At 38.3% G+C, this 288,358-nt stretch overlaps 1 protein-coding gene across 6 annotated transcripts; it reads left to right on the top strand.

Moving 5' to 3' along the window:
* Window positions 1-47,510: 47,510 nt before the first annotated feature.
* Window positions 47,511-229,410, top strand: HIVEP2 (HIVEP zinc finger 2). Of its 6 annotated transcripts, none has more exons than XM_033096770.1 (11): window positions 47,511-47,638; window positions 86,590-86,664; window positions 149,137-149,253; window positions 199,905-199,999; window positions 206,105-206,149; window positions 206,829-212,379; window positions 213,376-213,530; window positions 217,119-217,294; window positions 220,862-220,963; window positions 221,759-222,654; window positions 226,961-229,410. In XM_033096770.1, the coding sequence occupies exons 6-11, from the start codon at window positions 207,211-207,213 to the stop codon at window positions 227,774-227,776; spliced, it is 7,314 nt and encodes a 2,437-aa protein (XP_032952661.1). In that variant the 5' UTR covers window positions 47,511-47,638; window positions 86,590-86,664; window positions 149,137-149,253; window positions 199,905-199,999; window positions 206,105-206,149; window positions 206,829-207,210; the 3' UTR covers window positions 227,777-229,410. The 6 variants fall into 6 exon arrangements, with proteins under 6 accessions (XP_032952661.1, XP_032952707.1, XP_032952678.1 ...); XM_033096779.1 differs by lacking the exon at window positions 47,511-47,638 and adding an exon at window positions 48,083-48,325; XM_033096797.1 differs by lacking the exon at window positions 47,511-47,638 and adding an exon at window positions 65,583-65,836.
* The last annotated feature ends 58,948 nt before the right edge of the window (window positions 229,411-288,358 follow it).

Raw genomic sequence — 288,358 nt, 5'->3', positions numbered from 1 at the left:
GATGGCAAGAACCCATTCCCTTCCATGGCAGAGCAATACTCCATTGTATATATGTACCACCTCCTCTTTATCCATTCTTCCATCGACAGACACCCAGGCTGCCTCCACATGTTGGCCATTGTAAACAATGCTGCAATAAACTTATGGAAGCACGCATCCCATCAAAATAGCATTTGGGTTTCTTCAGATAAATAACCTGAAGTGGGATTACTGGATCCTTCTTTGTCTTGTTATAGCCTTTGTTTTAAAGTCTATTTTGTCTGATATAAGTATTGCTACCCCAGATTTTTAATTTTTTTTTCCATTTCCATTTTCATGAAATAACTTTTTCCATCCATTTACTTTCAGTCTGTGTGTGTCTTTCAATCTAAAGCAAGTCTTTTGTAGGCAGCATATGTAAGTGTCTTGTTTTCTTATCCATTCAGCCCTCTTATGTCTTTTGAGTGAAGCATTCAATCAATTTACATTGAAAATAATTGTTGCTAGATATGCAGCTATTGCCATTTTATTCACTATTTTGATTTTTTTTCCACCTTAAAGAGGTCTCTCTAATATTCCTTGTTATAGTGGTTTGGTGACGATGAACTTCTTTAGGTTTTTCTTTTCTGGGCAGCTCTTTTTATGTCTTTCTATTCTAAATGATAGCTTTGTTGGGTAGAGTAATCTTGGTTGTAAGTCCTTGCTTTTCATCACATTGAATATTTTGTATCAATCCTTTCTGGTCTGCAGTTTCTGTTGAGAAATAAGCTGAGAATCTTATGGAGCTCACTTATAAGTTACTTGTTGCCTTTCTCTTGCTGCTTTTAGGATTCACTCTTTGTAAACTGTGCCATTTGAATTATAATGTGTCTTGGTGTGGGCCTATTTGTGTTCATCTTGTTTGGGACTCTCTGTGCTTCCTGGACTTGTATGTTTATTTCCTTCACCAGATTAGGAAAGTTTTCCGTCATTGCTTCTTCAGGTAGGTTCTCAGTCCCTTGCTTTCTCTCGTCTCTTCTGGCACCCTTATGATGCAAATGTTGTTATACTTGATGTTGTCCCAGAGGTCTCTTAAACTTTCCTCATTTTTTTTTTTTTATTTATTTTTCTTTTTGCTATTCCTGGGCATTTTCTGCTACCTTGTCTTCCAAATGGCTGATTCGATCCTCTGTTTCATCTAGTCTTTTGGTGATTCCTTCTAGTGCATTCTTCATTTCAGTTATTATATTTTTTATTTCTGACTGATTCTTTTTTATGGTTTCTGTGTCCTTCTTTTATGCTTGCTCTCTCTTTGTTGAAATTCTCACTAAGTTCCTTGAGCATCCTTATAACCATTGTTTTGAACTCTGTATCTGGTAGGTTGCTTGCCTCCATTTCATTTAGTTCCTTTTCTGGAGTTGTCTCCTGTTCTTTCATTTGGGAGGTATTTCTTTGTTTCCTCATTTTGGCTGCCTCTCTGTTTGTTTTTATGTATTAGGTAGATCTGTTATGTCCTTCAGTCTTGTGAGGTGGCCTTATGTAGTAGGTGCACTGTGGGGCCCAGTGGCACAGTCTCCCTGGTAACTTGCACTGGGTGCTCCAAGAGTGTCCCTTGTGTGAGTTGTGTGTGCCTTCCTGTTATAGTTGAGCCTTGGTTGCTACTGGCATGTCAGTGGCTGGGATTGACTCTCAGCTGATTGACTGTGGGGTTTGGCCATGTCCATAGCTTATAGGCAGCTGTGTGGGGGGCTTACCCCACTGAGTGGCATTTGCCCCAGCAGACTCTCATGCCTGTTGAGACCACTCATTGGGTGTGCCGCTTTTGGGGCTAATTGGGTGGTGCTCTGCTGTGGTCTGAAGGCAATCTTCAAGTATGTTGGTTCTGGGGCCTGTTGGGAGGGGCCCAGGTCACCCACTGCTTTTGACTGGCCAGGGACTACCTGGTAAGAGCTACAAAGCAATCCATGGTTGTTTGCTGTCTTTGCTAACCCTGAAGATGCATGGGAGAATCCACGCTGTGAACTGAGGATGGCTGCCACTAGTACTCAGCTTGGGGTAGCCCCACAAAATGCTAGGACACTCCAAGGCCTGCTGTCACCTGCCAGCTACCTTAATGTTCAGTCACTGATGAAGCCTCATGTGGTATGCAGGTTGCTTGAGGCAAGATCTCAGGGGGTCACTAGAGTGGAAAGAGTCGTAATCACCAGGTTAATGTAAATTTTTGTTTGGTGCCAGTGCTGAGCCTGAAGCTATTTAGGAAATGTCAGAATACACCAAGGCCTGTCGCCGCCTGCCTTGGGTCTGTTGGACTCTGATAGTTTTCCATGAAAGAGTACAATGAAATCGGGGTTGGCTGCTCACAGAGAAAGTGCCTCTAGTGTTGGGGAATTAGGTGGGGTGGCGTCCAAGTGAGTCAGCAGGGTGGAGCTTCAGAGCTCACCAGGTCAATCAGATTCAGATTTGGCCATAAGATTAGGGGGAAGGCTTAACACAGGAAAGATGGTCCCTGCCTGCCTGCTGCATGGGAAGAAGACAGCTCACAGAGAAAATGCTGACTGTCATTTAGTCCTCATCCAGAAGCCACTCAACTCAGTCTGCTCCCTGGATGTCTCCAACACCCCCCGAAGTACTGTTCCTCCGCTGGAGCCCAAGGTGAGTGCCTGGGAGAGAGTGAATCTGTGTGCGGGCCCTTTAAGAGGAAGTCTTGTTTTCCCATGGCCTTTCGTCCCACCCGGATGGTTGGAATCCCAAGTGATTTTCACAGCCAGATGCTGTGGGGGCTTCTCTTCCTGGCACTAGTACTCTGGATTGGGGGTGGGGGCTGTCTGGGGCTGAGGTTCTTCACTCCTCTGGAGGGAACCTCTGTGGCCAAGATATCCCTCCTGGTTCTCAACTGCCACACAAAGGTTTGGGGTTAGCTAGTTCTGCCTCTCCCCTCCTACCAGTCTCAACATGGCTTCTTCTTTATATCCTTAGTTATAAAACTTCTGTTCAGCAAGACTTCAGATGGTGCTCCAGGTTGATTGTTCTATAATTTGGTTGTAATTTGAATGTGTTCATGGAAGGAAGCAGGCACAGTGTTTAGGTACTCTGCCATCTTGGATCTTCCCTTAATACATATTTCTTAAATGGATGCGTGAAAGTAGCTAGGTAGCTTTGGAAAAAGAAAGAATCACACTTTTTTATTCTACTAAGAGTTTAGGCTATACCATGGAAGTTAGGACAATGTGACTTAAATGTCCACTCTGAGCTGGTGGCTGGCCACATGCAGCATGCTTAAATTGCTGGTTGGCTTCTCCTCAATCCCTTCTCCCTACCCCCTGCCAATCTCCCTCCCCATTAGTCTCCTAATGAAAATTAAATCTATAAAACTGAAGTACCAACCTGTGCTTGTCATAAATTTGAATTCTCAAACAAAAGAAAAGCCCCAGAAGCAAGTCTGCATAGCACAATTATTTTGTTGCTGCTTTAAAGATGATGTTTAAAATGACTCAGATTTTAATATCTTAGTTTTCTCTTCAGTTTTTAATTACCATTAGGATTCTATCAACAACAAAAGTTTAGTTAATTATGCTACTGAATTATGTGTTTAAAAACAATTATAGATGGCAATCTACTTTGCAAATCTCTTCTATAAAACTAAAATAATTGGTTAAGTTCATTTGCTGGTGAGACAAAAACATTAAAACAAAGGAGTTTGGGTTTTGGTTCTTATTTAGGACTGGTCAGTTGCACACAAGAAAACTGGCAGGAGAAAATGCAGTACTTTCCATTTTGTGAAGGTTGCCAAATAGAGTCAATTTATTTCCAGAACAACCTTCAAAATGTTCTTCTAATTTTCAGGCGCTATAATTTTGCTGAAAAGTTTTTTGTCTTTAAATACTTTTTGTATTTCTTGTTTCTTTTTAGAAATTACAGTCTTTTAAAAAAATTATAGTATAGATGACATATAATATTATATTAGATTCAGGTGTACAACATAGTGATTCGATATTTATTTTCTTTATGACGTGATCACTGTGAAAAATCTGGTAACCATCTGTCATGGTACAAAGTTATTCTGATATTATTGACTATATTCCCTGTGCTGTATACTGTGCATCCCCATGACTTATTTATTTTATAACTGGCAGTTTGTACTTCCCCTTTTCCACCCATCTCCCTCCCCTCTGGCAACCATAAATTTGTTCTCTGTATCTATGAGTCTATATGTGTTTTGTTTGTTTATTTTGTTTCTTTATATTCCACATATAAATGAAATCATATGGTATTTATCATTCTCGGTCTGACTTATTTCCCTTGAGTTTCATCCATATTGTCACAAATGGCAAGATTTTATTCTTTTTTATGGCTGAGTGATATTCAATTTTGTGTGTGTGTGTGTGTGTGTGTGTGTGTGTGTATCACATCACAAGTCACTCAATTCATGTTTTGATGGACACCTAGGTTGCTTGTAGAGCTTGGCTGTTGTAAATATTGCTTCAGTGAATACTGGGGCTCATTGCAGCATTATTTACTATAGCCGGGATTACAGTTTTTTTGATAGTGACATAAATCTTGGTTTCTACCATATATTAGCATATATCAAGTCACTCAATTCTATAGAGGATCTGGCTCAGCAGAAACAATAAAAAATACACACACATCATCTGGAATGCCCATTTGAAACATCTCTACAAGTTTTCTTCTAGAAGCTTATTTCTTTCAACCCCAAATTCTTCTTTAAAGGATTGAAAAAGGGGAAATAAACAAAACAAACTGTATGCGGAGAAGTATGAAGAAAACTTAGAACATCTGGATCATGTAGGACCATATTTAAACAATATCTTGTTGAAAATTGTACATGCTTGCTCATATGTGTGTGGGCATGAGAATACTTCAATTTCACGTGCTGATCAATTCACAGCCATAAAGTGGAAAGAGTCTCAATGAGAATACCATTTATTGTTTATCCAAATATAGCCTACTATCTTTGAGGTAATAAAATTTTCTGTGGTATTGTTTTAACAAATCCATTACTGAATGACTGATGTTTAAAATTTTAACAGTAATCTTCTTTAAATGCTTAATGTGTTACTTATGTACCAATCTACACATTGAGTTTAATAATTTCAATGATCATAAGTGATTTAAATAATGCTCTCTTGAGCAATTAGCTTCATATTCTATGTGTTGTGATATTTATGTTATAGCACATGCTTCCAACCACTTATTCTATGTCATGTCAAAGTTACATTTCAGGTTGATGTTTCCAGTAATAGTATAAGCAAATCTTAAATGAATTCCAAAAGCATTATTTATTTTTCAAGAGCCAAACTGAAGTTTGTGGAGAAAAAATAAGTCAGCCTTTAATGGATGGAACAGAGAGTGGAAACATCTGACTGAACAGTAGGAAACTTTGTACTGTTTTGAATGCCTCACCACTACTCACACCATCTGTCATGCATTTCTCATGAAATAAACAATTTTCAGAAGTGTTTTGTCCAGGGAAGAGGCATTTTACATTTTGATTTATTTATTTTATGTGAACTTAAAGTAATGGTGTTTAAGAAAATTGCCTGTGAAAGAGATATTTTTATACTAATAGCTAGTAATTTTTTATTTGAAAGTATTTATTAAGGATATGAGATGTGGATACATATAATAATAGATAGATCAAATGGGAAATGTGCGGGGTGGCCTGAAAAGAAAGAACGTGCTGCCAAAAGCAAACGCTGAATTTCCTGCCGTTTTTATTTCCCCAAAATCAGAGTTGCTGAGAAAAGTCTGGCTGGTAGAAAAAACTGGGGGAAGGGAGAGGAAAGATGACTCTTCTCCAGGGGGTCTCCTTCATAAAATTTTTGAACTGTTGCCACAATCTGGCCATATTTTCATGCCAGAGGAAACATGACATTCTCCTCATTATTTACGATTTTCATATTCTGTCTCAGTTGATTATACAAGTCTCTTCCCACCATTTCATATGTGAAAATTAAGTTTTCTTAAATAGTTGTCATTTCCTTAATAGTTCAGGATCATTTTCCATAGCAGTCCAATGATACCCTTGACTTTGACCGTTGGTGACTTGTTATAATGTTTTTAACATCACATTTCTAGGATTTCTTTTATTTAATCATTTTCACCTGAGTTTTTTTCCCTTTAGTTTCTTCTATCCTACCAACACCATTTTTCAAGTATCAAGCAGACATGTGTTTTGATGTTAGGTTTTGAATCTATTCTCGGCTTCAGTGTAGCTATATGTTCTGGACAAGTTACTTAACCTCCTGTTTCTTCCATCGTAAAAGGGCGATGGTGATGAGTGCTCCCCAGGGCTGTGGGGAAGGTTGAATGAGATAATGTATTTAGAGCATCTGGTTCATATTAGAAAATAAATGTTTTTCTCTCCCCACACTTATTCCCTCTGTTTCTTTAATCGTTATTCCCATTACAGTATCTGTCTTTCCTGTGATGTCTTTTATTCATCGGCTAACCCTCCCCCCATGTCCATGGCACCACCTTTGGCCTTCTCATGGATGGATGATAAGACAGAGATGCTGTGTGCTGATAGCATGTACTCCCCCCACCTATTATGCTATGTTCAAAACAATTTTAAGTCTCTACAATTTATACTTCATAGAGCATAAAATGTAGCAGGGGTTCTCAAACTACCAGAGTGATTCTGGCCTTTATTCATGTTTCTTAAGTTTAATTTATCTTTCATTTACTTCGGTATCTTCTGAGGTCCAGCCATATTTTGTTGCTTTCTTCCTTCGTGCCCCCAGCCCTATAGCTCTCATTGTAATGTCTTTATTCATTTGCTTCCTATTAACACTTTTTCCTCCCTTTGACTACCTTTTAATTGGGTGTCCATTTGAGGTGAAAGTGACTTTTCTGGTTAAATCCAGCGGCCTAGCATTTCTAAATTTAGTTGCCCCACACTGGCATGAACATTAATTACAGTCTTGCTGTTTACTCCAATCTGTTCATCTGTGGTAGCACCTTTTTCTTACATCTCTCCGCTGAATCCTTATTCTCATATGTGGCGTAGCTTCACGTTATGGTGACTCTTTATTTAAAACATCTCTTGTAACTACTTTTATTTTCCCCACTTTTCCAGGTACTAAAAAACCCACAAAATTCTACCTATTTTTCTATTTTTTTTTTTTTTTTTTGACATTGTATTAGTGAGGGTTCTACGAAAAGCAGGAACTGATAGGATATATCTCGATATATGTAGGAGGGGACTTATTATAGGAATTGGCTCATGCAGGTACGGAGGCCGAGAAATCCCACAATCTGCTATCTCCAAGCTGAAGAAGCAGGAAAGCTGGTAGTATAATTCAGTTCCTATCTGAAGACTGAAGAACCAGGAGCTCTGATATCCGAGGACAGGAAAAGATGGATGTCTTAGGTCAGGAAGAGAGAGAGAATTTGCTTTTCCTTTGCCTTTTTGTTCCATTTTGGCCCTTGACATACTGGATGATGCCCACATCTATCGGTGAGGGTGGATCTCTTTATTTAGACTACTCAGTCAAATGTTAATCTCTTCTGGAAACACCCTCACAGACAAACCCAGAAATAATCCCTTAGCCCAGTTAAGTTGACACATAAATTGACCATCACAAGTGTACCTCTTGTCAGCTTGGCACCCACATGCATCTCCTTAAACCATAATTAATCTTCAAATAAAGAGAGTAACAAGGCCATTATTCTGCCTAACACGATACAACTATCCTGTGAACAACAGAAAATGCACTTGAAGTGCTATAGTCGGAATGCTTGTGCCTCCTTCCCAATTCTTATGCTGAAATCTTAGCCCCTAAAAGTGATGGAATTAGTAGTGGGGTCTTTGGGGGGTGGTGATTAGGTCATGGGGTAGAGCCTTCATGATTGGAATTAAAGCTGTGATGAAAGAGATCCCACAGAGCTCCCTGTCCTTTACACTATGTGAGACCACAAGAAGTGTGGGACTTGGAAGACGGCCCTCACCCTACCATGCCGGTGATCTCAGACTTCCAGCCTCTAAATAAAACTCTGAGCAGTAAGTTTCTGTTGCGTATGAATGACTTAGTCTGTGATATTTTGTTATAGCGGCCCAAACAGATTAAAACTTCCTCTTGGAAGTTCTTGTTTTCTCCTCCCTCTTTTACCTAATAACAGTGAGTATAATTAAATGCTAAAATGCCATTTTAATTATTGCCACCTTGTTCACTTGTCTGTTTCTTAAAATCAGTACTGAAACCAGGTTTCGGGGCTTCCCACCCATTAGAGTGCAGAAATCTGCTTATTCTTTATTTTTCTCCATAAGTATATCTCTAAATTTTCTACATGGCCTTCTAGGCATATAGAAAAGAATCTTAACAATGGGTGTATTACTTTGAATTCCCCCAGGTCAATGTTTAGCCAGTGATAAAAGGTGGGGGAGAACGTACAGAGTTATTTGAAACCGTCATGGAGAAAGTGGAGAACACATATTATTTGTGGCTCTGTGTGCTAATTTATATAAAAATACCAATGTATCTACTTATATATGAGCTCACTAGCTTTTCTCAGAACCAGGGAACTTTTGGGTGACTATTTTAAACCATTAAGATAGTTATCTATTACTTCATATAAGCAGGATAAGTAAGTCCCTGGCTAAATAATGATAATTTAGCTTTCTAGCTCTGCTTTTTAACACACTAAAGCAAAGTATTCAAAGAAAACATTTCTCACTAACCCCTTTCACAAGTACCATCCAATGGCCTCCATGCTATGTACTGTGTTTAATATGAGGGCGGGTGACTTGGTACTTACATTCCTAGCAGGTGCAAATACTTATGCTGACCTTTCAGTTGGTTTCGCAGGAGCCCCACAGTTTCTGCAGTATGGCAAGGCTAATTGGCCCATTTTCAACTCTCATGCCCAAGAATTGAGATTCTTCTCTCTCACTTTCCTTATGGATTCTGTCACTTCACATCTCTCTAATATCCTTTCCTTTCAATACTCATAGAGTGGCCAAAATGATGTTTCTTTTCCCCCATAGTATTTGGACTACTGAAACCAGGTGGGTCTCGCTGCCATGAGTCCTGCATGACTTTAATCTGCTTTCCCTGTCACCACAAGGTGAGGTTTCCTAGAGCAAAGCTTGGAGTTCCCCCACCTATGCTGTAATGCTCTCTGTTCTGGGCCAGTATTATGCCCAGAGTTTCAAACAAAACTTATGCTTTATCCTTACTGTGTCTTTTGCCTCTCCTTTCTTCCAGAGGATCCTTCCCCCTGAAAATATTCTGCTCCTTTTCTCCCGCCCTGTTTCCCAAATCTAGGTTCATTGAAATCCTACCCATTCTTTGAAAAAAAAATTCAGGCTTCTCCACAAAGCTTTCCCCGTTTTCCTTTATAATTATTTGTTACCTGTGTTATAAATACTATAAGACTCTCGAAGGCTCTAGATCTATAAGGGAAGCTAACACTTCATCTTCCACTTAAAATTATTTTCTCATTGCTTCAAGACACTCCATCAATTATAATCTTCTCATTTTAGTATCTTCAGTTCTTGTTTCATTCTTTCCTAATACGTTAATCAGGGGATATTGGCATATCTTTTGAAAAAAATGCTTCGAGTGATATATTGGGTTTACTTTGGTTAGTAAGGAGCTGGAAGTTACAAAGAAGGGAATGGTGGGTGAGCAACATGTGTTAATTGAATAGATAAATATATTAACATAGTACATTTCTTATGTGTTCCCTTTAATCCATTCTCCACACTGCAGCTAGAATGGTCATTCCTCTGGTCCTCGGGTTGCTCCCTTCTTAAGTCCCTAAGGTTTGGCCATTGCTCTTAGGATGTGCAAATCCTTAAATGGTCTTTCTATCATCTGATTCCAATTTACTTTTGAGCCTCCTCTTTTTCCACTCCACTCCACTTACTCTTATTCTTTGAAGAGTCTTTAGTCTCTCTGGGCTTTTCTAATTGCTGCTTCCTCTGTAATCTTCCTGTCCTGCCACTCTCATTCCCCAGAAAATTCCAACTCATTCTTTGGATCTCAGCTTAGCTATTATTTCTTCTGGGAAACTCCCTCTGACTACCCAGAACTAGGGGAGGTGCCCTTTCAAGGTTGTGTTGTGGCTACCATGTTTCTGAAGCATGGGTCTACGCTGTTATGATGCATTTATCGGCATGAACCCCTCACAGGGCTCACTACAGGGGTGTAGGGCTGTGCCTCTCTTGTGTACCAGTCATATCCCAGTATAACCGAGATCAGCGATATTTAATTTTATACAAATAAATGGATACATCTATTTTTCTATTTATAGCTATATAATATCATATGTATGTATGTAATATATATTATAAAAGTATGTTGTTATAGTATAATATATTATAATAATATAATATAATGTAATATATACACACACAGAGGATGCCAAAAAAATGTATACACATTTTAAGAAAGGAAAAAACTGTATTAAAATTGTAATACTCAATATATGCCAATAACAAAATATGAATATAAGTCATGTGTATACATTGTTTTGGCACCACCGGTATATATTTGTAACTATATCTGTCTATATATCTATATACGTCATAAGATGACAGGTCTGATGTGTGACAGGTTGGATGCTCCTGAACTTCAACCTCAAAATGTGTCACAGACTAAATATTAATATATTGGAGTATATTAATATATTGGAAGGTCACCTAACTGATACCCTGTCTTATGATTTCTATCCTTGATAAACCTTTGCTTCTCATATATATAAAATGTCTTTCTGCCCTCTTTCTGATTTGCTTCTTCAGAATTATTTTTAATGTTATTCTCCTCCAGATATATGCCTCACTTTGACAGAATCAGTGGATTTTTGTTTGGGAAAAGGGTATCCATTGCACATTATGTTAAGTAAATCTTGCTTTCAAATTTCTTTTATGATTTAAAGTAAACTAGACCATGAAACTAATGTTTTTACATTATTCACTCTGCCTTTTATTTTTGTTATTATTATTGTTGCTATTATTATTATTTTACCTCTGCAAACTCTCTGTAGCCTGAATTCATTAGGAGGTTTTAAACATCATGTATTTTCACACAGTTAGGAAAAGTGTAGAAACTAAACCATGATTACCATGTCTCATCGTATGTTGATGTTCTCAGTGAAGGAAGACTTTCCATCATCAGCAGATATAAACTAAAATAAAAGTAACACAGAGAATTCTGAAATATAAATAGTGATTTATTTATTGACAATAATGAGTTATTTATTCTTTTTGATGCTATTCTTCCTTTTTCTGGTCCATTAGCATAGACACTTGAAGACATTGAAAACTTAGGTGGGATGTAAGATAATTTTTTATCGTCTAGGCTGTATCATCTATTACAGGACACCTGGCATTCCTGACCTTGCTCTCTCATAGTCAAAGCCAGTAGCTTCTTCATCATGATGACAATGAAAAAAAAAAGTCCTTCTCCTCCCCATTTATAAAATACCACCAACAGGATGGTAGAACCCTTATCGGGAACCACTGCTATAAAATACCCATGTGCCAGAGAAATACCCGTGTGGACAGGGAGAAAGAAGTGGCAGAAGTGGTAGGGTTGTGAATTGACATTTATTATACACCTACTATGTTGCAACATCTATGAAGGAATTTTACGTGTTCTTTAACTTCATCTTCCAAATCTATCCTTGAAGTAGGCAGCCTAGAGAGGTTAAATAACTTACTGGAGGTCACACAGCTAGGAAGTAAAGAGCTGGGTAGAGCTTGATTCCATAGCTGGTAGCATTCTTGGCTCTTTGTTGTAAAGAAAACTAAGAAATGGTCAATATCACACACACAATGGGAAAGCCCCTTCATGAAAATTTCAGGGGGCTTCCCAGCTGACCCATGCCAGATGCATAAAAGCCCAAGCCAGACAAAGAATGTCAATCAAGCCAATCACAAGCCGCAGCCGAGTGAGGCCCTGTCCACTGCTATGTAGAAGAGTCTAAATCTTGGCCCAAGATCCAGCCCTGGAATAACGCTGCTCTCTGTGGGATTTCTCATTGTTTCTTTCAAAAAAAAGAAAAAACAAAACATCAAAACAAAAAACTTCATTTTCCCCGTTATAACAGAAATAATAGATGCTTCTTGTAAAATGTTCCCTCCAAAGCAGTAACGTATAAAATAGGAGATGAAGAGTCTGTAATCCCATCCCACAAAGACAATTGTTGCTAATCAATGTTGGTATATATCCATTGGGATTTTTTTCTCCTGAGCATATAAAAATAGTAATTTCAAATGAGATCACACTATACATACTGTTTTTAACTTATCAGTTTTATTTAACAATGTATTGTGACTTTCTATTCTTGTCCATATATAGAGAATGATTCTTCTCTCTTATTTTTAATGGTTACATAATTTAGAATTGTTTGCCTGCTTCTGTACTAGGCTCATAAGAAAACTTTGTCTGGAGGAAACAGATCACAAAAGGTAATTTTAAAAAAAGACTTCTGTTATCATAAACAATGCTATAATGGGCATCAGTGGTCATATATCTTTGTGCAAGAGTATAAATAGTTCCCCAGGTTAAATTCCTAGATATTGAATTGTCAAATTGCCTTCTAAAAGGTTCTACCCCGTAGTATAGTTATACCCATAGCACATGAAAACCATAGTGCAATCATACTCAGAGTACATGAAAACCTCAATTCTCTACACCCCAGTAAACTCTAGTTGATAACAATTTTGTGTTCTTTTTCAACTGGTTTTGGAAAAATAATGCAAGTGTCTTATTTTTAAAGTACAATTAAGTATATGAAAAGGTAATAGTCTCTTGAAATCACACGCTTCAAAAATTTCCATCGAGATATTTTACTGTGTTGATTGGTGTCCCCAAAAAAGATATTGTCCACTGGGAACCTGTGAATGTGACTTATTTGGAGAAAGGTATCAATATCAGTACTTGTATTAGTCAAGGTTCTCCATAGAAACAGAACAAGTATACACATAGGTACATATGAGGAGATTTAGTATATTATAAAAATTGACTCGTGCTATTATGGAAGTCAAGAAGTCCCACAATTTGCTATCTGTAAGCTGGAGAACGAGGAAAGCTGATGGTATAATTCAGTCTGAGTCTGAAAGCCTGAGACCTGGGGAGGCCATTGGTGTAACTTCTAGTCTAAGACCAACGGTCTGAGAGCTGGGATCTGCTAGTGCAAGTCCCAGAGTCTGAAGGTTGGAGAACCAGAAGCTTTGATGCTGGACGGATGGATGTCTCAACTGAAGGAGAGGCAGCAGTTTGTTACTTAAGAAGTTCAAACTTTCAGTTATAGAATAAGTCATGGGGATGTAATATACAGTATAGAGAATAGAGTCAATACCCATGTAAGGTGACAGATGGTTACAAGACTTATTGTGGTGACCACTTTATACGGTTTATAAATGTTGAATCACTGTGTTGTACACCTGAACCTAATATACTATAGTAGGCCAATTATAATTAAAAATAAATTTTAAAAAGAAGAGAGGGAATATCTACCCTTCTTCCATTTTTTTGTTCTATTTGAGCCCTCAAAGAATTGAATTGGTTAGGATGGTGCCCACTCACAATTAGTGAGGGTGGGTTTGTTTTTACTCATTCTACTAATTCAAATGCTAATTTTTCCCGAAAACACCCTCACAAACACATCCAGAAATAATGTTTTACTGGCCATCTGGGTGTCCTTAGCCCAGGCAGGTTGACACAAAATTAACCATCACAGTACTTTGTTCCTTTTTCTGGCTATATCATTACTCAGTTCCTGTTTATGGCTGAATGATTCTCCATTGTATGGATACACCATATTTGTTTATCTATTCATCGATAGGTTGATATTCAGGTTGTTTCCACTTTTTGGTTATTATTAATAATATTGATTGCTGTAAACATACGTGAACATGATTTTTATATGAACATGTTTTCAACTTTTTTGGGTATATAAGAGTGGAATTGTTGAATTAAATGGTATTTAATTTTTAATTTTTGAGGAACCATCTAACTGTTTTCTACAGTGACTGCATCATTTTACCTTCCCACCAGCAATGTATGACAATTCCAATTTATCCACATCCTCACTTACTTACTCTTCTTTTCTTCCTTCCTTCCTTCCTTCCTTCCTTCCTTCCTAGGACGGACGGCAGTACGGCGGGTACGGGGGGAAGGACGGAATGGCTTAAGGTTTTGAGGAGCATAATTCCTCCCTCTTCTTCCTTCCTTCTTCTTATTCTTCTTCTCTTCTTCTTCTTCTTCTTCTTCTCTTCGCTTCTTCTTCTTCTTCTTCTTTTCTCTTCTTCTTCTCTTTTCTCTCTCTCTCTTCTCTTTCTCTCTCTCTCTCTCTCTCCCTCTCTCTCTCTCTCTCTCTTTCTTTCCTCAGTATAGTGAGTATGAAGTGGTATCTCATTGTGGTTTTGTTAGTGAGTGATTTTGAACACAAAATCACTTTTAATGTTTCAGAATATTCTATTGCATATAATGTTCCATTATTTATTTCATAGTGTATTTAAGCAGGTTCCCACTGATAGCCATGTAGAATTTTCCAAAATCTTTTGCCATTATAAGTAATTTGTGATATATCTATTTACTTCACTTACTAAATAAAGTTTGTTAAAGTCCTAGGATTAAGATCGACAGTGAAGCCATTCTAACTGGGGTGAGGTGATATCTCATTGTGGTTTTTATTTGCATTTCTCTGATGATTAGTGTGTTGCGCATTTTTTCATATGTCTATTTGCCATTTGTATGTCCTCTTTGGAGAAATGTCTCTTCAGGTCCTCTGCCCATTTTTCAATTGGGTTGTTTGTTTTTTTGTTGTTGAGTTGTATGAGTTCTTGTATATTTTGAATATTAGCCCCTTATCAGAGGTGCTGTTTGCAAAAATCTCCCATTCAGTTGGTTGCCTCTTTATTTTGTCAATGGTTTCTTTTGCTGTGCAGAAGTTTTAAATTTGATATAGTCCCGTTCATTTATTTTAGCTTTTACTTCCCTTGCCTTTGGAGTCAAATTCATAAAATGCTCTTTTAACCCCTAGGGTCCATAAGTTTAGTATCTATGTTTTGTTCTGCGCAGTTTATTGTTTCAGGTCTTACGCTTAGGTCTTTGATCCATTTTGAATTAATTTTGGTACATGGTGACAAAAAGCAGTCCAGTTTCATTCTTTTGCACATGGCTTTCCAATTCTCCCAGCACCACTGTGTTGGAGAGTCTGTTGAGAAAAAGGAACCGTCATACACTGTTGGTGGGAATACAAATTGGTGCAGCCTCTAATTCCTCAAAAATTACGAATAGAATTACCATATGACCCAGCAATCCCTCTCCTGGGTATCTACTCAAAAAATCTGAAACCATTTATCCATAAAGACACGTGTGCTCCAATGTTCATTGCAACTTTGTTTACGGTGGCCAAGACATGGAAACAACCAAAATGTCCTTCGATAGATGAATGGATAAAGAAGTTGTGGTATATGTACACAATGGAATATTGTTTGGCAGTAAGAAAAGATGAAATAGTACCATTTGTGACAACGTGGATGGATCTTGAGATTATAATGCTAAGTGAAATAAGTCAGACAGAAAAAATAGAGAACCATATGATTTCACTGATATGTGGTATATAAAACTAAAAACAACAAAAGAACAAGATAAACAAATGAAGGAACAAAAACTCATAGACGTAAATAATAATTTAGGGGTTACCAGAGGGTAACGGGGAAAGGGGTCTCTAGAAGAGAATAAACGTGGTCTAATATATGGTGATGGAAAGAGAACTGACTCTGGGTGGTGAACACACAATATGAGATATAGATAATGTATTACAGAATTGTACACCTGAAATCTATGTAACTTTACTAATAATTATCACCCCAACAAACTTTAATTAAAAAAAAAAGATCGACAGTGAAAAAGTTGCTCATTTTACATTTTAACACATATTGTCAAAGAGTCCTCCCGAATAGTTCATGCATTTTTTTTTCTGGTGGTGCCTATTTCTCCCCATGCTAGTTAACAATATTGCAACTAAGCCAGGATGAATCCCAGGTACAAAGGAAATGTCATTTCCTTATTTACTTAAAATAAATTTAAATTAGACTCAGTGGTCTATCCTGTTTACATGGGAGAAGGGATTAAATTACAGCCCTAATTGGGGTCAAACCTGAGCCCCACCCCAGGTCTTGCAAAGTCCCTGGAGAGTCTTAAACTGCTAGTGCAGCAGAGAGCTCCCTCTAGCCATCGTCAGGGCTACCAGAAATGCTTATTCTTCAACACCTTCCAGTCACTTGGCTTCTGATGATTCTGCTATTTCCACACCATATTTGGGGATGTTTTGAAACCTGTGAATCTGAAGCTGGTGCCCAGACTCCCCAGGGTGCTACCCCCAAGGGGTGTCAAGTCCTGCTGCTCTCATGACCCATTGAACTTCTGCCTTCTTCCTTTTCCCTGTAAATCCCTCTCTGCTTTTCTCTTCATGTCTCTGTCTCTGTCTGCATCTCTCTTTCCACCTTCTCCCCACCTCCCTATGAAGCCAGACATAATCTCATCAATAAGTTCAGTTGTAGGCAAATGATAGGAAAAGCCAGGCAGATTTTGCCTGCCCAATTTGGAAAAATCCATGAGATAAGAAAACAGACAGGCTGGAGTGAGAGTAGAGCTTGCTCACAGTGACAACAAACAATTGCTCTAATTATTCTGCTTCATTTTTGTCCATGTTTTTCATCTCTATTAATCTGATATACAACAGTTATTTTTCTCTTTGATCATTTTTCTATCAAGGTGCTTATTGTCTTCTACATTGATTAGAAATTCTTTTAATCTTTGTGAACCTAATAGGTATCAGATTACATTTTGTTTTGTTTAAATTTCTATGTGTTTTATTTAGTAATGTTGGTCAACTTTTCCCATGGTTGTTATTCATTTATATGTTTATTCTGTGAATTGCTTTTTCATTTTCTTTTTTCCTTTCCAATGAATGTTTGGCCTGTTCTGATTAATGTGTAGGCACTCTTCATAACAAAGATATTCAACCTTTCAAATGTATGACAAGTATTTTTTTTATTAAAGTTTATTGGGGTGACAAGTATTAGTAAAGTTACATAGGTTTCAGGTGTACAATTCTGTAATACATCATCTGTATATCACATTGTGTGTTCACCACTTAATCTGTCATTTGTGGGCCAAATTTTCTATGGTCTTTAAGTTTCTAGTTTTATGTAATCACCTGTTAATATTTTCCTTTGTAGTGTTTGGACTTTTTACTGAGGGTCACAATAGGCCTTTCCAACACCAAGAAATAGTTTCCTATATTTTGTTTTAGTGTTCCCATATTTTAGTCTTTACATTCTTTATTTGTGTATTCAAACCATCTGGATTGCGTGTGTGTTGTGTGAGGAAAGAATATATTTTTTCTCATTTTGGCTATCAAATTTTCACAAAACTATTTATTCATTAATTTATCAGTTATTCACTGATTTGAATTGCTACTTTTATCCCCCATTACATTTTCGAATTAGTTTTGCACCCGTATATAATTCTATATATTTCCTTTATTTCTAGCTATCTTACTGAACTCTAATGTTAAACTATCAGTTATTTCTCTTGGTTTTCTATATATAATAATAATAGCATCATGAAAGAAAGATACTTTTAGTCCTCAAATAAACTTCAATGAAATTGTACAGTCTTCTTCATATGTGCTTTATTTACTTATTATTAAATTTAGTTCTTGTTATTGTTGGGAATAGAGTAGATATGTGAGTGTGGGTCTTTTTGTCTTATTTATTGCATAAGTAATACATGTTGAACAATATTAAATAATAAAGACACAAGTACCCAGTGTTTCTGCTGAGCTTCTTCCCCTGTTGTAAAAAATCTTTGGCTCCTAGTGAATTTACATTTAAAATAGTTAAAGGACTTGTCAAGTTGTCCTCCTAAAATTTTTTCCAATTTATACTCTGATGGGGACATCTAAGATTGTCTATTGCCTACACCAATGTGGAAAAAGGTCATAATGTATTATAATTCATCTGGGCATGAGTAAGGTCTTTGAAAGAGTAAATCAGATCACCCTAGCAATATGTTGGCATATTTCTTGCCTGGTCTTGCTTTCACAGTGTATCAACTATTGGCTCAAATTCTTTGCTATGCTGCTGGCACCTATTCCGCTTAGCTCACAGCCTCCAATCTTGCCTCTCTTGGCTTTAATTTAGCTATCCCTCCCCCTTGTTTGATTTGTTAACTCACCCCTACTTGTACAAGATGGAGCTGCCCTGGTCAGTTAGACACTGGCCAAGTGGGGCAAAATACGTCAAAGATTGGGTTCCCCAGGGATTGGAGCTGGAACTGAGTCAAAGTCCACAGGTTGAAACACAGAAGATATCCTATACAAACAACAGGGAGACCATATGTAAACAATGGACCCAAGCTTTACAGCCCAAACAGAGCCAGCTCACTTCTGAGATTATCAGTCCTTCTCTGACTTTGATCCAGTAATATTTTTTTATGTATATCTGATTTCAAAACTTAAATTTTAAAAAGTGCCAACTAAAGATATTAGTATACTGTTCCTATATTAGGATTATATTTGGTTGTGAGTAATAGAACTAATTTTTCTGAAAGAGTAGCTTAAATATGGTGAAAATTCATTTCTTTCCCAAGTAAAATTGCAAAGGTGAGTAATCTAGGGCTGGTATAGTGACTTTGCTGTACAAAGTCCTCAGAGACCGAAGCTCCTTGCAGTGTTCCACTTGACCGTGTCAAGAGTAACCTGTTCCTCAAGAACCAAAGTGGATTTACAGTCATCACATCCATGTTCCAAAGAACAGGTTGGAAGAAGGGAGGCAGGATCAAAGAAGGGAGGTCAAAGATCCTGTGACAGCTGCCTCTGATGAAAGGTTCTTGGATTCTGGCATGGGCCACTTTCACGTAGATTCCATTGGTTGGAACACCACCACATAAGAACACCAAATTGTAATGAAAGCTGAAAATGTAGCCTTTATTCTGGGTGGCCATGTGCTTAGCTAGATGTTTTATTACTGTGGGAGGAGGGGAGAATTTACGTAGAGGGGTCCTTAGCAATTGTTGCAGCAAGGGTCTACTAAATTAGGTAATGAGTTAAGCCTCACAGTGTAACAGAGGAAGACGGACATATGAATAAACAAATGTAACCGATTCCTATATTATGGCTGTACTTGGGTGAAGTATGCTAGAGGAGACTGGGGTGCAAAGGAAGAGTTGATTAATTCTACTGGGAAAGGAGAGGATGTGGAGGTTTCAAAGAAGAGAAGATGTGTCCACGAAGTCTTTAAAGTTGAGTAGATTTTTGCCAGGTGCTCTATAAGGATGGTTATGTGAGGTGTAGGAGCAGCTCAGGCATAGAGGAGTAAAATATGAGGGTGCCTTCAAAAAATATGGTAGCATTTCGTCTAGCTGGTAGGTACAAGGGAAGTGAGCAGTGCAGTAAGAAATGAATCTGAAGATGGAGTCAAGGACCAGAAAAGGAACAGCCATGGGGACCTTCAACTTTGATCTCTCATTAATAGAGACCACATCTGAGTTATGGGATTACAAATATCACATCTGATAATCAATTTAAAAAATAATTTGAAAGAGGTATTACTGGATGAAAGCCATCAGAGGAGAAAGTGTGGAGGAAGTCTCTTAGGTTCTTAACATGGAGGTCTAGATGGATGGGGAATCAGTCGAGGTTTTCCAGAGAAACAGAACCAGTAGGATTGTGGATGCTGGTGAGTCTGAAGATGTAGGGCACTCTTGGGAGGAGCTGATGCTGCTGTCTTGAGCCCAGGATTCTTCCTCTTCAGGAAAGCCCAGTTTTGTTCTTAATGCTTTGCAAATGACTTAATGAGGCCCACTCAGATGATCAAAGATAATCTTTACTTAAAGTCAACTGATTCTAGATGTTAACCACATCTACAAATATCTCCTCAGCAAAACCTAGACTAGTATTTATTTGAATAACCAAGTACTTATAGCCTAGATAAGCGGACACATAAAACTAACCATAACACATGGTGACACTATTAGCAGTACAGGGGCTAGAGGGAAAGCAAATTTGGTGGCTAATGAAAAAAAATAACATGTTTGGGTTGGGACATGTTGAGGGTGAGAAACCTATAGTACATCTAGTGGGAACTGAGATATTATGTAGTGCTTAAGAATGTGTTCTGGATTAGAACTTTAGAGTGAAGTACTTCAAACCACAAGAAAGGAATAGATAGGTTACACAGAGTCAGCATATGAGAAGCAGTTGCAAATGCTCATTGATGTAAATGAACTAAGGGGGTAGGTCAGGGATTTAAGTATATAGGGGGTGGTGAGGACAATGGCATGGAGAGCAAGTGTCAAATCTCTATAGAGCAACCTCTATTTCATTCCAGCTAGTTTATGATATGCACAAACATTGGTCTAGGGTTGTCAGAACTTTTTGTTTTTCAAAAGTACCTAGAAAATCCAAATGAATAAGTGAAAAGTTCAAGTTGCAAATGCTGTTTCTTAAATTTGCCTGAAATACTGTCGAGCCACTTTGAGAACTTTAAAGAAGAGTCAGAATAGAAGATAATGCATGGGACTCTGGGAACCCCAACATTTAAGGGTCAATAAGAGACTGTCAGCTGAGTAATATAAGAACCAAAATGAAGCCTTAAAATATAACTATTAGGAATTAATTGGTGAATAAGTGTGAATTGTTTTAGTAATATGGTGGAGGCAAAAGGTGGATTATGCATGTTGAAGAAAGTTGAGACTATTCTTTCAAGAACCGCCTCATAAATATTTTTTTTCACCTAAGCAATTTAGTAACTTCCTCCTTATTTTTAGCTCTTGAGAACGCAATGTACATTTCTCACTCCTTTCATGGTTCTGTGCTCAGATTGAGGGAATATGTGGTTCTGTGTTCCTAGAACATTTTGATCTTCCTGGTTCCTGGAGCTTAAAGGGTGCAAACAAAAAATAGTAAATAAACCATAAATGCAATTTATTTCTACCAGTAAGTTTTATGTGAGTTTATACAAAGCAATGAACAAAAATAATACCCTGCCACAATTTGTGAACACTGTCCTAAAAAAGAATCACTGCAACTTCACATATTCAGCAAAAATAATAAAATTTACACAAAGTACTCAGTTTTCCCAACTCTTTGAAACCTGCAAAGAGCAAGTTAATCAAAAGCCAAGGAACTTGAAGTTTGTAGCATCTACTCTTGTCAATTGATAATTCAAGATTTAATCATGCCCCAATCAAGACCAGAAAGATGAAAAAGTGCCCAATGCAATTGAAATTGTGTTTGCCCATGAATGAGGAAGCAGTGTTTCTTCTTGTATGTGTGAGTGTGTGTGTGTGTATGTGTACACATGAATAAAAAACTGTATTTCCTCATGTATTTATGCCAATCAGAAGGACTGCAAGCTGTTTTCATGATCCATGAACAAAGCTGCATTCTTGGTGTCAAGCTCAAGATGGCAGCCAGAAATGACTGCTAATCCCTATGCAGTAATTCTTCTCAGGAAATATATGGGGACTCTCTAAAGACTGGCCCGAACTCAAGGGAAAGGAAGCTTCCCATATGAATTAAAAGTGAAAAGAATGAAGAGAAATCTGTTCCCATAGCTATCCCTATCCTATAACCTCATCCCCTTTAAGTTTTGTGGGATTTCACTAATTGTAGGTGAATATAGGTTAACATGCTTAAGATGCAAAATCTTAGAAAGGAAAAAGCAAGGATTCACACTTTAGTCTTGATTAGTTGTGTTTTCTTTTTATACCTTTTCAAGATCAGCAGGTTTAAGACAATGTGAATTTGATGGAAAAAGAAGCTGGGGAAAAAAAGTAATGATCATTTTTGAACTGGAGAGTGTTCAGGGAGTAGTGGTCAGCTGTGGCCAGCATGAAGACACCAGACTTCTGGGGAGCAGGATAGAGGGATATCTGGGTAAGGAGAGGGTTTGGAAGAAGAGGATAGTGAGAACCAAGAAACTGAGGTAAGATGGCAGGTAACAAAGACAAATTTTATTTACATCGCATTGCCGCTTGACTCTCCTTTTGGTTGTTAGCTGATGAAGTGCTTTTCCTGGCGGCAGTTTAGCTGGCAGCTGCCAAGGCTGGTGGGAGTGGGATACCGAGGATGGGGGAAGGGAGGGATTGATCCCACCCAGAGATGCTCGGCTGAAATGAAAATAAGGAAGAATCTAATTAAAATATCTCAAATTAATTTAAAAATGATGGTAGTTGAAAGATGAATCACCAGAGTACGGCCATAGAAATCACTTCTAACATCTTCATCTACTGGAGAGGAATTTTTCTCAAACCTGTTTTCTCCATTTGGTTAAATTTACATTGAAACTCTGTAATGTGTATATACACATATAGTATAATTATAATAGCTAATACAATTTAATTGTATAATTACTCTTACTTGTTAGTCACTTGACTTTAATTTTTCACAGGTATTTTTGTCTGTGTGACTGTAGTTGTGCTGGTTCTTGGATCTTGAAAGTATTTTCCATAATTCGTATGTCAGGGGTGAGTTGAAAAAAACTGGTGCTCAATTATCTTCAATATCTTACATTCACATAGAGATTCACAGCGCTTTTGTTTTTGGAGTGAGCAGTAAAGTTGGAAAGAATATTTAACCTTTCAGTCTTCACCCATCCTTGGAGGAAGGCATTAGTATTTCTACTTTATAGCTAAGGAAACTGAGGTTCAGAGAGGTTAGGTAATTAGGTTTAGGCTGCCTAACCCCAACTGCAGTGCTTCCCTCAGAGCCAAAACTCTGGGCGCCGGTATCAGGACATACTCCTGTTGTGCTTCAGGATCATTTTCAACACTGCATCAAGGGGAGAACAACTTCCTTCTCTACCCTGTTTGTGACTCTTTTTGGACTATTTATTCACATGAGGTGTTGCTCAGAAGGCATAAGGAGCAGGCAGGCAATTAGTAGAACAGATAATCTTATTAAGGTGAACACCATATAACATGCCACAGAGTTTGGTGAACATCATACTATTGACTTTTAAAAGAGTAAAGTAGAACATCAGATTCCTCTCCATTTGGCTGTCCACACATTTTTGTAGTACCCATGACTTAGGCCTACTAAAGTTTGCCTTCAATTTGTTGTGAAAGAAGAAATCCTAATCACTACCTCACGGCTCTCTGTTGTCTTCTGAAGCTGAAGTAAAATTAAATGAGTGAAGAGTGTGTCTAAAATATGATAGATAAAAATGGAAGAGCTATGTGTCAGACATGAAAACTTAAAAAGGACCTATGGTATTCCTACACTGTTATTTCTCTCAAGTTTCCCAGGGTATGCTAAATTTTTGCAAAAAGTTGGGAGGTTTAGAAACCACACAGAGAAACATTCCTTGGAAAGAGGAACTCTTCAATGGTCTAAGATTACAGATCCTTGAATTGGAATGGTATGCAGTTGAGTTTTCCATTCACAGTTCCAGGAAAAAATGGGATTTTTTTCCCATTAAGATACTGTTATTTAGTTATTTGGAAGTATACAGTACATACGTGCTTTTTATAAAAACCACTAGATTTCATAAGAGGCACACATTTGATTATTTCTAACCTTCTCTGTTGATTTTAGACCAGACCTGGGGCTCAACTGTAGAAAAAAAATTCATTTCAAGTGCAGAAAGAAGCAGAGGTATCCATCATATAGTTCATAGAGTGCTTGAATTTACTATTTATTTCTTGAGAATGACTCAGCGTTCATATCTATAATAATAAAATGCTACACAACTGCCAATAAATATTGGAAAGGCTGAACTTTCTAGATACAGTGCAGTAATTATTCTATCCTGACAAACTTTTCTTAGGTCTTGATAGAAAAGAAAAAAGAAAAGTGCTTTAAAACTTAAAAAGAATTGTAATTAAATAAAATATAATTAAAGCACTGCCCTTTAAGTAAATTTTCTTTTCTGTTTTGAACTCCTTAGTGTAGATCAAGCTATAGCAAATTGCTGAAGCTCTCTAAATCTCAGTTTATTTTCCTATAAAATCGGGAACATGTTAACAGCCCAACCCAAGGCATAGGACTTTTTGGGTTGCAAATAAGAGATACTCAACTAAAAATAGAAGAAGGAAAGAAAAAGAATATATTGACTCTAGTAGGTGAGAAGTCCAAGAGTATCCCTGCATTAGTGTTGCTGGGTCCTTGTTCAAACAATGTTGTTAGAACTCAGTTACTGCTATAGACTGAATGTTTGTGTCCTCCAAATTGATGTGCTAAAATCTACTTTCTAATGTAATGGTATTTGGAGATGGGACCTTTGTGAGATAATTAGATCATGAAGGTAGAACCCTCATGAATGAGATTAGTGCCCTGATAAAAGAGGCCCCAGAGAGCACCCGCGCTTCTTTGGCCACATGAGGATACAGAGAGAAAACCACTTCTATGAACTAGAAAGTGGGCCCTAACCAGACACTAAATCTTCCAGCACCTTGATCTGTACTTCCCAGCCTCCATAACTGAGAGAAATTATTTTCTGTTGCTTACAAGCCACTCAGTCTACGGTGTTTTGTTATAGCAGCCCGAATGGACTAAAACAGTCACTCTCTGTGCCTTTGCTCTACTTCCTTCTGTTAGACCTAACTTTCAGGCAGGCTCTCCTCCTTGGGCAAGATGGCCTCCAATAACTCCAGCTCATATCCAACTAGCTTTAGAAAGAGAAGGTCTGCTTCTCAACTGTTACAACAGTAGTCCAATCATTGATTGGCAATGACACCAATTAGAATGACTTAGATGTTGTGTTTATCTCTGTATCACACCTTGTAATCAGGCAGATGTGAAGTTTGCCCCAGTCTAGGCCATATGCCAATCCCCTATAAATTGAAGATCGAATCAGCTCCACCCAAACAGCAAAAATTTGAGAGTGGGGAGTGGTATTTCTCCATAGAAAATCTGAGTTTTGTTATTACAATTAAAGATAATATTTTAGGTTGATCATAATAACAACTAAAACAACACAAACCTACGGAATTATGCAAATATAATTTATTATGCCAAATGTTCTTTAATTAGAATATCTCTAAAAAGACTTTATTTTTTCAATAACAACATTAAAGATTTTGTAATTTGAAGCATCTGCGTTACAGATCTCTAGGAGGTCTGCTTCAGTTTACCAAATTCTTCTTTGTAGTTATGGTGGCAAATTCTCATAGAGCTGATTGCTCTATGAGAAAAGAATCACTATTATCTTCAGCATAACGGTTTGAATTCCCCTAAAAGAACTAAGAAAACATTTGGCATCCAAATAACAAAGTATCTTAAGTGAGTAGAAGAGACTAGTATGGTCTTATTTTGCAATTACAAAGTAAATGATTCATTTTTTAACAGCAAGTCTGCGTGAGAGCACAAATTTTGGCTATTGGTATTGAATATTTGTTATTAGAGCGGTTACCTGAAATTAGCTCTCTGATTTTCAATTGTTGTAGAGACTGAGTAAATGGTCATCAGTCTTAGTTTCTATTCCTGGACATATGTGGGGACTAAATTTACCAGCCCTTTGCATTTAGTTGAAGCCCTGTGATTCTGCCTCGTCAATGGAATGTGGGCAGAGGTGATTTAAGCCACTTCTTAAAATGTTTCAGGCAATTCTTTAGTTCTATAATCTAATGTGAAATCCTCAGAAGTCACGTCTCTAAGAGGCAGATTTATAAGATTACAGAAGCCTGAACCCATGAACTAGCAGGAAGTCTGCCAAGGGGGACCACAGACCCATTTTTAAATGTTACAAAAACGAGTAAGTTTTTATTGTACTAAGTCTCTGATTTTTGAATTGTTTATTATGATTTGCTTAATACAATAAGCAAGTCTAGAACAAAATAAAATTTCACTGATAATAACATTGCTTCATTTTTAGACAAATCTACACAGAAGTACATGAATTGATGAGAAAGGTTAATTGATTCAAGCTTCCTTAGACCTTAAAGGAAGTTCCTCTTATCTTTTCCATTCTCAGGATAAAAATAGTTGAATAAATAATTAAGAAGTTTTCACTCCTTAATTTATTCTCTCTTTCTTTCTTTTTTTTTTTTTGTATTGTGCAGTTATTATATACCAAAGTTACATAAAAAGCTTACTGTTTGCCTATAGGCTCTCAAGCACAACATGTACAAATTGCATCCATTATCTTTCCTTATATGGCTCCCAAATCTCTACCTCAATCCCCTATCCCATTGAATGACATTGTGATCTACTCAACTACTCAAACACTTGAGAATCATCCTTAATTCCTATTTTTCTTTAACTAGGTCCTGTAGATCTTACTCTTGCATAATTCTTTAATTTGTATGTGTCTTTATTATCATCACTGCTGTTCTAGTCCAAACCGTCTTCATCTCTTACCTAGATTACTGAAATTGATAAGCATTTATTGAAATTACTTGTTTTTAATAGGTTTGTTCCTTATCCTAAATTCATTTTGTAGCTAGATTAATCTTTCTAAAAGGCAAGTCTGATTGTGTCAACCTCATTCTTAAAATCATTTAATATCTCCATGTTACTCTCAGGATAGTCCAAACTCCATAGTATGGCTTACAAGGCTTTTAAATGATCTGGGCCTTTTCCCCTTTCCAGCTTATCTCTTTACATTTTCCCCAACACTTATAATCCAACTTTTCATTACTATGAATAATTCTTATGTATCTGACCCTTCCAAGATGATGTTTTTGTTAAATTCACAAACATTAGAACATTGAAAGTAAATTATATTTACCTATTTGGTACTTTTCATTCTACCCTCCCTGTCCAGCTTATAAAATTTGTGGGGTCCAGCTAAAAAGGCTCACTTACTACATATCTAAATATCTAAAAGTTACCAGTCAAACTCACAGACGGTTAAATACAATATATTCTATGCTCTCATCTCACCAGATATACTCATACCAACCTGTAATGTCAAGTGTTAATTTTGAATTCTTGGATTCTTCAGCTATACTGGAGCCTGGCAGTAGAGTGAGGATAGATGGCCACAATCAATGGAACAGAACGGGGAGTCCAGAAATAGATCAACACAAACATAGATAACTTATCTTTGATAAAAGGGCAACTGCAATTCAGTGGAGAATGGTTAATCTTTTTCATAAATGTTGCTGAACTTCCATATATCAAAAAAAAAAAGAAGAAGAACTTGAATTTACATCTTGCATCTTATTAAAAAATTAACTCTAAGTGGATCAGAGATCTAAATGTAAAACCTAAAATGATTACACTTCTAAAAGAAAACATAAGTAGAAATCTTTGTGACCTTATGTTAGGCAAAGATTACTTAGATGGCTCCAAAAAGCATTATTCATAAAAGGAAAAAAAGGACATACTGGGCTTCATCAAGAGTACAAAAGACAAGCCAGAGACTGGGAGGACATATTTGCAAAGTAGATATCTGATGAAGAGCTTCTATCCAGAATATTTAAAGAACTTTCAAAACTCCACAATACGAAATATTTCAATTTTTGAAAATGGGCAGAAGTTCTCAACAGACACTTCACCAGAAAGGCATATGAATAACTAATAAGCATATAAAAAGATGCTCAACATCACTAGTCACTAGAGAAATGCAAGCTAAAACCATAATAGGATACCACTACAAACCTATGAAAATGGTTAAAATTAGAGGACTGACCATAGCAAGTGTTGCCAAGGATGTGGGAGAATGGGAACTCTCTTAATCTGCTGATGAGAATGTACAACGTTTGGAAAACATGTTGGCAGCTTCTTAAGTTAAACATACACCAACTGCCAGCCATTTTACTCCTAGGATTTACCGAAGAGATATAAAAGCATATAGCCTTTTAGAGATCTATACATGAATGCTCATACAAGTTTTATTTGTAATGATCAAAAACTGCAAATGAATGTCCACCCACAGGTGAATGGAAAAAAAATGGAATACCATCAGCCACGACAAATAATGAAATATTTGATGCGTGCAACAACACAAAATAATTATTTGTCTCTATTGAAAGTGTTTTACAGTCTGCCAATATTCTATATTTCCTAATGTATGGTGTTATGTACTGAATGTTTATATATCCCTGCCCCAAGTTCATATGTTGATGCCCTAGATCCCCATGTGATGGTATTTGGAGGTGAAGATCTTTAGGAGGTAATTAAATCATGAGGGTGGAGCCTTCATGGATGGAATTAGTGCCCTTATAAGAAGCGACACAAGAGAGATGGATGTTCTCTCTGTCACTTGAGGATACCATACCAAGGCATCATTTTGCAAACCAGGAAGAGGGTTAGCCAGGAACTAAGTCAAGTAGCACGTTGATCTTGGACTTCCCAGCCTCCAAAACTGTGAGAAGAGATTTATGTTGTTTAAGCCACCCAGTCTACGGTGTTTTTGTTATGGCAGCCTGAACTGATTAAGATATATAGATAGAGTCATCTCACCATAACATGACTGCTATTTTGTAATATTTATAAAGTATATACCAGCGGTTGGCAAACTTCTTATGTAAAGGGCCAGACAGTAAATATTTTAAGCTTAGCAGGCCAGATGGTCTCTGTCACAACTATTCAGTTCTGACCTTGTAGCATAAAAGGAGCCATAGACAATACATAAACAAATGGGTGTGGCAGTATTCCAACAAAACTTTATTTACAAAAACAGACAGTGTGTGGATTTGGCCCACAGAATGTAGTTTGTCAACCTCAGGTTCAGACTATTAGAACTGGCATGTATGTTTCAACCTTATCCCGATCTGATACGTTGGATCCTATTGGGCATTTGCCTAACCCACTGATCCTGGATCCTGGAGAAGACATCAGTGGATCTCAGCCATCTCTGTGGAGCCAAGAAGCCTGGATACTTAGAATTATTTGGTGACCTTTCTAGTGTCAGTGAGAAGGTTCTTTATCTTACAAGATCCAAAACCCTATGAGAAGTGTGGTGGATTAAATACGACTACAAACTCTGTCACCACCATGGAGAGATGTAGTTTATTTTAGCTCCCCGTGAATCTGGTCTGGCCCTGTGGCTGCTTTAAACAATAGAATGCGGTGGAAGTGATGCTGTACCAGTTCTGCCCCTAAACCTTAAAAAGGTCTCAGAAGCTTCTGATTTTGTACTTTTAGGAGCCCTGAGCTACTACGTAAGTCATCTGTTTACCCTACAAGATACTATCAGGGGAGATCACATGTTTAACTGATGTGAAGACCTAGAGGCTCTGAAACTCGATTTAGAGAGAGAAGCCCAGCCATACCAGCACCCAAAGCTAAGTTCAGCATTTCAGCCACCCCTACTGAGGTGCCAGAGTGGCCCATCTTTGATATTCCAGCCAAGTCAAGCCACAGGTAACTGCAGACTCAGCTAACACGATGTGGAATAAAACTGCCCAGATTGTCCCAGTCTACCAAGCTAATAAAATTGTTTCAAGCTACTAAGTTTAGACAGCTGAAACAGGATATAAGAACACTGAATAAGACCTCTGTCTGAATGAAAATATTTGAGTAGATTAGTGATTCTCAAAGTAGGTTCTATGAGATGAATATAGATGTCCACAAAAATAAGAGCATAAGGATTTCGTGTTCAAATAAGATTGGGAAATACTTTGTGAATCAAAATCAACTAGGTTTATTGACTACAGAACTTCTCAGAGGATTTAATGTATACATTTAAAAATAAACATTATGAAACTCCAAGAGGAGGATATAAAATTTGCCTGTGCCTTTTTCTAAGGTGTATTTACTCATATTCTGAAGAAGAATTCCCAAAAGATAAGATGTATAAGCTGTATCCTGACCAAGAAATAAAATCCAGGAGATTCTGGACAAAATGGTCTCTAAGCTTATTTCCAGTTCTAAAATTAATTATCTAGGATCCATTATGGAATGGTCTCTCTTAGCATTATTAAATCTCTCATATAAGAAGTGGGGCAAGCACATGGGGTTCCTGGTGGATATCCAAACCTCTCCTATAGACTTTACTCAGTTCTACTCATTATGGATAAAGGCTTCTGCTTTGAGACACCTAAATACTTTTGAATCCATGTCTTAGACACCTAAATATTATTTAATCCATGTCTTGAATAAAAATAATGTCATTGAGAATGAAAAAAAAACAACTCAAATCATGATTTAGTGGGGTGAGACCTCAGCAAAAATATTATACAAATTAAGCCTGTCTAATTTGTTATTATATTTCAAAATAATGTACTCTCTCTGGAGACTCTGTTCCCTCAATTTGAAAATAGGCTTAATTGGCTTTTCTTACTTAAACTAATAAAATTAAAAAAAGCATAATGCCACCTAATCTCATCTACCTGTAAGGACACTATCTTAATTGCCCTATGTGACATCTCAGCACCAAACTTCTTAAACTAGTTGTCCACACAGTTAGCATTGCTCTACTCTCTTCCCATTTACTCCACTGCAATTTGTCCCCCTCTTCTTATACTCAGTTGCTTTAAAAATAGCACTTTTCCCCAGGTGATCTCATCCAGTCCCAGATTTTCAACTCTTACTTATATACAATGACTGAGAGTAAGGAGTGTTCCTATATCTATACGCCAGACGGTCTCCTGTCCATACCATAAGCTCAATACTCACACTCTATGCCTATATTGCCAACTGCCTATTTCTATCTGAATATCTCCAACAACAACAACAAACCTGTTTAAGTATTTATTCATTGATTGAGCACCTACTCTGGGTCAAGAACTTTGCTAAGCCTTCTGATAGTGATCAGGACTCCACCCTTGGGAGCTTATGGCCCAGTGGTGGAAACAGATAAATAACCAAATACATACAGAAGAAAACATGAGTTTATATGGGAGCACCAAGGGAGGAAACCTTCATTCACCTTGATAGTAGTGGTGGCGGGGGGAGGGATTTGGAGGAGGGTGGTCTAAAGAGTCCCAGAGATCAAAATGACTAAGTCAAGTTTTTAAGGATAGATAGGGCAGATATAGGTGAAGGGAAGAGCTGACAGCCAGACGAAGTACCTTGTAGGGAGACTCATAGGGAAGAGACTGAATCACATGGTCAGAATAGCAAGTCGTTCTGCATGGTTTGATCAGTGACGGATGGTGGACAAGAAGCCAGAGGTGAGCAGTACAGGTGGAGGAAGAGCTGCCTTTACAGAACCCAAACTCATTGACCACTTCAGCATTGTACAACTATTACGTGTTTGTTTTTGTGTTTTCCTTACAGATGGAATATTTTAAATACATATGTCCTGTTTCTAATAAAGTTAAATATGCAGCTGTCCTGTGATCCAGCAACTCTATTCTCAGGTATTTACCCAAGACAATGGAAAACATGTTATGTCCACATAAAGGCTTGTACAAGAATGTTCAAAGCAGATTTATTCACAATAGTCCCACACTGGAAAGAACCCAAGTGTCCATCAATGGGAGAATGAATAAACAAATTATGGTATGTTTATACAATGGAATAACACTCAGTAATGAAAACAAAGCAAACCACTAAGACAAGAAACAACATGGTCGATTCTCAAAATCATTACGGTGAGAAAATAAGACAGGCACAGATCACAAACTGTATGGTTCCATTTACATGAAGTCCAAGAACAGGCAAATGTATTATGGTGATAAAAATCAGGAAATGGTTGCTCTGAGTGTCAGGGTGGAAGGTGAAGGGAGTATTGATAGGAAAGGGACAAAGACACTTCCTGGGGTGGTGGAAATTTTCTCTCTGTTCTTTTAGGTGGTGGTTACATTGGTGTTTTAAAAATACATCAAGTTCAACATTATGATCTGCGCATTCTATCGAATAGTAATTATATTTCAATTTTTAGAAATGCAAACAGGAATACTTCATTCAAGAGTCTAAGGATAGCAACATGATTTGTCTATACTAAAGCGCTCAAGTCCTGCAACATAGCACACTGCAATGTAATGACCCCAAATGTATTTTCAAAGGCATGGAAGAGAAACATAAACACAGATAAGATGTGCAACGTTTCTTCAAAAGGACGATCAAGCATGACTATTTCATTTGAACTGCAATTTGGATAGATGTTTTAGAACTTTACAATTAAAAAAATCTGAGAAACCAATGACTTTTGATTTGGACATATGAAGAGTACTTCTTTTGTCACCTATGTATTCATTTATTAAAGCACTGAGAAGAACTCCAGGTGAAAATTAACGGAATGTGAAAGAAAACTGAGTGATAAAATCAATAAAAAATATTTTGACAGCAGGCAGTAAATTGTAACATATCATTTTCCAATAATACAAAGAGTAACAATTCATTAAGAGGAAGAGATAACTTTTGCCTTAAAGTACGGAATAGGCTCTTTAATTCTTTGATAATCTAATTATTGAAGGGGAGTGAATCACATAAACTTATTGGAAAAATATTTAAATTTCTTTCAAATTGAACATACAGTGCTGACACTGAAAGAGACAAAATAAAATTCACAATACGCTATTACAACAAGGATACCAATGACAAGCTGATTCACGACCATCACCAATTGAAAAAGTATTTAAAATTATTCACGAACAAGAAAATTTGCAATGCCCTAAAATCCTACAGCTCTTATAGCTCACATATGAAAGAAACTTAACTGAGGTTTTCCTATACCTGACAACAATCCTGAACTTTTATTTATAAATCTGAATAAGTTGTGAACCAGAAAGAAAACAAATTTCGATCAAACATGCCAGAGGAATGACTGCATTATCATTCTATTCGCTTTACAGTAAATGATATAAGAAATTCTTGTCATGTCCGCAGCAACATGCAACTATAGGTCAGATTAGAATTATAGCTGTGAAACAGGCAACTAATTAATAAAAAAAATAGGTTTTTCCCCTAGATTTTGTGGTGTTTCTGGAATTTGCCGGAATTTTAAAACTTGTCATTGGTTGTGATTTGTTTTCTCTCTGCAATACATATTCACTTTCATTCTTTATTTGGTATTTGTAATTTTGAATTATTTTTCTTAAAATGCAGCTCCAAAATTACGTTAGTGTAACACTTCACCAACCTGGACCCATCTGCTTTATTTTTGATTGTACCTGAAGGTCAGGAGATGTGACATTTTTCTCTTTGTGTTCCTGGCGTGGTGCCTCACAAAAAGTAGGAGCTTAACCGATTAAATGGAGTGAGGGCAAATAGTCTGATAGTTTAGTAAAAAGCAAAATGTCACTGATAAAGAGAGTGATGGAGGTACATCAGATCATAGCCTAAATTCTTTCCAGGGAAGAAATATTCTTTTACTTCTTGGGATGTTGGTCAGGCAGACCCTAATTTTTAATAAGGTCTATCCAATCTAGCTCTCCTGTAACTTCAGTGACTCTGGATACAAGCACTACTCAGTTAAAATTAAAAATTGAATGTAGGAACCTGCACATTGCCTTACTTTTAACTTTCTTGTAAGGACATAAACGCAGTACCTTTCTGGTTTCATAATATTTGGGGGAACATTACAAAGGGATAAGTGAGGTTTGAGCCTTTGCTATAAATTCAACTATGTTCTGAATAATTTAGTTATCTAGCTTTACATTGCAAAAAACAATGAAAGTGATAGACAAAGTGATAGACATTGTAAGTCCCAGTTTGCTAGGTGAAGGGAAGTTCTTGTTACTTTTCACAATCAGAAATAGAAGTGGTAGAATTACCAGACTATAAGTTTGCTTAGAAGCTGTCCAGTCAGGTAGTACTATCATTATCCCATCCCAACAGATGTGATCCTATTTTTAAAGACTTCTGGGAAAGGGAGATTCCCTACCCTCTCTTAGCAACCCATTCCGATGTTTAACAACACTTGCTGCCATGGATGCTGGTCCTCGGAGCCAGGCTAGAGTATTTTTACATGTTTTTATGTGCTGGTGTTTTGCCTTGTTCCCATTTCCCCGTTTTGTATTTGTTTTGTTCTCTCAGTTCTTTGCCTTTTTTTCTCCTCATTAATTTTGCTTGTAGACACTTTTTTTTTTAATTTTACAAATAAAAAAGAAATTTAAAATGATCAAAAATCTAAGATAAAAGCAAAACAGGTCAAATATTACTTTAGCTGTAACACATACTTGGGATAGAAGTGCATTTTGATTAAATTTTATACAAATGGTACACAGGCATTTGATATTCTGCCCCTATCTGCATCTAGCAAACATTTGTGAGCTTGGGTAAGTTGAGGACATACCTCATTTCATCGAAACACGTTACATTTTGATAGCTTTAAACACTTAAAAATAGTCATAATTTCATTTTAGTCCTTAGTCTATTCTGAATGCTCTCCAAATTTCCCTATTTTTCCTTAAGTTGATGAGTTCTGAACTGGATCTGAAACTCTAATACTGGTCTGCGTAGGGCTGAGCATCCTGGGCAGGATATCTTTAGTTAATTTACAGTGTTTGCCTATGAATTCATCGCTACACCTATGTAGCTGATCAACAATACTTCAACACCCAGGTGGCCAAGTTTCATATGAGAGGTGTGATTTGACGGATGCCAGGAAAATACTGTAATTTTAAAATAGTTCTCATTATCAGGCACCTCAGTACTGAAAATTCCACTGTTAGTGATTCATTAATCCTGTTTCTTTGTGGGCTCTTAAAATGGAAGAACTTCCTAAAATGACAAGACTTTAATCAATTTAGTCCAAGAAATCAGCAACTGGTTGGACGCACTGGATATCTGGTAGACAGCTGGGAATGGAGAGATAGAGAGAGAGTGACCTAACATCCCAATTGGCCCCGGATTGTCTTGGTTCATACCAATTGCTCAGGCATATTTATTATAGCTTCTCCTTTCACTACAAAATGTATAGTCACCTTAGTAGAGTCAACCACAGAGGAAAATGGTTACCAAGTACAGTGGTGAGGAGTCTGGGGCTTAGCTTTAGAACCCTTAGACTTGGACTTGAATCTCTCTTTCTTCGCTTGCTGGCTGGGTAATGATGGGTGGATTATTTCACTTCTCTCCCTCTCATCTTCCCCATTGACAAACATGGACTTAACATTAATTATCTTTGGGCCACATCAAGTAGTGATGCGGCTATTATTGTTACAAACTCTTCTTTTGCTCAGGCTTGGCATTTCTAAATTTTTCAAATCTACCAAGACACAGACATTTTTCTACTCTAGAGTCACTCTCTATCTTGTTATTTGTATCTCATTTCTAATTTTCCCCCTACATTTCACTCTTTAAACAATTTTTTAGGTACACCAAGAAAATTGATCCCACTTACAATCTGCATGGTGGCGTGTAGCATTTACTTTCACTTTTATCTGTTTTTGGTTATGGTTCTGTGTGTGTTAACGCTGAACTTCCTACCATATTGCAAGTTTCTTGAAAGCAATGAGACTCATCTTGATCTTTGTTCAGAACCTAGAACAACATGAAGAACAATAAAGAACTGTCAGATTGATGTGGCTTCTCTGTGTTAAAATTCCAGGCTATATAGTACTCTCAGCTTTATTCTTAAATTATTTACCTGAGGATGAAAGGTGCGAAAATTATTGCCATTTTGTAAAGGGTGCCAAAGAGCTTAAAAGAAATCCAAACATTCTTAAAAAGTGTAAGAGTTGCATCCTTCAGGATTGAGATCCAAAATAAAAACAACTGATTTTGTGACAATTTCCTTGCGTCACAAACTAAGAAATCGAGTCTGTCTGCTTTGAACTGGAGGAAACTTCTACTTGAAGAGCCCACGTTGTATCTTCATGGTTCACTGGGTTCTTAGCCTTCTTGCTGGGCCTGCCAATCCAGACACTTAGGAGAGTGTTTTTCTGGCGGACCAGCCCTGACTCCTTGAAATGAGGCAGACATTACCCGAGCATTTCAGATGCCGGACACCAGATGGTAATAATACATTTCAACTACTAGAAGTTTGGATCAGAAAGCTAAAGGTGAAGGTCTTCTCTCATTTGTCAAATGATGTAATTCATTATTAAATCAGGACAAACCAGTTAACATTTGACGTATAATTTTGGTTGCTATTTATAATACACTCACCAGTTCATTTGGCTTGGCTGGCCGACTTAACTGTGTGTAGCATTCCACAAAAGGCTTAGTGAGTGCTAGAAATGACCTACGCAAATCACAGTTCTGGGTAAATCAAAACTTTTCTTTAAGTGCGAATTAAATGTTAGCATATTTGAATTACTTAGTGAAATTATGTATTGCTTAAAATAATTTGAAGCAGGAAACACTCCAGGTAAATTTAATGAGCTTTGACAACATGTATAGGATTTTGGTGCTGTACTTTTTTAGAATGAAAGTGCTCACAAAAACTGCTCATATCCAGGTTCACAAAAAGATAGGGTAGTCATACATGAGTCGATTACTTTCTTAAAGTATTGATACCAAACGAAAAAAAAAAGATGCTAGCAGACTGGAGTACCTACTCTGGGAAATCTCTGTGTATTTCCTACTGAGAAGTGAATGAGTTTAATCTTGAAGAACCTTTAAAGGATAAAATCTTGGTAATTCTGGCATTGACTCTGGAAAGAAGAGATAATATAATCAATTTGAGTGTTTTAGAGTTACCACACTGTTTACCAATGGAATGTATCATCATATTTCTTCATCAGCAGCATGATCACAGCTAACATATATTAAGCACTGTTTGAAGAATTTCTACCTGTCTTAATTCATTTATCTTCTCAAAATTTCTATGACTCGTTGCTCTTATTACACCCATTATAACGATGAGCAAACTGAGGTCACGTAGGTATTAAGAATTGTAGACTATTGGAGTTGGAAGGAAACTTAGGTCTCACCTTGCTCAGCTCTCGGTTTATAAATGAGGATACTACTTAGGCTCAGAGATTAATGCCTTGCTCAGAGTCACATTAAGTTACTGTCTGAGCCACAGATATTTATATAAACAACCAGCATACTTGTATATTAACTGCTGACTGTAAGTCACTTAACCCTTCCAATAACACTATGAAATAAATACTATTGTCCCAAGTTTGCAGGAAAATAGGTTCTTAGAGATGTTAATCACCCTTAGATAAATGAGGGTGTTGGGATTTGAACCCTGGTTTCTCACTAGAGGTCTTCACAAAATCAGTAGACTGTCTCTTGAATGGGAGTACCTGTCCTCTGTGTGCTTTCCCCGTACCAGGTGGTCTCTCCTAGTTAGGCTATACCCAGCCACGTTTTAATCTCTGGCCTTGTCAGGTCACAGGAGGAAGGAAGCAATTCATGGAATTCTGCGATGACCAAGAAATAAGCCAAAGTTAGTGGCAGCCCTTTCTCTAAGTTCTGAAGCATCAAAACCATTACAAGTTTTTCAGTTAGTGCTACATAAAATTCATTCTCGATGATAATGGAGAAACTCAACCATATATCTTCATGCTTTCAGATATCCCGATATTTAAAATCATGCAAAATTTTATTTCTGCTTTCATTTAGGATTTGGGGTTCATTTTCCAAACATTACTATTATATTTATATAAATGTAATAAATCTAGTGATGTAATCTTTTATTGAGAACTTAAGCTCAGAGGTGGTTGTCTTGATTTTTTCCCCTCAAATTTTACCCTGACCATGAAACTTAATATTTCCCACCATGTACATTTTACTGTTTGTTTTTTTTTTAAAATAACATCATGGTTTTATTTAATAAAGGGCTATTTTGGAAGGTGCCAATTTACTACTTGTTTTTAGCATATTTAAGTTTATATCTATTTGGATCAATAAATACTGAATGCTTTTTAAAATGGTAAATACACACGTTATTTACTAAAGAAAGAAAAAAAAAACATGTATACTTGATATAACCACTAACTTTTTCTAGCTATATGCACATGAAATGCTTGGTACTCTAAGCTGCCCAAATACCACATTTTCTGTGTAAAAAGGAGAAATAGTAAAGTTAGATTTTCAAAAGCAAAGTAAATTTGGGAGTTGCTTCATTAACATGGAGTCGAGATTTGAACTTGTTAGGTATCTGCTAATAAGAGAAAGTTACCCTTTATAGATACTCAGAAGGCTATTATTTTCACTCTAGTCTGATAATGCAATGCATGTTCCAAGACATCGTGGCGGTGGTAACCAAGGGCTTCATTTATCTGAAGTTAGAAGTGCCCATAATGCGTTGGCAGAACTGTGGGCAGCACTGTATGTTTCCCAGTTCCCTCTAATTGGCCACAGAAAAAATATGAAGAATAGCACCCACATTATCCAAATTTTCTTTAGGATTTGCTAGCTTAAGAACGCTTTTCCTTCTGTTATTTTCAATATGCATAATGAAGCTTTCAGGAAGCCCTCTGCTTCGGAATTCCTTCTTTGCTTACCTGCCACCCAGTTAGTTGCAAGTCATATCCAGCAGCCACCACTGATTTCCTGAAGGTACTTCCTGGGAAAGGTTTATAAAATTAATGAATAGAATATACCAGATATATTTTTGTAATCTCCAATGTCTATCCCCGTTTTGCAAACCACCGTCCCCATGAAGGAACTGTCCTCTGGCTCCTGAGTGCTTCTCTTACATCACCTCTTACGACTTTCTCCCCCAGGCCCCACCTCCCACGTCCAGCCACACTGGCCTTTCAGTTCCTCGTGGCCCTGAGCTGCTTCTCGTCTGAGGGATTTGGCTTTTTCAGTTCTCTCTTCCTGGGGGCACTCTTTCCCTCCTCTTCTTAGCCAGCCCTTGGCCCAAATGTCAACTCTGCAGATACCCCCACCCCATCCACTAGTGCTCTAGCCTACCTATCTACTCTCTGTCGATTATCTTATTTTATTTTTCACGATTTGAAATGGTCTTATTTATTCATTTGATTCCTATCAGTTCCCCACCAGAGTCTCACAGAACCCAGAGGCCTCAACAGCTTTATTTACGTTACCTCTGTGTCTCTAGCTACCACACAGTGCCCAGAACGTGGGCACTTGATTCATTCTTTTGGGGATAGATAGACAGACAGATGGACAGATGACAGACAGACAGACACATAGACTGATGTCTTCACTCAGTAACTAATCTATGGAGAAAGAAGTTAGAAAATACTGACTGCCTCAGAGGTATATTAACTGGGAAGGAACACAGCAGAGAGTTCTGGAGAGTTAAAAATATTCTCCACCTTGATCAGAGTAATAGTGATACAAACACACATAGATTGGCAGATATCAATCTAGATGTGTACTTATAATTTGTTTATTTTGTGTACCTAAATTAAAAAATAATACTAACTGTGTGTCAATCCATCAAGGGCTGGTCTATATGCATGACATTTGGTAAGCTTGGTACCACTGGTACTTGAGTCAGGCATCCCTAATTGTCCGACACAAAATCTTTGATTGTTAGAAAATAATAGTTGCCTGAAAGGACAGATCTAAGATCAACAACAGAACAGGTTGCCTTCCCAAAGCCACTTATTATTCTTTTAACATGGATCTGTTTTAACTATGACAATACCCGTGTCATTATAACATACTTTATTGAGCTAATGGAGTCTCATGCTTTTCAGTGGCCATGCCATGGCTTTGTACATAGAGCCCAGGAAAAGATAAGGAAGCAGGAGCAAAACACTAACTTTAAAACTGAGAGTACTTATTTACTACAATACATAGTTGGCACAGTCTCTGCTAGTTGAGGATTCCACAGTCAAGAGAAATGATTAAAAACAATGACAGATAGAACTGAGGGCATGAGTGGGAATAGAGTATATCAGTTTGCTAGAACAGAAGGTTTTAACATATTCACCTACATATGCAAGAATTTCAGTGGGACATGAAATATTGAATAAGGGGTTCCTTTATGAAATCTTTTCAAATAATTGCATCTTAACTTTCTTGAATACAAAATATTTTTAAAAAATGATTTTAATTTTCTGTTTTGGAAATCTTTCTAAACAATCATGGATTTCTTCCTCCCCTTATACAAAATGTACTGCCTAGACACACCCCTTTCTCTATGGTTTGGGTTCATCATGTACATCGATGGTTGCATGGGACCATCTCAGAGGTTAGCGTGTTGTGATCCCAGCACCAGTGTGTAAACCTACCTTACTGCACACCTATGCAATTTTAGTAACTCTTTCCTGCTCAGAACATTCTCCTCTGGGTCTGAGATAATATCCTCTACTAGCACATCTTCTCTTTGATGTAATGCTTTTAACTTGTTACCATATTTTACATAAAATTTCTAGTTAAGGGCCTGAGGCACGGCACAGGCTTTGTGACTAGTATTTGACTTTGTTTTTTTTCTTCTCTTAACTCAGGTTCAAAGTCTATAAAACAGGGTCAAATCTGACCAACAGATAGATTGGGAGTGGGTCAAGTCACTGTTCTCAGAAATCCTAAAAGTTTAAGGACTCAGGTAGTGATAAAAAAGACTTCGTTGGCTAAATTAAAGAAAAATGCATTTTTCCCCCAAAATGTTTTAAGGCCAATAATGAGAAACAACTCTTCTCGTTTCTGAGCATACAGCATATATCAAATTTATATGTCATTGGTTTAACCCAAAATCTCTATTCCCTCATCCTTACACATTATCTATCCACCCTCCCATACACATCAGTGTCTTTAAAACTGGAAATTGATGTTTTGTCTAAAGAAACTACTACAAGAGCTTGGGCAGAAAGTGAAGGTCCTTGATAAGCTCTCTTCCTATTTTTCTCCTTTCTGCTCTCCTCTCTTCCTCTCTGCCTCCGCCTGCCCCCACCACTCCCCCTTCTGATCACGCTGGATTGTTAGGAGTTCAAATTTCATAATCTATGGCTCTACGGGAACTCCACTGTAGTTTGGATGAGGAAGCGGGGGCAAGCCTCCTGCTTGTTCAAGGTCATTGCTGGGACCCGTACTCTGGGCTGACAGAGCCACCTACCTCTCTCCTGCCTAAGCAGCCTAGATCATCATGTGCCCTCTCCACAGGTTCTGAGCAGAGGCATCCTCCGTGGGTGCCCAAAAGCAGTGGGTGCTTTTGCTTCAACTCCCTCTCACTTCATATTTTCACACCCTTTCGCCTTCAGTCTGTGACCCATTTCTAGGCCTCCAGTACGCCCCATAACAGTCCTGTTCAAGCTTTGGACCTACCTGTCTCATCGCCTCTAAGCCGCCGCATAGCATCTCCATCCTATGCTTTGTCAAGATCAATCAGTTTGAGTCCAAAGCTCACTGTCACTCTGAAAAGGCAATCTAATAAAGTAATCTCTCATAAGAAGTGAATGATTTATTAAGAGCTTAGGATATTAAGAGCTCAATACTTGGGTTTGGCTCCTAACGGAAGATTTCTGTAGATCAAAGCCTTAACCCCAAGCACTGACTGTTAAGTGGAGGAATTTCCGCTACAACCCATTTTGGAGTGGGGAGAGTGTGATGGAAGAGAGTTAGGATGAGGGAGGGCTGATGTTATGCTCTTAAATTGTTAATGATGGATCGTAAGTTGTTGATCCCCTGTACCGAGAGGGGTTGTTCAGTCTTCAGTAATCTTGGAATAGAGTGTTACTCTTACTACTGGCTGTTTCCTAATCTGATTTTTGTTCTTTACACTTCAAGAAATTTTTCCATGACAGACCATTGAACTCGTCTTCTATACGATAAAGACCTGAAATGGGCATCCCTTGAATGCTCTCTAGAATGTAAGAAGCTAGTTTCACTACCAGCCTGGTCTGCTGAAATGTGTGGTATCCTTCCATAAACTGTAGACGTGGCGAATTGCAAGCTAAAGCAGAAAAATCATATCATGAAAGTTCATTTGCGTCCTGTTTGTCCCACCAACTTATCTCTCCCTCACCCTTCTCTGCCCTGTGCATTCCTAAATCTGTGTTCCAGCATGCTTTCGTCCCCTCTCCACTCGTCCCATTCCCAGGCCTGGTTCATTCTCGGGGGCTTTTTCTTTTCTAACATATTTTTGCACAGATGAAATCTGGCTAAAAGGAGAGCCACAAGAATATATTTGAAGAATAAAATGGGCCAACTCGCCATAAGGGATCAGGTGGAACCAGAGGAATGGGATAAAGAGGGGGGTAGGAGGTTCTCAGGCAGCCAGACAGCCCCAATTCAATCTTAGGGGCCAAGTGTAATGATTCTCAAGCTTTAATGAGAATAGGAGTCATGGCGAGATCGGGTGTCACCATGAAGTTTCCAAGGCCCCAATCTTGAGGATTCTGATTTTATAAGTTTAGGGGGCAGCCCAAACTTTTAAATAAACATTTCAAGAGATGTTGCTACAGATGGTCTTTGGGACATGCCTAGAGAAGCTTTGGAGTAAGGGGTGGCATGTGGTTGGTCGGATGTCTATGAGCGCTGGCCACCGTGTGAAAGCTAGGATGAGTACACTTCATCCTTCAATCCTAACAGATGTCACTTTGAGTCTCAGTAACTATAGCTCTGGCTGATTGGTCCTTAATTACCAACTACTCCCTCCACTCCCAAGCAAAGGAGGTTATAATGGGATAAACAGCCTGTCTACTTTAGAATGTTTGGCTTGTATCCTATTAACAGTTCAAGAGACAGCCAGATTTTCCTTCAAAACTCTTTTCTTCAACTAATTTTTTGGAGACCTAAGTATTCTTGGCACCACAAAAATCATGACACTGCTTAATTGTTCTCTCTATACCAACTGAAGCAGAAGACTAGGAAGTGCAGTGCTAAATCATCCCTCTTTACTGAGACCCAAGGCTATATTCTATTTATTCATCAGAACCCCATACCAGGCAACCCCTTTAATATTTTATTTATAGTACTATAAATGTATCTGCAGGAATGGCATGACAATTAATTCATTTAGCGGTTTTGCAGAGGGATTTATTACAGAGACTAATAGTTTACAGCCACAAAGAATCAGGTGCATCATTTTGTCCAACTCCCTAATTTCAAAAGTTGAGACACCAAGGCCAAAAACTTAACGGATATAGTGGACACCCCATTCCTCAGCCTGTATAGCTCCTCTTCTTTCTTTTTGGAACTGCTCTTTCCATGAGGCCCACCCCCCACTCCAGGTCTAAGCTGACCAATCAAACAACCCAACACCCAAGCCCAACAATTGATTCAAGTGCAAGGACATGACTAAGGTTACCTGAGCTATCTGGGAAGAAGGTCTTTTCCCACTGGGGTTGCTAAAGTCGGAAAACAATAATGTAGGACTGCTGCCACCATTGTGCAGAATGGTTGTCTGAAGCGCAAAATGAAACCGAGAAATAACAAGAGCTGAGAGAGGGAGAAAGACTGAACCAGGGTAGCATCATTTGAGCCCCAGGATTTTGCTGAGCTAAAATTTAATTCTTGACTTCTAGTGGTGTGAGTCAATGAAGTCCCTTTTATTCTTCAGCTGGTTTGACTTGAGGAATTAAACTTGCAACTGAAGGAGTCCTATTGATGATACGGATGTGTCCGGTTCTAGAAGCTTCATGTACCATGTCTCCTGGTACCCAGTTCTCCTGCCAGGGTATATCAGCCTTCACGCTCTGTGGCAGTAGGTCTTGAGCTTTAGAATGCTTACGAATCAACTGCCTTATCTGTTAAAAATGCAGATTCTGGGGTTCACAATGATTTAGATTCAGAGGAACTGGGTGGCAAAGGCCATAAACCTACCCTTTACCAAGATTTTTTTCCTGAGTAAGAAAAGTCCTTATAGTGGCCTGCGAGATGCTTCTGTTTACTGGCTCTCACATTCTGATCCAGCCTGACTGTTCCCCTCGAAGTCTACAAATACGCCAGGCCTGCTTCTGGTCTTAGAACTTTATCTTAGCTGTTCCCTCTACCTGCACAGCTCTTTACTCCAGATATCTCCAGTGCTAACTCATTTCCTTCAAGCCTTGGGAGGAACATCACTTCTCAACAAGTCCCATGCTGAACTCTCTATTTAATACAGCAGCACAACACCCCCACCTCACCCATATTCTTTACCCTATTTGATGTCCATCCCCCATAACTTTCTTTTTGCTTTCCAAAGTCCTTACTACTGTGTATTTCTTATATTTATTTCTTATCCTGTTCCTCTTCCATCTCCCCTCCCCCTGCTAGACTGCAAGCTCCAGGAAATCAGAGATCTTTGACTTGTTCACTGATGCATCCTAAATATGTTTAGCACATAAGTATTTTTGAATAAAAGTGATTTCAGTTTAAAGTGTTTTGTGACTCTGAAAAAATGCCATACTGCCATGTGGACATTAATTATTTTACTTGCTTAACATTTTGTAGTCCAGATTACCAGATTTTCTTTTCCTTTGAAATGAGAAATGTTAAGAAAGTGATATCCGACCTCTTTGCTGAGGTCCACTATGGGTGCCCACCCGGGGTCAACTATGCCCACCCAGCCTCACTCTTCTTGGAGGTTTGTAGGGCTGAGTGCAGAGTTCACCAATGCTGATTTTGTCTTCTGAGGATTTGTGGAGAGAGGAGTTTTCCTGTTACTGTATTACACCTACAAGTAAGCAACTGGACAGACAGACATGTTGCAGCAGTAGCGTCTGGCAATAGGGACGCATTTACTTAGACAGTAATTCTTCCCAATAGAGGGAATGTCACCTAGTTTACACATATACACATTTTCACTTCTGCTTCAACTCACTTCAGGCTTCTATCTTTCGAACTTTTGGATTTTGGAATAAGGTAACAAGAACCAAGTTTGGTTAAAGATTGTGTTTAGGGGTCCTCTTTGTTGGTGGGATCAGGCCATCAAAATTGATGCAAATCTGCATTTTTTTAAAAATTTTGTTTTAACTGTCCAGTTACCTGAGTATCCTAACATTCACATTACAGCATTTAATCTAGTCTTTTAAAGAGGCATTTCAGACTTCAACTAATATTCATTCTAGCGAAGCAAAATGCTGCCTGCTACTTTCTTTGCTCAGTTTCTGGGAGCTTGGGCAGCTGCTGTTGTGTCTTGAAGGGAAATTGGATTCTTAAAGAAATTGCTTAATCTTCTCTATTAAGCAATTAAAATGGACTCTGGGAGTAGGTAGCAGGTGGGTCTGGAAGCGAAGAAACAAAACTTTGAAAATCACGTTTTGCGTTTTAAATAGATGTTTAAAAAATGCAAAAGGATATATTTAAGAGAAGACGATGATTGGGGGTTTTTATTAAGTGCTTCAAGGTAAGTCAAGAAAGGCTGAATATTAAAGAACTTATACAATGGAAGGAGAAGCCGCTTAAGTGGAAGTAGGCCCTGAATTTAAATGAGATCAACCTAAAAGGACACAGTGAAACTCACTCCAAATCATTCAGATCTTTCTCCTTTGGAGAAAATATCCGTACAAAAATGTATCGCCGCTTTATTCTGCAGAGCCGTCCTTCACAGCAATGTCGCCTTTAGATGGGGACTTCAGAAATACACTGATTATAGGTCGAAATGAAAAACAAAGTAAAACAAAAACGAAAGCAGCCGTGCTAGCCCCGCAGTCATTAAAGGGGCTGCCCTCCCTCGTAAGGTATTCGTTTTTAATGAAAACGGAAGGGAATATTTGATATGTCTTGACATTTGGTCCCTTTCCGCGAAATCTGAAACTTGAGACGCGAAACATTCCGCAGTTGGTGAAATACCTGCCTTAAAAACAGAACCACAGTTAATGTCTTTGGCCCGGAATTCCAGGGACTAATTTCCACCCCTCCCACGGAGTCACCTGCTCAGGGGGAACCCCGGCCAGAAATCCGGGTCGCGCCAGGTCAAATCTTGCGTCTCTTGTTTACTCCGCCCTAGGCAGGGCGGCGACGCGGCCAGGGATGGGAGGGCCGTTTGGGCCCGCGGCGCCGGGGGCATTCGGTTCCGCTCGCCTCGGCGAGGCTTCTCCGCCTCCCGGGAGGGGTGGCGCGCAGTCCCGCCTGGCGGGAAGACCACCTGGAGGAGGCGCTCCGGGCGCCGGCCCTGCCGGGCTGCCACTCGCCGCGCTTCGGCCGCCGCGGCCTCCTGGGAACCTACCCCGAGGGTTCACACGAGTCCACACAAGCAGGGTAACGGCTCGAGGGAGCCCCGGTGTCCCCCGGGTGTCGCCGGGCCGGGGAGGAAGCCCAGAGCTCCGGCCCCCACTCACCTGGGATTCCCCCGCCCCTTGGCCCGGTTCTCCCCGCACTGGGTGTGATTTCATTCCCGTCTCTTCGGAGGAGAGAGGAGTGAGCAAGCTGGAGGCGGCGGTTCGCCCCAGGTCCCAGCACGGCCCACCAGGAGACTCGCAGCTGCTTCTCGCTCCGCTGCCCACACTGATTTGAATACCCCGGCGAGGGCGAGCCGCAGTCCCCGAGCTGGGTGCGCCCAGGGCGCCCTGGTGAGTGACCCCAGGGAAGGCAACTGGGGCATTTCGAGTGCGTGAAAAGTTCATGCTTCCGCAGGGGCACAGAAAGTGCTAGTCAAACATTTTGCAAAGCTCCAGAAACGCAGCCAGGAGCTACAGTCTGATTTTGTTTATCTTGACCGATAACATAACCGTGAGTAGAGGCGGGGCGAGGGAGAGGAAAGGGATCAGAGATACATGGACAAAATCATACTGACAATACGAATTATTATATAATTCCGTTTGTCATCAAGACAGGGAATGATTTTATGGGAAATGGGGAAGATGGGGGATGGGGAGAGGAGGTTTCCACATCCCTAAAGGAAATTCTCAGGCTCCTAGAGACGCCCCAAATTTTTTTGCATGACAAGCAGAGACCGGTTCTCCGGGGAGTTCCCCGATCCCAGCAAGCGGGAGCGCGGCCCTGATCTAACTGCCCCGAGCGGCACCGGCGGGGCCCGGCCCTGTCCTCCCCGCCACCTCCCTCCCCCGTCTCCCCTCTCGCCGCACATCCCTCTTTCGCTCGCCGGCTCCAGACTGGTTTTTCTGGTTCAGCCTCCCTCCCTGGGACGCGCTGGGGGATCCGATGACGTCGCTGGCTGAGTCTCTCCCTCTTCCTCCCTCGCTCCCTCCGCCTCTACCCCCCGCCCGCCCTCGCCGCGCTCTCCTCCTAGTAACTTCTGTTCTGGGAGGCGCTGCCAGGAATAACCCGGTGCGTCCACAGACCGGGAGGGGAGGCGGCCGCTGCGGCTCCCGCACGCAGACTGCTGCGGCCTGGGCCTCGCGGCTCCCTCCCGAGCCCGGAGCCCTGCCCGGGGCCCATTTCCATACAGTGTCAGAAAATAAATAAAGGAAAGAGGAGCCTGGGCAGGCGGTCGGGATCTCTTCCCTCCCTTCGCGCCCGCCCTCCCTCTGTCCTTAAGGAAATGCTACCAGACACCCCCCACCAGACACGCTCAGCCTTGGCGAGGAGCGGCCGCCGCGGCAGCGAGAACAAGGGCACCAGGGGGGTTCCCTCCCCCTCCTCTTCCTCCTCTTCCTCCTTCTCTCGGTCCTCCTGCTCCTCCTCCTCTTTCTTCTCAGCGGTGACTTTCCAGGTGAGCGGCTGCCGCTGCTGCGAGGATCCCCCTCACCCGCTCGGGCTCGGGCCGCCGCATCGCGCCCTCCTCCCGCCCCTGTCACCCAGCGGTGGTCGGGAGCTGACAGCCGCCCGAGGGGCTCGCGGCCCGGAGGCGGGCAGCCAGCGGGAGGCGGGCTGGAGGTGAGAGGGTGGAGAGGAGGCGAGCGGGCGCCGCGGAGCGCTGTCTCTCCCCACCGGAGGAGGGTCTCCGTCAAAACATCTTCGGTGACTCTGGCACAAGTCTTGGCCAAGTTGTGTCTTGGACAGTGAAGCTCCCGGGAGCCTGGAGCAACTTGGAGGGTCTCCTAGCTCGTGGACAATATTCCTACACATCTCGACTTTGGGGTGCTGGGTGCAGCATCGGGGTGCGTGGAGGGCGGACGGAGCATTTGGGAAAGCAGAGCGGCGGGAATCTAGGTTCCTCGGCTCGGTAAGTGGCCTCGGCGCTGCGTTTTTCCTGCCTACTGTAGCATTAGGGGCTTGTTTCACTTTATACCGAAATCGCCTCCGCGGGACTCCACCACCCCTCCCGGCGCGCGCCCCCGGCCGCTTCCCGGTTTCCAGAGGGTGAGGGTCGGAGGGGGCGGGGATGAGGGAGACCTCGGGAGGGGGGTCCGGCGCGTTGGGAAATGCGGGGAATACCCTGGCCGCGGATCTATGCAGATGAGGGGAGGCTGCTTTGCGTAATGTCCTGGGGGGAGGGGGCCCCGCGCGAGCGCCGGAGGCTGGAATGTGCCTGGTTACTAATGAGGGACGTGCACCAGCGCGCACCGCCGGGCCACCGCTGCGGCTGCCGCGGCCGCCCGCCGCCCGTTGTCAGGTAGCGGGGGAGGGGGCCACCGCCGCGCTGCGCCGACCGGGGGCGGGCGGGCGGCTGAGGGCCGGGCCGCCGGCCTGCGGCCGAGCGAGCGAAACGGAGGCGCTGGCTGTTGGCATTTCAGTGACTCCTTTCTCCTGCGGAGCAAGGAAGGAAGGAAGGAAGGAGAGAAGGAAGGAAGCCAGGAAGGAGGGGACTGTCTCGATGGAAGGTTCAGGCGGAGGCGTCCTCGCCTTGCGGGTGCACCAGCCGAAGAGCGGCTCCCGGTGGCGCGGGCTGGCCGGGGGCGCGTGGAGACGGGTGGGGGCGCTTTGCATGCGTGTTCGTCTGTGCGTCTGCCGGGGACCGGGAAGGGACATGTGTGTTTGGGCTGTGCACTGTGGGGAGCTGGGTCTGCCTGCGCCTTTATGTCTGTTCCCTGAAGTGGGTGGAACGTTGGCCCGTTCCGGGAATGTTCCATGACGTGGTGCAGCCACAGGAAGGGGGTTAACGAGGGGCTCTGCCGCGGCGGCTCTGCCGGCTGCTATCAAAGCAGATGTGCTGCTGCTGCTGCTCCTCCTCTCTCACCTCCTTTCACCCCTCCCCCCGCCTTTCCATTCTGTGCGTCTGGTACTGGAAGGGGTGAGACAGGAAAACATTGTTGTGGGGGTGGGTGGGGGTGTGGGGAGGGGTGATGTGTGTGTGTGGTGTCTGCCGTATTTGGTGGGGAAGACTCCAGATCAGCTCTGCCACCCCAGCTGTTATCACAGATCGGTGCGCTTTATACGCATGTGCCTCCCGCGTTCTGTCCCTCTTACATAACACATCCAGTGCAGCAGAGGACACGAGAAAATGCGACCCCAACCCTCCAAGCCCAAATTGGATGAGGGATAGAAGGTCAGGAAGTGTCCCTTGGTGTTGTCCTTCGGGGACTTGGCTCCCAGTGGGTAAAAGCTGGAGGGGAAGGTGGGTTTTCTTCAAGTGGCTCCTCTCCTCTCTGATTTGAAAGCATCTCACTAAAAAGGACTGCAGGAACTAGTCTTCTCTAATGAGAAGGTTTTTACATGCTACGCTGAAAGAAAGTGGGTACTTTATCCTCGAGAGTGTGGAGAAGGGAGAGGGTCCTTAATAAAGACACCTGGAGGAGATGGGCAATAATAAACGCGGGGTAGGGGGCGGTAGGGACCGGAGGAATCCCCTGATAATAGGTTTCACTGAAGGCCTTAAGACACCTGTAATGACTTAGAATTCTCACAGGAAGCAATATGTGCAACTGACATTGCAAAAGCCTCATCCTTTGTACAGTTACTTAGGCCTAAAATGAACATAAAAAGGCTTGTTTCCGGTACTTTCATTATAATGGAAAATCTGAACTGATTTTTCTCCTTCCTTTTTTTTTTGCCATTTTAAAAATAACTCAATTTAATAACTGCAAATAAATATTGGTACTCTCTCCTACCCCCAAAGGCTAGACCTCCGTAATTCACATGAGAACTGTGTTTTTCTAGCAATCTCAGAGCCCTAGTCAAGGGCTATTGATTTTTCTCTTCAGTACAGTTGTTTCTTTTGTAGTGCATAATGAAGCCCAGAAATTACTTGAAATATTAATAAGATCCATTTTAATTAAATTTGCAATGATCTGTCCTCCTAGAAAAAAAGCCATTTAACTTTATTAGAAACATTTCCTCCAGCAATACGGTAATATTTGGTGATGTTTGTCCTTGAGCAAAGCAAGTTATTTTAAATACTTGCATATATAGTATATGTGCATATATATATATATATTATATGTATTACATATATACTAGCATTTACAAATGTCTTGTGCTTTTTTACCTTATGAACTTTATAAGAGTGCCAAAGCAAAATTTTAACCAAGCAGATTGTGTAATGAGTCGATTGGGTTTGATCTTTAGGATATAGGCCAAATAGTTTATCAAGACAGAAATACCTTCCACGTGAGTAAAATAGATATCACTTTCATGATTAGGACAAAAGTCCTGTGGAACACTAAGAAGTCATGATGAGAACGGTACATTTTTTAATTTTGAGGTGGAAGGGATTTACCAGCATCCACTTAATAATGGCAGTGTTCTTCAAGTGTCATAATCCATTTTGACCACTAGGTTTGAAGTATGCGGTATATTTCTCATGTACAGAAAAATGTTATATTACAATGGTGAATCTTTTGAAAATTGTCTGAGTTTCTTGTTTTGAATATTGGTCAGGTATAGAACACATTTGCTTTTTGGCATCTATATTTCTGTTATGGTGATTGTATTTTTGTATTTTATGTGTAGGCTTTATTAGAGACTGCTTCTATTTATATAAGGGTATTTACAAAGTGATTGGAAATTGATTCGGGGACGATATTGTGAATGGTAGAATGTTAATGATATTACAAATTTAAAATTTAACCAATTTTTAACTGCTAGATTCTTGTGGACCACTTTGGAAAAATACCATTAGATAAATCATTTCTATATTTCTATTAACCGTGGAATGGGAAAATGGATTTACTATGTGTATATTATCACTTAATGAAATCATGTTATTTGACTACATTGAAAGATTAGCCAGCAGAATATTTTAATTGATCAGGCTCCTTTCCTATGTGATGTGTTTACAGATGTTCTTGTTACCATGAAAACAAAACAGAGACAATGCGTATGCAGGTGTTCCTTGTGGAATAATGGTACATGTGTCTGCTTGAGCTCTTGGCACATTGTCACAATTCAGGAAATCAGGTAGAACCTTTCATGCTGATTGAATTTAAAATAAGCATCTTTATTTAATAAGTTGCCTACTTTGTTTATTAAAGCAAGGCTCATTCCAACAGCAGTATCAACAAGTAGCAAGTATTCTATTTGTGTTGGTTTTGATTTTTGGGTTATCAGTTATTAGCTGAAGTTAACTGGAAAGCTTCAATGTAGGAAAAGTCATTTTAAAGACCTATAGAAAATGTTATTTGGCATGAGTGAAAAGTGCCATTAGGTGAAAGTCCATTAGGATGTGGCATAGTATAATACTCGGTGTGGTAACTATTATGATAAGGGAAAAATGGCTAAGATTAACCAGATGGATGGTAGCAGATCAAACACGTTGCTAATCACCAAAGTTTGTTAAAAATAAACACTGTTTTCACATTTTGGTTCACAATCAACATCAGCAGAACTGTCTGTTGGTGTTTGCAGTAGTGATGGAGAAACGGTTCACAATTTAAATCTCCACCTGAAAATTCCAATGATGTGCTTCTAGTTAATGGATGTATCTATGAATTCACTTTGAATCCATATTTTGGCTCAAACTTGGTATGTAAGTGTTGCAACTTTTTAAGTGATATTACAAGAAAGAAGGAGAGGAAGTTTGCTATCATGGACTTCAGGTGTCAAGAAACTTCAAACCACCCAGCGTGTCTGGGTTTGTTGTAACCACATAGGCAAAGCCTTCATTAATCTTGAGTAAAACTTTAGTAAATGTTCTGGTGAGACTTCTCAATGTTTGAAGCTGTGGATGAACACAGAGGATTGCAGAAAAATGGGAAAAGTTTATCAAAATAAGGTTGTGTGTATTTGAAGGAAATTATATAAGTTATATACTTTTCTGCTTGTTCCTGATACTTGATCACAAAAGCATTGCTTTCTATGTGCTGTTTATGGCAATACTGGCAAAAGGAGGTTATAAATCAGTTTTTGTAGCAATGGAATGGCTCTAAGTAATTTGGAAAAATATTTCAACACTTTATTATTATCTTGACACAACTCCCAAGTCTTCATGTACCAGAAGATAACAGCTTACTGGGTCTGTGCAATCTTTGGCTTCTCTGAGATGGACAATGGATACTAGCAGTAAGGTAGACATTGGACTCTCCTGTCTTCAAGACTGCATTTGGAATAGAATCAGAACTGCTTGATAACTTGGATCACTATTGTACTGGGCCATGTATGTGCTCATGCCAAACATACTCCCTTTACCCATCATTTGAGGTATTAACTATGACATGTGATCTATTCTATCAGTGTCCATAACTTTAGATTTCCTGTCAGCTTAAATTTGGAGTCTAACTATTTAGGCATATTTGCAGAAAGTGCTTTGGAGAGGAGAATGAAAATGTTTGTGTGCCTGCAGATGATTCTGGGCAGAAAGCAGGTGGGGTTTGACCTACCACTTCTGAGTCACCAGATGGTCGGATGTAAGTTCAGGAAGTGCTCAGGGCCAGCCAGCATTTTTGACTTGTAACTCACATATAATCTTAGCCCTTTCTTCAGGGTACTATGACAGGTGCCTCGGTCATCATTGATCAATATGATTTATTCATCCATTCATTGAATAACTATTTACTGTGGGTCAGGCCTAGTGCTAGACACCAATGGTATAATGATGATCCAGACCAGTAAAGGAGCTTCTCATCTAGTGGGGCTGACAGATATTTATCATAAAGTGAGCCAATATATGTAATGCCACATTTGTTGTAGTGTTATGGAAGAAATATAAAGGAGTGTATAACAAGAGGTATATCACCCATGTCTTGGGGGTAAACTGAGGCCTCCAAAGAGGTGATATTTGAGATGAGACTAAAGGATACATAAGAGTCAAGGCAAGAGGGGGAAAGTATTGTACAAAGAGGAACAATGCAAATGCTCTAACACTGAGGGATGTATAGTGTTTTGAGGAGTTGATAAGCAAGCCAGTGCATCTGGAGGGCAGATAGCAGAGTGGTGGTGGTGCAAGGTGAGGCCAGATCATGTGGGCAGGTTGACCCCCTGAATGATTAACTAATCGGGCATAAATGGTGATTGTTCTTGGCCAATTGGGATGTCTGATGACTGTACCATTGACCATGTTAGGCACTGATCATTAGAGAGGGAATTCGGTGGGAAGGGCCTAGAAGTTTGAGGAGGCTGACGTATATCTCACACGTCTCTTCATAGTGCTTCCACAATGCTCCCTGGCCCCTAGACATTTGTTATGATTCTATGTGCTGACTTCAGCTGGAAGGGTTTACTTATAAGTTATCTATTATTATTCGCAGATAATTTTTTTAAAGAATAAATAATTTAAGTTAAAAAAAAATACTTATTTGGGGCTCCAGTAAATGAAATTGGCCAGTATCATTGATTCAATTAATGAATAATTACCAATCTAGAAGTCTTTACAAGCTCACTGTGGGAAGTAACCGATTAATCTTTGGAGCCCTGAATGAGCTGGATCTATATGTTTCCAAACAGCCAATGAAACATCCAATTCTCCGGGTAATTTCTCTACATGATTGCAAATATAAGGACCTTTGGAGAAGTTTAGATCTGATTTTTTACTTTCCATATGATTAGGGGTCAGTGTAACAAAAGAATATGAAGGAAAATAATAGAAAAAAAAGTGAGTGAAATAACATACCTTTATGTAATCTTGGACTCATATTCTATTTTGTTTACTATATCGTTTAGTTAATTTGCTCCCTGAAATAAAATTTATGTAATATAGAAAATTCACTTTAGGTGTCCAAAAGAGTCAGCTTATGTAGTGGTTCTAAGCGTGGGCTTTAGAGTCAGATGTGGGGGAGGGGGTCAGAATGAGTAATGGAGAAATAAAAAATGATTCCGTGACTTCAAAAATTTTACACTCTAGAAAAGACATGTGGCTTTTAAGTTAAATTTCATTAAAATTTACAAGTGAAAGTAGAGTATTAATGGAGGCTTGTTCTCTTCCGACCAGAATAATTAGAAGGTCTTTGTGGGAAGAAGTGATTTTTAATTGGGGGCCCATAAGGGTGAGTAGAATTTCATTCAATAAGCTCTATTGGGGGGACGGTGGGGGGCACACAGCATAATTCGATCTAGAATGGTGGGGCATATTGACAGTACCAGGGGAGAGGAATACCATGGACCTTGAAAGGGACATTGGTTCCAGGTCATGTGCGGCTGTGGAGCCCGCGAGAAAGCTGAACTTCATTAAGGTTTCTGAGCAGAGGAGTGATGCTAAACTGAGTGTTTAGAAAGATTATAAGCATATATGGGATTGGTATCTTGGCAGCAATGAGTCAGTTACATTGCTATAATGCCCAAAAGAGAAGTAATAAAGACTGACACTACTGCATGACAATATGAATTCTTTCTTCCTGTTAATGGACATCTTAAAAAATAATCAATAACAAAAGTGATAAAAATATTTTGATAAACATGGCCAAATATGTATGGCAGATCGTCAATTTGAACTACATTTTAAATACAGTACTGAAGTATTATTTTAACCTACTATAAAACTTTCTACTCCAAACAATATTCACAAATGTTAATACTTTTAACATCAACTTATAAAAATGGTTATACGTAGAATTATAAGGTATTTATATTTTTAGGTGTAAATGTTTTAAGGAATGCATAGATGATTTATTTCATCATGGTTCATTAGAACACAGCTTTTAAATTGGTACCCAGTTGGACCTAATTCATGATAATACTGGCCAAGTAGTGTAGTGCAGTGTATTGAAAGGCAATGCTCTTTTTTTTTTTTCTTTTTTTGACAAAGATTTATTTGGTGGTTTCATTTTCTCTGAAAAAGAAAGCAGGAGATCAGTGAAGCTCTTATTATTTGCATTGGGCAGATTCACTTGATTTCAGAAGCCCAACAAAAAGGTGGGACTTTAGAAACCAGGCAGTAGGTAAATGTAGACACACTCATTTGTATTTGCTTAGGGATCTGTAGGCATGCATGTGCGTGCGCACACACACATATACTAATCTTAGAAAATCATATGTGTTCAGAGAGAAAAAATTTTGATACTTAAAATATAGCATGAATTCTCATTCTGATAGTTACAGATAGTATTTCTTTTAAAATGGAGATTAGGTCTAATTCCATATAAAGAAGATTATAGGAAAGGTAATTTAAATTGCAAGTAGCTTTGTTCACTAAAATGCTAGATTCATTTGAAACAGTGTTTTATTTCTTTTGGAAGCTAGACAACTCGTTTAATAGTGTACATATGAAACACTAATTTGGCTTGTTAATTGGATGCAATTAAACTGAGGTTATTTTATACTGCTTAATTGTCTGAAAATTACATGCATTGCCATGCCTGTGTAATGTAAGGCGAAATCTGGGGGTAGAGTGGCAGTGGGGGTGGAGGGACATAAGGTCTAGTTGTGTCTTTGCATTGAACTTTCTGTAAAAACTTGGAAACAAGTCGTTTCAATGCTCTGGACTTCATTTGGAAATGGAAAGGATTGGAACAGATGGCCTCTAAAGCCTCTTCCAACTCATATTCTATCAGTTTATAAATTCTACTTTGTAGTTCTTGAGAATGCAGTGTCATTATATTCTGTAATTATGGTATTACAAGGATGAGCTAAACACTTAAAAAAAAATCAGCGCAGTGCCAATTTAGCAAATCCGTTAGAAGGAAGGGAATTTAGGCTTAAAGAGCACTCACTCTGTGCCAGTCTTTATACAGGCACTCTCCAATAACAACCCCAAGAAGATCTGGTATTATTATCTTCATGTTTACATGTAAGGAGACCAAGACTCTGAAAAGTTAAATGGTTTTGCAGGGCTAAATGGTAGTTAATGGTGAAGCAGGATTTGAACTCAGGGCTATTTGGCTCCCAAAACATTTGGTCTTTCCATCATTCCATGCAGCATTAGCAACTATTAAACATGAAAATTATTGCAGAAATTAAAAAAAAAAATTAAATTGCTAACTCTTTTAATCACTTTGCACAATGTTTTCCCCTGGTAGTTTATGTACATCCAGTAGTGGGATCTGTAGTTAGCAGCCTAGGGGCTAAGAAGAGCCTGGATGAATTCCAGCTCTACCACCTGCTGGGGGAATTTAGGAACCTCTGGAGATTACAAAATGAGGATGACAATATCTGTTTAAGGGTCATTGTGAATTTTTAATGATTATGTGTGTATCTCAATGAGCACATAGTAAATATGGAATACTTGATAGCTGTAGTTTTTACTAAGGAAGGGTTAGACCAAAAGAAAAACACAAGAGAACTCAAATTGGTGTACAAAGTTTCAAATGGTCTAGTCAATTCTTGATTGAAATGGTCTAAGGAACGATGTCAGAATGCACGTTTTTCAACAGGTAACATATGGAAATATCAGTTAAAGTTTGGGATATTTCTTATTAAGCTCAGCCAGTGCCACACCAGTGAAGTGAACTGAATCCTCTGGTTCTCTGGATCATCCTTCTGGATTTTTGGGTCTAAAAATAGCCTTTGGGGCCTGAACTTCAATGTAAATCACAAGAGGAGAGAACCAGTGTTTACTCTTGAGGCCTTGGGCTTGCTTAGGAGACACAACTGGAGTTTTCACGGGATTGCAGACTTTTAAACTTACTTTTTATTAACTCAACAAAGATTTATTAAGCACCTGCTCTGAAACAGGTGCTATTCTAGACAATGGAGATTCATCAGTGAACAAAATAGTAAAAACAAGCAAACAATAAACAGAAAACCCTGCCCTTATGGCATTTACATTCTATTGGACTCATTTAAGAGCTTTTTAGGGCAAATGCAGTCCTTGTACTACTTTCCAGTGTTTTAGAATCTACTTTTATGTACATTGGGTCTCTCAAGCCAAATAACATTTAAAGAAGCATTGCAAGACTTGATAAATCACGAATGAAAATATTCCATTTATTATATCTATATTTTTCATAATAGGGTAGTTTTTGAGGAGGTACTGGTTTTACATAATTGTAGCACTGTTTTTTTTTAGTTTCTCTTTATGGTTCAGCAGTATAGCTTTCATAACCTGTAGCATCAGGTCCTGGCTATTTGTTCATAGGGAAGAAAAGAAAATGGTGTCCAAGTGACACATTCTATTGTAAAATACATTTATCAGCTTAAATTCTTGATTGAAATGGTTTCAAGAGAAGATATTACCATTGGAACATATATTTTAAAGCTTACTTCAATAAACTTTTCGTTTTTTTACTGACAATTTTTGTTATAAAATTTATAGGGGATTGAGATGGTTTATACCTTCACAAAAATGTGGCAAACATAGTTCATGGCATACAATAGGTATGGAAGATATTTGGTGAATGTTTAAACATCTAAATGCCTGGGAAAATTTGACCCACTATAAGATGGGGGGGTCATCAGAACCAAATGAGGGATAAAATCCTGGCTAATCTTTACTCCGATGGCTGTAGTCCATCAGTCTGCTCACACTTACTTGTTTCTTCAGTTTTTAAGAAGCCCTCCAGGAAACAACTGCCTCACCTACCCACCCAGCAATCACAAGCACTTCTTGTACTCCCAAGAAAGGTCTCCCTGGGCTCTGCACTTCCTGTTTGATTTCACAGCATGGAAACAGATGGAGCCATCTTGAGGTAATTTTTTCCTACAGTTGGATAGGGAAGTTTGTAGTTGCACTGGGATTCTTCCATGTAGGACAGTGTTCTTTGGCCATATTTCGTTTAGGGTGTTCTGAGAAGGAAAGCTGTGTGAAGGCAGTCACTGTGGAGTCTGAGGAAGACTTGTTTCCTGGTGGGCCTGCTTGGATAAATTCAGCACAAAGAGGGAGTGTATCCCTTTCCTCCATTATAGATCCTTGCCCTATTGAAGGAGAGAAAAATGAAGGAGCAAAGACTGGGGGTGAATCTTTCCCTCTCGTTTGAAGCTAGTGATGAAATCTGTCTTTGCAACTCAGCAGAACCCTGTGGGACAATCCTGATGGCTGGCCCAACTGTATAGATAGGTCACGGGAAGTTCAGCTACTAATTATCGATGCAACAGCTATCAAACTTTATTTTTCTTTCTTCTGATATTTATATTTTGAATCTCTATTTTTCTAAGCAATGGAAAAGTCCAGAGTTATAAACATTCAATTTATTTTCTTGTCATGCAATTTGTTTGCCATGTGTCAAAGTTTATGTTAGGAGAAATACAGACTTTTGGGAGAAAATGAGTCTTTCAAATATCTTTTCTGTCCTTGTTGCAAAGATGTGCTCATTAGGACCCATGCCAGGCCCGCAAAAGACACCAGAATGGTTGACCGTAAACCTTGACCCCAGTAGTTTATTGCTTGCCTCATTATTGATTTTCAAAACGATTCAGGCGAAGTGGCTGTACCTTTATGATATTTCATTGTTTCTTCATCTGTAAAAATGAAGCATTGTTTATAGCACTGCCCTACCTCCGGGGAACAGAGCAGAGTAGCACAAGAGAATTGGAGAGGCTATTTATAGGATGTGAAGCAACACTGAGAATAATTCAATTGTTGAAAAAAAATCTGATACACAGCAATGCATTGGTGACAAGGGTTAGTAGAGTGTTCTTGAGATAATTGACTGCTATTGATGCAACTTATTGCAGGCATATGTAATTGTTTTCAGAAAGATAATGGTCAGCAGCTCCACAGCTTGTTATAATACCCCCTGGTGCATTTAAATTCTGTGTAAGTCACTAATGCACATGTGCAACAAAATTCTGAGATAGTTATACCCATATTCAAGCAAAAGAAAAGGAATCCAAAAAACATTTGGTATTGAATTTGTCATCTGTTTACTTGTTCAAATGACCTCAGTAATATTCGCAATGAACTTGGTGCCCAGATTTAATCAAATGTAGCTTTTAAAATGGGCCAAGTGGCTGAGAATATTGAAAATGACCTTTTAAAATAAATCACTTGACAGTATAGAATATAGCAAATAATTTGGATGCTAAGTGTGGAGATTAGGTTTTTCTAATGGGCAAGCTCCAAATTTGTTCAGTCATCAGTTGATTTTTAGCCATATTTTGTAGGAGTTTGGTAACGTTAAACCTAATGATGTCTGAAAATAGTCATGATGGATATTACTTACTGATCTGGAAAAAATTAACTTTTTAGCTAATCATCCCAGGAATTTATATTGTGAGGAAAATGTCCTGATAATTAGTCTTTCTTTTCATATATTCTTGTGGGTCATATAGGATGGGAGCAATGAGAAGCAAACAGAAGACATTTTGAAATTAATAACAAAATTGCCCTGGCTTTGAAGCCTGCTATGATTGTATTGACCCTTCTTATAGCTGTAAAGCAAACAGTGCCTAACAGTATATCTAGCATTTGTTATCTCCTTTAAGCAAATTGGTTTTGGTTTAAATTTTGTAAGAAATTTTTACAATATACGGTTGTGTCAATCATACTACTGTTTTTATGTCTGACATGTAAGTATTCCTAAAAAATGAGGCAGGGAGAAGGGCAGGGGTGTAGACATGGAATCCTGAGGGTCTTTTGAATATGCAAATAGCCTGCCTCCTTACTCAATGCAACTTTACCCTGTGTGGTTTTTTTTCCAGATGGGTCAAATCTTGGTTTTGAGCAGGCTGTATCTTCAGTATCAGTTTAGCGTTTTGTGAGAAGTTTTCCTTCTTCCTATCACTCTGATACAATTTGCAGTACTGCAGTGATGACTTATTTAGGGCATCTCTTAAAGGGTCTAATTTAAATTATGCTGATGAATTTGCTTCGGTGCAGGGTCTGGTGTATTGATTTGTCAAATGGTGATGGGACACTTTCAATGTGGTGTCTTCCATAGAATTTCAGGATTAGAGAAAACCATTGGAGGCATCATTTAATCCCCAACTGAGCAAGGAGAAATCACTCAGGACAAATCACCAAGGGCTACCTGCATTCAGTCTCTACTAAAAGACCTCTTCCTTGCTTAGGGAGGTCTATTCCACTTGTGGAGGCTTCAGTTTATCAGCAGTTGAACTCTCTGCAACTCTCCAGAACAAGTTTGCTCATTGACTTGCATGACAATCCCACAATTATTTGAAGATGGTGATCCCGCTCACCTTAAGTATTTTTTTCTCCAGGCTAAATATTCCTAGTTCCTTCAACTAGACCTCTTATTAGATAGTTTTCATTCTTATTTTATTAATTTCTTTACAGATCAGGCTGTTCATGTCTGAAATTTCCTCCAGGCTATGTGTGTTATGAATCCTAAAAAATAAATTGCTTATCTCCAGTTACTCTTCAGAATATAGCGTCTTGCCAACTGGTTTAGAAATGTTTTATGGAAAAGGCCTAGACATGCTTGCTGAGACTTTTACAGCTGGAACAGAGTTGACGTGTATAATAATGTAATAAAAATCTATTTTAGCAAATAGAATTATTGAGGTTCTGGCATGTATAAGATATGTGGGAATATAAAATACAATAGAGACAGAAACAGAATATAAGATACAAAGAAGAGTGTTTCTCTATTCTCATCATCGAAACTTTTATAATCTACTATATGTAAAAAAGGCAAGGAACTATGCAAAGGGAGCTATAATTAAAAGAATCAGTTTAAATACCACAAGGGAGGCATATATGAAGTATAAAGGTGCAAAATCACCCTTGGCTGAGGCGATCCCAAGAAGTTTCATGGGAGAAGGGGATGCTTTAGCTAGGCCTTGGTTTTGAGAGGTACAAACGTGGGAAAGTGTCAAGAGTGTCTTCAGAGCATCTGATTTGAGGGCAGTATAAAATGTATATCAAGTGAATGCTGGTAGAAAATTTAGAATGGTTGGGATATGTTGTCTTAAGGACTTGTATTCCAGCTTAAGGAGTTAGTAACTAACACGATAAGTAATGGTGGAAACACGTACTGTAACATATCGAGAGTTTGGTCCCTGATTTTGTAGTTCCATGAGTTTACAAATGCAGTTAAATGAAATGAAATGGATAAAAGATATGTGAAAATTTCTATGCAGGGAATTCTATTTCATTTATAAAGAGTATGAGGTATGTGTATTTTGCATATAAGACGCATTGGCTTTGAAGTAGGTATTATTACTTTCTTTGACCCAAAAGCCCAGCAATTCCAAAGACACTAATGATATAGTTAAAGTAAATATATTGCTGATGGGCACAGTGTTATATTCTGTGCTAGTTATTCATACCTTTTCTACTTACTACTGGCCATGTAAATGACATGCTGTGCTGACACCAAGGTTAGCTCAAATGGTTGCCATTTTAGTATAAAATAAATTAACCTTTCTTCAATTTATATTTTCTGTTAATTAAAAATGGAGATGTAAAATATTGGGAAATACTTCTATGCAGGTGTGTTACTTATAAGTACCTGATAATATACAATGAATTTTATTGCATTTTAATAACAATTTTGAAAAATATTCTTACTTTAGATCCAGACTATCTTTCATATCTATAAAAAAACCTCTCCTCTTTCAATTTGCCTATACAGATTGCTTATTAACCCACATAATGAATTGTAAAGGTGGTGAATACCTGGATGGACACATGTTTCATAGAACAAGTGGACCTATATACAGAAGCAATATATTAGACAATAACTGAGTGTGAATTATTACATAATATGTTACCAAAACAAAACTTCTCATTTTCTGAGTGGGTACTTTGATTTTGGAACTCTTCTTTTAATCACTATGGAAAATGACTTATTTTAGATTGATCTTTGGTCACACTTTTAGACTCTGGAGAAGTAGTACACAGCACTTTGTGAGGGACTAGGAGAGAATTAAAAAATACTTTATTGTAATAAAATGACTTATACAGTTAATTAATTTTTAATTACACTTTAATGCACGTGGGAACACTGATGTTTCAATAACACAGTTGGTTATAGGCCATCTGAGCATTTACTATAATTTACACTGATTCTGAAATCGTAAATAGAGACAGAGGCGGAAAACCGAGGTGTGTTCTTAAACATTTGAGTACCACATCCATATGTTTTCATTTGAAGAACATACCGACTTTTACCTAGAGCCTGAAAGGTATGAAGTGATGATACCTCATCTTAATCATCGTCTAGAGGAGGGAATGAATAGTGTTTGTACCACCCATAGGTCTGTGGACTGTCTTAGTGACAGGTGCTGTACTTTGTATAGTTATCCAGCCTTGAAGGAATCAAGACACTAGTAATTTGTGCTGAGGGCCATTTAATAAAGAGAAGGTTGTCACTTTGGGGTTAATTTGTAACAAAAATAAAATGGGGCTTGGAAATACTGAAGTGGAAAAGGGTCTCATTGGAACCAAAGATGGTGAAGTACGTAGGTAGGTAGGTTTTTCATGAAAGGTTTAGTCACTCATATGTGTGTGTGTGTGTGTGTGTGTAATGTACTTGTCTTTTCATTCGTGTTCACTCAGTGAGCTATAACCTTTATTTCACTATCTGCAGATATTTAATTTTGAGCTGGGCTCTGATTTGCGAAAGAAGTGGCTCTAGAGTTGCACTGGAGTCCTACAATGTGGAATGGAAGTAGGATGTGGGCCCAAGGAAGAAAAGGGTCTTAATGAGTCTATCATTGCATGTCTTAGGAGCCAGTTTTCAGGCAAAACAACAAATGATTACTGAATGCTCATTTGAGAAGAATAATACTCATATTGGATATTATGAGAAAGGAATAAAAACTTCGTATGCCCTTCTGAACATTTTTAGAGATGTCAGCTTGTGAACAAGTCAGCCTCTCACATTGAAGTTGTATCAAAGACTACTGAGAATCTAAGAAAATGTAGAGGCTTTTGTGGTAGAGAACTGAGATCTCAGAAATATGGAGACCCAAATAATTACTGCAGCAATTCACTGTTACTCTCAAATTGTAACTACACATCTAAATGAAACCAATCCTGAATTAAATAATGAGTTTTCAAAGAATTAACTTGGGAAACATCAAGTCTTAATCCTTTCCGTTGAATGAAATGAATATATTTTATTAGGTTGAAATTGTGCACTCTCACAATATAATTTAAAGCAAAAATTGGAACATTAATTTTTTTCCAGCAGTTTCTAAAGGGAAAGTGTAAAATGTTATCCTGCAAAACATCCTTTTATCCTCAGAGTTTATTTGTTCTCTTTCATCATATAAAAGTGATGCATTTGAAAGTAGCACCAAGAACCTGAAGACCTTGTAGTTTATTATTATGGTTTATATTTTCAATTTTCTATTTATTCACAAGTTGATTGATTTTTATTGCTATCATACTGATCTTTATATTTCAGTCTTTACTAAATTTTTGGTAATACTGATTTCATTAGTCTGAAATCAGGATTATAACATAGTATAATTTTTAGCCATCCCACTTTTTTTTTCCTTCTTTTTCCAAGTGCCACCACCAGCAATTAAGTGTAAACCAAAAAGCATGAACTTTGAATGAAAACTTCAGTGAGCTTAGACAGTATTTGGGCAGTTGCTTGCAGTTTGTGGAGTGTTAATGATATACCATTGACAGATGATTTAAAGGAGTAAGTAAAACTATGTTCTAGTCAAAACCACAAGCATCACTGTAGAGATTTAATAGGTGAAATTTGATTACTATGAGGGGGAAAGACACTAAAAAAAGTTGGTGTGAAGTCACCCAGGAAACAGACAACCACGGAAGTATTTCCTAGGGTTTGACACATAGTTATCACTTTTACAATCAAGAATCCTTTGATACAGCTTGGGAAGTTCATAGAAGTTGTTTAAAAATTGCTGTATTCAAGCTAAGTAGATAAAGCCTTTGGATGTGATTATCTTATAGCCCTTTCCCAGTTCTCTAGCAGAGACACTGGCTACGAAGCTAGCCTAGAGCATCCTATGAAGTATGGAGGGTGTAGTTTTAGTTTGGAGTTTGTAATATGGGAAGGGGGAGGATTTGGGATTTCTCTTCAACAAGATTGAAAGGAGCCCATCTGAGGTCCATCCTTTATGCTAATCCTGTGTTTTCTGAGCCTATTTCTTTATAAAATGGGGATAGGAATATATGTGAAGCAAATGGTAAACAATAGTAAACTATGCAGGTTTAAGATATTATGTGATAAAATACTCATTTGTGTTATTCAGATGTTTAGAAAATAAGAACAGAAAAAGTACTCAGGGATTTTGTATCAATTTAAGTGGAAGCCAGGGTTACTTTTACTGTTGCCCTTGACTGGATAGGACAACTATCATATATTAAATTGTAAAGTCTTTTATGTACATTTAAAATATAAATTTTTTTCAGTAAAATTAAAACATATAATATATACATATATATAACATATATAACATGTATAACTTATTTATCAAGGAGGGCTAAACCCAGGTAATCAACTTCAAGAAAACATCAAGATGATGATTTCTTTGTCAATTCTCAAGATTCACTTACTTGTGAATCTCGCAGTACATATTTTAAATATGATACTTATAACACCCTACGCATATATTTTAAAAATAAACTTTATTTTTATAGCAGTTTTAGATTCACAGCAAAATGGAGTGGAAGAGAGATTTCCCATATGCTTCTAGCCTCTCTCACTATTAGACTCTTGCACCTGGTGATAAAACCTAGATTGATACATCATTACCACCCAAAGTCCTTAGTTTACATTTGGTAAAACACTAAATGTTTCAATTCCATGGCCTGATGTGAAACATTGTTTCCTTCAAATGTTAGAGATGTTGGTACAATATAACATCTGTAACATTGATTGACCATGAGAAAAACAATCTATGGTTTGTTTTGTAATTGGCAATCTCATTGACACGTTAAACTCTTTCCGTTTTTAATTTAAAAATGGTTATACAATACCTATGGTATTAGTTTTAATCCTTATGAACCTTAAATCACTGCTTCTCTAGAATGACATATGGTTAAAATCTAGTTTATGGTCTGAAACTAAATGGAAGGCTGGGAATTTAGGATAAAGGAAACTTTAAAAACACCATTATTTTTATATGAATGGGTAATTTCCATTTTAAAACATTCTGGCCAGAAGTTTTGTGTGCTTTTAAAATGGGCAAGTACAAGATTGAAAGATCTTCAGAGACTGATTTTTTTAAATATGATAAATTAAGGACCTAATAAATAAAAAGACTTTATATGTTGTGCAATGGGTTTTTTAATAATGAAAACATAGAATATGCTTTAGAGACGTCTAAGGGGTGTCTTCTTACCTACTCTGACCTCACTGGAGCAAGGCAGTGCAGACACGTTCTTCTTCCTCTCTTTATCTGACAGTTAAAAGGAATCCACAATAGGAAAAATCGAGGAGAAATAATTGCAACAACACCGAAAATATTTTCACTGTGGATTATTTAAAAACAATCCTGGGGTGTGTGTGTGTGTGTGTGTGTGTGTGTGTGTGTGTGTGTGTGTGTGGTGAGGGGGTGAGACAGTCATTTTTGGGGAAATTACGTTAAAAATTAAGCTAAGAAACTTGCACAAGGAAAGTGCTTCCTCTAAGCACCTGGAAACACACGTCTTTCCCTTCCCCCTGGGAAATAAACGCGGGACGGGATGGTGAGGGCAGCCTGCAGTAGTTGGGGGGCTTGGTTTAGGGTGGGAGGAAAAGCGGCTCCTCCTGCAGCCAACGCGGGGCTGCTTTGGGTGGCTCAGCGGCTTCTGTGCGCCAGGCTGTGCGGGTCCCAGGCGTAGGGAGTCCTTCCAGGAGCCGGCGGAGCCCCGGCCGCCTTGCCCTCGCCCTTGCCCTCGCCCGCCGCGCTCGGCCCGCCCTGGAGGGGCTGAACTTTGGCCCCCGTCCGCTGACACCCGAGGGAGTGTGAATGCAATGACGTCTCTGCTCTTTGCAGCTGCACAACAGGAAATGCTCTCGGCCTCCCCCCTTCCTGCCCGGAGAAAGTGGGGCTCGCTTCTCCAGGCGGTCGCCACAGCGCGGGCCCCGGTCTAGTTTCGGGGCCGCCGCGCGGGCCGGCCCTCCAGGCTCCTCGCTGCGGGTCGGCGGGGGCCGGGCGCCGGGGGCAGGAACACCGAGGAGGATGCACTTCTTTGCAATGGCTCACTTGGCCCAGCTTGCCAGGGGACGTCACCGTGCTGATCAGACCGGGATGTCACTGGCCTTGGGGAGACCACATCACTTGCATAATAGAGAGGACACCGGGTCAGGTGGGCCAAAAGCATTGGCGGGCTCCCGAAATAGGGGCGAATAGTGCTGAATAATGCTGACTGAAGAGGGCCTGCGTAGACGTTTTCGTCGCCGTGGTAGAACGTACAATCTTTCTTTTTCACAAAGCCCCGGCAGGAAACCTCGTGTTTAATTCTCCTTCTAACGGTCACCTTTTACTTTGTTGTGGAAACAAAGATACGCATATTTAGTGCAAAGCACAAACATCATTCCGCTATCCACTTCGAGACAGAATCATTACAAGAAAATTATCTCGGTATTTATGATTTTAATCATTGTTATTTAGGGAGTGAATCTAGTTTAAAAAAATACTAACGGTTTTGTTAATTTGAGAACAGTAGTGTGGCCCTGGATGATGTACTATCCTCAAATCATAGGTGGATTTTTACTGTTTTGGGGCTTTTTTTTTTTTTTCCCTCTGTAGAGAGGCTTAAGAAATTGAAGCCAAGCAAGTAAATTCAGCCTTTGAAGTGAAAGGGGTTTTAACTGGCATTAATGATCTTCCAAGTTACATTTTAGAACTGATGTTTAGTGTTAATTTAGTAACATGGATCTCATGTGTTTCATATACTTTCGAGCATGATAAAGAAGATAAAGTATCAGCTGGGCAGCCATCACTGTGATAACGCCTGTGGTTGACTCATGAATAGGCTTTGTAATGGTAGATTGTTCTTTTGGCCACACAGCCAAAATGCCAAAGTTCACTGGGAGGTCTGCTAAGGTTTCTTATGTCACAGACTTTCACAGAGGAAAATATTATTTCGTCCTTCGTAGTAATCCTAGAAATTATTCTACATTGAGACATACACTATTCACATGTTCAAGTTAAAGTGAGTCGTGAAGCTAAGCACTGGTTTATGCGTATGTAATTATTACCTAAATAGTTTTCTTTAAAATAAGTCCCCACAGGATCATTAGATGTGTGTATAGCACAATATAATTTCCCTTGGAACACTTTCAGCTGACCTATGCAATAAGGAAATTGAAGATTATTTGAGTACATCTGGAATAAGAGGTATAGATGTAAAAATTATATCATTTTTGGATCACTTTTTCCTTTGACAGAATATAACACAAAGATCCTCTCTTTTTACCATTCGAGCGTCACTCAGGTTGTTATGGTAGCACTCTTATTTGGTTATGAAATGCTCAAAAATATTTATACAGATATTCTCAATGGCCCGCTCAAGGAAATAAAGTTAGAAGTGAAGAACAGAGGGGAAGTTGTAGCTCCTTGGTACTATGCCAAGGAGAGCAGACTCTCAACAGGTAAATGGATTCAAGGGGCAAATGGGATGGTACGAGCGAAAATGTTTTGTAAAACGGGAAAGCACTATGATAATGCAAGATCAGTTTTTTTTTTGTTTTTTTGTTTTTATAGGATTCTCATTTCCCTTCTCTCTCCCAAAGTAAAATGATGCAACAGGTATATCTGATAATAACAAGGAAAGCTGTTCAAGTGGATGTTAGTTTCATCCTTTGTGCCCACATTATAGTTGGGTCTCCTGAACTATGTTTATCTGCTCTATAATAAGATTTGACTGCTTTTAAACCCAGCTTGGCCGTTTGTAATACTGGTATTATGAATTTATTTATTTAGCAGTATTAATATAAAGATCAATTACCCCAGATCTGTATTAACTGTAATCCTCAGTTTTTATGCAGCATCTCGTTGGAGTTGCTAAGTAGGATCCTTAGACATGTTAATTAAATCTCCTAACAACCAGGAGGTTAGCATGCTGTTTTATGAAAACCACCATGTGAGGAGGTCTTATGGACTGTACACAGAACCTGGATTTTTATAACATTAACCCAGACCCAACACCTCATTTGCAATTGTGGTCCAGACATATGTAACTTGATTCATACTTGATTTATGAATATACCTACTTTGGGGATGTATCCTATGTTTCATGCTGCGTAAGAATTTTGTGCCTTTGTAGTGACGAAAACTACAGTTCTGATTAGTGTAGGTAGAAGTATATATCTCACTTCTCAGCTAAGAAGTTTGTGTTTCTTGGAGGAGAATCCTAGACTAGATGCAATCCTCTGTTATATCTTGGAATCATAACTTGAAATATCTTAAAAGGTATTTTTAAAAAATTGGTTGTCTACTGTCTGCCTTTCCCAGCAAACTGCACCAGCCAGGGCAGATTTTCTCTGGTCCTCAAATGCCTAGAACAGCGCCCCGCGCTCTCCCACCCCAGCAGATGCCCACTGCACAGGCGTGAATGAAAGCGTGAAGATCACGCTGCTCTCGCTCATGTTTCAGGTGTTATTTCATGTGCCTGGGCCAGAATTTCAGAATCTTCTTTTTGTTCCATAATTTGAATTCGTTGAGTGTGAGACATGATTTGATTTTTTTCAATGAAATGTAAACATATAGTAGGTTCACGGTAGATGTTTATGAAGTTGAAAAGTATTGAAAAAATATTTAGCAAGATTGCCATCCTGGGGCTTTATTTACTATTATAATCATTTGCAACACCCCTTTTTCATCTAAGGAGAATAATTTTTTAAAAAGCTTGTTGACCTGTTGATTGACCAAAGAAGACATTTAGCAAAGCTAAAGAGCAATGCACTTGAATTTGAATCTTTTTTTTTTTTAACAGCACTTAACCCTGGTAAAAGGATCCAAAGATTCTTTGAGCTCTTAAACATATTTATATTTGACCCAGTGGTCAAATTGCCTGCTGGGATCTGTGATGCTGCACCTGAGCCTTTCTAGAAATTGGGATTGTGGATTAAAAGGCCACTGCTGTATTTCTATGCCCAGGATGGTGCACTGGAATCTAGTTTCTCAGGGGGGCCCAGCTTCTTGGGTGGGCGTGTGACCTGTGCATTTCTACAAAGCCCCAAGCTCGGAAGGGCTCTGGCGTTGGTGTGATGCTCTGCTGTCTTGACATTCTTAATATTTGGACAAGGGGTCCTGCATTTTTGTATGGCACTAGGCTCTGCAAATGATATACCTGATCTTGGTGCTTGATAAATATTTGTGACAAAATGAGTGACTTCACTACAGAATTTAGAAACTTAGATTTTCCTTCTGAAAACATTGGTTTGATTGTGGGCTTTAGTTTCCCTATCTCTCTGAGGTGCAACAAAATGAAAAACAGACTGTTTGGGGTCCATCCAAGAAAGTGTCTCAATTAGAATATTTGTTGGAACTGAGCATGAATGGCCTTAAAAAAGAGACTTCTCCAAAGTGCTCAGTATAACCCCTTAGTTGGGTTGGTTAAATGAAAGTGGTTATAGAATATGGAAGATGGGAGCTAACATGATAGAAGATGTAGTAAATCTCATCACCTGTCTAATGTTTTTCTTTATAGCCTCAGCTATATTTTGGTTTGTGTTCATTTAACTATTAACTTTAACATTTTTAACTATTAAATATTTCTCCCTATGATCTGTGATGTATTTTTTTCTCTAATTATTTGTTTATTCATAATAGTGTGTTAGATACTGGGAAGGATTTTGATTAAAACACATTTCTTTGTTTTTTGGAGAATCCATTGAGCATGTATATACAATAATAGGAGAGGGTATTTAGTAATGGAAGAAACTTGCTGTGGTCATCTGGTTCTTCCTTTGCCTCCAGTGGCAAGGTGGTCATTTTAAAAACCTATATTTAAGGCTCTCTGGGATGTAAATTTCATAATTCTTGTTGAGAACCGGTTCTGTTGCTTAACTAGATTTATGGCTGGTAAAGAGGCAGTATAGGGCATGACCAGCTGGGAGAGTGCGTTTCAGAGCTGGACTGCCTGGGTGTGAATGCTGCCTCAGCCACTTTCTAGTTGTGTGACTTTGAGAAAGTTACAGCATTTCTCTTGCCCTCAGTTTTCCTCATCTGTACAATGTGGATAATTCCTAAAACAACCTCAAAGATTTTTGTGAGGAGTAAATAAATGAATATAGATAAAGTACTTGTTCTATAGTAAGCACTCAGCACATGCTAAGTAAGGAGACTGTTTAGAAAAGTCTATTCACTTTTTTCTTTGTGTTACTTACATATTATCAAATAATAATTGCAAGCTTACAAGGCTATCCTCAACAACATCATGGTCTACTGAGGGAACTAGTTTGTACACCAAGAATTAGGACACTGTGGAATAGGTGCAAAAGTGAAGGAAGTAGAGGGTAAGAAGGCCCCGGTGGAGCCCTAAGCCATCCCTGGGGAGGAGTGAAATGGAAATTTCCCTCAGCGCCCTTCCAAGGGTCAGCAGGTATCCAGAACAGCTTGGGGAGGGTTTGAGAATACAGGGGAATTCTAAACGGGTTAGTATGGCTGAAGCTTACAGGACAACTGGGAGATTGTGAAAAATAGGGTAGAGATGCAATCTGAGGCCAGACCATGGAGATGTGGACCAGCGAGGTAAGAGGACAACCAGGAAAGTCATCTCTTACAAGCAAGAGTCAAGCATTTCTCCAAAGAGGGAGTGAGCCTCAATACCAAGGGCTTTGGAGGGTTAAAGTAAGATAAGAACTGAAAAGTGTTTTAATAATTGTGAGATGCCTGGCATTTATTTTTATCTCTCATTTGCTATTTAGTGTGAATGACTATTTAAGGTCTGAGTATAAGTGGAGGGGAGACGTTTAAATTCAACACAGAAGGCTCTAAGAGAGGATTAAGTCCTCTAATTTCCAAAATGAGTTTTGTAATCCTTTCTTCTCTAGTGCTTTCAGATGAGGATAAACCATTGGTTTGAAATTAGTTTACGGCCCTCTTTCGTAGATTGTCATTTTCAATAGGGAGAAGGCAATAAAGTCTTATTTATCATCACATCTTTAGAATCTGATCAAGTTTTTAGTTCATAGTGATAATTTAAAAAAATTATTGAGTGCCAGACATTTTTCTCGGTACTTTACATGTGTGAATTAATTTAATCCTCATATTTTATTATCTCGTATATTTAAATTTTTATCCTCTGCTGAGGCAAGGCTGTTAGTCTCCTCCTTTTAAAGGTGAAGAAAAACCCTGAAGGATGGAGAGGTTAAGTATCTCGTCCAAGGACGCAAAGCTAGTGTGTTTGAGTTGAAAAGGCGGTCTGAATTCAAACCCCAGACTCTCCTTTATCCTGCTTGCACCTCCTGTTCCTTGTGGTAGCTCATTGTATATTTCCTGGATAAATGGGCGAATGAATTACTGAAAAAAAGGGTGGATTAATAATTACATCATCCTAAGTAGTAAATCTGATTTTTAAAATTTTTGTCTCCCTGTTGGTGGTAGATTCCTTTTATTTTTCTAAGGGAATTTTATTTTTTTATACTTTCAAACAATAATCCAGCTTCTAAATTCTTGAAGTTTAAGATGTATTTGGGAATTTGTTTCTTGGTAGTTGGGGAACAGCCAAATGAGCTCTCTGTCTGATGTGGGGCTTGGGGTCTTGCTTGTTGGGGGTGGTAATCCACAACACAAACGTGCCATCCAGTGGATGCGAGACTGGAACACCACTGGCACACTGCTGGGAGAGCTGTGAGCCGGTGGACCAAGGCCAGCTCTGAGTGCCCTGACCTTTGAAAGCCAGGACTTAGGAGATACCAAGATAACTAAGTGACAAATAAGTAGCAGAATATGACAGAAGGGACATTATTCTTATGTGTGTGACTTTCTTTTTAGCTGTAGCTCTGTGACCTTATGTAGCAGTTATGCAAAACGGGAGTATAATTCTTATCTTTGGAGAGGAAACGAATGTGAAAGGAAATGTTTGCTGAGCTTATATTATAGAAAAATTGAACTACTGTGTCTTTACAACTAACAGAGTAACTTTACATGATGAAACTAACTTTCCAACCATAGAAATACTTACAGAAAAGTTTATTGATGTCTAAGGACATAAAAATGTGCTTAGAAAGCTCTCTGTTTTTTACCTAGAATAAAGTATATAGAGAGTGTTTTTAACTCCGATGGTTACATCTAGTGAATAGGTAATTTTCTGAGACATTTCTGCCTCCATTGAGGACCAAGATTCTTTGTTTATAACGTTAGTGACCAATGTGGGCATATATTTATTTACAGTCTATCTGTATTAATTTGAAGAATAGTCACACCAAATGTGGGGGTATCGTTTTTAAAGCTAAATGTACTTGTAATTATCAATATTAAAAAATGCTACTTCAATATTCTTGCATAGATAATGTATTATTGCATTTTATTTTCTAAAGCTTAATAGGTTTGAACATGGAATTTATTTGTAGATGAAACATAAGAGGATATTTATAAAAGTGGGTCTTTGGATAGAATAAGAATAAACTTTTTCATACTATAAACTATGGTATGGCATGTGTTTCATTATAAGCCATGTGATTCTGAAAAAAAAAAAAAAGACGGTCCATATGTGAGAAGATTACTGTGGACCTGGATTTGCTTAGAAGATATTTGTAGACAGTTCCTGATTTGAGCTGCAGCTTGTAAAACATATTCCTGACCTCTCTAATGAGAACCTAGTAGGATTCATTTTTTAATTTTTAAAGCACAATTAGGAATCAAATATTAAAATACGAAGTTCTGAAACTGGTGAAAGAAACCATTATTATCAGGAAGAGGGCAGAGGGTATTTTCTACAAAGCACATTAAACAATATTGTTTTCCAATTTTCCTTTTATTTACTTTATTGGGATCCTGTCTGATGAAAAGAGAGAGAGAATGAAGGTGACTTACTTCAAAGGTCTTCATAATTTTTGAGAGTTCTTTTTGTTTGTGATTCTATAGACCTACAATAAAATCGCATTGAAAATACACTGGGATTAAGAAAGCCAGAGTGAGTGAATGAAACTGTCATTAAACCAGGCAGAGTTAATGGGCTAGATGGGTGATTTGGAGTAACAAAGACATTTAAACAAAGCAGAAAAATATGTTTTAACAATAAAACAACCTAAATTGTATTACTTAAAAGTAAACTAATATGTAGGGAATTATGTACTCAAAGAAACACATGAATGTGTTTACAGATGTTTATATTTTTTAAAAAAATCTTGGTGGGAATGGTTTCATCTGAGACTTCAGGCTCTCTTAGTTAAATTGTTTTTATGCCATGACCATCTCCTACATTATTGGTACCTGTAGGCATCAGAGCTTATTTTTACATTGCTTGGTCATGGGAAAATACATTTATATGAGTTAAGGCTCTTTCATTCATTGATTTCACCTTGTATTTATTATAATCCTATGAACGTGTTAGTTCGCTAAAATTGAAAGAACGTTATGTTTATTGGTGAACAAGAAGTCATTATAGAGTGCTCTATTTTTACAGCTGTGCTTCAGGGTATCACGTTCCAAAGAGGTCAGCTGGGCATGACCTCATGGGCATGAATCTTGGGGAGACAATTCTGAAATAGCCACAGGCCTGCAGAGTTGAAAGCCAATGCAGAACCTCCAGATGCTGTATTTGGGAGGCATCTAACCTGGGAATGCCTTAGTAGGTTTTTCTTAGTAGCATCTAAATTCAGAGCTGGACCCCAAGATAAGAGGACTGGGGAGGGTGTAAGTCCCCAGGGAGATGTGGTTAGTAGCAAGCAGCACTGGCATCCATGAGCACTCTCTGGGTACTGTTGCAGTTTTAACACTGAGTTTGTTTCATAGAAAAAAAGTAAATAGGAAGTAAAGATGCAGGGTTGAAGGAAGAAGGTATTGAGAAGGGCAGTAGAGAGACTAGTGGGCCTGACACAGGTCAATGTATGACAAGAGGACACAAGCAGACTGCCTCTGTGTAAGGCCTTCTGGAGTTGGCCGTGACTATCAAGACACAGTTCTCCTTCTTACATAATATTTTAATACTAGGCAGTACTATTCAGTCCAATGAGGTGAAAATAAAGTGTGTGTGGTAGCTGAGGTGAATGTGAGGGTGGGGATAGAAAAGACCAAATGAGGAAGGATAAGATGGGAAAAAACTTCTTGGAGGAAATGAAATTGGAATTACGCCTTGACGGATGGGGTGCAGAATTTCAATTTGCAGACATTGAGGTAGAGGGGGTATACGGGAGGAGGAAACCTGCACATCTGGACAAATGTTCCCAGCCTTTAAAAACTAAGAGTCTGTTATATGTGATTTATGTTTAAAGCATCATGTACGTACTGGTTTCCATTTATATAAAGGGATAGTAGATATTTTGTGTGTTATACCGTGTTTCCCCGAAAATAAGACTTAGCTGGACAATCAGCTCTAATGCATCTTTTGGAGCAAAAATAATTATAGTAAAAATTATTTTACTATACTATAAGACCGGATCTTATGTAATATCATATAAGTCCGGGTTTTATATTAATTTTTGGTACAAAAAATGCATTAGAGCTGATTGTCCGGCTAGGTCTTATTTTCGGGGAAACACAGTAGGGAGCCTTTTGGCATGAACAGGGCTGGTTCTACATTCAATTGCTTTAGTTAACAGTTACTGAGAACTTACTATGTTCCAGACACAGAGCCAAGGGCTGGAAATAAATCAGATTTTGAATAGGTATTTAACTGCTCCTCCCAATACCTCTGCATTAACCATCATTGTAACACACAATTTATGGGTAATAATAGGATTTGCTCTTATGACTGCGTTCATTTTCAGAATCATACATTCCATAATAGTAACCAATAATATTTGATTGAGCATCTCACTCACGGCCAAGCACTATTCTAATACTTAAACTACATGAACTCATTTAATCTTCACCAAAACTCTATGAAGTAGGGTTCTACCATGTTTCATAGACACTGAGGTAACATCAGTTAGCATTTGGTGTACTTTCAAGAAAGAACAATAACGCTTCCAATTCATTGAAAGAGGCTATTGATAGTAAGACACAGTCTGATTTCAGAAATGTTAAAATATGAAACAAGTGCATGTCTTAGTATTGGTGGACAACTTAAATTTGATGGTGCACGGTAACTGTATTGACAGATGAGGAAATGGAGGCCCTGAGAAGGTAAATAGCTTGCCCTGGGCTACACCCGGATGTGCAGTGATGCCCAGATTCTAATCAAGGGGGCTGGCGCGAGAGCCTGGGCACTTAGCCATGTCCTGTACCAGGACGGCGAAATCTGTAAGCACATCCCCAGGGCCTTTTTTCATATACTCAGAGTCTGATAATGTTTCAAGGCCAATTTTGGGTGTATGGTGGTGGGAAAGGGGTGTGCAGAGGTGCACCTTGCTGCTGGCAACCTGACTGATCGAGAACTTTGCAGCGCAGGTCTTTGGTTGGCCACTTTTTTATCAATCTAAAACGTTAACAATGAAGAAAGGCCATAATGGTAAAAGAGATGAGAGTGAAGGTGAGGACGGGGGCAAGAGTGGGTGCCTTTTCTTGTGGAAAATGATGTGTCTTAAGCCCTGTTTTAGGTTTCACTTCCTCTGCAGGCCACCCCCATCACCCCCGCCACCCCCTCCAGTCCTTATCATGAATCTCTCCGATTGTCATCAGTTGTGCTCTCACTGTTTTGCTTGGTTTCATTTCCTGTGAAGTTACCTTTCCTCTGGTCTAAGGTGGCCCGGTAGGTATCTCCAGCTTCCACAGCTTGTGGGAAAGTGTCCAGAAGCTTAGTCAAGTATGGGACACTGCATTCAAGTTGGCTAAATAAAACACTAAGCAGTGCAGTACAAGTGTGATCATTTTCCCCATCTTCATAGACACATCCAGTGTGTCCTGATATATGGGTTTTTCCCCTCAAACAGTTTTTTTTTTTTTAATCAGATTTTGTTCATCTTTTAGATAATTTGAAACCAGCCAAATGATAACATGAAGGAAATGTGTCTTTTTTAGTGGTCCAGAAGACGTTTTCAGAGTGAAAGTAGAGGTTCTCAGTTGGAACCCAACGCTTGCGTTTTTGTTGTAAATGCATAAGAATTGAATTGATACACATTTTTTGAAAAGGTCCTCCTCAGCTATGCCGTCCAATTCCCAGAGATCACCGTGAGCACTGGGTTTGGCACCCTGCCGGGTGGTAAGGGGCCCATCTCTGTGGGCCGGCTGGTAACAGTGTCATCGGATAGACAGATAGCCCAGTGCGCTTCTGACTTATGTGAGCTAAGTACATTTTCGGACGCACTTTTGAAATAATTTGATGTTTGTCCTTCTAAATGTGTAGCACAGGCAATATTTCCATCTAAGCCGTTGTCTTTTAAGAATGATTACAAAACCTAACCATGTTTTAGACTCTTCTTTCTTTCTTCCTTCTGTATCTACGTTTTTATTCTCCGGTTGTTCTACCCAGTAATCTTTTAAGTAAGCATATGCCCTGTGTTTATGGAACTCTTACTGTGGTAGGCTGTGCGAGTGTGCTCAAATGGATACGACCCCACTGGTTTTGAGGAGCTGATGGAGGGAGGTGGGTGTGCACATAAGTCTCAAGCCAGGATGAAGAAAATCAGGAAAAGAGATATGATGAACAGAAGGGGCTAAGTGATTTCTGAGGATGAAGACGTGAATTTCTACTAGAAGGGCTTGGAAAGTCAGTGGAAGTGACAAAAGTTTGATCGCTATTTTTGGTGTTGTTTAGAACTAGATGTAAATGACAACTGTTGGGTGTATTGGGATCTGTAGTTGTATTTTCAGAAGAGTGATTTTCTAGAGCAGGACTGTCCTGTTGAACTCTGCAATAATGGGAATGTCTTCTATTCACCCTGGCCGTAGTGGTAACCAGTAACCACTTGTGGCATTGGAGCACTTGGAATGTGGCTGGTGCACCTGAGGAACTAATTTTTAATTTTATTTAATGCTAATTTTAAGTTCAAATAGCCACATGTGGCTGCCATATTGGACAGTATAGCCAGAGGAAACGTGTGTCGCTAACCAGAGTATGGCGATGTTCAGTGATCATTTTGATCACAGATCAAAGAGGCTTTGATTGATTTTTACTTTTTAACATAATTTGCCATAAACACTAGCACTGGAGCATCCATGAGAATACTAAAATGCAGTAACTTTATTAAGATGCAAGGAATGGTTAGTTAAATTAATCAGTGACATCTCCTCTACCCACACTCTTGTGAATACTTGTACACTCATGTGGACATGCACTTGCATACACACACACACACACACACACACACACACACACACTTCTTTCCTGGCTTCTTGAGACAGAAAGAGGGAGAAATATGTTTCTGAATGACTTCCTGTTTTGGAGGACAGGTAGTGTCCTCCAAAATGATCCTCTACTGGGCAAAGAAGAGTCCCTGATGGACGGACGGAAGGGACCAACTCTGTCCTACAATAAGAACTCTGGCAAAGGGTCTCAGATGCTTTTGAGTTTCCTCATCTATAAAGTGGGCATAATAATACCTCCTCTATCTGCTTAGTTAGTTAATATATATTTGTAAAAGCTCTTTTCTGGGAGATTTTTCCAAACCAACATCTCAGCATTTCTTTTTTTTTTTTTCATTATCCTGCACTGGGGCATTTCTCTTTCTTGCCATGTTGACTCTGCTACCAAGAGATATGATTATACATATTTTTTGCCTTGATCTCAAATATTCTATGGCAATCTCCACACCCCTTCAGTGACCCACACTTGAAAACCTCTCCTTGTAAATTCTGCCTGAAACTTATTTGGGAAGTTCTTATGTTATGACATCCAATGATATTCTGCTCGGTCCTTGACTCTGCCCCTGTGTATGTAAGACTGCTGCTGTGCACCCATCAGCTCCCCCTAAATGGTGTGTGTGTCTATTTTAAAGACTTTTTCATATGTCTATGTTTTGTCTTCCTGATTGGAATGGATGCTCCCTGGGCAGAGGTGGTCTTTAAACTTTATTTATGTTTTATTTTTTTAAATTTAGTTTTGTCCAGTGCTTTGTAGATAGTGGCACTCAGTGAATGTTGCAGACTGATAGTGACAAAAGGACTTGGAGCTTTAGGGCTCAGACTGACATCTTCAATGAGCACTCTTTGATTATTTTGATCGGTGGTTTCAAGCTTGATCATGCTCAACAGGCTCCCAAGTTTTGGGGCTCTAGAAATATGATTCACTAGGTCTGAGGTGGGGCTTAGGAAACCTAGATTTTAAGAAGCAAATCTGGTCATTCTGATGCTGGTATTGGAGGATCACTCTTTGAGAAACAGTGGTCTCCATATTATGATACCATTTCTAAATTTTCTGCTTAAAGATACCTTTTCTGGCAACAGGGATATTTCTTCCAAGCAAAAGTGCAAGGGGTGTGTGTGTGTGTGTGTGTGTGTAGAAGAGGATGAGAGAAGAGGTGGGAAATTTTGTGGGTAAGACATTTGTTGAAATGGTCTTCTCAAATGTATGTTTCAGCCAGTGAGATAATAGAAATATCACATCAGAAAGAACTGGATAATTTCATCAAACTACAATGATATAAAATCACTTACTAATCCTTTACTCGGTGCTTGTTTGTCTCTATTTTAGGCTCTGCTTTAACAGGCCCCATGGTCCAATCTTGTAGAGAAGATTGAGAGCTGTACCTTAGATGGAAGGAGAATAGTGTCACTGGTAAAGGATGGCACACTAGTTGCGAAGGTGATAGCTGACAGCCTGAAAGTGAAGACGGGAATAGATAAACGAAAAAAGTCAGGCAAAAGATCTTAAAAAGGTGAAACAAAATGTAGGCCAATGAAGAAGCTAGAGAGTGCAGGGGTAAGCACATGCATGCATCTCAGTGGCGTTAGAAGGCATCATCGAGTTACCCCAGTTTATAGTAGCTATTTGTTGATCTTTCTTCTTAGAATCTAAGTTTCACCAAGGCTGAGACCATCTGGTACTGTATTTCCAGGGCTTAATGGACTGCTTGTCTTATAGGTGAGGCTCCATGAGTGTGTGTGTGTGTGTGTATTTATAAATATAGATAGATAGATAGATTTGCTATGGTAATCTATGTTCACGAAAATGACCCTAGTATTTTTCTAGGAAATCAATATAAACAGACAAACAAACAATAAATAGGTTTGCTGTCATAATCTGTGTTCATGATGATGACCCTGAAAATTTTCTGGCTAAGAAAAGAGCCCAGTCATTTTAACTTTTTACATACGAAAATATCTTAGAAGGTTTTGGTATGTGAAGGCTTAATTTACATGCTTAGTATGTAATTCATTCCCCGGCTGTCTACTCTTTAATATTATTATTCTTTCCTCTGCCCTTGTTCATATTTAAATTGTCTTAAAATGATGGGATTTATATTTCAGATTATAAATGCCCATATATCTCTAGATATATAATAAAATATTTTGACTCATCAATCAATGTACACTATATCAATGCCACATGAACACAGCATATTTTTAAAAGTTTTCAAAATTATTCAGATAGATTTCTGTATAGAGATAGAAATCTGTATATATCAATTTGAAGATATCTCTATCTAGTTAATGCTGAATCATATTTTATATGGTTAATTATCTTTTCATAGATCTTAATGGTTTCTTTGGAGCATGATACATCTCTTGCAATAGGTATTTTAACATGCATACTAATTAAGAAAATGCATATTATGTGCTAGGCAGACACATGCTCCATATAGTAGAGGAAACCATATTTAGAATGGTATACTCGCTCTCCAAGTGTTTCACATTTGTGTCCTTTAAACTTGCTCTTTAGTAGACTTTCATTAACTGAAAAAGGAAAATTATTTTTTGATATTGTGTAAAACAGGTTACATTGTATGTAGTTACTTTGTACTTTGTTTCAAAAGTGTGCTTTTAATTCGTTGTGTAGAATTTGGAATTCATTTTCTCAGAGGGTTGTGTCTTCTTACTGGAGAGGGAGGAAGAGGTGAAGAGGAAGTTCCTTTTTCCATAAGTACATGTTTGGTCTTAGGCAAAATTGTGAAATAAGGAAAAGTGCCTCTTCGACCGTGACGTCTTACCACTTAGCACTCCCTCCATCCCAGTGGGCCTGAAAGCACCAAGTTATCAAAATTTAGTTCTACATCTCCCATCACTAATTCCTTTCCACTCTAAAAACTACTCCCTCAAACTTCTCTAGTTCCTGAATCAACTGATTCCTTCCCAATCAAAACTCCCAGCCAGCAGTTATTTAAGTACCTGATCTCATTTTGGCAATGGGCTTGGAACTGTATATAATAGAAAGAAAGGTGACTCCTATGCCATTCTTAGGTAGTATCCACATAGTGTACTATGGGTAATCACACATACATAAGTAACTCATCACACAGAAAGACAGAATATGCATAAAAGAGGCATAAAGCAAATGAAATGAAAGTTCAGGGAAAAAGACTACAATCAAACGTAGGAACCAGGAAAGGTTTCATGGAAGATATAGGCCTTGAAGAATTGTTAACATCTTTAGAAGAAGAGATGAAGTCTGGAGTTGGCATTCCAGGTGGAGAGAACCTTACAGATGAAGGTAGGAGCACCTTACGTGGCTGCCCTAGAGTGGAACATTACTAAGCTTTTGAGGACACCACTCGTCATGAACTATGATATAAATGTAGTTGTACAGCATAGTGGCCATAAGTGAAAGCCAGAAGGCAGGAAAGGCACAGGGTCATGATCAGAGAATCCTAAGGAGTGTAGTCTGGACCATACTGTGAAGGATCTTGAATGAGAGAGGGAAGTTTTTTACCCCTTTCATTGAGTTGTTGAACTAAAACGCCTTTAAACCCTCTCAAATACTGAGATTCTAGGTTTTCTCTAATTCAGTTGGTAAGAGGAACTGAGGGAGATTTTTGAGCAGTGGAGTGGCTTGAAATTTCAGAGGATGAATGTATATAGGACGAAATGAATTGAGAAGTTACTAGACTTCAGATGTGTATAAAGTTGTTCTGCTTTGTTACTGCCATCCAAGTGGAGCTGGAGAAATGTATCAAACTGGTGCTCACAGGGTCACAAACTTAGCTCCAAACCAGGCCCAGCCCATCCTCACCTTGCTACCAACTTTACTTCTTCTATATCACACTAAGACTTCATTCCTTTGATCTCTCATTTGATATCCTTATTAATAACCTTTGCTAGACTTTCAGCTTCTGACTTCTTTCGCTATTCACGTCTTGTCTCGTCTCTCTGTGTATCACATACTCTCTGCCTGCAGCCTTGGGAATTGGACCTCCTTGAACTGGTCTTGGGCTTGGACTTTGTCCTGTGAACTGTCCAGTGGGCAGCCTGTTGATCACAGCTGTTTGTTTCTGAGTTTGGATTCCCTTCCTAGGTCTAGCCCATGAAGAAGGCCTGTTATCAGGCTATTGAAGCAGGATAGGGGCAGAGTAATCAGGCCCAAACTACAGGAATGAAAATTCACTCATTCATTAAATGTTTATTGAGCATTATCCAGGTTATGTACTGACTTTGTGCGGTTCCCTGGCTGGTCCTGCTTTCACCATTTTGAGACTTTCTCCTTTAAATTCTCTAAAATGTTTAAGATTTTTTCACAACAGCTGAGTCTCTCTGGGACTATCAGCAAGACCTCTGGTGGCGTTAGAAGGCGACAACCCGGGGACAGCAGCAGCTGGTTTTATTTTTGGTTTTCACCAGTCAGGTGTTTGTAAGTTGAGAACTGCCTGTATTCAAACAACGTGATTTGGTAGTGTGTCACGAACTCCCATAGAAATAATGGATGCGATACAGTTAAAAGGATGACAATGAATAGTCCCTTAACATCACGTACTAGAGAGTAAACTTTTAAAGACCTGGGCATGGATTAATGGCTTAGAGAATATGGATATGGGTATATGTCGTTCACAGTCTCATGTCATGTAAAATTTGAGTTTTGCTTTAGGTACTGAGATCTGGGCGTTGGTGAACTTGCCCATGGAATAGTCATTGTCTCGTGGTAGTTACTGGTTGATCCATTTGGGAGATTTTATTTTGGAGCCAATTAGATTACTGTAATTCATTTGTTCTTGTCAAGGTTTTAATTTATCCCACAAACAATATTATATCACATGCAAGGAAAAGGCACATAACTATCTGATCATATTTTATAATGTATCGACTTGATTTTTAATTTTTCCTTGTATATGCTTCTGATCTTTGCTTGTATTCACACATTTGAAATAGTTATAATCATGATATTGATATAGTCCTTATTATCAAAATCGCATTTTCATAAACACTTTCCATTTTGCTAATTTCTATACTCTAATTTTAATGGCCACATAATTTCGATCTAATTTAATGGTGACAATTTTCTTAAAATTCCCTTATTCCTGAATATTCAGTTTTTCTCCTGTGGGGTTGTTTGTCAAAGGGTATGAATATTTTTACTATACATGTCCCTATTTTCAGATCACTTTACGTTTTCATCACAATCATGTCAAACTAAAAATCTTCACTGCATTTTTGCTTTGGTTTGCATTTCTTTAATAATTAGTGAGGTTTCTTTATTAATTATATTTCTTTTACTGAATTGGTTTGTCATATTTTTTTCTAATTTATTTCCTAGTTATTTTTGAAAAATAAGTTTCGGTGAGCTCTTTCAATATTATAATATTAATTACTTTTATTTAACCTTGGTCCTAATATTTCTCAATGTGATTTAATGTTTGTTTTCTTATTTTATAATTTTGGCTTAGTTTCATTGAGTTTATCTATTTTTGATGAATGCTTTCAAAGTTATTTAGAAGTTACTATTCTAAAGGTAATGTGATTCTCTGCTTGTCATTATTCATGTTGTTTTTTGGTCTCCTATCAAATGGATTGGATTTGTGTAGGTGTCTATATTCTACAATCATGGAATGATCAAGCTAGAGGGTTATTATCAGTTTCTATTTTTAAAATTTAGAGGTCTCGTAAATAATATTTATAGATAAGTGTAGATAGATTGAGAGTTTAGAATGTAGATGAAAATTGTATTTGAGATCTTCTGAACACAGTGAATCTAGCAGGTGAATTAAGAAATGAATTTAACTTTAAGTTTTAACATCAAGAAGTATATTTTATATCTATAAAACACTTTAAAAACACACTATGTTTTGAAATTATTTTTTCCATGTGTTTTTGAGCATTTATGACAGTGTTTTCAGTGTTTTAATTTTAAAATTTAAATATAATTTCAGGAATGTGTCTTCAAATTATTGATCATTTGGAAAAATCATTTTAGCAGATTTTTATTAGTTATCTAAATTAGGCCTTATTGGTTCTTCTTCTGAGGCTCAGATTCTTGTTATGTAACTGGAATATACTTTTGGAATTTATAAAGCATTTCAACATTTTCTTTGTATTGGTTTAATTGATCTCATAAATATTTAGTGTTTTGGTAGATAGTCGAGCAGTATATTTCTCAACTGTATTTAGAGACAGGAGTTCAATATATCTTCTAGTATTTTGTACAGGGGAGGAAGAATTCAAAAGCTAATGGAAGATGATTTCCTTAAGTAATTTTAGAAGATAAATTGTCATGTCAAAATATTATAAAATAAATGGCCAAGCAAAATCATCAAAACAGTTATTAAGAAAATATAATTAAGTTGGTTTTAATAAGTGATAGAGCAGGAGTAGTCATGCCAGTTGTGTGCTTATGACATATCTTAACCCAGGTCAACAGATATGAAAACCACAGTTTGCCCAGGTTACTTCACTGATAAATAAAGGGTTGGGATGTGAAATTGAACTGGTTTAATGAGAAAGGTTAAGAATGAAGCTTCAGGCAATTTAGGATCGACAGATGAGAACAAGTGAATAACAAACTATTTTTACAGAATGTTACAGGTTTGATTTTATATTTTTAACGTCTTCCGTATTGGTAGAGATGTTCTTGTATGTAGGACTTTCTTTTTCTTTTGAGGGGTAAGAAAGGGTGTTTTATCTCCTTTGATCACATGACCAGTTTCATTGAGTTGTCTTATTTTCACTCAGAAAGAGGGTAGGACCTAATATCTATAGTGAGTTATGAGTTAGACCTAAGTACACTAATAGGAAATTTATCAGTTTTGATGGTGTTTTGAATGGAATATGACATTCATCTCTGATTCTGCACCTACTCTATTTGTTCATAGGTTTTATTTTGTCATTTCAAGTTTGATGTCCTGTGGTTCATACTGAACAGCAGAGTTATGGACACAAATCTAATATGTTGTTAAAGGAAAGTATATGTGACACTGACCTTTTTACCCTGACATTGCTTTCAAAATGTTAATTACTATGTTTTCTAGGAAATTATTTTTAAAGCGAAGTGCATAAAGGGATTGATAAATCATATTTGGGGATGATCAGTATAACAGATGGAAAACAAAAGTAGAACATGTGCCGTTACATTCACCTGTATAATTTCCTATTTCTTCATTTGGAGGTACCTGTCAAATAATACTAGTTGGAATTCACGCAGAGTGAATTGAGCTTGTAAGTCTAAAAATTAGTAGAAGTTGACGTTTTGTGCTGATATAAGCTTTTACATTCTTATTTAGCCTAAAGTGAGTGAGCTTGTTCATCTTTTTCAGTTCCTGTCTCTGTTCTCATCTCCCAACGCCATGTTACCGTTCTGGTTCCTTTTAATATAGCAAAAGGACTGATCACTGTTAGGACACTTTCAATAGAACAGATGGTAGAGATTCATTTAAAATAGCAAATTGTCATTGAGGCATGTTTTAGTTTTAGCTGTTTTTTTTTTTTCTTTTTTTTTACTGTGTTTTGGTGGAACAATCAGCAATAAATCGGGAAAGGAGTGAAATGGCTGAGAGAGGCTGGTACGGTAGACTCTAAGAAGATATTGTTGGTGATAACACTTCCTTTAAAAACAACTCTGAAAGCATACCACCTTCGTGGTAATTTCACCTTTTGTTTTGTTCCCTTGGTTAATATCAGATACCAGACTCAGAATGTGAGTAAATGGGAACCACTTGAGTCATTTGCCCTGAATATTGACTCCATATACCGTATTTCCCCGAAAATAAGACCTAGCCTGACAGTCAGCTCTAATGCGTCTCTTGGAGCAAACATTAATATAAGACCCAGTCTTATATAATAATATAATATAATATAATATAATATAATATAATATAATATAATATAATATAATATAATATAATATAATAGACTGGGTCTTATATTAATGTTTGCTCTAAGAGACGCATTAGATCTGATTTTCTGGGTAGGTCTTATTTTCGGGGATACACGGTAGGAGAAGTCTCTGACTGGGTGCTCTGTATGTGAAATACCGTGTTTGATTTCAGACTTTCTTGAATTTACTTTTGACAAGAAAGCTCCTGAGCCTGTGAATTATTATTGTTGTTACTAAGTGGCATGATGAGAGGTTTAACCTAGTAAATAATTGTTTAAATTACACATTCAGTCAACAGCAAGGGTGGATCTGTTGAAAATGTCTTCCCTGGCCTGAAAAATTGTATTTTCACATCATTGTTTGAATTGTCTGCAGTGGATGATTTTACAGCATTTTGGGGGGGGGCTTATAGTGCGTTTGATTCGATAGCCCAAAGTCTTAAATTCTGTGCCTGGGTGCTGTTGTGTTGTGCAGTAGCAATTCTGTAAATTATTTACAATAAAGGGGAAAACACTGGAGAAAAGATCTGTTTACTGCTTCCAGTTTTACAACAAGGGAACACTGTTAAAGTTCCAAAGAAGCTTCAGTGCTTCAGTAGTTGAAATATTCCGCCCTTCTCTCCCCCCTCTCTAACATCCTGTTTCATCACAAATATTTATCATTTTATTCATCATTCTCTACCCGCCTTGTGGGCTGTTGTGGTTGCTGTCACCCAGCCAAGAGGCTGGGGAATGCCTATCCACAAGCAGCCTGGGGCTTCTGGCGAGGGTGCTCACAGGGTCCCGTAACCAGCTCACCTTGTTGTGCCATTGAAATAAATACAGAATAAGCCTATTTAAATAATCACTAGAATCAGCCATAACAGGCACGTTGTCTAGTCCTAGTGAAAATGTACATACTATTTGTGGTAAGAAAAAAACTGAAGTGTACAGCATTTGGAGGTGTCATTCTGATGGGCTTTGGAAGCTTCAAAATCAAAGAAAAAGAAAAATTACTGTATAAACACAATTATTACCTAAAAAGGCTGATCTGTTTGAGTGCTTGCGTAACAGTTTTAAAACAGAATCATCTGGCTTTCCTGCGTTCATTTAGTATTAATTGGCTACTCACTTTTAAAATACTTACTATAACATAACACAAACTACAATGATATGTAATACCATAACACAGCATACCATGACAGACTCCACTCATTTCAGAAGGGACGGACATCTTTGAAGAGTATTAGCCAGGAACTTTGCAGACTGGAGTTATGGTTTTTAGGGAAGAAGACCACAGATATGAGATACCCTTCTTATTGCCTTATGTTATCGGTATCTCCTATCAGCAGAGCTGATCACTGGTGATGTTAGCCTTGATCACTTGGTTAAGGTAGAGTTTGCCAGGTGTTTTCATTAGTAAAGTTACAAATTTTCTCTTTCCACCTTCTGTTCTTTGGAAGTCAGCCACACTTAAGGGGAGAATAATGAAGCTTTACGCCTTGAAGGGAAGGAGTATCTACACAATTTATGTAATTATTTACGTAGGTATAGGCACATGGATATTTATTTTGTCATTTGGGTGATTGTCCGGTGTTGTCACTATTTATTTTGTTGTATTTTAATTTTTTTTCAATTTTATTTTGCTTCGCAATCTAATATTACATGGAGTTTGGGGCGGCATCTGTTACCCACCTTTTGGGCCTCTCCCTCCTGCCCATGTTTTACGCTGTCATTCTTCAAATCAGTAGGTTCAGTTTTGCTGCTCTGGTTAGCACTCAAGGTCATTTGTATAGTCAAGTTTTAATGTATGCACTGTGGAAGGAGAAGTCATAATACAAAACTTCTTGTCAGCAGATTCGTGAATTTACCTGAGAAATTGAGACGCAAGAGTATGAGAAGGTGTGACTAGGACCGAAAGCAGAATTCCAGGTAGGAAATCAAAATCCTTTTCTTTAACTCCTTTACATTTGATTTTGTAGAAGTCAAATCACCATTTTCTTAGAGGATGCAATATCTGAAAAGGAGAGGTGGTGTCATTATTGAGGTTGCATTAGGAAATCAGGTTGTGTTATTTTTTTAGATTTTGTTTTATTTAATAAAAATAAAGTAATATTTGAGCTTTTAAGTGAAACCCAAGAGGATCTTGCAGAAATATATCTATATTTGCAAAAGTATTATAGATAGGATTTTGATTGTTGAGGCCTATTTGAAAAAGTACTCATCAGAGTATGAGTAATATTAAGACTTATCATGCCAGAGAAAACAACTACTGGGTATAGGACGTTTGATTTGTTTCACAGCATAGTTACTAAATATGGATTGACTTATATTTTGCATTTCTCATAAACTCCCCTAAGATGTGATACGGTCACAAACTCTCTCTGTATGCAGGGAGGGGCCCCGGGAAAGGAAGCTCACACATCACACTTGTCCTCAAGTTTCTGCATACTGATTTTACAAAAACAAGAATCCGTTTGCCAGCAGCTTCCATTGTGGTAATCTTACAAAGAGTAAGTTAGAAAAAATAAAATGAAATAAGGAGTTCATGCAAACATGAAGACAAGCAACTGAAAATCTGAAATATAAATACAAGTGGAGTTAATATTATGCAGTGAGTCTTACCTCTGTTCTTGGAGGTATAAAAGCAGTGTGATCCCTCCATCTAAACTGCAGAGGTTTCAGCTCCATGGCAACATGAAGAACCTATTCTGTAGGGGGTGTGTGTACACAAATGCATTCAAAGCGCAGGGTTGGAAGCGAGTTGGGGGGCGGGGGCGGGGACCAACCCTCCAAGTCTTGCCCACACATTTTTATGTGTGTATTATAATAAGGCCTTTGTGCATGGAGGCCAGATAGAAGTTCGTGTCAGCTGCCCTCTGGTCTTTTACATGATCTAGCTGCCATCACCCAACTCCCTTTCCTCTCCAGATAGGCAGCAAGAAAAGGCAATTAAAGAATGCTGCTGCAAGGAAAATGCTCTTGCCCCTTTCTCTTTTTGGAATGTCAGCATAGTTATTGCTCTTCTGTGTGTCTCTAGGGGGAGTTGGCCACTGCTTTCCACAGTCTTTTTCTAGAGAGAGCCTTTAAATTGTAGCCTTCAAACTGTGGGGCTCGTGAAAGCCGTAATCAGCTTCTTCCTCTGTGGGAGAGTGCTTTCTGTCAATCATCTGATGTCCTGCCTTCTACTTAAGGACCCTGGGTGGTGTGGAGTGATTGGTGAATTAAGTATCCCTGCCCACAATTACTTGGCCTCTGGCTCAACTCTGACACTTCAGGTTTCTTCTCTTCCTCATGCTTCACAGCCATGCTCCTCCTCATCAATCTCACCTGTCCTTTGCTCGGTTTTGTCACTTTGAAGAGATAACTTCATGACTTGACTATTGTCAAGAAATATGTTCATATTTCTGTCCTGCACTTTAGAAATGATAGAATGATCTGAAAAATGTTTATTTTTGCTGTGCTCTAAATTATTGATCCAGGGGATAAATCAAACGTTCTGCTTTATCCCAGTTAGCTCTGAGAATAATCTATAATAAGTCTTAGACCACTTTAATACTGCTTCAAATTTGAGGTTGAATATGGATGGTTACCTGCACTAGGCTCAGAGATTAGAAATCCAAGGAATATCTTCTTTGATAAAGATTTTTACCCTTTTTCTTTCACTCCTGAATGTAACCCCTGCCCACCATCACGGATGGCTCTTGGGGTGTTACCGTGTTTCCCCGAAAATAAGACCTAGCTGGACAATCAGCTCTAATGCGTCTTTTGGAGCAAAAATTAATATAAGACCTGGTCCTATTTTACTATAATATAAGATCGGGTATAATACAATATAATATAATATAATACCCAGTCTTATATTAAAATTTTTGCTCCAAACGATGCTTTAGAGCTGATTGTTGGCTAGGTCTTATTTTCGGGTAACACGGTACGAGAAACTTGTTGATGAGAGACCGGAGGATCTTATGTTCCCAAGGACACTTACACATGGCTGAATGTTGTTTTCAGCTATACTTTGGGCCATAATTCATCATTTCATCATACAAAGAAATGATCTATTTCCCCCATATTTTTTTCTTATTTGGAACAAAATCTTTGGACTTACTGTTAGAAATAAATGATCTGTGACTAAGATAATATATGGACCCATATACCTTCAGTTTCATTTGGTAATTAACTTCTTCAACTATTTTTGACTTACTGGTGTGCTGGCCTGAGCATATAAAAAAAGAAAAGGGATGTATCTGCCTCGGAAGAGCTAGTGATCTGGAAGTCAAGTGCAGACTGCAGGATGCTGTAATACATTGTGAAATGGGTTGTAAGAGAAGGACCCACAAAGTGTAACTGTGATGTAAAAGGGATGCTGTTAGCTGATTTTGAGGGGCATGACAGAGGCATAAATGCTTGAGCTGCATCTTGCAAGATGAATAAGAGTTTGCCTTGTAGACAGCACAAGGAAACGTTTTCCAGGGCGATAGAACCCTGACATCCCAAGGCCCAAGACATGCAAACAGCAGAGTGCTTTTGTGGGCAGTAAATGTTTGTATGGCGAGATTACAGGGTATAGGGAGAGGAGGGGTAGAGGTCATAAGGGAAGGATCTGGAATGCTTGGCAGGGACCAGGTCAAGGAGAGTATGCCATGCCAGTGTGTTGGAACTTTATCCTGTAGGCAATGAGGAAAGACACATTCAGATTTACATTTTACAAAGGATTCTCAGGTACCATCATGAAAATGAATTAGAGGGACCCAAGTCTGCAGGAGCAGATGTGGTTTGCCGACAGTTACAGTACTCTTCAAAAGAAAAGATAGAGGCCTGAACTAATGCTATGATATTCAGAATAGTGAGCACAGGATGGATGGTCAAGCTTGGGACACAGTACTTGTGACTGAGTCAACGTGAAAGATGGGGGAAGAGAAGTCACTTCTCAGGTCTCCAGCTGGATGACAAGGTGAATAGTGATGATATTGCTTAGGATGAGGAATACAGGACAATGAGCAGGCCTTTGAGAAAAGAAATGACTTACATTTTAGATTTGTTGTATCTGTGGTCATATGTGGTCAGTCTGTGGAAAGATCGCTGGTTTTGGGATAAGAAAAAACTGAGTTTCAGTTTTACTTCTCCGACTTATAACCTGTATTTTTAGGTAAGTTACTTACCCTCTGGGATCCTTAGTTTCCTGGTCTCTAAAGTGGGAGGTAGTAATTATTAGCTTGCTGGCCACTGGTGAGGGGTAGAAGAGATACTCTGTGCAAAGCTGCTGACTCAAAGCCAGTTCTCAAATAAAGGGCAGATTACTGTCACTGCAATGTTCTGTAGGCAGATGTCCAGGCCTGGAGCCCAGCAGACAGGCTGACAATGCAGAGTCAAGAGCATATCAGAGAGCAGGATTTTATCAGTGGGGCTGAGGCGGCATGCACACTCATTTGTCCAGAATCTTCAGTTGACAGCCAGTGTGTGCCAGATTCTGCGTAAGAACTAAGGAAACTAAGTCTCTGGCCTCAAGGATCTTAGAGTCTGTAAGGGTGACACGGAAGGAAATCAAGAGTCTTCTCATTGAATCAATAGATTCAGATTTTTAAAGTTGTGTAATTAACATATATTCAGAAAAGGACAAATACGATTTGATGAATTTTCACAAACTAAAGAGCAAATAAAAAAAACAGATAATTATCAGCATTCTAAGAGCTCTTCTCCTGCCCTTTTTCCAATGGTAAAACCGATGGGTAATTACTAATCTAACTTTTAACACCATACAGATTTTGCTTATTTTTCTACTTTATATGTATGGAATTATATGTTATGTTCTCTTTTGTGTCTGGCTTATTTCAGTTAACAATATGTTAGATTCGTTCATGTTATTGCATGTAGCAGTCATTCATTTTCATCGTTGTATAGAATTCCATTGTGTAAATATAGTAGTTTATTCATTCTACCATTGGCAAATTTGGTTTTGTATTTGTCTACTACAAATAATGCTTCTGTGATTCTATAGTGTATATCTGTTGGGTGTGTACTTAGAGGAGGAGTTGCTGGATCATAGGGCTTGTATCTACAGAGGGTGCCAAAAACATGTATACACATTTTAAGAAAGGAAAAAACTGTATTAAAATTACGATGATGGTAACCAATTTGAGCACCTCTTGTAATTGCAGAAGTCAAAGGTGACTTGTATTCGTTTTTTGTTATTGGTATATATAGAGTATTACAATTTTAACACAGTCTTTTTCCTTTCTTAAAATATGTATACATGTTTTTGACACCCTCTGTATTCAGCATTAGTCGTTAACTGCCATACTCTTTTTCAAAATGGATGGACCAATTTATACTACCTCCAATAAGACATGAAGGTCCTAATTTCCCCCACCCTGCTGTAGTATTTTCATAGTCTTTTCTTTATTGTGGCTATCCCTGTGGTGCCTTAGCTGTGTGCCCTTGTAGTTTTAATTTTCATTTGTCTGATGATTAATGAAGTTGAGCCTGTGTTTGGCTGTTGGAGTCTCTCTTTCATAATGTGCTTATTGAAGCCTTTTTTTCTGCCTTTCTGCAGCCTCACAATTAAACAATGAGAATTATTTATTGAAGGCCTACTAAGAACTATACTAGCACTGGAATTAGAGAAGAGAGCAATGGAGCCATACTTGTTGCCCTCATGAAGTTTATGATCTTGATCACTCCTTCAAAAAGCTTGGCTGTGCATAGGAAGGGTGACATGGTAGACAGAGCAAGATGAGGGACCCGGACAGCAATTTTATATGGATGTGAACCTCTTCTGTGTGCTGACCAGATAGAGCCCCTGGAGAGGCAAAGATAGATGATATAAAGGATAGATGACCATTGACTGAGAAGAATCCTGGAGCAGCTGGAGTGTGTGCTCTGAGCTCTAGACAGGACTGATGGGAGGGGAGCAGAGGGAGGTGTGCTGCAAAGTTTATGGGTAGAAACTGAATTGAAGACATTTCTTCCTTGAAAAACTCATTTAATTAATTAATTAATTAATTAATTAATTAATTAATTAATTAATTTTGCGAAGGAGAAGGCAAAGTCATTTGCCTTCTGGAAAAAGTCTGGAAAAACTGGATACTACAGAAGAAATGGGGACTATTTGGAGTTGTCTCTGGAGGGAGAGTGAACTGCCCAGGGCACTGGGAGGTGATGAACCTAACCTTTAGAGGGCTCAGCAGAAGCAGCTCAGTCTTTGTAATTGATTTTCCTCGGACACTCTTGAGTAGGTGATATAGGAACTGAAAGGTCAGTGATCCAAAGTAGGTGGTTTGTAGGATGGGTACACTGAAGAATGGGTGACAAATGAGTTGGGATGGTGGCAAGGGGAAGGATGAAGTGTTTCACAGTGGGATCTAGACAGGATAGGGAAAGAAGCCAGGAGAAGGAGGAGGAGAAGGAGAGAAAGGAGCTGGAAGAAGAGAGAGAGGAGGGGAACGCAGAGGGTGAGCTGTTGGAAGGGAGGGTTTGAGGAACGGGGTGTCTCTCTGAGCCTGACAGCAAGTGTGCACGTGACAGGGTAGGTGATGGAACAAGACTGACGAGAGTAGCCAATCATATTTACCCACATAGATCTGATTTCCCTGTAAGGTTTTATGGAAACAAATTCTTAAGCACATACTCTTTCAAAAGTGGTTGCATTTTAAGTTGTAGCTCCTCTCCTGCATTATTAGTCACTAAATGTTTTTCTTTAAATGAAGTCTTTGAATAAGTTTCATTTGAGTATTTTTATCTAATATCAAAAATTGGTTCTTAGTTGGTTCAATAAGATTGGTTTTATGTAATGAGAGTAAATATAGAGACCCAAATGGTCAAGTTTTAAATGAAATGCCCCAAATCAACATCTGTTATATCAGCATCCTCAGCTGATACAGCTTGGGTATGTTCCTTTAAGCAATTACATTTGGAGGTCTCATTTGATCCAACACACATTTGTTGTGTTTTCTCATTGTACACATTGAAATAGATAATAGAGGGTGTGAAAATCTTTGGTTTAAATTTAGTACATAGCAAGTCTAAAGGGTGAAGGTCACATCTTCACAAAACTGGCATATACACATTGTTAAAGGAAGAAGGCCTCTGTAGAAGAAATGTGTATAGGAGTTGGCAGATTGAAAATCTTATGATTCATTCCAGTATGTATAGAATTCCCCTGGACAGTCTGCTGACGATATAGACTTGGGGGCCTATTCCTGGGGGTGATGGGCTTCTGTAGACTCAACGTTGAGAAGCCTACAGTAGAGCTTCTCGTTTTGGAACAGTGCTACAGTAGCAGGCACTTCCCTTGTGACAAGTCGATGTGACAAAGAAAAAAATAAACAACAAGAAAGGGAAAAGAGAAAAAGAAAAAGAGGAGGAGAAAATAAGATGGATGAAGGTTAAAAAAGGGACACGAATTTAAGTCCTGAAGAAATCTTGTATAAATTTCTGTTTTAAAAGGCAAATTTCAAAAGATGCTAGATAGAATCACAGTTTTAAGATTACAAATGAAAACCAATGTGAAGTGTGAAGATTGCATGGGGAAAAGAATATCAAAAGTCCATGAAAAAAGTCCATTAAGAGCTAAGCTGGCTATGAATTCAAACTCCAAGTATTAAAATTAAGATGGAGCTATAAGTTTTATTTTTCCAACAATCTTTTATTTATTTTTATTTTATTTGTCTTTTTTAACCTTTGGTAAATGTATTGGTGTGACATTGGTTAGTACCATTATATAGGTTTCAAGTGTACACTTCTATAATACATCATCTATATAATGCATTGTGTGTTTACCACCTACAGTCAGCTCTCTTTCCGTCACCACATATTTGACCCCCTTTATCCTCTTCTACCACTCCCTATCCCCTTACCCTCTGATAAGCACTGAACTATTGTCTGTGTCTATAAGTTTTTGTTTATTTGTTCCCAACAACCTTCTAAATTGTAATGTGATGGGTGTTGTACCTGTGATAGGTTTTGGTCATGGAACAGGACTATTATTATAAACAATTTAATTGGATTATTTTATTTTTCTCCTGAATATCAGATCATGCCAGTGAATTGTCAGGCAACCTTCAGTCTCCAAGATGATTTACTACTGCTGCCTCGGGTTGTCGCGAAGATTAAATTAGGTCTCAGTTCTAGATGCCAGAGCCCCTGAGTTCAAATTATTGCTCTGTCACTAACTAACTCTATACCTTTGGGCAAGTTAATGTGACTCAGTTTCCTCATCTGTAAAATAGGAGTAATAATAGTGCTGACCCATAGAATTATTTGCAGGAATAAATTAGAAAATATGAAACACTTGGAACAGTACAGATAACATGCACTGTAAACATTCAGAGCATGTTATCATGACACATAACTTCTATTATCAAGTTCTCCATTAAAAGTGCCTAAATTAAAAAAAAAGAGATTATTCAAAATGGGGACATACATATGATTTTCTAAAATTATAGTTCTTTTGAGCCTTAATGAAATAACTGGAAACCTACTAGTAAGTGTAATAACAAGGCTCGAGGCTCTACAATGTCATGTTAAGACATGGCCCCGTCCCCTAGACACTCAAGCTTTGGACAGTTATCCTATTGACTTGCTTTTCTTGGATATATATTATGCTATGTTGGGAGATAGCATAGAAGTTAATTGAAACTATATTTTTCAGTACAAGTAAAAGATAGTGCATAAAAGACATAAAGGGGTTGTACTAATACTGGGTCATACCTTGATATATTTCTAAGCATAGCATATCACACAAGAAAAGATGCTGATATTTTTCCAGAACTAGATAGAGTGAAAGGGATGGAACACAGATATGGTATCAGAAAACCTAGATATTCAGGTGCTGACTCTATTTCCTGCTTATGTGGCTATAGGCAATTGACTTAATCTATGTCTCAGCTTCTTCACCTGAGAAACAGGCACATAGCCACCCTGCTGAGTAGATTGATTAAATGAGATGTTTGTGAAGATGATTTATGAACTATAAGATGTTAGGCATTTGTATGTTTTATCCCCCCATGATTTATATTATATAGGGCTTGTGAATTTCTGAAGATCTATGATTCCAAAACGAAGACTTAGGATAATGTAGTTTTAATAGGTTTACAGAAACCTTTATTATTTTCTGCAGAATTACCTATAGATCAATAATGGGTGGGTAACTTGCTGCAGAGATGAGACAAAAAACACCAGAGCTAGCACGTCAGAGAGGTTACGTGACTGACCTAAGGCGACGGTTAACAAGCTGTGGAATAGGAACTGGACCTGAGAGTTCTTCCCACTGCTCTCCAGGCCGTTCCCTGACTATTTCTCAATTGAATGGAAGGAGTACGGGCTTTGAATTCAGACCTGAGTTAAAAATCCCTGTTCTGTCACTTACTAGTTTAGTAACTCGGGCAAGTTGCTAAACCTCTGTGAGCCTCATTTCTCTCATCTGAGAGGGGAGTAGAATGAGTTGCCTGGCAAACTTGTGAGCACTGGAGATCCTGTCTGTAAACTACCTGCCCAACAACTAGCTGGTACATTATTTTTATTGTGAGTATACATTGCCAAATTGCAGGGCAGCTTGAATTACATGCTTGCTGAATAGGGACACTAATGCAACTAATCACGGCAACTGTTTAACTGAAGGGTTCCATGTGCCAGGCACCATTCTAGGTGCATCACACATATGATTATCTTCTTTAACCTCTCAAACAGCCTGCTGCTGTAGGTATTACTGTTATTGCCACTGGGGTTCTGGGAGTGTAACCACCTTGCCTAAGGTCACTCAGCAAGTTTGTGGTAGAGCAGGTTTCCAAACCTGGGCACTTGTGACTCCAGCTCCCACTTTCCTAAATACTGGATTATTCCTGTTCCTCCCTGGCCAGTTTAGGGATGTGGGACAGAGAATGAAAGGACTAGTTGTTTCACAACAACTGTTTTTTGAATGGGGTGAGTATTTGTTTTCGGAATCTTCACCATTTGGGTAGACAATATTGGAATGGGCCTGCACTTCCCATCGGAGTGTCTTACGAAGCCTCACAGAGCTCCCCTTTCCCTTTTTAGTACAATTTTACTTGTAAGGTTTGGAGTGAGCATTTAAATGTGATAATAACTGCAGAACGCAGTTCTGGTAGCCATCTCCATTTTGAATCTCTCCTCTCCACTCCCTTCTTAAGTAGCAGTCCAGCCTGAGGACAGAGCCTTGGGGAGGCTTACTTTCTTTTTATACTTACACCAGTGGGGCTCTGTGTTATTTATCATTCCTACTTTTTACAACGGTGATGTGATATCACAGGATATTACTATTGATCGCTTTAAAATATTTGCTCACATATCTTTTCATTGATCTATTGTATACTTTCGATCCGCTGCGTTTAATTGAAGATACGTACATCACATCGGTCTTTTCATTAATTTGCCTTCTGTGTCTGGACATGTGCACTTAGCTCACAGTCCCTTTAAGAACTACTAGCCCTCAGCAAAAATAACCTAGAGCAGCTCAGGTTACTGCCAGACTCCAAAGACTCTTCTGGGGGTCAGATTTCTTATTTCTCTGGCACCTACTGCAGCAGAGATGTAGGAAGAGCTTTATGTCTGCCAGCAGAGGGGTCTCTGTGGATTTGTGCACCAGAGTTTCACCTTTAGCTAGGCACCCTTAGCGTTGACTTCTTCTGGACTTGTCTTCTTTTTTATGGTGGAAAGGCTCTTGGCTGGACCAGTTGAAATGCTTTAAATTAATTGTGACCCCATCCCAGGGCCTGGATGCTGGAGCCTGTCCTTCCTGTCAATCATGGGTTCTGTACCATTTCTCTGAAAAATAAAAGTGGAAAAGATATCAAAAGCCATCAAAACAAACATGCACCTCCCATCCCAAAAGTGAAGGTGTGGTAGTGCAGTGAGGGAGGCCATGGGAGGACACGCCCTTTTCCTCTGACCCCTTGTACCTGCTGCACATGCTTCTCTCGTAGGCTTTCTCGTAGAGGAATGGTTTTACTGGCTACTCATAAGCCAAGAGAACAAAGAGTAAACAGGGCCTAATGCTCTATGAAAACAAACAAACAAACAAGCAAACAAACAAACGGAATGAACTCCTTAATTAGGTCCAGTTTGTTCAATTGTGAGATATCTTAAGAGGCAGTACAATGTGTGGGAGGGGACAAAGAACCAGCAAAAGCAGCCCATCCGGGACCTTCTTTCAGCAATGTTACTGAATTAGCCCCTTGAGAATAAAAGAATTTTAACAGCGAGATGGTATCTGTGAGTTAGTCATATTCTCTCGTTTTCCCCAGGAGGGAGGTGAGACCCAGAGAGGTTGGGTGACTTACCTGAAGTGGTGCTAATACTAGGTAATACCTTGATATGTATATATCTAAGCATAGCAGATCACACAAGAAAAGATGCTGATAGTTTTTCCAGAACTAGACAGACTAAAATGGATGGAACGCAGACATGGTATTAGAAAACCTGGCTATTCAGGTGTGCCTGCTGCACATGCTTGTCTCACAGCTAAAGTTACTCAGCTAGCTGGTAGTAGATCTGCACTCACAGATCCGGGAGCTGGAAGTGTAGCAGGTGCACACATCATCGCTCTCCATCACACTGCAAAGATATGGTCAAGAGCCAGGGTCTTCCCAAGCCCCTATTTCCTTGTCTATAATGGGGGTGGTACTACCTGACATACCTTCTTTGTAAAGAATTGTAAGGATATGCTAAGTGAGTGCGGGTGAAAACATTTGTAAAAACTATTAACTTATATATTAATATTAACTGATACTAAATTATACACACACACACACACACACACACACACACACATAGGTGTTTGATGAGATATACAAGTATGTCCAGTGTGATATCTGTTTAAATTCTGTCGGAGCACATTCACAAAAATCTGGATTCCCTTTCGGAAATGTCAAATACCATGAAATTCCACAGACCCTGTCCATGCAGCGCATATGGTAAAAAGAAGGAGACAGGTCATAGATTCAAAAGCAAAGTTCAACATTATCTGATCTTGGTGTCAGATAAAGACTGTGTACTACAGAGAGTGATTGCAATGAAGTAATGTGTCCTTTTATTATAGTTTACAAGGGAAAGTGTAATCACCCTTGTAATTATTAATCTTTCCCTATGGGCCTTTATCCAAATTGTCAAGACATATGCATAGTATATCTCATATTCATAGGAAGTTATTTACTCTAATAATATAGAAGGTATAGCTTTAAATGTTATTTTTACGACTTTCTCAGTTACATCATTTGCACTAACATTTATGTCTGACTTGATTATATGCAACATTTGTGAGTTATAATTAATATTATCATTATTTGACAGATGAGAGGTCAAAAGATATCCCCTAAGACCTCATGGAATGTGAGTGGCAGAGCTGGAATTTGAAGCAAGGTCTTTTGGTCCCAAATCCGGTGCATTTGCCACTGTAATCTGTCTCTCTCTGTTGTGTGGGGGGTTCCATTCTGTGGACTGTTTTCTTCATTAGTCTCTTTTATTGATACAGTCATTCATTCAACATGTGCACTCTATGTGGGTCTGTATCATGTGATCTTCTTATACTTCCAGGGCTAAATCTCTTTGACTAGAATGGATTGTTTTATGTCTGATTTCTTTAACAGAAGGAGAATTATTGACACTGATACTTGAACCTTGGAAAAAGACTGATTTGGGGGAAAGGGAGGAGACAGGCACTTAAAGGGGAACCAGTGGTATCAGAATTGAATACATCTTCATTGTCCAATAAGGTAGCCCCCCAGCCTGTCTCATGGGGCTATTTACATTTCAATTAATTAAAATGTAAAAATCAGTTCCTCAATCATACTAGCCACATTCAGTGTCAGTAGCCACATACAGCTTCAGTGGCTACTGTATTGGAAAGCACAGATTTATAGACAGGTATCTAATTCAACAGCCCTGAAATAGATAATTTTGCTGTTTGACATATATAATTGCATATTGAGAATGAAATTATTCTCTCATACATTTCCACCTAAGACATAATAAGAGCTAGCATTTGTTGAGCACCTTCTCCATAAATGCCAGCTATGGGAGTGGGCACATACTGTATATTATTCCATGTTATCCTAACACTGTTTTGTAGATTAGGAACCTAATTGCCTAAGATCGGGCTATATGCATTGAACACAGTTTTCTTTGATTTCAGAGAGAATACTCTTTTGCTCTTCCAGGCTGTCTTTCTATCGATGTAGTCTAGTTGGACTATATTAGGAGTTAAAATTGTCAATGCATTGTCCTATCGGTCAGTCCACTTCTGTTCGACAAACTTGCCAGGCACTCACTGTGCGGGGAGCTGGAAATGTAGCAGCAATCAGCATAGCACAGTCTCTGACCTCAAAAAGCTCCAAATCTAATAGGGAGTTCAGACAGATAATGAACAATTATGGTAGTGCCGGGTGATCTCTGTGACGAGACTTTGTTTGATGCACCCAGGATCCATTGAAGGTTTTAATTCAGTCAATTCCATAGTCAGATTTAAGTTTTAGAAAACTTGCTTTGGGTCACGTAGAGCATTGTTTGGGAGAAAAGGGAGAACCTAGGGTTGTTATTGTATTTACCTACGTGAAGAATTGCTGAAGGCTAAAACTAGGGTCGTGGTGATGGAATTACGGAGGAGATAGACGAGAGAGAGGTAACTTGGTAAAATTGTCAGGCTTTGGTGATCAGACCTGAGAGTAAGGAGTAAAGATTGCTTCCATGTAGTACTTACCTTGGGTGCTTAGTGAATGTTTGGCCTCATCAACGAAGATTTAGGTATGAGGAAAAGATGATTTTTTTGTTTTTGTTTTTTGTTTTGTGTGTGTGTGTGTGTGTGTGTGTGTGTGTGTGTGTGTATTCTCTAATCTGGTCTTAATTTAGTTACTGACCTGGTAATTATGCTGTTTGACAGTTCAAAAAAAAAAGTTAGCAAGTGTTCTGTAACATGTTTTTTTCTTTTAATTTCTTAATTTTCGGCAGTGGTTTGTTTAATTGTGTTGCAGCAGAAAATTATCTCACAGGTTTACATAATTATAATGGTACATAGGTTCTAATCTAGGGTAAGGAAGTCCCATTTTCTTTTTAAAAAACATCAGTTGTTCTTCTGATAGTAAATCTAACAGGCGTGAAAATACTAAAGCCAGGATTGCTGATGGAAATAATACCTTACGGAACTCAATCAGTGATCTCTGGATTAGCAGTCATGTCTATGCAATTTGAAGTGGTGCCTGCTTTGGAGATCCACATTGTTTTAAAATTATCTGAGCATTCTCAATCTGAGTACCGCATAGACCCCTGTAACAGAAGGCTGTCAAATGCATGGTTGAAACCTGATAATTTCTGGGTGCTTTGTCTAGTTTTGAACTATTTAAAAACATGAACTTCTGTAAAATACATGAAATATTTTTGGTTCCTGAATCAGTTAATGTTAAGTCCATGCTTTCTTCTTTGGCAAATAAAAATATGTCTCATTATCCTGTCTTTTTAATTTTTTAAATTTTTTTCTCCGTATTCATTTTCAAAAAGGAAGAATGAAACCTTGTAAAATTAAATGGACTGTAAATTGAATTTGTTTTATTATCTCACATTTGATGTCAGGAAGTCCTTGTGGAAATATTGATGGTTAGGAACTTTGCAATATTTACGAGTGGAGTGATGCAGGTACACGTGTGTTTCTTCAAAGTTACTTAGCAATGATCAACTAGAGGGCACCAGCGAACGTTTCTATTTAGATTTTTTAAAGTAGGCCACCTACTGTTGACAAATATCCACAGGAGAGAAACGTGAATGCTTTGCGAAATCTTAGTACTAAAAATAATTTTCACCTGTATTTATAGCAGCATTATCATACTTGAGGAAAGTGAGGTAGAAGCTAGCAGTACAGGAAGAAAAATGTCATCTCGTTACTGTTGCTGCAGACCTACCCTCTAGAATAAAGCCCGTAAGGTTTGTCCGAAGTTTTAGCAATGTTGCTAATAGGTCTTTGCCCATTGCCTGGGCAGGATAGGTAATATCATTAAGCACTGAGATAAATTCTGTTGCAGAGAAATGTCCTGTGGCTAATAATTAACTAGGTAACAATGAAAATCTATCCACTGTTAGGAAAGGATTGGCAATTAAGACTAACAAATTGGGCATACAAATAGGAACTATTCAAGTTCTGAGGCAGAATTTGGGGTTCTGTCATAGCCAGTTGCCTTTATTGTTCATTGTATCGGCACCATTGTATCAGCACCATTGAATTAACTTGAAGAAAACTGGAAAGGGAACATTTTTCGGTATCTAAATATTAAAATGTGCAAAAATCTAGTATTTTCTAATATGAAAGCTATGTGAAAGTCCTTCCTTTGCAGGGTAGCTGTGCACGTTTGAGTGAGAGGAAAAAGAGAACAGATGACTTGAAAACTACTAAAATTGTTTTGTGTGTAAAAAGTTGTTTTCCTTTTCATAAAATTAAAAAAACAGGAATTCAGTCTTATTACCATCTTGTCACTCAATTAAAATATTTGCATATAACATTTCGTTGATTGATTCATTCACTTTTCTGGCAAACAATAATAATGCCTACTATGTATAAGATACCATAGTAGGTGTATCTAATCCATGCAAAATAACACCAATTCAGGAAAAATATAATTGCAAATATAGTGTGCAAAATGTCCGTTTCTTTGGTGGAACTTATAATTAAACTTACCTCTACTTAAAAGCATCTTTTGGAAGGACATACACACAGAATTGCAATTTGTGTTATTTTCCTAACATTTATTTGGAAAGCAACCAATGCCTTTTTCTTTGGACTGATTAATATTAATGTTTGGGGAGCTTGCTTTAAAAAGAGAGGAATTGTTCTATAAAGGAGAACATGAATAAAAGAAAAGATTATGTGGCATTTTATAAGATAGTTGGTGGTACTGTTTAATGCTTATAAAATTGTGTTAACATTTACTGAACAGCTTGTTATTGCAGGAGCTTATTTAAACCAGTTATTTGTGGTTATGTCTGTTGAGGAAGCTTAAACTTCAGCTCTCTCCAGCCATTTAACTGTGGCACGTTGACTTCAGGTCTCTTGTAAGAAAGTCTAAATGTAGGCTGTTGAATAATCCCTTTGAGGGCCCTGTAACTATTTTTATGCCTGGATATGCGTCATCAGTGGGTATTTTCTCTGGTGACTTGCTTACATCAGGTCTCCTACCATACATTCTATCAGTGAGTGACTTATGATTGATGGAACCACGGCTGTTGTTTAGCTTTATCTGTGACCTCAGCGAATGGACAACAGGAATTTCCAGGCTGTTAAATTCTCTGAATGCTTGAAGACAGGCAGGTAGCAGAGTGATATTATTCACCAGCGGATGATGGGAGGAGGTACAAGAGAAGAAAGCGGAGGGAGAAGGAGGGGAAGGGAGGGGGAATTCCTTTTGTGAACAGCAGCAATTCTGGCTCAGCTGGTTCCTTAGTCCTTGGAGGCTGTGTGTGAGGAACAGTGTATTTCCTGAACCTGAGAAAGCTGACAGTCAGAACCTTGCGATGGAGGCACTAAGTGACTGTGGGGTTGTCTGAAGAAGGCACTGAGTTCTCTTTAATTAGTTAACATTTTGTTTTTCAAGTCAGTTAGTCAGATTTATCCATGAGTGATTGGATTATTATGATCCTACGTAGAAATAAGGGCTTTGAATTGAAAGATGTGCCAGCATTCCTAGAGGTACATGGGAGTCTACAGTTGTCTTTAATCTGGATGTGTTTGGAGGTAATTCTGAAAGGTACCAGCACCTCACTTAGATGTGCTTTGAGGAGCAGAGCCGAGCCATGCATTGGTGTATGTATGTGAAAATGAATTATAATTCACAAAATGTTTTCTCATTTTCTCTTCTTCTTTTCCCCCACCTCTTTCTTACACATGGTGAACAGTAGTGAGATTTAGTCACTACCAGTATTTTAGTAGATTACAACTGCTTTCAGATAAGCAGGTCCACCTCCTAAACTTTTGTCCTACCGGTACTCTGTCTTCTCATCTCCTTATCTTCCCTGGTCTCTTTTTCATCCTTTCCTCTATATTTTCCCCTGATTTTACTTTGTTTGCAAAAGTAGTTCTTGACCTTTTGCTGAGTTAAAGAAGACCAGGTGGGGTGAGGTATACATGTGAATCAAACCAACTCTGGTTTGTACATGTTTGCTGGCTATCTTTTCAGAGACTAAGTTTTTTCTTTTTTTCCCCCAGGTGTAAAATTCTATATTACATCATTTATAAATCCCATTGTGTGTTCACCACCCAGAGTCAGTTCTCCTTCCATCACCATATATTTGATCCCCCTTACCCTCATCTCCCACCCCCAACCCCCTTACCCTCTGGTAACCACTAAACTATTGTCTGTGTCTATGAGTTTTTGTTTCTCATTTGTTTGTCTTGTTCTTTTGTTGTTTTTGGTTTATATACCACATATCAGTGAAATCATATGGTTCTCTGCTTTTTCTGTCTGACTTATTTCGCTTAGCATTATACTCTCAAGATTCATCCATGTTGTCATAAATGTTCCTATATCATCTTTTCTTACTGCCGAATAGTATTCCATTGTGTATATATACCATAACTTCTTTATCCATTCATCTATCGAAGGACATTTTGGTTGTTTCCATGTCTTAGCCACCGTAAACAAAGCTGTAATGAACATTGGAGCACACATGTCTGTATGTATAAATGTTTTCAGATTTTTTGGGTAGATACCCAGGAGAGGGATTGCTGGGTCATATGGTAATTCTATTCTTAATTTTTTGAGGAAACTCCACACTGCCTTCCATGTAAGTTGTTTTTTTTTTTTAAATGACAATTAAACAAGATTAAAGCACTCCTTTTAGTGTAATGCAATTCTATCATTTAAGCATTTATGCACAATTGGTTTTCTGATCTTTTAAGACTATTTTCATTACAGAAATATAACATTTGATTTGGTTTACCAAGTTTGACTTTTGTATTTGTTTGTGTATTTATTCAGAACAAATGCATATCCCCTTAAAGTAATAGATTACCAAGGTTACTTGTCATTGTAACTAAATTTCTTCCTGGCTTACCTCCTAGGAACCAAATTCTGAGGTATATACCAGAGCCTAGCACCCCCTAACAGATGCTGTGTGGGGTAAAAAAGCCCTCTTACAATTCCACTGATTGGGCATGGGCATTCATAATTATTTTTATAGCCTCATTTTCAATTAGCTATCCTGATGCTAAAGAGCTATCCAAGTGTCCAGTCATATTGTTTCAGTTTTAGACTTTTAAAAATTTACCAGATAATTGAAGAAGAAAAAATGAGTGCCACTGTGAACCTCACCTACAAAAAAACTTCTTTCCTGTCAAAAAATTGCTTCTTGAATAAGCAATATGATTGACGACAATTTATAATTTGAAATTTGTGAAAGATTAAAATTCAGAGTGCCATGAGTTTTGGGTCATCAGTAGTTGAGTGAATTAAGCCATCGTAATGTATCTAATTAGAAAGACATTATTAAAATATTGGTGGGATCCATTGTTTATGTTTATTTCATCGTACTATACCCCAAGAGTCATTGGTAACTAGCTTTACTTTCATAAGAGTAACGTTAGGTGAAAAAGATACATTTGGGGGTTAGTTTAGATGCTAACATTCTTCTTTGCCCTACATTGTACAGGATATTATTAGAAGCTATAAAATTCTTTTCCCTCTCTTTAAAATGGATATATGCTTTCATGTGGAGGAGTGTGAGAGCAGAACTGAATCATGTAGGAGGGTTATGTATTCTTCATTAAAAATGTATTTCACAAAAGATTATAGTTTGTGTGGGAGAGAAATAGCTGCTTGTCTGTTGATTGCATTGTGCTTATTCCAGGTAAAAACTATTTGAGTTTAGGTAGGATAACCTCATTTTGATAACCTGATGACTACTTCTGCTTGGAGAAGAGAATATAATTTCAAGGCTGCATGCTGATGGGCAAGAGTAATTATTCTCTTTTTGGCAGAGCTTAGCATGGAATCTGCTTTGGTATTTTTAAAACTACATGTGCAAATCTTTTCTTCCAAACTTTATTTTCCTTCTCTCTCTCTCCATGTACAGAGCTTTTTGTAATCTTCAAGACTGTGAAATTCCAAAGGTGTAATATCTAATGATATCAGTGTAGGATGATGTGTAAACCTAAATTAGAGCAAAAATCTTGGCTTGAAGTGACATCTTTTTGTTAAAGCTGATTCTTCACTGTGAGCAGATTCCACTGTATACTTGGTTTCCATGGAGACACTTTTATTACTTATGGATGATCAGGTTGTTCGAATGCAGTTTGAGTGATTGGTGTATCAGCTTTGGTCAGTGCAGCTGATGGGGTTTCCTGGTTAATATGTGATCTTTTCACTAAGGTCTCTATTATGTTGCAGGGCTTAGGAGGATGACACAAACACCAAAAACTGACCTAAAATGTTGTGGTGAGATGATACTTAATTTTGCCTTCTTATATGTACATTGTTCTAGTATTACATAAGGAAGAAAAAAGCATCCCTCAAAATTACCTACAGTTAGGAAAAATTAGGAAGTAATACCTAAATAACCATAACTGAAGTGTCATAACAATTGAATGACCCACTTATAAAGCTTATTCTGGGAGGGAGTAGAAATATTTCATTTGGTAAATGATTCTTACCTATGTTAATAACAATGAAGGAATTCCTTAGTTTTATGAATTCTTCCTAGTGATTATTCAAGTTTTAAGAAGCTTTATATTTCACGGTCATCATTTTGCAGAGGAAGAATATATAAGGCCTCATAAACTTCTGGGCTTTAGACTCACAATTATGCATTGTATTGACAGTGGCTAAGGGACAAACCCTCCCTGTTGGAGCTTATCTGCTGGGGCTTAAGAGCTGGAAAGCTTAGACCTCACATGGATGATGTCAAGAGAGCATAGTGACTCTGGCCCAGTCCTCCTGAAGCCTTGATAATGGAAACAAGACTCTACTCATTAGTTAGAGCAATGTTTGCAGCTTTGAATGTGTTGTCTTAATCTTCCTGTGACAGAGGTTGGCAGTGTCCCTCTGTGACTGATGCGTGGGTCTACTGTGAGGTACTCAGATTTCTACAACAAGATGTCATCATTTGAGTCAGCAGGGTAGAGCTCCTGTTGAATGGTGGCAAAGGGAAGGGCTTTCATAGAGCAGGAGACTGAGGGTTCAGAGATAGGCACAAATCACTGTAGACAACAGTGGATGCAAATACACATATTCTAGTGGAAATATTTTATTCTACTGTTTTCCGCAAAGTGTATATTCTATAAAAGGAAGAACCTCATATGCCTTATTGTTGAATACAAATGATGGAACCCAAGAATTTTCATCAAAGGCATTCTTTTAACTTACTAAGGTTAGATGACTCTGATTGCCTCAAAACCGAAGGGAATATCCTCCGAGAACATGTGTAGGGGAATTCTTGTTATGTCACAAACAAGTTGTTATAATTATCGGCACTCATCTTCTCAATATTTATTTGCTGCAGAATTTCACTTAAAAAATGTCTCCCTTTTCAAACCTTTAGATTTTTTACTGGACATTAAAATTTCTTGACATGGAGATTTATAGATATTGAAATAACTAATTGCCCACAAGTGTCTCATTTTCTATAAAATCGCAGCCGATTCCTGTGCGAACTAGGCAAGGCCATATTGAAAATGGATTCCTTCTGTTTTTTGGGTTAGTTTTATACGACTGGAAAGGTATTCATAACACCACATAGCATAGTCCAATAAAGAATTTATCTTCCTACTGAGGGAATAAGTTTAAGAGAAACCAAGAATATATTACCAACCCTGAAAAAGGATCTATGCCTTTTAAACGATAAAGCATGAGAAAGAAACCTCCAGAAACTTGAATCTTGCATGGGGAGAAAATGGTGTATGTCCCATCCTTGATCCCAACTGAGCAATAGAGGCATTACATTAAGGGTGACTGAGGTTTGAGTCCCCGGGGCTCAACGAATGGGTGTCCTAATACCAGACAAAAGTGCTGGGGAGAAGACAAATTTGATTTTATATAACCGCTTTGTCCAGATAGGAGTACGAGGAACCTGTGGCCATGATTGTGGCTCTGATTTGTGTCTGGCCACTGATGGGTGGGAGGAACCAAGATAGAGCCCAGCAGTCGGCTGAACTTTGGAGACCTAGAGTCAAAGCCATGCGGGCTAACGGGGCAGATTTGAGCGTGGGTCTCCAACAGTGGAGTGAGTCCGTTTTCCCGTTTGTAAGGAAGTGCGGAAGCAAACCTTTCTCATTTAATGTGGAAGACTGTCTTCAAGGAAGGGCGCCCAATGCCTGTAAAGGTATAAAGCACTCAGGCCTCAGAGAAGCTAGACTTTAAAGGCAAGTCAGGATCCCTGAGAAAAGAGGCTTCTTTGTCATTTATGTAGGACACGTTGATGACTGTGGTAAAGGCTTGCCTGCCAGTCCCACTTGAGGCTCAGTTGTCCCCACTGGGAGGGTCCAATTCCTCTCTGACCTTTGTTCCTTCTCCTTGAATTGATTAATTAATTAATGTTTTTTGGGGCTTCACCTCCTGGAGCTGTGTTCAAGTTGAGGGAATCTGGGCAGAACTTGAATTTGGGACCCAGTGAGAACAATTGTCTGAACTAGCTCAACGTTTTACTGTGTTTGTTGGTGGGAACTGAACTTTGTGGGAGAGAGAACAAAAGGGGACTATATAAGCAAGCTGAGTTGAGAACCTGGGGATTTATTCTTATTTGGGGACAGAAAAAAAAATAGAATCTAAGAAAGAGGAGCAGTGAGAGGGTAGGTGGAAGCCAAGAAAATACAGTAACAGGAGAGATAGATCATAGAATGCCCTAAAACTCTCAGTTTTATTCATTCAGTATATATTGAGGGTGTTCTATCAGCCAGGCCCTGTTTTAGCTTCTGTGGATATGGTAGAGAACCAGACATTGTCCTTGTTCTTAAAGAATTCATTGGAAGTCAGAGATCAGGACCCAGGTGACACTACTCTGATTTTTGCTTGTGTTGCAGTGTAACCCAGGGAAACAGAGAAAGCAGCCAGTGTGGAGAAGGGCACAGGAGAGACAGATGGAGGGTTGTGAGACTGGAGAAGGCAGGTGAGGATGTTAGTGAAATGTTTGACTATGTGGTCCCTGGTTGCCAAAACAGAAGTGCGATGGCCTGGGAAGGGAGGGATTAAAGGACTAGAAGTCACCATGAGGGCAAAGAGCCTCCTCATTTTGAAAAAGGAGTCTGGTATCAGCAAGTGGAGATGTGACTTTGAGATAGAGCAGAAAGAGAAGGTCCCAAAGGGTGATGGGATTAAATGTGGGATGTTAGTGGAGGCCTGGAAAAGACTGAGTTATTGATTCAATTCTAATGTTCGCTCATGTAATATTCATCTCTAACTTATTCTGATATCTTATGCTCCACATTCACAATCCCTCCCCTTTCCCCAATCCCCTGCTGTATATTTCAACTACCTCTACCCTAGAAAGGTTTTGCTACATCACACCTAGTCTACTACATCCTTTTAGATGGTGTTCCTGACTCAAGTTATTCTACCTGGGGTCAATTCAGCAGCCCACGGCAGGGCACATTTTCTTAAAATACCGTTTTTAATAGATTACTGCAAAGATCTCAAACCTCCACTGGCAACACATCACCTAAAGTTTAAAGGATGGGCTCCTCCCTAAAACAAGAAATCTCCATTTTCACAAGACTTCACAATTTACCAAGGGCTTTTATATACATCGTCTCACCGAGCTCTTCCAAAACCCGTATGGTGGACGGACAGATGTTGCTCTCTTCCCAGGTTTATAAATGACATAACAGAAGATCAGACAGGTTAAGTGGCATGGCCAGGGCTGCACAATTTATGGATAGCTGAGCCAGGAATCAAAATCACGTTTCCTGAGTTCATGTTCAAGGTACTTTGTACTGCACCGTGGCCTCACCTTGCCTGTGGAGCCCCATCTCGGTTCTAACACTGTGATTTCTGTAATTAGGTTGATAAAGTAATTTGCCTTCAGTTCTGGCAGGAGTGTCGAGAGGCCTCATGGCATTCCTGTATTCACTGTCCTGTCGCTGCTCAGAAATTGTGATCTGGAGCTGTCAACTGAGACATATTTCCTGGCAGATTTTGCCTTAGATTGGGAAAGTCTGTCTCCTGCCAGGACATCTGGGAAGGCACAGAAAACACTCTGTACCACGTTTCTCTGAAAATAAGACCCAGTCGGACCATCAGCTATAATGCATCTTTTGGAACAAAAATTAATAGGAGACTGGGTCCGGCTTATATGGTCCGACTAGGTCTTATTTTTGGGGAAACATGATACTTGCCTGATGCCGTCCTCAGTGCCTGCTTGTCTCCTATGGAACTTGGAGAGGGTTGTCACTGGCTTTGCATTGATGTATGGGATGGCTTTTGACCACTGACAGGACCTTCTCTTCCTTCTTCAACTGCTCTCTCCAATAAGGTGTACCTCTGAAAGATGCTTCAAATATTCAGCTAGAGGAATTAATGGTCTGACAAGTTGTTTAAAAGTATATTCTCATTTGTTATATTAATTAATGCATAGATTTGTTACCACTTAGACATGAATAGTTCTGGAAAATACTGTATTCAGAAAGCTATAGAGCTGTACTTTAAACTGCATGGTAAAATCAGGAACATTTGTTAGCCGTGTAATGATTAATGTGTCTGTGTTGACGTGATTTTAGAGTACACTCTGTTTCCATCATTTTCTCAATGTACTGAAGCCAGTGTGATTTGGATTTTGACAGAGTTTTTGGCGACAACTTACTGCATCAGAAGTTTAAGTGATATAAAAAAAACATGCCTGACAATTGTCTGGAATATCAAAAATTGTCCCTACTCCTATAAAAATTGCTGAAGGAAATAGGTGCATGAGGATGAGTTAAATAATGTTTGACAAGAGTGTTGCCCTGCCTGGTGGGCTCCACTGTAAGACACACACACACACACACACACACACACACACACACACACACACACAAATCCCAGCATCTATCTAGAAATTGTGACCCTGCATCCTTTAAGTTGGGTTTCCATGATTAATGGGTTCATTTTTCTGATAAGAAAAGCTAAGGAAGAATAGGTGCAATACTTTTTTACTTTAAAAAAGTATTTTATAATCCTTATTGTATTCCATCTCCTGGCAATGGTGCATTTCTCCTGGAGACAATAGTGTAGTTTCTCAGAAGCCTGAGAGACATCTCTTAATTTTTTTAGTGCCTTTCATATGTTGGAATTAAAAGACCAGAAAAGGTATGGGGTACAAGTATGAAGGACACAACTGCTAAACTTTGGACTTTTTTCTCTTCATTTTCTTTAGTTTTACCAAAGGTCTAATGATGTACAATATATTAGGATGAGATACAATTTGGACTTTGGTAGTAAAATCTTTTAGGGAGACAAGAAGACATGTAAATTCTAAATAACATTAAATGGAAATGCTTCTGAAATGGAATCTCAATTCCGAACTGTCAATGGTGTATTATTTACTTTCTAGGCAATTTTCAGGAAAAAATATTTTTTAGGGTATACATTGGAAATATTGAATAATATTGTGGTCCTATATTCTTCATTGGGCCTTAGTTACAATTAGCTGGCCACCTGATAAACATTGAATAGTTAAAGAAGACATGTTGGGATGTACAATAAGGTAAAAGATAGGGAGACCAGCTTATATGTTTTTCAAAGTATTAGCAATGATACAAGAAGCATGCTTGTAATGCATGGTAATGGAAGAATTAAATATGTGGAAAGTTGATATTTTTGTAGCTATCTTTATGCCATCTTTAAAAATACAGATGTCCCCTGACATATCCTATAATAAAAGTTTTCAAAAGTGCTTCTTAGCCTTTTTGCACTTCACCACATTATCTTCTCCAACCTTGTTAAATGACTTTTGGTGTCAGTGGCACTCAGGTTAAAGTCACTCAACCTTGTTCTGGGGCTACGTGTCCTTTAGAGCTTCCCCCATGGCCCAGTCAGCTCCACTTTTGTCCCCACGAAGGCAGGCTCCTAACACTGTAGACCACGACATCTTTCATCTCGCATTGATCTCATATATTACTATCAAACTAACTTTACAATAACTCTCTTTCAGCACCCTTCTTTCTTGTCCACAGGATGAGAGGCAGTTTAGAGTAAAAAAAAAAAAAAGAAAAAAACAGCACAGGAAGTAGAATCCAGAAATCTGCGTGTAAATTGCTTGGCTTGGAAGCGTCATTGTTCCGCACTCCTCAAATGTACGCATCTCTACTAAGGGTGTCAGCTCCCTCCTCTCCCATACATCTGGCCAAAGCCAATGGTCACACGTTGGCTTCATATTTTCAATTCTTAACAGCATTTGAACAGTTGACCACCACACTTTGCTCGATGAAATGCTTGATTCTCTCAGTTTCCATGACACTACACTTGTCAGGCTTTTTTCCCACCTCATCTTCTCAATGTCCTTTGCTGGCCTTCCCTCCTTGCTGTAGTCCCCCAGGGCTCTGTCTTAAATCCCTTTATCTTCTTTATCTAAAACCCTCTTTCTAGCAGATAATCAACAATCTGATGGTTTCAAATATCGATATGGTGATAACTTTCAAAGTTTTACCTCCATGAGTGGATCTTCTACTAAGTTCCCAACTTAGATATTTCCTCAATATTTACAGTCGGCTGTTTGAGGGATGTATCAAAGTTAAGTTAGTCAAAGGGGAACTATCAATGTCCTCCTGCTAACTCTGCTCTCCCATTTCAGTGAATAAAACCACCATATACACCTGTTGGTCAGGCCAAAATTCCAGACTTCATCTTTCCTCTGGCCTCACATTCAGTCCAGGAAGACCTTCAGTCCTCTCTCCGAAATAAATGCTGAATGGGAGGTCTTCTTACTGTCTCCTCAGTATAAGCCACCAGCATCTGACCTCGTCTGTTGCAAAAGCTCTTAACTAGCTTCCCTGACTCCACACTCCCCAGAGTAGCCTGTGACGTATAAATTATATAATGCATTCTGTTGCTAAAATTTCTCCAACAGATTTTCATTACTCTTCGGATAAAATCCAAGCCATTCACCACGGCCTGCCGAGCTTTGTCTCTCCGAGCGCATCTCCCACCGCAAGCTCCAGTCTCTATGACACTCAATCATAGTGGCCTTTTTCTGTTCCTTAAACTTGCTAAGCTCTTCCTGTCTTGGTTTTTGCACTTGCTGTTTTTCTGTTTGGAATGCTTTCAATGCACACCTCAAGTATGGCTCCTTCTCCAAGTCTCAGCTCACATGTCATTTCTTTGAACAGGACATCTGTGACCCACGTTTGAGCAGTTTCTTCCCTGTAGCTCCAGTTCACTTTTTAATCACATTATTGTCTTCATAGAACTTATCAGAACCTGAAAGGAACAGTATAATTGTTGATGGTTTTTTGTTTGTTTGTTTGTTTTTTGCCTGTCTTTCCCAGTATAGACTCGCTGAAGTCAATGGCATTTTGCCACTCACCTTTGCATCTCAGTACTTAGTAGAGTAAATAGTATATAGTGGATACTTCGAAGGGTTTGTTGACTCATTCACCACCTTTAGCCTGGTTTGCTTATCTATAAAACAAAGTTGTTAGGACAGGTGACCTCTGAACATGTCCTACCTAGATAGATTTAATTCTTACTGTCTCTCCAGTTGACCTCTTTAATATCCTATAAATGGGCCATGTTTATTCAGGTCTTCAGGCCTTTGTTCACTCTCTTCCTTCTGGAATGTTCTTCCTCTCATCCATTCCAGACACATTCTTTAAGGATTTTCCTTTTTCTCCTTTTGTCTATACCCCTCAGAGAGGAATGTAATTGTTTTACTTGTACATGTCTTGCCTGTCCTACTATATTAGCTTAGGTTAGCTCCAAAGCATGGGGCTATGATTGAGTTATAGTTATAACACTTTTGAATCCCCATGGAAGCTATTATGTTGCTAGCATATGGGGCACACTCAGTGTATGTCTTATAAGTCAAAATAAGGGCAGAACAATAAGAATGGAATATTTTACTAATTTATATGGGACAAAATAGATTTTTAACAAGCAACCAAATAAATATACCTTTATTAAGCCTGAACTAGAGGGAGGGGAAACATCTGAAAAAAATGGAAATTTAGACTTAGGATGACATGGCATTTTGCAAACAGTTGTAAGCCATCTTACCAAAAACATTTTCTATAAAAATATACTCAGAGATAGCTGAAAAGAGAAATAAACGGGTATTGTTTTTATTATTAACTCAGGTTAAAGCTTGAGTTGGGTTTTTAATTTCGTTCAGTTTGTTCAGGTATTTGGAATTTAGAGAAGCACTATGAAAATATCCCGCCTACACATTTTGAATATCCTCTTCCTGCTTATCGTCAGAACAGCTTGGTTCTTTTAATAGCAAATGGCTGAGTGGAGGGGAGCCATTTGTAGTGGGTAAATTTAAGTACAGTATGTCCTTCCCATTCCAAGCAGAAGTCATGCTAACTGCTTAGGGATTGGTGCAAATGTGTTTTCCTTTTTTTTTTTTTGCTGTGGGTCAGATCTCTGAAAACTAGAAGGATGTTACTCATTTCCTGTACAAGTAGAAGAATTACTGGTCAACTTGAAAAAATTCAGGAGCTAGGGAACACCTCATCAATTCTTTTTATAAATATGTTGATTTATTATCATCCTTTTGGAGGCTGTTCTTAAAATTTCCTGGGGCTGGCATAGGAAGAGCTTATGTTGAAAATCACAGGCTTTTTTCTTCACTTAATATGTGAACCTAACACTGTACAATCATGCTTAATTCAGTATATACAAATACTAAATTCCTCTTAATCCAGAGTGGCTGGGAAATGTGTCCCCAGAATGAAGAGTAACCGTATATTCCATTCATGGATTGTATGTAAAGAATTCAGTCAAATACACTTAGTAGTATTTTTTATGTTTAATAATATTAAAGGCACTTGATGGCTTATGGTAATCATTGTGTACATAAATTATTTGTGAATAGTATTGTCCTTCTACATAATGCCATTGCTTGGATTAATTCTCAGTCTATGCCTGAATTTGCTGTTTTGCATAACCAGCTTGTTTTCAAGACATCCATTTCTTTTGGAAAAGGAGAGATGAGAAAAAAATCTGCTTCTATAAATATCTTGTTTAGGGTAAATATCCATTTTTCCCCCTCTAGTGAATAGATGCAAAGAATTTCCCAAAAAGTTGCTGTCGTTTTGCATGGGAGAGCTGGGAGAGTGCTTCTTGATGTACTGCTCAGTGCTGAAGGCAGGTGAACCTGTTCTGTGTTCCTATACAGCAGGCTTATGCCACAGTCGAAGCTATGCAGTGTCTGTAAAAAAAGTCTGTGATGCAATGCTTTAGGATGGACACTGCAGATTCTTACTGACGGGGAACACTGCCAACCAATACGGGGGGCGGGGGGCGGGTGGAAAAGTTGTGTTCAGTGGCTGCTGGTTAACCTTGTTAGATCTCTGGGAAAATTAATACCTATAGAGGTTGGGGCAACTGGGAATATAGAGAAACAGTGGATTCAGGATGTCTCATTTAAAAAAGGATGGGAACCATTGGAAGAATACCATTGAAAAATGTCAAATGGGATATTTATGAACTGTAAGAAACCCAATACTGTATGAAATCTTACGTCAGCCCTCAAAATTGGCCATATAAAGGCTAACTTGTAGGAAAACGGTAAATATTAAATTCAGACATATGTGTTTGGGATAAATCACAATATCTCCTTAGTTTGGGTTTGGTAGGATGGCTTGGACTTTTTCCTCTTGTTTTTAAGTAAAGATGTGAATGCTGTTTAAATGAGGATTGACTGTGATAGGCTGTGGTTTTCTTCCTGGTGAGCTCACTGGCTTGCTATCCCCCAGATCACTGGCAGCTAGTATTTTACCAAATAGAACTGTGATTTTCACCAACCATTTGCTTGAACAGAAAAAGATGGCATCAATTCATATTTTAAACTAAAGTGAGTTTGAAAGGTTTTGTGAAATCACTGTTCATTTTGATTACTTGTTGCTAGCAGCTGCCTGCGCTTAGGCTTTGTTCTTGGTTGGTCATAACTGTTGAGGAAATTTTGCTGCTTTTCGGAAATGGTTCCAAAGACTCATTGTTCCAGACCTCGGACATCCTTATGCTATTCAGGTCCGATGGTACTTGGTCTAAAACAGATTAATTACCAAACTCTCAGTGAATAATTAACCACTTGTTTCCAAGTTACATGCTCACCGCGTTAGGAATGATTTCTCAAACTACCACAGATAAGGGAAGGTTATTCCTGGTTTCACAGTGTCCCCATTGTTACCAACTTGTGTGTACATGTGAGAGACATCAGCTGATACCTACATACTGGTCCAGCTACTCAGTGAAACCACTTCCTGGGGTTTTCTCAGGTAATGGCAGTGATTCGGAAGTTACCACAGTAGATTTAGAGGACTGCTCCCTGCATGTAACTCTGGGCCTGAATGACTGGCAGTTGTCAAATTCAAAAGGAGCATTTTTGTTGCAGTACCATTAAATCTGCGGCTCACTTTTGCTCATTCATAGCTGTAATTCAGCTGAGTTTAGAGTTGCTTGTCTGTGTGCTTTCGACCATATATATATTTAAGAGCATTTGTTTTATAGGAGTGGGCTAAGAACTATCCATCAGTTACTTAACCAATCCATGCCTTGGTCGAGTCTGCACCATGTACAAAGTCCTATGTTAGACAAAGGAGGAGACAGACAGAGGTAGGTCATCTGTAGCTGGTGCCAAAGGGTAGTAGTAATTGGGAAGATGAGAGAGAAAAATGGATGGGGGCCAGACATGGGGCTAATGCAAAAATATGCGATTGCACTTTTATAAATATGGATTTCTGTGATTTTAGTTTCTAAATCTATTTACGTAGTGTGTTCAAAAGGTAAATTTTGTATTTTTAGGATTTTGTTTGTAGTATAAAAATGCAGATAGGCTAATCACTATATTGTACACCTGAAACTAATATAATATTGTATGTCAACTACAATGGAAAAAAAATGCAGATAGGATTAGTTTTATAAAGTTTTTGTTTTGTTTTATCTTCCTTAAAAAGAAAATAAGAACTTTCAAAATTACTTTGGAATCATGAGGTATGTGTTCTTTTCTTGCCCTTCAGAAGCTCCAAAATTGCATTTTTGGCCGTAAACAAGAACCTTGGGAATTTAAGACACTAGTTCTCTCCTTGGTTATTCTGACACTTGGCTTGCCTTTCCTCCTCAAATACTACTTGCAAATCTCCTCTCTTCATAGCTGGATGATCCAAATCTAATGAGATAATGTACATAGAGGTATTTTGTAAACTCAAAGGGGTTATAAATAAGCACGTATTGTTATCATTGTCATTGTTTTTGTTTTCATGTATTTACTGCTTTGCATTATTCCACTAAAGATGCCAGTAATTCAGAGACAGCAGAGATGATTGTGACTGTCTCAAAGGAGGAGCTACTTTTTTCTTGAGATTAAGAAAATAGGGCTCACTGATGAGACCCTGTCTTAGGCAAAATATCAACTTCACCAATCCTGCTATGGATGTCCTGACCGAGATTGTCAGGGAGAGGGGATGATGGGAAAGTATATGAAGGGAGAAGATTCAGTATATTTATATTGTGTGCTGATTGTGCATTGGCTGTCTGCACAGTGTAAGGCTCACTTTACAAACACTGATATTTGGATTTGTAAGGAACATTATTTTTAAAATGAGAGGCTATTTTTGGTAGTGGTTGAGAGTGTGGGCTCTGGAATTAAATCATCATACTTCTTGTCCCGGTTTGCTCACTTCTAGCTGGGTGAAAATTGGGCAAGTTTTTAATCTCTTTGTGCCCCAGCTGTCTAAACTGTAAAATAGGGGTAATTTTATGTGGTAGGGTTGTGAAGCTCAAGTTGAATAATGCATATAAAGCAGTTTGCACTTAATCAAGATTAAAAGGGGAAAATAAAACTCTATGTTGAAGTATACCATCTCTTAGACTGTTGTAGGTTCTGTTTGGTGAAATTTGGTTGAGTTTGATGGTGCATCTTGAGAGGAAGAGAAAGGGAGGAGGAAGGGGTGGTTAGAGAGAGTGGAAGGATGTGTGTGGAAGAACAGAGAAAGAAGGTGCTGTGCTGTGGTAACCCTTTGTAGAAACAAACTCAGGTGTTTTATGGTGCTTGGCAGTTCACAAAGTTCTTTTACATACATTTATTTAATGTCATCCCCACAACAACCCCTATTTTACAGATATGGGAATTGTGTCTTGGAGGCACTCAATGACTGTCTCACAAACAATGAGTGGCACAGTGAGGTCAGAGAAGCAGGCGTCCTGGACTTGGGTGGTCATTTCCTGTCTGGTCCTTTTCTGCTCTATAAACATGTTCACATGTGTAATAACCTCGGTGATGAATCCCGAAGGAGCTGAGGGTCATGTGCTGCCACAGACCTTGGTGGGGGTGGTTCTGGTGGGAGTCCAGGGGACCTCCTGTGATCCTGAGAGCACTAACCCGCAGCTGTTCAGGGCTAGCCTTGCCACTGCTGTGGGAAGGTTTGAAGTGTCCCCTATCTCTTCCTGGCCTCTGAGTGAAGATTGTGTTTCATCTCTCTGAAGGGCCATTTCGGATCAGTGTTTTGTGGGAGAAACTGTCAGTTTTTCCTTTTTGCTTGGAAGGGTGGTAATGAACACCTGTTTGGTGGTTGAACACATAAGATACAAATTAGTATTAGGTTGGTGCAAAAGTAATTGTGGTTTAAAAGGTTAAAAATAATTGCAAAAACTGCAATTACTTTTGCACCAACCTAGTATGAATACACTTCTAACCTAGGCCTTTTTTGGGTCACTGTGTTGATAAACTTGAAATTATTAAGCAAAATTACTAAGGAATGTGATGTAAAGCTTAGTTTGATTTAAGTAAGTCTTCTGATTGTGATTCAATTGTACATTTTAAAATGGTGGTTGTTATATGATTTTACTTCTTTTTTTTTGGTTCTAAGATTAAACACAGCTTTAAAAGTTTGTTTTTATCCCCTGGTTGTCCTGTTTGTCATATTAAAAGTCAAGTGATCAGAGAAAATTCAGTGTAATGCTTCAGAATTTTAAAAATACTGAGAATAAATTTTAAAATTGGAAGAATTATTTCCTGCATGTTAATGATTAAAGATTGAATTGATTTTAGTATTATATTTAAATACATTAGTTAATGCATTCTTTGTCTACTCTGAATAATAAATGTGCATATTGTTGGAACAATATATTTTGGTCAAGTAATTAAATTTGCTTTGCTGCATTAAAATTTTGATATGCCATATGTATATATATACATATATATATTTTAGTGTATATGCACTTTATTTTTTAAAGCAGAGGTAGAGAATAGTGACTTATTTTTTTGAAGCAGCGTCTAGGCCAGGGTTTCTCACTCTTGGTCCTGTTGGCATTTGTGTCCAAACTGTTTGCTGTCCTGTGCATTGTAAGATGTTTATCAGCATCTCTGGCTGCTTGCTATCCAGTCAATACCAGTAATATCCCCTGTTCCAGGTCTTGACAATCAAAAATATCTCAAGACATTTCCAAATGTCCCTGAGGAAGCAAAATATCCTAGGTTGTGAATCACTGATCTAGGATTTTCAACATATATTCAAATGTTCTACCTCACCTAAACCTATGTTATTCTCTAATGTTCAATAGATGTTCAGAATAACATCAAGAAGGGGGAAATAGTATAGAGGCCATGAATTGTACTTATCAATTATGAAAAAAATAAGATTTTGCAACAATATGGATTGAAATGTTTTCTGATTAACAGTTACCATAGCAAATCCCATTAACCAGAATTCCAAACATTTGGATGAATATTTTATCTCCTTTTCTTTCAAAATAGGTTATGTCCCCTTGATTCTGAATTAATTTATCCCAAGAACCTGACAGTTACTTTTTTTTAACTTCAAATAAATGGAAATAATAGTATGATTTGCATAGAACATTCTGTATGTTCCTCACACACAAACTGAAAGGTTTAATTGCTTTCACAGATGGGTGTGTGCCTCCATGAAACAGTTGTGCAAAATGTGCTAAAGTTGGGTTTCAGAAGTCTCTTTTGGGACTTTTTAGTGTACGTTTTAGCATTAAGGAGGCAGATACATAGATACACCTGGTGATTACCGTAGGATACAGACATTTCACTTGGCCCAGGAATTAAGTGACTGCTTTCTAAAATGTGTTTTGCTAACGATGGAACATATTTTTATTCTTGTGAACCATGGCTGAAGCGTTAGCCAATCAGAGGAAGGAATTGACTGTACGGTCAAAGGAAGTATTTGTTCCGTTATTGTAGCCCATGGCCTCTTGCCATCGTTGATAAAGGATTGAAGTGTTGTACACCCAAAGTCTGCTACCCTCTTGACCCTTCATCAATCATCAGCCGGACTGTGAGGTTAAGTGAACTATAGCTCGGTAGGATAACTATTGTTTAATCATTGTGTAACTCTTGAAAACGGAAATTACTGACACAGCAGTCTTGCAATGTGATGTCTTTCTAGTTTTAAGATTATAGACATATGTTTCCTTTCTGTTGCTAATCTGTGCCAGATTAGAAGTATGCAGTGATAATACATAAGATTTAAAGTTGGGTTATTCAGATGAGGACCCTGAGACCGTTGGAAACTTTTTAGTTTGAAAAATAAACTCATATACAAAAATAAACTTTTTCTAGCACACAATTTCAAGAATTTCACATGGGATCGTTTTGGAATTTTTATTGTGTTCAAACCTCTAGGATTCCTTCCAACACTTGCATGCTACTCCTCACTATTAATGTATTAATTACTGAAAGCACACATATGTCTACATGTTTTCTGAGTAACTGATGGCATATACAGATTCTTTCATCACATATCTTATGTTTTTTTCTGAGTAGCTCAGGAAAAATTTATAAGAGCTATGCCCAGTATTTACAGCTTCATGTCATCTAATCTCTCTATTTATGCCACGTTCTTAAACAAGTAGAGTAATGTATCAGTTGCAGCTGTTGGTGACCAAACCTGTCACAGGAGTGGGTGGAGGAAGAATCAGAGATGGTGTGTGCAGATTCTGTGTATCAAAAGCATGTCTGTTGCAATCAATCTGTGATAACAACTGGCTTGTCGAAAGCAGTTCAAGCCAGATATTTGTTTCATCGTTGACCAAATCTACAGTAGATTGTATGCCATAGTGATAAATACCACTGATAGTGCATAAAATCTGATTGAGGGTATGTGATTGCCTGACTTGTACAGTAAGAAATACTCATTAATGTGTAGTCTTCATTAGTTTTGGCAGCAGCCATTCTGTAAAGTCATTCACATAAAGCTTGATGCTTAATAGTGTGCAAAGTTTTAAAAAAAGACAAATGAAAATACGTAAGAGGAAAAGAATAAGATGTCTGTTTTCTGATATCAGCTGGCGATGATGCTTCCTAATTAAGTATATGCTGATTAAAATAAATATCAACACCAAGGCACATATCCAGTTGCTTGCTCAGGGAATACTAACACGATACTTATCAGAGCTGGTTAGAAATACACGATTCAGTATGTCCCTACCTAAGATTTCTCGTAACCCACCACTGGATCTCATCATTCCCTGACCCCATCTTTTCTAATTTTCCAGTTTACCATGGGGGCAGAGAAGAGAAATAAAAATCCCCACCAAAAAAAAATGTAGCACGATTTTTATTCTCTTCTTTTCCTTTTTATAAAGACATTTCAAGAGAAAGGGAAATTGTTTTTTAGCAGTTAGAAAGGGCTAATTAGTCATGTGGAACTGGGTCTCCTTGCACTTTAACCCTGTTGGGATAAAGTGAAATCCCGCTGCAGTCAAATCAATTAAGGGAGAGACTTACCTTAAAGATAAAAAGAAAGCCTTTTGCACTGCTTTACGTAATTAGTCCTCCAAATAGTTCTCCTCATCATTAACTTCGAAATACGTATTGCTTTTGAGATTGTCCATATATTTTCTAAGTAACTGATGGCATATACAAATTCATAAAGTTACAGGTGCCTTATGAAAGAGAACGTCCCAGACTAAATACTTACATTCTAGAAACTTAAAGATAGGCACTTCAATATGGTTGTATATACACAGGATAAAGAAATAATAGAGGCATTATCTCTTACTTAATTCTAAAAGAAAGCCGCACAGCAGAGATGGAATTTTTTTTTCTGGAAAAAATTGTTTATTGTTTATTTTGGAAATATCTGTGTGGCTGGAGGTTGGGGAAAGGGAAGTGTGTACCAATGATTATGCTCATTGATGTATTAATAGCTAACGTTTACTGAGTACTCACTGTGTGCCAGACATGTGTAGTAGTTTATTTAGTTTTCCAACGAGCTTCTGAGGCAGTTACTGTCATGCCCACTTTGTAGATGAGGAAACGGAGGCCCATGGAGAATAAGCAGCTTTCCTAAGGTTCTAGAGGTAGTAAGAGGCAGAGTACGTGAGCTGTAGCGTCCATCACACTTAATTTCCATCACAGCTCTGCAAAGTAGGCATATTCTTCACCTTGCAAACGGAGACATTAAAGCCCAGAGAGGCTAACTTTATCAAGGTCACAGGTGGCCTATGGCGGAGGGAGGTTTTGAACTAAGGTCTGACTCTCTCAAAAGTCTGGGCTTTTTCACTGCAAGAGGAAGCCTTCTTGGGAAGGCTCAGAGGCACAGCTGACATAAAAACAGAGCTGGGAGGCCTAGCTCCTTCCTTATAATGACAGTTAAGGTTATAAAGAGCCTGTATAGGTAGTTCACAACTTGTCGTAAGGCAATAGAGCAGTTGTTTACTGGAGCATGTGAAACCCCTTCTGATTCAGCTACATCTTCTACAAATCATCCATCTCTATCATCGTTCTGGGGTGTGCTTCACTTCTTGGGTATGCCTCTTTTCAATGTACTGGGCTGTTCCATTCCTGTTTATAAATCTTTTAAGTGTGCACATCAAAGAGGTAATTAAATTGTCATTGTAATTTATAGTATGCCTGAAGTCAATCACCTAATTAAACTGCAAGAGAAGAGATGTCATAGGTTCAGATGCATTTATTAAGTGTTACTGTACGAATTATGCAAGGATTTTGAATCAAATAAAGAGAAAACTAATGATAATATCAGTCTTTAAAAGTTGTTCCACTTCTGCTCGTCTCAGTTTAATAATTTGTGACTCTCATTAGTTAGTAGCATAACTTTAATATCTTTTTTGGTTAATTTTTAGTGAAATTAGGATTTTTATGTTTTTCATTCAGTATTTTCTTACAATGCTCCTGACAACATTAATGCACACAATCCCACATCGTAACTGAATAAGCAATTAGACAAATAATAGAAAACAAAATTTGAATTCACGGGTTATAGATAGCAGTCCAAATTCTATGTCGCATTATAGAAATGACAGCATATTAGATACCTGGAATCATTCAGAGGAGATTTGGTTTTCCTGGAGCAAGTGTGACTGTCTAAATACTTATTTTTTTTAATTAGGGAATAAGAAAAACAACAAAAACCACAACCACATTGGCTGTAATGAAACTGTTCCAGGAGGAAACTGTTTTTGAAGAGCCTATTTTTTAATTCTAAACTCTAGCACATATATATGTATATTTATTACGTGAGGTAAGAATTGATAACTTAGATAACTCAGCCCTTTGTAGTTCGTAATGGAATTGGCTGAATGTGTTCTTTTGGGGTTCGGAGAAAAGAGAATATTGAAGGGCATAATCAGGTATCAACCATGTGAGTAACAGATCGTGTGCAGTGAATTATTTTCCTCCTTGTATTTAATTTTCTTTTCGGAAGATGTAGATTGAACTGAAGGTTGTAATTTCAAAAGAGGCAATCCTTGTTTTAAAAAGGCAATGACAAGCAGAATAAAGGCACTTAACTGAGGTATGTAATAGCAAATATACATCCTTAGAAGTTACTAGGTGCTCAGAAAATGACTGTGTCCTGTGTACATGGCCTGTGTAAAGGTTCCAGTTCCTTTGCCCCTCTTTGCGAACGTAGGGTCACCTCAACTTATGAACAGTTTTCTTGGATAACGTTTACTTTTCTTTGCTAAGTCACAAAAGCTGAGTTGACCTGTAATTTACTGGAAGTATTAGTAATAGTTAAGGAGCAATATAGCGGGGTGGCACTGTCTCTGGAAAAAATGCATGCTGAATGATAGTCTGTGATGTTGCGGCAAAAGTTATTTCTTCCATTTGGAAGCAGCATTCCTTCCATTCTTGATTTGTAGGGTACTCCTGGAGTTCTTGACTGAAGGGATCTGGGGAGGTTCCTGCTGACACTGACAGGCTGGAGAGTATGGGAGAGAGCAGTGGAGGCTGGTGCTAGTTCCCGCCCGCAGGACGGCGGGGGAGAGGGGACCAAAGAGAGAAACCCTCAGTGTGGGTAGCAGAGACTAAAGAAAGGGATCCCCCATCAGACTTTGGCTGGTCTGACTGCTTACTGGGTGGTCTTCCCAATGGAAGAGGGGAAGGTAAATCATGCACATTTAATTTGAAAATTGCTAACACATATATATCCTTTTAATACAGTATTTGTTTACAGTAGTATAAACATTTCTTCATACTGGGACAAAAGCCACATAAAACGAATAAGGATGAGACTTAAATAAAAATTTTGTTTAAAAGTGTGTTTTAGGGACCTGTGGACTAGAAATGGTCTTTGACTGGGAGCTTTTCCATAGAAAGAAATGCATCTTCTTCCTTACAAGATCCTAGCACTTGTCCCAAGGTTTGATACAAAGTGGGCCCTGAAAATGTTAATATGTAAAAGCATCATGGTTAGATGAAGGTAGATGTGAAAAACTGTGAAAAACCTTGGTTTGTTATTTTTCATTTAAATCTGGCATGACATTTACTGTTGAATTTGATCTCTTTGGGGAAAGACTTTCTAAACTTATTTCCTCTTTACTTCCGAGAACTCAATTAAATCTGTAGGAGGGTTTATAAATTGATATTTGCCATGCACTCTCTTTAGAAATTTTTGTTATATTATATCTTCTATACTTCTGGTTATTCAGAAAGCAATATTTTAGAAAGTTATTTTATGCATAGTGACTACTCGTAGCCATTAATAATCTAAAGAAGTTAATTCATAATTTCAAACAGGATTTGAGGTTTTAAAATAAAAACAGTGTTATGTGTTAATGTCAGGAACATTGAAAAGATTGAGAAAAGATTTGGCTTGTATTCAAGAGTTATATTAAGCAATCCAAAGTACTATAATTCAGAGTTTATTTATACATATAGTTCTGCTGTCTGTGGTTTCATATTAAATTTTGCGGTGTATTATGTATGGAGCTGTAGACAGAGAATTTACAAGAAAAATATAACCAATTCTGTTTTTGCCATTTTTATATATTTTATTTGTTACAGTGGCAAGTCCATTAATTAATATTTTTCTATAAGCTGTGGAAAGTAGTAAAAATTGTTTGAGGTAGAAGTGACATTTGTCTTTCACATCTGAAAATTTGTTTACTTCTTTTTTGTAATTGTGTTAGTTAAGCACTTGTTTCAATTATCTTCTCTGTTATGGAGATTTCCATAGTGGGAAAAGAGACTATAGGGTGGCAAAAAGTTTAAGGTGTGAAATATTGGTAACAGAGTCTTACAGAGATTGCTGAGTTGATGTGCCTCCTTAATTTTGTAAACTGAAGATTTCCTGAAAAAAAATTCAAGTAACATTATAAAACTCTAAATGCTGTTTCATTGTTGTTGTTGTTTTTCATCAGCAATAGCTCTCGAGCTACTTCCCCCATCTTCCTGCAGCTGTCCAGAATAACCATCTGCTCTTGCAGGTGGACCAAATCCTAATCTCTAGTAAGGATGCCACACTGTCTGGTCTACTTACTTACCATTTCTTTCTTAGGAGTCCACTGTGAAATGGAATCCTTTTTAAAATAGAAGTTCTATACACCGGATTTTATCTATTTATAATTTGAAAGTGTGGGGCTGACAACTTAGAAACTAATATGACACTGAATTGTTTAGAGGAAGATGGCTATGATATAATTTCAAGAGTATTTATTGATGACTTAGAAAGAAAGCCAAAACAGTTCTATTTTTTTTTTTTTTGGGAATATCAGATTTTTAGCATTGGCCTGACTGCAAAATATGTATGTGTGTGTCTTTCATAAATTCCTATTATTTTATAGTGCTGTTCTGTGTTATCCAAGGATACCTGCAAGAAACAGAATTATTTGGTTAGGCCGGTCATGTTGTTCTTAGTTCTTCGATTGTTATTGCACTAAGATCTTTGGTTTCATGGGACATGGCATTCCATTTACTTTTCATATATAGAAACTGTGGTTTGTTCATCTCAAACCTATAGTACATATGTTAGAGCTCATCATTGTTACTAACGTGTTTCTTATGGCTCAATCATGTGAGTGTTAATACTGGGGAGGACTATTTTAATTGATCTGTCAATGAATACGGAAAGACTTCACTGCTTAGTAACAAAATATGACAATGCTCATGTTTACTTCCAAACATACAGAAGCAAAGAGCCTTTGTTATTCTAACCAGCATTTTCCTTTGTGACTGCACATCAACATTTGAATATGCTGTTTTTTTTGCCTTCATTTGTCACCTGTTGGTATGTGGCTTCCTTGTGTTTTTCAGTTATCTGATGTATGCATGTACTTTCTAAGTAAATTTTAACCTTTCTTGAAAATCGATCCAAGTCTTCTATGAAATGGTGGTTGACTTAACCTCTGTTTTTTTAATTTTTTTTCCAGTTAAGTGAAGCACATAGGAATTAAAGTTTACCTCATTTAAAAAAGTCTATTTATTACTTAGACAAGTTGCAACATTTTTTAGGATATAAGGCCTACTACCAGGACTAGAAGTGACAGTAAAGGATAACTTTAGAACTTTATAAATACATGTGTACATACAAGTGATTTAAAAAAAAAATCTTGAGACAGATGATAAGTACTATAAATTTATTTCCTTCACATCAGGAGCTCATTTAAGTTTTTATTCCCTTGGTTCTTCTTAACGTTAGCGGGAATTATGTGAAGTCAACACATGTCCATTTAAGTGTGATTGTGGCTCAGAGTTTTCCTTACTCCTTTTACATGCAAAAAAATTTAGACATTAGGGGATAGACTCCTTTGTTGAATTTCTGCCTTTTTTTTTTTTTAAGGCGAACTTATAGAAGGAAAACAATATATATTTCCACTTTCCCTATTGTGAAGTTTAACCAAAACAAGGATTTTGATTTTGGTTAGAATCTTTCCCTCTCGGTGACTTTCAAAGGATATTAGCTCAACATCTTGCTTAGCAGAACAGCAATAAACATTTTACTTTCAACTTCCTCTTAAAAAATTCTTTCCCTGGTCCTTGTTTTGACACGTTTATGTGGATTCAGTCTTAGTGCTTTGCTTTTGAGCGGATGCTGTTGGCTTAGGAAATACCTCAGACTTTTTTTGTAGTGTCTAAAAGTTCTAGCATTGGTAAAAGAAAACACTATAGACAGAATTCTGGGATTCACTCCTTTTTGTATTTCTACGGTGTCTACATGGTTCCTGGCCCCGAAGTAGGCAATCCCAAGTGATTCATTTAACAACATTCGTCAAATGTTTATTGAACACCTGTTATGTGCTAGGTCCTGAGCAGTGTGCAGAGCACAGTTTCCACTTCCAGCGGCTCTGGGTTTATACAACAAGCAGATGTAAACAAACTGCTGTACAGTCGATGAGGGTTTCCACAGAGGTGGGCATAAGAGGGTAGGAGGTGAGCTAAGGGCAGTCGTGAAAAAAACCGGGAGGGGGAGGGGCATTCGTTCTGAGCAATTAGTAATCAATCACCTGCTATTTTCCAGGCACTGTTTAAAGTGTGAGGGCTTATGGGGTGAACAAAACAGTACTGCCTCCCCTGAGAAGCTTCTACCCTAGTTTGCCAGACAGATATACATATCATCTTTCCCAGCACGTATGCTGTGCGTGTGTGCCTGTTATTTAGGTGGGGCAAGGGTATGGGAGAAGGTGACATTGGAGCAGGGACCTGGTGGAGTCAGGCAGAAGGAACAACTGCCCTTGCAAGAACGTGCACTGCATACATAGACTTAGAACTCTCCGTGAAAGAAAGGAATTACCATTTCAAAGTGAAGAAGAGAAATAGCTTAGAACACGCGACTATGTCAGGCTGGGTGCTTGATGCTGTAGGCTACACTATGGCCACCAGACTCCTTGTCTGGAGTTCAGCCAACCTGGAGGTGCCATTGTCCTGCTTCTGGTCCTCGGCACTGGGTGAGCCGTGGGGGTTGGGTTGTTCAAGCCCAGGCTGAGATCTCTTTCCATGGCGACAGCCCCCTTTTCCTCCCAAGGCCCACACCTGGCAGCTCCCAGTTCGTCCTCCTATGTGGTACAGGGGAGGCCCCTGCTTGGAAAGGATAAATGGGACCTAAAATTACACCCGCAGCTATAATATATAGAATGCCCATGGTTAGGTGTTTACTGCACTGAATCTTCAACAATTAAAGAGAAAAGGTGTGGGTGGGGTAAAAAATAGCAATACCCACACTCTGAAGTTTTTGAGAAAAACAGGAAACTAGTCTTTTTTAACCAGTGATGCCCAGAACTGGTTATTGTGAAGAGGGTTGTTTTTCTAATGCGTTGTGGTCAGCGCAGCTGTGCCAGAAGCCGCTTTCTGCTCATTATGACAGCCGTCTGTGGATTTCTTTAGCTGACAAACCTATAGACAGGCAAGCATAATTATCACTAGTAACCTGGTCATTATGGCCGGGTGGTGCTTGGAAAACAATTTGCAGAAGTCCTGAAAGCCTGTGAGAACATAGCAAATAAGAGCACTTGGGGGACATACAGCTATTTCCGGGAGTTGTGAATGACCCAGACCTCTGAGCCGTACAATAGTGTTTTGTAGAAGGACTGTTTGAATTGTCTCTTTATTGGGATTTTTATTTTTAAGTTGACAGACATTTGATGGCAAGTGACATAGAATTTTTTTTTCTTTCCTAATTTGCTCATTACCTCAAGCTCTACTTTCTGACTTTTCAGACCTCTTTATTTTTTGCTTCTATTTGCTGGTTGGTGGCAATTAAATAACGATTTAAAGAGTAAAATTGAGGTTACAGCAATGTCTCTTGTTCTCAGAATCTCACAAATGCACCATCACTGCTGCAGTTTTGACCAAGGGAGGAAAAATGATCACAGAAGGGATTGTTTCAATAATAACTAATTAGATTTGTGTTCTCTTGAATAACGTAAAGTATTTTAGAACCAAATTGAAACAGAGTGATTCGTTTTATCTGCACTGTACTATCCATGGGCGGAAGACCAGGTGAGAACAGACTAGTCACAGAGGTTTCCCCTCGACTTCCTGTGTGGGTTCAGTGTAATCGGGGAGCCCCTCTAAACCAGAGCTCTTCCTTGCAGGCCGTTTCTTTGTGCACGTGGAGGTGTCATCTTTTTAAGGACCAAAAGGGGCAGTAAACTTTGGAAGTGGAGTAATGTAACCTAGATTTCATTGTTTTATTGCTTGGTATGGTCGCCAAGCCAAGCATTTGGTCTGTGTGTTGAAGGAAATACGCATGTCTGTCAGTGTCAGACTTCACACTTACCTCTTTAATAAATAAATTACTGAGGCTTCTCTGCTGTGAAGCTTGTTTGTGGTGCTTGATCCAGGCGGTGTGCCCCCAACCCCACCCCTATCCACCTGACCACCCAGGCTGTTCCAAAAAAGGCCGTCATTACTGCTATTGATTTTTTGTAGTGCATTGGTCATGTTAGAGTTATTTGCAATGAGAGGGAAGTCTACTCCTTGCATCTGTCTTTTTGTGTCACCACAAGAGTACTGTACATGGAGTCTTCAGTCTCTCAGTGACAGTAACATGAGTCAAAGGAGATTCTTTTCACTCCTTTCTCTGGGGGTGGCTTGGGGAGAATCCTGGGTATTAGAGAGGAGTGGTAGTTGGAACTGGGGGTACAGGAAGATCTCTTATTTTTAACCCCTGGCTATCTGCTTCTTAGTGAGTACCTGCCATGTCCCCCTCACCAGTATGTGGCAAAAAAGTAATGAAACAATGGTTGTCAAGTATTCTTAAGTGCACATGACGTGTGTTTTAAAAAGTGCTAGCTCTTACTAAAAAAACAAAACAGCAAACAAACAAACTCAGCAAACAAACTTTTTATCAGAAAGCTTCATATTTCAAGTATATTAAAATCCTGGTATTTCAGCAGGAAAACATAGCCCTGGAAAGTTGTGATAAATGTTGAAATGGCAGAAAGAAGGATTTTTATTATTTTCATTTCTTCTTGTATAGGCCCCTACCATGGTGTATTTTAATATATTTCCCCGTTCAGATTTTTTAAATCTCTAGGACTAGCAATATAATCTTTTCTTTTTCATATTTGTTAGAAGAGTGTATTGTTGGCTCTATTAGTTTTAAATAGCCACACAAAACATATGAAGAGAAGCACAGTATAGACATCTCCTGGGGAGATTCAAGAAAACATGGCAGAGCCATGAATGAAAACTATCCCAGTTGGTCACGCAATATGGCTGAGTGGTTCCCTAGAACTAATTTGGGTCTTTAGCAAATGGTTACAAATATGTAAGGTAATTATTACAATGAAAGTCTCCTCCAATTTGTACTGTTGCACTCCCATTTTGTTTTCCTTTGTGATTTTTATTATAAAGTTGCAGTTAAAAACACACTGCACTTTTGTCCCTCCTAATGAGAAGATGGAGCATGGGAGGTGATGATTATCTGTGCAGGGCTCTGTGGCTGAGGAGGCCAGTGTGTAATGATTAGTCCTTTCCTGCTGTGCACACATGGAGATTGTTCCTTGGTTTCTTAAACAGTCATCATTTTTAGTACAGCCTGGAGCTAAACAGTGACTTGCTCTGTCAAGCCGGGGGCCATTTTTGCCTTTGTTCAAAATGGTCCCTCTTGTGGGACTGCTTATGGCCTGGGTGGCTTTTCTGCTACGTTCAGAGACACCCCACAATTGAGCCCTCACTGGAGAGGGTTTTACAAGGTCACGTTTACTTACTTCCTTTGGAGCAGCTCCCCTTCTCATTATCACCTGGGAAGAAAAACATCATGGTGGTGAGAATTGAAGGGGAGATTGAAGATGACCACGTCAAACTCTTTCTCATTTTAGGTGAAGAAAGAAAGGGGCAGAAAGAGGTTGCATTCCTTGCCTGGGTCATGAACTATCTGTGTCTGTTTAACAGCTCTGCTTTCATTCTTTTCACACATACAGCCCAGTAAGCTTTTCCTGGGGAAGATTATTACTTTAATACTGGTGAGCTGGGAGCATTTCAGGAACTAGCAAATACTCCTGGGTTATCATTGGGTACTTGGTGAGGAACACAGCTGCTGTTTGTGGAAATGCTTAAGAAGCAGGATGTGGCATCGGTGGCAGGGTTTATATTCACATAAGAGCTTGCACAATAATACCCTGCTCTAGAAAAATGCAGTTTGATCCAGCCGATACTAAGTTCATGCTATCCCCTCTGTGACAGCCTACCAAAGTTTGGCTGTATTGATTTAATTGCTTCAATTAAAAAACAAACAAACAAAAACACACAAACCAAAAAACCAAAAAACAAATGTCAGACTTTGTAATTCTGAAGAAAACCATTGGTTGGCTGTAGAATTTTTCTAGTTGAGCGTGAGCTTCACTATGGATTTTGAGTGATATAGTAGTCTGCAGGATTTGTGTTATAATCATTTGCTTAAACACATCATAAGCACAGTAACATGTAACAAAAAGTTACCGCAGCACAGTTACAAAATTAGAGAGTTTCTCAGCCTGGTGTTATTGACATTTTGGGCTGGTTAATTCTTTGTTGTGGGGAGCTGTCCCGTGTATTGTAGGATATTTACCAGTATCCTTCGTCTGTACCCATTAGATGACAACACCACCACCTCCCCGTTCCCAGATCCTGACAACCAGAAATAACCCCACACATTGCCCAATGTCCCTTGGGGGGCAAAAATCACTTGGGTTGAGAACCTCCATAGACTAACAAATCTGAGGAGGCTTGAACATCTACCCACCGGAAGCAAGATTTTTATTAACAATACAAAGCTTGATTTTAAGAAACCAGAGTAAGAAAGTCAGGATTGGGAGGGTTTAATCACTAAATAATGAACTTTCATAGTCAGTGCCAGAGTGAATAGCAGCCCAGATCAGGGGATTTCCCCTGCTGGCTTGTGGCAGGAATTCCCTTTCTCTTCCTCTTGCCCTCAACTTTAGGACACTCCCTTTTCGTGACTGCCCTAGCTACTGATTCACTTATTTTCTGTGCCCTCTTTTCTCATTTATGTTTCTGCCGCCTCTGTTGCTACCAGACAGCTGTGGCCTTAGCAAAAGCCTAGAGCCACTGACATTCTTCCTGCTGATGCCCCTGGCCCACATTCTGCCCCTGGATAATGCGTCTGCTCTTCTTTATTATTTACTTATTAGAGTTCTGCCCAGACTTTTACGGCCATGTAGGGAAAGGTGAGGAGCAGTTCTATATCCTATTGACTCACGACCTCAGTGTGATTACTTTTTCAAAGAGAAGCTATGGCATATAAGGGAGGTAGACTGTACAGGACTCTTATTACATTGCTTTGACTCACCTGGGATGCCAATCATTATTTGTGACATTGCTTCTAGAGGGACACATTCCAGATTTCAAATAGTAGGCTTGAAAAGCTAGGTTCAGGAACACGATGTATTTTAAGTAGGAACCTCTTTGGCATGCTAGAAGACAGGGTGTAATAGTCGACCTTCCACCTGTTCCAAGTGAGTTCTTCACCAAAACCAAAAGGAGACCCTTGGGTAGGCAGCTTAGACTCCCCCTTCCATTGGGATTGTACACTCCCACCCTAAGTCTCAGACTTGGAGGGCAGAGAAGCTGGACCAGCTATGGTTTGCTTCTCTGATGTGGAAAAAATAGGCATCTGGCAGTCTTTTCAGATTGCATGTGGGTATGGTCTTGTGTATAACCTTTGCCCAAAGTACTAAATCTGCCAAAAGAGGGAAAGAAGAATACCTTAATTATGGATTGAGAACCAACTGAAGGAAGTCAATAAGAAAACAACTGTAATCTTAGCAGGTTCTAGAAAGAGTAAGAGAAAAGATGTATGTTGTACAAGTATGCAATTAAACTAAGGGGAGTTCAGCTTAATTAGAAAAGAGGAACAAAAATACCTTAGTTTTTGTTTCTATAACAAATGCTTACATCAAATTTGTCAAAGATAGGAATGTTGATCATTTTAAACTGGAAGGGGATACAAGGAAAAAGACTGCTACTCTAAGACTTGAAAAGATCTTCCAATTCTGATAATTCAGTTTATTCCTTTTCCCTCTAAATGTGCTGAGTTACACAAATTAATATGTTAGATTGAATGATAAATCTGTGCAAGGTAGAATATGAGAATGATGACCAGTGACTTCTTTGGGGAAGTTTCTAGAACATCCATACTGATGATTTCAAATTGGATTTAGGGTGCCCTGGGACATCTAGCAGTTTTGAAAGAAAGTATAATTGTGGTGGATGTGTTTGTTTTAATTACTTTTGGATGTGTTTGTTTAATCATCTCTAAATCTGAGGCTTCAGATCATGACAGAAGGGATGCTTAGCTTCCAAATTTTTATTTTTTTTAAGGAAGGCATAGCTCATAGTGGCCCATATGGGGATGGGACCGACAACCTTGGTGTTATTTCCATGTTTCCTCGAAAATAAGACCTAGCTGGACAATCAGCTCTAACGCGTCTTTTGGAGCAAAAATTAATATAAGACCAGGTCTTATTTTACTATAAGACCGGGTCTTTAATATAATATAATGTAATGTAATATAATGTAATATAATATAACATAATACAATACAGGGTCTTATATTAATTTTTGCTCCAAAAGACTTGTTAGAGCTGATTGTCCAGCTAGGTCTTATTTTTGGGGAAATACAGTAGCACCACGTTCTAACAAACTGAGCTAACTGGCCACCCCAGTAGTCCAAATTTTAAATCATGTACCTTTGGAAGACAGTTGCCTTTCTCAAATACTAGTACATAGCTTCTGATTATGTACATAGCATGCATTTTCTTAAGGTATCTACACTGTCACAAACTATTTTCAATGTCTGTCCTTTACTAGCCCCTAATTCCGTGAGGACCAGAGCTGTGGCTTCAGGAGTACAGGTAACCCTCGTATAACTCGGTTGTTAGGTTCCTAAAAATGCCGTGTTATGTGAATCCGTGTTATACGAAACAAAGAACTAGAACAAAAAAGGGGGTTAGGTTCCAAACATTAAAAAAACATACTATTATATTTTTATAATTAAGAGAAATATCTTTATTAAAGCAATTTTCACCCAAAGTATAACGTATTAATATGTATTAAATAATGTTTTCTTCGTCATCACTACTAAGCACTATTAACCGAAGGCGTTTCTTTTTGACAAGATATCTTCATCCTCTGAATTTTCTTCAGCGTTATTTTGACTTCTATACTTTCTGCAAAATATCTGTTATTTTAGATGGCTTGCTTTTAGCCGAGAGATCTTTGTAAATTTCGTTGTATAGTGCTAAGCACTTGTGAAGTTTTCTTTTAAACTTTGTGCTTCTTTCAGTGGAAGGATCTTCATTTAGGAAATTCTGCAGTCAAATCTTATATGACATCTGCGCTCGAATAAAAAATTTCAATGAGATGCCTTTTGCTCTTAAAACTCTTATTACGCTTCATGTTGTTTGGGGATTTCTCTAATTCTCAAACTGTGTTAGAGTGAACCCGTGTTCTAGGATGCCATGTGGTATGAGGGTTCCCCAAGTCTCGAACCATATTATACAAGTGCCTGTTATACGGGGGTTGCCTGTATACAATTGTTGTTTGCTGAATGAATAATTGAATAAATGAGGTGGGGGGAAAGTTTATCACAAATTTATTATAAGTAAAGCATAATTTTTTTTGATAGAAAAATTACATGAAGACATTTCCCAATAATGAAATTAAAACAAAATTTAAAAGCATATCAGGTAGTGAAGTTTTATTTTTATTTTTTGAAATTTGTGGGTTTAATTTAAGAACAAAGAAATATTGCATTGTCTAGAGAAGGAGAGCATGACGTGCCCTCCAAAATTAATCTAGTGGAACATGGCAGTATAAAGTCCTCCAAACCCATCAATTTTAGTCTTACTTTATCGTAATGAAAACTTTTCAGTGCCAAAGTGAATTAGGACAATGATCTGGGTAAAAGAATACTCTTGAGCTGTATAAGAAAGATTTTGATTTTGTTGGCAAATTTAGAACAATGACCCTCCTTTCTAGGTGCGAAAGCATTCCATCACTATTGTATACAGACCTGGTTGACTCACCTGAAATTCTAGTGCCATGTGGGTCAGTCATACCAGTACAGATAGTGAGTAACCAGGGATGGTTCAATATATGAAACTTTGGTTTGGTACCAGTGATCCATTTGCCAAATCAAAGTCATGAGTAGAATGGAAAATTGAGTGGAAGGAACTATAGGGTTCTTGGATTTTTTTCAACTCAAGAATTTTTTTTTATGTTGCCACTCTAGATATGTTTTTTTTTTTTAATAGGTATGGATTTTAGATATGTTTTTTGAAAATATAGGTTTAGGGTCAGACTCACTGGATGAAAAAACAAACAAATAAAAGAAAACCCCAAACAGTTTCAGCCCTAACTGTGAGACCATGGACAAGTTCCTTAAACTCTTAAGGCCTCAAGTCCTCTGTAAGGGAGGTAATAATAGTACTGGCCTCATAAAAGATTTAATGAGAAAATACACATAAATCATGGAGCACATGGCTGGAACACAAGGACTCAGTAAATGTTGGATTATTTTTATCATTAGATGTGATGATTGTTTCAAACTCCATTACAATTTCCAAATATTTCATTCTGTTAATATTTTCAGTAGTAAACCCAAACTTTTAAGGTTCTTTTTTATGGAAATCAGAGTAGTCTAAACAGAGTCTAGGCTGCCAGAATTATCCGTTACATCTTATAGCGAAACTAAATAATACTTGGTGCACACTTGTGTGAGTACATGTGGAAGAGCCACAACCCTGCATCTTGCCAGACTGAGGGCAGGTGGGAGCCAAATTCTATTACCAGAACTTATCTCAGGCCTGGTAAAGGTGCTTCCTCTTGGTGATTTTTTTTTCTTCTTCTCATCTCTTATTTAAACTATAGAGACCAAGGAAGTTGGAAACCTATAAATTACACTTGTAAAAGAAGTACCAAAGTGCTTCCATTATTTTTATTTCCCAGAAACTGTTACAAGTCATTTTCTAAAGTTCTAAAGAAGCACTTTTTTCCCTGAATTTTTAATCACATTGATAAAACCGGGTTTTCAGTATTAAATCATACAACACGAACTATCACACTGTAAATCTAACACTTTTCATTTGGTGTAATTTCAGGTTGACTCTTTTCAATTCAAGTATTTCCTTGTCATGCAGTAACTTTCAGGGTGAGAAGGACTCTTGGGCATGACCACAGCCTGAGCAGGACGAGTCAGTCATTAGGTGCTGAGAATGTCAGAGGTCAGTGGATTCTTTCAGGGTGCCTCTTCAGATAGATATTCTCCTGGTGTAGATGGTGGTAACTCGTTTGCCAGGCTTAGGCTGAAAAAAAGTTTGAAAGTTTCTGAAACAGGATGATAGTTGTGCAACCTTTTTGTCACATGCAATTTTTTTCATCTTTTACAATTTAAATTTGGTGTTTATATGTCCCATTGTAAGTTCTTATTGCATTGATTTAAAATGTGTTTTAATGTAAGGGATTTAAATGGATGTTCCATAAAGGTTTATTCCGTTTGAAAATTCTCTGATCAAAGATTACCTTTGCCTGTCTAGAGTTTTGCTTCAAAAATTTTTCCCATTTTGTGTGATTTCTTACTGATTCCTTTTGGATCCCCAAATCAATAAATCAATATTAGTGAATAGTTAACTGTCAAGAATTTGAAATTTTACTTTAACACAGTCAAGTCATATTTATGTCTCTCTGCTGTGGCCAAAACTGAATCCAGTAAAATCTTGCCTTTTTTTTTTTTTTTTTTTTTTAGGGCCATAGCTAGTAAATGTCTCTCAACTTGGAAGATGAAACATGTTCACATATCTTCCATTTTGAAAGTAAAGAAACAAACAAAAACTCATAATCCTAATGGCTTTTCTACATGACCTACCTTGACTACATGAGTTTTGACCACCGGCTTAAGAAAGGAAATACCAGTAACCTCTAATTTTGAAATTCAGTGAAATCTTACAAGTCTTTGACTTACTTGACCTGTTGTTGATTTGTATTTGACATTGTGTATCATTTAATTTTTTTCTCTATTTGGCTCTGTGACACTGCAACCCAGTACCCCACCTCTGTTCTCAGCTGCTTGCCATACTCCCCTGTTCTTGTAGCTTTCCATAAAGTGCAGGCCTTAGGCTTCTTACTCTTTGTAGCTTCCCAATGTTTTTACAGAGGCCCCTTGTTCTGAGTATCACCCTATGTGCTGATGCCACTAATGATCTTCCAAACTGGATTTTTAGCCCACATATTCCTACAAATTCTGTATCTATATGTCCAACTGTCTGCCTGGTCAATTCTACCTGAACGTTTCTAAGGTACCACAAACCTAGTTTATCCTAAAACTAAATATACTCCATTTCTTTTGAACTTGGTTTTCTCTTTGTCTGCCTGACAAGCTTCTGCTGTTTATTCCAGATACATTTCAAGTGTCTCCTTTTCAGACCTTCCTTGATACTACCCCTCGCTCTCCTATGGGTCGTCTTGTAAACTGTACTTCAGCATTTTCCCATCCTACCTGCAAGCCAGGTATTCGATGAGGTCAGAAACACATTTGTGTACCTTCTGATGCATCCCAGTGCCTGGTTATGTTTTTTCCCTGTACAGGTGCTTAGTAAATGATTGTTGAATAGGTTAATGGGAGACAGAAATAGCAACTGATAGATACTGAGAGAGGAAACAATTTTTTTATTTTACCAGGCATAAACGTTTGTAAGTGGCTAGATATTAAAAAGATACTTTTTATAGTTTTATAAAAAAATAAAACATCAGATTTATTGATTAAATGTAGCCCGTAGGACATCAGAGGGAAGAGAAACCTCTCTATGTCCTTCTCAGACTCACGGTTGACTTGGTATTTACATGTAGTTTGAATGGAGACCCATTCATGGAATTGTGGCACTGGGTACAGTTTTTTGAGTGGCTTTTCCAGCTATTTCAAGAAGTATCTGAATGGACAGAGCAAACCTCAATTATCTGCTTGGGAAAAAATTTAGGTGTGATTGTTTCCTAGATGCACTTTCTTCCATTTAGTCTACATTCTGCTAACAGGGTTATGTAGATCAGGATAAGAAGATGATATGCATGCTTCTGTTCACGTGAGCAGAAAGTAATGAAAAATCACTATTTCATTTCCAGAGATGATAACCCCTGCTCCCGCTTTCCCTCACACAGATAAGATTATATATCTGGGTGTGCTAGTTACACCCATTTAAAATAATCTTTAAATCCACTAATAAATTCATCCTTGAATGCCAGTAGTTTCATCACATTTTTCATTGAAGGAATATTAGAAAACGTTTGTTTTTGGAATCCTTATGTCATTGGGATTAATTTCTAACTAAATGGAACAGGTATCTAGTTACCATGGGTTAGTCCATGGAAATTTTTAAAATAGAGGAAGTCTTAGCAGTGAAGACTCACCTGTGACGGATGGTCCTTTATTGCAGATTAAGTTCCCTACCCTGTGATGCTGGACCATGGCGGAATTTTGTTATGTAACTGTTTTCCTTTTGGCGTTCATAAAAACAAGAAACATATTTCCAGAGGTGATACCACGCTGAACAAATTTTAAATACATGAATAAAAATTCCATCTCGCTTTTTTAATACTAGCAAACTTCACACAGATTTGTAGTTTTGATGTTATTTTGTAGTCATAGTGGTTTGGTAGTCTTTTATGAGCACAAACAAACAAAACATCCTGTTTTTATAACATCCAGCACAAATCCCAGTGGAATTATTGCAGAAATAGCCAAGGTTATTCCTATATCAGTTAGCAGTTTCTTTCATTTCCATTATTTAATGTTTGTCTTTAAAGTCTTAGAAGTGTGACTAAAACAAAATTGATTTGTATCCTCAGGCACTGAAGTCCTGCTAAGTGTTAATTGTCCAGGGTTTTTATAAAGAGTTTGGTTATAACTAAAGAAAATGTAGGGCCTGACCCACCACCATTGCAATGGTGATCATTTTAAATTGAAAATATTTGTAAAACTCGTTTAATCTCTTCTTCCTTCTCTTTCTTTTCCTTCCTTCCTTCCTTCCTTCCTTCCTTCCTTCCTTCCTTCCTTCCTTTCTTTCTTTCTCTTTCCTTTCTCTCTCTCTCTCTCTCTCTCTCTCTCTCTCTCTCTCTCTCTCTCTCTCTCTCTCTCTTTCTCTTTCATTTCATAGTTTCATCCTTTGGAAACTTTGCAGGTTTACTTTAAGTTTTGGTCTAATGTTAAAATAAGAGAAATAGAACACAAAAGATACTTTTAAAGGGTTGTAATATGGCTTTAGGACTGGTGAAAGAGCCAGAAGAATGATTCAGAAGCTGAAAATAGCTCTGCATTTTATGCAGTCAAGTAAAACTCTGTACCTTGGCCTTCCCCACACTGGATTAGCAAAGAGTTGGAAGTTATTCCAGCCCCTGCATGCCACTCTAGATGACACGCTGGGCTGTGACAGACTGCTGCCTCAGTGGGCCAGGTGCTGCTCGGAGGAGAACCCTGATGAACAGGGTGGGTTAGAGTCCCGTGACCTCAACTGATAGTCATTTCCTCTGAGAGGAAAACTCCCAAGGCTCTCTCTGTTCCAATGAGCATTTCTGTAGTGTGGGTGCTCATGAGGGCACCCAGTCTTCTCCAGTGGCCTGTATGCCGTGTTTCCCTTTGATGCTTGCCTCCACGAAAGGCCTTCAGGGACACTCATAGCATTTATCCTGGTCCTGAGGACTCACGTTTTTCGGACCATGGAAAGGAGAGTGATTGATTGTTCTTTTACTCTCTTACAGATTTTTCCCCCTTAGTTTGTTTTCAGTATATTTTTATGCAAGAAGCTGTAAAATAAAGTGAGGAGGATAAAAGATGATTCCTGAGCTAACTCCATTTCTGTTGAGCAAGTAGGTAAACTTTGCTGGGTAGAACCTCTTAGGTCCAAGAGCTGAGGCATCCTTGTAAGTAAGAGTTTGATGGCTCATCTCAAATTCTTGTTACCTGACATGGGACTATGTATATTGTGTCCTGTCAAATAAATAAAACTGTCAGGGTGTAATGAATGAGTGATACTTCTCTAATGAAACAGAATTGATGGGAAATATCTGGGCGGATATTAGCAATGGAACAGTGATGTTTGCATTTAAATGATCTCAATTATTCCTTAGACTTAATGCCCTAGTTGGATGAACGGGAGACTGTCACATCTCACTTAGCTGTATTGTTTTAGAGTGGCCACGGAGCTGAAAAGGAGGACAGAGCACATTAACTCGCCTAGTGGTGTCTGCTTTTGCAGACAGGAGGTTTGGGAATGTATATTCTTCTCTTCTCTTTTCTTTCTTTCTTTTTTTTTCCCCCTTCAAAGGAAATGAAATCAGAGCCCTGACAGGAGAGGGTGAAATCTCTGAGCAGACCTCCTCAGTGCTTAAAATGTACAGACTCGACCACGTCCCAGTTTGCTATTGTCCTAAGGCAACACACTCCCCTGCTGCTCTGTGCGTCTTTGGCAACTCACCAGCCTCCCAGGGCCTCGGGCTTTGATGTGAGGAGCAGGCTGTCCTCGGGCCAGGCTGTTGTGTCCCTGGCCTGGGCTTCACTCATCAGAATGCCAGGAGGGATGTCCTGTTTGGCAGTATACATTTCTACAGCCCAAGTCCTTGTCAGAGGTTTCTAACACTCCCGCTGCGGAGGGAGCCTGCCTTTGTGTCAGCCACAAGTGGCTGCCCCCAGCCGCTCAGCTGGGCTTTGTTGGCTTTGGGTGTTTGTCCTCTGGGGGGAGGGCCTCTCTGCCTGGGGAAGACACCAGGTCTGCCAGGCTGGCTGTCAGTCTGAAGGGCCTCCTTGGCAGTTCTCAGGGGAACTGACCCAGCGAGTTGAACAGCTTCCTCTGGGGACATTGCATTGACCTTCATTTGATCTAGTCCTGGCAGTCTGGTTAGTGAGGACAGTAATTCTGGCTCGGGAGCTCTTTCTTAACTGAACCTTTTCCCTCCATGGTTCCAGGCTTGTAGTTAGAAGTCTGTGCTGTTGCAAATTTAACTCATGACACACACACACACACACACACACACACACACCAGAGGTCATAAGAGTTAAATTTTATATATATATGTAATTCTGAAAGCAGGTGGTCACATAAACACAGGAATATAATTATAGATACTTGGGAAGAAAAAAATGAGACTATGCCTTATAACTAACCGAAAGGCTAGACCCAGACCAGAGAGGAGTGCGGAGAAAGAGAATTTCTCATTGATGAACTATTTTCAGAAGGGCCAATATAATTCAAATAGAAATTGCCTCAGTAGACTGAAAGCAGCCCATATCTTGTTCCAGTTTAGATGGCACAGTACCTTGCACTGTATCTTCATAGGCTTCGTAATAGCATATCCTACAGAGGGTGAGTTTCTTCTATTTTAGTAAAACCCATTCCCCAACCATTTTTTTTTTTTTAATTTCATTGTATTGAATTTTATAATGTCCAAAGGTTTTTTATTTTGTTTTGTTTATCAGTTTCCATAAATTCTTTGTCTAATGAGAACACATTGCATTTTTGGCAGGCTCATATAGAACACATTATTAGCTCTTCTTTTGTAGTAGGTTGGGGAGCACAACCTGTACAATCCCATGACCTAGGGGAGGACCCTTGAGGGTTCAGAATAGAAAGGGGACCCGATCTGTAGAAGACCACTTGCTCCGTCTTTATAGGCCATGCTTGTTTGTATTCTATTTAGTGCTTTGCAGCCATCCCTGGGTAACAATTTAGCATCGTCGTAGTAATACCTTTTTCTTGTCATTAACGAGTCTTTGTATTTGTGATGTGTGTGTATTAGATTGGGGGGAGTAGGTAACTCCACTGGTGCATCTGCATGCGAGGGCCTTATTTAACAGGTCTAGTGATGCAGGTATCTTATAATGTTCAAGTCTAGATGCTTTGGAATTGCAGAGGTTGCCATAAGCCACTGCCTAAACTTCATCTCCCAGAAAACACTGGGAATTTTTGTAGGACAGGACCATGGAAGGGGCGGTAGCTGTGGTTAAATCATAGCCATAGAACTTCACATTAATATGAAGTATAATATTTGCAGGTATTCCATCGATTATTCCTTACTGCTTCCAATAAGGTCATGAATTTGGTAGTTCTGAAGATAAAACTGGAACTCAGTCAGATTGTTGACTTGACCTAAACTGTGTTGTTTCTCGTCAAATGCTTCCCTTTCCCCCTTGCAGCTTACAGGTACCCTCCTCTCTCCGTGATTTTCTTCAGTAAAAATGTTTCAAATTGAATTTTCATGTTTATATTGACTTTTGCAACCCTCTGTCCCTGTTCTGCTGATTCCATTGGGCAATATAGCTAACATATTGTGGGTTAATAGTTAAAACTCTCTGAAGAGATTGAAACAAAAAACACCTAGGGCACAATTCATTAATAATTTAATTCTTTTTCTGGATGTGTTTTCTTCCCATTGTCAGCCTGTGTGGGAGGAAAAGGAAGAATAATGTTGGAGCCAAGGGTGGTGTGTGGGTATGTGCCATCCAAAAGCATCGTATAGGAGGAAAAAATTGTTGATTTTTCTTATGAAAGTAAAATTCAAACACTAAATAAAATATTATTAATTCTATTGTAATGAAAAGTTATATTCTAATGCTGTTAAAATTGTTAATCATTAAAGACAGATGTTAATCAAAGGCATACATATATATACAAAAATGGTAATTCTCTGCTGCCAGCCTTACCCCTAAAATGTCATTAGTAACACTGTTGCCTTTGCCAATGGAGACAATTTGCATAAGACTAAGGTAAGACTACCCATTTCTTTACTGACCTGGAACAGCATTATAGTTCCCAAAGCTACAAATTTTAAAGGAGGTCGGAAGTTCCCTTCACCTCCTTAAAAGTGAATTCTGGTTGCAGGTTTCAAATGATAATATCTACAACCACAAAGCAAGTGCACTGTGGTTTTCTCTTATTGGAACTCTGGGCGCTTCCTTCTAGAATTGCCTTTTCTGGTCCCTTGCTCTTTCTTTGTCCACATCCCCTGCAACCTGAGGCCTGATCAAGTTTGACCTGCTCTATGAAGTCATGTGCCTCTGTTCTAGCCCCTACGGAACTCTCCCTGTTCTCAATTCCTGTTACTCTTCGTATCCTTGCCACACAGTGTAGCATTTGGCCCTTAAGTTTTTAAAATAATTTTCTATGTGCTTGCTCAAGGCTTGTGCTATTAGGCACTTTGTTATCTCCTATAAGAGCTGGCACAGTGTTAGGTGCCTTGCAAATGTTCTTTACTGGTTGGTTGTTATTTCCGGTGTCTGACTATTAGTAAACCTCTGTGATAGATGAGAGCCTTGCTTCTTGATGTGTACACCTCAGACCAATACATCAGCGTCACCTGGGTGCTTTAACAACCTGGACCCCATCCAGACCTGCAGAACTATAATCAACATTTTAACAGGCTCCTCTGGTAACTCACATACAAAGTTTTCACAGCCCTGTAGAGGAAGGTTCCTTTTCCTGGAGGGGTGGAGACCCCATGAACTTTCAACTTTCCCTTTATGCCGGCGTTGTATTGTCTTAGGGATCTGGTTGTGGGTGAGCGAACCTGCTACTCTTACTGTAACAATGAGGTTGTAAATTTAGTCCTAACATAGAAAAGGGTAAGAAAATGTTTAATTGTGGCCAGAGGGCCCTGTTGAAATTATCAGGACATATTATTCTGATTTAAGACAACCAGATCCAAATCATTATAATCTCTTTAAATGGCCTCTTTTAAAATTCTCAAATTGAGGAGCAAAAAAGTACGATTTCCTTTTCCTTAGTTACCTTTTTTTTTCTTCTTCTTCACTTCAAGTGCTTACACCCACTCAGCTTGCTATTTTGAACTCTGGGAAAGAAAATTTGTGGGCATCTTGCAGTTTTTCAGGAAACAAGGCTTAGATGAAATATTTGCCACATTTTCTACATGTTTCTTCAGGAAAGTGGAGAAGCACATCACTCATGCTTTCACTCCGCTTGACACATAGCGTGACTTTCAAAGTATGGATGGAAAACAGCTTCTGTCCTTATTTGCCCAACTTCACAGAGATTCCTGGATTTTTTTCTTCCTCCCATTTCTCCTGTTTGCCTTTCTCTTTCCTTTCACCACAGTGTCTGGAATTCTTCATGTACAATATAAATTTTGTAAAGTATAAGATTCCTCGAGAGTACCTAGGTTCTTTAAATCAAGGAAGATAACACATGGATTAATTAACATGTAGAACAATATGTAGACTATTCTCAGTCAAAATTTAGTTTAAAATATTTTTATTATAATTTAAAGTCATTTACATTTCTCTTTTGGTTCATTTCTATCTCTGAATCCAAACTTATTTCACAGATAACAGATATAAGAGACACTGGTTGGGATGGAGCAAAAGGGGAAAGGCATTAGGTAACCTCAGCCATTCAGCTGTGCTTTAAATGAACTCAGGGCTTCGTCCTATAAATATACTAAGAAAATAAATTGGTTGTGTGGGATATTAGTTTGTGGTTGTGTCTTTGACATACAGTTTAATTTCACTTTTGTTGAGGCAGTTAAGATGTTTTATTTTAGATAGGACTTAAAAATACTTGTCTTCTATTTAATCAGTGTTCACATAGATATAAAGGATATTCAGGTGATCTTGTGAAGAATTAATACAATTTAGTGCTGGCTTTAAGGAATGAAATATTTCCAAGCAAGTGAAATGGAAATTAGGAAAGCTACAGAAGGAGACTAGTAGAATGTATTATTGAATACAAGTTAAAATCTAATAAAAGTAGAGATGCGTATACTATACTATGTTTTTTAGCATGAGAAAGCAAAATTTTGAAAAGATGCTTATGTGTGTGATCAACACAATTTTATTCAAATTCCTAATGGCAATTTTTTGGGTATGGCTGAATATGGAGGACAGATAATACACTTAATGAAATAATATAATCTGAGGAAAATGGATGATAATTTCAAAAAGATACATGTGCCCACAAAGAAATATCAAGGAATGTTTGTAAAAAAGAGAAGGAGGAGTAGAATCTAGCCCTACCATGGATTCCAACATAATGTAAAGCAAAGACTAATTAAAACTGCCTAACACGTGCATACCATGTTCACGTGATAATGAACATGAAAACTGTAACAGAGTGACATCTGAACATTCCATTTTAGATAGTAGGTTGATGTAACAAAATGGGCAACCCAGAAATGGACACATTACAATAGAATATGCACATAGAATGTAATATAGCAAGCTTTGTAAATAGTACTGTGGGTAACTTGGAATTTGTCATAAATGTTTCAGTATGTACCTGGATCCAAATACATGCCAGATATATTAAATGTTTAATTATCTAAAAATAAGCTTACACAGCAATTGGTAGAAAAATTACTATATACATAATATTAAAAGCCCATTTAAATAAGAAAAAATAGGACCCAAATATAATCAAGTCATATGAATAGATAACTTCATTAAAGATGAAAGACAATAAAAATTACTTTAAAATAGAAAAGTAATTATGGTCACCATTAAAATAAAAAACAACCCTGAAATACCATTTTACATTAAATAAACTGCCAAAAAAATGTAATCACATAAAATGGTGAGGTAGTTTGGTGAAAGGAGAATGCTCATTTATTGTTAGTGGCTTTATAGGTCATTTCAATCTCCTGACATCCATTTGGCTATAAATATGAAGTCAATAAAAATATCCTTACACTTTGATATAATAATTGTACTTCTGTTAATATTTTAAGGAAAAAAATTGTGTCTATAGTGTTGAAAATACATGAGATCTGTAATGTTCCCACATATAGGAATAATAAAGGAAATAAATGCCTCGATATCTTAATTCTATGGAATGTTATATGGCTAGTGAAAATGAAAATTATGTGAAATACATAGAAATATAACGTAAAAATTAGGATGCATAATTATACATGTTATGAAAGCATCTATGTGAAAATATGCTTACATATGGGCAAATAAATATTAGATTAAATTTTTAAAAATGAAAATAATTGCATTTGGGTGGTGGGATTAAGAGTGTTTTTCTGGTTGAAAATGTCTTCAACCAATGTTGTTACATTGTTGTTACATTGTTGTTACATTGTTCCAATGTTGTTACATTGGAACAACAATATAAATGACTAAGTAAGACAGGTATACTAACTCTGGCCATTAGGTTACCACTTTCCAAATGTTATCTGGAATGCTGCCAAAATGTGCCAAAATGTCTTGGGTGTGTAACAGCCTCAAGGTATTTTCAGTCTCTTTATTCTCCTCCACCTGTTTTTTACTAGGTGTGCATATAAGTGAGTTGATTATAACCGTGATAAAGAGGATGGCCTGGAGCCCGTGGTATTTGCGGATCTACTCTTACTCACTTTGCATTTACTTCCTTCCCATCCTAAATTGAGAAGCATCTTTAACATCATTGGTGCTCAATAAACTCCTGCTGAATATAATTCAACTTTTGCCTATGACAGGCAAAGAAGTTCTGTGAGGTAAAAGAGAAAATGGCATAGTGGTCGTCAGGAAACCTGCTTTCTAATTGCATGACCATTGGGCAAGTGACTGTGACCTCTTGGGCCTCAGGCTCATCCCCAATAAAAAGGAGGGTGTTTGATGACCACTAAGAATTAGTCCAGGCCTATAAAGACGTGAAAATTCACAATCTTACTTCAGGATGTTGTTTGCTACCATATAGTGCTTCTGAAAGAACTGACTTACTACGTTCACTGTTGCAACAGCACACATGGCCAAAGTACTGCCAGAGTGTCCCAGTCAACTCAGGGAGCATGGTTCCTTTATACTTCATGGGGTAAGCCAATCAGCTAGAGAAAGATACTCAAATACATCATTGTAGGTACATCTGATGTATTATACACAAATAACTGAAGTAGACCAATTAGTGACAGACACGATCAAATGTTACCTAATGGAGTAAAACTCCATTGTTTAGACCACATAACTGACTGAAATACAAAGTTCAGATGTATTTAGATTTTCTGATGGAGTTAAAATACCAATGACTGAGGTGTTTGTTTGATTTTGTTTTGTTTCCTAGTGTGGTGAGGCAGGCAATAAAAAGAAATGGAAGGTAAAGAGGTTTGGACTCAACTGCTTTCATCAGGTTATAAAATTGTTTTGGGTGTTGCACTACAGTGTGGTATAGAAATTGAAAGGGACCTGTGATAATATCACAGATGTTACTGTTCACCGCTAAGGAAATGAACATTTCTAATGAATGTTGTATTGTGGTTTGTACATGTGAGGCTCACCTGTTAAGCAGACAACAGATCTGGATCTGTGCTAATTAGGGGCAATCATTTAACTGAATCATCCATACAGGTGACTCATATATTTTGTACTTAACTACTTTTGAAGTTTGATATGAGGTGCCCATAACACCACTGAATAATTCCTAGGTAACTTGAAATTACTGGCCACTCAGATAACAATAGTTAGACTGAAATTAGAGCATATTTGCTATCTTATAGGTGGAAAGCCTGTGAAAATACTGGCTTAATGACTGGCCACACTGAAGTAGTGAAAGTCCTCTTATGAGGCAAGAACTACGTATTTTAAGAAAGCAGTACTCAACTTAAATGAGCAAAGGCAGAAAAAGGGATGATACATTTAGACTTTTGTACAGGTGAATTCCATATTACACATAGAAAAATTAGTGAGAAAGGATTCTTTTTCTAAAAATTTATTTTTCAATTACAGATGACATATTATGTTAGTTTTAGGAGTACAACATAGTGATTAGACATTTGTATACCTTACAAAGTGATCACCACGGTAAATCTAGTAGCCATCTTACACCATACATAATTATTAGAATATTTTTGAGTGCGTTTCCTATGCTACATTTTGCATCCTAGTGACTGATTTTATAACTGGCAATTTCTATTTCTTAATCCTTGTCACCTATTTTGATCATCCCCCTAACCACTCTTTCATCTGGTAACCATCAGTTTGTTTTCTGTATCTATGAGTTTGTATATGTTTTGTTTATTTTGTTTTTTAGATTCCACATATAAGTGAAATCATATGGTGTTTGTGTTTCTCTGTATGGCTTATTTCACTTAATGTAATACCCTTGAGTTCCATCCAGGTTGTTGCACGTGGCTGTGTTTCATTCTTCTTTTTGCTGAGTAACATTCCATTGTATATATGTACCATATCTTCTTTATCTGTTCATCTGTTGATGGACACCTAAGTTGCTTCCATATCTTGGCTATTGTAAATAATGCTGCAGTGAACACAAGGGTGCATATGTCTTTTCGAATTAATGTTTTCCATTTCTTTGGATAAATACCTAAAAGTGGAATTGGTGGGGTATATGGCAGTTCTATTTTTAATTTTTTTGAGGACCCTCCATACTATTTTCCATAGTGGCTGCACCAATTTACAACCCCACCAACAGTTTATGTGGGTTGCATTTGTGAGAAAAGAGTCTTAAGAATTTCCAAGTTCATTTTGCATCATGAAAAGATAGATATTCCCTTGCTCTTTCTTGGAAAGTGACTCAATAAGTTGTTAACCAGTGTTTTAACACAAAACCATCATGGCAAGAATTCAGAGATAAAATGATGAAGCTAGCTACCAAATATTATTTGAAAGAACCTTTGTAATTCTTTCATAAAAGTCCTGAAACAATACAAAAATATTTTCTCACCTCTAGATGTTCAAATGTGAAAAATGAATGTGTTGTACCATTTTGCAGTTCATTGTTTAGGTGCCTATATTTGTTCATCTATTGTAGTTTAAAATAACCAAACCACTTGACATTTGCCTTGTCATATTTATGGCAAGAACCCTAGAATAATAATTAAGACTATTTATCTCTGTGAATCAATATGTCTTTTGAGACCACATCCAATTGAGTTTCCCTGATAACTATTTCTTGAATAGCAGTAAGACTAGAATCTAGGCATAGATTGTCTTGGAAGTGAAAACCTATTTCCTATGGATTTCTACTTAGTATGTATAATTATTGCCATTTGTTTTCTCCATTGTTAGGGATATTTTTTTTGTTGTTCTTGTTTTGGAGCATCGACCTTCCCATAGTGGATAGCAAATCTATTTCAACCATTTTTTTTTTAAACTGAGATAACTATCAATTAATTTTTCTAGTGTGTGTAGTGGGATTGAGGGAATGACACTATGTGGCTAATTCCAAATTGTATAATAAAAAAAAAATTGTGTATTTATGTCATTGGAGTAGGTTTGTGAACTTTCACTTGAACATAGTTGTGTTTGATACTCTGGGACTTTAAAACATACTAAATCTACCCTGGAGGGACCTGATTTGGGAGTAGCTGGAAGCTGTCCAATTTTCTGTCTCACTCTTCTGGTTAACCTTCCAGCATCCCATTTATTTTAGGCTCAAGCTATAGCTTAAGATACAGCTCGCTTTCTCTCAACCTTTCTCTTGGAGCTGAGATAGTAACTTAATATTTGGGCTTCAGCAAAGATACATCTACTGGTAAGGCGAGTAGAAGTAACTGATATTATTTATAACACCATAATTAAGCTGTTTATGAGTCTTTAGTGAAGTATAAACTCTCTGTGGGATACAAGGTGTAACATTCTAAGAATGATTTGGGAATTCATGCTAGTGAGTTCTCTCCAAATAATCTATCTGGGTATTAGTTTATGTTCCTCAGCAGTGATTGCATGTAGCTAGGGCTGAAGGGCTTTAAGGAACTGCAACCTACACATTTTCATTGCATCAGTAAATTAATTAGATTCAATGAGTCGAATTCCAGAGCAGTCAGTTGCATCTTTCCCTCATGTTTAATTTTACATTTCCTGACATTCTATAGTCATCATTTCCGTGTGCCCATCATTACTGAAAATAAAATCTGCTCTCACACTTTGTTGTGCTATCTTATTGTTTTCTCTATGCTTGAACATTCATTTTACCCCAAAGTGGAAAATTTAATTTAGTTGGCAGATGCTTTTGTTGTTTTATAGTTTTAAGTAGCACGGCAACTTAGGAGAAGCTATAATAATCTTGATTTGATTTCTATGTTATGAATGTATACATCATATAATGCTGCTCTGGTTTAAACACTACTCTGTTGTTGTTTTTCTTTCCTCATTAGGTGGAGTCTTTGAATTTTTTAAAAGACGATAGTAATCAGATCTACTTGAAAAATTAAGCGAATTGATTTGGTTGGAACACTTCTTACCAATTTTTTAACGTTCATCTGCTGGGTAAGGTGAGTCAAGTGTTTTCTATGTGGTTTGATTTCAAAATTATTAGAAAGGTATCTCAAACAAAATATTAAGCTTTATATGAATTTTTGACAGTAATGATTTGAGGCCCTCAAAACCTGTGAAAGATGTCTGGGATGCTCTCTACATGAACATGTTTTTAAGTTTTTATTGTATTTTTTCAGTTTTTACTGAAATATGAGAAGATTAAGACATGTTGTCATTTATAGATTGAAACCAGGTCCTTTTATTTACTATTTGGAAGATTATTTGCTTGTTGTAATTTTTAGGTAATGTGAGAATATCAGGCTTTACTTTTAGTAAGATATTTATGTGTAACTGTGCTATATTGTGTCAGATTCAAATCTAAGGTATAGTGAACATTTTGAGTAAATCAGTAACTGTTATTTTAATCCATTCTCATTTAACAGAAATCTTGGCTTTTCTGATAAGAATAGATATCTTAAAAACTCACTCAATTCAACTTCCTTGTTGCAGTGTTTCTGCAGAAAGCTCTTGAGGCAGAGAACTCTAAACTAGGAAGAGTTTAAGCATTTAGAAAATTATTGGTGCTGCCAAGATAGAATTTAGTGGGAACAGGACTTTGGCTACTGTTAAAATGTCAGTATAGTGAAACCTGCTCTGTCAAACAGATTTTTGGCATCAGAAGACTAAATGATACTGATTTTAAGGTTTGGTAATTTATTTATTTATTTTAAAATTCAGGCACATTCATGCTTTAATTAACCCTTTACACAGCACCAGAAAATTTAGAGAGAAAAAAAATTGTATTCCTAGTCTAAGTCACAGGATTTGAGTTTCTGAAATACTAAATTTTATTCCTCTTTCTCAACTGTGCAGCTTGTTATTCAGGTTTCCTCTGAATAAAGTGGAGCTATTTTAAAACCCAATGGATGATACTGACTGAATAAGAAAGGAAAGTGTATAATCATTTGGGGAGCAGACTTTGAAACCAAACTAATACTGTCTGCTTTACCTGTGGACATCTTAAGACACGATGAGGTCAGGTGGTTTTTCATGGACACAGTTACATACTATATGCAATGCCAAAAACTGCCTTCCCTTTGTCTAAGATAATGTCCTTTGAGGACCTGGATTTGCTAGTGTAGCCCTTTTAAGCATTCGGTGAGTGTAGAAATATCAAGTGTGGAAACCCCAGGCTTCTTTTTATTTTGCCTGTAAGGTTCATAAGCCAAGATTCATTTGTGACCAATAATTTCCATTGTTATGGGCACATGGTCCCATTCGGAAACATTTTTGGATAATTAAAGGGATATAAAGCAGTTAGATGAAAAACCCATCAGGAAGAGAAATGTTAAAAAGAGTTTTAAAGGCAAAGCTTTAATTTCTTCAATAGCTATAATAGATGTTAGAAGATGAAAATTAATGCTCTGAGCCACTAACTTAAATGTCTTTGTCTGCCACATTTAATTTTCCATCTACTTGCAAGTTTGGCTTTTACAATTATTCCCAAAGTACCCTACAGTGTTACAGTTAAATTTTGTTTGGCAGGACCTAATTTAAATTGTGTTTATGAGACTGTTCTGTGCCTCCTGAGAATGGGTATGGCCTGGACATTGAGTACAGCTGGCCTTCTCTTTGTTTATCACACTGAATTCTGGAAGCCTTTGGTTAAGTCAGCTCATTGGGTTCACTGTGTTTTAAAATAATTACTTCTTTGAATTAAATATGGATGCCACTTAATTCATAAGGTTATATGAGGATTAAGCTCCTGGCAGGTGGTAGGGACTCAGTAACTACTAATGATTATGGTGATAGTGATAGATAGGGCTAAAGGTCACAAGCATTGTTTAAGCATAACAATAATTATATTTTATTGATCATGTAACTGATTCTTTACCTTTCATTGTGTACGTAACCTGTAGCAATGAGTACATTTTCTCAATTAAACCAAATACTTATTTTGGTAAGGAAACAGTTCCTATGAAATTGGTAAGGTGTTTTTCATGATGTGTATGCCTTGTACAATCAACAGCCGCTCTTCGACTTTATCTGTGAACTTGGCCTTGACCATTAGCCCACGTGAAAAAATTTTTTTCTAAATAATACATTTAAAAAATTGGTCCAATTTTCCCCACTCCAAAGTGGAAGTAAATAGAAAACAGTTAGCAAGATAAAAAAGGAAAACCCTCACGATTAGAATGATCTTTTTATGGTACTTTTTGTAAAAGATAGTTGATCCAAATTATTTTATCTTTATAATAACGTGACTCCTCATGTCTTAGCATTTTACTTCAAGTAGCCAGTGCTTTTGACTGGTCTCAACTTTATTCATTTTAAGGTAGTATTAGCTGGACTATGGACTTTTAACCTCACGTGCAGATTTATGTGCTCTCATTGCATTGGAGGCAATTGTTTAAGAATTATGTAAGTGGTATTTCTTCTTTAAGCTGAGGAAAGATAAAAAGGAAAGTGAAAACTATTAACGTTCATTGGGCACGTTCTGCAGCGTCAGATTCTGTGCTATAGCTACTTAATCTTTTAAAAGTAAGAATTCGAAATCCCATATTCATTTGAGGAAATCAGGTTTCAGAGCACTAATTAGTTTGCCGAGAATTACATAGTTACGATAGTAATTTTTGGAGTCAGAAGTTATCGAGATCTTTAAATTAGGAAGTCTGAAGTGTTACTCTATTTTCTGTGGAAATTTTTTGATTTCCCAGACTCATTCTTCATGCATCCGTCTGCTCCTTTCTCTCCTGATATGCCTTTGTATGTTTTTTTGTTTTTCGTTTTTTTTTGTTGTTGTTGTTATTTCTTACGCCCATGTGGAAAATAACAGTGAGGAAAACTTTTAATGCTTTCTAAATCCTTCCTATTTGGACATATTTCAGCAGGTCTTATAATGATTTGATAAGGTTACAAATGAGATCTACTCTCTGTCCTCTGTGGGTTTGATACAACTTTTCCTATTACATTAATTCAGAGTAAACCTTAGGCACGTCAAGGAAGGTGCTGTGGCTTTCAAAATGTTTCCTTTTACGTAGGGTCATTTTTATAGCTTTTTAGGTGCATACAGTCCTTCTGTTTGGGTCCTCTGTGTTTTAAGGTAACTGAAGAGGGTATCAGTATTTCTGATTATTACAAAACTGTTGTGAAACCTGTGTGAACTCTTATGCTCTGCTTGTAAGAACTGCCGTAGGTTCTCCCATCGCAGCTCGTGTGAGTTGGAGTCCCTTACTATTAGCTACATGGTTTTGTTTTTTCAAAATTATTTTCTTTCCTAACTCTTCAATAAAACTTGATTGTTCCTGCTTTTCCAAGCATTTCGCTTGGCTATACCTCGATTCATTCATACCGACACTGCTTTTACTCATTTATGTACTCAGCATTCAGTCGGCAGGCATTAATTAAACCAGTGGTATGAGCAAAGCACGTGTCGTTCCACATGCATTCTGTAGCTATCTGCAAAACTGACTGTGGGTTGCTTTTATATCATTTCATAGTATTCCCTTCTGCCTATCTTTTTAGTTTCCTTACTTTAGCTTGCAGTTTAGGATGGCTGTGTGGGGGAACCTGTCATCTTTTACTTGCCACACAAAACCTACACGGTGGAACTCAGTAATCTTGTGCCTTGTTACTGTGATGACCTGAATAACCATTTGGGTAACACTTTGCAGTTTACAAGTGGCTTCCATGCTACATTATCTCACTTAAGGCAATAACAGTTATGTAGCTGTTACTCACATTTTGTTTTACATACGAAGAAATGGAGGCTCAAGGGGTTACAACTAAGTAATTTGCTCAAAGCCACAGTCCAAGAGAGTCACAGAACCAGAATCAGCTCTAGTTCTTCCAACAGTGTCATTCTCTGCCAGATCAGTGGTCTAGCTGACGGGCAGTGTTCAGATATTGGAGCTTTGTTGATGTGGTCCCTCTATTCATATAAGGAAACAGAAGCCATGTTGGAATTTGGAGGAAGAACCAGTTCTCCTAATTTTAGGGAATTTTGGAGGCATTGCACCTTTTCCTTGATGATATTAACTGTTAAGTTCACCCAATCACTCTGAGAATCTCATAAACTCCAATCAACATCCTTATAGATCAAGAATGGGCCTTGCAATTCTGATTCCCATGGCACTTATCGTTTTCATCATAAATTACTAACCTGGATATTGGACAAAAATCACCCACTTAGAGATCTTCATGTTTTATCTCTTCTCTCTGAATCCTTTCAGCATTTTACATTGCTCTCATGCCTCTTTTTGTTTGTATTTTTGTGCTTGTGCTTTATAGTAAACTGACTTTTGTGAGGTTTTTATCTCACGTACTGCACTGTAAGCTGCTTGAGGGCAAAAACGATGTGTTCATTTTACTGGTATTCTCTTCGACCTTAAAAATGGTGACTGACACAAAATAGTATACATGCAATAAATATTTGTTGAATTTAATAAAAAATATTTGGCTGTGAGTTTTCTTTTATGATTTATTTGGGGACAGCAAATTGATACCTGGGCACAGATTTAATTTTAATCATATTAGTAAGATGAATCAGCAAGCCTGATACTTATTAAATATCCAGAGCAGAGCCATAAGACAAATTTATGTGATTTTTTATTTAGTGATCTTTTTGAATGCGAAATATTCAGCTTGAAGTAAAATAGCAATAATTCCCTCCCCATCAGGCAAAACAAAACAAAAATCCCTGCATTCCCCTCACGAGGACGTTTTATTGTCCTTGTCTTGACCATGGGAACAAAAACATCGACCTCTGAAAAGATTTAACGAAATAAAATGAAACATGGCCTCTGAATATAAAGGCTCCCTGGGAGGTACAGGTGTAGCTGCAATGTGAATGTGTAGTACAGCTGTGCTTGACTTTGGCATGAAGGGTATACATTTCATTTGGCCTGGGGTGGTGGGAAGTCCCTGAAAATTTTTGAGCAGGAGTGATGTAATCAATCAAAGCTGTCCTTAAGGTACGTGGATCCTGCCAGGTTGTGTTGGACTGCGTGGGGGTCGAGGGGAGGGCGGGGTGAGTGGGCGCCAGCGTTCCTGAGAGCACAGAAGCCATTTAGTTGGCACTTATATTCATTCACAAAGGAGCTGTCACCTCACGTTGTGCCCTTCACCTCTCCTCCCACCCTTCCATCACAGATGGAAGCGCTGTTTAGAAAACGTGCGTGAGCACTTGCATCCCCGGTTCAGAGGATTTTTTCTGAGTTAACGTCCTCCAATCTCTTCCTCAGTTCCTCACATTGTAGGTTTTGCATCATGGTACCCTTGTGGCTACTTTCACCTCAAATTGTTTTCCTTAAGACTCTCCTGATAATCCATGGGTCACTGGCTCTGATACTTGTCCTTGGATTCCATATACCCGAGGGAACAGTGCCAAGGCCTGTCATTTAGAAGTTTGTCAGTGGGACCCAGAGTCCCTTCTGATCTCCTGATATTGTGTGGTGGCAGGTGTTGAGAGCCTGGATTGGAGCAGTGGCAATAGGATTGAGAGGACACAGACGATTAAGAGGGAGACTGTGCAGGAAGCCAATGTGGGACTGTCAGACTAGGTAGAGGAGGGGTGTGTGTGTGTGTGTGTGTGTGTGTGTGTGTGTGTGTGTGTGCACGCACTTGTGTATGCACTTCTGAGGTAGGGAGCAGGGGAACACTGTCAGTGATGCCACCAGGCTTTGAGCCTGGGAGTTTGAATATTACTTTAATAGAAAACGGGAAAGAGAGAAGAGGGTTTGGGAAGTAGGGTGGTGAATGTGATTGCATACCAGTTGGAGGTTGACACAAAAGTAGATAAAAATCTTATACTTGACTTTTTTCATGAGGGTTTACAGTTGGAAACAGTAATTTACTGGAAGATCTGAGTCTTCCTTTTTCTGTTTTTCCAGCTCCTTACGTATTTCCAAGAGCTTAGGAATTTTTTTCCCCCTCAACCTTACCCCTGCCAAAATCCACCACAAAGTAACCTCGTCAGGAACATGTGTACTTGTCAGAGTACTCGCAGCAGCCAGAGGTGTGCCTTGCAGCTTTCTAAAATAAAAACGTAAACGCGCAAAATAGCTCTCTTTTCCTTTTGAGGAGCATGATCGTTGTCATCTCAGGACTTGCTGAAATAGCCCAGCACAGGAACAATTTTTGGAGGCTGGAAAATTTGGGGAATGCACAAAAACACACACTTCTCCCTCGCTATGATATATTTGATGGGGGCAGTCTTGTTCAAGGAAGCATAGCAATTTCTACTTGAGCACTAAAATAAAAAAAAATGTGTAAGTCATTTCAACCTTAAGTTGTTCTTTCAATTGTTTGTACTTCTAACAACAGTATCCTTAGGTTTTTAAATTTGGTGGTAGCAATGAGTTGGCTGGTCCCAGTGTAATCCACCCCCATTCCCATCCACTGAGGAGTTTTTGAATTTTAGAAAAGGCATTCTTGATTAAATCAATTTAAGAGCTTCTAATGGTCCTGTAATTATCATTTGTCATTACCTTGTATACTAATGATTAAAGCACACATTTAATAACTATAGGGCAGTAAATATATTTTAGTTCTTGAGCCATAAAAAGATTTCCATTAACAGAATGTTTTGTGCACAAATAAATTATTCATTGACTAGCAGAGCTTGATTCTGTCATCGGCTTTAAGTGGAAATTTTGAGAACACCAATCATCACAGATGCCAACACTAAGTTGGCTTGAGCCCCCATCCTTCTTACATGGAACCTGAGCATTTTTGGCTATTCGTAAAAGCTTTAGTTCGGTTAAATTCAATGAATATTTATAGCATTTCTGCCTTATGAAGTTTAGTGTTCTAGTGATTGAAGGAATACAGTCATGAGTAAGTCTGCATTATAGCCTTTAACTTGCTTATAAACCTAAAACAGAAATAATACTAGTACATACTGGACTTGGATGTACGAAACCTAAGCAGCAACCTCAGAAATGTATACATAAAATGTTGCCAATTCAGAGGAGAAATAAATCATCTGCATTTTCTTGTGGTGATGTCGGGGAAAGGCTTGGGGATCAGGAAGTGTTTCCTACGGAAGGCTTTAAAGCTGGGCAAGGTTTTGACAGGTGGAGAGAGTTACAACCACATAGGCCAAGAGATGGGGTGGATAATGTGGGTGTTATCATGGAACAAAAAGTAACGTGTGTGTTTGGGACAAACTGTTGGTAAGTGGAGAGGAGACATGGAAAAAGAGACAAGAAAAATACTGAGGCCTACAGAGTACAGAGCACCTTGAATATGTAATTAGCTCATCAGTTTGTTAGACATTTGAGAATCAATGCCCACTTTTGAGCTACGAGTAACATGACTGGATTATATTTTTGAAATATATCTCTCCTCACCTCACAGATAAGAGGTAAAAATATCCGGAGGTAGTCAATTTTGGAAACTATTGGGATAGCCTCCATGAACTAGGTTGGATGTAATAGGAATATATAGGAGGGAACAGATGGGAGAAATACTGTCACTAAGCTGTGTATAGAATCTGGCATGTGATTGGCTACATGAGGGGTGGGAAACAGGAAGGAGTTAACAATTCCATTTAACAATTTCAGTAAGCTTTAGAATCCAACAAACATTTGTGGCAAACCAGCCATGTACAGGACCTTGTGCTTGGTGCTACGGGTATTATATACTGAGAAAATTTAGAATTGTCCTATTTCCAAGTAGCTGAAAACTTAGTTGGGGATATAGACTATGCACCTAAATTAGCTAAAATCCAAAGCAGATCATGGTCAGTGCAATAACAGGACTAGAGAGAACGGTGATGAGAACTCGAGGAAGGAGGTCTTAATTCTGACACTGGAAAAGTGGGGAAGCATGTCGGGGAGATGACACGTCAACCTTGAGATCAGATACAGGATTCCAAAATATTTCAGCTGTCAGAAATGTAGCTGGAAAGCCAAGAGAGGCAAATATCCACGCTAAGAGGAAAGGAACTTTAAAGAGAGAAGAGCTCTTACTGAGTGTCTACTGGATGCAGATCCTGAGCTGGGAGCTCTCTCTTTAAGGAGCTCTGTCTTCAACAATGTAAAGTGCTACGAAGTCATCACCAATGTTGTGATCTAAGAAAGGGCTGCTGCATTTCGCAATTTAAGGCTTATGGGATGACTTTTGAAGACTTGGGTGTAGGGTAGGGGGTGGAAACATCCTAAAGGTTACTACTTCTCTTGGAGATATAATTAAACTGCCTCAGGGAGAGAAAAGGTGGAGCTTTCCTGTGATTTCTCCTCGATAGGTCAAGTTTATATAAACATCAATAGATCCTATTGCTTTGGCTGGTTTTAGAGAACGTGTTAGTCCTGAGAAGTCTTTGCAAACTTTAAAATATTGCAAAATTGTTAGATTCCTAGATTATTTTCTCCGAAGGTAAAGATTTCAACACTTATGACCAGCTTCCCTCTTCCTCCCTGCTTCCTCCTTCCTCCTTCCCCCTCCTTCTCTCTTAGCACCCAGCTGATTGTGGTACACACATTTGCCACGCCCTTGGCTCAGAGTCAGGGAAGTCCTCGGGCTCTCCTTGGCTCTTTTCCCATGTGGAGGGAGATTTCCATGGAGAACAATCCAGGGAAGTGCGTACACACACACACACACACACACACACACACACACACACACACACCAGTTCTTTTCCGGTCCTCAGGATATTTATGTGCCAGTAAACAGATATACAGTCATATAGGCACATCGTGTTACCTTCACCCCAAGGAAACAGGGCAGGGATGCAGTCATCCAGCAGGAGGTTGTAGGGATATTATTAACAATTTAGTACATAGGAATAATAATAGAATTTAGAGAAAATTTTTAAAAGTTGCTTTGTTAAGATGAATAGCATATTACTATAGAATGTAAAGGGGTGGGATTTATATCATAGTTATGCCTAGTTGATTTTTGTTGTGTGTTTTTAAAATCAATTATTACAGCAAAGTGGGCCAGTAAAAGAACTTTCACAGAGGCACACACAGTGTTACAAAGAGGAATTTGAAATTATAAGAGACTACCCTGTAATTTAAAAGGACTAAAAGGAGAGCAATTAAAAGGGGTAGCAGAATGGAGGGAGAAGCAGTTTCTCCTTAACCCCACAAATGTGTAATAGTACACGAGTATGGTATGTGTGAGTGTGTGTATATTCATTCATTCATTCATTCATTCACTCACTTGATCACTCAATAAACATTTACCGACTTCCTATTGTGTTCCAGGCCAGGGGCTGGGGATGTAGAGAAAAGACATGCAACATTTTAAATAAAATACATTCTTCTTATAGGCAACTGGCCAATATAAGTAAATTTGCCTGCTTTATGGGCCGACAGCTTGAAGAAAGTACGTTTTTGAGGTGAATATTATATACTATTGCTTTTACCCCTCAGAGCTATTCTCTGCTGCTGTGAACCCTAAAATATGTTCAACCTGCTAGAATACAGGAATCTAGATTAATGGTAGTGGGACTCCTCAGAGCTTCTAAAGAAATTGCCATACATTCAAATCAGGCTTTACATTTTTAGGATTGGGATGCCTTTTCCTTAAGTATTGAATTGGCAAGGTGTTTTATCAGGCTGCCTTTCCCCTGTCTTATCAGAAGCCTTTAGATAGATAGGTCAGTATGTTTATTTGTTGTACATGTAAATATCCAAAATATCCTCAGGGAATTCCCCAAATGTAGGGATGTCTTCTACCTTTGGAAGCACTGTCAAGATCTTTTCAACCAGCAATCAAGCTCAGAAGTGGGCAGGGCCATTGAGACTGACTTAGGCCTGTCTCTGAGAGTGTAGCAATATGTCATTCTGCTGGGTAAAACTTTCTTGTTTTCCTTCTTTTTATTTATTATCTCTCCTTGCCTCATTTTTGTAATTTTCTATTTTTCTTCCAACTGGCAACTGTAGCTGATAGGTTTGTGTCTTGGAGGACTTACCCTGTTTTACTTTCAGCTTGGTTATGCTTATGAGAAAACATTTTTTCCCCGTTTGCTTTGTAGCATACATTCATGAGTATTAGGGACAGGTGTAACGTACTACCATGTTTATAACCTCTATGTTAAATACTGAAAAATACAATTTGAACTAATAAACCTGTGGGGCCTTTGCCATAGAACTATTAATCTTGAGTTCTTTTGTTTCCAAAGAAAATTTAAAAATATATGTGCATGATGTATGCATAAATGCAATAATTTTTATTATGTCAAAATATAAATTTTGAGTTTTTGGAGTTGATGAACATATTAACACATGCTTTGTAGCCTTACTAAAAATATTTGAATTAAATTATACGTTAATTTGGAAGTTTACTATTCATATTTTAAGAATGCCCTAACTGAAATTTGGATTTATTCAACAAAGATAAAATGTTTATGTGGATTTTTTTTAATTTTAGAGAGAAAAAAATGATTTCATTTTGCTACTAATTTCTAAATAGTATGCGTTTGTGCCTGTATTGCTTTTGAAAGCATATATATCTTTTTACACCTTGTATCCGTGGCCATGAAGGACAAGACAAGAACTGGTCTGATATATGTATCTAGATCACTCATTCATTCACTCATTCATTCATTTATTCAGAATAGGGATAGAAGGATGACGACCAATGACTTGTATGCTTTCATTCTGATGAAAGCAAAATTGGCTAAATGTTTTTAACTTGGAAATATAGTATTAATGGAGGAGGGACTAAACAACATATAGAAATTTAAGGTGATTGTAAGTAGATGGAAGATTGCTATCAGATCAGGAAATATATAACAGCATCATTTTGATAAATTATTGATTAATTAATTATAAAATTTTCTTTTATCATTGCATGTCAAATGGATACCCTCCTTTCAAAATATCTAGAACTACGTGTGTGCTTTTAAGTTTACATGTCGTGAAACTTTACCAGCTGGAACAAGAGCTGAAATACTTTGGTTAGTTGTTAACAACTTTTCTACTAATTTCAGTAAAAATAGAGCTATTCAGAGTCCTCATATGAGCTTTTGTTCTTACGTTGTTTAAACATATCTAATGGACATTTCTTCTAAACTAAGAATTTTATAATGAGGCATTTTATTTTAAAAAGATAGTTTCAGCTATTGAAAAGGAATTTCTAAATCAGATATTTTAAACTTGTGTTTTTGAGAGCAGCATGGTGGCCTGTATAGCATATGTGGTATAAGATCTGTTCACTTAGGATTTTGCTGAGAATATAGAGGTGACCCAGTGGATGAAGGGAACATTTATTTCATGATATTTATTATTTAATTTTAAATACTTACTGCTAGAATTATAATCATTTATTATGTTTAATATGCCCGTGCATATGTTTGATGCATTTTGGAAATCTGATGAAAAAATTTAATTGAAATAAATTAATTCCATTTTAAGATTGGCACCGTGAATTGTTCCTCAGCAGAGATGAAATTAGTTAACATTTTCTAAAAACACATTTTTAAATCTTTATACTTGTAATAACATTATTACTCAAACCCTCTTTTAGATATCTGTGAGAATTAAGTTTGGAAATGTTCTGTGTAGTTTCTGTTATGTCTGTTATACTTAGACATGTTTGAGGTTATACATTTTGTAATAATATATAAAATAACTTCTAAGAAGGATTTCTGTTGATAACTCAATGATTTCTAAGTCTATAAGTGATCTCTGAATTGAATAATATCAATATCACATGGCTACGGATAAACATCTTGTGGGGTTAGTTAACTCTGGTGGGAGGGAGCAGTAACTAACTGAAAAACTCATTGGTTGAAACTTTAGGAAACCACATAGGTTCTTGCCCTGGATCTCATAGAATAGTTTACAGATCTTGGGCAAAGTAACGCAACCCTCCCTGATCTCACCACAAACATCTTGATATTGGGGATATAAATATAGACTTCTGTATATATGTCTGCAAAACCTCTAAAATTCTTTCACTGTTTAAAACATGAAAATGAAGACTCCATACAGATCTTTAAACAAAAATTGATATGGATTAGTGTAGGAGTCAGTCCCTTAATCCAGATGTCTAGGAAATATCATTCTTCTATACTTCTAAGTATAAAGGGACAGCTCTATTCAAAACATTCGTTGTGCTCATATAAATTGTTGAAAAAAAGTTCCTACAAGATTTATCCTCCAAGTTTAAGATCTGCATAATGAGCGAAAATGCGAAAGGCTGCTTTTTGAAGCCTGCTTCATTCTCTTTGGCCTTCACGACCATTCTTTTTCCTAATAGACCTTAATTTTAATTAGTCTGATAGGGAGATGTGCAAGATGTGTACGTGGTGTGGCGATGGCAAAGCACATGCAGCCCAAAGAGCCTCTAAGGCAGGGAGGGCACAGAATAAAGATGAAAGAGAGGTAAACCAAGTACATGGTTCTGTCTATGAACACATGGAATTTATTGCACTCAAGCTGCAGAATGCCTCTTCTCTCTCTTCAAGTATGTGTTATCCCCCACTGATATTTAGCTATGGTTTTATATTTGGCTGAGATGGGGCAAAGGGTTTCCAAGCTGGGCACTGAAGGGTATAATTGTTGTCTTCCCAGTTCCTGGCCCTGGATGTGAGCCATTGTGTTACATGGTGACAAGGTATTTGCAACAAACTTCGTGAGATTCGTAAGAATGGAGGCAAAAACTTTGGTGAAACTGCTTTCATGACAGCCTTGAAGGAGAATTGGTTTGGACATTAAGAAAACACAACTTGTGATTTAGCTGTTACTGCCAATATTTGTGGGGCCTCCAGGGCAAGAGTTCAAAAGCAGGCACACATACTGTGTTTCCCTGAAAATAAGACCTAGCCGGCCAATCAGCTCTAATGTGTCTTTTGGAGCAAAAATTAATATAAGACCCGGTCTTGTATTATATTATATAAGACCAGGTCTTATCTTACTATAGTAAAATATTTTACTATAGTAAATATTTTACTATATTTTACTGTAGTAAAATTTATTTTATTGTATTTTACTATAGTAAAATAAGACCGGGTCTTTACAAATAAAGTATTTATCATGGATCAAATTACGAAGAATGTATGGTGTTTCCCTGAAAATAAGACCTAACTGGACAATCAGCTCTAATGCATCTTTTAGAGCAAAAATTAATATAAGACCCGGTTTTTTTCCAAAAGATGCATTAGAGCTGATTGTCCGGCTAGGTCTTATTTTCGGGGAAACACAGTACATTCTTCTTAATTTGATCCATGATAAATTCTTTATTTGTAAAGAATATGAAATTGCAGGGATTTCTTGAATAATTTTCTGGCTCGTTTTTATGGTTTTGAACAGTAATTAAATCTTCATTAAATAAAGAATTTGTAATGTCCTGTTAGTGAATTTTATATGGGTCATGCTTGACAAAAGTCGGCTTACTTTCATTGTTTCCATTTTAAAAATTTAAGCAGACTGGCTGATTTTAGATTTTCTATTGCCTTTTTTTCCCCCTTGTTTTTTTAAGTTTCTGAACTCCAAAAAAGAAGCTATATATACCAAGATCTCAACTTATGCTCTTTCTCTGTGACCTGAGGGAATTAAAATAAACTGTAATTGTATTCAAAGTAGACAAAAATATCAATATATTTTCATCAACAATAAATTAGAGTAAGTAAAAATTTGAAAACTATTTTCAAAAAGCTATTTTTCTTATTAAATATCTGGAATTACATGTTAAAATTAAAAGGCAAATCTATTATAATGGGTATTATTATAAATGTATGAAGCATTTTAAATCCAAAATTATCTAAACAAACCTGAAGCTTTTTAATACATTTATTGGAAATTGTATTATATTCTTAAATACTTTAATAGAAACAAATCTCTGTGTAGGTTTAATGCTCAATGTTCATTTTGTTACTAAGGTAAAAAATTAGCTTCATGCTTCGTGCAGTTTATATTTTCACAAATTTAATAAGAATTATTTAATTGCAAAATGTTCCTCAGGTACCATTTGTGATGTTCAAAATACAGCGCTAATTCATTAATCATTCTAGAGTCACTCATCAGAGCACTAAGAAAAGCAAGAAAAGGGATGCTTGGCACTAACTACACTTTGTTACACTAGAATCTGTTGCATTGGTGCCATCCGAGAGAAATAATCAGGTACTCTGTCTCTTCTTTTACCTAAGCATGAATGCTGCCCACGTCTGCTCTGCTCTGTGGGTGTCCGACTCCACATTCTGCAATGTCACAACCTACCAAGCTTCAGGGTATTCGAACTCAGTCACTTTTGGACTGGAGCAAAGAGATTAGATTAGGCACTGGATGTGGAGAAGCTATAGTGAGGAGCTAGGACCATTAGAGCTACAGGACATCTGGATGCCAGTGACAAAGGGCCCCATATAGTTTTCAATACATTTCTGTGTGCTTGTGGTATGTGGGCCTTCTCAAGTGTGGGACCCAAGGCAAGAACCCCTCTTGCCTAGGTGTATGGGCGTCCCTGGTTGTGGGAGCATGTGGGCATTAACATCTCATGAGGGACACCATCTGCAGAGGCAGCAGAGGGGCTCCTTTCTGAGGACACTAGAGGGAGCTGGCTCGGGAAGGAAGAAATGGCAGATGGTGTTGTGACTGGCTGTCAGAATGCCTGTGGGCTCTTACAAGTCTCCCTTGCTGGCATCCTAGACATCCTTGGTGGGGACTTTTCAAGGGGACTGGAGGTCCTGTGAAAGCAGGTGGGGCTGGAACAGGAGCTGTGGTTAATTGGTGTTGGAGCCACTTTATATGTACATGACTGTAGACTGGGAGGGCCTGGGAGTGTTTGGGTAACTCATTTCCAAATCAATAAGGACTCCCTTCTTCACTTGGATAGGGATGGGGAAAGACTTTTCTATCCTGTAAATCTGTTTTCCTCCACCCATTTGGAAAGGATAGAACAGTTCCAGTTACCTCTGTGAATATCCTCTGTGGAGGGAGGGAGCCAGGAACACAATTTAGCCATTGATCCTAGATCACTAGAATTATACAGGGAATAATTATTTACGTAGATGGGGATCTGAAACACAAATGGATAGAATTCAGAAGGTCTGCGAATTTGGTTAAGAAAGAAATTACAACTTTCTTTTTATTAACCTGTAACTGAACTTCAGCACCCCTCATAATTAATGTACGCAACAGATGAAAGTGGTTTTAGTTGTATCTGTGTCCTTGTCACCCATAGAGATGACAGATATTTTCACATCACATCACTGTTGTGGCTAATATTTTGAAGTATCTTTATGATTATGATGACTCAAAATTATAGTGGATGTTATCCTTCATTATATCTTGTTTCTAATTTTTAATAATCACATATATCACTGTCAACAAATTTGTTTAAAAATTTTTTTGAGGTAACTATGTCATTATAATTGGTTTTCTTTATAATCCTATGTATTTTATTTTACATAGTTTTAAACATTTTGTTAAGAAGGGATCCCCAGGCTTCACCAGATTGACACATGGGCTCATGGCAGGAAGAAGGTTGAGAAGCTCTTATTTAGCTGAAAAGCCATCTTTTACTGCAGAAGGTTAAGGCCTCAGAGAGTGTAGTGAGTTACTTAAGGTCACCCGGTGGAACAGGAATGAAAAGTGGTGTCCTTCTTGCACTGTGTGGCCTCCTGGCACCTCAACCCCGGTCTCAGTGCCAGGAGAATGAGCTCCTTTGTCTTATTCAGCAAGCCCTGTGATTATGATGAAGGCCGAGTCAGCTTCCTTCTTTGTTTGCACTTCCCTGGCCTGTGGTGGCCTTCCTCCCACCTCTCCTTTCCAGGCCTGCTGCTGCCGGGGGTGAGGTGTGGTTATCTCCAGCAGTGCTTGCCCGGGTCCTACGTCACAAAGCATGTTGTCCTAAGACATCTGAGGGGGTTGACAGAAAACATAGAAAATTTAACTCTGATTGCTTGACCCAGTTTTAATGGTGGTATTTTAGGCAATATCCGTGTCCCCATGTGAGCAGGGAGGGTCTTTCAGCCAACTCAGTGGGCTTTCTTAAATTAATTTAGGAACGCTTGCCACATCACTTCCTCCTTATTTTAGACAAACATATGCCTGAAATATCAACAGAAAATATAGAATTAATAACTGATGTTTACATTTCACTTCCTAGTGCTATTTCTAAACACTATGTTTTTAAAATCTAACAACATTATTATCCCCATTTTATGGATGGGAAAAGTAAGTCAGCGGAAGGTTATGTAATGCCTGGAGTGATTTATATGTCTACTAAGTGTCAGAGATGGGATTCAAAATGGGTATTCTGGATCCAGAGCCTATAATCTGGGCCACTATACTACATGTCCAGCTATTGCATCAGTGCCTTATACCACTGTTGTCGGATCTCTGCTTTTTTTGGTCTGGGATTTGACTAGGAACCTCCATATCTGGGGTGAAAGAAGCCTTTGGATTACTTTGATGCCGTGCTAGGAAGAACTCTTTCCAGTGTCTCAGAGCTGACTCTGAAATGTACTGCATCATGGGGTTCAGAGTCTGCTCGGCTTCAATTCCTTGCTTGTACGTAATCAGGCAACATGGAGAAGTAAAACATGTTCATACCCCAAAAGTTTAGTAGTGCTGCATTTGGATTGACTGTCTCCATTTCAAGGACGTGGACAGTGCTTTGATCTTTGCTTTTGAAGCCTTCTCGTCAGCAACATTGGCAAGCACACCTTTGAACATTTATATCTGAATTCTTGTGTTTTGAAAAAAAAAATGTTTGTTAGTGTTTCTCTTCTTGAACACTAGTTGATATTTTGCCAACTGGTTAAAAGTCTGCAAATCTGAGTGCTGGCTGAGAAGCTAAGCTTGCTGTAACCAGTTATCCCCAGATGGCCAGATCGCACTGTGTACCACTTTTATAGATGCTCACTCGCTGTGCACTTGGGGTTATGAGGTGTACTGTTCCACTTGTTTTTGCCAGCCGTGCACAGTACATTATTTGAAAGGTTGAGACAGATGGTATAGCTGAAACTAAAATGATGAGGGAGAAAAGAAAAAAAGTGAAAAAAATAGAAAAGGGCACTTGATTTTCTAATTCACATTTCGGAAGTGAATTTTAGCTTCTGTGATTGACTAATAAATGCAGTGTTGCTATAAGACTCGAATTCATTAACGTCTGTTTAAACAGATAACACTGAGTAATCGGCAGGAAGCAATCTTTTCCTTCATGGATGCTGTCCCAAATTTCATGGGACCTCCTCCAGATGTGAAAATGTTTGGGCCATTGGAAGCTGTCAAAAATAGATCTGGGTTTTTCAGGATAAGATATACCACCACCAATACCAATCAAAACAGAAAAATCCCAAATTTTATTTTTAAACTGAATATATATATATATATATATATATATATATATATATATATATATCCTGGTGAAGTAGCAGTGATAAGAATAATTAATCAGTTTTCATGCAGCTGCTTCCTGACATTTCTGCAAATTGTTGTGGAAAAATTAATGAAGGTTAGATCAGTAATGGTTTCAAGCTTGGCCAGTGGAAACTATGACAGTGTTTCCATCAGCAATTAAGCTGGGCTGCTTTCTTTTTTCTATAGGGGAAGTGGTATGATGTGTGTTCTCCACAGGAAATGGAAAACGACAGCTGAACTGTGTGAGCACAGGTATGAAGGAGCACTCGGGAGTGCTCCCGCAGGCTCTCCGTGATGTTTGTGCACTACTGATTGGCATTTTCTGCAGAAAAGATTCTGCTATAGAACACCGAGAAATCATTCCTTAAAAAGAGAGTAAGAATTCTGGGTTTTTATTGTGCTTCCATTTCAGAAACACAGCTAGGCTATGAATCTAAACTTTGGGAACCAGAAAGTGGAACATATGACAAACAGAAAGTGAAACTCACCTATCTAATTTTATTTTTCAAGCCAAAGGTAGTTCAGTACAGGCCCAGTTCACATCCTGTGTAACCCTATGGGATTTTCCCCAGTATTAGTTAAAAATTTTCCCATAGGGTCACACAGGATGTGAATTAAAGTAAACACTTAACAAGCATGATGAAAAGGAAATTAGCTTTCTAAATGATCCTTTCACTGTTAACATCCTGAGTAGTTATTAGAAACATGGGAAGGGGTCACTTCCATGTCTCATTATCAAGTTGTTACATTATTAATAGACTATATTACTGTTCTTCAGTTACATCGGAAGTGTATTTCCTTATATATGTAACTAAATTTTACATATATATTTTCCTTTTTTGACAACATTAAAAAACCTAGCAAATTTCTCTGTTGATCAGTGGTTCTTAGTTTTTTGGGGGAGGGGTTCATAGACCTCTTTAGCACTCTGTTAAAAGCCTTTGACCCTTTCCCCCAGAAAAATACATATATACAACATTTTGCGTAAAGCTTTAAGTTTCACAAACCTCTTTAGTGACCTTGGACCCAAGCATTTTTCATAGGACTAGATTTTTAAAGCTTTTTGTGGACAGATGGAAAATTATAGCTACAGCCATAAAATGTTAATTTATTATGAATAAAGATTTTATAAGAGGCACTTCTTAAGAAATTTTAACTGTAGCAATAATAATCTTTCCCTTTTCCACTTGAAAAATGTTTCCTTGTCCTTGGAAGGAGGCATGTACACTGAACAGAATATACAGAGCTGGGTTTGAAGCTGGCCGTGAGACATTGTAGCAGATGATTTTAGTTGTCCTGCCTCAGCTTCATCTGTAAAATGGTGGGAAAAGGTGATAATATGTCACTGGTGTCTGGCAAATAGTCTGCGCTTAATATATATATATCATCTCTTCTGTCCTTCCTCCTTTGAGGTCTAGTTTAAATGTCACTTTATTGCACATTTTTTACGATGCCTCAAGGCAGAGTTTTGTTTTGTTTTGTTTTCACTTTCCCCTCAGTGTTCCTCTATTGCTTTGTAATTTTCTTTACTCTTAGAATTGTGTTACCCTTCCATGGTTACATCTCAAGGTGTGAGTTTTGAGGATCTCGTATCTTACCAGTAATGTTTTATTTATCTCTATGCCTGTTGTGTCCAGAAAAGTACTTAAGACACATAGACTCTTTCTGTTTATTACATTAATAGTAATAATTTAATGCTTATTAGAAATAGAATAATTTGGACTTTTAATTGTTATCAGTCATCTCAGAAGAGAGGTCAAGTGACCAGTGTACAGCCAAAGTCAAATTTAGTGAGAAAACAGAGTCTGAAAATGAAAGTTTGTCTTTTCTAGCTATGGCTACAACCAGAAGGTATTCTCAACCACAGCCCTAGTATTTTGGTTAGGGTTGTCAATCAGGTTAATTACCAAGTGATTAAAAAAAGAAGGAACTGTTATATGGTATCTAAAATGTGTAGACCTCTGCATTATTTGAATCTCGGAAAAAAATCTAGGCCCCCAAAGTCTTAATTTGTGTTTTATTTTCTGGGGTCAAACGATAGCTTGAAAGACATACATATCTGCCTCTCTTTGGATTAAGTCCCCACACATGCCCTTGTTAGTGTTGTTTAACTCGAGTTGAACAAAAATGTGGCCTGTCCTAAAGGAGTTGCTGGCGTTCTTCCGTCTCTCTCTCTCTCTCTCTCTCTCTCTCTCTCTCTCTCTCTCTCTCTCTCTAGTCTGCTCTGTTCTCTCTGTACGTGATTAATAGCTTCCAAGCAGTAAGTTATTATTTAGAGCCTTTAGAGTGACTTTGAGCCAGGCAAGGCTTGGAAGGGGGAAATGTACAGCTGACTACAGGAGGTCTGAGAGCAAGTTATCATGGGAAGAGCAGCCATGAGTTGGAAAGGAGAAAGAGAAGAGAGGGAAGAGGGGAGATAGAAAAAAATTGGGAGGTAGAGGATGATATCTGGTAGTCTGGGAAGTTTTTCCGACCCAGAATAAAGCTGTTAGTCCGAATATGCAGAGTACTAGGAAACCATGAGTAGAACCCTGAATGAGTTGATGTGCAAACCAGATCAATGGAAGGGAATGCAGAAGTAGAACTGAAGATTCATACAGGTGCTAATGATGTTGAGTTAAATGATAAGGAAGTTGTCATAGTTGAAATGCAATATGAACAGAATATGAACTTGTGTGCTTGTGAAATATAGATAAAGAGATGAATTTAGGAGATATGGGGAAGGAAAAAATGTTGGAAATGGGCTGAATTGGGCGGAAAAGAACAGTAGGATTGAAGATTTTGTTCAATAAATCATTGGCAGTGAATTCTGGGCTCTCATGAGATGCACAGCCATTCCTCTACTCAGGCATTTCCACCTCCTGGAAAGCCTTGTCTCTACCTGTCAGAATTTTCAAGCCCATATTTAACTTTAACCAGCTGCATAAATATTTCTTGCACAACACTAGCTCACAGCAATCTCTCCTTTACTAAGCTCATACATTATTGTTATAAATGTACTGGCACTTAATTGATGCTTAAAGCTATAATTTAAATTTTCACCTGCATGTCTTGTCCCTTCAATGAGCCTCCAAAGTTGTGTAGAACTGGATGAATTGGATAATGTAAAAAAAAAGCAAAAAAACTTCTCATTGTCTAATACAAAGTCATGCATGTAGCAAGAACTCAGTATATATTTTTTAAGAGTTTTAAAAGATATTAAGTTTTTGCTATGTCCCTAAAATTTTACTGGATGGGACAAAAGAAAGGAAGAATAAGACGACGTAGTCCTTATTCTTCAAGTATCGATAATGAAGCTGGATATTTTGTTTAGAAGATTAGCAATTTGATTGAAAATTGACACTAGAGAAAGACTATTTAGAAGTCATCTAAATTGTCTAGATGAAACAAGATAATGCATGTAAAGTGCTTAGTTCAGTGCCTGACAGTAAGTACTCCATAATTAATTTTTAGAATTACACTTATTGTTAATATTAATGTAATCTGCCGATGAGACCTTCCATAACTGAAATTCTTAAAGATTGATCTATATCAGCAATGTCAGGTTCTTTACCTCCTATCTAACAGAATCTGACTTTTACAACTCAAGCACATTGTAATTATTCATGTTACAGGTACGAGTGGTCTTTTATTTTAATTTTTAAAAATTTTTTATTAAATTTATTGGGATGATATTGGTTAGTAAAATTATATAGGTTTCAAGTGTACATTTTTATAATACATCGTCTGTATATTGCATTGTGTGTTCACCACCCAGAGTCAGTTCTCCTTCCGTCCCCATATATTTTGATGCCCTTTTCCCTCTTTTAATTGGCAACTCTAGTGGACATTTTTTGTTTATTTAATAAGACTTTTCTATTGCATTTTAACTCTCTTCTCCTTGATATATTCTACTTTATTGGTTTTCTTGACACCACTCTCTTTTGTCTCTACTTTCTCTAGGGCCTCTCTGATCACTCCTTCTCCATGTCTCCATCATTGGTTCTGTCCCTCCATCAGCCCAAAAAATGTTGCAGTGCAGAGTTCTACCTCGGGCTCCTCACTTCCCTTTTTACTGTACATGTTTACAAGGACGGAGTGTTTTTATCTTTTCATTTTTTTGATTACTAATCTGTAGTAGATGCTCAGTTTCCTACTTCCACACTTCCAACTGTATATTAGACATCTTTGCTGAAGGATCTCAAACAAACTTCAATTTCAACATCTCCAGAGTTGTATTTTTCCTTCAAGACTTGTTCCTCCTTCCCTCTATTCATTAAAAGCCCACCATCCCCTGTCATCATTTCAAGCTAGAACCCTGGAGTTTTCTCTCAGGGCTTCCTCACCTTTGTGTCACATAGACACACACAACCAGTTCCCATATTCTGTTGATTCTTCTTCCTGAATGTGTCTTTAATCAGTGCCTCCTCCCTCTTTCCCATTCAGTTTTTCATTGTATGGCCTTGAATAATTGTAGTAGACTCTTGACTGGTGTTCTTGCCTTAAGCTCCACCCACCTTCAATATGCTCTCCAAAGCTGCTTCCAAAGCTGTATTTCTAAAACAGAAATCTTCCTTCTGCTTGAGGATAAAGTTCAAAATCCTTACCATATTACACAGGGAACTTTATTATCTCAACCTACTTTTTAATTCCTGCATAATTTCTCTCATCTCCTTATCATCCCTCACCTTACTTATGCTTCCCACAACACCCAGAAAAGATCTTGTTTCTTTATGCTTCTGTGCATTGACAGTTGCTATTTCCTCTGCTTCTAATGTCATTTCCAATTTCTCCATTAAGTGAACTTCCACAGATACTTCAGGACATAAAGGTCACCTCCATTGTGAAGTTTTCCTTCTCCTTTCCCTCATCCCTAACCACAGCACTGTCACTCATTTTCTCACTTCAGCTCCCATGGGGTGCTTTGTCCATACTTGACCACACATATTGTGTAAAATTATTTTTCCCCTATCTGACTCTAGTTCATAAATTCTTTGAGGGTTGTATCTTATTCATCGTTATATTTCCAGTGACCAGTATGGGACTGCTAGGCATTCCATAAAATAATAAAGGAAAGATTGTGAATAGAAGCTGAATATATGTTCTATTATAAAACATCTGAATTGATGATGAGGAATCCAGATTTAAATATCTTGTGGTTTACAAATTATTGAATTTAAATGATTTAATAATGTACTATTTCTTACTACACTAAAGATAATTATTAAATATGTGTGTCATCTATGTATATAGGGTAATACAGTCTTGAGTATGAATGATATTTTCAGAACCCAGAAAATTTAACAACAGAAACTGGGAGATGTAGATAAATCAAAAGATGGTTTAGTTAGAAACTAGATCACAATAACAAAGAACACGAATCCTTCAAATAAAATAAACTCTCCTAACAGTTTTGATTACATTAATAGAATTGTTGGAAAATAATGGCCTAATAGTTTTTTATTATTGTATAATATATTAACATAGATAGCTGGTAAGGTCAAACTAGTTATTTAAAACTGAAAAGTTATTTATAAGTTTTGTTAGTCCTCATTTAAGGCTCTATAGCAGTGACAGGTCTTTTTTTTTTTTTTAACTTTTTTTATTAAAGTTTATTGGATTGGTGCAGCCGCTATGGAAGGCAGTGTGGAGAGTCCTCAAAAAATTAAAAATAGAATTACCATATGACCCAGCAATCCCTCTCTTCGGTATTTACCCAAAAAATCTGAAAACATTTATTCATAAAGATATATGTGCTCCGATGTTCATTGCAGCTTTATTTACGGTGGCAGTGACAGGTCTTATAAATAGTGTGTATAACCCATCAATAGAAAGGTTATAAAGTGAGACAAGTCTATCAAGTCATATACTTTTATTAATAGAATAATAAGCACTTTCTTTTCACTGTGTTAAACGGATCTTTAACTACATTGTGAATTTTGTCTCAGCCTCAGGACAACTGGCCTCATTTAACCTTCAGACACTCTTTGGGAATTGTGGCCAAGTATTTGGTCTGTTTCATTTTGGATAATTTCTGTTGCTGTGTCTTCAAGTCACTAGTGTTTTCTTCTATAATGTCTAATCTGCCACCCAGTATATTTTTCCTCTCAGATTTTGAAGTTGTCCTCTTCAGAAGTTCAATGTGAGCCTTATTTATATCTTCCATATTGTCATTACTTAACTATTTATTATTTATTCTGATTTCTTGAACATATGGAATACAGTTAAAGTAACTTTTAATGACCTTTTCTCCTAATTTTGTCATCTGTGTCATTTCTGGGTCAGTTTTGATCCATTAATTATTCTCCTTTTTATGGGTAAGATTTTTCTGCTTCATTGTATACTTAGTAATTTTTTATTGGAAGCTAGAATTTTACCTTGTTGTGTAGCAGGGACTTTTGTATTCCTAAAAATATTCTTTATCTTTGTCATTGGGTATAGTTAAGATACCTGAAGTAGTTTAATCCTTTCAGATCTTGCTTTTAAGCTTTGTTAAGCAGGACCAGAGCAGCATTTAGTCAGGTTTCCTCCTCTACTCAAGCAATACCCTTCTTAATACCTACCAGTTCTGACAATTAAGTTTGTGAACTTGTTGCAATAATGTTACTAACCTTTTTTGATGTCAGAGGGATTATTCATTATGAATTTGTACCAACTGGACAAACAGTTAACCAAGTTGACTATTTGGAAGTGGTGAAAAGGCTGCGTGAAAAAGTTAGACGACCTGAACTTTTCACCAACAATTCCTGGCTGTTGCATCACAACAATGCACCAGCTCACACGGCATTGTCTGTGAGGGAGTTTTTAGCCAGTAAACAAATAACTGTATTGGAACACCCTCCCTACTCACTTGAACTGGCCCCCAATGACTTCTTTCTTTACCCAAAGATAAAGGAAATATTTAAAGGAAGACATTTTGATGACATTCAGGACATCAAGGGTAATACAACAACAGCTCTGATAGCCATCCCAGAAAAAAAGTTCCAAAATCGCTTTGAAGGGTGGACTAGGCACTGGAGTCAGTGCATAGCTTCCCAAGGGGACTACTTCAAAGGTGACTGTAGTGATATCCAGCAATGGGGTAGGTAGCACTTTCTCTAGGATGAGTTTGCGAACTTAATTGGCAGACCTTGTGTGCTCCATAAATCAGGAGGCTATCCACTCTGTCTGTTGGGAACAGGCACTCTTCTTGGCCCTTTGAGAGTACTGGGCACTGTTCCCACTAATATTTTCAATGGTTTTTCTGCTGAATATATGTTCTATTATAAAACATCTGAATTGATGATGAGGCATCCAGATTTAAATATTTTGTGGTTTACCAATTATTGAATTTAAATGATTTAGCAATATACTATTTCTTACTACACTAAAGAAAATCCTGACTGTGGGTAATTTCCTCATGTGCATACACTGGTCAATATTCACCTGGATACTTCATCTGAAGATCTTCAGAGTTCTCTCTATGCAGTGTTATCTTCACCATGCTCTGTGATCTCTAGCCGCCTTTGCTTTCCTACACTTCTATGTCCATGTTTTCAACTCAGAGAGATCACTGTTCTCTTCCTGAGTTTCCTTTACCTGACCTTGGTGAAAACTTTCTCCAGGTAATAATGCAAGGTGATTTCAAATCTCAGTTTATTTGTTTCCCTTCTCTCAGGGAGCACTGTACTTTGTTGCTGAGTACCCAGTATCTTAAGAGCTGTTGTTTCATGTTTGTTGTCTACCTTTATAGTGCTTTTCAGGTAGGAAAATAAATCTGGTTCCTGCTACTCCATGTTGATCTGAAGCTGAGTCAAAGCCTATTTTAGTATTTATTTCCTCATTTATGTAATATTCATTAGCCTGAAGAATTCTAGGTGCTGTTAGATAATTGCTAAATAAAGGATTTAACTTAATGTACACACCTAACATAGAGAGTTAGGTCTGTGAAATCTGTGTTGAGAAAATGTGTTAGGAAGTGTTTTCATAGTCGGATGCAAATTAGTATTGTTGGCTTTTTCTTTTTGAAAACTTTCATCCATTTGAAAATACTTTAAGTTGTGTGGTTGAAATTCAGTTGTGAATTTGTGAGATTTCAAGATAATGGCTCTTTCTTCTCCTGATCCCAAGTCTGACATTCTTAAAAGCAGCCACTTTGTGTGGTGGGGGTGGAGGGCAAAGGCTTGTGACATGCATGAAATTTTAGCCATTGCACAAAATGATAGGGTTTAGAAGATGTAAATAGCGTGGTTTGGACAAATCCACCTACTTACTCCTATTTGTAAGAAGCCAGGTTTCTTAAATTGATCTTAAGTGATCATTTTGCTTTCACTAACCTCTCTGCATCTACAATGGAAGAGAGTTTGCATGTGTTGCATTTTTAATGATTTGTCTTATAGTGCTTCTGAGGTTATTCTATGGTAGAATGCTTTCAGATCTCTCTCTCTCTCTCTCTCTCTCTCTCTCTCTCTCTCTCTCACACACACACACACACACCTCATGAAAACATAGACATCTTCCAGAGAATTTCCTGATGTACTGTTCTTTGAATGTGATGACATTTGTTTATACAGGAAGCCAGACACTAGATTCTTTTCTTTGGAGACTGTGTCAGAAACACATTTCCCACATTGGTTTTTCTCAATATGGCATACATATGTACCACTTACATATTTAATGTTTGGGAGGCATGGAGACTGATGAAGAATTCCTGATATGAAGTGCTCTTATTGATCTACTTTAAATATTTAATGTTGAGAAAACATCCTCTTTCCTCCCCACTGATTTTCTTTTAATTCTCCTCAGCAAACCACAGAGCAGAAATCAGATTGAAGACAAACCCTATAACCTTATCTCTTGTGCCATGTTTTTCTGTTGACTCAATACGGCCCCTATATATTCCACTACATTTTCCCTGCCAATTGGATGGAGAATCTTATTGGAAGTGTGGCACATAATTTATAGCCCCAGAAGATGTGGGTTATGTCTTTATGGGGTTTCTGAATTAACTTTTTAAGTTTGATTTTAAAAAAAAAAGACCAAAATTAAAAGAAAACCAATTTATATATTTATGCATTGAAAATGTTACATAAATCAACATTTACTTTTACCCGTCCTCTTAGTAAAGTGTAGTACTTACAATCATTATCATTATTGAACACTAGCCAAATGCCAGGGACACTGTTAGGTGACTTAGTTACCTGACCTGCAGGCCTCACAACAGCCTGCAGGTTAGGTACAGTTATCCCCGTGGGAGACGTGGGGAATCGACCCAGAGATGTAAGTGATTTGTCTCAGATCACATCCCTCGTAAGAAGCAGAGCTGATGTCAGGCTAAGTTTCACTACGCTAAGAAATGTAGCCTCTTATCCTATATTTGTTAACTGCAGTGAGTGTCCATGGTAGATAAAAAAAATCAGAATATTAACTAAATACTTTTCAAATAAAATACTAAGAAACCTTTATTGAGAGCCAAGTGTGTACCAGATCCTGCTGTGGAGAAGATGAGTTACAAAAATGAGTAAAACCCACTCTTCTGCCCTGAGGAGAGAGACAGGGAGCAACAGTTACCCAGCGGTGTGCCAGCTTGTTTCTGAACGGTGCATACACATAATGCCTAGCGTGCACGGAGAGGGGGTGATCTAGAATCTTTGAGGGGGTGCGGTGGGAAGAGTGTCCTTGGAGGCTTCCAGGAACAAATGGTGCCACAGTGGAGCCCTGAAGGAGAAGTAGGAGGTGATGGCTTTGACTGTCCCTGGCAGAAGTTAACTTCAGCCTAGAGACTTGACCTTTGTCTGCTGTAGTTAAGGCTAAGCCAGGCCCACTTACAAACCAAGATACCCATTCATACCTAGTATCTCTCCCTTCTGTGCATTTAACTTGCCATTATGCATATTTGCCACCTGTTGCCAAGTATACCATATTGCTTTATTTCTTATATCTTGAGCACATATTCTATAAAAGATCTTGTACTGGAAGTTGCGTGGGATACAAAAATGAATGTATTTCAGACTTTAAGATCCTCCCATTTAGTAATGGACATAAGAACTATATTCAGATGTTTATGAAAAAAAGAGAGCACGCAGAGAGCTTTATAAAAGGAACAGAGGTGTACTATGCCACACTGACAAGGGCATGATCACTTCCAGCTAAGGAATTCATGATGAGATCCATTCATCCATCCATTCATTTATCCACCCATCCATTTTTCCATCCATCCACCCATCATTTATATACAGAGCATTTGTTGTGTACCAGGATTTGTGGGATAGCTGACACATGAGCTGGATCTTATGTCTAGGTAGGTTTTGATAGATCGTGATGGAGGTAATAAGGAAAGTCTGTCAAGCAGAGTTCATGTCCTGACCAAAGACATAAAGATGGAGAACATTGGTCACGAATGAGAATAATGACTAAGCCATCTTTTCTACACCCCAGGTTACTGGAATCAATGTATTAGAAGATTAAATTGGATGGACAGATAAGGACCAGATTCTGGAGGGTCACAAATGGCAGTCCAGGGGATTGGAACTTGGTAGGAGATGAGGAGGGACTGAAAGTTTTTAAGCAGGAGATCATTAAGATTAGAGAGAGTGCTTTCGGAAGCTCCATGTGGCATCCATCACATGTGGGTTAAGTCAGTGGGAGAGGCACCTGGAGATAGGGAAGCTCTCTGTAGCTGAACTTGATTGCTCCAGTCAGTTTGCCTAAGACTTGACTCCGCAGCTTTTGAGCCACTGGTCACTCCCCTCTTCTTCATAGCAGCTTTCCTCCAGCTGGTGAGCTTTGTGGCCTGTGCATAACCTCTCTTGGGAGTCACTTGGCTTCTAGTCCCACATTCCCTCCCAGTTCTGCAAAGGCTTTGCCTCTAGGGATAGTTTCAGTTCACTAAGATTATGACTGGAAACCACTCTATTTAAATTACATGTACACACTGAAAGCATTATTCTTTAGCAAATACAAGTTATGGGACCACGAATTACAGTATTTGTGGTGCTTTTATTAGAACATTGATATGAAATGTCACCCTCATTATAACATTGTTTCTATGGAAAAGTAAGATTTGATTTACCCTATTTTAACTTACAGGGATTTCCCAGGACTGTGTCCAGCCCTGAGTTAACATCCTGTCTGTCTTTCGATGATACACATGTCTGCTTGTCTTCCTTCTAGCTGCCCCCTTCGGTCCAGCCTTATGAGACACTCTGCCTGCAAGATATCTTGATCTAGATGCACTCATTGGTCTCAGTGCAAATGAAACATGGAGTGTACTCAGGCCATGCAAATTGAGTTTCATATTTGCTTAAATTAAACATGAAGGCAGTAGTGACTGCAGCTGACCTTTCCAGTCTTACAGTTCTCAATTCCTGTATGCAAAACTACGTTGCCAAGTTGACTCCGCCCTGCCGCTTAGTCCTTCCCATCTCTACACTATTGGTTGCCTTCCCCTCTAATCTTTGCCTTTAAACTCTATCTAAGTCTTCCGTATCCATGTCTAATATCACTCTCCTTCATTCACCCATCCATGATCACTACAACCACAAACACATTTTTACCTCCTCTGGATTATTCTTGTAGTACGTCACAGACTAAGAGCTGGGGCATTGAGTAGGATGTACCTGGTCCCAAAGCCAGCTTACTTAGAATGTGTGTGACCCTGGAGAAGTTACTTAACCACTCTAAACCTCTTCTATAAAATGGGAGTAATACCACTCACCTATTAGGGTTGTTTTGATGATTAAATGAGGTAATGTATACAAAAATCTAAGCATAGGGTTACCTGTCACGTGGTGTGTGCAGAACATGTTAGCAATTTTCATGTTTTTCTTCTCCCAGAATAAGTTTTGAGGTCAAACATTGTATCTTATTTATCTTTGTGAGCTCCTTCCCAAAGCCTGCCTCTAAAAGAACCTATTATAACTCTTGGAATATAGCAAATATTCCATAAATGTTTCTTTGAGGAAGGAACTAAATATGCTTTTTAAATTGCAGAATTCTCCCCCCAGAAAAGTGATTTATGAAAAAAATTATCTTAGGTTCTCGTTTGCCAGGGCAAGCCCTAGTATTAGTATTGCTAGCGCCCCCTTTTGCTCTGAAAGGTGAAGTGTTTTGGATGATTAATTTTATGGGTACCCTATTTATGGAATAGTTGCAGTTTTGAATTGTTCATGGTACTTTTCCAATTATATTGTCATTTATATTTTACGTAGATGTGCTGTCTCTTAAAAGAGTTTGTAAGCCATTAGAGCACACAAACTGCTTCATATTTTCCTGCTTCAAAATCCACTGAGTGGGAGTGCTGATAGTACAGTGAGACCAGGATGTACCTACAGGGCAGTGACCTAAGGACATCTGCTGGCCTTTGGTGACCCGTGTAATTACCCCTCTGCTTACAGCGTACCTTCCTATTCAGTCACCTGGTGTACATTTTGCATATGGTTCTTGAAGGGTAGATACCTCACAATCTAGCACAGTGATATTCTGTTGGTGTAATGTTAAGGGATTTTGTTGAGTATGTGTTTCTTGGGGTTTTTTGTTGTTGTTGTTGTTTATTTTTTGGAAAAGGGCTGAAATTTTGGTAGCTGTACCCTGTGGTGTAAAATTTAATGGATTGCTATTCCCCATTCATCTTTTTGAAGTCTATTCAAAATAATTATGTAGAATTTTTCTTGTGATGATTCCTTCAGCTTTTCTCCATGGTGAGGTGAAATGGCCTTCTAGTCAGGCACACGTCCTTATTAAGTTGCCCTATTTTAGTAAAAGGATGTCAGCTTTGCCCTTCTCCCGTTGGCCACCTGTCTTAATCAGCTTGGGCGGCTACAACAAACATACCATAGACTCATACCAACATTTATTTCCGTTCTGGAGGCTGGAAGTACAAGGTCAGGGTGCCAGCACGATTGAGTTCTTGGTGAAGGCCCTATTCCTGGTTACAGATGGCCATCTTCTTGCTGTATCCTCACATGGTGGAGAGAGAGATGGGATGCAAGCAAGTACTCTTGTGTCTCTTCTTAGAGGGCACTAATCCCAGCACACGAGCCCCACCCTCATGACCCAGTTACCTCCCAAAGACTCCACCTCCTACTCCCATCCCACCGGAGGTTAGGATTTCAACATACGTAGGAATTGGGGGGCGGGGCACAAACAGTCCATTCACACTGAATTCACATGACAGCAGGACATTCATTCTTCTCTTGGTTCTTGGACACCCCTCTCCTGGTTTTCACCATGCCAGTCCACACATTTTTATTACCTGCCTGGCCCTGGAGGAAGTAGAGTTGTAACCTTAACGTTCTAAAATATATCCTGATATCAAGCTGGCTGAGGAAAACATGAACCTATTGTTCTGCATACCTTCTAATCTCCAACCCCCCACCGCCACCCCGGCTTTGTGGGACAGACAATCTGCTTCAGTACTGATGTGATTTGTTTTTTTGTTTGGAATTTGAGTGGGGCTGGCCAGGCCAAAGCCACATGTAATCTTCACTTATCATTATTTCCAAGTCCCTGGAGCTCTTTACCACTAAGGTGTGATTGTTTAAGCGATGAGCAAATTGTTCCAATTAGAATTTATGCATGTTGGGTAAAAATAAACTGGTATTGTACTTTCATGGGCAATTAAAGTTTGCACTGGAGTTCATTGCACTGTATCATTGGAAAGTTGCAAACTTCATAAAGTAATTAAAGGAGATTGTGAAAACAGGTAAAAATAGGTTTTGATATTCATGCTTAAGAGCTCCTTCAGCTTAGAAGTTGAAACCCTTAGGAGTTCAACAAAGGTTTGTATGAAAATGAGAGACTTTGGTTCCTTTCCCAGTCCCTCCAGCCTCCCGTCCCTGAGGAGTCAGGTGCAGGAAGGGACAGCATTCCTCCATGCAGGTCACCAAAGAGGAGAGGTTTCTTCTCTGTGATTTGGGCAAGCGTACTGCGGCCCTTGATGATAAGACAGGAACAATCACTTCCTGGGTCCCCCATCCTGTTTTTGCTTCATCCTGATATTTGCTGCACACCCATGGGGTTCAAGGTAACTACTCAGTTTATTTTTAATGTAGGTGTCTGGGTTTAGGAAGAATATCTTTGTATTATGTGTGTGTGTGTGTGTGTGTGTGAGTGAGCGTGTATGTAGTTGTTTTTTCCTCAGTGTTGGTTGTATATGTGCAAGCTACAGACATCAGTTGCTTCACAGTTAATTTTAACTCTGCCCAGGTAGTGTAGGTGAAGTCTTTTTTTTTTTTTACCCTCTTCTTGAACTAATTATATGCCTTGCCTATGCAACTGTAATTATTTCACCAGCATGTGCAGAACCTGTGTCATTTCTCTTTTAAAATATAGTCAGAAAAATAGCAGAAATAAACCTAGTTTGAGAGCTTGTGTGGTGAAGCAACTTCCACTAAAGTAGAGAGATCCACTGCCTTGGCGCACTATCCATAGCATTTCATCACCTGAAATTTCCAGGTGACGATGAAATACTGGCATATGCATGTAGTTTCCTGTCAGAGCTTAAAGTTATACTTGATTGATTTCTTTTAGTAAGAATTGCATGCATCAGCAATCTTGACTTAGGCAAACGTAGACTTTTTCAAAGTAATTTATATATTGCAGTTTTATATGATGCATTTGAAAGACCCTGTATTCATTCTTGGTGTACTTAGCGACTTTACTTAAAACAAAAATTGTGTCTTTTTCATCCATGCATTTGGTTTGTTTTTAATCTCATCTGATTTTATAACTACTTCGATATTAAAGCATTAACATCAAAGTTTTATAGTATAAAATCTAGCTTAGCTACAGAAACACGACAGGACTTTACCTCTTAGAATCATAAAAATGTGAAACTCTAAAGTAAATTGCACAAGTAGATCCTATCATGTTCTCTCTATCTCTTTTTAATAGATTGCTAGTGAATTTTGTCTCTGTTTATAATTCTCCCCTCTCTGTAATATTCCCTATTATGTGGTAATTCTTTTTTTGGAAACTTGGGGCTTTGCTTCTGAAGATTTCCTTTTTTCTCTTGGTAGTGTAATTTTTCATCCTTAATACAGGTTTTGGGTGTATTATGAAAAGGAAGGTAAGCAGGAAATTAGTGAATTTGAAGTGAGTTAGGTCTAAATACTAGATGTTTTACATATAGTATGTTTCCTCTTTATTACTGCATGGTCAAGACTTGGGTATACTGGTCAGTCCATCAATAGATCAGGAACCATCTCTGAAGTTTCTAGTATGAGTGTGGCAGAGACTGGCAGGCTAGTCACCAACTCTGTGCCCTATTCTGGGACTCACAGTTAGGCTGCATTTCCCAGCTTCTCCTGAAATTCCACGAGCCACATGGCGAGTTCTAGTAAGTGGACTGTGGGTGGAAGTGTTATCTACAGCTTCAATGCCTGACTAAGAAAACCCTGCCTTGGGTGACCCTCCATCTTTCCCTCCTTTTCCAGCTTGAGGCAGATAATCGTGGTGGCTTTGGAATCCTTGTTGATGTTGGTGAAGCCAGAATGTTAAAGGAGCCTAGATTCTTAATTACCCTGAGAGGGGAGCACTCATTTATCAGGACACTCATTTTAGAGTGCTCTTGCAAATGAGCCATTGTGCATGTTGGATTGTGTTTGTTACAGCAGCTAATAGTGCATTAGCAAGTACAGATGAATCCCTGCCTCCATGGGCCTGTCACTCTACTCTGAGAGACAAGTACATCAAACGATGACACACTGTGATGAACATGTCTGTCCTGGGGGATCACAGAAAAGGCCTTGGACAGCTTTAGGGAGGAGGGGCATACTTAGGCTTAAAGAGGAATAGGAATAAACCAGGTGCATCCCTAGGTCCATGAAAGATCAAAATCCCAAGTTAGAACTTGAATCATGGCAGAGGCCTGGTTGGGGACATCTATAAACCTGTGACTAAGAAGGGCCATGGATTTAGCATTTATATCTTCCAGTGATCTAGTGATTTTCATTTTAACATTTTACACACACACACACACACACACACACACACACACAAACACACTCACACACAGTCATTTAGTTCTTAAAAATAACTAAGAGAGGTAGCAAGGCAGGAATTATGATGTCCATGTCCATTTTATAGATGGGGAATCCAAAGCCCATTAATTTTAAAAAGTTTTTTATTAAATTTATTGGGGTGACATTGGGTAGTAAAATTATGTAGGTTTCAAGTGTACAATTCTATAATATATCACATGTATATCGCATTGTGTGTTTACCACACAGAGTCAGTTCTCCTTCTATCATGATATATTTGACCCCCTTTTCCCTCTTCTGGAACCCCCTCCCCTTTACCCTCTGTAACCACTGAACTGTTGTCTGAAAGCAACAAACGAACAAGACAAAAAGACAAACAAAAACTTATAGACAAAGCCCATTAGTTTTAAGTGATTTCCCGAAGGATACATAAACAAAGAGCTGAATGACTGTGCTGATTGACAGGTGCCAGAGGTCAGTGGAAATGTGGGGGGTTCTAGAGTAAAAGAGAATTAGCTTAGAACCCTGTCCCTGGCATTTACTATCTGTGTGACCTTTGGTCTTATGTAACCTTCGCAACAGTAAAAAACGTTATGTTTCAGTGTTATCATGAGAATTCAATAAATAAAGTGTTTTAAAGTGTATTAGTATCTGCTTGAATCTGGCGTTCTTTATGTGTTGTCATCGCACCTCTGACCTACAGCTGTGCCTCTCTGTACCCCTCGTTTCCCCGTTTTTTTATTGTGACCACTGCCTAGACCTCACGTTTGGTGAGGCCTCCGGGAAATCTCTCTCCCACCTGAGCTGCAGACAGCATCAGTATAGTAGGGAAGGATAGGCTGAGCTGCTGCATGAGCCATCCTGGGTGTCCTTCCTTCCCTACGCGGATTCTAAGGGCCTAGTGTTCTCCGTGCCACCCAGTGAGGGGACTCCTGCCATCCTCTGTTTGTCCAAACTGTAGAGGTTTCTACATCATAACCATTATGTAACCCATCCTTGTAACCAATTATACGTAACCCCTCTTTGTAAGCGTTCTTTACCTACGTATTAACACCAAGAAGCCGCAAAGGATAAGACAAAGTTATGATGTCTCGAAAGCTACTGTCTGGTGTAGGCCACAATTCCTGTGCCATCTGGAGTGCCTGCAGTTAGCTCGGGGAGAAACACTCCATGCCAGAAAGAAGAGTTTAGGAAAGAGCACCTGTTCTTTAAGTTATTTCCATAGACATTACAACTTTCCGTGCATTTGAGGGGATTCCCTCCATCTAAATCTCCCAAATTCTCTTTTCTTCCCTTATCATCTCTCAGAATATTAAGAGGCCGCCATTTCTAAGATTTTATCTTCTGGTTTAACATTTTAATCTCAACAAATTAAAATTTTTCTCATCAAATAGGTACTTACTACTCTAAGAAGAAAATGTGTTCCTTTATAAGCTTTCATACAGAACTATATTCATCATGATCTTCCTTGTCTCTAAGCATATTGGATATTTATAAAAATGAAGGGCAAGCACTTTGAAACTTGAGGTGATTTGCTTGGAAAGGAGTCAAATGTCTAATGGAGAAGAATAAGTCAAGTGAAGATGCTATCTGGCAGTTCGAGACCCACCTTGTTAAACTTGAATTCTGCACTTGGCGTGGTAGAGGCGAGGTGCTTAATAAGTGCTAATAATGGCTAATATTGTATCATGGATGTTAACTGAATGTTGATAAGTATCTAAAAATTGCAGTAATAGAGACACACTTCAGCAGCTAAATGTGGTGATGCTCTCTCTCCTAGGTTTAATGCCTTAGACATTCGTGAGCAACTAAGATAGTTTTTTTCACACCAGTCAAGTGCAGGCATTTTCAATATTTTTTGCTGCCACCCAGCTGTGCTGCAACCCAGACACTAAGTCTGAAGTAAAGGGAAAGTATTTGCAGCTTACTCTGATTTCTGGGAAAGTTCTTGGGCAACACTAAGGTTTTTCAATACACTGCAGGGGAAAATATACTAGCGATCTGAGCCTGCATTTGAAGAGAATTTGTTATTCATTGGATTTTCATGAACAAGAGAGTAAGGTAAATTTCAAACTAGTCAGTGGTGCTAGGTCCCTGCAAAGGGACTGTTTTTCTACCACTAACTGGATCTTCGCCCACAGGCTTCCCTGCTTTCTGACGTCACTAGTTTGCTACTTTACCACCTTGAACTTTAATTACAGTTTCAGGGCGCATTATAGAAGTTAGTTGACAGAACTCTGATGTTTGGAACTTTAGTAATGTTTGTGTATGGGGAGAATAATTTTAGCAAGTGTTAATGTTCCAAACAATTTGATGATCTTGAAGCTACCTAATAGTGACCAGAAATTCACTAATTTTTAGTCGCTGTTCTATAGGATCAGAGGAAGCAATGAGTAGTGAGTGATATGAATATCCAATTTTTCCAAGAAAAGATGATGCTTGATGTTCTCTCTTCCCCTTTCCTTAGTGTTATAGCACCTCACAGAGGAAATGGCTCTCTCTGAAGTTGACAACCTTCATATTCCCATTGGTTCTCCAGGGATACTGGGCTGCCCCAATGGCTTTTCTGCTGATAAGCCAAGAATTAGTTATATTTTATGGCTAGTCATTCTGTCATTGTGTGTGTGTGTGTGTGTGTGTGTACACACTTATATATAACATATATATATATAATACATATATAACATATATAGGAAATTATTTCAACATTGATATTCTATTTAATAATTTTATTTATGACATACAATAAAAAAACAGTTTTTCTTTTTAATATTTTCATGCTTTGAATTATATCTGCAATGAGATAAAATCTACAGGTATGTACATACGTATTCACATGTCCTAGCATACATGCAAAATTAAATAACCATTTTCAACTAATTTGATACACTTGATCTTATGGTCAAATAAATAGTCAAGCACCTACTTTTGTAAATATGTTTGCTTATATTTATAGCTGCTGGAAATTGAACTCTACTGGTATATAAAAGGCATGACAAAACTTTGTCTTTATAAGTACCAGGCATTGTCCTGACGATTTACATGTGGTATCTCATTTAATACTCACAACAACCTTCTGGCAAGAGAGAGTGATTTAGGCAGAAAATTGCAACCCAGGTGAAAAACTACAACCGTCCTATTCCTTGGCTTCATGCCTTTTTCATGGGCATGCTGATAAATCTAGGAAGTGAGAAATACTAACCAAGGTGTTTTAATCAGCATTTGTATGATGCCTCTGATAGCAGGGAACAGAGAACCTGACCCAAACTTTCTAAAGCAAAAATAGAAACATTTTTGGCTAATGATCCTCAACAGTCCAGGGGTAGATGCTTTCAGGCTCAGCTTGATCCAGAGACTTGTGAAGCCTGCAGATTCTGGTTTCTTTGTGAGGATTCTTTTGACTCTGTTCCCTCTGGTATCAGATTTGTCATTAGGCTGGCTCCTTTCATGGTACTAGTATTGACAAAAGATTCCCGACTTCCTCTCCTCACCACACAAATCAAAGGAAGAGAGAATTTCTTGTGGCTGCTCAGAATGTAAATCTTTCTTCATGTTTGACAGTCACCACCTGTTGTTACTGAGAAGCCCAATGCAATTATTTATAATACTTTTCTTGACATCAAATCACTACAGTAGGATAGGATCAAAGGGAAGAATTTTCCAGATATATGAGCATACTATTAATATTTGGATACACCAAATATTATGTATTTGGTGTACATAATGTATACAATGTGTACAAATAATGTGTACAAATTATCTATACAATGGGAAAACTGTTATTCTAGAAGAATAACTCTTTGTTTACAATTTTGGATGACATTATCTCCATTTACTATATAAATGATTTTTGCCTATTTTACTTTAAAATACTAATTACTGTCTCCTTAAAGAAAGTATTTCAGATTTACTACTTTTGATGAGTATTTTCTTTGTTCCATGGAGTGAAACCACTAGAACTAATTATTTTTTTAAGAACTAATTATTTCAACTCAATTTGGATTTACTTGTGGAGATCAAGTTTAATTAATCCCTAAAAAATAAAAAAAATTACCATCCAGAACTTTTAAGTGTAACTATTTTACATTCTAACCCTATTTTTATCTCACAGAAATTAAGCCAAATAGCAACATAGTCACTTAAAATTTTCTTTGAGATGTTCCTGTCACAGAAAATAAGCTGACAATATGAAAACTGTCCATTTACAGTAATCCCTTGGTGAGGAGGTACTATTTATAAAAGTTTTCTATATGATGTGCATATATTTTATAATTCTGAATACTATGTCCAAATTGTTTCTTTTCTCTTTTTTTAGTTTTTTTTTTTTTGTTGTTGTTGTTGTTGTTGGCTGGCTCCTTTTTCCTTATGAGTAAGGAGCTCCAGCCTCTTCTCCTTTTCTCCATGAGGAGAAAAGAAAAGGAAGGTGTATTTTATGAAACAAGTCATGGCAGAAGGTAATGAAGTAAGGGTTCCCAAAGGCTTGTTTATCATACTGTTTCTGCCCTCCTATGCACTTACCTCCAGTTTCTGGAAAATGGGTTCTATTGTTTGAAGAGAAGGGACCGTACTAGTTAAAAGGGCTATGATCAAAATACAGAGAGACATGAAGAGTGAACGTGCCACATATCTTCAAGGGCAGAGCCCTGTCATTTTTATGGACTTGGGTGTCACTAAGCAAAGGGGAATATTTAAGGGTCTTAATGATTTCCCTACCCTACAATTAAGAAAACTAGTTATCTTGGTTATCTAGTTATCTCCTCTCCCATTTACCAAACTAAAGGTTAATGTCTCATGTAGAATGTGCCAGGCACAGCTGAAATAATGCCCTTCTTAGCATCTGGGTTGGATCCATTGTAATGGCCACACTAGATGAACAGTAAACCTCCCTAACTCTGCTGCATCTTCCCATTGCAGCTTAGCAGGACTTGCAGGTCTAGAGTCCTTCCCAGCCTTTGTGGGTCCTTTGTCAATGGAAACTCACTATTGGATGGATACTAAAGTATTTCTATTTAATGAATAAAATGAATGTAAGTTTGTTGCTGCTACATGTGTATAGAAAACGGTTGTGGCTGACCTTGGTTAACCATAAAATAGTCACATCTGTCTATTGTGTGAAAGCTTTCCAACTGGTTACTATGGTGATTGAACTTAGGTGTCCTCAGTGAAGTAGGAAGTGTTAGAGCTCAGACCTTTTCACTTCTTCCGTTTTAGTTTCTTTAGCAGTAAAATTGGTTTGTGCGTTAGTGTCATCATCATCATCATCAACAACAAGAACAAGAATATCTACTATTTGATGATTTGAAATTGGCAGCCGACTTTCACAAGTCATCTGAATTTTGGGCTCACCAGAAGAGTGGTGTAAAAGTGGGGCCAGCACCTTTATTATTCTCAATCTACATATGACTAAATAAATGCAAGTGCAGAGAAAGTAAGGGAACCACCCAAGGTCAGCTGATGGCAGAGGGGATCTTAAACCTATGTCTTCTGCCCACTGATCCCACACATGCTTTCTTAACTGGTTTATAGGATCCATTGCGGTCCATGGAAATAGCCATGTGTTTGGGAGACAGCGAGCCAGGGAACTACTCGCTGATTGTGTAATCGTTGAGAAATTGCTTTCACAATTGCTTAACTTTTCTGAGCCTCAATTTCCTCATGCTCTTTGTGCATTAGAAGGCTATTATGAGGCTGAAATGATAAGCTTTGAAAATGAAAGAATACACACACGCCAGGCATTATTAAAACATTTTCTTTGTATTATAATGCTAGTTGTCGATTAAAAGAAATAATCTGCTTGTTCAAATAATTTACACCCATGTTAAAAGCAGAGAGCAGATGCTGCAATAAAATTAGTTCTGGAACCTTATCTACGGCCCTTAATGAAATCAGAGAAAGCTTGATAAGTTAGAAGATATATTTAATTTTGTAATCTGTGTTTTTATTTGCTTAATTGTTTTTGCTTATTTTTTTTTTCACTTTTGTTTGTTTTCATGAGAAGCTGTGCTAAGGAAGAATTCTTAATAAGATTTTTAAAGCAAATTATTTTCCTGTCAGTGATATACCAGAGAGAATGAAAGTGAGTTTCCAAATAACATCAATAAATGTGGAGTCGATGAAGATTGTATAAATTAAGACCATTTGTGGGCCTGCAGATTTTAGCAAGTTGCTTTCAAAGCTGAAACAAAAGTTTATTTATTTATTTATTTATTTATTTATTTATTTATAATTTTTTTCAAGGTGAATTCTTTCTGGTTGCATTGTTTAAATTGCATTCAGCAAATTATTCACATCAGTGTGAAGAGCACAGAGATTAAGCCCATATACCCACCCATATTGGATATTGGTCAGTGTTGATTGAAACCCAAATTATGAATCCGTAACACACATTCTCGAGCATTTGTATCAATTTGAAAACACAGATCAATTTAAATCGCATGTAATCGGTTAATCAAAATAGTACTGATCATGGTTTTTAGACTCCAATTCGTTGTTTAAAATTTTAGTAACATTTAGGATAGTTGATGAAGATACCTTAAAAGTAGAGGTTGATTTGAGACTTGAAATGCTTTCTGATCAAATGGATTCTAAACCTGTTAAAGTACGTGTGTCCAAGTCTGATTTTATACCCTATGGGTATTCAACAAATGAAGCCATTCATCCAACGCTTTCAGTACACTGCACAGGATTTGTGTGTAAGATCTGCCAGGGTAAGTTATCTGTGTCCCAGAATATGTCAGATGCATTTACCACGTCTGCTGCTGAGCCTTGACAGTAGCTGGAAATTTGACCATGTCTCAAAGATAATATAATTTGACCATATGATTTCCGTATCATTCATATGCAATTCCTTAGAGAAGGAAAAATAATTGCTGTTTCTCTTGAGTTGTATTATATGTACCTTTTCTGTTGTGTTTATGAAATCCTTTCTTTGCTTAGAATCAATACAGTTGAAAGCTGAAGGAAAATACCAACATTTAGGGGGTTTCCAGAGCACTTTTTATATACCTGGAACCAATTAGTTTTCATAGTTGTGCTGCCCAAACATTGTTGAAATATATAAATAGATTCAATTTTGGAAACAGTTCCCAGCTATATTTATTATGTCTTTTAAAACAGTCCCGATTATTGAGGTGTGTATGCTCACATATGAGTATGATGGGGAACAAAAGTAGGACTAGTACTTGAAGCTAGAAATGATGTTAGTGATCAGAATACATACCACGAAGGCCTAGATACTTCCTAGAGGAAGGCCCCAAATTAAGACCTTAGCTTTCCAGCCACCAACCTAAAGAGAAACACTTAACAGGCTTAAAAAGTAGTATCTATAAAGCCAGTTTTTCTGTAAGAATAAAATTTTCCTTGATTCTGACACTAGATACGTTTCTCCCATGGGTCTTCACTTCAAATAGACAATTAAGAAGTGTAAACCACAGGGCTCCTTTTAATGCTAAGTAAACTAGAACATGTGTAGATACCTTGCCTTGTTCATAGTAGCAAGCAATGCATATTTTGGTAACCACTGAATTGGGGGGGAAATGTGGCATAGAATCATCGTCAGTGCCCTTTGATAAAGTATTGACTCACACACCGGGAAAAAATCACCTCACTCATTAATGGCATCATAAAAAGTGCATATTCAGGCCATCAATAAATATTTCCTAAATGTTGATAGAATGAAGCACAGCATGATGGTCACAGTGTTCTCCTTGAGGTAGTAACATAGATGTATGAGTTATGGTATCATTAATTATTGTGTTCTCTTCCTCCCATGCATCCCCTTTCATCCCATTATCTTTTAGAAATCAGTTTATTGAGTACCTACTATGACAGGTGTCCCGGTTACAGCAACCATGATTGGGAGAAATTATTGCTTTCATTTTCTGAGTGAAGAAAAAAGGATCAAAAACGTTAAATAAATTGTCCAAGATTACAGAGCTACCAGTATTAGAACTAGTGCAGGAGTATGGAGTTCCTGACTCAAAATCCAATATGCTTATCGGTGCACCTATTCTTCCTCATCTCAACAATGTTATGTCCTTTTGTAAAACTGTGTTAAATTATTGTATGAGTCTGCTCAGTCTACCACAACAAAATGCCACAGATGGGTGGCTTAACAGAAAGGTGTTTCTCACAGTTCCTGAGTGAGAAGTCTGAGATCCAATGTCGGCAAAGCAGGTTTCATCCTGAGGCCTCTTCTCTTGGCTTGTAGGCAGCCACCACCTCACTGTGTGCTCACACAACCTCTTCTTTGTGTGCATGCTGAGAGAGCTCTCTGATGTCTTTTCTTATGAGAACACTGATCCAGTGGGATCAGCGCCCCACCCTTATGATCTCATTTAATCCTAATTACGTCCTGAGAAGCCCCATCTCCAAACATAGCCACACTGAGGGCTAGGACATTAGCATATGAATTTTGGGAAGACGCAAACATTCAGTCCATAACCGTTACCAATTATGAGAAAGTTCCAGGTAGAGGAATGCAGTCAGGCACCCCTCCCTCATTCCTGTGCCTGGGGCGTGCATGACGATCTCAGCCTAATTCAAGGGTTTAGATTAGTACCAGGGAAGGCTGGAGTGAGCCATGGTTATCCAGTGCGGTTGCCTCAAACTCTAGGTTGGCTCTATACCCTGGTACCATTTGGAATGGGAGCGATCAAAGCCCAGGCGAAGTCTCGGAGGTTAATTATAACCCATTATAATAACAACAATAATACATGAATATTTGCTGTGTGCTAGACACTCTACTAAATGTTTGGCATTCATTGAATTTAATGTGTCATTGAATTCTCACAACTGAATGAGGTTGGTAGGTGATATTTGATGTTGCTACTTCCTTTATACTAAGATTTTCATGTTCACATAGCTAGCAAATGCTTGATCCATGATTTATTTGAATCCAGACAGTCTGACTCCAGTGCCCTAAATACTGCCCCATTCTGCCCTTCTAGTTAGTGAGTAGACCAGCATCTTGAGTAGACCAGCATCTGAAACTGCAAAAGGTTGGAATATTCATGAACCCCAAGGAGTGACTTTTTACATCTCAAGGGCCACTGTCAGCTTTGTCCTACTTGTCTTGACCATCACTTAGGGCAGCGGCAGAAGTTTGTGGCTGTGTTGTCTCAATGCTTCACTTCTAATCCAGGAGTCACCTTTCTTTGTCCCTGGTCTTCACTTTTACATGTTTGGCATAAGTATACATAGAATCAGCATCAAACGCCACAGGTCTTTAGCAATTAAAATGATCACTCCAATCAATAAGGAGGCAGGAAAGAAAGAGTGTTTTTGAGTTCCCCTTTCTTTCCCACTTTTCCAAGAGTTTATTCTACTAATTATCTTATCACTTACATCTTTTCCCCCTTAGCTTCAAGTCTTTTCTGTCTTTAAAAAACTCCCTCTCAATTTTGATTCCTTTTCAGGCTATACATTTGCAGAAGTTTGCTCAAAAAGGAATGGAAAGGGATGATATGCAAGTGTGAACTCTCTAAAGTGTTTCTATGATTGTGGCAATCTTCTCCTTGGAATTTCTGATGGTCTCACTGTCTACCAAATAAAGTTCCTTTACCATCTGCTACCACCTTTTCTCTCAGCCCTAACTCCCATTACCTCAGTATGCTGAATGTTCTAGTCACACAGACTAATTCTTCAACATCGCTTGCTCTTCTCTATTGCACAATGATATGTTCACATTAAACGCTTTCCCTCTGCATTGCTACTTGCCAAATCTTAGCCCTCTTTCAACCTAAGATAGTGTTTCTTAAATGCAGCATTCCCAAGCAATCTCTTGTTTCTCTTGTTTTTGTACCCCCACAGTACCATTTTGTGCCTCTGTTGCTTTTACAACTTGTTGTTTATATGGATTTTACTCCCACTAAATGGCAAGCTCTTTGAAGGCAGGAATCATGTTTTATTTATCTTTGAATTCTATATGTGTACATTACTCTTAATTCATAGTTGGTTAAGTGTCATTGAAATTGACTTAAATTATATGTGTATATGTTTATATTCAATTATATACAAACTTATATACAGAGGGTGCCAAAAAATGTATATACATTTTAAGAAAGGGAAAAACTGTATTAAAATGATAATACAATGAATGACGCTAATATTCATTTAACACCATCTTTTGAGCAAACGTCATACTACACATTGCTTGTAATTCAGTTCAACTTTGGAAAGTAATAAATAGATAATTTCTCTTAAAATGTGTATATGTATTTTTGGCACTATATATATATATATATTTTGGTAAATAAGAATAATATCTGGATTCTAACTCAAATAAATATAAAATTTGCACTGTGATAATATTTTATTTCATTACATTATTATATGTAATAAGTTTTGGAAAAAAATGTCATTTGAATGAATGAATGGGCCGGTAGATGGAATTCTGGAATTGTCTGGCAAAATTTGACCAATAGGATCTTAAAAACACCTGCCTACTTCAAACTTGAGTATTTTTCTAGCCATAAACTTTGTAGGAAATGATATATTCCAAGATGAGGCTGAAAATATAAATGACATTCAGTTTATCAAAGTGCCAGGAGAGTACCTGAATAACCACAAAGCATAGGAAATTATAAATCTTTTCTTGTTACTTAATTTGGGTAAAGCATGGCTTCCATTTTAACCATCTACCTCTGTTGAGTCTTACGTGGTTGTTCAAGCCCTTTTTGACCATATGCTTCCCTGAGTTCTGGCAATAACTGATGTTCCAGTGATTTGCTGTGTGCTAACTTTATGATCATTTCTAAAGTACCCTGTCATTTATTTACTCTATTTTCCTCACCAATCTGGGACAGTGTTGAATCAAGATTTGCTCTTTGATTTACAGAGGTTGTATACCTCTTTACTGGCACGCAAGTCAATTTCTCCACTGTGTCAAAATTTTCAAGAGAGGAGATAGAATTGATGATTTCAGCAGCTCAGTTATTAGGGGGGTTAGACCCATTTGATTAGGTTATGTGACATGTCATAGGCCTTGCCTTGATTTCTTTTTGAGGGATCTTTGTTGTGTGTAGACCTAATGTAGGGAGACAGAGACAAATTTTTTTCATCAAATCTGAGAATCACTTGTAACGTGAATTGTGGAATGCAAGTAAAGTTTTCAGCTGTGCTTTTATTGGTTTTGGTATGATTTACATTGATGTGGGAGGCTCTTCTTTCCTAAGAGATGGATTTTTCTTCAGGCAAGGTAAACCTGTTTTATGTATACTTACGAATATAATGCATATTTTATGATTTGATTTCTCCATTTTCTTTGTTTATATAATCCAAAGTGAACTTTGACCTTTATTTGTGCTAATCTTGGCATATCCAGGAGTAAAAGGAAAGTTGGAGAAAGCATCATGACCTTGTTTATGTATACTTATGGCAACCAAACAGTAAACGTAAGCACTGTAAAAGATAAAACTTGAGAAAAAAACACATTGGAGTTATGACTTTGTTATGCCATATTTCTCATTAGAGTAGCCGTCAAAAAGTCCTTCTTTGGTTTTATCCTCCAAATATTTAGTTAAAGAGTAGATATTTAAGATAGCTTGGCAAGAAGTAGTTATGTACCTGCCATAATAACATTAAGGCATAGAATAGAGGGAACTGAAAGGAAGGAAAGAAAAAATTAAAAATGGGAATGTAAAAATAAAAATGTAGCACAAATGAGAAAACAAAAAAATATTTTTAATTATATAAAACATCTAATTGGCCTTGCCCTTTTGCAAAAACAAGGCAACATACGCCGTTCTGAAGAACTAGTGTCTGTTGAGATGCAGTTACCATATTTTCAGAGGTCTCCATGGTGAAATCTTGATATGAACCAAAGGGCTTATCTCCATTGACTCTCAATGAAGGAGTTTCCCTTGCTTTGGGGAAGATGATCTCATGTCTTGACTTAAAATATTTACTTTAAAAATTTTTCATTATAACAGCATAAGAAGCTTGATAACAGAAAGCAGCTTATGCTGAAAAATGATTGAGAATTAAATACTTATTTTTGTTTTGGATATTAAATAATGTACCACTTGTAAAATTGATCATTTTGACAACTAATTTTGCTATCATTTCTTAATTTTGGAAAAATTAATATTTTCATTGAACTTTTTATTTTCTATAAAAACTGATAAATAGTTCAATGGAGCTTTGGTTTGTAGCTATTGTTATTTTCTGTTTGATTAGCTTTAAAGTATGGATGATAAATGTCTTTGCTCATTCTAAGTTCAATATCATTTATTATTCATTTTTCATTCCTTTACTCATTCAGTCAGTTTCTGTAATAGGGCCAGGTTAATAAACTTTCAATAAGAAGTAGCATGGATAGTGGAAAACATAATTGACTTGGAAGTTTGAAGACCTGAGCGGTAGCCCAGAGCCATCATAATGACCTCTGGATCCTTAAGCAAGCCTTTTGACTTCCTTGGTTCTCAGCTTTTTCTTCTGTTAGCTGATGGATTCAATAATTTCTAAAACCTTTCATAATCCTGAATTCCCCCTGTATGATTTAGAATAAACTCAAAAACTAATGGTGATAGAAGTGAATAGTTTGCTCCTAAGCAAGTTAGTTAGATATGACTTATTTCATGTCAAATATGTGATAAAGAAAACAACTCTCAGTTACAGCTATAGTCTTGGAAAACATGACATGTGTTTCACAACACACGTGGGGGGAAATTTGCATTGTCAATACCAAATGATCACAGCCCAGATGCAGAGTAAGGACTAGTGAGCCCTATACGATCCTGAATCATCAAAGAAAGATTAAATTATGTTTAGGAGACTGTAATTAACTCAAGGAGAAGGCTAATGTGCTTTGGAAAATAATCACTAGCAGATGTTAAAACAAAAATATTTTCTCTGTGATCTTTACCTAACCATGAGGTTGTATTAACTAGAACGTTTTATTCCCTACGCATACCCAGGAACCAAAATTTCAGCACACTAAAATAAAGTATATGCAGCTAGAGAGAAACTGGAATGATAGTCTTATATTTTTATGTCATCTGACAAATACATTTTAAATCTAACATTGAGAACTGTGTACTTTTGTGTATTAGCATGCATAGTCTTTCTTTAAAGACTTGCTCAGTCTTATTGCCCCTCCAAAGCCTTTCCTAATTCTCATGATAGGATTGACCGGAAGTTCCCTCTTTTGTGATCTTCCTGTACTGTGTTTATATTTATGTCAACTTACTTGTTTAAAATGTCTCCCTTCTAGGCTCCGATCTCTTAGATGCAGAGCTTGCCTTTTCTCTTTTTGTGTTTTGTAAACTTAGCCCATTTTCTGGCACATAGTAGGAATTCATTCAATGCATGTCTAAAAGGGTCATAAAACAGTCAGAAACCCTAGTTAAGGAGGCTTAAATTACAAACACTAATTCATATGTATGCACTTTCTTTGTTTCTAAATAGTGTTAATTTACACAGTGCTTTGTTTTGTATAAGTTCTGTGCTCCAACACTGCCTACCTGCTGAGACGCAATAACAGACCAGAGGTAGATCTGGGGAATTTTTATAGGCAGTTTCTAGAACCAGAATCCTAAGCAATATGGCAAAGTAGGTGAGTTTTGACTCAGTTTACCCCAGCCCACTCTTGGAAAAATCCCTTTTCCCATACACATATTTGACTTTTCAAAGCCTTCTGCCTTGTCTCAGTAATTAATTGCCCCATGTTCCAAAATTACCACATTTTCCCTTTCCTACTTGTATCTCCTCAGTCTTTCTTCTTCTTCTTTGCATTCCAAACCCAAACCCAACCTTTATATCGAAACTGAGAAACTTATAGTCATCATACTGATCAAAGTGTGTGTGTGTGTGTGTGTGTGTGTGTGTGTGTATCTTTACAGCCTGTGCCTCCCTTCCCTACCACCTCCCAGGTGCCTCTTACCTGACAACTCTAGGCACTCTGAATTAGAACAATGGGCCCATTTAGAGCCTTTTTTTTTTTTTTTTGTAGATGGGAAAAGATGCCTCTCTACAAAAAGCTGGTGGAATTGATAAGTGTATCTTGAACATCCATTTATCTGTCAGTACTCTTCTCCCGTCTTTACCTACTTCTTTTGAATCTCTTCTCCTTTCTGTAAATAAAAATATCTCTTTTCTAGAGTATGAAGAGTAGTGTTCATTATTTTAAACGTCATGCTTAAACACTCCCTTTAACCAAGAAATTTAAGGGTCATATCTTATTTCCAGGTTCTATTTGCCGTTTTCTGTAGAGTTGATGCAAATAATTATTATTTTTAATCGTGATAACTCTGACTTAAATTGTAACTGATTTATCTTGTCAGCTCTTCTACTAAGATTATGATCTATTGTATATTCATTTAACTTCAGAAGAAACAAGAATGATGGAAAGTACTTATATTTGCATGGGAAGTTTGTCAATGAAACTAACCTCTTGCAAAATTCATCAAAAAATCATATCATTAAACCATAACTTGTCTTAAAATAATATGGAAGAATAGAGAATTGAAATAATAGAGAATCCTACCAACAATGGATATTTAAAAAAACCTCTCTCGCACTGTCTGTCTGCCTATCTACCTATCATCTATCTGTTTGTCTATCAATCTATCTATCATCTATCTATTTAATCATAGCTCAACATGAACCTTGCTTTGCTTACTGACAATAACCTATAAACAGCCAAGAATAAATATCTAATGCCAAGAATTTTTTTCCCTTAGAGTAGAAAGGCTGAGAAACCACTGAGATAGAAACAGTAATACTCAAATTTTCAATTGTTTATTACAAACAGGAGATGGAGGGTTGGAAAATATGTTTAAGGAACTCTCCTACAAACCTGCAGGTGACAGAAGTTTCAGTCTGTAGTTTGTTAGTAAGTGAAAGATAATTTCCATCTCATATGTAGGAATGAATTTTAAATGATCTGGAGATATTTAATAAGATATGTTAACATTATTCTCTGAAAACTTGTTAGTTTGATTGAATGTTAAGGTTTCATTGCATGGTGATTTCTCATGTATCTAATAATCTAAAAGTAAAGGTAAAGAAATGAGTATCTCTCCTTTTCCTTTTGTTCCATTATTTAATAGTATATTATTGAACTGTTGGTTTCTAGGGAACAGAAGCATAAGTTGTCATACTACATTCTCAAGAGCTGTTTGAGGAAAGATTTTTAATTTTGATGAAGAAACTGAGGCACAAAAATTCACTTAGAGTTAATGCAAAAATAATTTTCAGAGATGGTTATCTCCATGTCTTTATTGTAATACTAACAATAATTACCTCCCTTGTGGAGGCCATGACTGATTCGAATTTGCAACAAAATGACTTGTGCAAAATAGCTGAAATTGGTATCATTTCTTTCATGTTAATATCATCTAAATCTTTGCTTAAAAATCATACTAATTACCTGAAAGTTTCTGTGAGGTAAGACATAAGTACAACATTATTACCATTTATTTTTGGTTCTTCAAAGGAAAGCCAAGCATTGAAAAGGTTATGAATTGTAAGTCATGTGACAGAAACAATTTTTCAATCTCTTATTGACTGAAAAGAGGTATCTTCTAAAATTCCAGATATATGTGCATGTCATGAGATGAGTGGTTTCTATTTCTAGTAGCCGTAGTCCGAGAAAGTAAGACTGGAAAACCACAGTCAGAACTGGGAACATTGCCCTGTCAGCTCTGTTTTGCCTGTGGAGGCTGTCAGTAGGAATGACGATTTGGGGGTCTGGGAATGGTTGAGTGCCTGTCTATAGTTGCTACACATTTGGAAGGAGTGGGGGTCAGTGTTGGCCTCTTGTGGATTATGCTCTTCTTTTCCCTTCTTACCTCTTAGTTGAGTTACTATGGAATTGCCAATCACAGGTAGTCACTGAGCAGTGCAAGTTATTGTTCCCTATAAATAGCTGTATCTATAGAATCTTGGCCCATTTGTGTCTTGGGTGAATTTTACTCTGAGTGCAAAATAGCTCAGTGATTTATTCATTTTTCCTGAGGATGCCATGCTTTACTTCAGCTTAGGTCATATATCCAAGGTACAGTTGTGGTGTTTTATTAAGCACTTTAACTTGATTTTTTTTTTAAAAAAAAGAGGTGCTATTTGGTTTGTTAAAAATATAGTTAATTGTTAATTATCTTATAGAACATATATGTCTTATTTATTTATTTATTTATTTATTTATTTATTTATTTATTATTTTTTTAGGGCACTGCGCCTGTTCCTTCAGTGTTTAATCAATCATGCTCTTTGGCTTTGATGAAGCATTCAATTTTCAGAATAGTTGAGCTTATCAAGTGTCATTTTAAGTGCCAGCAAATGGTTGATTTGAGACAAGAAGAACAAAGTTTAAAAAAGAAAATAAATCTAGCATTCACTTAATAATTTGCCCTTTGCAGCAACAGAATCTTATCTGACCACCCACATTCATCTGGTTGCTGACGTGGTTCTTGCTTCAATTGCAGGAGCTATTTTTGCACCTTTTGTGTCTTTTGAGGAACCGAGTGGGCCTACTTGCTTATAATGATTCATGTCTCCAAATGCACAGGGTGTCCTGAAGTGCTACTGCAGTAGTGTGCAGGAAGGAGGGGGACATTAAAGCAGGCTGCTTCCTTTAAGCACTTTGAATGCTCTCATGAGCTGGTAGTGGATTAAGGCACGTTTTAATTGTCATGTCTTGATGCTTTAGTCCTTCCTAGGAGACAACAGTTTGTCTGGAAGAAAGAGCAATTGTTTTAAAAAACAACATACATACAATAACCATCTAGGGGTCATGTAATATTTTTATATGGGCCTTTTATACTGGGAGAAACCATTCTAAGAAGGTTGATTGATTAATCTGTTTGGATTAAGTAGTTTGACTGCCCTTCCATGCATTTCTTTGGATCAGACTTGGATAAATATTAATGCTAAGCATGAAAAAGTCTCTTTCTTTGTCACTTCCTAGCGTTGTTAAGGATCAGGATTTTACTTTGGTTGTTTACGGCTTCCTATTTTAAAAATTAATTTTAGCACAGAATATAACATTGCTGAAATAAACTATAGAAAATAATTTGCTGCAAGGATCTGAGACTTCACCCTGTGGAGTGTGTAGTTGGTGACACACCAAAAGTTTTTTTGTGAAAATCTCAGCTTTAAAGCAGAACTGTGTCATGGACTACAGAGGAGTAATTTCTAGTTCCAATACGCTAAGTTTTAACTCTAATATTATCCTCCTGATTGGCTCTACTTTTGCTGTTACAGGCAGTTCTCTTTTCATACAAGTACTTATTCCAAAGATTTAAACTATGTCAAAAGAAAGAAAATTATTTTCTTGGGCAAAAAAGTCTTCTTGACAGATCCAATTCCCACCCCCCCTTCTTTTCCTCAAGGGAGGCAGTCTCTGTGAAGAATAAGCATGCCTATTAAATTCATTATAAGTGTCATCATTTTAAAAATCTTCTTGTTCGTTTTTAGATTCCCAGAAGTTGTACATTAGTTCCTGTGGGGACAGTTGGCATCGTGGAAGGCAAAGACGGTTGTGATGCAGATTTGTGATATGATGATAACAGGTTAATAACTACAATTTATTATTTTATTCTGTTGTTTTTACATTTAACTTGAAAAGTGGTTTTGGCTGACTATGCATCCATATGTAAACTGACTTTGTCATCAATTCTGGGAGGAAGCTATGTACATGCCACTTAGAGAGAAAAGTGGTGTAAAGGTTTGGTTTTATTTTGTTTTTCATAATAGACCAGTTTCAAATATAATGCCCTTAATTGAGATAGCTTCATTTAAAGAGAATTTCTTTCTGGTAAAGTTTATTTTCATGTAACATTCTACTTAGTAGTAAATCCTAATTACTTTTGCTGTATAATAGGAAGACATTCCACTAGAAAAACAAAATCACAATTGTAAAAAAAATTACAAAAAAATTATGATGAACTATTAAAAGTAGCATACCATAGTCAAAATAAATCACAAATATTTTGACTAAATATGCAAACTATACAAATATCTGCAATCGTGTCCTCATTGTAACCAGTATGGAAAAAACATAGTTCAATTTTCCATCAGGTTTTAAATATCAAATTAGATTTTGATGTATGTCACATTAGAGGGTGATCGTTGTAATATTTTTACTTTGCTCCAAAGTTTCCCTGAATTGCTTGGCAGGGTTTTATATAATATAGAGTAGCTTCCTCATGTTGACGACTTGCTCATTTTAGGGAGAACTGAGGTTGTTATGGGAATTTTTACTAATCAAAGAAGCATTTATAATGACTTTGGCTCTCAGGAAGGTGCCTTTTTTTAAATCATCCTGTGGAAATAAGTCTGTATTCAGCTGGACTCTGGCACTCACCAGGGTTTTTTGGTAGATCCTTTTTTCCCTCGTCCGGTACTCATACGCGGTAGTGACTTGTAGGCCATCACTGTAAAAGCAGCAGTGCTCCGAGATGCTCATGTATTTCTTAAGATAGTTTATGCTTTATCTTTGGCATTTGAAAAGCGAATAAGTGGAGATGGCCTCTAAAATAATTACTATCCTAAAACATATATTTTCTTACAAGTGTAAGACCACCAAATTCTCAGGAAAAGACCAAATAACCATTTTCATTTTTAAAAAGTTTTATTATTAAAATTTGGAAGTAGAGAGGTAGTGTTTGTTGCCAGTCATTGTATCTGTTTAGCCATCCATTATTATTTAGGATGTTATTATTTAATGCTCACTTGACTTTTGCCACCACTCAAGTAATGATTAATTTCCTGAGGTAAAGTTTTTTCTAAGATAATGTTTTTCTAAGCAAAGGATCCCAGATTGACAACCCTGGATACTGTAGGCCTTTATTCATCTGCAGAGCAAACCCGCCTCCCTGCCAATCCCACCCAGCTGTTATCCTGAAGAGACCTCTGTGAAGGTCTATATGGGAGGCTGTTTCTGTGCCTTTCCTTTCAGGGCCTGCCTGAGGAAATTATGTAACTGTTTGCCAAATTTATTTGAGTGGGACTGTGAAGAGTGGCCAAAGGGGAGGGCATGCTTTTAGAGAAATGGCAACTCTTCCATGCAGTATATTGTTTCCTTTTCTTTTGCTCAGTTCCTTTAGTTCCATTGCCACTGAAATAGCCACACAGTAGGTAGTACCTTTGTCAACCCTCCCCACTTCTAAAAATTGTGTTGAGCCTGTTAGATGACATCTGTCTTTACTGACTGAAGGACGCCGATCAGCTGGAGTGACATCCACAGGAAACCCAAAAGCCGCATCCTCTGGCAAAATATCTTACTGCCTTTGTAGCACTCAAAGACATTAGGGGAAAATTTTAGATGTGCATGTGAAACTGTATTTGGAATAACTCTCCTTTGTTGGCAATGGGTGCCAAAAATGGCTTTGCGTGGGTCTGGTTACCATAAAAAGAAATCTCAGAGAATGAAATGATAACTGGCTGTTTTCATATGAGGATTGCTGTCATACTGCTTTTTTTAAACATATCAATTGATTGGGAAACTGGAAGTTTGCTTTTAACACACAATTAGAGAACATGAAAAATGAAATACATCTACGCAGGCATAGAAGAGTAATGTAACTATAATTAACCACATTACTATAGATCTTTATAGTGCCAAATAGATCCTTATTGAGGAAATTAAACTAAAATCGCAGGTATATACAATGGTACATTTGATGGTTTATAATAGTAGTATGAGGTCCAAAGTAACTTTTTTCCTATCTATAAGCATTTTCATACATTTAAATAATAAAACACAAGCTCAGAAACTCATACTATTGTTGGTAGAGTTAGATTCTTAAGTAAAAGGATCACAAAAAAACAAATGTCGTTATCAAATCTTGTATTAAACTTTGAAATCCTTATGGTTTTGAAAGTGAATTTTTTTCCTAAGTATAAGTTGAGGACAGCAGCAAAGTGACTTTTGAATACTCCTAACTCCTTCCTGGTAAAGAGAGAGTCACGCCATGTCCTGTAATAGATCTGTGGCACACACAAGTTACATTGCAGTTTTTTTTCAGTTTCCAAGATAAAGCAACTGTAGGCAAGAAATTCATGAAAAGAGTCCATATTGTTAATGGTTCATGAATATGATCAATAAATTCCCCAAAGCACCCATCACTCATTTTCTCTCTCCTCTACCTTTCTCTGTATGCTTCAGAAACGTCAAGAAAGAAAGTGATTTTAGGGATAGCAGTTAGTTAGTGTTGGAGAGACTATCCTTACATATGTTTAAAATCTAATGCAAAAGGTTCATGTGAAATAGGAGTGATTTCTAATTTTCAAGTAATATGAGGTTGGTGCAAAAGTTATTGCGGTTTAAAAGGTTAAAAATGATTGAAAAAACCGCAATGACTTTTGCACCAACTTAATATTTTTAAGATTTTTTACTGAAGTGAAAGTTAAACGTTACAGTTCAGAGGAATGCAGATGTAGACCAGAGAAATCCCTGGTACTGCTGGGACCTCCAGCTCAAAGCTCTTCCTGAATGACCAGAAGGGGTGTCATCTAATTTCGTGATAAAATGGTAGGACATCTTAGGCAGACATGTTTTAGATATTTAAAAGGAAGAGGTTTTTTTTGACAGAAGCTATTTGCACAATTGAGTTTATGTGTTTTTTACTGGGATCAAAGTTTTGAATTTTAAAAATTTTCTGGAAAATAAATGCTATTGGAATATAGGATGGCATTATGTTAATATCAGCAAAACTGATTTTTTTTTTCAGTAAAATAGTAGATATGACTTTTTTCTGTCTACTCCCCTTCTCCTAAAATTTATACCCAACAAGAATGGACTAAATGTTTTAGATCATTCTTGTTCTGACCATTAAATATCTGCTTTTGAATTTTTATGTAAATCAACTTTCTTCATCTTCTGATCTATTCTTTAACAAAATATCATTGCTATTTTTTGTACGAATTTTATTTGATGCATCTCTTTTATATGCTATGTCATTAATGGATAACTATTGTATATATTTTTGTTTAGGGTGTAATCATTTTAATTTATTACTGTAAACTATAAAAATTAAAAACATCTGCTTTATAAAGGTATTACCTCATTGCTCAATGAAAATATTGTATTCTATTTAATTATTAAATATATTATTCCAGTCCTGTTTTTCATATAATTTTACGTACTTGCTTAACTTGAAGTCTATATTCTAAGCAAAATTATAATTATGTGTAAACCAATGGATGGAAAGTAATCCTATCCCTAATTTTCACTTGTGAATGAAATTTTTACTTTCCTTAAAAGTAATGCTTTCTAAAGAACAAAGTAAAAGAGTTGTTTGTCATGAGAATTTATCGTGTTCTCATAAGGAGCTGTCCTCATTAATACCTCTCTATACTCATTTTGAGCATTATTTAAATTGTGAATTTGATTTCTAGGAAATGGCATGTTGGGGCCAATTTCTTCACCACAACCATACAAAACTGATATATTTTCCCAGTACCATGAAAAATTAAAGCACTGGAAATATTGAAGTCAAGTGAAAATATTTAGGAAAAAGTGTTATTGAAGATGGATTGTTTTGAGTTGTGATAAAATTTAACAGCAGAGGTGGACGGGAGAGGTGAAACCTCATGGGCTTGGAAGTCAGCCAAACCTAGAGTTGATTTTGGTTTTGATACTCAGCCTCCCGAAGTGTAATTCGCAGTTGTAAAATAGGTGTAATAACACTTATTGCATAGGGTTGTCTTGAAGATCAAGTAAAATAATGTATATGAAGTTTTATACCAGTATCCAATGCACAGTAAATGCATAATAAAAAACTATTATCACTGTTTACTAGCAATGGAACTGCATGCCATAGATCAATACCATGATAAAATATTAATTCTGAAAAGTCACTTAAAAATTATTCAGGTCATGCTCTGCCTCCTAGTTAAGGAAATAGTTGCAAATATTTTTGTCTTGAATTGAAAATACACTCTACTTCAATTTTAGAGGGTGTGATTCACCTCTGAAAGTCTGACAGAGGTTGTGTCTTCAAGAAATATTTAGTTGATTAAATTAAAATGTCAGTGTGTTTGAGTTTGACATTCTGTATTCTTGTTTGCATGGTTGTTGGAGCTAACTGAAGAAGTAAATCTGCATTGACATATTTTGTAAATTTGCACTGAAGTATTGAGGCCATCACTTGTCTTTCAATTTTTGCCTTATTACCTACTGAGGGATGTATAGAAAAATCACTGTGGGGGAAAACTTCAATCCAGTAGTAAAACTTTTTAGCAAACCAAAGTTAATATGCTTGCTGTTTAGTTTTTCCAATGACTGCTTTACAAATCTATATGGCTCTGATCAAGACATCTTGATTACAGATGTCTTGCTACACATATTTGGGGCTACTGATTTCTCATCCAAAAGACCTATTGTTCCTGTGGGAATTTCCATGTTCTCTTTTCCCTTTTCTAAGCATAACTGCTATTATGATCATCATAGTAGTATTCTGTATTAGGGAGCAAATTGGACATGGATGTGAGACTGGCACTTGTTTTAGTTTGAGAAATTGTAGTACATTTGCATCTTTTTTCTTAACGAATACTTTATTAAAAAAATAAACACGCTTGTGTTAAAAGAAAATAAACAAAAATAAAAACACCAAAGTCATAAGATGAAAAGTAGAAATCCCTCCCTGCCCCTCCCTCTGACTCCCTGGTTCTACTTCTGTAATTTTACTAGTGTTAAAAGCTGTTTGGCATCCTTGAAGAAATTTTCTGCTTCTTGTCTGTTTCTCTTTTACACAAATGGGATTATTAAATACATCCTAAGGTGCAATAAACATTTTTGCATTCAATGTTTCTCTCTTCTGTACGAGTTTCTATATCAGAACTTATAACTGTACTTTATTTTTTTAAAAATGACTGCGTTTTATGGTGGAGCCATAATGTATTTAAGCTATCTTTGTATGCATATTTTTGTGCGCTTGTGAAGGTATGTCTGTAAGGATATATTTCCAGTAATGGAATTTCTGGGCCAAAAGTCGTGAACTTTCTTACTTTGATAAGCACTGCCACATTACCGATCAAGGAAACAGCTCAGCTTTCATCATAATTGGTACAATTGAGCATTAAAGTTCTCAGAATCCTCTGGGTAATACATTGGCCATTCGCTTAAGGAAGCTGAGTGTTCACTTAAAATCTAATAGTTTCTACGTTGTCAGGTTTTCTTCCTGAGTCATTCACAGTCATCTAGAGGACTCCTTTATTTGCTGTGATGCATGTTTTCTAAAAAGGAAACTTATTCTTTTAAATGTTCAAACCTATAGGTTTAATAAAAAAACCCCGCTATTCTAAACGTTTTACTATCTAAGGTGTTAGAACCAGGCTAATTGTGGCAAAAAAAACAAGGTGTTTTGATATAACAATTTTATACCTTAGAAAATATTATTCTGAAGTTTTTATAACTTTTTCTCTTTGAACTCAAAGAGTTTTGGACACAATGTCAATAATAAGGTTTACTGCTTTAATATAGTGTATTCTAAAAAAGTTACTTGCTGGGTTTTTGTTGTGTTTTTTTTGTTTTTGTTTTGTTTTGCTTTTTGGCACATAGCATTACGAGCTCTCTATATAATGAACTTTAAATTGACAAATTGACATTTGTATATAGCAATGCTGCAGTTTAATAGAACAATTTTTCCTAACTGGATTTATTTTCCACCCAGGTAGCGTCAAGACAATCATGCTCATGAGAACTCTAAACCAGTCAGGTAATCATTACATTTTTAAACTGTCCCAAAAATATGTCTTGTTTATGAAGGTTTTATAATTGTTTGTTTAGAGTCACTTTCCTTCCTTATTCAAAGTTCTGTAACAAACTTTGATTCTTATAGCCTTCGTCTAGCTCTACTAAGCATTGCTTTTAAGTTAGAAAATACATCTATATTGCATATTATATATTACGTCATGTATTTATATATTTATATATCTTATTTATATAACTATATATTTATAAATATATATTTTGTATTGTCTAGAAAATGTATGTACATAGAGAAATACGTAGTACACTTCAGAATGCAAGTCATAAAACTTGGTTAGGAATAGCTCTAAATTTATATTAATGAAGGCTTTAAAAATATTATGATTCTATAAAAAATATTTATCGAATGTTTTTCTTTAAATTCTTTTTTAACCAAAATTAAGGTGTATTTAAGAGAATGACCACAATTCAAGCATTGAAGAGATTTATGCTTATGACTTAATGTTAAGCTTGATATTAATATCCTTTAATTGTGGAATTAATATAACAGCTATAAAAAGAATTCCTTGGAGTAAAAGTCATTTTCAATTTATCCAATTTCTTGTTGGTTAGTTTGGATTGGTTTTGGTTTCTTACTTGATAACTGTTATGAAAATCTCTTTGTATTTCCTTTTTTTCCCCCCCAGATCATTTTGTCTTAGTGAAACTGGCAATTGAACTTTGCTCTAGTTGATGGGCAAAATTTCTCCTAGAAGATTCATCATCGCAATTTCATCCTAATTGAAAACATTCAAATGCCATAAGAAATCTTATAGATTTGCACTTAGCTTTTGGATGGACATTTCTACAATGGAGAGAACTGTGTTATAGCCTTGGTCTAAGGACATTCCCATTGCCCATAGACTACGGGGTGGGTGTGGAAGAGTCCTACAAGAAGGGGCACTCAGCGAGTTTGCAGATATCCTAGAACATGGAAACAAGCAAGCTTTGAAAAGCACAGCTTTGGAGACACTCCATGAGTCTGCACGACTTTCAAGCAAACTAGCACTTAAGACCTTGTTTAACAAAATGGACACTGGGGACACAGCTCTAGGACAAAAAGCTACCTCAAGGTCTGGAGAAACTGATAAAGCATCAGGTAGATGGAGACAGGAACAATCAGCTGTTATTAAGATGAGCACTTTTGGCAGTCAAGAAGGACAACGGCAACCACAAATAGATCCAGAGCAAATTGGAAACACAGCATCAGCACAACTCTTTGGTTCTGGGAAACTGGCCTCCCCTGGCGAAGTGGCACAGCAAGTCACAGAGAAGCAATACCCACCGCACCGTCCGAGTCCTTATTCATGCCAACATTCACTCTCTTTCCCTCAGCACTCGTTGCCACAGGGGGTCATGCACAGCAGCAAGCCACATCAGAGCCTTGAAGGCCCTCCGTGGCTTTTCCCTGGCCCTTTGCCATCTATTGCCTCCGAGGACTTATTTCCTTTTCCTATCCACAGCCACAGTGGTGGTTATCCCAGAAAAAAGATTTCAAGTCTGAACCCCGCTTTTAGCCAATATTCCCAGAAAAGTATCGAACAGTCAGAAGATGCTCACAAAAAAGAGCACAAACCCAAGAAGCCCGGCAAGTATATTTGCCCGTACTGCAGCAGGGCATGTGCCAAACCGAGCGTGCTGAAGAAACACATCAGGTCCCATACTGGGGAGCGGCCGTACCCCTGCATACCTTGTGGCTTCTCTTTCAAGACAAAGAGCAATCTATACAAGCACAGGAAGTCACATGCCCACGCAATTAAGGCAGGACTGGTCCCTTTCACAGAGTCAGCTGTCGCTAAATTGGACCTAGAGGCTGGTTTTATTGATGTCGAAGCAGAAATACATTCAGATGGTGAACAGAGTACAGACACAGATGAGGAGAGCTCTCTATTTGTTGAGTCTTCTGACAAAATGAGTCCTGGTCCACCAGTCCCACTGGATGCTGCCAGCAGAGGGGGCTATCCTGGGTCACTGGAAGAATCACTGGGAGGTCCGATGAAGGTGCCGATTTTGATTATTCCCAAAGGCGGGATTCCTTTACCTAACGAAAGCTCTCAGTATATTGGCTCTGATATGCTACCCAATCCATCTTTAAGTACTAAGGCTGATGACTCTCACACAGTGAAACAAAAACTTGCACTAAGACTGTCAGAGAAAAAAGGACAAGATTCTGAGCCATCTCTAAACCTTCTGAGCCCGCACAGTAAAGGAAGCACTGACTCTGGTTACTTTTCTCGCTCAGAAAGTGCAGAGCAGCAAATAAGCCCTCCAAACACAAATGCGAAGTCTTATGAAGAAATCATCTTTGGAAAATACTGTAGGCTTAGTCCCAGAAACACACTCAGTGTTACAACCGCAAGTCAGGAGCGCGCCAGCATGGGTAGGAAAGGGATGATGGAATCATTACCTCATGTGAACACCAGGTTAGACGTCAAGATGTTTGAAGATCCTGTTTCACAGCTGGTCCCAAGCAAAGGAGAAATCGACCCCAATCAGACAAGCATGCTCAAATCCACTAAATTCAACAGTGAGTCCAGACAATCCCAGACTATTCCATCATCTATTAGGAATGATGGGAAACTTTATGCTGCAAATTTCCAAGGCAGCAGCCCAGTCCTCTTAGAAGCTCCTGTGGATTCTTCACCCCTTATTCGAAGCAACTCAATGCCAACTTCTTCAGCAACTAATCTAAGCATTCCTCCTTCTTTGAGAGGAAGTCACTCATTTGATGAGAGGATGACTGGTTCTGATGATGTGTTCTATCCAGGGACTGTAGGAATCCCCCCTCAGCGCATGCTAAGAAGACAAGCTGCATTTGAGCTGCCTTCTGTCCAGGAGGGACACGTGGAGACAGAGCACCATGGCAGGATGTTAAAGAGCATCTCAGGTTCATCCTTGAAGGAAAAGAAATTGATTCCTGGGGAAAGGGTTGGGTATGACTATGATGTCTGCCGGAAACCCTACAAGAAGTGGGAAGACTTGGAAACACCAAAGCCAGGCTACAGGGACATTTCCTGCTTAAGTTCTTTAAAACATGGTGGAGAATATTTTGTGGATCCCTCAGCGCCATTGCAGGGAGTGCAAACCATGTTTGGAACTACATGTGAAAATAGGAAACGCCGGAAAGAGAAGAGTGTGGGGGATGAGGAGGACACCCCCATGATTTGCAGCAGCATTGTAAGCACTCCCGTGGGCATGATGACCTCAGATTATGACCCCAAAGTACAGATGCCAGAAGGTGTGAGAAGTGGATTCGCCATGGCTGGGCATGAGAACTCTTCTCATGGTCATTCTGAGCGCTTTGACCCATGTCGACCCCAACTACAATCTGGAAGTCCATCTCTTGGGTCAGAAGAGTCGCCCTCTGCCACTGATTCAGACAAGACGTCAGACCTAGGGGTCAGGAAACCTCCAGGAAATGTGATTTCTGTGATTCAACATACAAACTCGCTGAGCCGACCCAATTCATTTGAAAGGTCTGAGTCATCTGAACTGGCGACTAATGCACAAGACAAAGCCTCTTCACCTTCTGAGACCTGTGACAGTGAGATTTCAGAAGCCCCTGTGAGTCCAGAGTGGGCTCCCCCAGGGGAAAGTGCAGAAAATGGGGGCAGACCATCCCCTTCTCAGCAAGTTCAACAGCAGTCCTACCACGCACAGCCCAGGCTGGTTCGCCAGCACAACATTCAGGTTCCTGAGATTCGAGTGACGGAGGAGCCTGATAAGCCAGAGAAGGAGAAAGAAGTCCCGAGTAAAGAGCCAGAAAAGCCTGTGGAGGAATTTCAGTGGCCCCAGAGGAGTGAGACCCTGTCCCAGCTCCCAGCAGAGAAGCTGCCACCCAAAAAGAAGCGTCTGCGACTTGCAGATATGGAACATTCTTCAGGGGAGTCCAGCTTTGAATCCGTCGGCACAGGCCTATCTCGTAGCCCCAGTCAGGACAGCAACTTGTCCCATAGCTCCAGCTTCTCGATGTCTTTTGAAAGAGAAGAAACCCTTAAGCTCGCTGCTCCTGGTAAGCAAGATGAGTTTGGGAAGCATTCAGAGTTTCTGACTGTCCCTGCTGGTTCTTACTCATTGTCTGTCCCAGGCCACCACCACCAGAAAGAGATGCGACGCTGCTCGTCCGAGCAGATGCCTTGCCCTCACCCAACTGAAGTCCCAGAAATTCGAAGCAAATCGTTTGATTATGGGAATCTGTCCCATGCTCCAGTGGCAGGGGCAACGACCTCCACATTATCCCCATCACGGGAGAGGAAGAAATGCTTCCTGGTGCGTCAGGCTTCCTTCAGCGGTTCTCCTGAGATTGCCCAGGGGGAGGCTGGGACAGATCTGGGCGTAAAGCAGGAGCAGCTGGAGCACCTGCATGTTGGCCTCAGGTCCACGTGGCACCATGTCCCGTCCTCTGTGCTGCCTCCTCTCCAGGCAGAGGACCCAGGGAAGCAGATTGTGGGTCCTTGTGCCCCACTGAGCTCAGGGCCACTCCACCTGGCCCAACCACAGATCATGCACATGGACAGTCAGGAGTCTCTGAGAAATCCGTTGATACAACCGACATCCTATATTACAAGCAAGCACTTGTCTGAACAACCACATTTATTTCCGCATCAAGAAACAATTCCATTTTCTCCGATCCAGAATGCCTTGTTTCAGTTTCAATATCCTACTGTCTGTATGGTTCACTTACCAGCTCAGCAGCCTCCCTGGTGGCAAGCCCATTTCCCACATCCCCTTGTGCCACACCCTCAGAAGAGCTATGGCAAGCCTTCTTTCCAGGCGGAAATTCATCCTAGCTATCCCTTAGAGCACATTGCAGAGCACACTGGAAAGAAAGCCACTGATTATACACACACAAAAGAGCAAACGTACCCGTGTTATTCAGGAACATCAGGGCTACACTCAAAGAACCTTCTCCCAAAGTTTCCGTCAGACCAGAGCACCAAATCACCTGATACTCCCTCTGAGCACGTTCTTCAAGAAGATTTCGCCTTGGCAAACACTGGGCCTTTACAGTCCTTACCGGGAACAGTGGTTCCTGTCAGGATCCAGACCCACGTCCCATCCTATGGGAGTGTCATGTATACAAGTATTTCTCAGATACTTGGGCAGAACAGTCCTGCAATTGTCATATGCAAAGTTGATGAGAACATGACTCAGAGAACACTGGTAACCAATGCGGCCATGCAAGGAATAGGGTTTAACATTGCCCAGATGTTGGGGCAGCATGCAGGCTTGGAGAAATACCCCATCTGGAAAGTACCTCAGACCTTACCCCTTGACTTAGAATCCTCAATTCCCTTATGCTTACCTTCCACCTCTGATGGTGTCGCCACCCTGGGAGGTAGCAAGCGTATGCTTTCGCCAGCCAGCAGCTTAGAACTCTTCATGGAAACAAAGCAGCAGAAAAGGGTCAAAGAAGAAAAGATGTATGGACAGATTGTGGAGGAGCTTAGCGCTGTGGAGCTAACCAACTCAGATATCAAAAAGGATCTCGTCCGCCCACAGAAACCCCAACTAGTTCGCCAAGGCTGTGCTTCTGAGCCAAAGGATGGCATGCAGTCAGGCTCATCCTCCTTCTCCTCGCTGTCCCCCTCCTCATCTCAAGACCATCCGCCTGCCAGCATGCCCTTGAGAGAGCCATTCCCGCCCATCTCCAGGGCACCTTCTCTCGGGCAGAAGTCCAGTGGGCCTTCTGAAAGCAGAGAGTCGTCAGATGAGTTAGATATTGATGAGACAGCCTCAGATATGAGCATGAGCCCACAGAGTTCGTCATTGCCACAGGGGGACAGTCAGCTCGAAGAGCAAAGAAGGGGCCAGAAGCTGCCTGTTGGCATGCTGGTCCACATGGCCTCCGGCCCAAGCGGGAAAGTGGCAAACTCGACTCTGGTTTTCACGGACGTGGCAGATTTCCAGCAGATTCTTCAGTTCCCTAGTCTTCGGACAACAACTACTGTGAGTTGGTGCTTCTTGAATTATACAAAACCCAATTACGTGCAACAGGCCACCTTCAAATCCTCAGTTTATGCTTCATGGTGCATTAGTTCCTGTAACCCAAACCCATCAGGATTGAACACCAAGACCACTCTGGCTCTTCTGAGGTCCAAGCAAAAAATCACCACAGAAATTTATACTCTGGCTGCTATGCACAGGCCTGGAACTGGCAAGCTGACGTCATCAAATGCTTGGAAGCAGTTCACTCAGGTAACGAATATTGTTCTGAAAGCGTTCTGTATTGTAGATTTGATTGCTGAGCAGGATACATAGTGAAGGACATATGGTCTAAAAATACAGTGAAATGCAGGTCAGAGCTGGGGGAGTCCTTTGCAGCACTGGTCCTGTTCATGGATGAGAAAAGCCACTAGCATGAACTTAGTGATGAGGATCTCAGGAAAATCCCAACCACGAAGTATCTTCTTCACCTGGGTGCCATGAAATTCTACCTCAAGGACCAGTTCCTCTGGGTCCTTCTTCCTTCTGGCCTATGTTAATGACCTAGCAGATTGCCTTTGCTTTTGATGGGAGGAATTCAGGAAATTGTGAAATGGGGTTATAGAACAGGGAGTAGATGCTGAAAGAAAAGATCAGACAGGAGACGTGCAGGATGTGAGAATTGAACTTTGCAAACTTCAGAGTGCTTATTCCTATTGAAAATACTTTTTTACTAAAATGTGTTGTCTATAGATCTCTCTGTCAGAACTCATTTTCCGAAGTGATTACCTGGTTTGTTTAAAAAATGCACAATTAATACCTTACATGTAAAATTATAAAACTATTAATTAATAAAACTATTGGAATTTATGCTGTTATTAAATAAGCAAATGGAGGATTTAAAAAATATATTTTACTTATTTCAGTCACCATTGCCCTTCAAAATTTTTGGAAATATTTCCTTAATAAAGATGGCTTTGAATTGCTACTTCAGAATATAGAACATGTTTTTAAAGTTTTTATTAGTGTTGTGCAGTGTAAGTGTTAAACGAGTATTTTTCTTTAACAAAATGTTGAATTTATTCAGTAGATGCTGTCATTCTTTTCTCATTTTATCCCGATTGTCCCTTATTTTATGCAACTAGCCTTTTAGTATGGAACTGAGGCTGATTTTCAGAGATCATAGAAGAGCTGGATATGTGGGCTTCCCCTCTGTCTTAAAGAAAGCATATGAAATGATTCTCTGTCTTTTTTTTTTTTATCCTACAGATGAAACCTGATACATCCTTTTTATTTGGCAGCAAATTAGAAAGGAAATTAGTGGGAAATATCTTAAAGGAAAGAGGGAAAGGAGATATTCATGGAGATAAAGATATTGGATCCAAACACACTGAGCCAATCCGAATTAAAATCTTTGAAGGAGGGTAAGGAAACATAAGTGCAAATGTAAACTATTTAGTTTTAAGTCAGAGCAAATGGTACTGAATGTCTGCACGGAAAAAAATTGTATCTACTCAGGTTAGAAGTGTAAAGCGAATTACTTTTCTATTCACATTTCTGTGGTCTGGCTGGTCATAGATAATGAGTTCATCTTGCTTTCGTGACTTGCTTGTAATGAAAATGTCCCTGTTGTATATGGTTTGAGCCTCTACTTTAAATTTTCATGCCTCTAATTTAGTATGAAATCGACTAAGTTGGTGGAATCTTGAAAGCTTGTTTATTCTTTAATATTATTTTAATGGGTATTTGTTGTGTTATTAATGGACATATTTTTATTCTATGCTTACAAAAAGGCAATCATGCACGCTCATGTATAATCATAGGAACTAGTTAATTTGTTTTATTGCTTTTATTATTACCTAAACTCCAAACTTGACCACTTCCGGATTTCACCACTTCCTCTTTCTGTTCCAGGATCCAGGCCAGGATACCACATGGCATTTAGTTGTCATGTTTCCCCAAATTCCTCTGTGACACTTCTCTGTGACACTTCTCTGTCTTTAGGAATTTCTTTTTAAATGTTGAATTCTGAGTTGTAGAAACACAATTAATAAGGTTCAATGATTTTGTTATCTGTGTAGTTAAGTAAAATTACAGATATATGTAATGTCTAGTTTTAGATTTCAATAGAACTGTATCTTTAGTCCAATCAATGGGAGGAAAAAAACCCAGATTTTTGCTTTCAAAATTTAAAAAGTTTAAAGTATATTAACCCCATTTAGAGGATTATGATGTAAATATCCTTATTTAAACAACAGGTCTATAATTTACATATTTCCACGAGCATGAATCTATTCCAATTATATTTGGAGGACAAAACAATGTTATCTGGTTGACTGTAGAATGTTGAATGTTTAGTGATATGAAATATTGATTTCTCACATAGATTACAAGTTTGGAGATGGATGATTCAAGTTGGTTCCCTCTTAGGTTTGGCCCCCTATGGATGGATGTCTAGTATTTTCACCACTAAAACCACAGTTGTATGTAGTCATGAAGTTTGTCTCAGTATTTTTTGACATCCCTCATCTTTTAACACAAACGAGAGAAATATAGATTTTATCTTTCCTCAGAGACTGAGAGGTCCCTGTGACTGAATCAACCCTCTTACATTCAGCAATCTTCATAGCAGTACACTTGTACTAGATTAGAGAGACCATCACTTACTCTATGCTTTGGGGAACCCATCTCCACTAACGAAGGACACAAGTGAAAAAGCGTATGTGAACATTTTATTGCTGTGTTTTGATGATCCCAAAGGATTGTGCCCATATTTCATTTCTTCCTCCCTTCATTACCCCATGTTGTGGGCTAGGTCCCAATTATTTCTGAATCTGTGACCCAACTTCTGCCTGGTGATAAGCAGGTGTTCACTCCAAGCAGTGTATTACCAGCTCTTTATTTTGGTGATTGCAAAATGATAACTTAAAAAACAGAAAGTACCATATTTTGCCATGTATAATGCGCACTTTTTTGCCCAAATTTGTGAGGGAAAAATAAGGATGTGCATTATACATGGGTAGTACTAATTCCTTTTCCCTGAAAGTTTGGGCCAGAAATGTGGGTGCACATTATATATGGGAGTGCATTATACACGGCAAAATATGGTATTACTGACCAATATTTTGTGTATATGTTTCTTATATTATCTAATTCATAGATTTAGTGATTTAATTAAACGTGTCTTTTAATTATTTTTGCAAAATCCATTAATTCACATACTAAGTAGATGCATGGGTCTACAGAACTGTTGAATGGTAAATATTTTATTTCTACAGATTTTTCTAATATACAGTTATATTTCATACAGAATTTCACTGTATTTTTATTCTGGAATCAAATTAATAACTAAGATATTATAATAAAATTATATTATTTGAAGATGAAATGTATTTTCCATCAACTATAATGATGGGCTACAAGAAACTTAAAGTATCCTTCCCTGAATAAAAACTAGCTTTCTATGAAATTACTTGTTTTATCCTATATTCCTTAGGTGTAATTTCATCTAATTAGGGGCACAAAATAGTGAAATCAAAAGGTGAAAGATGTTTAGGTTCTTTAGGTTCTTTTATACTTTCTTACAAAAGACAATATGAAATAAAAATAGTTCTGAAGAATAAGTTGACACTAGAATCCTTGTAAAAGGGGGCAGATTTAAAGGAGTAAAAATGAAGCAAAATTAACTGTTCATATCTTTGACACTACTTAATTCTTACCCGGATTGGTACTAACCAAAAAGTAGATAATGTTAAGATCAAATAGCACCCATAGCAGGGTTGGTATTTAAATACATGGATGGATTTTCTCTCTTAAAAATCCTTCAGTGCTTGGGATGAATGAAGTTGAACTTGCTTTTATTCCTGATGGTGGATTAGGTAGGACAGATAGAGAAGTTTGCAATGGTCTTAGAATGTAAAAAAAAACCTGTAAATCTAGTACCTTTAAGTAAATCCATAGTGAATTAGAGCATTTTGTATGTCAGCTTACCATTTGAAATTGTAGAAAGAACTCAAAAGGAATATCTTTCCAAGAATGACGTTAGACCCATAATTCTAACGTAGCGGTGATTTACAAGATGATATTTATTGAATTATTCAGTAGAATGCTACTGGACTCCATGATAGGTCACGTTTCATTGTATTCTAAACAAAATGTGATGTTTGTACACAGGGTAGGTTTTTCTTTTGATTACCACAGTGAATACCTAGGACATCAATCTAATTTTATTCAAGTAGATGACCTCAGACATTCTTTCAAAGCTGTCAATTAAATCCTTCTAGAAACCAATACATATTTGACTGAAAAATAGAATCTCTAGCTTTCATTATGTAACAGCACCATTCAGAAGCCACTTGAAATTAAAACTCCACTTTAGTATGGATTCATGGTCCTTGGGAAGCGTAGATCAAATCTGTAGACAACAGTTGGTGTGCTCAGTTCAGCCTGTTTAAGCTAGAAATTTCTGAGGATTGTGTGCCAGGATTGTAAAAATAGAGTAGAAACTTGCAGAGAATTCCATTATCAATTATATTAATTTTAGCAAATTTAGAGGGGCACGTGTGTTATGTACGCACATCTTAAATGCTTTAATGTTAACAAATGATGCATGATGATTTGAATATGTTGGTATAAGTTTTTGGATGTTTCTTGGTTGGAAATTTTACTAGAATCCAGGAGTCGTAAGGCAAAACTCTGCAACTCTTTGAGGCTTACATGAGCTTGTTTGAACATCTATACCATGTCCACATATTTACACTTAATAGAAGAGCCAATTCCATGGTGAACACCGTGTTGGAAAAAATTACATTTTGTTTACAATGCCAAATCTGTTAACTAGTTCTTTCAGGCATTTACCGAAGTCTAAATTTCATAGACTTCCTAGAAGTGAGGTTGAATAATTGTCTGTAAAAGTCCCTCAAAAAATTTGCCACACAATGTTTAGCTTTCGGTTTGATTATATAATGTGCTCAGGCATTTGAAAACACACTGGATCCTCCCTTTTAAAACAGGTATAAATCAAATGAAGATTATGTATATGTCAGAGGACGTGGTCGTGGAAAGTACATTTGTGAAGAATGTGGGATTCGCTGTAAGAAGCCAAGCATGCTCAAAAAGCATATCCGTACTCATACTGATGTCCGGCCTTATGTATGCAAGTTATGTAACTTCGCCTTCAAAACAAAAGGTATGGGGTCTGATTTTTTTTTTATTTTAGAGGAAAAACACTTTTTTAAGGCTACTTCAGATTCTGAATCGCATTTTATAACTAATTTTCATCGACAATAAGAAGGTTTTATTTGTGAAAATACAACCCGGCGAAATGTACATCATAGGATGTACATGAGACAGTGAGGCTCCTTTTATGACCTAAGTAAGAGCTATAGAGTTGGGCCCAGGCCAATTGTCTCCAAAGGAAGTGGCTCAGAATTGTCTGGATAGTTATTACTTCAGGTTGAAAATGTTATGTGGTCTAGATAATCTTTGTACCAGTATTGAAATACTGCAGGGAGACAATCCATGCAGTGGCATTAGAAAAACAAGGCAGCAGCTGGGAAGAAAACATATGCCCATGGTCAGTTTCAAGATTATAAATAATGTAGAAATGCATAGACTCCCACGTGGGCCCCTCCATCCACAGTTGTATTAATTATGCATAGAAATTTGATAGCTTGGGTTCTGTGTATTTATCAGCACAGAGACAATTTTTTACTCTCAGGCCACAATTGTTAATCTCACAAAACTAGGACTTGCCTTGAAATGATATTCTGTCTTTTCAAAAAAGGTCTGTTTTTAACAGGTAGATTTATATGAAGTATTTTACCCAAGAAGGTTACTTTGATTATGTTTCTATCATTTCGTAAAATCATAAAAATGTTCACAAGCCCAGTGTTCTCAGAATACAACTACTAAGAGGTGGTTTGACTTTTGTAGAAGTGTATTTTACTACTTACTGTAGAAGTACGTTAGAGCGAATGGATTCTTGAACACCCCCTCACTAATCTTGTTGCATCTCCAGTGTTTTAACTTTAAATTTGCATACCAATTAATCTGCTCCACTACCCATCAAGAAAAATAAATATCAAATAAAATAATCTTTGGTAGAGAAATGTGTACCTATTTTCTCTTACAGCTCAAATCCTGAATTGTTTCATTGGCTTGTCAGAAGTATAAATGTGTAGCCTCTCAATACAGAGGGTGCCAAAAAAATGTATACACATTTTAAGAAAGGAAAAAAACTGTATTAAAATTGTGATACTCAGTGTATACCGATAACAAAAGATGAATACAAGTCACGTGTATACAATTTTTGACACCCCCCCCACACCCCTACACTACCCCCGCTCCTGTATATCTGTTTCTTTATTAACAAGGTATCTGTATTACAAGAATGCCTTCTCTGAAGCCAGAAAAAAGGGAAGGGAATGTTCATTGGCAATTCAAAAGAAATAACCATAAGGTCCTTTAAATACCATTCACCTTTGCACGATCAAGCCTTTATGTAGCATTTCACTGAGACGCTCCCGGGCGGTAAGAAAATATAAACTTTAGTTGTAGAAAACACTGCAAATCCGCCAGTCATTGCAACTGATACATCTTCACGGGGCAGATGATTTGGCTGCAGGGAAAGTGGTGTGAAACACTGGGTGAAGAAATGTCACATTTCTAGATTTTTTTAAAAAAAAATCAAATTAAATTTGGCTCTGAACCGTTGTCCTTGAGTTTAGCAAAAAATAATTTATTCTAGGTCATTATTTGAGTTTCTTAGTCACCCTTTGGGGATGTGGAAATGTCTCAGAATCTTAAAATAAGCAACGATGCTGAGAAACCCCACCAGATTTTACCTTCAGCTGGAATGTCTACTGTCCAAACTCTGCATCTGCGCACATACTGGAGCACACTTGCAGGACCAGTACTCTCTCCGTGCCTGTGCCATTATTCAGCACCCTCCCCCTGCCATTCTGCTCTCCTCTCCTTGCTATAATCCCATCAGAAGTTTAAGACTTCAATGAACCAAAGCCAGGGTGGGGTTATTTCAGAGCCAGATTTCTAACTACAAACCTTCCTTGAAGGTGAGAGCTCAAAGCCTTGAAGCGAGTAGAGATAAAAATATCGGAGAAGAAACGGATATTAAGATCTAACTAAATTATCTTGACACACCTAACATCCATACCCCTCCACATACATGATTACTCACACCCTTGCAGAAGCAGGTAATTTCCATTAATTTATAGATACATTTAATTAATTTACAGATTTTACACTTCTTGATGATCTGTCTGTAAAAATGTTTGAGCTTTTTAGGAAAATTGTAGACTTAATTTTTTGATAAATAAAAGCAATAGGGGTCTAGAAATTTTTCTATGTTTGGAGTTATCCAAATAGCATAAAATTCTTAAAATTCATAGGTATATAAGCAATAAGCAAAATGTGAAGTAAAAAATAAAGCAATATAAATAAAACAATAAACAACAGTGTTCAGGTTTAGAATTGTGACTCATATATTACATGAATAGTAAGCTGAACACCCCTATAAGGAGAACAAACTATTTCAGCTGGCTGAGAGTTTCCACCCAAATTCAATGAGCCTACTCTTAAAAATAAGGCATTTGCTGGTACATTGCTAAAGCAACATCAAAGGTCATAGATAATGTTATGGCCCTTACAACTGAATTAGTTCCTGGATCTCCTTTGATATATCTTTATATCTATAGATATAAATATAGATATAGATGATATAGATATAGATATAGTTTGCCAAAAAAGTATACATATTTTAAGAAAGGAAAGAACTGTATTAAATTTGTAATACTTAATATATACCAATAACAAAAGATGAATACAAGTCATGTGTATGCATTTTTTTGGCATCCCCGGTACATAGTAATGACATGGAATAATATATATAATACCATAGATCCTAAGTGAAAGGTGGTAGCTTGATGTTTTCATAATTTCTTACATTTCATATAGCAATTATAAAAATCTACAGACACACACATGCATTTTTATGTATAAACATAATTATATATCTATGTCATCATACTACATATTTGACATAAAAACCTTTCTTTTTTCTTAGAACAATAGTAATTTCAAGATAAATCACGAGGGGATATTGCTCCTCCAGAACTTGAGAAACTGCTTCATAAAGTTTGCTAATATATGCCAGACAGATAGATGCTAAGTACTGACAATGATGCTCCCTATAAGTAGTTAGCTAAATATTTATATGGATCTTTGAGTTCATTTACAAGGTTGCCTCTAACGTTAGTTTGGATATTTTTTACTTTTGACTAGTTAGGATCCTGCAAGTTTAATCTATATCTGATCAATGCCAGAAGGGCTCGGGTTTGGTGGGTGTTTTGGTAATATTTCATTCTGTAGTATCTCGGAGATATATGACCCAGCTTAGGTTTTTATAGTCCTAGGAGGCTGGCCCATTTGGGCCAAGGATCTTAGATCTCTTCTCAGCCAGGAAAGCCTGGGATTCTCAGTCGTGCTTGGAGCCGCAGATGTGACCCTAGACTTCTACAAGTCTTTTAAAATGAAGAAAACCTGAGATTGGATCAAAGCTCTCAGGGGTTCATACCTGCAGAAACCAGATTGTCCCTCTTAAATTTGAGGCAAGGAAGGGTAGTGGGTAGAAATAAATTTGTGTTATCTCAAGTTAGTTTATTTCACATTGAATTTTGGAGCAATCGTTACCTTTTGGTAACTAATTGATTTCTCTTTATTTGGCTGTGTTTTCTAGGAAACCTAACAAAGCATATGAAATCAAAAGCACACATGAAAAAATGCCTGGAGTTGGGAGTCTCAATGACATCAGTGGATGATACAGAAACCGAGGAAGCAGGTATTTCATAATTTAGTTGACTGACCTCTTCTCTATGCATGCTGCAGCTTTGAAACCAAAGTGATAAAATAGGTTTAGATATTTTTTTCAAAAAACTGATCACATTTCATTTGATGAAATACTAAATATAGAAAAGAAGTCTGACACATTGAACTGCTTGAAACTTACTGAGAAGAAATAAATGCATTTCCGTTCTGTCCTAGAGAGGGAGGGAGATCTTACTGTGAAAATATTTCTATCTAGAACAATAAAAGATATCTGATTGTGATTTAAATTTTATGAAACTTTTGGGGAAATTTGAAAAGCATTTTAATGTGTTAATTTTGCTTTTATGAGCAAAATTAGGCAATCTAGTAGGAAAAACAAAATCATCATTAACCTCAATAGAAAACCCGAGGGTCGGCCTAACCTCCTAAGATACACCACATCCCTATAAGCTTATACCTGTATAGACAGGTTGTTGCTTTTCTTTTTCCTCTAACATCATTGTTTACTACATTACATACCTATTTGTTGAGGGTGTTCGATAAGTGGTGTGAGGTCTGAGATATAAGGTCCTACTCTGGAGTTTATGTTGTAGGATGGGGATGAAATCAGATAGGGACATAAAAAGATAAGAACCAATGCAGGATCACAGAGGTAAGTGTCCAGTGAATGTTACAGAAGTTCAGAGATGGAACTATCTCTCGGGACTGGAGGGTTGAAGGAAGCTTTTGGAAAGAGATGGGGCCTAAATTAGTGTCTAACTTTGATGTTTGGATTTTGATCATCACTATCTTTGTTCCATTTTTTCAGAAACTATGGAAGATTTGCAGAAAGCAACCGAGAAGCATAGCATGTCAAGCATTTCAACTGATCATCAGTTCTCAGATGCCGAAGAGTCAGATGGTGAGGATGGAGATGATAATGACGATGACGATGAAGATGATGATGACTTTGATGACCAGGGAGATTTGACACCAAAAACCAGATCAAGAAGCACCAGTCCTCAGCCTCCTCGATTCTCCTCCTTGCCTGTGAATGTTGGCACCGTACCCCATGGGGTTCCTTCAGATAATTCCCTGGGGCATTCTTCATTGATCAGCTATTTGGTTACTTTGCCAAGTATTCAGGTTACTCAGCTTATGACACCAAGTGACTCATGTGAAGATACCCAGATGACAGAATACCAGAGGTTATTCCAGAGTAAAAGTACAGACTCGGAACCAGACAAAGACAGGTTAGACATACCTAGTTGTATGGATGAAGAGTGTATGCTGTCTTCAGAGCCCAGCTCCTCTCCGAGGGACTTCTCCCCCTCAAGCCACCATTCCTCACCCGGATATGATTCTTCACCCTGTCGAGATAATTCACCAAAGAGGTATCTGATACCCAAAGGAGATTTATCACCCAGAAGACATTTATCACCTAGGAGAGAATTGTCCCCTATGAGACATCTTTCACCAAGAAAGGAAGCTGCATTGAGAAGAGAGATGTCACAAAGAGATGTTTCACCAAGAAGGCATCTATCCCCAAGGAGGCCATTGTCACCTGGGAAAGATATAACGACAAGAAGAGACCTCTCTCCCAGAAGAGAGAGGAAATACATGACCTCCATCAGGGCGCCATCTCCCAGAAGGGCTTTGTACCATAACCCACCATTGTCCATGGGGCAGTATTTGCAAGCAGAGCCAATTGTACTGGGGCCTCCTGTGAGTATAAGTAGCTTTCTCTTTTTAATATATAAGTATAGCACATTGGAACCTCTTGATAACATACTAGTGTGAAATTTATAATATGGGTATCTCTCATGGGGAGGAGTGAACTCGGTTACTGAAAAGAGCAGGAAGAGGTATTTATTGCAAGCTATTGTCAGTAGCATGGCAGTGGCATTACCCCAACTATAGAAGTTTTGCATCAGAGCAGTACAGCATTCCAGCTGGTAACAAGTGAGGCCTTTCTAAATGCTTTCTAAGCTGACTAATTATAAACACGAGCTGAAACTTTTATATGAGTAGAAAAGGTAGAGTCTTTGGAACGTCTGCTTAGACAGACACTCTTAGGGACATTTAGGTGTCAGAGTTATATAACCCTTTGCCAGGTAAGGATTCTGATTCAGGTATTAGCCTTGACTTGCAATAACTTGTTTTAATAAACTCATTGTCTTGCTCATGGTGAGTGGACATGTGAAATTAGTGAGGGACTGGGAGAAGACAGAATGATTCCCTCTGCATGCTTGTAAATCAAAACATGAACTTTTCTTGCCATTACTACCACCTCCTGGTACCCAGTGTTCAGTGAGATGGTGCCCAAAAGAGAGTGGGAAGTTGAGAGAGCTAAGGGAGAAAGTAGCAAAGGAGATTTCTATGGTAAGCCCTTGGTATAAATTAAGGTAACAACAATAGCAATCACAGATGACATTTAGGCAGAAGGTTTAATTTGCATATATTGAAAAGCACCTGCCCTGCCTCATTCCAAGGATGGTAGACCTTGCTGTCTCTTTCAGTTTGTGTAGAATTAAAAAAAAAAAAAAAAAAAAAAAAAAGAATGAAGCAGGCTCTTAGTAGAGACAGAGGAATGATACGTCTTGAGTTTGTTTGCTTTAAATGTGGTTTCGTGTGTTTGTTTGTTTCCTGGTCTCTATTTGCTCTTCTCTCTTTGCTCTCACTTTCTGTCATGTGGATCACAACCAAAGGAAGCACTACTAGCTCCCAGCTCTGTCTTCTCACTGCCCTGGTGGCCAGGTTCCTCCCTCTCATCACCTTTTCACCAACCTGAATAATAAGCTTAGGTTGTTGTTCTTTTTTAACTTCAGGAAAGCATCCTGCTGCATGCTCCTCCCCCACTCCTAACACCCTCTACACAAGCCTGCCACCAACTTAGTTTTCATCATGTAATTACTGCAGAAAATACGTAGTGATCAGGACAGAATTTACTTGCCAACCTAGTGAACTAGCAAGCTAAGAGAAAGATACATTTCCACAGGTTTTTATGTCTTGGCAGTGCTAAGTAGAAAGGGGGGGATCTTCTAAAGGTCATGCCATTGCTGCATAAATAGAGCGCCAAGATACCACATCTGGGTTGTAAAGTGCTCTTTCTGGTAGTATAGACCCCATGATGCTGGAGGAATGTGTGAGACGAGGCTCTCCTGTTCTGGCATTGGCCAGATATTTGTGAGATGTTGGGGCATATTCAGTCAATTGCAGTCACAAAAAAAGAAGTCTTTAGTGCCAGCACACTATTCTTATTAAAAAATAATAATAAGTCACAGTCAACTCGCACAGAGGAATTTGAGGAGTAGGTTAAGAGAGTTCATCTCAGTTTTGGATATGCCCAGAAAGTTGTTGTTGGAGGATATTGGTTTTATTAGTCAGGGAGCTTGCACCAGTTTTTTTTTTTTTTTTTTTTTTAAATATCTATTCACCTGGATATTTAATAGAATTAGTATACCTTACCATTTATGAAGCTAATGTGCACTTTCCAAGGGTTTCTGGTAGGGCCGCACTGGCTGGTCTGCCTCAAGCAGAGCGGCCTCTTCTGTGGCAATCCAGAGAGAGGCGAAGGCTTTTGTACAAGTCTGGATATTTTCCTCCTGTTCCCTCTCTGTTAAATTTAGGCTGTCTTCTGAAGTGCTCTGTTTCATTAATAGCCGAGCAGACGAGAGTAGACCAGTTGACTGCAAAACATGAGGAGGTAGCTTCTCATGCTCCTTAGAAATAACATAGCGATATATATATATATGTATATATATATATATATATATATATATATATATATATATGTATATATATATATATACATATATATATATTTACACAAATATACATGCACTTAACACAACCCATATGAATTCATTATTTGTATTTCCACATCAAGATTTTTCTTACTGAGATTTAAGTAAGGTGGGAGTTTGTTCACCAGGTTATAATGATAAGACCCAAATTATGAAATAAAATAGGCTTGCAAATAGAGTAGAAACCAAAGTAGGAAAACCTTATTGAGAATTTATTTGAGGGTGAAGAAGGGTGAATGGGAGGAGAACGTGTGGACAGGACCAGCAGCCTCTAGAGCAGTGGAGGTAGTTACATGATAGGAATTCTACTTGTGTACTTCCGTGGTTGTAATCAATTAATTTCTGATTAGTGAAGGCCTGAATCTGAAACTTTTATTCTTAACACAAATACAATTTTATCGTATTCTGAGCATAATGAATAAATCCCAGTTTTACAGAATACTTCATCACTCCCTCTGTGAGCCTTGAGTCAGAGATCTCGCATAATGGGATCTTTCTCTCTCTCTCTCTCTCTCTCTCTCTCTCTCTCTCTCTCTCTCTCTCTACCTCCCTCCCTCCCAGACTCCATTCTGACTATATATATGATGGTATACAGTGACCATCATGGAATAGCAACCAAAAGGCAGACAATAACCAAGCTACATTTATTTTAAATGTTGAATCTGTGATAATTGTGATTAAAAGATGATTCATTTCATTGTCTTCAGAGGTGATTATTGTAGGCATTACGGTTCCACCTTAACTAGTGTTTGGTAAAGTTACCTGGTTCTTTTTCTGAACCAGAGCAAATACAAGAGGCGTTTTGTTTGTTTGTTTTTTGTAGCATTTATATGATTCCCCTACCATAAAAATTCTCACCTTACCTAGCTTATTAGGTCCTTGTGATTACAGCTTTGATGATGACATGATTTCGCCCACACTTCAAGGACAAATCATTTGTTTCTAGCTTGACTAAGGTGTAGCCCAGAGCAGAATAGGGCCAAGCACGGCACAGATAAACAGAGGTGATGCATAATTTATCATTCCTGAGCTGGTCTCACAGTCTCAATAGAACTGGGTGAATCATTAATAGTATAGATCACACCTTGAGTTTTAGAACTGAAACCCATGAAATGAATTAGAACTTTTTTTTTTTTTTGGTCTCTCCTGGATGACTAGCATAGTTGACAGGTTTATATCTATTTGATTTTAAGTTCTCAAAAATTAAAAATAAACTTAGTCCATTTTGGATGACAAGCCATAAAAAGAATGAATCTCAGTCATTGAAACTGGATAACTTCATTAAAACATGATAATCTCACAGTCTAAGTTGTGTTTTACTCCAGAAAAAAAATTATAGAAAAAAAGTCCTTTGTGTTCAGGGCTGCGGCCATGAAATCTTGATTCTGGCCCCAAATTTTCAGTGTCTTTAATTCATTAATTTCCAAGAAGATATATAAGTGGAAATAATATAATCAGAGGAATTCAGACACAATCATCTTTGGTTCCCAGCTATGTACCTGAATATGAGTTGTATCTATTTGAAACATTTAATGTTGACTGCTTATCTGTTGGATAGTTTCCTTACAAAAGTCAGCCTTGATTTGTGATTTGATAAAGATGCTGATCTTCCTTCTGGGGTGTCTCTTGAGCAGGAATTTATTCCTTTAGACCAATAACTTGCCCTTTGGAGGAACTAGTTTGTGTATCACCACCGTTTTGTCATCTGTTCTATAGAAAACTAAAAAAGAAAGCCAATTTTCAGTTGGCACTCTGGTTATACTTATCAACACTTAAGAAAAGTATTAAAATTCTGCCCAGTATATAAACAGATGGCAAACTTATTACTTTCTTTTGAATTTAAAAATATATTAAATATTAGTGTGGTTTTTTGTTGTTGTTGTTGTTGTTTTTGGCTTGGTACACTTCTTTTTGGCAATTATCCGTTATTTTCTTTTCATTCTCTCCTATGAAAAAAAAAAAAAAAACAGAGCAGAAATGTGTCTCTGTACCGAGTGGAAAACATGTTTCATCATATTGCTGTTTAAAAACAAAAATAACTTTTCAAAGATAACTCCATTCAAGGATTCTAAAAGATAACTGAGAAATCTTTTTTGTCTTGAAAATGAAAAATCCATAAAAGGATTGGCTAGTCTTAAAGTGTTTTAAATGAGTGAGTGAACGAATGAAATAGCTTGACCTGAGCAGTGGGTCCTAACTGTTGTCCTCTCTGTTTCCCTTTGCAGAATTTAAGAAGAGGATTACCTCAGGTTCCTTACTTCAGTCTCTATGGAGACCAAGAAGGTGCTTATGAACATCCAGGCTCCAGGCTTTTCCCTGAGGGTCCTAATGACTATGTCTTCAGTCATCTTCCACTCCACTCTCAGCAGCAAGTGCGAGCTCCTATCCCTATGGTGCCAGTTGGTGGGATCCAAATGGTTCACTCCATGCCGCCGGCCCTCTCTGGTTTACATCCTCCACCCACATTGCCTCTGCCAATGGAGGGCTCTGAGGAGAAGAAAGGAGCTTCTGGGGAATCCTTCGCTAAGGATCCCTATGTTCTTTCCAAGCAGCACGAGAAGCCACCTCCTCACGTTTTGCAGTCATCTGGTCTACCTAGCATGCCATCCTCTCCTCGGCTATTGATGAAACAGAGCACTTCAGAAGACAGCCTAAATTCAACAGAGAGGGAACAGGAGGAAAATATCCAGACTTGTACAAAAGCCATCGCCTCTCTCCGGATTGCCACAGAAGAGGCCGCTCTGCTTGGGGCAGACCAGCCAGTGCGGCCTCACCAGAAACCCTTGGAGAGTGCACAGGTTACCATTAGACACTTTAGTGGACCTGAGCCAGGTCAGCCCTGTACCTCAGCTACCCACCCTGACTTGCATGATGGTGAGAAGGACAATTTTGGTACATCACAGACTGCATTAGCTCACTCCACCTTTTACAGCAAGAGTTGTGTGAATGACAAAGAGTCGGGCTTCCATGGCAGCAAAGAATTTCCTTCAAGCACAGAGGAAGGCAATGAACCTTCATCAGAAAAGAGTCAGCTACATTGATCTAAGATGCATGGAGACTGTCATTTCCACATTTTCTTATTTTGTTTTGTTTTTCTAGAAATAGAGGTAATCGACTTTATAGCATGCCTGTCCTAAGTTACAGTAGTTTGCTATTATATATACTTTTGTTATATTAAAAGAATTAGGTAAATTAACAAGTCATCATGAGCCTGACCAAAACAAAATTTGAAATTAACCTATTGGGTCTGGTACTTTTAAAATTGTACAGATGTTTGTGCCTTTTCTTTACTTTGCTTATATTCTTATAAGCATTTTTTAGCAGTAATTTGTACATATTTTAGAATTTGTGTATCTGCTTTGTAATAAATGTAATTTCTTTCCTTTTTTGGACACTTGGATCTAAATGATGTAAAGCAAAACAGCATCAATATATATGTGAGGTTGCACTAAAACATATTTTTATATGATTAAAACTGAACAGCTTTTATGTACAGCTCTGATTCTGTAATACTAATATTTATTTACTTTGTTTCATAAATTGTACATTTTTTCTTAATGTTGTGGATTGCTTTTCTATGTGAAGCATGGGATTTACTGTTGCGTAACTAGAACAAAAATGTATATTGTAAACAAGATATTTAAACTAGAGTATCTTATTCTGCACTTATGCATTAGTTACAAAAAGACAAAGGATGTATCAGTCAGTTCTTAACTCTTGTAAATTTTTTTGTCTCTTGTTTGCTGGATTGACTATAACTTAAGTGCTGATTGTGATTTTAAACTGATAGTACCGTAAAGCATTAAAGTAAACAATGTGCTATTGTGAGTTTTTTCAAAGCTTTATAAATCAGTTATAAATAATATTAAAAGTATTTGGTCTTATGTGAACATGTTGATCTATATACTCATCTGAAAATATGGGAAAACATTCCGCCCCATGTAAATATGTACAAGTGCATCACTGGTACAATTTTATGTAACTCAGTTGGACACTAGGTTGCCACAGACCTATGCTAGGGTGTCTTTAAAAATTAAAGTGACAAAGCACATGGGACTGTGTAGAGCTTGGTTATCGGCCGGCCCGGTGGCTTGGCAGGCAGTGCTGTGCGCTGCCCATGGAGAAGACCTGGGCTTAGAAATCTCCTTGGTTCTTGCTGCACAACATGGTGACTGGAACTAAGGCTACTACAGGAGTCACGCTTGGACTCTGAGGGGTGGGTGTGGAAGTGGGGAAGAGGCATGGAGACCTATCTGCTTACCAGCCCTTCCTGTCAACCAGTCCACAGGGTAGCAGGGTTGGCATCAGCTTTAGGAGAAGCCACTTTACCCTTTGGAAGAGGGGAAGAGTGTCACACTTCTGGCTATCTCAGGGTGAATGGGGGGAAGAAGATTTCCAGGGAAAAGAACTTGTGGGAAGGTGATGTCTTTTGTATATAACATTGACAGTGGGCTTTGGCTAGTGTTGAAGGTGGGCAGAGCCTTTGTAGGTCCAGAAGAACGGAAAGAAGGGAAGGGTACAACATGTGCACACACACGTGTGTGTGCACACACACACAATATGGGTTTTCTTTGTGCTATATAGTGGATTATAATTCTGTGAAACCAAGTTTGTATATTGAATTACATTAAGGAGTGTTCTTTAAAAAGAGAAATAAATATACAATTACATGCTTGAGGTGTCTAGTTTTTATGTGTTGTTTTACATTTTAATTTCCCAGTTTTGTCTCTAAAGAAAATTTTGCTGCTACCAACATGCCATCTGTGATTTTAATTGCTAAGCTCTGCCCATCTGAGGTATGCTGATATGAATGCTTTTAGCAAGTGAGAAGACAGACATTGACTTCCATATGTCATCCGATTAGAACAGATAGTGGTCACTACAGTGGAGCTCTAGAAACGGAGTCATTGGAACCTAAGCACGGGCATGGGCAGAATACACTGTATCTGAAAAAAGTCATGAATAAAGCAAATCATCATTTCCCCTTCTGCTTCCCTCTCAAGTATGAATCTGAAATTCCCCTGGGCAAACCTTTTTATGATTTTTGCTGAGGTGACTGAAGGCAAAAACCAACTGAAATAAATGTGCCAAAAAATATCCACAAATCACAGTTTTTCTATCATAGAAAGGTAGAACTTTTTTTAATAATGAAAATAGAAGCTCATTAACGGTCAAAATCTATCAATATTGCCCTTATAAAAATCTCAAATTGGTGGATTTACAACAACTGTTTTGTTTAATGAGCCAGACTATCTTTTTAAACTATGTTTAACAAAGGTGAATTAAAGATCAACACAGCCAGCCAGCCTAATATCTGTCTGTCTTGGAGAAGAATCCTTGAAACATTTCATTACATGGAGTGACATGTATGTGTCTTACCCCTCCTTGGGGGAAGGGTGTTTGTGTGTATGTGTGTGTGCATGTGATTCCAGGCCAAATTAAATCACTCTTCTCTTCCTCCTCTGTCTGATTTATCTCATGCATTCACTCATTTATAAAACAGTTTTTGAGTGCCTGCTGTGACCTGGGTGCTATGCTGGGCATTTAGGACAAATAAGAACACTCCTGCCATCAAGAAGCTCAAGTAAATAAAAGACATATTATGTGAGTAAACGTGTAAGATATGATGTTAGTGCTAAAATAATGGTACATTTGGTATGTTTGGTAATCACAAAGGAGAAAACAATAACCCTGCTGAAAATGGGAGGGGGATGGACAGGCTTCACTGCAAAGGTGGCTGTGAGACAGATCCTTGAACCAATACATTGACTTACTCATTCAACCAATATATTTTCATCACCTACATTGGGACACTGTTCTGTGTGCTAGGTATACAGTACAACACAAAATATAAAGTCCTTGCCTTCGTAGAGCTTATATTCTAGTAGGGTCGGGGGTCTTAAAAAGTATGGAAATGGCATGCTAGTTGATCCAGGATGTGCAAAGCAGTAAATCGGCAAAATGCAAGATGTAGCTGGCTCCCTGGGTATGTGGCAGGGTGCTACAGGGGTCAGCTAGAAAGTTAAAATCCAATTTCTTAATCTAGCCTAAGGAGCTCAGGTCTGGCTCTGTAAGTAATAGGGGCCATGGAAAGGTTGAAACAAGAAGTGTTGCCATTGTTATTGCTATTATTTAGAAAATAATCACTGTTACAGCAATGAAGATAACGAATTTCAGGGAGAGAGCATGGAGGCAGAAAGACCAATCAGGAGAATTATGAAGCTATGTTGTTTTCATGGGAATAAGAGCATTGACCTTCCAAACAGATGATGGGGTCATGAAGAAAGAAGGGACAGTTTTGCTCAATGAAGAGGAATTGATAATAACTAATGACTGATTTGGTGTTGGGCTGAGAGAAATGGAGGAGGTCAAGATGACTGGAGTTTTTAACTCGGACAATGGAAAGAAGGTGGTATTATTAATCAACAAATAAAGTAGATTTGTACTAGATGCAGGTACAGTAGTCCCCCCTTATCTGTGAGGGAAATATTTTAAGACCTCCCCTGTTGATGACTGAAACCACAGATAGTACTGAAACCTATGTATACCGTGTTTTTTCCTATGCATCAGTACCTATGATAAAGTTTAATTTATAAATTAGGCAAAGTGAGATATTATCAACAAAGATTAATAATCAAATAGGACAGTTGTAACAGTATGCTGTTATACAAGTTATGGGAATGTGTTCTCTCTCTCTCTCTCTCTCTCTCTCTCTCTCTCTCTCTCTCTCTCTCTGTCTCTTCTCCCCCCCCCCCCCCGCGTCCCATAACCATCTTGTAACTAAGACGGCAGGTAGTATATACAACATGGACACTGGACAAAGGGATGACTCATATCCCGGGCAGAATGGAGCAGGGCAGTGGAAGATTTCATCACCCTCCTCAGAACAGCGGGCAATTTAAAACGTACAAGTAACTTATTTCTGGAATTTTCATTTAATATTTTTGGACTGTGGTTGACTGTAGGTAACTGAAACCATGGAAAGCAAAACCATGGATAAGGGGAGACGACTGTCACGAAATGAGATCCCCTAAGTGATTGAGAATGAGAAGTTCAGGCTCAAGAAAGGCCCAACCTGGAGGCTGTTTTGTCAGTTCTTTTTGCCATAGCTGAGAGTGCTGAATTGAATGAAATCACTCAGCGAATAAGGAAAGGTAGAAGTGGGTTTGAGGATTCCCAAAGGGAAGACAGAGAACTATACATAATTTTGTGAGATTTGTGAAAATATGATTTTCCTAAATTCTCCTAGATAAAATCTAGAAAACAAAACCTGAAGAACATCATTCTATGAGGGAAGAGGCCAACTCCATCTGTGAATTCTACAACTATAGTATTTCCTTGGTATAGTATCATACATAGCAACTTTATTATTAAACAATTAGAGATCATTAAACTAGTCTGTCATTTACAAAGGTCGTTTCCAAATCCTGTGGTTCAGAGAAGTCAGGTGAAGTTTTCAAGGAGAAATGCGTGGGTCATCGAGGAACCAAAGCTAACCCCAAGATCTCTCAACTCCCTGTTCACATATGCTTAAAGAGCAGTTCCTGATTATTCATGATGCTTTCATCTGGACCAGTATTGCAATCATGACAATTTACAGTGAAAGTGCTAAGGTTGAATGAACTCAAAGTAATACAAGAAACACAAAGGCCATTTGGGCCCTGGATAACCAAGGTGATTACTCAGTTAGCATATGGTACTAAATAGAGTTGCATCTAGTTTACTACAGCATAATCTGCACCCCTCTGCCCCCCACCCTCCCAGGCTGTTTGGCATCATATATAGCATGAAAATGTCCCCATTGATTCCGGAGGATAGAGAAACCTCTGCTTACCCGTACTCTAGATGCATTAATAAACCAGGTTTGGCCATATAGTAGTTGTCCTAGAGAACAGGGGAAATGACAGAAAACATTTTATGTGGCATGAAAAGGTGCCAAGGAATAATAAGCAGAAGGTACCAAAATTTAATTCTCTAGAACTCTCTATGGATCATTTCATATGTACATAACCTTTGCTTAGCAACAGCTAGGATCACATTCAGATGTATGTTGATCATCAAAATGAACCAAAGCATCAGATTTCCTCTCTGTTCATGAAATACCTAAAATGTATTTTGAATTCGGCTATAGACCCCTGACATGTTTTATCATTCAAGTAGATTCCAAGCTTTGTTATCTTGTTGAAATACAAGTTTAATAATTGTGGTTTGATGTAAATATAATTTCTTTCCAGCAAAAGAATAGAATCATTAATGATGACACATTTTATTAATTCATTAAAAATCACGTTACTGGACAAAGTATTTTAAAATTAAAACTTTTCTATTGAAAAATGCCTAATGAGTCATAAAATGGTATCAGTGATCAAGTCATGTCCCGAAAGCAAAGTGAAAAGTTCAAGCAGTTTGCAGATAATGAAGAGAAAAAAAGTAAAAATAAATAAATAAATAAATAAATTAATTAATTAATTAATTAATTAATTAAATATTGAAGCAGGAGTTCTTCAATGGGAACTAAATATGGGGTTACCTCAATAGCTGTGGTGGCTGTTGACATATATTAAATGAAAGCATGGCAGCTGGAGCCTGGGACACTTTACTCTGAGGTACTTGGTCTGCCCATCAAAGTTGATGGAAATCTGCGTCCTCACAGGTATTGCCCCTTTATAGCCAAGTTTCCAGTTCTCAGATGGGCAAAGACCAATGTGAATCAGTTAGTCTTGAGCATCTCTACCTTAGGGAGAATTTGTCTTGAATTTCATTCAGGTCTGATTATAAGATGTTAACCTTCAATTCCAAGAATACTCTTTGTCATGATTTATGGGTAGGTAACAGCTTTAGACTTTGCAGACTCAAAACTGCTACCCTTGAATCAATCTCTTATTATTGTTGTACCATGTAGGGAAAACTGCGCGCGCACATACACACACACACACACACACACACACACACACACACACACAGCACATTGTCTGGGGACCCAGCTCTTTGTATTGGGACAGCATCCCAAGATGAAAGCATTTTTAGCTAAGAATGAGAGCCCTGTTTTAAGTGTTTTCATCTATTCACTCATTTAGTAGTCACAAAACTGAAAGCAATAATTTGCTTAAGTTTACACAGCTAGTAAATGGAAAAGCAGACAGTTGGGTTCTAGAGCACACTATTCAATAGAACTTCCTGCATGATAAAATTGTTCTGTATCTGCACTTTCCAATACAATTACCTCTAGCTACCTATGGATATGAGCACTTGAAATATGGCAAGTGTAACTGAGAGAGGCAGGATTTTCCATTTTATTTAATTATACTTAATTTAAACTTCACTAGCCCATATGTGGCTAGTGGTTTCTAAATTGAACAGTTGAGCATGAGAGGTTGCACACTTACCTTTGACAAGCTGTACCACGTACCTCCATAGGCACCCATTCATTTGACAAATATTGAGTTACTATCATGTGCCGGGGTCTAGTCTTGGTACTGGGTACATAGCGGTGAACAACAAAAACAAAACAAAACAAACATCTACCACGATAGAACTTGAGTTCATGCTTAACATTAAATATCCAGTTAAGGATTTTAATGATGCAGTGCTATTGATTGCTCCTCTTTCTGTTGAGTTATGGACCTTGGAACTCACCCAAGGAATAACAGCCAAAGCATAATTTTATGAAGGGGTAGGTAAGCTCCTGCTAGGCAACTCCTCCTGCTGCTGGAAATCTCTGTTAAGAGATAGAAAGGAGGATATATCACATCTTCAGGATGGATGGGGTCTCCACTTCCTGCCTTAGTGTAAATGCACACTCTCCAGCAGGTCTATGGGGAAAGAGACATGACTGGGCTCCAAGAAGGTCCCTGACAGCCTATAGCTTCTGCACAGGAAATACAGGTCTGTGGGAGAAAGCTGTCTACCCCTGTGCCCCTGGAAGTCCCATTTGCATTTCTGATTACCACATATAAGTAAACAGGAGAGAAGCAGAAGAAAAGAGTGAGTCTAAGGGTTTTATCTTGAAGTCATAGGACAGCTCTGCCATTCCTTTCCCCACAATAATGAAGGGGATGGAGAGAGGGAAGAAAGGGAGGGCATTCCTTCCTCTTAAGTGATGGAACTGGGGGAAAATGCTAAGTAGCTGGTGGTCTAAGTAGCTAAACTCATGGACAACCATACTGTGAATTTTTTCCCCTTTGGAGAAAATTCACTGTTGTCAAGAACCCACTGCTTCCCCCTAAGCACATTCTATGGCTCTCTGTTATCCTCTTGGAATCAGTGGGATTATAAATCAAGTGATATTCAACTGAAACAAATTAGACAAAGACATTAAATTAAGTAACTGCGTCTTAGGTAAATAATTGGACTATGCAGGCTTTTCCAAGAAAGAATTAAGTTAATCAGAAAATGATTTCAGTAACTATTATTTTCAAATGTCCTAAGGAGCATACATAACTAGTACCATCCTCATACACAGGGTAGAAATTAATTCTTTACACACAGTCAATATCTTAGGACACCAGGGTTTACTATTCTTATTCTTACAGAACCCTATTTGTGAAGGGATGGACCATGATACATTTCCCAACTCAACTCAAGTCCAGTCACATAATCAGAACTGGTTTACCAGAAATTATACATTTAGTATCACAGGGCAGCATAAAATTTCTTCAAATTGTACTTCAAATGTTACTAGTTCAAATTAGTATGTGTCATAGATGCAAAGTAATGCCAGATTTTGAAGACATAGTACAAGGAGGATGCCAAATATCTCATTAATAATTTTTCGTATTGATGATGTAAAAATGACTCATCTGTCATTTTAAAATTTTGTAAACATGTAAAAATTTTTAAAACATGAAAACTTTTGGATATAGTAGGCTAAATAAAATGTTATTGAAATCAATTTCCCATGTTTCTTTTTCTAAATATTGGTACAGAAAATTGAAGATCGCAGTACGGCTCACATCGCATTTCTATTGATGATACCGGGGGGAGAGAATAGGTCTGACGGGATGATGAGGGAGACTGAGCTCAGCTCAGAGTCTTTTTCCATAATGAAGGCAGGAGATGATGGTAGCCAGAAATAATATGGTAGTAGCTGAGATGGAAAAAGCAGATAGATTTCAAACATATAAGAGAGGTAGAGTTTATAGGAACAGTGGTTTATTAGATATAAGCCTCTCGGAAAACAGAAGAGTCATAGAGGTTTCCCATTTCTATCCAGCCAGTACTGGGTTAAAGATGATACCTTTTTACTCCCCTGGGGGAGGGGCAGGTTTGGTGGTGTGGTGGGCAGTCTGCTGACCCTGAACTCCTGAGTTTGAGGGACCTGTGGGGCATCTAAAAGGAAAGATCCAGGAAGAAACTGAACATTTGGTTCTTCTGGGACTATATCAATAATCTTAATCATACCACCTATAATTTATTTAAATTCTATCATGTGTCATCTGTAGCTCATTTAATCCTTATATGTATTATTGGATAAAAATATGCCAACATTCTTTTTCTTTTTTTAAAATTTCTCTATATCAGTGATTTACAATCCCATCAAACTCAGTGTCACTCAGCTGTCCTAACACACACACACACACACACACACACACACACACACACACACTTTGATGTCAGGAGTGGATTATATTTTACCAAAAATGAGAAAAAAAAAACAGTTTCTTGGAAAACCACATAGAAAAAGCTTCACAAATCATAAAGTTCTACCAGTATATGTCCTGATTTCTTTTTTTTTAATATATTTTAAGATTTTTATTAAAATATAGCTAACATACAATATGATATTAGTTTCAGGGGTACATCACAGTTATTCAACATTTATATACCTAAAGAAGTGATCACTATGATAAGTCCAGAAATCATCTCACACCATACCATGCTTTCACAATATTATCGAATATATTCCCTACGCTGTACATTACATCCCCATGACTTCTTTGTTTCATACCTGGAAATTTAGACCTCTTATTTTCTTTCATCTCTCCCTTTTTAAATTTTACTATTACAGTTGACATTCCATATTATTTTATATTAATTTCAGGTGTACAGTATAGTGTTTAGACATTTATATAATCTAAGAAATGATCCCTCTGACTAGTCTAATACTCACTTGGCACTACAAAGTGTTATTATCATATTATTGACTATAATCCCTGTGCTTTACTTGATATCCCCATGACTATTTTGTAACTACCAGTATATACTTTTTAATCCCTTCCACCCTACCCCCAACCCCCTCACGTCTATACCCAACAAATCTAGTATCCATCTGATACCATACATATATATTACAATATTATTGACTATATTCCTTATGCTATAACCTACATCTCCATGATTACTGTGTAACAACCAATTTGTACTTCTTAATCCCTTCCCCTTTTTCATTCACTCCAAACCCTCTCCCATCTGGCAACCATCAGTATGTTCTCTGTATCTATGAGTTTGTTTCTGTTTTGTTTGTTTATTTTGTTCTTTAGATTCCACACACAACTAAAATTACATTGCATATGTCTTTCTCTGTCTAACATACTACACTCAGCACAATGCCCTCCAGGTCCATTCATGCTGCTGCATATGGCAAGAATCCATTCCCTTCCGTGACCAAACCATATTCCACTGTGTCCTCCTCCTTATCCATTAATCCATCGATGGATACCCAGGCTGCCTCCACATCTTGGCCATTGTAAATAATATTGCAATGGACATATGGATGTACATGTCCCCTGGAAGTAGCACTTTGGGTTTCTTCAGATAAATACCCTAAAATGGGATTATTGGTCCTTCTTTGCCTCTTGAATAGCCTTTGTTTTAAAGTCTGGTTTGTCTGGTATAAGTATTGCTACACCAGCTTTTTTTTTCTTTTCATTTCCATTTTCATGAAATTTCTTTTCCATCCCTTTAGTTTCCATCTCTGTGTGTCTTTTAATCTGAAGTGAGACTCTTGTAGGTAGCATCTGTAAGGGTTTTGTTTTCTCTCTCTCTCTCTCTTTTTTAATCAAAGTTTATTGGGGTGACAATTGTTAGTAAAGTTACATAGATTTCAAGTGTACAATTCTGTAATACATCATCTATATATATTATATTGTGTTTTCACCACTCAGTCAGTTCTCTTTCCATCACCATATATTTGATCCCCTGGGTTTTGTTTCCTTATCCATTCAGCCCTCCTATGTCTTTTGAATGGAGCATTTAATCCATTTACATTGAAAGTAATTGCTGATAGATATGTGGCTATTGCCATTTTATTGGTCATAATTTTGATATAGTTTTTCCATCTTAAAGAAGTCCTTGTAATGCTGGTTTGACGGTGATGAATTTCTTTAGCTTTTTTTGTTTTTTCTTTTTCTGTCTGGGAAGCTGTTTATCTGTCCTTTGAGTCTAAATGATAGCTTTGCTGGGTAGAGTAATTTTGGTTGTAGGTCCTTACTTTTCATCATGTTGAATTTTTGTGCCAACTCCTTCTGACCTGCAAAGCTTCTGTTGAGAAATCAGCTTACAGTCTTATGGAAACTCCCTTATTAGGATTCTCTTTTTGTCTTTAATCATTGCCATTCTAATTATAATGTATCCTAGTGTGGGTGGGCCTGTTTGGGTTCATCTTGTTTGAAACTCACCACGCTTCCTGGGCTTGTATGTTGATTTCCTTCACCAGGTTAGGAAAGTTTTCAGTCAATGTTTCTTCTACTAAATTTCTTCATCTAAGTTCTCAATCCCTTGCTTTCCCTCTCCTCCTTCTGGTACCCCTATGATGCAAATATTGTTATGCTTGATGATGTCCCAGAGGTCTCTTAAACTGTCCTCATTTTTTTGGATTTTTTTTTTCCTGTTCTGATTGGATGTTTTCTGCTACCTTGTCTTCCAAATGACTGATTCTGATTCATTCCTCTGTTTCATCTAAGCTTTTGGTGATTCCTTCTGGTGCATTCCTCATTTCAGTTATTGTATTCTTCACTTCTGACTGTTTCTTTTTTATGGTTTCTATGCCCTTTTTTATGCTTGTTATCTCTTTGTTGGAATTCTCACTATGTTTCTTGAGCATCTTTATACCATTGTTTTGAACTCTGTATCTGGTAGGTTGCTTGCCTCCATTTTGTTTAGTTCTGTTTCTGGAGATTTCTCCTGTTCTTTTATTTAGGACATATTTTGTTGTTGTTTCCTCATTTTGGTGCTTCTCCATTTGTTCCTGTGTGTTAGGTAGATCTGCTATGTCTCCCAGTCTTAACCAGGTGGCCTTATATAGCAGGTGCCCTGTGGGGCTCTGGCACAGTCTCTCTGGTCATGTGCTCTGGGTGCTCCAGCAGTGTCCCTTGTATGTGTCCTCCTTTTATAGTTGAGTCTTGGTTGCTATTGGCATGTCAATAGGTGGGATTGACTCTCAGGCTGATTGGCTATAGGGTATGGTCACGTCCCCAGCTTAGAGGCTGCTGTGTGGGAGGCTTACCCCATTGACTGGGATTTGCCCCATTGGGCTCTGGTGTCTATTGAGATCACCCTTTGGGTGTGCCACTTGTGGGGCTAATTGGGTGATGCTGTGATGTGGTCTAAAGCTAACTTCAAAGTATGTTTTTTCTGGGGCCTCTTGGGAGGGGCTCCTGTGCAGGCCCAGGTCACTCACTGCCTGTGATCTACCAGGGACTACCTGGTAGGAGCTACAAAGTGATCTGCGGTTGTTTGCTGACTGTGCTAACGCTGGAGGCACCTGGGAGAGGCCATGCTGTGAAGTGAGGACAGCTGACACTACTACCAGGCCTGGGGTAGCTCTGCAAAAAGCCAGGACACCCAGAGGCCTGCAGCCACCTGCCACCTCCCTTAAGGATCAGCCCCTGATAAATCTTCTTGTGGTACAGAAGTTGGGTGAGGCAGGGTCTCAGAGTCACTAGAGTAGGAAGAGTTGTGGTCACCTGGTTAATGTAAATTCTGGTTTGGTGCCAATGCTGAGCCTGGAGCTACTCAGCAAAAGTGTCAGACCCTACTAAGACCAGTTGCCACCTGCCTCGGGCCCATGTACTCCTGTAGTTTTTGAAGAAAGAGTGCAATGTGGGCAGCTGGCTGCTGGCTGAGAAAGTGCCTCAGGTGTTGGTGGAGTTTGGTGGGGCAGAGTCTCAATAAGTCAGCAGGGTGGAACAGTGGATCTCACCAGGCCAATCAGGTTCAAATATGGCCGTGAGGGGGAGGGATCAACACATTAAAGATGGCGCCTACCTGCTGGCTGCACAGAAAGAGGGTCTCATACAGAGAAAATTCCGACTGTCCTACAGGCCTTACCTTGAAGTCACACACCTCAGTCTGACCCTGTATGCCTCTGATGTACCCCGAATCACCGTCTCTCTGCTAGAGCCCAAGGTGAGTGCCTGCAAGGGAGTGAGTCTGTGTGGGCCTTTTAAGAGGATGGCTTGGTTTCCCCACAGCCTTTCGTCCTACCCAGATGGTTGGAATGCCCAGTTTTTCACAGCCAGATATTGTGGGGACTCTTCTTCCTGGCACCAGTACTCTGGGAGTGGGGATGGGGGCTCTCACTCCTCTGGGGGTAACCTCCGTGGCTGAGATATCCCTCCCCGTTGTCAACCACCACACACAGGTTTGGGGCCAGTTCGTTTCGTGTCTCCACCTGTCCTACCAGTTTCAACGTGGCTTCTTTATATCCTTAATTATAAAACTACTGTTCAGCCAGACTTCAGATGGTTCTCCGGGTTGATTTTATAATTTTGTTGTAATTTTAATGTGTTTATGGAAGCAAGCAGGCACAGTGCTCATCTGCTCCACCATCATGGATCTTCCTAACACATATTTTATAGTGTCCATTTTATATCATAAAATTTGTCCATATATATCATTTCAAAAATTTTGATCTAGTATCCTAACTGTATGTAAGGGAGACATAACAGAAAAATAATTTGTAATAAATCTTATTTACTTATGTAATAGTTAAATTGTTTTAAAGTATTTCAGTAGACGATCTAATGAAGTAGTTAGGTGCTTGCACCTCTGCATACTTCACCATGAATATGACAGCTACAAATGCAGGCTCATGATAGAGTGCTGTGTTGGGAACTTGGTACCACAAGTAGCATTGCCTCAAGGCCTTAATTTTGTGAAATGGTGAATAAATCTTGCAAAGTTCCAAACAAAACAAAATATAAATTTAAAAAAATTTTACACGGTCATTGCCCTCCTAGAAAACTTCAGCCCACAGTCAGTTCTGCTGAAATACTTGTTTTAAAATTGGTTCCAATACAGTTGATATATTAAGAAACAATTTGAACAGAACACATTTGCTTATCCATGACTTTTTCGGTGAGAAACATTATGTGAACCCAGAAAACTGTCCTTAGCTGAACGAGCTGTGTAGGAATATACACATGCACACACTAGCATACTTTAAACACCTACCAGCTACCTCATTTTACCATCTGTGTGATGAGCCACATTCACACACATAGTATATGGTGTTGTTCCATTTTAGATAATCCTCCTGCCACCACTTTACAATAGCTCACTAACTGTAGCTCTTCTGTTGCCTACTTCCACTAGCAAACCTATGGTCTTTTTCAAGTTAAGTGCTATATTTATTGTAGTACTTGTGCATTTCTTCCCACTTAACACTGGACCACTACTGTTACTGGGATCCTATCCGATGAAATTTTTGAGTATTGTGCCCTTAGCCCCATTTATCTCACAAGTCCTGCAATTTTTATTGCACGATTTTGATAGCACAGTGATTTTTAAGAGCACACATGTCTTCTTAGAACAGAAATGACTTATTAAAAATCTATACCCCCCATCAAAAAACCTTGTTTTTATAGTAAAACAGAGTTAGGTTCTAGGTTCATTTAAATCTAAATAGATTTTTCACTTTCATGAGTGTCTTGTCTGGAGAGTCATTAGAAACTTGTACAAAGCTGTCCTACACATTGCTGATACTCTAGTACCCTGTCCACTAAATGCCAGTGGCACCCTACACACACGGCATCAATCAAAAAGCCTCCATATATTTCTAAAATGCCCTATGGGGGGTTATACTTCTCCAGTGGAACATTACTGGTCTGTTTGAAGCTGGCAGAAGTAGATAAAGATGAACAGAAACTCATTAGACAAAAATTTACTTATTTATTTATTCTAAGAATCTCATCTCAGCATCATAGAATCAAACGTTTTGGGTTTTATGTCTGAGAAAATATGTCAATGCACTTGACAGTTTCTGTGAGTCTATTCTGAATATAGCTGCTGACACAAAAGTACATGTATAGTGAGTTAAGAAAACTACTGCTATTTAAGTCAATTTAAAAATAATGATGGCAATAACTGCTTTTTTATTACTGTGTTGCCACTGTTTCTAAGATAATCAAGTTCAAATCCAAGTAAATCAGACCCCACCATCACTAGTGTTTCTATTACACTACTAGAGTCCATGCCGTCTCACTATTACCATGTTTATTAAGTTGTAATCACATAGATTTGTAAAACCTACAAACATGCAAATTTTACATACACATTCAAAGATCTTCAAATTAACCTCTACTTAATAGACTCCACAATAGTAACTGCATTTCTTCATTCTCTTCACAAACCAAGCTGAATGCTCAAAGCTGCTCTCTATACATCTGTGCATTTTTGCTGTCACCAGCTAAATTATATGCAAACCAGTTTATGTAAGTTTTGTGTCTATTTAAGTACATAATTTAAATCTCCCAGAAACCTATGAAGTATGAGTACAAAAAGACAGCATGCTTATATCTTTGACTACTAAGTTAAATGCTTTAGAAAAACAATAAATGAGTCATTAAAAGTGGCCATTGAATTATGTGTGAGTGATACAACTATAAAAGATTCAAAATATAAAATAAAAAATGATTTTACCCTCCAATCGATTCCTGAATGTCTTTACATTCTCATGCTTCTTTAAATAAAGTGAAATTAGAATTTAGACAATACGTTATGGTTGGGTTTTACTCAAGCTACCTGGCTAGATCTCCAATCACAGACTCATGCTCAAAGAAAACATGGTCCACTACACTACACTAAAAGATGGTAAATGTATGAGCATTCTTAACTTTTAAGTTATAAGAAAGTATTTAAAGATAGGTATAGCAAGTTTTTGTGGTCCTTTGACTTCTTAAATTAACCACCTACTACAAGTTCTGGTTGCATTGTGCAAGGCAACTTATACTGAGCATGGCACTTCTAGAATTTGGCATGACAGGACAAAACCACAACAAAATAATGGAGTATTCACAAAGAGGGAAAAGTATATAGACACAGATCCTCATTTGTCTCTATTTGTAACATTGGGTTCAGGATAAATAAAAATAACTGTTCTCTTCTACCTTCCTGAACTAAAAAAAAAAAAAAAAAAAAAAAAAAAAAAGGTCTGAGGAAAATTCCACAATGAACACTTAACTGTTCTCTCCTCTAACAACCTCTGTTTTCATATTAATCATCTTTTTCCTGAGATAGATAGGAGAGATTAATTAGCTGCACCCTTAATTTAAAAATGCAAACATCATCACAGAAACTTTCTTTTCACATTCTTTATCCGTGAGTGAGATCTCAGAATTAAAATATCTATTTTGAGGCCAACCGGTAACTATAAACACCAGTGTAAACAAATCCTGCCTAGTGGGGAAAGATGGCAGGAATGAGCAGGAGAGGTATTTTTTTAAAGGCTAATTTATTTCTTTCCAAATTTATGCCAGAAGACCTTCTTGTTTGGGGGTACATTGTACACCATCCAACATCTGGGAACTGGACATGGTCAGGATGATTTATACCAGACTAACCTCCTTTCATTTTTACTTTCTGTAAAGTTCCAGGAACAAATCCTTGTTGTTTCTTCAGTTACTTTAAGTAAGATGTTGCATCTCTAAGGGATGTAGATCTTGCAAAGTTTGAGATGATCCCAGAGCCAGGCCTGACACATCTCTCCCTTCCACTCCTTTCAGCAGAAGTGCATTATGCTTCCAGATTTGTGTGGACTCTGGAATTGCAGGAACAGTGACAGGCTACTATCTTTTTTTTTTTTTTTTAAGATTTTTATTAACATATAGCTAACATACAATATTATATTAGTTTCAGATGTACATGATAGTTATTCAACATTTCTATAACTAAAGATGTGATCGCCATGATAAGTCCAGCAACCATCTGAAACTGTGCTATGCTATCACAATAGCACAGGGAATTGACTATATTCCCTGTGCTGTACGTTATAGCCCCATGAGTTATTTGTTTGATACCTGGAAACTTTTATACTTGGACCTTTTATTCCCCTTCACCATTTCCCCCCATTTAAAAATTTTCAATTACGGTGAGCATTCAATATTATTTTATATTAATTTCAGGTGTACAGCATAGTGGCTAGACATTTATATAATTTACTGATCTCCCTGACTGATCTAGTACTCATCTGATACATAGTTAAACCTAATATTATTGACTATAATCCCTGTGCTTTGCTTTATGTCCCCATGACTATTTTGTAACTACCAGTTTGTACTTCTTAATCCCTTCACCTTTTTCACCCTGCCCCCAACCCTCTCACATCTATCACCCCAACAAAACTAGTACCCATCTGACGTCATACATAGATCTTACACTGTTATTGATTATATTCCTTATGCCATAACCTACATCCCCATGACTACTGTGTAACAACCAATTTGACTTATTAATCCCTTCCCCTTTTTTACTCACTCCAAACCCCCTCCCATCTGGCAACCATCAGTGTGATCTTTGTATCTATGTGTTTGTTTCTGTTTTGTTTCTTTATTTTGTTCTTTAGATTCCACATATAAGCGAAATCACATTGCATGTGACTTTCTCTGTCTGACTCTCCACTCAGTACAATACCCTCCAGGTCCATTCATGCCTCAGATGGCAAGAACCCATTCCCGTCCACGACCAAGCAATATTCCATTGTATGTACATATCACTTCCTCTTTATCGATTCATTCATTGACAGACACCCAGGTTGCTTCCACATCTTGGCCATGGTAAACAACGCTGCAATGAACATATGGATGCACATGTCCTCTGGAAGAGGGTTTTGAGTTTCTTCAGAAAAATACCCTAAAGTGAGATTACCTGGTCCTTCTTTGTCCCTTGTTATAGCCTTTGTTTTAAAGTCTATTTTGTCTGGTATAAGTATTGCTACCCTAATTTTGGGGGTTTTGTTTTTGTTTCCATTTTCATGAAATATCTTTTTCCATCCTTTTCCTTTCCATCTATGTGTGTCATTCAATCTGATGTGATTCTCTTATAGGCAACATATATAAGGTCTTTTTTTTTTCTTTCATATCCATTCAGCCCTCTTAAGTCTTTTGAGTGGAGCGTTTAATCCATTTACATGGAAAGAAATTGTTCATAGATATGGAGCTATTGCCATTTTATTGGTCATAGTTTTGATCTTTTTTTTTTTTTCTTTCTTTCTATCTTACAGAAGTCCCTGTAACATTCCTTGTAATACTGGTTTGGTGGAGATGAACTCTTTTAGCTTTTTCTTGTCTGGGAAGCTCTTTATCTGTCTTTTGATTCTAAATGATAGCTTTGCTGAGTAGAGAAATCTTGGTTGTAGGTCCTTGCTGTTTATCACATTGAATAATTTGTGGCAATCCCTTCCAGCCTGCAAAGTTTCTGTTGAGAAACCAACTGGCAGTCTCATGGGAGCTCCCTTATAAGTTATCAGTTTCCTTTCTCTTGCTGCTTTTAGGATTCTCTCTTTGTCTTTAGCCTTTGCATTCTAATTATAACGCGTCTTGGTGTGGGCCTGTCTGGGTTCATCTTGTTTGAGGCTCTCCACACTTCCTGGGCTTATTTGTCTATTTCCTTTGCCAGTTTAGGAAAGTTTTCAGTCATTGTTTCTTTAAATAGGTTCTCAGTCCCTTGCTTTCTCTCTCCTCTTTTTGGTACCCCTATCATGCAAATGTTGTTACACTTGATGTTGTCCCAGAGGTCTCTTTAACTATCCTCATTTTTTTAGATTCTTTTTTCTTTATACTGTTCTGATTGGGTGTTTTCTGCTACCTTGTCTTCCAAATGGCTGATTTGTTTCTCTGTTTCATCTAAGCTTTTGGTGATTCCTTCTGGTGCATTCTTCATTTCAGTTATTGTATTCTTCACTTCTGACTGGTTCTTTTTAATGGTTTCTATGTCCTTTTTTATGCTTGCTATCTCTTTGTTGAATATATATATATATATATATATATATATATATATATATATATATATCAGAGTGCCAAAAAATGTATACAAAAAACCTGGTAAAAGTTAAAAAAAATCATGTATACACATTTTAAGAAAGGAAAAAACTATTCAAATTGTAATACTCAATATATGCCAATAACAAAAGATGAATACATCTTGTGTGTACATATTTTGGCACCCCCAGTGTGTGTGTGTGTGTGTGTGTGTGTGTGTGTGTGTGTGTATCTTACATCAAGGCCTAGAACAACGTACGTGCCATACAAGTGTTTACTATTATTTTTCTTTGCCTGCAGGCTAGAAATATAGGTATCCCTTTGTGACATCTACACTCCCCCAGACCTCCATGTTCAATCAGTCACCATGTTCTATTGATTGCTAATAGCTATCATATGTGTCCTCTCTTCTCCAATATGCCATGGTTTTAAAATATAGGTTTTACTTTTATTCAGGTATGCTGAGGGCAATAGAACTGGAGCTGACTGCTGTTGAAAAGATAGTTTGTTATACCCAAAAACCCAAGAGGAGGAGGCATACCCCTCTAAGGGAGGGCGAGGGGGCACAAGGAGAAGCACCAGGGTTGATTAGCAAGTAGAGGGAGAGAGGAGACCACAGGAGCAAAAGCCTTCATTGTGGTTTCCACAGGACAGAATGGGAGAGGCAGAATAAGAGGTTTTAGGATTGGCTTGTTTGAATAATTTCAGTGGGCTCTGGGACTGTCTCTCATTATCTGGTATCTGTCCCTGGGGTGATTGGGCAGGAAGAAAGTGGCCCAGAATGTGTGAATTAGATAAAGGAAGCAGTGCGGGGTATGGGCCCTGAACTGGCTCTTTTGCATACGAAAGGTATCCTTGCGGGCCAGTTTACAATCTCTAGGAGTTAGCTAACCCAGGGAAAGGCAGTGTCTCCAAGGCCAGCCAGGCCCCAAGATGTTAAAGCATTAGAATATAGAAAGTAAAAAGATTTCACACAGCCACTGTCCCTAAACTGGACTGCCTGCAATGCCCTTTTTCCACCTCTCTTACCCTGTGAATAAGCTTTTCTCCCTGCAGGCAGAGTGACCTTTCGAAAGCCTACATTTGATTGTGTCACTAGCCAGTTTAAAATTATGCAGGAGCTTCCAGATGCCCCTGGGAGAAAGATCAAAGTCATTCACAAGGCTGTAGTGCTCTAGTGAGTAGGCTTCTCTCTCACTGTCTTCCTTCATGGCTCATCCCCTGGGCCTCTGTGCTTCCGGCACTGGCACTGTCAGTTCCTCCAAATGCCTTGTTCCTCCACCTACTGGGGCTTTGAACCTGCTCTGCCTTCTGCCTAAAATTCTCTTCCTTGCTCTGTGCCCTCTCCTCCTTCTTGTTTAGCACATGCTCCTCATTTCAGCCCAGATTTACTTCCTCAGAAAAAGGTACAGAACCCCACCCCCCCTCATTGTGTGATTAATTGCTTGGGTGCAATGTTGTGGTAAACCTTTGTGATCTAAGTGGTTAAAATCTCAGATTTATCATTTCTCCCCTGTTTGACCTTGAATAAGTTACTTAATCTCTCTAAAACTCAGTTTCCTCTCTCAAACCACCGGGATGACAGTAGGTCTGGGCTCACTTGTTAGGATTAAATAATACACATGTAATACTTAAAAATTTCTAAAACTTAAATGTTATGTATTATTATTTTCTACTAAGCCTCAGAATTCTTTGTAACCTAAAACTCTTGGCAGCTATTAGCAATTAGTCAAGGTTCAAACTGAGACTATTTTCACACCCCTGGTTGGAAGAATGGTGTGTTAATTATTATTAATATCAGTTAATTCAGAGTGTCAATATAAGCCAATTAATAATTTATATACTGTTATGAAAACGACATTTGCTCAGCTTATGCACCAAAATGATTTTTTTGCTTATCTACCATGACATATACCATCGTCCTTTTTTATTAACTAAGAGTTTTTCCTATTGGTAACAGAGAGAAAATAATAAAAAATAAATGAGATGGAAACAAATGTAAAGGTATCATTACATTGCCTTTTCTCATTTCCTGCAGGTGACATTTCATTTTGATCCCTAATTTATTTCTAATAAAGTCTTCCTGTTATTAGGGTAAAGGACTGAGGTATGATAAACATGCTCATATACAAAGATTGGATTGATCAGTGGTTGCCAGCGGCTGGGAGTGGAGGGAAAGTTTAACTGCAAAGGGCCATGAAAGAATTTTGAGGGGTGATAGAAATGGTTCTAAATCTTGACCGTGGTGGGAGTTATACAACTGCATGCATTTATCAAAACTCATGGAGTTATATAATAAAAAGGTGAATTTTACTCTATTCAAATTGTACTCCAATTTCAGGGGGAAAAAAGAAAGATTGGGTCCATAATTCAGTTTTCTCTTAAGCTTAGGATATGTTAATAATGACATTGGTTTTCCATTATTGAAGGGGTCAGAGTAATATATCTGTACATCCAGAAGACCATGATTCAAAACTCTATCAAGTTTTAAAGTTAATTACAAATACAGTCAGTTGTAGTTAAGTAAATGTTGTCCTTGCCACAGAGGCAGAGTATTGCTTGTTGGAAGTTGGGGAACAAGGGAGGTGAACATGCAAGACATGGCATCCAAAGAGGATCCCAGAGACTACAGTTTCACCTAAATGAATGGAACTTGGAAAATTCTAGAATTTTTGTAAAAATGATGAGAGCACCTTTGCATTGTATAACTAACGTGATGTTAGGACGGAGTGTGAAGGTGCAAATCGGGCCATCACTGCGCAGTAGAGTGCATGCTTTCAATACAAAAATGGCTTATGGCCTACTAATTACATCTCGCTGCAAGTGGAATTTCATTCTTACTATTGATGGGTAAAAAGGGCTTATACTATATTTGTTTTATTCTGATCCCCAGTGAATGCAGAGAGTGAATGCCTTGTGCAGAAACATATGGCTTCTTGGGAAGTCTGAGTCATCCGTTGAACCAGAGGTGCCAAAGAAAAACAAAACAAGAAACAAAACAAAACAAAAATGTTAAGAAGGTGGCAACTATCTTGAGGCAGATGCTGTTATCGTTATTTCTAACGTTGTTCCTATTCCATTGGGAAAACCTTACCTCTGACTATCATGAGATCTTTTTCTAGTTAAAAAAAAAAAAAAAAAAAAGAATATGTATTAGTGTTGGAAGGTGCTAAACTAGCCAACTCTCTCTTTTTACTTACGCTGAAATGATCTGCTTATGAACTACTGATAGGTTATTTCTTGCATTTGTTAAACTTTTATGAATCCTTTACTATTTTCCTGGTATTGTACTAGATACTTAGAATTCAAGGACTTGCCATCAAGAGATTTTCTTATTACTGCTATGTCTATCAGATTTTTCACATTCAGTAGGTCAGCTTACTTCAGTATTTGAATCATCATAATAACTTTAAAAAAAATTTCTGTTTAGCCACTAGTAATTCTTCTTCAGTTCTCTATTATAACACTCTATATTTGATACTCACCTATAACATCAAAATATTTATCATTAAAATTCTTGTCATAAACCTGAAAAGTGTATATATATGTGTGTATATATATATATATGTATGTATGTACATATATATATATATATATATATATACACACACACACACATAAATATATATCTGAAGGACATATAGCTAATAGATTAAGTATTTTAATTTCAAAGGTTTGGGACCTATAGGCACTGAAACTGTAGGCACTTTATCTATTGATTCTTTAGGACTTACTACCTACTACATGCCAAGCGATGTTTTAGGTATCAGAGATATAGCAGTAAACAGGATGGATGAGGAGATGGCTCTTCTGAAATTTATATCCCAGTGAGGTATAATAAACAAGTAAAGGAGAGAACAAACATGATGAATTCAAACAGTAAAGTAAAATAGAGCAATGTGATTGAAGATAGGCTCTTTTAGGCAGAGGCTCTGTTAGAAGAAGTGGCATCTGACAAAACTCCTGAGCAGTGAGGAATGGCCACGTGAAGAGTGGGAAAGAGCTTTCAGGTGGCGAGAGCGTAAGAGTGAAAGTTCTGTGGAGAGAATGAATTTGGCCTATCCTAGGAGTGGAAAACATGGAGGGTGACTGGGGGCATATGCAGGGCTAGCTGAAGTGAGAAGTGTGCAACAGCTGGGCCACTTACAGCCCAGCAAGCCATGTGAGGAAAGTCACATCCTTAGTGCACGGGAAAGTGCAGGAGTTCTTTTAGCAGAACATTGGAAGGCTTTTAAGAAAATTTTGTTTGGAAATAATTTCAAATTTTCAGAAAATTTAGCTTAAAGAGTACAAAGAATATCTTTATACCCTTTATTCACATTTATTTATTATTAATATTTGGCTCAATTTCCTTCACTATTTACTATTTCTATCTCTATGTCTCTCAAAAACTCATTTTATGAACCACTTGAGAGTAAATTGCGTACATCATGGCTCTTAAACTCTAAACATTACAATGTGTGTTTCCTGATAAAAAGGCCATTTCCTTATACGAAAGTTAATCTTGTGTGTCCATTTGACTGGACTATGGGGTGCCCAGACATTTGGTCAAACATTATTCTAAGTGTTGCTGTGACAGTGTTTTGGATGAGAGTAACATTAAATCCGTACAGTGAGTAAAGCAGATTGTCCTCCCTAATGCTGGTGGGCCGCATTGTATAAAACAAAAAGGCTGACTTTCCTCTGAGTACGAGAAAGTTCTTTGCTTGATGGCCTTAGAACTGGAACGTCATTTTTTTTTTTTTCTGTTTTCAGACTTAAACTGAAATGTTGGCTCTTTCTGGGTCTTAAGCCTGCTGGGCTTGGGACTTAACTATCCCAGCAGATCTCCTGGGTCTCCAGTTTGCTGACTTACCCTGTACATCTTGGGACTCGTCAGTCTCCATAATTGTGTTTCAATTCCTTATTATCTATATCTATCTATTATCTATCTATCTATCTATCTATCTATCTATCTATCTATCTATCTATCTATCTATCTATCTATCTATCTCCTATTGGTTCTGTTTCTCTGAAGAACCTTGACTAATACTCCATACATAACCGCAGAATAGTTACCAACTGAAGTAAAATTTAACATTAATATAGTAATTTTAACCAAATTACCATCTGTATTCCAAGTGTGTCTATTGAGTCGATAATGCCCTTTATTGCATTTTGTTTTTCTCTTCCAGTACTGGAGCTGGTTGAGGATCACATATTAAATTTACTTTTCATGTCTCTTTAGTTCCTAAGCTAGAGCAGTTCCTCAGCCTTGTTTTTGCGTTTATGACTCTTGGCTGTTTTGAAGCACGCATTCTCCCACCTCCCGTCACCATCCCTGCTCCTACTACTCCTTTTTAATAGATCAGTCCCTGTTTTGGTTTCAACGAATGTTTCCTCATGATTAGGTTCAGGTTATGCATTCTTGGCAGGAATAACATAGAACTGATGTTTGCCCTTCTCAGGATATCCCATATAGAGATACACAATGTCCATCCGCCCCTACTTTTATTAATTTTAACCACATAGTCAAGGTGTTATCCAGCTTGTCCACTGTATCATCACTATTTTCTTCTTGCTATTAATTAGAAATCATGCAGATACCCTGGTCCTCACCAGCATTTTCTCCTTAGGTTAGCATATCTTGATGATCCTTGCCAGAATCCTTCTTCACTGTGATGCATGCAAAATGATGCTTTTCCACATTCAGTACTCACCCCACAGTCTGTGGTTAGCAAGAAGCTTCCTGTCTACTTTTTATTTCATTACTTATTACTGATGTGAATAGATAGAGTTTTTAAATGGTTTATGTTCATTACTGCCCTTAATTATTTTATTTCTCAAATTGTCCTAGTGTGAACTGTTCACTTTGTCACTGTGACAAATCCCATTATGTTTGGAGGATATTTCCTTAATCTGTCACATTAAGGAACTTTTCAGTATTGTGTTGTACTTACCCCAGCCCAAGAAACAATCATTTCTCTGAGAATCCCTGATTCCTTTTAGTAGCTGTGGTGTCAGAAGTCGAGGTCTGGATGCTAAATGTGTTCATTTTGTTACTGGCAGTGCCAATTACTCCAAGGTTTTTTCAACAGATAGAATTAAGAAATGTATGTATGTGTATGTAACTATATCCATATGCATGTATGGAGAGAAACCACATATTACTCCTGGAGATTTAATCTTTGCGATGGGTAGGATTCAATTAGCTGAATTTTCAGTGAAATTTTTCTGAAGATTTGATACCATGAAAGACCAAGAAAAATGGCTTTTGTTAGGATCCCTTTAGGATGTGGATGTGAGCCCATGTTCACGATGACAAATGAGGTCCACATAAACCCAGAGTGTATCCTTAGAAAAATAGGTTATAAGTCCAACATTTAAATACTTCCCTTTAACCACTTCAGGGAAGTATTTTGGATACAGAAGTCCTAGAGCAGAGACTGTATGGCCAAGGGAAATACCCTGATATTCCCAATATGAACAAGTTCTGGGAGCAAAGCAAGAAAACCAGACTGTTCTCTAGGTTTTCGTTTATTTTATTTTATTTTTCTAATATTATTTTATTGTGATAAGACCTAACATGAGGTCTACCTTCTCAACAAACTTAAGTGTACAATATAGTATTGTTCCCTATAGATACAATGTTATACAGCAGACCTCTAAGTAATTCCCTAACATCAGAACACATTCAATATACATTCCAAAGAAATGCCAAAGAAAGCAGGAATTACATTGTCCACTGTAACAGCAGTTGTGCACCATGTATATGACGATCAGGGGAGGAAAACAAGACCCACTGTCCATCGAGACTATAACTACTCTCATTTCTTTATGTTTCCCTTCAGCCACGTTAGTAGACAATTTCTATGCTGAAGTCATAATCGCACACTTTATGATGCATCTCATTTTTGTTTTCTACTAGTATTTCTATTGAAGATTATAATAGAAGCATTTTAATGTATCTGACTATGCCCTGTTTGGGATTATTCATGTCATCTTCTCAACATATAGATATTCACTCTTGTACTCTCTGATCCCACCACCCCCGTAATCCTCCAGACAAATAAAAGCTTCCAGCATGCAGACATCATAAACTTTATTATCATACTTTGCCTTATTGCTTATACTCTACCTTGCTTCAGGGTGGGAATGTGTTTCAAGTAATATAAAGAAAAATGGTTAATAATTTATCAGGTGATTCATTTGATCCTTTAATCATACTCTGAGCTGTCAAAGCTAAGCTTATGCAGACCTACCAAACACAGTTTGATCTGCTTCATTTACTATGGACATTGCCCCCGTGAATGAAATTCCACAGCAGTGACTTGATAGGCACTTGGATATATATTTATCTATACGTACACATACACAATGGCCTATATCAAGCCCTAACAGGAATACCAGTTAGCCACATTTCCAAGGTTCTGATAGACAGTCCCAGTAGGTGATGACACCTTAAGAACAACTTCCTGTCTATTCACTGTAGGACTGCACACTCCATATCTCTTGCAAAATTCCAATGGTCTATCTAAAAACTCTGAACGGAGCAGAACTTTCCTTATCTCTGAGAGCACAGGGGCCTGTGAAACCAGCACTTCCTGCATTACAGGAATAGGAAACACAGAAAATATGATTTATATAAGCTGTTTAATGCAATAGCTAGTGCATCACCAAGTCCCTAGACATTCAGCGTGGCTGTTGATATGCTCTGCTTGAGGAGAACCATTAAGATCTATGATGCAGTCACCAAGAAAATGTAAAAAAAAAAAAAAAAAAAAAAAAAAGATTCTTTTGGTGTGGAATAGATATAGCCTCTGATTATTTGAGAAATCTGATTGGGGTTTACTGATATGAAGAGGAAGTTGAGGCAAAGGAAACAACACAGAACTTAAAGTCAATTGTTTTTAAACTGCGAAGTCTCTGGGAATGTGATCTCATACTTGTTTTCCCATTCCAGCTTTGTTTCCTGCATACTGCTCTCATTGCCTCTCCCCAGGAGATGACATGTTTAAAACTTTATGAGGCAAGGGATTTTAGCACGTATTCTAAAAGAATGTTATTAAACACATCAAAGTTTGAACCTCTAAACTGAAAGGACCACACACATTTGGGATTGAAAAATAAGGTTCTTACACTGTAGAAAGGGGGCTTCCACTTGCAACCCATAGCCACTTTTTCTTGGCATTTCACTAGCAATTTCCTGGTAGCAGTTCTCAGTGAGGTGTTACCTGGAATTCTGCCAAGTTGGTCTTATGCAATTTGTTACAATGACTGTAGGTCACAATCTTTAACTGTTGGCAAGTGTTCTGGGCTTGCCCTCATTTGAGGAAGCCCAGTTAAGCAAGTTTGGTACAATTGTTTTCTGTTTAGTTCTTGAAGATCCTTTTATATACTCTCTGAACCAGAAAAATGAGGTAGCATGAGTTCACACACTCAAATCCCCGTAGTGCTTATAGCGTCAATTTTCAAGAGCTGTGGGAATCTTTGAAGAGCTCTTCACGTATCTCCATGTGTTCTCAAAAGAATTTTCAGTAGGTCTGTGAAAATAAAAGGAATGTAATAGATACTGATATATTGTCAAGAGTTACCTGACCTGCTCCTGTAACTGTGTGTATTAGTCGGCTTGCGTCACAATAACAAAATATCATAGACTGGGTGGCTTAAATAACAGACACTTATTTTTCCCACTTCTGGAGGCTGGGAAGTCCAAGATCAAGGTACTGGCTCATTCTGTTCCTGGCTTGCAGAAGGCTCCTTTCTCACTGTGTCTTTACATGGCAGAGAGACATATGGTGCCTCTTTCTCTTCTTATAAGGTCACTAATCCCATCACGACATCCTCACCCTCATGACTTCATCTAAATCTAATTATCTCCCAAAGGCCCCACCTATAAATACCATCACATGGATGGGTGGAGGGGTTAGTACTTCAGTGCCTGGATTTTAAAGAAACACAAAGCTTCAGCCCATAACACTGTACAATGAGAGAGTATAAATCCTGGAAGGAGCCTTGTTGAGGGCTGAATAAAATAATTTGACAAGAGAATATCTGTCATCTGGGAAAGTAACACCCTAAGCAGTTATGGTTTCAAGAAGTTTAAGTTCAGTAGAATGTTTTGTTGCTCTTGGCTGAGGTGTTGGGTGTTTCCCTGTAATCCAGTGTATTCATTCAAAGCCCAGTGGCACTAGACAGTTTTTATTGCAGAAGCTATGTTTGTGACTCAAACACTCGGGGCCGCTTAGCCCATGAGGCACCTTTTAGAGTTATGTCTGCCTAAGTTTCAGGAGAAGGGGACTCTTGTACTAGAATCTGGGGCTTCTGGCTCTCCCTTCTGCTCAAATACCTCCAGTCTACTCATGTGATTTTGTGTTCTCAGATTCTCTCACCGCCTTTCTCTTTGGTGATGGGCTCTGATTTCCTGGGCTCTGCTTTCCTGGCTACAACATTGCGTCTCACTCCAGGACTGCCTCACTCCTGAGACCATGCTCCTCCAAGCTCCAATTGGTCTCACGGTCACTACTCAGACTGTGGTTGGAGATGAAGAAAGCGACAAACCACCACAAAAAGATAATTGCTTCTCCAATGCTCCCAATATTCCCAAGGTGGTTGTATGGTGATATCCTAGTTACTTTAGATTTTCATTACAACTGAACCCAGCTCCGATTTTCCCCCAGCCACCACATAAACACTGAGTGGACAGCTTCACTTCCATTTAGTGTTACTGACAACGAAAAGTGACTCGGTTATCTGTTGTGCTTATTCATTTTTCATAATCAACTTTTATCTTAAACAAGTGCTAACTTTTCTGTATGGGGCTTTGTCCCCTACCCCATTTCAGTGTCATGTGTTGGGAAGAAATAAAACAGTCATATTACAATTCTTTCAAAAGATTTTATTTTTATCAATAACGTAATAATGTAACCAGCTTACTTCCCCAGGCCCTCCTCCTTCTGCTTAGAAGACTTTGTTGAATTCAAGTGTCGACAATATATAAAAGAATGGTTGGTGATGGCCAGTCTCATAAAAAAACATGTGAGAGCCTGAAATAACCTGGAAAGGTTCAGAAATCTTTCCCTTGTCTTATGTTAATGGCAAAGAAAAATTGATTACTCAAGGCTCAATCCAATCTTGCAGTCTAACCAGAGTTACTTAAATTTTCACAGGTGGAAATATCTTTTTCATACCAACAACCACACCAAAAAATGTAGACCTTATAATTGACAGAGAAGGCATTACAGTAGCTGAAAGTTATTATAAATTCAATAGCATTTTAAAACGTATTTGGATTTTATCAGGCTAAAATCATAGATACATTTGAAAAATAATAGTACATATGTGTGAGAATTGATTCAGGATACAGGCAAAGCTTGAGACACATAGTAGGCACTTAATATTTGTTTTTATTACTCTATCAATGTCTGTCATATTCAGACAAATTGTTTACCATTTTTATTACCATAAAAATAATAAAATTCATAAGCATATGTAAGCCACACAGAAACATACTGAGGTTTCTGTCCCCTTCTATCTTCAGATTTATTTGAACATTAATCTGTAGTATAATTGTATGGCCTCAATGGCCCCTGCATTATTTAAAAAAGGCTTCATAATTGGGGAGACTTTCCAGTTTTCTTTCTAGAAATTGTTCGATGATGAGTGTCTGAGAAGCAGCAAGGTCTAAGAAAGTAGTTCTCATACATTCTTTTAGCCCTGGAGCTCTTCCTTCAAAAGCAGTCTTAGTCAGAAACCCCACTATATAAATCATATCATCATGGGTACACTTGCTGTGAAAATCTCTAGAAGCCTCCCTGCTGTCCTCTCCCTTGGAGGTCTCTGAGGAGCATCAGAGAAGCCTGGGAGCACTATTTGAAAACATTGATCACTTACCAAAATCGGGCCATTCTAGGTCTGCGAACCCTGCCTAAGCAATCTTTAGCAAATCAATCTTTAGCAAATCACTCTCTAGTTTTTAATTTCCTTATCTTAAGTGAGGTATGCATTGCCTTTCCTTAATGAGGACTTGGAACTAGATCTGTTAAGACCTTTTCTGTTCTAAGTCATAAACTCTCTCATTTATATCTTAGTACTCCTACTTTCTTTTAGCTTTCTTTCCATTTTCTGAGAGGCTGAGCATCTCTGGTTAGACGACATCTCTGTGTGTTCCTGTGGGATGCCAGCACCCAGGAGGCTGTGAGCGGCAGTGCTTCTCTGTGTCTGTCACAGGAGGAAGTGACTAAGAAAGCCAGACTGGAGCCCTAGAGAAAGTAGGAAGACATTTCACAGGTGCACTTCAAGGTCATGACTGGGGAACCGATGACGGAGAAATGAGTCTCAGCTGGGGTGAGCCCTCAATCCCCCAAACACCGTCTCCCTCAATTCCTCTTAGATTCAAATCTTCCCTACCTGAGGAGTAAATTTTCTAGCACTTGTGAACTACCAATCTAGTACAGGAATATAAAGCTCTTTCCTTCAGAGGAGCTGCCTGGCAGCTGAATTCTTATTATACAACTATTACCATTATACTACTATTACTATTATACTACTAATACTATTACTACTATTACTACTGCTACTAGTACTACTACTGCTGCTGCTGCTGCTGCTGCTACTAAAATTGTAATATGTTCTATGTGCCAACCACTACTTGTAGGCTTGCCTTACAATGCCTTAACTCTTTAAATCTTACCACAAGTCTTTGCTGTATGTGTTTCTACAGATGTAGAAACTGAGACATGCAGTGGCTAAGTAGCTCTCTACAGTTACAAGGTTAGTAAGTGGCAGAGCTCTAATTCAAGTCTTATTTGTAATCTTCTCTCATCTCTGGCCCTGGAAGCTGCCATTATCTCTTTACCCCATATATACACATATAAAGGTTTTTGTTTCTGTTCTTAGACTCCAATTGATTATAAATTCTTCTATTCTTCATCCTTCAAAAGAATTATTGAAGGCAATAAACTTTAGTGGCTGGAAACGTGAACTCTGAAGCCATCCTGCCTCAGTTTAAATCCTGGCTCCATCATGTAGTTGCGTAATTTTGGAAAGTTATTTAATCATTCATTGACTCAGTTTTCTCATCAGTAAAATGAGGAGAAGATTAAGACTTACCTCAAATGGTGATTTGATGGTGAATTTGAATAAGGCAAAACGTGACTATTATAAACCGATTCTGAATGTGTAATCTGTACTCAATAAATGTTAGGTATTATTACTTTCTCTGTTTAGAAGAAACATACACTGCACTGTAGCCCTTGAGCCATATTTCTAGAATCTATGCCTATGGTTATCTGTACCAACAGGGACTGGTAAAACCACGGTCATTCTACAAGCACCACTTATCACAATGTCATGTGAAACCAGATACTTACCCAAATGCTTTGTGGATCATTCATTGTCTTAGTCTGTTCAGGCTGCTCTAACAAAAATACCATAGACTGAGTATCTTAACATTCATTTCTCATAGTTCTGGGGGCTGGGAAGTCTAGGATCATGGCACAGGCAGATTCAGTGTCTGATGAGAGCCTGCTTTCTGGTTTATAGATGGCTATCTCTATACTATGTTCTAACATGGCAGAAGGGACAGGGAACTCTCTGGAATTCCTTTGGTAATGGCACTAATCTCATTCACGAGGTCTCCACCCTCAAGACCTAATCATGCCCCACCTCCTAACACCAGCACATTAGGGGTTAGATTTCAGCATATGAATTTTGGGGGGATGGAAACATTGAGTCCATAGCAGTGAGGATGATGATAATGGTACCTTATTTTGGAAATTCAATCCTGAATTTGTCCCTCTGAGACGATGTGCCCTATATAGTACAGAAGAGGTCACAGGTGGTCATGGAATTAGACTTTTTGTGACACAACTAGTCTTCAATTGTCTCCTTATGGATAAATAAAAACTCCTGAAAACTCCGGATTACCGCAACCGGTGCTGCACTACTGAAAAAAGCTGAACTGTTTGGAATTCCAACAGATTTCCTTCTCATTAGGGAAAAAAAAAAAAAACTTCCTTTCCTGCTAAGCATAAGTTTCGAGACCCTTTTTCTACCATTTTAGAACCCAGTATGTTCAATCCCAGCAGCTACAAACAGTTTACTTTGAAAACTGTGGTAGAATTATTTTCTAGAGCAAAACTCATTTCAGCTTTTAGTTTCTCTTCACTTCCTGGAATTCACAAAACAAACAAACACCCTTTAAGTAACCATATTATTATTGCTTTTTTTATTAATAAAAATAATAAGAACACCACGTAACAAACAAAATATTTTCACATTCACTTTCATTGATGTTCATGACAACCCTGTGAAGAAAGTAAAACAAATCTATCAGAAAACTCACTTTGTTTTTTCAACAACTTCAAGGTATGAAATCTTCATTTTAGTTTTTTTTTTTTTTTTTTTTTTTTTTTTAAATAATGTGCATTGTGGGATCATCAATAGCATTTTGCTAAATCTTCCTGTTTTTGGACATTTGACCTTTGACTATCTCTGTCCTCCTCACTCACACTAAAATTGCCTTAATTAGAGCTGTCTTATGTCTTGTAACAGTTTCCACTAGCTATTTTCAGTGGAAGGCAAAAACCATTGTTATTTATTGTTGTCAAAACCCTGCTCATCCTTCAGAGAGAGAGATTCAATCTTATGTCCTCTAAGAGGTTATCAAATTCTTCCCTTAGAATGAATGTCTCTGTCACTGACTCTCATTGCCTTTTACTTAAGGCTCTTCTCGGGATAATATACAGTATATGTTACTTTAATAATACCTGTGAATATACTTGATTCCTCAACTGTCAGCAAGGCCTTTGAGGGCAAAAGCTCTGATTTATTCTGGTGTGCAATTGCTCAGCCCCTCGCCTACACCGTCCACTTGGTTGTATAACACTGTTGAAAAAATGAAAAGGTCATGGCACTAACGTGCTTTAAGACTGTCAATTAAATTTATTAATATCAGCTGCTCTTACTGTGTAATGTCCCCAACACTTTTTCAATGATAGTTCTTTAGCAAATACAGTGTTAGTTCATTTGTTTTGCACTAAGGTCACTTTCATTGATCAAGTAACAGAAATTCCTTTTTGGCCCACAATTTTTAAGTTGGCTCCTCTGTAAATCTGTTTGTAGAGCAAATATAGAATTTAAAATGTCCCTGAACTTTAGAGAGATGTTTAGAAGGAAACAAGGAAGTTGAATCTGAACTGAGACAATTTTATTCACTGGCCTCCTCAAATTAAGCAAACTGTGGTTAACTTGGAAAGTTTTCAAAAGTTGTACTTAGAGAGCATTGAGTTTTGAAAAATGGAGTCAGTGATAAGAGGATAATGTAATTCCAATTTGTCAGAATGAAGAGAAGTCTGTCTTTTAAAACTGTTTTAGAGAGCACTGGTAATTGTTTCAAAGTTGTGTATAGGTAATTTCAAGAGGAGATAACTTTAACAAAACCAGAATGATTACTTGATAATTGGTAGAGAAATTTATCAGGAAGAAATCTTAAGGTTCTAAGCTCTATTCTAAACTCGATATTTGTATGTCTATCTTACCTATTTAATATCTATAATTGGATGCCTAGGAGACATCTTATAAGCAGGACACCCACTGTTAAGTGCAAAAAAAGAGCACATATAGTGGTTTTTCTTTTGTATATGAAATAAAGAAAAGGGTAAATGAAACTATATATATATATAATATATAATATGAATATATATAATATATATCCTCTCATATATGCATATTTGCTTGTTTTTCAAAAAGAAACGTATAAAAATAAATAAGTAATTAAAATGGTTAACTCTAAGGTTTTATGAGAATTAAGTAGAGGGGACTGAGATATTAGTGATATTTCTCTGCTAGTTTTGACTTTTGTACCATATAAATATTATACATTATCAAAAAATAAAACTGAATTAAAAATAGTGAAATAAGAGCAAACCCTAACATTGAATGAATAAATATATTGATGTTTTGGGCACTAGGGTTCTCACTCTGGGAAAAAATGAGGCAGACGTATGACATGAGGGAAGGTGAAGAGAATGCAGTTGGATTTGAATTCAAGATAACAGTGTGAAGTAATGATTTAAAAAGTAACAAAATGATACCATTTGTCAGAAACTACAAATTAAAAAACAATGGAATGACATTGTCTTTCAGTACGGTAAAGTACTGAAAGGAAAATAATCTAAAATTTTATACTCAACAAAAATATTCCAGAAATGAAGCAAAAAATATTTTTTTGACAATTAAAACCCACGAGGATTCATACCAGCAGACTTGCACTACAAAAATGTTAAAGAAAGTTCTTCACGCAGATGCAAAATACCAGATAGATGTTTGGATCTATACAAAGACATGAAAGTACTAGAAAATGATACATGTGTGGGTAAATAAAAGAAATTTTTTTTCATTTTAATTACCTTAAACATAACTGACTGTGCAAAGCAAAAATAACAATTACTATTGTGTTTATAATACATGTAGAAGTGAATTGTTTGATAACAAGAATAAAGGACTGAAGAGGAGATATGGAAGCATTTTGTAAAGTTCATGAAGTATTTATAAGGCAGTATAATATTTGAAAACAGATTGCAATTAGTTAGGTATTTATATTGTAAACTCTGAGGCAACCACTAAAAACAAAGAGAAATAGCTAAAATTTCATAGGGCCCCTTTGAAGGGGCTTCTACTGATCATGTTGGTGACAATTTGAATGTCGATAAGAATAATGACAGCAGGGGTACGTTGATTAAAAGCAATCTATCACTTCATAATGATGCTCAGAAAGGAAGAAAGAAACAGTAGAGGGGAAGAACGAGAAAAATTGAAAAGTTTTGTTTTGTTGTTACAAAGGAACACCAATTAGTGCATGCAGAAGGAATGATAGACATTTTAAAATTGATATTTTGCTAACCTACATGAATGAATGTTTCATGTAAGAACAATTAATGGGGAATAAAGCCACTGGGTGAAAGGTTTTTGAGGAACTGAATATTCACAGTTTCAAATTTTTATTCTACCAAATATTATTTGTTAATTACAAAGACAAGAAGTTCCTTTTGAACAGAGAGTTTCAGCAGAAACTACCTTAAGAGGTAACCACACTTGTTATCACTTGTAAAGGGATTTTCATGTGCCACTTGTCATGAGATGCAATGGCAAGTATACACCATCTTTTGTAGTATTCTTGTCAAACATCTTTTAAAATTTATTTTTTATTTACAGTTGGTATATAATATTAGTTTCATGTGTACAACATAGTGATTAGACATTTATACACCTTACAAAATGATCACCCTGGTAAGTCTAGTACTCATATGGCACCATAGTTATTACACTATTATTGACTATATTCCCTATGCTGTACTTTGCATCCCCATGACTGTCTTTATAACTGGCAATTTGTATTCTAATCCCTTTCACAGTTTTCTCCCATCCCCCAATCCCCTTCCCATCTAGCAAGCATACCAGGTTGTTCTAGTATGAATCTATGAGTTTGTTTCTGTTTTGTCTGTTCATTTTTTTTTTTTTTATTCCGTACTTTGTCTTTCTCTGTCTGACTTATTTCACCTCTAGGTCCATCCGTGTTGTCACAAACAGCAGGATTTCATTCTTTTTTGTGGCAGAGTGATATTCCATTATATTTATGCACCACAAAACCAACATATGGAAGCAAACTAAGTGTCCATAGATAGACTAATGGATAAAGGAGATGTATTACATACACACAAACATTTTAAATATAAATCTAATCATGAAGACATAATAGGACAAATTCAGAATGTGGGACATTCTCCAAAATAATTGTCCTGAATTACTCAATAACGTCAATGTCAAGAAAGCCAGCAATAAACAGAATTTTTAAAGATAGGGGAGTTGTTCTATATGAAAGGAGACAAGAGAGATATGACACTCAAATGCAGTGTAGGAACCTTGATTGGAAAACGGAGGCTCCCCATTGGTAAACAACTTGCCCAACGTCACGAGGTAGTGAGAGGCAGAAACAGGAGACGAAACCAGTTGTGTGCATCTCCAAAGCCTGAAGCTAACCTTCTGTCAGTATGCACGCGTTTTCACAAGACTCTATGTTTCGCCTGCTAAAAGTTAGAGGGGAATTTTAAACATTGGTTTTCCAGAAGTGCCATTTTCACAACTGACCTTTCATCTCATCAGTTGACCACAAAACAACAGATGTCCCAAATTTTAAGGAGCATGTTTATCTTAGACCACAAAAGTGACTGGTGATTTACCTCCTTTTAATGGGAAATTACAGATAAATAGAGGCACCCTTTAGACCTAAAGACAGATCTAGAATATGGAATCCAGCTCTTGACCTTCAGGGCTCCAATCATAGTTACCTACTTTTTAGAAACCAGGCAGGAAGTGAGTTAATGTGAAGCAGAGAAGGCAATCACACAATAAGTAGAACATTTAACAGGAATGAAATGTTTCTGTAACCCCTGTCTCCATATTTAGCACAGCTACCATCCATCACTTGCAAAGGAAAGCATGAGAAGCATCATGTTTGTGTTGAAAGGAGGAAAATGTGAGTGGCATACTTGGTAGCAAGGCTTGGAAGTGGGAGGCAGTGAGAAGCTATATATTATACCTGGAACTCAAGCATACTGCTGCCAGCTTCAAAAATGGATTTGGGAATAAGTGCGAGCTAAAATTTTAACAGAATCTGGAGCCGTTTGAAGTGTGAATGAATTAAATGAGATGTGTGAACATGCACAGACCCGTCCTTCTGTTCATTCTAGGAAGCTCCCAGCCTGCAGATGCCCAGATACCCACAGAGGAAAAGACCTTCTGGATGAGGACACACTGTGGGTTTCCCTGTCAGAAGAGTGCAGGGCACTCGAGGTGGGTGTTAGCTGACTCTCAAGCCAGTTTTCGATCTCTCAAGTTGTGGGACTTTCTTGGGTCCATGTGGGACAGCCTGTGCTGTCAGGGACATCTTTAGATATTCACTGGCATATTCACGGCATGGATAATATCTGTGAAACACATTTGGTTCTTTGTCTCCTCTTGATGGTTGCCTGCCATTCTCAGCATTACTGAGGGAGCTCTGAAAAGCTGGAGTTGGCATCCTGCAAGCGTTTCCTGTGGGGGCTTCATTTGGACGAAATCTCCCTTTAGAATTTCATTTCCCAGGGATCCAAATTGGAAGCCAAGTTGTTAGATGCAAAATCATCCCAGTTCTTCAAGATTTGGGCATGCTGAATACTTCTGATGTGAAGCAGGCACACGGAGCATAGATACAGCATATGGAGAATAAAAGCTCTGCATGTTGAGAAAATGGAAACAGTCAATTCTTATATTCGCAGTAACTGTGGTTCTTCATGGAACTCAGTGCCCTCAATTCTTTTTTCACATACCACTCCTTTAACATAATTATTCCTTTATTCATTTAAGACATTAAAGATAATGCTTTTAAATTTGTATATGCTGCCCACTGACACTTTGCCAATAATTTCCTTTGTGCTCCAGTTGTTTTCGTATTCAGGTATCTGGCTGCAGAAATGCCAAGCCCACCCATTTCCACTGTGCTTTCCTTGGGGATAATTTTACTTTAGGAAAATGTGGAAATGGACCCTCTCCCTTAGTCCCATGCATGTTAGTGATGAAGCTGGGACCAGATTTCATGATTCCAAACTCCTGGAATCATTATCATCTCATTGTCCCATCTGCCTCAGAAGAACTCTATTTCTCCCCAATCCCTCTCTCTCTCTTTCTCTTTCTCACACACACAACACACACACACCACAGAATAAGTCTTCAGCAAATTCCCGCTAACTGAATGAAAACATAGATATCAAAGATGCAATAATATTTATAAGAGGTTGGATCCATTTCCAAGTTCTTCTCCCTCAGAACTCCAGCTCCCTTCCCAGGGGGCAGAATCATGGGCTGTCAGGAGACCTCTTGGGGACAGTGAGGCATGAGAGGTCTACCAGAAGGCTGAGCAGTCCCAGCTTGAAACAAATTGCCAGGACAAAAACTGCTTTGTTCCAGTATTGGTTGCTTGGTGCTGGGGAATGTTGCCCCGTGTACTGTAAGAGTGGACAATTTGGAGGCTATGAGCAGATTTGAGTAGGGACCTCTAAGCAGAGATGGGGCAGTAGCATGTGAACATTCACCAGAGCTAGCACAGTTGTTTGGAGTTTTTTTTTTTTTTTTTTTTTTGTTCTTTGTTTGGTATTGCAGCTTCTCTAAGCAGCCATAGCTTCAGAAAATGAAAAGGTTAAAAATGGATTCAGTTAAGAAGCAAAATCCATTACCAAAAGGGTCTCCCTTTCCCTTTATAGGTAGACAAAGACTGTGAGAAGTAGCTGGAAGGATTCCATTAGTGCTTTATTAAAAAATACAGTCGTATCTGGGGATGTTTTCTTATTTTCCAATGGCGGGGATATATATATATATATATATATATATATATATATATATATATATATATATATGTATGTATTATGTATGTATGTATGTATGTATGTATATGTGTATATGTATATGTATGTGAGAGGTTTGATTATTCATGGTAGATGGGAAGGAAATGCAGTATTTCCTAGAAGTAGAGGCAGGCGTCACGACTGAGAATTGGGTGGTTGCACTTCAGGCAGAGTTCCAGAGGCAGTTTCACCCCGAGAGAGATGCACTGGAATAGTGAGACATCTAGGGTGGTGACAAGGCAGCCACGTGCTCCTAGCAGGGTTTTATAAGTGACACAAATCACTCAACACTGAGGCGGTTTGCTTTGACATTGAGTCACTTTGGCTGGTTGGGGCTTTCCCTTTCATTCCTTCTTCCTCATCTTTTGGGAGTCTTTTCAACCCTCTGACTCAGTAGTTCTTGACCTTGGTGGTATATTAAAGACATTTGGGACATGTCAAAGTCTTCCCTGCAGAAATTCTTACTTAATTCTTCTGGGGTTGAGACCGAGAGTCAGTATGCTTAATGTTTCCCAGGTGATTCTAATATGACTGTCATGATTGTCAACAAAATGTGGATTTAAAACTCAGGAGAACCCTTCACAGTGCAGATCTGTAGGCCCATGTGTGTCTATACATACACAAAAGATTCTGGTCAGTAAGTCTATTGTGGAGACAGAGCCCCAGAGAGCAGTTTCCAGACTCTCGGCCTCACATGGAAAGGTGCTGGCTCGAGTAGTAAATGGCCATCAACTGTGATTGGATGGCCATCAGCTGTGGCTAGTTGTCCGTCAGCTGTAACCAGTGAGCCATTGGCCACTAATATAACTGCTGTGGCTATGCTAGCAGAAAATGGAGGCTAGCAAGAAGATGGTGGCTGATCTAGCAAGTGAAGATTGCAGTTAGCAGGGTGCATTGCATCTAGCAAGTGAGGTGGGTTGGTTGGCAGAAAAGTGGACAGCAGGTTGCAGGTTGTGTGACTCCAGCCTCCAGTGAGACTATAGTGGTATGACTCCCCTATGTATGGCTCTGTGGGTGTTCCTTTTTGGCTTCACCATATCCTGAGTTCTTGTGTGGGGAGTGGGAGCTGAGACCCTGCATGACACATGGCACAGTGAGCAGGGTATGGTGCCAGCCAAAGCTCTTCGCAGGCTAATGGAGCAGTTTATGTGTAGGAGAGCTCAGTTTCGGGAGGCTCTTGAGGAGTGGCACCAAGAGCAGGAAACGCAAACTGCCTTGGGGAAACGTGACCCCTCAGTGAATTGGTGGTCCTCTCAAGCCTCCAGATGGCACGCCACCCTATTCGCTACGGTGGGCGTCACCTTCCTTTTGGTAATCTACTGCTGCTGTAGGCTCCGAGGGTTGTGGACATCTTACATGGAAGCCACCACGCACTCGGATACCTGAAGCAGCAAGCAAGATTCTGGCCAGGTAAGAATGATGTCTGACTCTGGGCAGGGGGATATGTAGCCCCCACAGGTATGTGGTACCCGGTGGCCACTGTTCTCAGGAGTTGAAACCCCGTGGAGGGGTGGGGGGACATGGATGTCTCTCTGACCAGCATGGAGGGAGCCATGCAGGTACCAGAGAGCTGGACCCCCATGGAGGGGAGGGAAGACGTGGACGGTTCTCCAACCAGCACAGGCTGGAGAAAGCTAAGGTCGTTGTGGCTGTGTGGGCTGGGAAGTGCTTGCTGAGGTGGCCCAGATGCAGGACTTGTAGTCCCAGGAGGAAGTACTTCCTGAGTCCTCAGTGGAGGATGAGGGTGAGGTCAAGGTCTTCCCTCACCCCTGGGTTGGGGAAGACTTGGAGCCCTCGCCCTGCGGAGAGGGCACATATTGTGAGGCCAGTGCACAGCCCTGGTGAATGACTGTGGACCATAGGGAATTGCCTTCCATCCCTGAATTGATGGACTGCTTGACTGTTTGCTTGGGAACGTACCACCATGTTGGGGTACTGGTGGATGTTTACTTCCTGTGTCTCGCCTGGCCACCAGCAAGACTGGTACAGGAAGACCGCTTGTTGGGGTACAGGCAGATGTTTACTTCTGTGTCTGGCCCAGACGCCAGTGAGACTGTGGTTCAGGAAGACCCCTTGTTGGGGTGCAGGTGAATGTTTACTTCCTGTGTCTCGCCCGGCCGCCGACGAGAATATGTAAGCACTTTGGCTGTGAGCCACCATTGTTCCAGCACAGTACCCTGAGAACCCTGGCTGTGCCCAGAAAGTAGGTGAACATTGAGGGACCCCCCTGGGACATTACTTGAACTAGACTGAAACTTTTTCTCGTGAGCTGGGTTCTTGACACAGAGCCCCTCGTGGAAGACGCTTGTCGTGTAGATTGTGAGGCAAGACCCTGGAAGGGTGGCGTGTGGGGACAGTCCCATAGAGCAGTTTCTGGGCTCCCGGTCTCACGTGGAAAAGTGCTGGCTCGGTTATTAGAGGCCATCAGCTGTAATCAGATGGCCATCGCTGTGGCTGGGTGGCCATCATCAGTTACCAGTTAGCCATTAGCCACTAATGTAACTGCTGTGGCTACACTAGGGGTTGGTTGGTTGGTTGGTTGGCAGAGAAGCGCGGATTGCAGCTAGCAAGTTGGTTGGTTTGCAGAGAAGCAGATCGTGTGCTTCCATTGGGGATCGTGTGGCTCCTGCTTCCTGTGTCTCCAACCCGGCCGCCAGTGAGAATACAGTGGTATGAACCCCCTATCCATGGCTCTGTTGGTGTTCCTTTCTGGCCTCACCATATCCTGCGTTCTTGTGTGGGAAGCGGGAGCTGAGTCCCTGCATTACCCTGGTGTTAGATATCCATTTCCTGAAAGCAGACATACTTAACTAAGGAGTAAAGTTTGCTGAATTTTAGACATTAGTCTAATATTTCTGGGGTCCTCCTGACCCCACATAAAAAGGCTCATAATCTCCCTACTCTTATCAAAGAAAGGAGAATGTGTGATGTTCATGCTATGCTCTTAAAATCAAAAGCCGTCTCAGGACTATTTCTTTCAGAACTTTCATATTAATCATGCTTCATAGTCTGTAGATAATTTCATGCTGTTCACCTATTGAAACCATTGATAACTGGTATCATTCAACTAAGTGAGATATGAGTCATCATTGCCTGACATCCATAAAAACAACAACTAAGCAAACCACGGGCTTCAAGTCAACAATGGTTTTGGAGGCTTGTTTTAGTCAGGGCTTGAATGACTGAGTTGAAGTCAGGAAAAGGCTGGGCTGCCAGGAAGCAAACAGCTGGTCACTGACAAATTTAACTTGACGGGTTCTGACCTTCCATCAGCAATGCTGCCTGGTTTGTCTGCTGTACCCAAGGGCCAGGGTGTGTGCATCCTGACTGTTGAGTGGGGCTGCTGCATGGTGATAGCATGGAGTGAACCATGATTTCGGTATGCTTGCTCTGAATAGTTATAAAAGTAGGAGGTTAATGAATGACTTCCTACTAGGATATTGGTAAGACTTCCATCGGCCACAGTGGAAGTACTGAGCTTGTTGGCAGGAGTGGGTGGAGCTGATGAGGAGTGATGAAAAAGATACATGGGAGTACCTAGACAGGGCAGAAGACAAACTTGGATTAACTCCATGCTAATTCCTAGTATGGAGTCCTCGGTGGGCAGATCACTTTGCTTCAATTAGCAACTAAACTAACTCAAGGCTGGGTTGAAGTTTTAAAGTTCTCTTTACTGCTGGTTTGCTCCTCCTCGGTGGTGTAGCTTCCAGGTATCCCAAATGAGAGCCAGGAGTGTTGACTGAGGCTTCTCCTCCTGGTCAGGTTCTGAACTCCTATTCCATCTCTTCAATTCTGTGAGGCCAAAATTCTGCTCTGATTTTTTGTGACTTGCTTGGTTTCTTGTCCTGTGCAGCACACGCACACACACACACACTCCATAAATTCTGTTTGTTTCTCTGCTTACCAGCCACAGTTCTCTAGATGGATTCTTAGCCTCTGATTCCAAGCACAAAACTAGCAGTTGCCCTAAGGGGGAAATCTGCTTGCAGAATATCAGCTCACCTCCCTGTGGGTCCCATTTCTCTTCTATTCTGGATGTTACCCCTCAAATCTTTGGTTGCCTGCCTCAGTCATTTTCCAACACCTTCAGTCAGAAGGCTGTTGTTATTGTTTCTTTTCTTTGTATTTTAGTTGACTTATCTATTTGTTCATACCAGCATAATTGCTCTGGTACAAGCTACTCCACTTTAGCTAGAAGTAAGTTTTACATATGATTTTGAAAATATCATTCAACATGTCTTTGCCTGTTTCTTGGTCAGTTACCTGAAGAAAATATTAGCATGTTGTCTTAAACTTCCCACGCTATATAGTCCCTTCAAGTAAATTTGTAATATGCTTGGTAAACTTTAGAAATGAGAGAAAAACCATTACCTTGAGATGTGCTTTAGGAACATTGAGATTTGGGAAAATAATAACCTCAACTAAGATTCTATATGTTATTAGTTTAGGTATCAGTTGTCCTTATAATAAGAGACATAATGTTTGTTCTACTGTTATTTTAATATGCTAAGCTTTTCTCAGCTTCTCTTGGGGAAATATTTTGCATCAAGACATTTAACATTGAATCTGGATGTGTTTGGGGTCTGATTGCACTTAGACCAGCCCTGAAAATTCTGCAATTTATGTTCCATCACTCTAAATTATAATTCCTACATTTCACTTTAGTCATTATTAAGGTAAATTGTAGGTAGCCAGATTTCCTGATGTTGAACTGGCATAAAGATTTTTGTTTGTTTGTTTTTTAATTTTATTTTCATTTGCTGGTATCGTTTTCCCTGAACTTCACTCTGTGTTAGTTAGTAGATCATCCCAACTTTGTCCAATATTTTAGAAGGAGTTTGTTTTTGCTTACAATCCCCTCCTGTTTCATTACTTAGGTCCCTGAGGAACCCTGGGAGTGTGAGGACCAAGTGCAGGAATAGAATGCAGGTTTTCTTACTTCTAAACCTGAACTCTAAATCAGAAAACTAAAAGGCCAGATCCCAGATGGCTTGCTTTCTCTTTTATTCCTATTGTTAGGATAACCTCCACAAGACGTGACCTACTTTCTCACAAGCCATTACTTATATTTTGACCCATCTACAGGTACATTGCCCATGGTCTCTTCTGAAGGTGATTCTTCTGAACCTATAAATATGATCCCATCAAAATCTCCGTTTTTTTCTCATCACCTCTCCTGTTTCTTTTATCTACTGCCACAGCATATGAAGAACAATTGTATTATATTAATTACATACTTGTGTAAGTAGTAAAATGTTACAGGTATTTATCACTTTAAAATGAGCTAAAGTTGGCTCCTTGGTGAATGGAAACAGAAATTAATTCACTTTATTTCATGCTTGGTCATTCCTATAGCAGCCAATGCAATCATACTATTATTACTAATTCTTTGCCTAAAGTACTCCACCTACCTGAAAGGGGGTCCAGGCAGTGTACTGTGCTTCACAAGGATGTCGCAATGTCATGACCACTGAACAGCTAACGGGAAATTAAGACTGGCCTCTGAACTTGCAAGAAGTAAAGCAGCTGAAGGAAAGGAAAGACAGGAGAGCAAGTTTGGGGATTATGCTCCAATCATTACGGTAGAAAAAACCCATGAAATGATTATTTTCCTGTGAGTTGTGAACTGTAGGAGAGGACATATTTGAGGGCTAAACATCTTGACAAAGGAGATCGATTTGCATGGCACCAGGATCCTAAATATTTCTTTGAAGCAAAGGTGTTTTGGGAAGAGCAATGAAATTAAAGCAACTGAGTAAAGAATGGGGGATGCTGGCTTAGTAACCAAACAACATTGCTTTCCTATCGGATGGAAATATTTCCTATCCGAAACCCTCCATGTGCCTTCAGACCATGTAGGTATTCCTACACTTCCAGGGCTCTCAGGAGTCCCCATCAGAAAATAAATTTAATTACTGAATGATGGAAGCCACTAAAAAACAAGGAAGAGGTTTACGAGTTCCTTATTCGTCTATCCGAGAGAGGGAAGCCAGTGGCCCTCTCTGTACACTGCTATGAGCAACCCCAAACTTGGGATGGGGAAATGGATTCATGACCTAACACTAACCGACCAGTTATTGATCCATGGCAACTCTTACTGTTGTTTTTGAATATATTTCCCATTCAAGAAACACGGAGAATAATGAGCGAAACCAAAAGTCCCCTGACTAAGAAAGGAAGGTGCTCTGGCTTTTGCCACATCTCACCTCCATGAGTTTGGGCAAATTATTTGAACTTTCTGAGCTTTGGTTTCATCCTCTAATGAATAGGAAAAATAATCCTTAATTAAGGGATTTAATGGAAAGTGAATATCAGGTGTTGGCCAATACTGGTTACTCAGTAAGTGGTAAGAATTTTTATTAACTCAATTTTTCACACTTTCATAAACAATAGTAAGTAATAAGAGGGAATATGAAGCTATTTTTTCAAGACTATATTCAAGGTTAGTGAGGTAAGGCAAAAGAAATTCACTTTTTCATATTTGGAAGTGGATATGAAGTGAATTGTTAATGATAAGAGAAAGCATCAATTACCTTGGCACTTGCTTTAAACGCTTTGACCAAATTTGGAGAAGCTTCATTTCATACTGGACTAACACTGAGGCAATCTTTCTCTCCTTGAAGGATTTGGTGATTGGACTTCACACATTTGCCAAACGCCACGATTTGGAGTGCTCGGGGTTCTACGGGCCAGTTCTTCAGGCTCAATAGTGAGTTGAGATTTTTATCCAAGATGCCCTGATTCCAAATGATCTCAAAGATTATTCACTCTTTTGTCTGTCAGACCCTAGCAAACAAAATGTATAACTCTGGCATGTACTCATTTACTTTGTTGTCAAAAGGAACATTCGTGTTCAAAGTTAACAGTGGACATTGAAAGTGATCTCAGGAGTTAACGTATACCAGTCATGTCTTTCCCCATCGGTAGCGATATATATTCCTAGATAGCCTGGATAATATTGCCATTTTACATTTTTTTTTCTTTCTTTCTCAGAATTTCTCCTGTCTGATTTGGAGACACAATGACCTTATCTTTTTCACAGTTGTTAACAGTTGCTCATTGAGAGGGAGTCATTTGATAATGTCTATTCTAATGGGACTCTGCAAAGACAAGGGCTTTGAATCACCAGTTCTTTTTCAGTGTGTATTAATTTTCTATGGCTCCATAAAAAATTATCACACACTTAGTGGCTTAAAACAGCACAAGTTGGTTGTCTTATAGTTCTGGAGTCCAGAGGCCCAACACAGGTCTCACTGGGGTGAAAATCAAGGTATACCTTGATTTGGCACACTTTCTGCAAGGCTGGGTTTTGTCTGGGAGCTCTAGAGATGAATCTGTTTTTTTGCTTTTTCCAGCTGGTGGGGACTGTCTGCATTCCTTGGCTTGTGTCCCCCTTTTCTATCTTCCAAGCCAGTAATGTCTCATGTCTATTCTCCTGCCTATCTTGAAAGAAAAAAATGGAATAATAATTTTAACAAAAATTTTACAGGGAGCTTCCAAGTATTGTCTGCAACTAGCTCTTGAGTAGATCAGTTTTCCACTAGAGGAGAGTTTAGAGGTGGCTTGTTAGACAGAACATGGCAGTAGGTCCTTGATTGAATGCTGTGGACAGAGAGCTTAGCTTTTGTGTGTCATGCCCTTCTATTACCTGGCAGGAAGTGGGACACTCCCTCACACTCAGGACGTTATCAAGGACACTTGAAATATTTTGCCCTAAGGATCCTGGAGAGAGTGAGAGAACGTGAGTGATTTGCAAAAGATCTGGAAGGTGGGGTCTCTGGACAGTCTGGGCAGGTAAGGAAGATCAGGCAGCTTCAGAGGTGGCCTGTCTTGAAAGGGGTTTGCCAGTATGGACAAATATCTTGTGTCTGGCAAGCTGAGCATGATGATAACAGAAACAGGACAATGTAACTCTCTGATTGGATTAAAGAACTTGTAGGCAGCTGCAGAAGCTCCGGAGACAGAGACAGTGAAAAACAGTCCTTGACAGGCAGTGTGGCCATGTGCTGTGGTGCCAGGGTGGCTGAGTCTGTCTCGGGGAGCCTGACGTAATAGACCCTTCTCCTCAGAGCCCAAGAGGCCAACAGAGAGCTTCTGGGCCCAGAGGTGACAATTCTCTTCATGAAGCATAAAATGTTGAGTGATATCCAGGATTTGCCTTGTGCTCGTTTCCTGGCACACCTTCCTGCCGCAAATGAGGAAGCTAAAGAGCAGAGAGAGCTAAGAGTGAGGAAAGGGGAAGTTGAAGGGATGACGGGTTTTCTGGAGAGGTTTAGGGCGAGTTCACGTCCCTTTTCTCTTCAGTCACTTACTGTAGCGAGAACATTTCCAGGAGTCAGGAGAGTTTGAACAGAGTCTTGAGGGAGGAAGGAGGACAGTAATGAGAATGATGAAGATGATATGACCAAAAACAGGGCAGAGAGGAGTGAAACAGAATTTACAGCTCCTCATCTTGGAAAAGAGGAGGCAGCTTCATCGTCAGAGACGGTCTTTATTAGCTTTTTTTTTTTTATGTTTACTGAAATTATTGGGGTTAAACTAATGAATGGAGACACGAGGAGACTGCTGACAAGGTGTAAAACGAAGTTTTGTGACTTTGTTAAATGAACATTCATTAAGAAGAGCCACTGAGATGGTGAACCACAGGGTCCACCAAAGACCACAAGGGAATTGAAATGGGGAAGTTTATTGTGCACAGGTCTGGAGGAGGTCCATGGCATGCCCCCAGAGACAACAGGGGACGGTCAAGGCAGGGTGCAGTCAGAGAATGTGGTAAGACCTGGGACACGTGCCTTTATTAGGGTCCCAGGCTGAAGCCAGATTAGTCAATTGAAGTAAAAAGAGTAGGCTTTTGGTAAGCGTCACAGGGTTTTTATCAGGGGTGCCCAAGGGGGAGACCCCGGGAGGTGTGGGTGACCTGTTATCACAGGGTAGTTGGGGAGTCATATCAGCTACTTTCATTTACTTGTGACTCTGTGAGCTATTGTCTAGGGCATGCTTAAAGGAGGGTCTCGTTCAAGAGCCTGGCAGGCCACTTGACCACACGAAGTGGCTGCCAAGGCAGCAATTTGGAGTAGTTTTTAAACTCTCAAAATGAAGGCTATGGACAGGGAATTGAATCAGGAAGACTACAGTTTGTGCCTTTGTGGAAACATAGTAGAGCAGACACACAAGTATCATTGCTTTTGTTGTTGTGATTGTTTATAACCCTCACAATTCATGTAGTACCTGCTTCATTCCAGGCACTGTGGTGAAGTCCATAGACTTTGGATTCCAATAGCCTGGTTCCAAACCCCAGTAATGCCACTTATGCATAGTATGACATTGAGCAACCACTCTAAGCCTCACTATCCTCATCTGAAAAATGGGAATAATGTATCTATTCTGTAGAGTTGTTTCATGAATAAATAAGATGATGTATTTAAATAGTGCAATGCCCGACTCTTCACACTCAAAACATTTTCAAATGGTTTTTTAGTAGGTAAATATTGTACAAATTCACCCTCAGTGAGATGTTATCATATAGGAACATCTTGGGGTGAGTGATTTATCAGACCACTTCTCACCTGCCAAAGCTCTGCTAACAGGGAACATAATGAGGAAAGTTGGTGATGGGCAAGAGAAGGGAGAGAATGACCCCAAGCAGGGAGCACTCATTAGGAGGATGGGGGCCCTGTGGGCTGTACTATGAGGCACTGAGTACTTTGGGGTACATACCACAGTCCATTTTGCTCTTTTGCCTAGTCTAAGTGTATTAATCATACAATAGAGACTGTTTTCTGTAACTTATCAATATAACAAAATTAGGTTTTCCAAGGTGTTGCATCTAATTGTGTTTGCTTTTGGAATGAGAAAGAATCCTAGTTTGAGAACTTCTGTTAAGTAGCCCTACAACATCTGTCCCTCCTCATTCCGAGATGAAAGTACAGGTCAAAACGATTTCCAACATCCCTTTTGTGTCTAACATTCCATGTCTCTCAAATAATGCTGGGGACAATATTATATATTTCTTTTCATAGGATTTCTCCTTGCCTGGGGAGAACAAGACCATATGCCAAACATAGTGTGTAAGTCCGGTCAATTCAGAAGGATTGCTCCTTCAGCACTGGGTTTGCTTCAGCAAATCCTTAGAGCTGGCTCTTTATTTATAACTCTGTAGAGGACCAAAACAGCCCTACATCTGATGAGGATGTGGAGAAACAAAACATAGTTGAGATGCATTCCTAAACCATGAATTTTTCTCATTGATGTGCATGCCATCCCAGACAGTGCAGCTGCATTTCATAGATTTAGGGCTTGATTACAAACAACCTCAGACAGACATCCCTGGGAGAATGGTGAGGAAGCTGCCTCTGTGACACAGCTGATCCTTCTCCTCCACAGAAGTGAGGCTAGAGATTTCAAGGGCAACTATCCATACCTAATGAAGACTATAGGAGCACCAAAAATGTGGAGCACTCATCATCAGTTCTTTCATACTGTGGCTTTAGTAATTTTTCTTACCAGCAGTCCTTAAGATTCCTCATTTCTACATGTCAAGAAATGCTAAGACTTGGGACCAGACCTTCAGCAGCATTCGGTCATCACCGTGTTTCCCCCAAAATAAGACCTAGCTGGACAATCAGCTCTAATGCGTCTTTTAGGATGCATTATCCATACCTAATGAATTTTTGCTTTTATTGGAGCAGAAATTAATATAAGACCGGTCTTATTTTACTATAATATAAGACCCAGTCTTTAATATAACATAATATAATATAATATAACGTAATATAATATAATGTAATATAATATAATACCAAGTCTTATATTAATTTTTGCTCCAAAAGACTCATTAGAGCTGATTGTCCGGCTAGGTCTTTTTTCTGGGGAGACACGGCATTATTTCCTGTTTATTTGGATGCTTGTTATCAAACTGCCCCCAACCTGGTGTTCCAATACCCTCAGACTCTGTCCTTTCACTCCTGGAACTGTAAATAATGGGTTCTACTGTCACTTGTTCAACTACCAGCGTCTTGCAATTTCCTTTCCTGTCTCTCCACCACCCACTGCAAATCTCAATTGTAGTGTTCTATAAACCCCGGGACTAGGATAGTAACCTGTGGTTGTACATTTTTTTTTAATTATAGTTAATTGGGGTGACAGTTGTTAGTAAAGTTTCATAGGTTTCAGGCGTACAATTCTGTAATCTCTTTTGAAACACTTCTTCTGTGTGTTGACTTCTTCCGTTATAGAATGAGCTCCGTGAGGATAGGACCTGAAGCTGATTTTAATTGTATCTCCAGCACTTATACATATTAAAGATAAAATACATGTGTGAAATGATTGAGTGACGATACCTCATGTCAGACACCAAGCACTAAAACACATGGAGATGTTCAAGCGATTGGTTGGCCCGTCATGACTCCTACCCTTGTCTTGCTTTTAAGTCTTTGAGGACAACACAGCCGTCTCCCTCACTCAATGCTCATGAAAGAAACCTTGGAGTAATCATAATTCATTTCTCTGCTTTGTATACATACTTCATGCAGCTGTTTTTTCCTCCTTAACTTCTTGCATATTTTGCAAAGACAAACAGTTGTATTTTTAGAAAGTCTCTAACATTCATTTTGACCCTTTCTTCATTTGGAAATGTGGAACTAAATGATTAAGTTGCAATTATTCCTCTGGAGCAAAGACATTTACCTACTTAATGGGCGATTAATTGTTGGTTCTTTATATTAGAGTAACCATGTGATTTATATTCTGAAATGGGGCAGCTTTGAGAGTGAACGAGGGCACTATGGATAATTGCACAGCCTGATGGGGGTAAAATTGGCCTCTATGGGGCACAGTGGGACATATGGTCACCCCATTATAGATGAAGATACTACTGAACTAGCACCAACAGAGCATGCCCCTGGGACAGCCCTTCCCTAGTTGTGACGTGTATGTGATGAGCCAGTCACATCTCCTTGCCAGGACTTCCTTGTAGCTGATAAGATAGATGTGGGCAAGGCTGATTTGTGCCTGGGTCTCCATTTATAAAGGTGACCGAGTGATGACGCAGAAAGGCTAATGCTGAAAGAAGTTATCGAAAGAAGGTTTTTATTACTTACAGTTTCTGATAGGGGACATAAAATGTCATGCAGGATCTCGCAGGGAAGTGCCAGGTGTGCTCAGGAGGCAGATTCAGGATCTAGAGGAAAGCACGGCCCAGAAACTTTATTGTGTTTTCCGTGGGACAGGCAAGGCAGGGCGTGGGAATTGGCTAGTCGGAATGACGTTGGTGGGCTCTAAGCTATAGCCGTGGTCTTTAATTGTCTGGTACCTAACTCTGGGTAATTTATAGCAGGAGAAATATGGGCTTGGTGTGTGAGTCAGTTAAAAGAGGTGGTTAGGGGATATAGACTTGAAATTGATTGGAGGGTTTGTAATATGATTTTTGTGCCCTTGTAAACGTTGGATCAGGTAAACAACTTTGGCTATTAGTTTGGCTCTGTGATGAATGGGTGCCAAATAGACAAATACGGAATCTAAGAAAGCACAGTTAGCACACAGGAAGTTGCTTGAAGGTAGGGTACGTTTCTGGAAATGGAATAAAAATATTCTCTGAGGAACTCACTGCCACAGTGGAGATCGAAACTTTACAATTGACATCATTAGCTTGAATCTCTGATCCATACAATTCGCTGCATTCTCAGTTTAAGGATAATGGCCCCACAAAAAGGACAGCATTGAGGGTAGGTGGAAGATACATCTTTGCAATCAATGGTTTGAAGCAGACTTCTCTCCAGGTTTTGCATGAAGAAGTAAAAATTAAACACAGCTTATTGCATTTCAAGGAGAACTATGGAAGATTGGCTGTATTTTAAGGATGATGTGAGTGTGAATGAAGATCTCTTAGTTTTATATCAGGGAGGGGCTTAGAGCTGGGAACAATTGAGCCAACCTCCGTGCTGTCCAGGGCCTGCCTGGTAAGGAAATGGTAAGTCTGTGAAGGGATGCAATGAAGCTGCAGCTCCCCAAACTCTCACGTGACCCCAACCAAAAGGCCATGGGGATACTCATATGGTTATTTTATAATTGAGGAGATTGGAGGGGTTAAGGAAGTGTCCAAACTGCTGTGGCTTTTAAGATGAAGAATTGATAACAGAATGCAGTTTTGTCTAACTTCCCAGACTCAGGGGAGCTTCCATGTGAGGGAAAAGCAGAGGTCCTTTCTGCACAAGCTTGCTCTCTCCTGGCTTAAAACTGGTGAAAGTTTCCTAGAAATGGGAGTCCCTTCCTTCTCTTGTTCCCGCAGTGAGCAAGCTTTTGCATATCTCCCAGCATGTTGCCATTTATGGATTTGGGCAAAATAACAGAATTGCAAAGCTTCAGACTCCCAGACTTCTTTTCTTCATTTTCTTCCACACTGAGCTTCCTGTTTCTATGGCAATGAATAGGGTGTTTTGCACTAAGAAACACTTTAAATGCCACTGGGGGAAGGTAAGAAACCACACATAGCTCTCTACGGAGCAGAAAAGTGAAATGAGATGCTAAGAAGAACTCAGGGAAACAAGAAGAGAAAGGAAGTGGAAAAGCTGGAATAGAGGTGATGGAAGGGAGGAGTGAGATAAAGAAGCATCCATTTGGAAGGAAAGATAAAACACAGACAGCAACATGGAAAGCAACTGGGGCCCTCAGAGTGGCAGCCATTGGGATAAGAGCATCCATGAGCACTCAAAGAACACGCCAACTTCATGAGAATCAGAGGGGTGGGGAGAGTCAGGCCGTCTTCACCCAGAAGCAGGGGGCATCTCTAGACACTTTCACTATACAGACTCCCTGGAAGGTGGCTTCTGGCACAACCTCTAAGGTAGGGAAGCTCAAATCGTATACCTGCAAATGTTCACTGTGCACACACAAACCAGCCCAAGGCCCCCGGAAGTCAGCTCTGCCATCTGTGAGGTTCGAACCAGGATTTCCCATCAATGATTGCTGCCTGGGGATGTGCTCTGCAGAAGGCTCCCCTGTCTTCCTTCGCCTTCTCTGATTATCTGCGTGGGATTGTCCATGCATACTCACAGGAAGGCAGATGTTTATAATATCATAAAAAACAAGGGATACAAAAGAGAAGCTGGAAAATTAAAATGGCAAATGGGAAAAGATTTTTGCCCTCTTTCACCTGTCTTTCCTCACCCAATACACAAAACATTGGGGCCAAATCGGCATTTAGAAAAGAAATACGGTAGCCCCCCTCATCCACAGTTTTACTTCCCATGGTTTCAGTTATCCATGGTCAACCATGGTCCAAAAATATTAAACAAAAATTGCAGAAATAAATAATCCATAAGTTTTAAATTGTACACCATTCTAAGTAGCTTGACAATGTCTCACGCCATCGTGTTTCTTCCCGCCAGGAATGTGAACCATCCCTTCATCTAGTGTCTCCATATTCTAGACGCTCCCTACCCATCAGTCACTTAGCCTTGTTGGTTATCAGATCGACTGTCGGGTATTGCAGTGCTGGTGTTTAACTCTTATTTTACTTAATAACGGCCTCAAAGCCACTCACATAACTTTTATTACAGTATATTTTTATAATTCTTCTATTTTATTAGTTATTGTTTTTAAACTGTTTTATAAATTAAACTTGATCATAGGTATGTGTGGATAGGAAAAAAACATAGTATATATAGGGTTTGGTACTATCCGTGGTTTCAGCCACCCCCTGTGGGTCTTGGAATGATCTCCTGTGGATAAGGGGGATCTACTGTACCTGAAAACAATTTAAAATTTAACCTGATAGAGCTATATGAGTGGCATATCCAGTAGTTCTCACTTTTAGTTTTACTAATTCCTCCACTAGAGCCAAGCCAAATCAAATCAAACTCCAGCTAGCCTGAAGTTCCTGTTATATAAGGTTTTATGAGCTATAAGCTGGAATTAAAGGCACAGTAACAGGAAGAGCCAATCAGAGGGCAGCCTCAAAATAGCCTGCTCCCGGTGGAAGGCCAAGGCAGATGTATTTGTCCAGCTGCTTGATGGAGAAGGCCCCGAGGCCTCTCACTCACTTGCCAGAAGCCCGTAAAAGGCTCACCTACAGCTGCCTGTGAAATTGGTTCCTTGTAAATGAAAGTCGACCAGGAGTCATATGAGCCAATGGCAGCTGGGCAGGGAAGACTGGGATGCCAAAGGGAGCAGGAAATGGCCAGGGGCCAGGGTAAACAACTGGGGGCAGAAGCTGAGGTGAGGATCTGTCCCAGGATAGCTCAGCAAGGTGCTGCTTTCCAAGGGTTTGGCCAGGGCAACCTGGTTTATTTTCAGTTAATCTGGTTATGCCCTAATTTACTATGGGAGCCTCACATTTGCATGTCTACTTTAAGAGACCCTAACAAATACACATAATAAAATGTTAATTTATGCCTTCTGCTAGGACTGGAATTGAGTGTGGCTTGATGCAACTGCAAAACAGAACAAATCTGGAAATTCTGGCAGGCGGAAGTGGAGGGTGGAGGGAGCACGTGCTCCTTTGAGTTGTGAAAAGGAGGCTGAGAGAGGACTGGAAACTTCCTGGCAATGAACACCCTTCAGAACCCCAGAAGGGACTTTCTACAGCAGCTGAACCCAGTTTCCCCGGCACAGCTTAGGGATGGTCTTTCTATCTCAACAGGCCCAAACCCCACACTAAAACTGGGCACCGAATAGGGATGTAGGACATATTTGGGGAATTGATTAATAATCCTGGGGATATTCTAAGAACAAATTCTTCCTCCATGTTTCGGGAATTGTCAGGTCTTGCTTAGCTCTTTAAGAGCTCCACCCCCTTCTCCACATTGAAGGAGAAAACCAGCGCACATGTGATGTTCTGAGTTATTCCAAATCTCAATGCCCCATTGGTCTCCGAACTGCATGGGTTGCCAACTGCCCATGTCACCGTACCATGACCCCTTTTCTAACTCTTAGCATCCTCCCTACACTGTTCCGCCCAACCATCCAACATGGTTTCTTTCTGCCACTGCAGCTTTGCTTGAATCTGATCATTGTCTTCACCGTTCTCTGAACCCACTCCTCAGATTTCCTGTCTCTGTTTCTACTGGGTTTGCTCCCTAACATTAGAATGATTTTCCCTTTCCATGGTGCCATACAAATACATCTAGATTGAACACGAGATATATTTTTTATGTAAATCAAATGGTTTCTACATGCTGACTTTATGTTAAAGAAACAGAAATCATAACAATGGAAAAAATTGACGTTTCATGTCCAGATCTATAGGCCCTTGGCTTCTGTGTGCCTGACACAGAAACTGGGCCTTGCTAATATTTGCATTGATGCTAATGAAAGAATTATCCAACTGAAAAATAGACCTGAACTCCTGAGGAAATGAGTGGGCTAAGGGGATGGTTGCTTGCATCCTAGGCTCATCCAGGGAGCTAGATTCTCCAATAGAGGGAGATTTGAGGGGTATGTCCAGCCCAAAGGAAGGTAAACTGGGCAAAGCCAGAGTTCACCAATGTATAAAGGGTAGGATAGGTTTTGGTTTAAATACACAGTCTATCTAAGTTCTTTCTCTGTTTGATTTCAATAAACTGCATCATGAAATGAAAGCCCCTGTAATGGGAAAGGCCAGTGAATGGCTGCTTAACCATCTCATGGAAATATAACCAGGGAGATGCTAGAGATGCCATGTTTTCTTGCTGAGGAGCCCAATAGGTAAGGGCAAATGCTACTTTCACACACAACAGGACTGAGGACTGAGTGTTTTAGGACCCAGGGGGCTGTACCATAAATTTGTTCTGTAAAAGGTCTCATGTGACATATGTGACAAGAAGCCAGAGAAAGCTCATTCTGAATTTCTAAATTTATGCAAAAGGAAACCACTCTGTGACATAGGCACATTTAAGGTCACCACTTTGATCCACCTGAATATACTGAGTGTTGGTTAGATGTATTATCTAACCCTGGGTCTTATTTTTTTATGTTTCTTGTGGTTGCTTCATCATATTCTTTTTCTTTTAGAAGAAACCCTATTTGGTAATAACGACGGGAATGGAAAAAAGATTGTTTTATTATGAGATAGAGTTGTAGCCTGCATATGTAACATAAGGGATCGTAATAATTTTTTTTAGTGGCCACACATATGGAAAAGGTCTCTCATTGCTTTACACTCTCCACTGGATTTCTCTTCTTTTCCTTCTGGCTTCCTGTTGTTCCCTGCCAAAAAAAATGTTTTTCTGTCATTCTTTGAAACCATTTGAATTTTGTTTTGGAGTGGGCTCCAATTTGTTTAAGTGTAGGTTTGATACAAACAGTCAAAATTTTTTAAAATTTGAAATAAAGCCCTATTAGGAATATAGTTAATACAGTTAAATAACTGCTTAAAGAATCGCACCATGACAAAAACTTTTAGGGGGTGGAAGACCCATATAACACTGAAAATTTATAGTAATTTCCAGAATGCATTTGTGAGTTCTTGCTGCCAAAATGTGGAGGGCAATGTCTGCAAGCAATGATAACTATTGTGGACTCAGTAAATTAGCTCTACTAGATACTCTCTAAAACACAACCATGCAGAGAGTATCATCGGATTCCACTGGAGAAAAGGGAAGGCTTCTGAAAGGAATGAAACATTACGTTTTCTAGTTATGTTCCAGTCCAAAGGTTAAAGAGTAACTTAGCAGGGATTCAGAGTCATTTCTGGATTCTTTGTCCTCTCATCCCTTAGCTATTCTCTGTGTGGAGGTTTCTTAATATCTTTGAATAAAAGAACAGAATTGGAGCTTTTAAAAATTAGGTAATAAAAGGCTGTAACCTTCCAAAAAATTTAAAACCTGAGAATCAGAGAGAAGAGGGCATGTGTCAAAGACTCTCAAGGCTGCGTCACCTGATCAAGCAAGAAACTCATTAGAAAAGAAAATGGCATTATTGACCCAAAAACCTCTCCGATCTGCCTTTGTGTTTAAAGCAATGCTTTTCCTTCCTTCTCTTGGTCACCAGTTCCAGGCAGGATGTCCCAGCGGCAGTCCTCCCTATGGGTAGATCATATCATGCCTGTCCCAGGTAAATGAGCTTGTGGAGGAGCGTGGAGAAAGCAGCCATGGTTGAGGAAATGTCTGGTTTGTGAGTGTAGAGAAGGCTTCTAGTAACTCTTTTTATTCTTCTAAGTAATGACATTGGAACACCAATTCTGGAGAAAGGGGACAGTAGCTGATAAAAATCACTGAGGAGAAGGCCTAGAAGATTCCAAATCTTAGTCCTCATGCACCCCCTAGTGTAGGACTCACGGTAGTTCCTTGGTTACTGGATTGAAACTGAAAATATGTCAGCCATTCTTAATTGCTCCCTTTGATGAACAGAAGATATTGAAGGGAAACAAAGTAGAAATACATTAAAGTTAGTAATGAGTTAAATTTGCAACTGCAATTTCAGGCTAAAAATTAGTAATTGTTAAAAAAAACAAGCAACTTTGATATATTCGGTACTCAAGTGTGAAGAAAGTGGGCAGATACTTCTTTGTTTAGACCAGAGCTTCTAAAACTTTAATATGCATGTGGATCATCCAAGAATCTTGTTAAAATATTGAGTTTTGATTCTGTAGTGCTAGGTGGGGCCCTTGATTTCGCATCTCTAACAAGCTCCCAGGTGGTGTAGAAAATGCAGGTCCGCAGACCACACTTTGCTAGCCCTTTAAGTAGAATGCAGGCCTGACTGTTCCCTCCAACTGAGCTGCTCTGTAGTATCCTGAAGTTCTGCTACAGTTTCTATCTCCAACTACCCTCCTCCCAGCCCTACTAGCACACTGTGCAATGATTTCCTCATCCACTTTGTAGCACTGTAAGTTTGTCAGCTCAAAGATAATTCTTTTTATTTTCTGAACTTTAGTATGTACCAATAGCATTTACTATTTGAAACACTGAATTGTTAATTATTGCATATTAACTTGTGATTTCATGATTCATGGGTTTGTTTTGTTTTACCAACTAAGTTGTCTACTCATAGGACTGTCTTATATTATTTTGTTTCTTCCATGGCGTCTTGCACAGTGTAGGACATATAAGAGATAATTGCAAAATTAGTTGAGTGGTTTTCTATTGTAGACTTTGATTGAAAAAAATTTCTGATCTCTTTTTTCTTTTTTAAATTTTATTAAATTTATTGGGTTGATATTGGCTAATGCAATTATATAGGTTTCAAGTGTACTATTCTATAATACATCACCTGCATATTGCATTGTGTGTTCACCACCCAAAGTCAAACATCCTTTCATTACCATATATTGGACCCCCTTTACCCTTTTTTTAACTCCCTCTACCCCCTTTCCCTCTGGTAACCACCACACTGTTGTCTGTGTCTATGAGCTTTTGTTTCTTTATTTGTCTTGTTCCTTTGTTGCTTTCAACTTTATATCCCACATGTGAGTTAAGTCATATGGTTCTTGACTTTTTCCGTCTGAATTATTTTGCTTAGCATATTCTCAAGATCTATCGATGTTGTTGAAAATGCAGTATTTCATCATTTCTTAATGGCTGAGTAGTATTCCATTGTATGTATGTATCACATCTTCTTTATCCAATTATCTATCAAAGGACATTTAGGTTGTTTCCATATCTTGGCCACCATGAATAATGCTGCAATGAACATAGGGGTACATATACCTTTACAAATGAATGTTTTCAAAATTTTCAGGTAGATACCCAGAAGAGAGATTGATGGTTCATATGATAATTCTCTTCTCAATTTTTTGAGGAACTTCCAAACTGTTTTCCATAGTAGTTGTACCAATTTACATTCCCATGAGCAGTGTATGAGGGTTCCTTTCTTTCTTAATAGTGAACTTTCATTCTGAGGTGACAGAGGGAGGAAGGGTGGAGAAGGCATTGGGTCCCTGAGGGAAGCGGAGAGAGAATGCTGGGGAGAATTTGGACATCTTCTAGCATTCAAGATAAATACATTCTAGACTTCAAAATTTCACCGAAGGCTTTCCTTAGAGTTAGGCATCTTGTTTTGAATTCGACTTAGGTTTGTGCTTAAAATCACTCCGTATAAAAATGTTCAGATATCCTGAGCAGAGAGAACAACAAAAAGAAGATTTGATAATAGTACCAAGACACAATTAAGGAAAAAGTCATGTGTTGTTTGAGGAAATACAAGGTGAGATTTTCAAGTCAAGGAAAAGATATTTTGTAAATATGATAAAGTACTCTTCTTTATTTTCATTGTGAAAGATTGGAGAGGGATTGCAATGCCGCCGGCTGGAGTGTAGGCCATCCTCTGATGCTTGAGTAATGAATAGATTACGTTGCTTCATGTACTATTAGGCCGGGTGTTTATAAGATAAACATGTCTCTTACCTGCCATGCTGGAGTAGACAATGTAGTAGATCATGTTGAAATGGATACCAGGAGAAGATGCCTATTTCTGGGCATAGGCCATCACCTACCTGTATTTGTTGCCTAAAGGATTTTTAATTCTGTCTGTATTGGTTAGAAAAGATGACTTCTGAATTCCCTGACAAATCTGAGCATCTACGATTTTTTATTAATGATTAATAAGTAGTATTAATGACTATATATTGTAAATTATTAACAACTACAATAGTTATTGAAAATTAATATTTTATACAATAGACTCTTGGAATCTAAAGGCACCATAGATGCTGATAATGGCAATAAGCACCTACATTTTTGTTTTATACTATTTTTCTGTGAGAACCATAATTTATCTTCATTGTAATAATTTTAGAAAATAAAAGAGAAAATCACAAAATAAAAATTAACAACATCTATCATGCTATCCCCCAGAAATAACCACTATTAACATTTTGATGCATATGCCCAGGTGTGTGTGTGGTTGTGTATGCATGTGTATACTTTTATTTTGAAAAATCATACAGCCTTATTTTAGAACCAGCTTTTATCATCCTTTGTCACTAAGTGTTTTTCTATAACATCACTTTCAAAGAATTGTTAAGCACATTTCATTTTTTTTAAATAGCTATAATTATTAGGATTTTATTTTTCCTTCTGTCAAACCAAACTTACCTCTTTAACATGTATATGCATTGGTTCTTTCTCTGACCTCCAGAGCTACATGCAATAAAAAGTGTAATCCTTCTTTTTCAGGACAGCACTTCAAAAATGTGAAGACTGTTTTCAGGTCCCCCTGAGTCCTATTTTTTTGGTTTTAATCGTCCTCAGGTTTTCAGGCATCTTTCATGATTCTCAGGCCCTACTCTCATGAAAGTTCTCTGGATTAATTTGAGTTTATAATTTTCCCCGTAATTGGGTACAATATTTCAGGGAAGATTAGAAGAGAACTATTACCATTTTTGGTGGAATTTTGTATTTATTTATGTAGCCAGTATAGTGTTCACTTTTTGAAGTCGTGACTCATTGTTGAAATATTGAGTCTTCCATGTCTTGCTCTCAGACCTGCTGCTATTTAGCAATCACAATCTCCTCCACCACCCTGATCCATCTTCTCATTATGCACTCAGCCTGAATATATAACTTTTTGTATATTTTTGCATTAACCCCACACATATTCATTGAGTAATTGTTATGTGCCAGGAACTGCTGAGACTACAAAGAGTGCAATGCTGAATGAGACAGATGTGTTCTCTGGCCCTCAACAAACTTACCATCTGAAGTGGAGGAAAAAGTGGACAAGACAAGATGCTACAAAAGCACATCGGAGGTCTTGCATTGTCTAAGGGTTGGGTAAGGACTTGCTGAAGAAATACGATTTAGGTATTCCTGAAGGAGGAATGAGATTGAGTCCATTATCCCAGCCCATGGACGTAATTCCAGATCTCAATTCAATTATAATTTTTGTTTTCATAAAGGATAGGAACGGTATCTACATTGTCATATGAATTGCAGAGAAATGGTAAACACAGCAGGTTTTTGTGACACCATAGACCCTCCCCCAAACTCTTCCAGGTCCATCTAATTGTGTTATGCTTTAAGGAACTTTTCTCTAGGAATCTATTTGCAGTAAGTAAAGAATACAGTTAAAATTGAATTTACTTTTTATTTTATGAGCCCTTACTTAAGTCACTTATATGCTTAAGGCCCACGAAGGCTTGTTCTGGATCAAGTGTAGGCACAACATTTCACATCACCTCCTGGTGCCCTGGAAACAAAACATGTCTGCCATTCAAGCTTCTTGGCTCTTTGGGTGGAGTTCTTAGAAACTCTGCTGGTGGATGAGCGTGTTAAACTGTTTTCTTCCACCTGCTGCAGCCTCCACTCCCAGAGTTCCTCCATTATTCTTGTCCACATTTTTATACTCTGTGCCTTTTTAAATAATTGTATGGTCATCATTCTTCCAAGTCTCACTCTGGCTTGGCAATATCCAAAGGGACCTATTCATTTCCCAAACAGTCATGAATCTATTTACACCACAAATACAAACAACTAAGAAACTCAATGAATCTTTTATTTTTCAACTGATTTTGACATTGCAGAGACACGTATTGACCTTTTCTTGTTCTTACCAAACTTGAATCCCTGCTTGGATGGAAAAAAGGTAAAGCAACTTCTAACAGGAACATTGATTTCTTTTCCTGAATTTTTGCCTCAATGTATCATGTTGATGTGCTTTTTTGTGATACACGATTGTAAACTCCCAGAAAGACTGGGTGGCTTGTTGTAAAATGTAGTGAGTCTCTGGGTACCAAGGGCAACCCAGGGCCTGCGGTTACTGTTAATGACCATATCGATTCCAGCGATGAGCCAGAGACATGAGAAGGAATCTCTGTCCTGGGCACAAAGTAACTGCTGTTGAAAATTATATGGCTGGTGCATTTCTTGGTGGAATGATAATTCTTTTTTAAATTACTTCCAAACTTGGTTTAAGAACAGTCTTGCCAAGAAAGCCAGACTGTCCTTCCCCTCTCATAACTCTATGACTTCATTCAGTTAAAGAAAGCATTTTTCAGGGACGATCTCCTCTATTTTGCTGCTGCTATTTGATATTATCTAACGTTCTTCCATGAACTTACTGGAAAAATAGTCCGTTTTCTTTTCAGATTTATGCTGTA

This window comes from Rhinolophus ferrumequinum, chromosome 3, assembly GCF_004115265.2.
Source record: "Rhinolophus ferrumequinum isolate MPI-CBG mRhiFer1 chromosome 3, mRhiFer1_v1.p, whole genome shotgun sequence".
NCBI classification, from domain to species: domain Eukaryota; kingdom Metazoa; phylum Chordata; class Mammalia; order Chiroptera; family Rhinolophidae; genus Rhinolophus; species Rhinolophus ferrumequinum.
This window is presented reverse-complemented; position numbering and strand designations above follow the sequence as displayed.

What these genes read in the sequence shown, in the direction of transcription:
- HIVEP2 (XM_033096816.1), top strand. Translation starts at nt 207,211, where the DNA reads ATGGACACTGGGGACACAGCTCTAGGACAAAAAGCTACCTCAAGGTCT. An exon ending in ATTAAAATCTTTGAAGGAGG is followed by an intron (nt 213,531 to 217,118) that starts GTAAGGAAACAT and finishes CTTTTAAAACAG; the next exon opens with GTATAAATCAAATGAAGATT. An exon ending in CTTCGCCTTCAAAACAAAAG is followed by an intron (nt 217,295 to 220,861) that starts GTATGGGGTCTG and finishes TGTGTTTTCTAG; the next exon opens with GAAACCTAACAAAGCATATG.